General features: G+C 37.9%; 11 protein-coding genes and 2 long non-coding RNA genes across 18 annotated transcripts; 7 read left to right on the forward strand and 6 right to left on the reverse strand.

Annotated features, from left to right (window-relative positions):
• Nucleotides 1–448: 448 nt before the first annotated feature.
• LOC101737173 (attractin-like protein 1) lies at nucleotides 449–40,917 on the forward strand. The gene is made up of 25 exons (XM_012696251.4): nucleotides 449–778; nucleotides 3,353–3,565; nucleotides 4,997–5,163; nucleotides 8,216–8,296; nucleotides 8,793–9,048; nucleotides 10,394–10,537; nucleotides 10,792–10,937; nucleotides 11,711–11,829; nucleotides 12,529–12,678; nucleotides 13,705–13,813; nucleotides 14,499–14,610; nucleotides 14,916–15,023; nucleotides 15,626–15,773; nucleotides 16,671–16,740; nucleotides 17,457–17,569; nucleotides 18,734–18,859; nucleotides 21,742–21,827; nucleotides 22,356–22,476; nucleotides 23,301–23,521; nucleotides 24,829–24,992; nucleotides 26,242–26,391; nucleotides 27,180–27,405; nucleotides 28,629–28,839; nucleotides 29,561–29,666; nucleotides 30,225–40,917. The coding sequence occupies exons 1-25, from the start codon at nucleotides 546–548 to the stop codon at nucleotides 30,428–30,430; spliced, it is 3,786 nt and encodes a 1,261-aa protein (XP_012551705.1). The 5' UTR covers nucleotides 449–545; the 3' UTR covers nucleotides 30,431–40,917.
• A 1,376-nt stretch (nucleotides 40,918–42,293) lies between these two features.
• On the forward strand, nucleotides 42,294–54,231 carry LOC101737322 (uncharacterized). 2 transcript variants are annotated; one of them, XM_038020737.2, is made up of 13 exons: nucleotides 42,294–42,454; nucleotides 42,934–43,069; nucleotides 44,243–44,328; nucleotides 45,120–45,201; nucleotides 46,259–46,340; nucleotides 47,950–48,121; nucleotides 48,530–48,755; nucleotides 49,607–49,793; nucleotides 50,126–50,234; nucleotides 50,485–50,596; nucleotides 51,795–51,844; nucleotides 52,612–52,681; nucleotides 54,109–54,231. In XM_038020737.2, the coding sequence occupies exons 2-13, from the start codon at nucleotides 42,941–42,943 to the stop codon at nucleotides 54,193–54,195; spliced, it is 1,392 nt and encodes a 463-aa protein (XP_037876665.1). In that variant the 5' UTR covers nucleotides 42,294–42,454; nucleotides 42,934–42,940; the 3' UTR covers nucleotides 54,196–54,231. The 2 variants fall into 2 exon arrangements, with proteins under 2 accessions (XP_037876665.1, XP_062532282.1); XM_062676298.1 differs by having other exon boundaries at nucleotides 42,298–42,459.
• LOC134201479 (uncharacterized) lies at nucleotides 54,017–56,642 on the reverse strand. Its single transcript, XR_009976802.1, has 2 exons — nucleotides 55,346–56,642; nucleotides 54,017–54,848 (listed from the first exon to the last, which is right to left on the reverse strand). It is a non-coding gene; the product is annotated as an uncharacterized LOC134201479 (long non-coding RNA).
• A 5,099-nt stretch (nucleotides 56,643–61,741) lies between these two features.
• Nucleotides 61,742–71,181, reverse strand: LOC101739000 (spermatogenesis-defective protein 39 homolog). Its single transcript, XM_004932986.5, has 11 exons — nucleotides 70,918–71,181; nucleotides 70,072–70,219; nucleotides 69,231–69,421; nucleotides 68,492–68,628; nucleotides 68,128–68,155; nucleotides 66,661–66,811; nucleotides 65,727–65,863; nucleotides 64,495–64,584; nucleotides 63,825–63,980; nucleotides 62,639–62,764; nucleotides 61,742–62,127 (listed from the first exon to the last, which is right to left on the reverse strand). Exons 1-11 carry the CDS (start codon nucleotides 70,984–70,986, stop codon nucleotides 62,107–62,109), a joined length of 1,254 nt encoding a protein of 417 aa, XP_004933043.1. The 5' UTR covers nucleotides 70,987–71,181; the 3' UTR covers nucleotides 61,742–62,106.
• LOC134201474 (uncharacterized) lies at nucleotides 68,178–72,737 on the forward strand. Its single transcript, XR_009976797.1, has 3 exons — nucleotides 68,178–68,491; nucleotides 69,266–69,439; nucleotides 71,731–72,737. It is a non-coding gene; the product is annotated as an uncharacterized LOC134201474 (long non-coding RNA).
• Nucleotides 72,738–85,766: 13,029 nt separating this feature from the next.
• LOC101737464 (facilitated trehalose transporter Tret1) lies at nucleotides 85,767–96,121 on the reverse strand. 3 transcript variants are annotated; one of them, XM_038020623.2, is made up of 7 exons: nucleotides 95,834–96,121; nucleotides 95,058–95,210; nucleotides 90,203–90,401; nucleotides 89,284–89,474; nucleotides 87,969–88,354; nucleotides 86,949–87,060; nucleotides 85,767–86,422 (listed from the first exon to the last, which is right to left on the reverse strand). In XM_038020623.2, the coding sequence occupies exons 1-7, from the start codon at nucleotides 95,955–95,957 to the stop codon at nucleotides 86,154–86,156; spliced, it is 1,434 nt and encodes a 477-aa protein (XP_037876551.1). In that variant the 5' UTR covers nucleotides 95,958–96,121; the 3' UTR covers nucleotides 85,767–86,153. The 3 variants fall into 3 exon arrangements, with proteins under 3 accessions (XP_037876551.1, XP_037876552.1, XP_021208167.1); XM_038020624.2 differs by lacking the exons at nucleotides 95,058–95,210; nucleotides 95,834–96,121 and adding an exon at nucleotides 91,551–92,804; XM_021352492.3 differs by lacking the exons at nucleotides 95,058–95,210; nucleotides 95,834–96,121 and adding an exon at nucleotides 90,859–91,012.
• A 12,389-nt stretch (nucleotides 96,122–108,510) lies between these two features.
• On the forward strand, nucleotides 108,511–110,124 carry mRpS25 (mitochondrial ribosomal protein S25). The gene is given in 2 exon segments (NM_001046898.1): nucleotides 108,511–108,908; nucleotides 109,632–110,124. Coding segments are annotated over 2 exon segments (504 nt in total). The 5' UTR covers nucleotides 108,511–108,586; the 3' UTR covers nucleotides 109,814–110,124.
• A 382-nt stretch (nucleotides 110,125–110,506) lies between these two features.
• On the reverse strand, nucleotides 110,507–121,536 carry LOC101738188 (ornithine carbamoyltransferase). 3 transcript variants are annotated; one of them, XM_062676305.1, is made up of 8 exons: nucleotides 121,213–121,535; nucleotides 120,063–120,140; nucleotides 119,658–119,778; nucleotides 118,094–118,242; nucleotides 115,970–116,123; nucleotides 115,237–115,362; nucleotides 114,466–114,642; nucleotides 110,507–111,385 (listed from the first exon to the last, which is right to left on the reverse strand). In XM_062676305.1, exons 3-8 carry the CDS (start codon nucleotides 119,727–119,729, stop codon nucleotides 111,209–111,211), a joined length of 855 nt encoding a protein of 284 aa, XP_062532289.1. In that variant the 5' UTR covers nucleotides 119,730–119,778; nucleotides 120,063–120,140; nucleotides 121,213–121,535; the 3' UTR covers nucleotides 110,507–111,208. The 3 variants fall into 3 exon arrangements, with proteins under 3 accessions (XP_062532289.1, XP_021208168.1, XP_004933038.1); XM_021352493.3 differs by lacking the exon at nucleotides 120,063–120,140 and having other exon boundaries at nucleotides 121,220–121,536; XM_004932981.5 differs by lacking the exon at nucleotides 120,063–120,140 and having other exon boundaries at nucleotides 121,213–121,536.
• Nucleotides 121,537–127,446: 5,910 nt separating this feature from the next.
• On the forward strand, nucleotides 127,447–130,154 carry LOC134201503 (uncharacterized). Its single transcript, XM_062676376.1, has 2 exons — nucleotides 127,447–127,646; nucleotides 127,890–130,154. The coding sequence occupies exons 1-2, from the start codon at nucleotides 127,587–127,589 to the stop codon at nucleotides 130,035–130,037; spliced, it is 2,208 nt and encodes a 735-aa protein (XP_062532360.1). The 5' UTR covers nucleotides 127,447–127,586; the 3' UTR covers nucleotides 130,038–130,154.
• A 254-nt stretch (nucleotides 130,155–130,408) lies between these two features.
• Nucleotides 130,409–134,457, forward strand: LOC134201504 (uncharacterized). Its single transcript, XM_062676377.1, has 2 exons — nucleotides 130,409–131,122; nucleotides 134,246–134,457. The coding sequence occupies exons 1-2, from the start codon at nucleotides 130,660–130,662 to the stop codon at nucleotides 134,440–134,442; spliced, it is 660 nt and encodes a 219-aa protein (XP_062532361.1). The 5' UTR covers nucleotides 130,409–130,659; the 3' UTR covers nucleotides 134,443–134,457.
• Nucleotides 134,458–135,903: 1,446 nt separating this feature from the next.
• LOC101737607 (facilitated trehalose transporter Tret1) lies at nucleotides 135,904–171,064 on the reverse strand. Its single transcript, XM_062676248.1, has 6 exons — nucleotides 170,980–171,064; nucleotides 143,146–143,301; nucleotides 139,998–140,200; nucleotides 139,340–139,526; nucleotides 138,480–138,971; nucleotides 135,904–137,794 (listed from the first exon to the last, which is right to left on the reverse strand). The coding sequence occupies exons 1-6, from the start codon at nucleotides 171,062–171,064 to the stop codon at nucleotides 137,445–137,447; spliced, it is 1,473 nt and encodes a 490-aa protein (XP_062532232.1). The 3' UTR covers nucleotides 135,904–137,444.
• On the forward strand, nucleotides 163,570–232,108 carry TAR2 (tyramine receptor). Its single transcript, NM_001171178.1, is given in 5 exon segments — nucleotides 163,570–163,638; nucleotides 214,432–214,865; nucleotides 228,507–228,735; nucleotides 229,241–229,424; nucleotides 231,502–232,108. Coding segments are annotated over 4 exon segments (1,359 nt in total). The 5' UTR covers nucleotides 163,570–163,638; nucleotides 214,432–214,480; the 3' UTR covers nucleotides 232,063–232,108.
• On the reverse strand, nucleotides 188,292–188,819 carry LOC119630619 (uncharacterized). Its single transcript, XM_038020543.1, has one exon. It carries the CDS (start codon nucleotides 188,817–188,819, stop codon nucleotides 188,292–188,294), a length of 528 nt encoding a protein of 175 aa, XP_037876471.1.
• Nucleotides 232,109–288,358: the final 56,250 nt, after the last annotated feature.

Genomic DNA, 288,358 nt, shown 5'->3' on the forward strand with positions numbered 1-288,358 from the left:
GATGAACTCTGCTCCGATGGCGGGAGGTGCGATGATAAAAAGGAGATGAGGGGATCATCTGGAATAATTCTTCGGATAATTTTTAAAACTGATCACCTTTAATTCACAAACTTGTTGAGATCACCTTTAATTCACAAACTTGTTGAGATCACCTTTAATTCACAAACTTGTTGAGAACCGCAATAGTGTTTATATTCAATCTAAATTACACTGGTTATTCAATTAATTATAATTACATACATCTTGATCTGTTTTTAGGTTACATTAGGGTTTTTAGCTCGATTCATTTAGAACAGTCAAAGAAAAGATAATACTTAACGAATAACAAGGACAGAAAAATAATTATAAAATAATTGCAATTGAAGTATTTTTAAAATCCCATAAAGTCAGTTCTAGGTTCTACATTGGTTATTTTATTTCCTTTAACAGTCCGACATTTACCACGTATGACAACACCAAATCCAGTACCGTACGAAAGCGACGTTTAAGCCTTACGACGCTTTACGTCCGTGCTAACAAAACTCGTTGAAAATGCATACATCAAAATGGTAGAATCCCTACAAATGTTTTTATTTTTGTTCAAATCCAAGTACCGACGAAAATGTTCATGGTTCTCGCCTTTTCTTTGTTCCGTTTTGATAGTGTTATTGTTTTGTCATGGTGTTCTTTCGAAGTGTAGTGAACATAACTGTACGAACGGTGAGTGTAACAATGATACCTGTGTGTGTTTCGAGGGTTGGCAGGGCCCTGAGTGCCAGTTCTGCGGCGGGAAAGTCAAGTAAGTACCGTAAGCCAGATCAAATTGTCCTAAACTTATTCTATCATTGATAGTTCAGTGACCTCTTTCATACGCATTGTGAATGAAAATTGGCGAGAGAAAGCAATACAGAGGCTTATCCAATTAAACTGTTTGGCTTCTTCAATCCATGAAGGTCGCGACCGCATCTCCGGCTGATTAACACACAATCTCCCAGAAGTACAGTAATATCTCATTGAAATTCCAAGAAAGATTACAAGTATTATTTTAGTGTTTTTAAATATTTATTTACTGTTTCACATTTTCACTCTAAAACTGATAATTTGTTTAGATTATAACAATAACAATTTAGCTTTGTTCATTAATAAATAAAACAAAAAATTAACATGCATAACCACTGCACATTAGATTATTGTATCTCTTAAAGTAGACAGAAGCTAATGCTAGTACAATGATTATAACTGTTTTATTAACACACACACATAACAGGACACTAACAAATTTTAATTTAGTTTCTTGAATAAGGAATGCAGTTAAAATTAAAGCAATAATCATATTTTTAATGGACATTAAGATAATGGCTGCAGAAATATGACTAAAATAATAGAATAAGGCCAAATACATATTTTTAACAGAGACCGCTTAGAATCTTGTTATTTATATGAAGTTATGCGGTGCGGTAGGCAGCGGCTTGGCTCTGCCCCTGGCATTGCTGAAGTCCATGGGCGACGGTAACCACTCACCATCAGGTGGGCCGTATGCTCGTCTGCCTACAAGGGCAATAAAAAAAAAAAAAAAAAAAAAAAAAAAAGTTATGCTTAGTACCCTTTTAGTACTAGTTTCATGGAGTAAATATTTGTTTTCCACAATAGAAGACATAGCAGGATTGTAAACCCACAATTTTTAACTCGGTGAATCTTTATTGTTAATCAGAAGATACAAGTATGTGGCTCTGCTGTTCTTGATTTGTTATAACACAGTTCTTAAATAAAGTGGTTTATGTGATCATAGTTTTCTTACTTAGTGTATCTCACAGACACTGCCTCAATTAGAGACTATCCTGTTCTTGTGAAACTGAAAAGGCCACCAGTAATGCCTCAATCATAAAAAAGAAAAACTTGCTTATGCAATAACCAAGTGGTATTTAATAAGAAATACAACTTGATTTAAAATGTTAGTATTCATAAACAGGTAAATTTGATTTTGTTATAAATTACGTGTGTCAAATGATTTCAGTGGTTTTAAATTTAGAATATAGTAATGATTGTAATCTGTCCTATACCCAGGATTAAGCTCTGGATCGACATTTTTTCTACATAATTACAATGCTCATAAGAAAAGAAAATAACCAGAGGATAGATATATAAATTTACTAAATTATCTAGGCTATCATGATCCTAAACGGTTAGGTACCAAAGTTTACATTGTTACCATCAATTTAAAGAATACAGCATATATAACTACATTTTCATTGATACTTCGAATTTGATTTGCTGGGTGAATTCACCAGATCCTTATGACAATATACACCATCAATAAGTGCTACCCTACAAGGCAATTATGGCATAATTAAATGTTATATAATATGATAATTACCAGTAATACTGCCATGACCTTATTAAGTCCGTGAAATTGTAAATGACAGAAAATAACTGTTTATCTCACCACATGAATCACATAACCACAGTGATAATATTAATTAACATCACAATAACAAATGAGTTTGGGTTTTTTCAAAGCAAACAGATAATATCTATGTACTTTGAAAACTTTGAACCAAATAAACAGCATTGTAATTTTATGTTTATTAGAATATGAAATAATGTGTGTTATCATGATATTAGATCTTTAGTTTTATAAAAAGAAAGAAAAATGTGCTTGTCATTATTGCTAATCTGATTTCTGTATCTGAGTAGATTATGCTGCATTTAGAAAAAGTATCTTGAAGATCTGTTACAGTTCACATTTTTTATAACTTTCCAGTAGTAAGCTACGATTCCAAGCCAGCCAGTAATTTTATAAATAAAATTTTGCTTAGAAAAATTATACATAACTATAATTACAACTACATCTATGGCCTAATTTTCCCCTTACTAATAGTCTTTCATATGAATGAACACACATTTCATTCATCAAAGACTAGTATTTAAAATGTTGGTAATAATATAATTACAATAATAAAAAAAATATTAAACGATAATAGAAGTTTCAATTATGTCTACTGTGACTAGCAAAAACTGTAGAGAATTTTATACAGGTGGAACATTTAATGACCCAAATAAATATTTATTTTTCCGTTTAACAATCTAATGTGCATAAGCTGTATTGTATTTACAACCATCTATGATGCTGTGAATCTTGTGGCTTGCTATCCAATTATTGTTATTCAAATAGTTGTCAGTTCACACAATATTACTCCACTGTTTACTTTGAAATATGGGTGCCAAAATCCAAAAAAAAGACCCATCCATGTGTATAGCCCCTTAGGCTATCAGCGAATAACTACAGCATAGAAATGCCAAAAAAATGTGAATATTTAAAGATAAGTTCAACTCGAATTTGTATATTGAATACTTGTTTTGTTTTTGTTTTCAGTCTAACTACACCGACAGGGATAATTACCGATGGTCTTGGCAACTACAGTGTTAGCACGCAATGCACTTGGCTGCTGAGTCCGCCGCGGGTCGGGCCAACGCCTCCCCCCATCAGAATTAGACTGGAGAGTTTTGCAACAGAGTGTGGATGGGACCATTTGTATGTTTATGATGGAGACAGTGTTAGAGCTGAAAAATTGTTAGCTGTTTTCAGGTATTTTATGTGCTCTTACTAAACTAAATTTTTCTTTTCTACTAAACTAAATTTTTCTAAAAATCTTACTAAATTTTTATTAACTTGGTTTTTTACCAATCCGGTTTTGGAATGAGCTCCCCTCCACGGTGTTTCCCGAGCGTTATGACTTGTCCTTCTTCAAACGAGGCTTGTGGAGAGTACTCAACGGTATGCAGCAGTTAGCTCTGCCCCTGGCATTGCTGAAGTCCATGGGCGACGGTAACCACACACCATCAGGTGGGCCGTATGCTCGTCTGCCTACAAGGGCAATAAAAAAAAAAAAAATATGTCTCCTCATATAGATTTTCGTAATTGGTTTTGAACGACTTAATGACATAAAATTTTAACATAATTCTGTATTGGGTTTGTTTTTTTAATATAAATACATATTATGTTGTTTTGTCATGAAAAATAAAACCCTTTAAATTCAGATGATTGTATCTATTTCCCCAGAGACTACATATATTGAATTGTGATTGGTTTGAGTATTTAGGGCGACACACCTTAGCTTTGGCTCAAGCTATAAGGTGATGTTTTGTTTGCCGCGTATGTAACACATTTATTGACCTACTAAGCCGACTTTTGATTATGGGATATCACATTTTGAGCTACATATTACATCCCGCAATTTCTGTTCACACTGTAAGATGTAATTCAAAATACGTCATCAGTTGACTCGTCTGTCACCATTCAAACTGAGGACGAGGCTGGGGGAGGGGCGGTGTCCTGGCACATGAGGTAAAATATACTCCTTCAAAATATCGCTTATTTGGTCGAAAAAATATTTATAGTTTGGGATGTAATATATATTATAGCACAGTGTGAACGGTCTCTTACAAAATGTATGATGAGCGATAAAATATGATATCTCAACATGTCATTGTAATATATATTATACTAAAATAGTAATAAAATACTAAAAAATAGTGGTCCCCCGGTAGTCGAAATTCGACTGTAATTAATTGAAATTATAATTTTACACACTATTATGATTCGATTGTCAAATACTATTTATTATACCTACTACTTCTGTAATCATAGATTTCGCCAAGACTACACTTTAGACAAATATTAATAAAGACAAACAATACATATTTAATCTATTCTCAATTTGACCACAGACTATGCAGTATGCATGCGTGTGTGTGTCAAATACATGGTACTGGGTGTAATGTTTTTTTTTTTAATTTATTTAATGTATTTTTAAGCATAATTAAAAAAAAAACATTCTGCTCTCCTTCTCTGTATTCTCTATCAATGTGGGAAATCTCATACTCCTTCGTCCGCGTAATTTTCGTAAAAAGGGGTACAAAATTTTTGCTTCACGTATTAATCAGATTATATCCCATAGTCAAAAGCCGGCTTTATTCTCTATCACACATTTACTAAATATACAAATAATAATTTCAGCGGTGTTCTAGAGAAACAAGACTCGAGCTGGACCCGGCAAGTGGTGGCGCGCTCCGGTTTCGCCTTACTGCATTTCTTCTCGGACGACGCCTACGTAATGGAAGGTTTCAATGTTACGTACGCGGCGTATTCCTGCCCGTCAAATGATCACCTTACTAACTGCTCAAGTGAGTTTCACATAGTCAGATACTTATTAAACACGATGGAAATTTGGCTGTGCTGTCGGCCCTTTCTTTTCCTACCTATGCTGATAGCCTTGAGAGGCTATGTCAGCTTCGTCCTAACATGTAGGTGAGCTCACGGGACTCAACCCGGAGTGTTGCTAAGATTGGCCCTAGCAAAAGCAGTGCTTCGCAGAATCTACCACCGGATCTGAAATGCGACCCACTGAGAAGATCCGGCGAGAAACTCAGTGAGCTGTGTCTATGGGTTAATTCGCTCGTCGAGCCCTTCGTCGCCAGCGACGGTTTCGACGAGGACGGTGTCCGGTGCTTGTGGTACCTAAAAGCACCGTTAATGGATCGGGAGGATCCGTAATGACGTGTTTTGGACGACGTTGACAACATTGCGGCCCAAAATAGCTACACCGCATTCCTTTCCCAGGGGCCTTAAATGGCGACTAAAGGATTTGCAAGAGTATGGGTAGCATTGTCTGTGTTTAAATGAGGTTTCTGTTGAAATACTAAAAATTCTCTGCGACAAGTCTCTTTAGTGAGTGTACCCATAACGAAAGGACGGATTGGGTGCAGTCAAAACAAATTAAGGTTTAAATATCTGCGTTAAAACAATTCGTGTGGATTGTTTGTCGACGATGATCGAAATTTTAATATTATTTTATTGCTTTGGTTGGGCTTAAACAGTGACGACCCATCGGACGCTTGCTGGAACCTAGCCTTTTTTTTATTGCCCTTGTAGGCAGACGATCATACGGCCCACCTGATGGTGAGTGGTTACCGTCGCCCATGGACTTCAGCAATGCCAAGGGCAGAGCCAAGCCGCTGCCTACCGCTTAATACTCTCCACAAGCCTCGTTTGAAGAACGACATATCATAGCGCTCGGGAAACACCGTGGAGGGGAGCTCATTCCATAGCCGGATGGTACGTGGCAAAAAAGATCTCTGGAAACGCACTGTGGATGACCGCAGTGGCTCCAGGTAGTATGGATGAACTCAACTCCGGTGGCGGGCGGTGCGATAGTAAAAACGAGATGCCGGCAGACATCTTGAATACCACCATCCACCATGAGACCTGATATCAAAATTTTAAAATTATCCAAACTGCTGTCACCTTTTATCTCTGAAAACGTGTTTCAGGAATATCCAAATCCCGATATGCCCTATCACAACGTAACTGAACCTTCGTGGTAGTAAAGTCAAATAACTGAAATGTCCTCGTAAGATTAACGTGGTAGACAGCAGCTTGGCTGTGCCCCTGGCATTACTGTCGTCCATGAGTGACGGTAACCACTCACCATCAGGTGGGCCGTATGCTCGTCTGCCTGTAAGGGAAATAAAAAAAAAGATCCTCAAAATATGAGCTTTTACAAATTCCCGACTGATTTGCTAACATTTTTTACGTTAAAAACAAATTAAATTTGTTACTATTGAATTGTTTGAGATGATCCCTTCATCTCCTTTTTATCATCGCACATCCCGCCATCGGAGCAGAGTTCATCCATATTATCTGGAACCGCTGCGTTCATTGACAGTGCGTTTCCAGAGGTATTTTTTGCCACGTACCATCCAGCTATGGAATGAGAAACGGTGTTTCCCGAGCGCTATGACATGTCCTTCTTCAAAAGAGGTTCGTGGAGAGTATTAAGCGGTAGGTAACGACTTGGCTCTGCCCTTGGCATTGCTGAAGTCCATGGGCGACGGTAAGCACGCACCATGAGATGGGCTGTATGCTCGTCTGCGTCGGGAAATAAAAAAAATAAAAAAATATTATGCCTCTGTTTGTATCGTTTATGTTTATCTCAATTGAGCATTGGAGGAGCAGATAACATTTCTTTGAACAATTTTTCTCAAGTGGGCTTTAAGGTCGCTCGCCGTATGAATTTATTGGTATATTGTAAGCGAGCACCGGAACTTACGCGCTAAATACATGAATGAGGATCTTTGAGATTCTTTTCGTCTGTAAATAATGAAGTCTTGCATATAAATGAATCGATATGTTAACTCGTTTTCCTGCTTGGTTCAATCGCTCGAACTGCTATTGCAATATTAAAATGTATTCAGTGAAGGTTATTTAGTTATTTTTATTATTATTATTATTTCAAACAGTTTTCTTTATATTTAACCCTTTGCACTCGTGAGGTGAGTCTCGCTAACCACATGATTTAATTACAAACGACAAAAGAACGTTTTCCCCCCTACCTATTCGCTGGTAGCCTATAATAATTAAAAAAAATCTAATATTTAAAAAAAAAAAGTCATGCTCGCTGAGTTTCTTGCCAGTTCTTCTCACGACGGAGGTTAGTTTTTGTGAATTGGCGGTAGTTCTTTTTGACGTTCAACAAGTATGTACTTTCATTTATGTTTAATTTTTTTTTTTTTATTTGATTTGATAATAGGTTATTCCAACTACTCGCGGACGTGTAGGTGAGCTCACAGGCTCGACCTGAGAGAATTTTCTAATGCAAAGGGTTATACATGGGTTTGTTTTTTGTTAAGTATTTGAATGCCTCTTGAAGGTTGCATAATGTAAAACTATATCTTGCAGCTCAGAGAGGCTAAATTGCCGTCAAGGTCAAGGAAACAGGGGCTAAAGTCAGAAACTATCTGACTTTAGGTTGGAGTGTCTGAAAATGCCGGGTGCGATACATTACTTCAGCCGTGTCACGAAATATTTAAATATTTTTAAACGTTTTGTAGTAATGAAACTTTTAAGTCGTTGTGGCCTAAAGGATAATACGTCCAGTGCAACCATATATAGCGATGCACCGGTGTTCGAATCCAGCTGGCAAGTACCAATTTTTCCAATGAAATACGTATTATACTTTTAATAAAATGTTCACGTTTGACTTCTACGGTGAGGAATAACATCGTCTAATAAAAATCAAACCCGCCAAATTATATTTTGCGTAATTGTAGATGTCTATGGGCTCCGGTTACCATTTAACATCGTGAACTCGTCCATCCGCCTAAGCAAAAAAATTTAATAAATAAATAAAACTCTGAAATGAACTCTATTACATTTAAGAATGGTTCTTTTTTTCAGATCACGGTGAATGTGACGACGGAACTTGCAAATGTGAACCCTTCTGGACCGGAATCGCTTGTGATCAACCGCTGTGTCCTGGTCAGTTTTATTTTTTAGTGCAAGGCTTTACCTTGGGGAAGAGGTCGACTGAAGAAGACATGAATGGAATGTGTGAATGACGATATGAGAGAGAGAGGAGTGAGTGTTGAGATGACGGCTGATAGAAGAGAATGGAATAGAAAAATCCGCTGTGCCGGCCCCTAGTGGGATAATAAATTCACTGGGGGTACGACCTCTTGTGAGTCCGCGCGGGTAGGTACCACCACCCTGCTTATTTCTGCCGTGAAGTACATAGTAATGCGTTTCGGTTTGAAGAGTAGGGCAGCCGTTGTAACTATACTTGAGACTTTAGAGCTTTTATCTCAAGGTGGGTGGCGCATTTACGTTGTAGATGGCTATGGGCCCCAGTAACCACTTAACACCAGGTGGCTGTGAGCTCGTCTAAGTCCAAGTGAGTCTAAGCAATAAAAGATAAATAAAAAAATTGAGAATTTTAGAGTTTCTAGACTATTAATTGATGGAAGTTTCATTTCAGACGAATGCAATTCAGCACTGGGTTGGGGTAGATGCAAAGCGACCGGCTGCGAGTGCGCGCCGACCCGCGCCGGGGAGGACTGCGGGAGGGAGAGGGCAAGCGCGGGGTGGCGGTGGGCGTGGCGGGAGCGGGGGGAGGACGTCAACAGCGTGCACGCCCCGCCCCCCGCCTCCGCGGGACACGTGCTGCTCGCCTACGGAGAGGACCTGATACGAGTCGGCGGGGAGACATTCTCGCAAGTCGAATTCTTGTATAGGTAAGCCATGAATATCTATACATATACATAAAATTGGAGTGTCTGTTTGTAATATTGAAATAACCGTTTTCTACTACATGCATATGAATATATACCTACGGTACATACCTGCACCAAAATAACATTTTTTACGATTTTTGTCTGTCTGTCTGTCTGTTTGTTTGTTCCGGCTAATCTCTGGAACGGCTGGACCAATTTTACGGGACTTTCACTGACAGGTAGCTGATGATATAAGGAGTAACTTAGGCTACTTTTTTTAGACTAGCTTCGCCCCGCGGCGTCACTCGCGGTACGACAATAACCGCGGGTAACATCGCGAGACTCAGCTATTAATAATAAAATTTAATGTGTCCGAAGCGAGGCGAGAGCGGGCCACTAGTTTATCTATCTATCTATCTATATAGGTATAAATGAATTGCTATTCGTTAGTCTCGTTAAAGCTCGAGAACGGCTGGACCGATTTATCTAATTTCTGGCCGGATCTTATCAGTGGTTAGCAACGTCGTCAGGTTTGAGCCCCGTGAGCTCATCTTTGTTCGGTTACACTGGCATAATCTTTAAGGCTTATCAACTTAGGTAGGAAATAAAAAGATTTAACTAATTGAACTTTTGGTGTTGCAACATTATTAAAAACTAGCTGTACCCGTCCGCTTCGCTGGGCATTTAAAATTAACATAATATTTCTCACCCCGATCATTAACGCCCCCACAACTGGTGTAGGGAGTCGAACACTCATATAAATATTAGCCTATTCATTAAGTACATGTATTTTCTACACGGATACCAAGTTTCAAGTCAATCGGATGCACGGTTCAGTAGTTATAACGGAACATCCGTAAAAACCACTGAAGATTTATATATTAGTATAGACTATGGTTAAAATGTTACACTAATGTAGACGACGTTCGTTTTGTATTTAGGAAGTCATCGCGGCCTAAAGGATAAGACGTCCGGTGCATTCGTGTTGAGCGATGCAACGGCGTTCGAATCTCAAGCGGGTACCTATTTTCCTAATGAAATACGTATTCAACAAATGTTCACGATCGACTTCCACGGTGAAGGAATAACATAGTGTAATAAAAATCAAACCCGCAAAATTATAATTTGCGTAAATTACTGGTGGTGGTAGGACCTCTTGTGAGTCCGCTCGGGTAGGTACAACCGCCCTGCCTATTTCTGCCGTGAAGCAGTAATGCGTTCGAAGGGTGGGGCAGCTGTTGTTTACGTTGTAGATGTCTATGGGCTCCGGTAACCACTTAACACCAGGTGGGCTGTTAGCTCGTCCACCCATCTAAGCAATAAAAAAATATGCGCCATGACTAGGATTCGTTTGTTTTGTTTCAAGGTATAAAGTGTCGACCGGCGTGTGGCAGAGCGTCCCGACGCACGGGGACGCGCCCGCCGCCCGCTCCGCGCACTCCGCCGTGCTGTACGGGCACGAGCTCATCGTGTACGGGGGCGCCGTGGCCAGCGACGACCCGGAGCGGGGGTGAGCACACATCTACGTGCTAGTCGTACTTGTGGCTTCCTCGATCGGTTCAGTTGTTATACAATGACGGTTATTAAAGACAAAGAAAAGTATATATTGTCGTCTCTCTCTCGCGCAGCAGTTCGCGTCACAACAAATATCTCTAGATAAAAACACCTTCACCAAACACTTCAAACAGCTTTAGATATTACTTGTGAATAAAATATTTGGAGTAGTAATTTATAAATAAGTAATCATTCGATCGCCCCCTTTAGTGGGGGGTTGGCAGGATTGGAGGGGAGAGCTGGCCGGCTGAGCAACGAGGTGTGGCGCGCGCGGCTGGACACCGAGCCCGTGCGCTGGCACAACGCCACGCCCGCCGCCTGCTCGCCGCACAGGCACGCGCCGCTCGCGCACTGCGGTAACTCTCACTCGTACTGCTCTCTCTCACTGCGGCACGACGCAGCGTGACGCGGCGCCACGCCCGCCGCCTGCTCGCCGCACAGGCACGCGCCGCTCGCGCACTGCGGTAACTCTCACTCGTACTGCTCTCTCTCACTGCGGCACGACGCAGCGTGACGCGGCGCCACGCCCGCCGCCTGCTCGCCGCACAGGCACGCGCCGCTCGCGCACTGCGGTAACTCTCACTCGTACTGCTCTCTCTCACTGCGGCACGACGCAGCGTGACGCGGCGCCACGCCCGCCGCCTGCTCGCCGCACAGGCACGCGCCGCTCGCGCACTGCGGTAACTCTCACTCGTACTGCTCTCTCTCGCTGCGGCACGACGCAGCGTGACGCGGCGCCACGCCCGCCGCCTGCTCGCCGCACAGGCACGCGCCGCTCGCGCACTGCGGTAACTCTCACTCGTACTGCTCTCTCTCGCTGCGGCACGACGCAGCGTGACGCGGCGCCACGCCCGCCGCCTGCTCGCCGCACAGGCACGCGCCGCTCGCGCACTGCGGTAACTCTCACTCGTACTGCTCTCTCTCACTGCGGCACGACGCAGCGTGACGCGGCGCCACGCCCGCCGCCTGCTCGCCGCACAGGCACGCGCCGCTCGCGCACTGCGGTAACTCTCACTCGTACTGCTCTCTCTCACTGCGGCACGACGCAGCGTGACGCGGCGCCACGCCCGCCGCCTGGACATCTGAGAATGGCAGTGGCGCTCTACCTGATGTTTTATGTCATTTCCAGGAGGTCTCCACGTGTCCGGTCACACAGCGGTTCTGGTATACTTAGGAGCCACCAAAAAGCCCGTGATGCTCGTCTTCTTCGGGCATTCGGACATATACGGATATTTACATATCGTTCAGGTGATTATCATACTGGTATTGTTGAAAATATCATCGCGCGCACGATTACGCCGACAGCATCTTGTTTGCCCTCGATGTCGCTGGATTCGTGTTAAAATTGCTTATTGACGTCACCAATACTAGATCACCCCACCCTTCAGATCGGAATGCACGATAGCTTCGCGGCAGTATTAGTCATAAAAAATGATTCTTGTTCCCGTATTACGTAAGTTTTTTTTTATTGCGTGTATGGGTGGAGGAGCTCATAGACCACCTGATGTTATGCGGCTACCGGAGCCCATAGACATCTATAACGTAAATGCGCCACCCACCTTGAGATATAAGTTCTAAGGCCTCAGTATAGTTACAACGGCTGCCCCACCCTTCAAATCGAAACGCATTACTGCTTCACGGCAGAAATAGGCAGAATGGTGGTACTCCCAAGAGGTCCTACCACCAGTAAATGAAATGAAAATTATAATTTTGCGGGCTTGATTTTTATTACACGATGTTATTCCTTTACCGTGGAAGTCAATCGTGAACATATGTTAAGTACGTATTCCGTTAGAAAAATTGGTGCTTGCCTGCGGGATTCGAACACCGTTGCATCGCTAGTTACGAATGCACCGGACGTCTTATCCTATAGGCCACGAGGACTTCTAAGTATATTTGATCATCATTGAGACATGACTCTCTCAGCTCGCGTGTGCTTACCCCCAGGAGTACTACATAGAAGAGAACGTGTGGTCGGCGGCCCCCACGCAGGGCTGGCCGGCCCGCGCGGGGTTCGGTCACTCGGCCGCGTGGGACGCGCTCTCCAGGCGAGTCTACATACACGGCGGGCTCGTCTCGGAGTCGGAAGCTACTCAGGTTAACTAATTTTATGTTTGTAGAAACACATATGTAATGTTGCACTTTGGGAGGTGTTAAAGGAAAACGTCTTCTTGCGTGTATTCCATGTTTAATAATCATCTTAATCCTAGTTTACAATTATGAAGAAACCTATGTTTCTGGGTGGTCCGCCTTATTAGAGCGACATACGAGACTACACCTATTAATTATGTTACATTCTAAATGCTATGCTATGCTATGCTTTATATAATATATAAGTATACACACTTCACATACTAGTATACCTTAGTTCATAATAGGGTTGTCAATCTTTGAAATATTGATTATGTCATGTCAAATGGAGTATCTGTTAAGAAATTAATAAGTCAGACAGGCTTTTAATAATTCATTGAGTCCTTTATAAACCATAAAAGAAAAAACCGTTTAATATTGCTTTATTGAAAGCAAGATAGAGGTCGATTTTGTATAATATACCTGAGATATGTAACTATACCTGAGATCTTAGAACTTATATCTCGAGGTGGGTGGCGCATTTACGTTGTAGATGTCTATGGGCTCCAGTAACCACTTAACACCAGGTGGGCTGTGAGCTCGTCCATCCATCTAAGCAATAAAAAAAATAAAAAATAACGTCATTATTCACGGCCGTTATAAGAGCCTTTTTTAATTCTCATTCCCCTTCAATGTCTTTAAATGTTTATAATTATATTAAAAAATGAATTAAAATGTTCCACCGCATCTATGTGTTAATTGTCTATGCGCAATTTGTGAAAATTGAAGAACAGATATTATATTTATTACGAACTAAACGGAACTTTTAAAAAAGTAACAGAATGAATCGTGACTTGATGATATATTCTGAAATTTATTTAATCCAATCCAATCCAATTGCTGCAAATTTTTAAGAGTATAATTTTTTGTATTGACATTAAATTATTAAAAAATAAATTGTGTGTACCAACAAGTTGTCAAATAATGAGGTACGGCACCTCCATTATATTTCGTGACGTCATCTTACATCATTAGTGATGGTTATTGTTCTAGGCGCCGTCCGCAGCGTTATTTGAATACGATGTGGAGTCCAGGGTGTTCAAACCGCTGCCTTCCGCTCCCACACCTAGATATTTGCACTCGGCGGTTTTCGTATCACCAGGTATGTTCATTTCGCGTGAACCTTCGGGGGGGCTCGGCGGGGGGCTGGAGTGGGGGGTGGGGGACGCACGTGAGCCCGCTAGAAGAATCTGGCGGGAATGTGTGGAGACAAGTTGTGGGAATTGTTTTTGAAGTGAAACTTCTTTAGAATCGTTGTGATTTGAAACTCGATGAAACGAAAAAATAAGTCCATAGAGACACAAACACATAAATGTATAGGATTCAGTCGGCGAGAGAATGAGATAGAACACATGAGACGTTCTCAGTGTAGTGTTTTTTTTAATACAGCGCCATCTATGATATTTTTTAATACTTACGTATGTATGAAACCTCTTGTAGTGAATTTTAATTTAGGATTATACGTGAAGTTAAAGTATCAACTCACAGAGGGCGCTAGCTCATACTATAAAGCATGATTTACAATTATTTACCAATGACAATATTTTACATATACTTAGACATTTAGGATAATTGTATTTTAATTTTTGAAGGTTTCACTTCTACCACCTGTGAATTATACACATGTTTTCTTTTTGGTAATTATTATTTAGAATTTCTCTCAATTTAAAAACCGTATTCTTTATTTTATCCGGAACCACAGTTCGTGAGGGTAGTTGTAATTTTTCGATATTTGAGACAGCTTCAAACGAATAGACATTTCAGTTAATAGATGTTGTCATTTCCAGGCGTGATGTTGGTGTTCGGCGGTAACGCCCACAACGACAGTGCCGCGGCCGCCATCACCAACCCGACCGGCGCGCGCTGCTACTCGGCCGGCGCCCTGCTCTACGACGTCAGGTAGCGTGGCCACGGACGCATCGACACTCCTGCGTGACGTCATAAACCATAACTTCTTGACTAAACTTGGAATTGAAGTAAATGACAAATAATGCGCTGGTAACTTTCAAGGAACTGTCATGCTAGATGATGGTCTATAAAAACGTCCATAACACTCGCCATCCGAGGAGCTGTAAGTTTGCTTGCCTACAAAGCTCAAAAATATTTGTTAAAAATTATGTCATTATGTTTGTAGTATAATATATTCGACAGTGGAATGACTACATGTATTATGTTCTGTGTCGCATAACCGGTACCTTGTGCAGATGTTCCCGCTGGTGGGAGACGCGCAGCCCGGCGGGGGGCGCGCGGGCGGCGGGGGCGGCGTGCGCGCTGCCACAGCACTCGCGCCCGGCCGCGCTGCTGCACGGAGGGTCAGTACATACTCGAAGGGCTAATGCTTAATATTGTCGAACTGCGTAGTGTGGCGTGACGTGGCGTGGCGGGGCGTGACGTGACGTGACAAGAGATTGTCTTGGCAAATTGGTGTTTTTAATATTTTTATTTCTGCTAATGAGTATAAGACTCATTAATTCTATTTAAAGGAAAGCACTGACCGAAATTAGTTCAGGATTAATAATTATCTATACATATAAATAAAATTGGAGTGTCTGTTTGTAACATTGAAATAACCGCTTTTTACTACGTGCATGTGAATACTACGTGCACATATACGGTATATACACCTAAATATTTTTTATTTTATTTTTGTCTGTCTGTCTGTCTGTCTGTTTGTTCCGGCTAATCTCTGGAACGGCCTAACCGATTTTGTCGAGACTTTCACTGATAGATAGCTGATGATCTAAAGAGTAACTTAGGCTACTTTTTTTAGACTAGCTTTTCCCCGCAGTGTCACCTATGGTAAGAAAATAACCGCGGGTAACATCGCGGGACTCTGCTATTAATAATAAAATTTAATGCTTCCGTAGCGAAGCGAGGGCGGGTCGCTAGTAATTAATAATTTCCGATGCTACAGTTTCAACGGGCGCCTGCGCTCGGACGCGCTGGTGTACGAGGCGGGCGAGCGGTGCGCGGCGCATGCGCACGAGGACGCCTGCCTCAACAGCACGCGCCGCGCGGCCGTGGCGTGCGCGTGGCGGGAGGACCTGCAGCTGTGCGTGCAAGTACGTACTCTAGAGCCGAGCTTCTCTTTGCTTTAACTACCATACCAGCTCACGACGTCTGCCGGGTACGTGCGCGCTGTGAACGACCCAATTCCCCCAACCTTGAAGCGGAAACCCCGAATGGTTGCCTCGCCTAATCTGAAGTCGTCGTGGCCTAAAGGATAAGACGTCCGGTGCATTCGTATCCGTAGGTACTTAAGAAATCTTCACGATTGACTTCAGGGTGAAAGGAATACCTAACATCGTGTAATAAAAATCGAACCCGCAAAATTATAATTTGCGTAATTACTGATGGTAGGACCTCTTGTAAGTCCGCACGGGTAGGTACCACCATCCTACTTATTTCTGCCGTGTAGCAGTAATGCGTTTCGGTTTGAAGGGTGGGGCAGCCGTTGTAACTATATTGAGACCTTCGAACTCCATATCTCAAGGTGGGTTGGCAGCATATACATTGTGGATGTCTATCTCCACCAATCTAAGCAATATATTTGGTAGAGATGGTGGCTGACTGGGAAATGATGCGGCTGGAGTAGACTGCGCTTCTAAATGTATCTCTTCTATCTAGAAGATTGCACAAAGTGGGAATGAGTTGCTGGCTCCGGGCATTTCAATATTGTAATAATTGTTACGTTATAATAATACTCTTTGTAAAAATGAATATTTAAAAATAATGTAATATTTATAAAAATAATCTAATATTAGAAAAAAAAAAGATATGCCCCTTGAGTTTCTTGCCAATTCTTCTCAGGATGGAGGCTAGTTTTTGTGAATTGACGGTAGTTCTTTTTGACGTTCAACAAGCATGTACTTTCATTTATGTTGAATTTTTTTTTATTTTATTTCATTTGATTTGATCTGTTTTATCGCAGAAAATTTAGAAACTATATATTCTTCCAGCTAGAAGAGATAGGCTGGAAGGAGTCTTTCGACGATGCCGTGAGGGCCTGCGCCATCGAACCGACTTTTGGTAAGCTTGTATACTTTATTGTATCTTTATTTTGACGCCATTCTGTATTTCTATTGTCGACGCAAGACCGAGTGCCATCGTTTTCTTCTCTCTCTTTCTCCCTTTCCCCCCTCTTTAGCCTTCTCTCAGCGTACTAACATAAACTCATCCATTCATGTGTGACATTCCTATAGTCTTGAAAGGATTGTTGAAGTCCAAGGGTGATCATAAAAATTTTTTTTATTGCTTAGATGGGCAGACGAGCTCACAGCCCACCTGGTGTTAAGTGGTTACTGGAGCCCTTAGACATCTACAACGTAAATGCGCCACCCACCTTGAGATATAAGTTCTAGTCTCAAGTATAGTTACAATGGCTGCCCCGCCCTTCAAACCGTAACGCATTACTGCTTCACGGCAGAAATAGGCAGGGTGGTGGTACCTACCCGCGCGGACTCACGAGAGGTCCTACCAACAGTAATTACGCAAATTATAATTTACGGGTTTGATTTTTATTACACGATGTTATTTTTTCACCGTGGAAGACAATCGTTCGTCATTTGTTGAGTACGTATTTTATTAGAAAAATTGGTACCCGCCTGTGGGATTCGAACACCGGTGCATCGCTACACACGAATGCACCGGACGTCTTATCCTTTAGGCCACGACGACTTCAAACTAATAAGCTAGATAGATGATAGTGCCGGTAAATAAGTTGGTAGTGGTCGTGGTGTCGGCAGACGGCGCGCTGTGCGGGGCGGCGGCGGCGTGCGGCGCGTGCCTGGCGGCGGGCTGCCAGTGGTGCGGCGCCTGCCACGCGCACCGCACGTCCTGCAAGCGGTACCCGCACCAGGTCCGTGAGTACGCTAATAGCCCAAGGGCCCGCGACAGCCAGACCTTCGTTATTTTATAAAAGCTGAAAGTTTCTCTGTGTATGTGGTTGTGGTTACTCGGGCAGGTAACAGGCAGTAAAGGTGTATAAAATAGTACCTTAAATTCGTTAAAGTATAAAGTTAATTTTTTTTATTATTTACTCCAGAATATATTTAGAAATCAAGATATCCATTGCCGGATACTTTTTCCAGTTGCTACCCCCTGCCAGACACCCCTAAACTTTAATAAATTTTAATTATACTTTCGTTATACTATAAAAGCAAAATTGTATATATCGACGCTTGAAAGGCAAACGTGACTAAGCGACAATAACTGCTTTGTACATAAATGATAGGCAATCCTACAGCTACTAGCTAGATTATACTACAGCTAGATTCGTTAAAATAAATTTTGTTTTCAAGTACTTCAACTATAAATTAGTCTGCTGTAAAGTTCACGCATTGTCGCTTAGTCACGTTTGCCTTTCAAGCGTCGATATGTTACTTAGGGACTTATAAAAATACGTTACCCCAATAGCCGGACAGTTTTAATGGTTCTTACATCTTGCCAGACACATTGAGAGCCCGCTGTAGGTGCGAGCGCCAGGTAGCAACTGTTCAAGCGGGTGTGAGTGAGATAGAGTGCTTAGTCTATTGCGATATTTTACTGCACATCAGCTGTCATTTATAGGATTTATCCTGCGTTCTTCAGGAAAGGAACATTAAAACCATACAAAACATTTAAAAAAATATCCAGAGTACCAGGAAGCTTTCAAGAATTTCCGTAACAGCGAATCAATGGAAATTTTAGATCAACAACATAACCTCTATAATATAATTCAGAGATTTATATGCAATGCTTACAATGTCCGTAATGTAATTGATGTTGATGCTGCTCGACTTCAAATATTCATGCAACACCAAAATCTGACGCAACACAATGAGTTACTTGTCGGATTTTTTCATTGCGTCACGATTCCGATCTGATGGTAGATTCTGTGAAACACTACTATTGCTTAGAGCTATTATTAGCAAGCTCTCACAGGTCGAGTCCGTGAGGTTGCCTATCAGGCTGGTCAGACCAGAATAGCCTGGTCGAGGCTACTGGTAAGGAAAAAAAGTCATCAATAATCTTTTCGTTCCAGCTAGTACAGACCCTCGACCAGTGCACGTGGAGCGACGAGGCGGCGCGCGAGCAGTGCGGGCGCCACCACTCGTGCGCCGCCTGCCACGCGCACAAGCACCACAAGCCGCGCGCCGCCAAAACTAACGTTAGTTTATTTTTATTTTTATTGCTTAAATGGGTGGACGAGCTCACAGCCCACCTGGTGTTAAGTGGTTACTGGAGCCCATAGACATCTATCACGTAAATGCGCCACCCACCTTGAGATATAAGTTCTAAGGTCTCGAGTATAGTTACAACGGCTGCTCCATCCTTTAAACCGAAACGCATTATTGCTTCACAGCAGATAGGCAGGGTGGTAGTACCTACCCGCGCGGACTCACAAGAAGTCCTACCACCAGTATATAAGTGTATGTTGTGCAGTGTAAGTGCTCTAAGGAATTGCTCGAGATTATACCTTCATCTCGTTTTTACCATCGCACCGCCCGCCACCGGAGTAGAGTTCATCCATACTGCCTGGAGCCACTGCGGTCATCCACAGTGCGTTTCCAGAGGTCTTTTTTGCCACGTACCATCCGGCTATGGAATGAGCTCCTCTCCACGGTGTTTCCCGAGCGTTATTTATTTATTTATTTGGGAAACAAACAGTACAATACAAACATATAATATTTAAAAAAAATATAACTAAAACAATAACCAAATATGTTTCCACAATCAAAATCACATATAAGTAGAGAGTGAACAAGAAGAGAAATTTAGAATTTTAAATTACAAAAAACAAAAGCAACACAATACGCACATATTATTTTATACATCAACTATACTACTTATCGGGTTAAATCACCTTAAAAATGTTTTAAAATAGCTTTTCTATATGCTACAAGTGACAAGCAAAAGATGTCAGCATTAGAGAACTTAGAATCATATAACCTACAAGATCTACGGACAAAAGAGTTAGAAGCATATTTCGTTCGAGCCGTGGACATGTGGAAGGTCTGTTTAGAACGCGCGGAAATACATTTAAATGAAATTTTGGAAAGAAGATAGCTAAAATCAATCTCATTATTTATTATTTTATATAAAAACATTTGATCCCTCAGTAGCCTACGATCGACTAGAGTGACAAATTCTGTCGGTTCTGAAAAGTTAAAGCGACGACAAGGGTATAAAAGATGCTTAAAAAACTTTTTTGGACTCTTTCTAGTCGCTGAATATAAATATTATATTGGGTATTCCATCTGACTTAGCCATATTCCAATATAGACCGTACAAAACTGTTGTACAACAGAATCAAAGTAGATGGTCTTTTAAAGTCTTTACCAACTCTCAGTATGAAGCCTAACATTCGAAAAGCCTTATTTACTATTTCATTAACATGAACATCAAAAATCAGACTGGAATCCAAATAAATACCCAAATCACGAACAACTGTGGTGCGTACCAAAGTTTGATCATTAATAGAATAGTCATACAAGATATTCGATCTTCCACGTGAGAATGTTATAATAGTACACTTGTTAGTATTCACTGTGAGTAAGTTATTTTGACAGTAAACAAACAAGTTGTTCAAATCATCCTGTAATTCCAATCAGTCATTTAAGGACTTTATAACTTTATATACTTTTTTGTCCTCGGCGTACATAATGAATTTGGATTTCTTGAAAACATTTGAAACGTCATTGACATATATATTAAATAACATAGGATCGAGATGAGAGCCCTGAGGAACTCCCGAGGGAACAGGTGCAAATGAAGAACAAAAACCATTGAAAGTCACAGCCTGACTGCGATCTCTAACAAACGATCTCAAGCCATCGCAGCAAATCACCGTGGACCCCAAGTCCATGCAATTTCTCAATCAAAATGTCAAAATTTATTCGATCGAACGCTTTGGAATAATCCGTGTACACCACATCAACCTGATGACCATCCTCCATGGAGTTCAATACATAATCCAAAAACTCACATAGGTTTGTCTCAGTAGATCTATGGCTTATAAAACCGTGTTATTGCTCTATAATATGAGGCCTAATCAATGGAAATAAAAAATCATAAACTATACGTTCAAACATCTTAGGGATGGCACAAATTTTAGAAATTGGTCTGTAGTTAGCTATGTTATGTTTATCACCGCTCTTAAAGACTGGATGTAACGGAATATTTGGACATGATTTTGATCCCCTTCAAAACGTCGGATTAACTCGGAAATTTGGTATACTTATTAAGGACCGATGACATTTCAAAATTAAAAAAAATATGTTGAAAAACTTGAAATTCAATAAAAAAATGGAAAATATAGGAATAAAAAGGAAAAATGGATAATAATAGTTTAAAAAAACTAACAAAATACGCTTTTATAGAAAATCCAAATTAAACAATAGAAAATAAATTTTAATAAACTTGAATTAAAAATAGTGTAAGAAAACATGATTTTATTGTAAATAAAGAGTGTATTACGATTTATGTTAAAATTAAATGGGTGCGCAAATCTCTCGACTGACGTCAGGTGACACCTGCGCGTTCCGGAATTCCGATCACACCCGATGACACCCGAATGCGACCCGACAGCCAGTGTTGCTCGTTACAAATAATATTGTGAAGTTGTTCCATCACGCCCGAAACAAATTTAATGTGGTTTTGAAGCATTATGTTTTTTTTATTTATTGATAGTTGAGTGGACGAGCTCACAGCCCACCTGGTGTTAAGTGGTTACTGGAGCCCATAGCCATCTACAACGTAAATGCGCCACCCACCTTGAGATAAAAGCTCTAAAGTCTCAAGTATAGTTACAACGGCTGCCCCACCCTCCAAACCGAAACGCATTACTACTTCACGGCAGAAACAGGCGGGGTGGTGGTACCCACCCGCGCGGACTCACAAAACTCATGTTAAGTTGTATCTGGCAACATTAAACTGTATTTAACTGTGACGATATTTTCGGAATTATATTCGTCATACAATTTATAGATAAGATATTTGCTTTAAGTTACCTAATAAAAAAATGGTGTAATTGAATTTTGCATGTTTTAGGGTACAACGGAATTACCACAGCGCGCTTGCTATTGGGACTACGATGCCATAGAGTGCAAACCGGCCAATACATCCGAGGACTTGCGGTTAGTGTTGCCAATTGGCAATTCACAAATATGTGAAACTAAAATACGGAAAATAAATAGGATTTTATTTATTTATTTATTGCTCGGGTAATAAACCCTTCAAACCCGAACGCATTGCTGTTTCGCGGCTGAAATAAACGGAGTTGTGTTGGTACCTTCTCTTGCGGGCTCACATACGCCCGAACACCAGTAACTACGTAATTTTTTTGCGGGTTTGATTGTTATCATCATCGGCCCACTGCTGGACATAGACCTCTCCCAATCCATACCACTGAGCTCGGTGTTAGGCTTTCCACGTCTGACCGCCCAACGCTTGAAGGTTATCGCACCACCTTGTGGGTATCATTCGTAAACATTGATTGGTGTCTGCCTTCAGGATTTGGACACTGGTACGGTCGCTTCACCCCGACGACTTCAGACCATTGCTCATGAAAGCCTAACATTTTGTCTCAGTCAATTTTTTTTTTGTTCGATGAATAAATCAGTGGAGTTGCCATTAATAATGTGTTTTTTTTTGTTTTTTATTAGCGCTATAAGTTCTGCCGGCGGCGCTGCGTGTCGGGCGCCGTGCTCCACGCTGCAGAACTGCGCCAATTGCACCGCCGAGGAGTGCATATGGTGCGCCTCGGCTGCCAGATGCGTCGACAAGGTATAGCCCCCGGACCACACCCTGTACTGTGGACGCATTTAGTTAAATTCTTTCAGTGTTAGTTAGCCCGTTTATCGAAGAAGGCTAAGGTTTATTGAGGAAGGCTAAGACCAAGCTAAGACCAATACAAGCGGAGCACTAATAAAGAATGTTTCAAAATCGGTGTTATTTTTCCTTTTTGAGAGCTTCCGTTGCGTGCGCTGCAGAAACGGTTAAAGTTTCGTTAAAATAATGTATGACCGAATTGTTCCCCTTTAAAAGATCTTAAAAAAAATCCGCGACAGCATATGTATATATGTTAAGGTTAGCTCACTATAACGGTTTGATGCTAACCAAATTTGTTCTAAAATAAAGCAATATTTGTGAACTATTCCACGCGAACGAAGTCGCGAGCAAAAGCTACTATTATATATTTCCCAGATTTTTTATTATTTTTTATTGCATAGATGGGTGGACGAGCTCACAGCTCACCTAATTCTAAGAGCCCATAGACATCTACAACGTAAATGCCGTTACCCATCTTGAGATATGAGTTCTAAGGTCTCAGTACAACGGCTGTCGAACCCTTCAAACCGAAAACACATTACTGCTTCACGGCAGAAATAGGCAGGGTGGTAGTATCTACCCGCGCGGACCCTTAAGACGTTCTACCACCATTTGTTACCGCGCGGACTCTTAAGACCTCCTACGTACTTTAACATTTGTTAAATACGCATTTCATTAGAAAAATTGGTACCCGCGTGCGGGAGTCGAACACAGGTGCATCGCAACACATACATATTAGAAAACAAAAAACGTGTTAAACGTGTGCCGATACCGTGCAGAACGCGTACGGCGCGTCGTTCCCGCTGGGCGGGTGCCGCGCGTGGGCCACGAGCGGCGGCGTGTGCGCGGGCGCGGGCTGCGCGGCGCACGCGTCCTGCGCGGCGTGTCGCGGCGAGCCGGCGTGCGGCTGGTGCGACGACGGGCGCGGCGGCGGCCGCGGCGCCTGCGTGCCGGGGGGCGCCCGCGGCCCGCACGCGCCCGCGCTCTGCTCGCACCACAGGTACGCGCGCACCGACGCACACTATATTATATTAAATGCTTTAGATCAAGGATGATCAACACGCAGCCCGTCAAGCATTTCTAAAAATGAATTTATTTTATCGATTTTTTTTTGTTTTATATTTTTGAAGTGAAACTTCTTGAGAATAGTTGTGATTTTAAACTCGATAAAACGAAAAAATAAGTCCATAGAGACAAAAACACATAATGTATAGGATTCAGCCGGCGAGAGAATGAGATAGAACACATTAGACGTTGTCGATCTCCTCTGTGCGACTCTTCGTAGCATCCCCACTATCGTCTACTAAACATTGTCCATATGTATGCTGCTGTGTAGTGGGACAGTCTGTATATCTATATCTTATTTATAAGTTTCACTTCTACCGTGTGTGACTTACATACGCACACTTTTTTTTAGTCTAATATTTATTATAAATTTCGTAAATTATTAATAACGGTTAATATATTTATGTGCGGCCCGCCAAAAAAAATATTTAAATTTAAATTGGCCCATTAAATAAAAAGGTTGCTCACCCCTGCTGTAGATAGGTAGACATCGACATCTTATATTAATTCTATGAAATCAGAAAATAGTTATAAAATCAGCAACAAAATTTGCATGGATACCTTAAGGTCTTTGATTTCACGTACACTTGAATCTAATTTAATAAAAACAAACTAGATAACGTGACTCTAAACACTACGTGCAATTATTTATTTATACCTGAAATAAATACATATGTTTACTGCCTAAAGAGATATACTTAAAGCTATTAATTTTTAACACAATTGTTCATATTTGAAAATAGCAGAACGTCATCTAGTGAAATCATAATGAAAATGCACAAATGGCACTTTTGTAGTTTATTATTCGTATAAATTCACAATATGCTCAAGCAACATGTGGAATGTGGCTATATGTATATGCTACAGCTGTAGCCAGACTTCGTCACGTGGGCTGTGTTTTTTTAATATTTTTATTGCTTAGTTCGGCGGACGAGCTCACAGCCCACCTTGTGTTAAGTGGTTGTTACTATCTACGACGTAAATGCGCCACCCACCTTGAGATATAAGTTCTAAGATCTCAGTATAGTTACAACGGCTGCCCCACTCTTCAAACCGAAAGGCATTACTGCTTCACGGCAGAAATTAGCAGGGTGGTGGTACCTATCCGCGGGGACTCACAAGAGGTCCTACCACCAGTAATATTAATTGTCTAGTATTAATATCTAGTCTAGTACTAATGTCTAGTACTAATATTAATTATTTAAATGTGTAATGGTAATATAACTAGTTTCCGTTGCGCAGGTGGCACTTCACGAGCTGCCCGGCGTGCCAGTGCAACGGGCACGCGGTGTGCGACGCGCGCGCGCGCTGCGTGCAGCCGTGCGGCGGGCGCGCCGTGGGCCCGCACTGCGACGCGTGCGCGCCCGGACACTGGGGCAACCCGCTCAACGGGGGACTCTGCCAACGTGAGTAGCACACACACAATCTTTAGCAGTAGGCAGCGGCTTGGCCCTGCCTCTGGCATGCTGAAGTCCATGGGCGACGGTAACCACTCACCATCAGGTGGGCCGTATGCTCATCTGCCTACAAGGGCAATAAAAAATAAAAGTCTAAAATTCGATTGAAAATCAAAGGACACTCTATCTATCTTGTGGCTCCAAGAAACTCAGCTTTTTGTGTTTATATATTAAGTAACGATTTGTTGGAATACATCAATTTAAATTTACAAAGAGAAATATATAAAAAAATTACAATGTAAACATCTATGCATTGCTCATAAATATCGGGGCTTACGCAACATTTCGCCGCATTTATCTTTGTAATTAAAAGAGCGTTTTATTTGGTATTATTAGCATCAACAGTTCGATGTTTTTAACTTCAATTAAATTTACTCCATACAAATGGCCGAAGAAGTTTTTTTTACGTTTTTTTTTTACCTAAGTTTTAAACTCTAAATGGTTCTCCTGTAAAATTGCAAAAATGTCGCTTCACCCTTCGATATGTTGACACGAATCAGGGTTAAAAGCACATTTTATTTGGAACGAAGTTCCTTATGGGGCGATGCGGAGGGGTAACCTAACCGGGAAAAAACGTCCGTAACGTAAGATTTTTATTAGTAATGCACACATTGTACGACTTAACTTTGTAATAACGTACAAAAAATAAAATATTTCTATTATATATTTTTTATAAATCATTGTGAATAAAATACAGTTGATAACTTTGTAATTGTGTTTAGTGTAAAAGTGAAATAAACAAAAGGCAATAAAATAGTGAAGTATTAAACAAAGATGAGTTCATCAGACTGTTCCTATTCAATTAGTTTAGTTTAGTAGTTTATTTAAAAATTAAAAAACAGTTAAATTATTTTTTTATAAGAATGGGGGGGCTCCGCTTCCCCTATCCCTGCCAGGGCTTCGGCCCTGGACCCCGGCTGGCTGCTCCATGAACTTTCGGCCTGGTAGGAGAAAAAATAGTATGTGCACCGTGGGAAAAATGTAGGACATCTCATCCCGCGTGTTTGCCAATTTTACACGCGGGAGGAAATCTACTTTTCTCCCTTGGTGCACAATGTACTATTCTTTATACCAAGGAACTTCGCTCCTATCCGGTGTCCCACGACACCACACACTATTTTTTCTTTCTAACCAGCAGTAAGTTTTGTTTCCGATTCGGTCGACGGCGTCTCTAAACAGTGTTGATTTCCCGGTGCAGCGTGCGAGTGCAACGGGCAGGCGGCGGCGTGCGCGCCCGACAGCGGCCGCTGCTACTGCAGCACCAAGGGGCTGGCCGGCGACCGCTGCGACAAGTGCGACAACACCAACCACTACCACGCCGACCTCTACAACAAGGGCGCCTGCTACTGTGAGCCCCCCCCCCTCTTTATAGTTAATCCCCTTCTTCCTAGTACACTCTTTGAGTGGTTGTGGCCATGCATCAGTCGATTCTTGCGATACCAATGCTCTCGCGATGCGACCCCATGTGGCAGGATGTTTCACAAAGTGAGAGCAATCATTTATGTAGAATAAGGATCGCAGCGCATAAAATCAAACTTCCACTGTTCCAAAATCCCCATTCCCGATCCTGCGGACAGAATGGAAAGCAGTCGACGTCGCCCAAAACACGTCATCTCGGATCCTCCCGATCCACTAACGGTGCTTTTAGGTACCTCAAGCACCGGTCCATCGTTCTCGTCGAACCCGTCGCTTGCGACGAAGGGCTCGACGAGTAAATTAACTCTCAGACACAGCCCACTGAGTTTCTCGCCGGATCTTCTCAGTGGGTCGCGTTTCCGATCCGGTGGTAGATTTTGCGAAGCACGGCTCTTGCTAGGGTTCGTGTTAGCAACGTCACCAGGTTTGAGCCCCGTGAGCTCACCTACTAAAGTTAGGGTTACGCTGACATAGCCGCTAGGGCTATCAGCTTAGGTAGGAAAAAAAATATCCAAAATCTTCTATTATAATAATAATAATTAATAATTAACACTTTTATTACGTCTTGCTCATCATTCTCTTCTCTCTTTCTTCCCGTTTTCTCTCACTCACACCTTAACGTTTCATTCTTACCAATCTTACATTTATGTTGGAGTGGGTCACAGATTTTATCCGAATCAAATGATAATTGAACTAAAACGTGCGTTCACCTTGTTCCAGACGACCTCACCGTCGACTACCAGTTCACGTTCAACTTGTCGAAGAAGGAGGACCGGCACCTGTCCGCCATCAACTTCCGCAACGCGCCCGTGAAGCCGGACGTGGACGCGGACTTCAGCATCGCGTGCAGCGCCCACGCGCGCATGAACCTCACCGTGCGCAGCCGCCTCGACCCCGCCGAGAGGACGCTGTTCAGCGACGTCAACTGCACCAACTTCAAGTACAAGTTAGTCTGGACTCCTGCAACGTAGATGCCGCCACGCACCTTGAGATATGAGTTCTAAGGTCAAAACCGAAACGCATTACTGATTCGCGGCACGGGTTTCCTTTTTATGTTTATACAGACCTAGACGTGTAATAACAGTGGTTTATTAACTGTTTAGCGTTTGTTAAATTGCACCAATGTGGGAAAATGATACAAAGCTGCTGGACATGGCCTCTCGGGTTCTTCCTAAAAGTTCACTGAAAAAGTCTAAGTAAATAACCATCATTTTACTGAGACTTAATTTTATCCCATCTCATCTCGTTTCTTTTAATCTCGTCCCAATTGATAACGTCTTAAATTGATCAATTTAATCTCATTTTCCTTAATTTTTCATATCGTAGCAGAATGTAAGAAGAAAATCTAAAACTTGGCTTAAAGATATCGTTACCAAGCTATAAAATCTTATAAAAAAATACATCAGTGTTCTTCGACAAGATTTACAGTTTTTTTTTTTATTAATTCTGTACAGTAATCTGTCTGTCTTAAGACATTCAACCAGAGTTTTGAGAAAAACAATTTCTTACCCAGTGCATGCACAATGTCCATTGACATGTCCATATCAATTAATCTACAGTAGATCTAGTAGATCTTGAGTAGATAATTTAAATAAATAAATAAAAAGTAATATATCTAAATTACATTGCGCGCTACACACTCCATGTTTATGGACCATCTCCTTATTATAAACGAGACTTTTTGGCGGGGACGCGAGGAGTGAAGTTTTTTGATTTGTTTTATTTTGTCTATTTAGTGTTTCTTCAGGTTTAAATGTGTAATAACGGTGGTTTATTAACTGTTTAATATCTGTGAAAGTGCACAAATGTGGGAAAATGAAACAAAGCCGCTGGACGTAACTTCTCGGAATCCTCCAAAAAGGCCACTGAAAAAATCTCAGTAAACGACCACCATTTTACTGAGAATATTTCATCCCATATCGCCTCATCTCATTTAATTTCACTCCATATTATCATTTTTTCATAAAAATAAGAATATAAGTTAAAATAAGACATGACTTAAAGGTCTTAGTTACCAGGTCATCAAATGCCTTAAAACAAAAAAAAAATTATAAACTATTTTAATAATCAATATCACTTCGAGACAAGTCTCGTCTCGGTGTCTACAGTACAGTAGTCTACAGTAATAGAGTTGAATCTCCTGAAGTCGAAGTGTCGTTTCGTCGTCAGGTTCGCGAAGTCGGAGCACTCGTTCGGCATCGAGGACAACGTGACGCTGACCACGTTCTTCGTATACGTGTACGACTTCAGGCCGCCGCTCTGGATCCAGATCTCGTTCTCGCAGTACCCCAAGCTGAACCTCCAGCAGTTCTTCATCACGTTCTCCTCGTGCTTCCTGCTGCTGCTGCTCGTGGCCGCCGCGCTCTGGAAGATCAAGCAGGTACGTACTGGCACTTTTTTGAAGTTATACTTCTTTAGGCGCGTTATGAAAAATTGATGAGAGTGAAATATTTTTATTTTGAAATTGAGAGTTATTTTTAGAGGGCGGGTCGCTAGTCATTAATAAGACGACAGTTTGCAGCCGGTTTATTGTGCGGCGACTCGACACACACTGTCTAAGCTAAGCTTGGGGCTCAAACCGGAGTTTTGCTAACACGAACCCCAGCAAGAGCAGTGCTTCGCAGAATCTACCACCGGATCGGAAACGCGACCCACTGAGAAGATCCGGCGAGAAACTCAGTGGGCTGTAACTTGACCGATATGACATAGTCTAAGACTAGTTGTTCAAGCTTCGATTAACATCCTAATTTTCTTCTTTCTTCTTCATTTTCTTTAATAACGACCACGCAAACCTTACAAGACACGGCTGAATGCAATTGTATTGTGTGTGACGTCATCTGTGGCCAAATTTAAACAACTTACATCTCACCCTCATAGATTTAAAACTCTATAGTTAAAAAAAAGATTTTCCTTAAACGGATTCGCTCAACTGTGTCATTCAGTAAAGAGAATCGTTCAGTTTTGTATAATATAATAAGACTTTAAAATATTAATTTAAGAAGACATTAAGGGCTTTAAATATTCTTAGTACATTACAGAAAACCCAATTAAGTCTTCTATTGTTTATTAATTCTGGAGTATTTGATATCATCGATCCACAGAGGTACGACATGTACAGAAGGAGGCAGCGTTTGTTCGTCGAAATGGAACAGATGGCATCCCGTCCCTTCAGCCAAGTGTGCGTCGAACTGGAGAAGGGAGGAGGGGGTGAGTAGCAGCTGTCTATACTCTCATTTACACTTATTCATATAAGGAAGGGATTTTATAACCTGGTAACGAAAACTATAAACGTAATGAAAACTTTTTATGGTCAAATTTCTACAATTGAACGAACTCTAGTTTTTTTTTTATTGCTTAGATAGGTGGACGAGCTCACAGCCCACCTGGTGTAAAGGGGTCACTGGAGCCCATAGACATCTACAACGTAAATGCGCCACCCACCTTGAGGTATAAGTTCTAAGGTCTCAGTATAGTTACAACAGCTGCCCCACCCTTCAAATCGAAACGCATTACTGCTTCACGGCAGAAATAAGCAGGGCGGTGGTACCTACCCGCGCGGGCTCACAAGTTGTCCTACCACCAGTAATTACGCAAATTATAATTTCGCTGGTTTGTTTTTTATTACACGATGTTATACTTTCACCGTAGAAGTCAATCGTGAACATTTGTTGAGTACGTATTTCAATCAAACGTGGTCAAATTTCTAAAATTGAGCGAACTCTAGTATGTGTAATTAGTAAATAAATATTGTTACTACTGTGTTAGGTAGTGGAGTTCCTGCCCCAGTAGCGTTGGAGCCGTGTGCGGGCGGCAGGGCGGCGGTGCTGTCGCTGCTGGTGCGGCTGCCCACGGGCGGCACGGGGCGGGCGCCCCCGCTGGGCGGGCTGGCCGTGGCCTCTGCTCTGGTCACGCTGGGCCACCACCCCCCCGCCCACGCGCCGCACAACAACAAGCGCGCCCGTCCCCGCTGACGTCACAAGCGGGCGCGCTCCTGAACACGGGTACGTGATTCTCGCGTTGGCAGTTAAATAGGATACGTTTGCGTTGGAGTCGTTAAGCAAAAAGAAAAATGAATGGACTTGGTGCGTGTGATGTGATGGCGGACACGTGGCGGGCGATCAGCTTGTGCGCACCGAAACGTAATGTTGAAACGTTTTAGTTTTAATAAATTATTTTTTCTGTAGCCGCATTCGAACATGACAACATAGACACGTAGCAATAATTTTTTTTATATATATTAATTTTTTTTAAATTATCAATAACACAAACGTTCGGTACTTTTTTTTTTTAATATATTTTTAACGCAATGATATCCGTTGCAATAATGAATTAACCAGTTCAATTAGGTACGTGTCAATATATATTTATTTTATATTCGTTATTTGATTAGTTTAAATGAATTAAAAAATAACCCAACGTAATATTTAAGTATTAATATGTATGTGAAGAATATAATAATTGTAAATCGGAGTCGCTTTAAAGATTGTAAAATATTTATGTTTTTTTTTTTTGTTTAAGTTAATAATAATTAAGTCACTTCCATGTATAAAGTTGCCAAATGTAATTAAAATGAAATGACTTTGTAAGTGCACTTTTTGTAGTTTTAGCAGTTAAGTGCAACACTTTGATGGCCTGCGTGTTTTTGATAAAATAGCAGCTGGATTTTTTAATGTATACTTCGTCGAGGAAAAGTTTTATCGATCATGATTATGACAATAACTATGACAAGTTTTGTGTAGGTAGGGCGTCCAATCTATCCGCTGTGAGCAGCTCACGCGTTGGCTCACTTTGCTAATTGCTGAAGTCGATCTTCTAACATGGTTTGAGGAAGGGCATATAACGCTCAGGAAACACCATGGAGGGTAGTTCGTTTCGAAGGAAGGGTTTAAGTGATTTTTGTAAACGCACTCACTCATTGTAGGAAAATGTTGCCAATGGTACGATAGTAAAAAGTGAGTGACAAGATTCACCAAAACAATTCCATAGACCTCTTCCCAGACAGAACCACTTATTGTTTAATTTAGGTATGCTCTAAAAACATCTGGTGTATCAGTCTTCGTTTATTACAATATGAATGATTCAAAATGTTAAGTTATTTAAATTGTTATAACTATATATATCAAGAAATACGATGTTATTATGAACAGTATTGAAAATAAAAAAACGGTGCCCATACAACTTGGTGCACGTGAATGAAGTGAAACTTCTTTTTCGATGTGGTAGTATTGTGGTTTTCTTCATCTTTCATCCTTAAATCAGATTGCTCTTGTTATATGGAATGCTGTGTATAAGAGATGCAACATCTTCAACATTTATATTATATATTTTTTAAGTACTTCATTATAATATTGGACGCTACTCGTTGCCAACGCTCGCGCTGGTCTGTGACAGGTATACTACGCGCATGCGATCGAGTGCCACGCATTCACTCTCGCTCTGTCTCTTTCTATTCCCCTTCCCCAGGAGCGTTAAACGTTTAACGTAACCTGGTTAGAAGTCGCATTAGAAGTTTCACTTCAAAAAGACAGACACGATAGAAACAATGAGGCGTACTTTCTTGATCACACGATTGCAAGTTATTTGGAACGCGCAGTGTACAACGCGCTGCAAGATTTCACGGAGCTGTACTAGTTGGAAAATCTTATGAACGTACAATTAGCGCGATCTGTTATTAACGGGGTATTAACTAATGATACTATTTAATATGTGTATATACTTTGTGGACGTTAGCTTAATTAAACGCTATTTAAAATGAAAGATCGTTTGTTAAAAATATAACTAGTTTTATGCTTTTAAGTTCTACTAAGTATTCGATGAATGGATCCAGTGACGTCTAGTTTGTTTTTTTTATTGATTTAGATTCAAGTGTTCATAGGATTTTAAACTTTAAGGTAATCCATGTGCCCCTGTGTCAATCGCTAAATGAAAACTACCCACTAGTTACATTGCTGGCTCACTATATGAGAACTAATTAATACGAACAGTATTCGTGGCTAACTTAATGAATGAAAAATGCTTCCCGCTCCGGTGTAATCTGATTTTTTATTTAATTTTGGAAGCTCCTTGTCTGAGCTTCGTATTCTGCTTTCATTACGGGCGTGGGCTCATCGGTGCTCACGGTTGCTGAAATCGTAAACGAGAAATGACTAATGATATTTCACTGCCTCTTTTTGGACTTTTTTTTAGACTTTTGTTTATTATCTGAAGACAATATAGCAAGTTGTGATTTTATATAATTAAAAATAAAAATAAATAAAATGTTTACAATCTCGATTTTGTGTTACGAACATTTTTGTAAGTGAAATGAAATTATTTAGAATTTAATAGAATTTTAATTGTGTTTCCCTATGTTCTTCACATTCCCCATATATTATTTAGGCCATAATTTTTTACACGTTTTGTATAGATTAAAAAAATAAATTAATAATAATTTTATTTTGCATTTAGATGTTTTTTTTAATATTATTATTTTTAAATGAAATTCGATCATCATTTTATTGCTATTTGGCAGTATGTTTCTGAATCCATTTTATTAGTCAAATAAAAAAAAAAACACGTCTGAATCTTAAAATGTAGATTAAATGTATGAAATAGATTAGCTGTAGTGTTTTTTTTTTACTTATTTGCAATATATTTTTTGAAACATCACAATAACAATCGTTATAATATTGTTAGTTAGATTTTTATACCGAACTTTGAACCGTTTTATAAGAATGGAAGATGTGATTAATGTTTTAAGTGTGCTTAGTGCGAATTTTTTAACGTTTTCGATAGCGTAAAAGTTGTCTCTCTCGATAGCGTTTGCCTACGTTTGCCGCTAGGGGCGCTGTTCCAACTGCTTACAGATTTGAGTTAACTTTTACGCTATGGAGAACGTTAAAAAACTTGCATTAAGCACAGAGGTCACTGCTCGTTTTGGTCGTGCAAATGCTGCAAGATGAACCTAGATAAAGACTAGATCCTCCATGGATGGGAAACGATGCATCACATATTCTGTGAAAAATAACGCTCTAGCTAGACCCAGAACGGACATCTTGGGACACGGATATCCCCCAATTTTATAGCAAAATTACCACAACTACCCCAGAAACTACAAAATCTATATCTGTGATGGATCCACTGGCTCAAACGGTATGTGTTTATAGCCAAGTTCTAGGGCATATGTGGTTTTTAGAAAGCAATAATACGATTCAAGATACTAGATGTTGATTCAAAGATTTCCAAACATTTTCAATATTGAAACATAAACAAAACTGTATGTGAAACAATATCTTAAATGTTGTTTTATAATGTATTGTATTATGAACCATAAAAGAAAGTTTAGTCGAGTAAAACTATAGCACAAACTAAGTTACTCTGTAAAGAGAAACAACCACGGCTCTGAAACTGCGATGCTTTAAGACAAATATTTTTTGTATGGAAACTAGCGACATCTTGTAGCGGATGTCCCTAAACTTATATGTTAAATTTTATCAATTTTTGGTTTCTGAAAATTTACAAATGCCTTCAATGAAAATAAAATGTAGGATTGGTAATATGTTACTGCGATCTACAGGAGCAATGAGAAACTAATTGAAGCGAAGCCATCTAGTGGCCGACGCCGGTAAACATTTATGTTGAGTGCCTGAGTTGCTTATCTATAACTATTTTTTGTGTATTAGCTATGGAAATAAGATACAAATGTACCCTTATGTCACCTGTATGGCTTATTATAACCTCTTTTAAAATTTATGTCATAAATCATATAGGGGTTACATATTTATACTTTATTTTATATCATTTTAGCGAACACGCGTGTATTTAGTTTGTATCGCGCCTTCGTGAGATATACCTTACGACTGACTTGTATATTTTGTAAAAAAATAATAATAATAAATATAACATTATGTGCTTGTATAATTGATATTAATTATTAATAATGTTATGGATATGTAATCCTTTTGCTTGTTGGTTTTGTGTGTGTGGATAATGTTGAATTATGATTATTATTTTTTTAATTATTTTTATTGCAGGAGCCCATAGACGTCTATAACGTAAATTCCGCCATCCACCTTGAGATATGAGTTCTAAGGTCTCACTATACAACGGCTGCCCCATCCTTCAAACCGAAACGCATTACTGCTCCACGGCAGAATTAGGCAGGGCGGTGGTACCTACCCGTGCGGACTCACAAAAGGTCCTACCACCAGTAATTACGCAAATTATGATTTTGCGGGTTTGATTTCTACCACCAGTCTTCTCATTTTTTTTTTCTTCACCTTATCCCACTAGGTGGGGTCGGCACAGCTAATTTTTCTCTTCCATTCTCTTCTATCAGCCATCAGCTCAACAATCACTCCTCTCTCTCTCATATCATCATTCACTCTCGCCATCCTACCACTAGTAACTAATAAAAAATATATAATTATTGTAAAAGGTCAAAATATTACAATAATAATCTTATACCTTTAAATGAACTATTCTTGTATATTAATATATATAATCTGAATCTCGGAAACGGCTCCAACGATTTTCATAAAATTTAGTATACAAGGGATTTCGAAGGCGATAAATCGATCTAGCTACGATTTATTTTCAGAAAATGTTGTTTTATTCGTGTTTTCAATAATCAACTCTTCCCGACGTCTATTGGCGAATAATAATACTATTTTTCTTAATTGAGGGCAACTAACCGCTTTAAAGAAACAACAAGATGGCGTTATCAAAAAAAAAAAAAAAACGAGCAATGCTCGGTCATCATCTAGTAATTAATTATCAAAGACAAAAATTTTGTCAACCGTAGTAAGTTGTCATGTCAGGGAACAAGATTATTTAACAGAAACGCCTACGTATGTACCTAATATAATAGTTTTTCTATTTTTCATTCATAAATGTTTGCTACCTCAATAATACAAGGATGTCTTTATACTCAAGTACTGGCTTCAAAACATGTCAAGTTAAAAAAAAATGTTGTCAATTTCAAATCTAATCGATATCCTACAACTGTTTCGAGCTTTTTTTCAAACGTAGGTACATTCTGAATAGTTTACTTTTAATTTTACTGAAATAGGGTTTGCACATCAGTGAATTTTTTTTTTTTTTTTGGTATATGTTATATCGCATTACTACGGTTCTTAAATATTGTGAATGGACTCGTTATAAGGCCTCATTTAACCTCCTTTTGGCTTTACGGGTAGGTTTGTAATACCCTGTATAATTGTAAAAGGTCAAAATATTACTATCATAATGATAATAGTTGCGCACACAAAACCAACATGATCTGTGTTGTATTTGTAGTTTTTCGGTTTATGAAACTCCTCTTGCTCTTTGGAACTGATGATCGCGAATGGATCAGCCCTTATCCGATATGAGTAAGCTAATTTAGTGCTCTCTGTATTTGAAGTCGGTAAAATATAAAATATGATTGAACTCTTTAAAGTATTGCAGTGTATTGATAATACAATGGTTTCTATTTTAAGGCCTTTTCGTGATCAGCTAATATAGACTGATATCTCCGGTATCTTGATTTATCTACCAATAATATTTGTATCCTAATCTTAATAACCCTGGATACACTTTAAAAACTTCCCTGTCTGTAGTACATACGTTAAACATAATTCTATACTTTGATTAGCTTGGTATATGTTTGTTTGTATGTAACAAAAATTTTGAGTCTCATTTTCACAGACTTCAAGACATCCGATTAACTTGATAATTTGCCCACGCCTCAAGGACCGATGAAGATACAATAATTTTATAACTTCGCTCTTATATCATGACCAGTATCAACAGAATGTAAATTAAAATTAAACGAGCTGTTAATACGGTGTGCTATATAAGCGCGTTTTGTTAGTTTTTCTAATTCCGTATACTTTTTTTTTTGCAAAATCGATATACTAGAAATATCGATATGTCAACTGTCCCGCGTATCATGCTATGTTTGACGGACTATAATGGAATAAATTTAAATTTAAAATAGTGTAAAATATATTTTATTCTAAAAAAAGCGTGGGGTGCATGGTGTTATTAGTTATAAATATTTTTCTGACAGATATGTGTAGAAGAATTATTATTTCAATAATATCTTAAAAAGCACCCCACGCTTTTTTTTAAATAAAATATATTTTACACTATTTTCAATTTAAATTTATTAAAATTTATTTTCTATTTTTGTTGAATTTTATATAAAGCGTGTTTTTTAGTTTTTTTTAAACTATTATTTATTTTTCATTTTTTAGTTAAAAAGTAGTCGTAGTAGTAGTAGTTCTATAAAAGCATATTTTTAAAACTATTAAGTACTTTAACATCAATACCTGCCGTATCTATCGACTATAGATAAAAAATTATATAAATTGGCAAAAATCTTATTTTGCAAATTGAATAATGGAATAATCTTATCAAATTAGTGTATTGTCATCGGTCCTCGACAAATCTACAAAGTTTGAATGAAATCTGGCCGTTTAAAGTGGGTCAAAATCGCGTCTAAAAGAGTCAGTTACAAACATACATACAAGTGAAGCTAATATAAAGCGTGTAAAAATTTATTTTTTTCAAGGATAGAGATGTAAGGTAATTAAAACATGCACTCTTTTAATTCAATTCCAATGAGCCGCGTATTAAAACCAAGATGTGTATTTTAATAGGAGTATTTTGCGATTAATCGTAACTGCCATTTAGTGCTTTGTTTTTAATATTTAGTGTTTAATGTTTTGTAAAAGTGCAGCATCGGTAGTGTTCGGCTAGATATTTGTAGATGTTTTAAGTGATTTTTTTCATGTTTAGTAAGTTTTTTAAAGCGCTTTTAAATAAAATTTTTGAAAGCTTGTTTTTAGTGTTGCCAGTCTCGGCGTGCGACATAGTCCAAAAACATTAAGGTGATTCGTAATTAAAAAACGTTAACATCACAATACCGTCTTTGAATAAGTACCAATGTGGTTTCTAGTATTTTTTGTAAAGCTTTACAATTAATTAAAATATTACTAGTTTTTTTTTTATAATTTTAATGTAAAGACGATATTAATGTTACGTAAACAATTTATCTAAATCGTAACGTAATGATTTTCGAGTAATATGAAATGAAAAATAAAATTTGCGTGATCAGTAACACGATATGTATTCTGTTTGTTTTGCAAAAATTGTCCTTATTTCGTCACGTTAGTGTTTATTTTGCCTTGGCGTCTCGCTTCAAGTTATGACCGTAATATTTAGAACAAATGTTGTCTTAAAAATATTTGTCTGCATGTCTATAATAACGCTAATACGCCCGGTAGAAGTCCGGCCATTAAAAAAAAAACTTATGAAATTGTAAAAAGAATTTTAGGGAAATCGGTCCTCCCGTCTAAGAGTTTGGTGGAAAATTTAATATATCGCCACAGATGCAAGAAATAACATTGTAACTCAGTTTTATTTATTTATTGCATAGATGCGTGAACAAGCTAACAGCCGACTTGGTTTTACTGGAGTGTTTACTGGAGCCCATAGACATCTATAATGTAAATGCCGCCACCCACTGAGTTCTAAGGTCTCAGTATAGTTATAACGGCTGCCCCACCCATCAAATCGAAACGCATTACTGCTTCATGGCAGAAATAGGCAGGGCGGTGGTACCTTTACCCATGCGAACTCACACAAATTTTTAGTTAAATTATCAGCAATGTCATCCCTTGCATATGTCGATGTATTGACGCGGTTTAACCCGTGTTATATATTTAATTCAGTAAATAATAATGCAAGACGTAGTTTTTTTGCTGCGATAAAAAGTTGCCTATGTCTATATCTGGTCCATTGACCACCGATCCAATTTGTAGATCCATTGCTACGTAATATCACAAGCCAATAAACGCACTGTCTTATTTAGGAGTTGCTCTGCTGATGCTCTCGCGTATTAGCGCCGTGATACAAAGTATCTTGCGTGTTAATCCAGGCTATGAATTATAATTATACAAAATTTCATCGGAATAGGTTCTCATTTTTCCAGCGTGATTGACTTGCAAATAGTTATTTGTGCAACAAGAGAGGAAAGTTGTTTTTTTTGTTTCGAGTGTTGATTTTGGAGCGTAGCGAGTGAATCAATCATAGAATCCTGAGCGTAATGAGGGACTCAACAGCATGAGATGCAAAAAACTTTGCTCTCGAAGTAGCACACATAACTTTTCACCTCAGCAGTGAGAACACATTACTTAGGAGACATAGAAATGAACAGGAATAGATTGAAATAACTATTTAAAAAAAAAACGTAATTTCTTTATTAAAAATATCTTTAAATTTTAGGGCATTACGCGTTTCCGAACGTGTTTTCTTTGAGGTCGTATTCCAAAATCGAATTTCGAAGGGGTATATTTTTTTCACTCGCTTTTTTATATGCACGTGAAAGAGACAGAACACAGTTAAATTCGAATGTTTAAAAAAATGACTGAATGGCGCCAATTCGTGGCACTGAAGATTGAAAAATTAAAAAGCTACTTTGACCCACGCTCGAATCAAAATCGCGTTTTGTTCACTGTTGTCTCGCGGCAAAAGCGGCATGTTTGAGCTGCTGAGGTGAAAAATTGATTTATTTTACTTATATGCAAATTTTTTGAATTAATATTAAGCTTAGCGTCGATTACAACATGAAACGTTTTAAGCCATTGAACTTTATGCTTCTATAATGCCAAGTGCTTACTTTTTTTTCCTACCTAAGCTGATGGTCTTGAGAGACCATTTCAGCGTAGCCTTAACTAGTAGATGAGCTCACGGGGCTCAAACCTGATGTGTGTTTACTAATAAACTAAAAAAGGTGTCTACGCATATTGTATTAATGAATTTCAATATTTAGGTACATGCAAAAGTTGATGTAGGACGAATTGGCGGGAACACGAGGAGCGAAGTTACGTGAATTGTTTTATTTTGTTCATTTAGTGCTTCTACGGGTTTAAATATGTAATAACGGTGGTTTATTAATTGTTTAGCGTCTGTGAAAGCGCACTAATGTGGTATAATGAAATAAAGCCGCTAAACGCGATTCATCTGGTTCTTCCGAAAAGTCCACTGAAAAATTCTCAGTAAATAATCATTGGGACTGGGACTTTTTTTCGTTCCGTCTCATCTCGTTTCATTTAATCTCAAATTTGAGACCAGATTAGATTTAATCTCATTCTAATCTGGTCTCAAATTAATCAACTTCATTATATTATTTTCTTTTACAGCACAATATTCTTAGAATCTTAAACTTCTCGGCGAAGATGTTTAAAATCTTTAAAAAAAATACACATTGAAAAATGAAATAAAATACATGATTCTTTATAAAAACGCTTTAATAAAACAAAGATCTTAATGTCACGTGTCACTAAAATGATTGGTATTCACTTTTTAAATTTTTTTGTCCTCTTTTCTTAATTATTGTCTTTAATTTATCAGCAAATTTTTATATGTTAAAACGAAATTTACTCTATGAATTTTGTTGTTTTATTTTGAATCTACAATGAATTGAATTTTGAAACCATTGTACCGATTGCTATACATAAAATCGTAAATAAAAAATGTTTATATGTTTGTCTAGGCTGTGTTCCATCAATGGGTTTCAATTATAAAATATAAATTAATCTTTCTTTATACGTTTGTCCTTTATGCGGTCCTAATACCGGTCACTCACATGCGCACGAATACGCAAACCCGCAAGTGTGGAACGGCATTTGCAAATGATTATGCAAAGTTTTAGCTGCATTCGTGGTTTTCCAAGCTGTGTCGGTTTTTTAACAGACATCAAAGCGCGCGAACTGCGAACCTTCGCGTAGTCTCCCACACATTCGTTTGCCCAGTTGCGCCGACGATTGCTAAGGTAACGGACGTATCGCCATTTTCATAGTTCGTGACGTCTACTGTGTAGCGTATCTCCATCAAAAGAAATCCCATAAAAACAGCATGGCTGTTAATGATGTCTGGGAAAGAATTCAAAACTCTTTTTCTCTTCAATGTTCTATTGACGAATTAAAAAGGAGGAGACATTCGTAAACAAGTGTAGGAGGAAGCGCAAACGGGTTCGCAAATTGAGTATGCGAACCCATTGCACAGCCGCTAGGTTTGCGAATGAATGTTTGACGGCCCTTCAGTGCCCTCAGTGGCCGGCATAAGCCACTCATCCCATTGTGATGAAACTTAATACAGTTATTGTTGGCACTCTGAAGGTTTCTATCATAGTACCATCAACACGTTTGTAAGATAACAAATTGGTGCATTTCATACATCTACCGATAATCACTGGAGCGTACCCGGGCTTCACAACTAATATAATTAAAATATACAGTATTTTTTTGCTGACCGTATTTCATACACACAAAATGTATTGCATAGTTGTAAACGTGTGATCTTACACTACACGAAGAATAATTATATACTGTTGAACATATTTTATAGACGTAGTTATTAATTTTAAGCCGTTGTACATATAAAAGAAAACCGTAAATTATTGTATTTCATAATAAAAATATCGATCATTAAAGTTTTGTTTTATTACCTCTCGATAACAGAGCCATGTGGTCGGATACACATTGATTTGGAGTATTCAAATTGAGTACGGTCAATTGGGGTAACTTTGACAGTCCAATCGCAAAATACTTTTTTATTTTTTACGCGGGAAACATAGTTTTTTTATTGCTTAGATGGGTGGATGAGCTCACAGACCACCTAGTGTTAAGTGGTTACCGAAGCCCATAGACATATTAAACAACGTAAATGCGCCACCCACCTTGAGATATAAGTTCTAAGGTCTCAGTATAGTTACAGCATAACATAAATTTATATAATCCGTGTACACGATTCCATTTCTTTTATTTCAAGATTTTTTTCTAGATTAAGTAAAGCCACAGATAAATGCTAATCATTTATAAAACACAACATTATGACAGCAGATAAACGTTAGGAAAATAGAAAGATTTTTCTAATTAAATTTATGAATGTAATGGTGTATAGTAATTGTTTTTTTTTATGATTGAAGTATTACTGGTGACCCGGAGGCTTTTTCAGGACAGGTGGGCGAACACAGGTTTAGCCAGAAGGGGTGGGATTTTCTAACAGCTGCCCGAGCGCCTCCGAAGGAGACCTAACAACTCAAGAGCAACTGCTCGCGAATGAATCTATTACTGGATCGGAATCGCGACCCGCTGAGAAGATCCGGCGAGAAACTCAGCGAGCTGATGCATGGGTTAGGTTGTACGTCGACCTCTTTGTCGAGTTCGACGAGTACGGCTACCGGGGTCCCTAAGCCTGCTCCTAGTGTTAGAGCTGAAGTCATCATATAGTAATTGTACAATGATAGGTACCCCAACTGTTTTGGGTAGTTGGGTATCAGCTGGAGATACCCCTTTGCCGAAATGTACTGATACCTCAAGTGCCTACAGCCAAATTACTTTAAAAATCCAATCTAGTTTTTCCTATAGATACTAAATACATACAGATTATAAAAAAAATTGTGATTGGTTAAGTTAGTATATAAATGAAATTAAAAATACAAACAATGATACTGATTTTTTCGTATTTTTTACCGTTGATATCCTAATGAGTTATTCCAACTACTCCGGACCGGTTAGTCCTCGGGCTTAACCTGAGAGAATTGCTAACGCTAATCCTGTCATCAAGAGCAGTAGTTCACTAAATCTACCACCGAATCGGAATTACTTGATCCGTCTGAAATACAAGTCCATCTTGTATGTGTGTACAGGTAACACAATTAAAAGCTTAAAATAAAAACTTTTGTTAAATTATAGGGATTGATCTTTAGAACTCGCTGGCTCCCAAAATCAATTTTTGTTTATGTCGATCGCTGGGAAACCCTAGTGCATTGTCTATGCGCGTGACAGTCAGTTTGAATTATGTAATCAAAATCTAGTCATTTGTAATTGTCTATGTTTTTTTGCTGTTATTTATTTTATGAGAATGGTTTTATTTTCGATATATCAATTCAGTTTTTGATATTTTTACAGTGTACTGAATTAGTTAAATGTACACAAATACACATTTATTTCAGTTTAATACAGATGGTAAGGTCTAATATTGTACTCGTTGTATGTAGTAAATTATGTTAATAGCAAATGTCCTCAGGTTTGAGCCCCGTGAGCTCACCTACTAATTCGGCGAATCTCGAATAACCCCTCATGGTTACTAGAATAGGTAGAAAAAAAAGCAAATATTTTAAGTGCATTGTTATCAATTTAGGTATATTCGTTTATCTATACTGACCTTAGAACTCATATCTCAAGGTGGGTGGCGGCATTTACGTTGTAGATGTTTATGGGCTCCGGTAACCACTTAATATGAGGTGGGCTGTGAGCTGTCAACCCATTTATGCAACAAAAAAAAAAACCGCTGCCCCAACGCGGACATGTCTTTTAAATTCAAAGTCAAGTCAAAATTCAAAGTTCAACTGTATTGAAACTACGACCTTATGTCGCTGTATGGTGGTAGCGATTATGGCATTACGATTTGCGAAACCCGAATAGAATATTAATTATCTTTTCAGTCAGATAATGTTCATTTTCCTCGTGGTGATCGCGTCAGCGCTATGTCAATTATTCGATGACAGCCAGTATTGCGCTGTCAGATACAGAAGGCTGTGTCAAGGCAAAGGGCTTCATGTTGCCTGCCAGTTTCCAAACGTAAGAAGTATTTTATCTATACTAATAATAAAAAGAGGAAAGATTTGTTTGCTTGTATTGAGTATGCTCCGAAACTACTGAACCGATTTGAAAAATTCTTTCACTGTTTGGAAGTTACACTATTCCCGAGTGACATATGCTATTATAATCTTTTTTGTAAATTATTAGGGATCTTTACTAAAACTCCAATAATGTAACCCAAGGTGTAAAAAAATTACCTTAAACATTCTTTACATCGCGTGGCCTGCGAAAACTATTGATGATAGAATAAAATAATGTACCACGACTTTGTAGAACACATTATTAATAATAAAAAGTGTCGCGACAGCATATGTCTAGCTATACTAGTTATGCCGCAATAAGTGTTCTTTTATTTAAAAAAATAAAACAACGTCAAATATCGTTGAAATTTTTGTAAAGACCCGAGCGGAGCCGGATCGGGCCGCTAGTTTTATATAAATCAAAATTTCGTAGACGATTTAGAATCGTATTCTTCTAATACTTAAATTACAAAATGTAACTTAGATTATTGTCATGCCATGTTTAACTTATTATTTTATACTATAGCAACCTCTTCGGTTTTTATTTATTGCATAGTTGGTTGGACGAGACACAGACATCTACAACGTAAATACCGCCATCCACCTTGAGATATGAGTTCTAAGGTCTCTTAAAACTGAAACGCATTACTGCTTCACGGCACAAATAGGCAGGGTTGTGTTACCTGCCCGTGCGGACTCACAATAGGTCCTACCACCAGCTATTACGCAAATTATAATTTTGCGGGTTTGATTTTTATTAAACAACAATTTCCTTCACCGTGGAAGTCCATCGTGAACATTTAATTTTGTTAAGTACGTATTTCATTAGAAAAATTGGTACCCGCCTGCGGGATTCGAACACCGGTACATCGCTCAACACGAATGCACCGGACGTCTTATCATTTAGGCCACGACGACTTCAACGACGAGAGTAACTTAGACCGTACGACCGCCTTGGTAGGAAAATGATAATGCATCCTGACTACTGTAGGTACGTCCAAGTTAGTTTGTCTGTCGGCGTCAATATCTTCGTGAAATATTCGGAGTCTTAATCATGTCTCATTTTTATTTCGAAAACAGTAATTAATGACAAATTCAGATCAGGCTATGAATAAATTTAATCTTTGTCCAGGCTGGACCGGGTTCTTCTTGCGAAAACTACACCGCCATCGATTTCGGTAACAAATTACAGCACTACGTTACACATTTTATAAACAGGTGAGCCGAAATTCTAGGTATGTCGACGACAAAAGTTTGCAATCAGCAATCGCGCTCAGAGCATTGGACCATAATGTTAAAATAGAACTACAATAATAACATGAAATCGTCTTCATCATCCTCGGAACACATTACTGCTACCCGACAGACGGTAGTCTCTGCCGTCGCTGTCTCACCTGACGCCACCATTAGAAAAATTACATTGTTGAGGTGTTTACCAAACCCCAAAGTTTTTAAATTGGTAAGAAGTTTATTTTGCATTATTGGGAAAAAACTAGAGATGGGATTTTTAAGGTATTTGAGACTATAGATATCTGGGATACCAGTTTTTTTTTTAAATTGGTGTCTCTAGCCCAAAATAGATTGGGAATCTCTTCTCTAAAGGTGGCGTTTTCAAACAATAAATAATATAAGGATGATTTTATACAGCTAGTCGACTATACCGATCGCTTCATCTACTTTGTAAGTGGTGTCTGTATATAGCTAACATAAGGAATCGAATTGCAGGTCAGCGTGAGTTTTTTAACGTTCTCGACCGCGCAAAAGTTAACTCAAATTTGTATGCAGTTGGAACGGCGCCCCTAGCGGCAACCGTAGGCGAACGTTACTAATCCATACTAATTTGAGTTAACTTTTACGCTATCGAGATCGTTAAAAAACTCACACTAAGCATACATATATCTTTAAGTAAATCTTCTAAAGTTTCGAATCTACGAGAATACGACAGAAAAACTATATACAGAAAAAAAACATATCTGTTTCTTCAGATACATTGTTTATTGAATTTGCAGACGACGTCACCGTATTGCCTCTGGGGTCGAAAGAGTGCGCGGAGGTATCTTACTTCCGAAACCAGAACTCATGATGTTGGTGGTGGGTGAGTTTTGCTATAATCACAAACGAGTTGAACGTAATAACGTTATTAATAATTAAATTGTTATTACTTAATGACTAGCGGCCCGCTCCGGCTCCGCTCGGGTCTTTAACAAAAATTTCAACGATATTCGACGGTTTTATTTTTAAAAATAAAAGATCACTTATTGCGGCATAATCGGCATTTTTTCAAATCGATTCAGTAGTTTCGGAACCTATTCAATACAAACAAACAAACCAATCTTTCCTCTTTTTATAATATTAGTATAGATTAAATTATTATTAATGATAAAGTACCTAAGGCTTCATGCTATTTGCTACTAAGTGAATGCTTAATAATTCGAAACAGCACGCCTTCAGATCTGTATTCAGTGTCTCTGGTAATCGATTGACCTGAATGAATTAAATATTTAACCGAATATTTTGTATTATACGATCAATGATAGATTATAATCAACATGAGATATGACATCGTTTTCACAATTTGATTGTATAATTAACGTGCCACTCTTCAAATAAAGGATTGATTACTTTTTCCTCTACCTATTTGCTGGTAGCGTAAGGGGCTATTCTACGTCCGGACGGGTAGGTGAGCTCACGGGCTCAACCTGAGAGAATTTGCTAACACTAGCCCTAGCAAGAGCAGCGCTCCGCAGAATCTACCACCGGATCGGAATCGCGACCCACTGAGAAGACCCAGCGAGAAAGGCAGGCTGTGCCTTATATTATAGGGTTTTGCGTCATGTCTCGGCTTATATGCACGGTAATGGATGCTACTGACCAGTTCAAGCTCTCATAAAGGTTTTTTCCTTAGATGGTTAGACGAGCTCACAGCCCACCTGGTATTAAGTGGTTACTGGAGCCACAATAAATGCGCCACCCACCTTGAGAAATAAGTTCTAAGGTCTCAGTATAGTTACAACGGCTACCCCACCCTTCAAACCGAAACGCATTACTGCTTCACGGCAGAAATAGGCGGGGTGGTGGTACCAACCCGTGCGAACTCACAAGAGGTCCTACCACCAGCTTCATAGGTAATTATGATATTTTCACCCAGGAATGGGATCGCGAATTGGCATTTCTAGCACAGCGTCTGTCTGATCAGTGCCAGTTTGTACACGATGACTGCAGAGCTACTGGTAAGAGAACTAGTTTTATGTATTCTAAGCTATAGTCACTTTGATTTAATATGATTCTACTACGATTGTTATTGCTATAGATTTACGCTAAGTTAGGTTAACCTAAAAGTATTTTTTTTAAGTTATAAAATATTTTTGAATCAAGAATAGTAACTCAAACTCCGAAAAATAAATCAACAATAAGGACTCCGGTGATGAATTTACTACGATTTGTATTTTGAATAAAAGTTTATTTGTAAATTGAATAAAAGTATTATTTTAATATGGAATAAAATGCTTTTGAATCGAGAGCATCCCGAGAGCAATAATTTAGATCCTAATTGATGGATTTAATGATTCGCCGTTCTTTGCTTAAATGAATAATAAATAGGCATTCAAATTTGAATGTAAGATCATACAATCGTCATCTCTGCGTATTTATTTATTTGGACTATTAACAGTACATTATGTGGGATGGTATGGCGAATTTAGTGGATATTTAGTTTAACAAGAAAATCTTTTATTGAAGTGAAACTTCCTTATCGGCGTTGGAAAAAAATTTACCGTCACATTTTTCGGTTACGCGTCACTTTTTTCCGTTACGCGCCATCTGTTTTGTATTCATGTCTATGATAATAAAATCCTTTTGTTTAAACTTTATCTAATTTAACTTTTTTGTATTCATGTCTATGATAATAAAATCCTTTTGTTTAAACTTTATCTAATTTAACTTTATTTAACCAATTTCTAGAAAGTTGCATGTAGATCATTTTTCGAAAAATAAGGCCATAAACAAGTTTCACTTCTTACGTGTGTACACTAGTACACGCACACATTTTTTTTTTTTTTAAAAAAATACCATTCGTAACGTCGTTATGCCAATCATATATATGTCATTTATATTTTCTTCTTTTAAAATAAAACAAGTGTGCCAGTGTGAATTAACCAAAAATACCTACCGATATCCCACTTATATTTTCATCAATAATACAATTTACCGGCCATAGCGTAGCAATAATAGAATTTTAGGCTACCATAGATAGATAGTAAAATGCAATTTAGAGACATGCTTTACGCGCTACATACCTGTCAGTGATGTTTATTGACCTAATTACTCAACGAGCCCTCTGACGTTTGATCGAAGGGGTATAAATTCGAAAATGCTTGCTTCTGTTCGACTGGAAATATTTTCTATTTTAAAATAGATTGATTACAAAAGGAACACAATTTTAAAACGAGCTGCATAATGTTAAACTTTCGCTTTTTCGAATTTTCATTCTGAGCTATCAAAATTTCAACTCTCTAATTTCAAGTCTAACTAGCATTAGCTAGTCATCATGAAACATTGTTCACAATCCACTCGAACAGCTATATACCTACCAGTGAGCGAGTTAACGAGAACGCGGTGAAATATCAGTGTGCTTAGTGCGAGTATTCTCACGTTCTCGATAGCGTAAAAGTTAACCCGATTTTGTATGCAGTTGGAACAGCGCCCCTAACGGCAAAGGAAAGCAAACGATCCCATTCCATACAAATATGAGCTAACTTTTACGCTGTCGAGAACGTTAAAAAACTCGCACTAAGCACAGAGATGCCTCGAAGGTGATTTTATTACCTTGTGCTTGTCCAGTCCGTTACCCATACGCTGGACAGTCAGTGGGGGAGGTGCGTTGGCGTAAGTCCAGAGACACGGATGGGTTAATAGCGCAACGAGCAGTCAGACGGGTTTTAGAGGCGTGGTGGGGGGAAAAGAGGAGAGTGACTCCGAAACAGCTGACATCTCCATTTAGATTGGCGTCAAGGTAATTTCATTTAATTATTGGTATAAAATAGTTTATTTTAATTGAGAAACCTATTCAATATTATTAAATGGTTTATTTTAATTGAGAAACCTAATTAGCTTTATACGCAACAGGCAGCGACTTGGCTGTATACTTCGTAATGCCGATGCCTATACTATGAGCTATGGTGACCACCAACTGACAAGTTAGACCTATATTTCAATACAAGGCATTTCACAAACAGTTGTTTAATGCGCATTAACTCTATACTTAAAGGATCTTGACAAAATTTATTAAAACGTCAAAATTTGATGCCATTTTTAATTTTGAAGCAAAGGGTTTCGACCTTTCATAAATTTTTTTAAGGATTGAATTTAAAGGAAAATTCAGACGTTTGCTTTTACTGTAACAATCTCATAATTGGTGCAGAGGTGCTGTGTGGGGCCACTTCACCCAGCTAGCAGTGTGGACGCTGCGGGCGGTAGGATGTGGTGGGGTGCGCCATGGATCTTCCTACCCTCGTTTCCTGTTAGTCTGCGACTTCTCGCACACGAACATGTTGGGCCAGAGAACCCTCACGCCTGGGCCTTTAGCGCTCTGCCCCGGACATACTTCAAGAAAACCGCGGTCTGCTTATCCTTTGCTCTGTGGACCGGTTAGAACTGTCGCCATAGACTACCATATTCCTTATACAGAATGGTATCGAACATCGTTTAGTTGCAGATTGAACCTGACCGAAGGCTGAAAATGTTCTTAGACATCATTAATAAACATATCAGAAACATAAACATATAAAGCGCAATTAGATACGTTTTTAAACTATTATTCTAGATAGTTTAGTTAGTAAATAGGTATTCATAGTTGTAATTATACTTAAGTAAAATTCAATACAATAATCAGTTATCAAACATCCATCATTCTCCTACTATATATATAGGTACACAAGTATATAGTCAGCAATTTATCATCCCTGTTCTGTTGGGCGACGGTTATAGAGCGTTTAATTTGGCCCAAAACCCGATCCGCACTCCCGTACTCGCACCTCACGAGAACCTCACGGAACCTATCTTCAATTGATCCGTCAAAAAATTTTTAATCGATTTCTGTAATCTTCACAGTGACTGAAAGACTTTGAAAACGGTTTGTTCAGAGTTTGAACGCTTTTTGTCTGTTTAATTGTAAAGGCTAAAAGGCCTTGTAAATCCAATATAGAAGTGTTTAGAATTTCAAAACCGGCTCAACGTGATATCGCAAGAGGCTGAGTGAATGATGAAATTTTGGTTTTAGTAACTCATCTCATCTTAGGCCTTTCAGCCCAAGGTGGGCCTTAGCCTGGTCTAGTATGTTTCTCCAGACTGCTCTGTTCAGTTTCTCCTTCCAGTTCCTGATAACGTTGAGGCTTGCCATATATTAGTTGTCTTGGCATTCTGGTCTCCATTCGAACTACACGTCCTGTACATCGTAGGCGTCCAATTTTTAGTAACTAATTTCCAATAATAAAAATAGGTCCGTCGTTCTCCTGGTCCAGCAACGCATGTCGCATCCGAGGATTACGAAGCCGAATATGAAGGGCCAGATGAATCAGAACCAGACTTCCTCCCACCGAGCTTGTGGTCACGACATGATCGCGTGTACAACGAAAGGATACAACAGAATGATGTTAAGCACGAAAACGGCTTATCTAGACCTTCAAGTGAGGAACACCATGTTTTACTTTTGAAATTACGCTCTACTGGTTTCCTATTCATCCATTTGTAGCAGAAATAGGTAGGCGATAGGCTGGTTCTGTCTACAAGAGGCCTAATGACACATTCCACTATCAGTGTGCTTAGTGAGAGTTTTTTAACGTTTTCAATAGTTTGCCTACGTTTGCCGTTAGGGGCGCTGTTCCAACTACATATAAAATTGGGTTAACTTTTACGCTATCGAGTAGGTTAAAAAACTCGCAGTAAGCACACAGTTAATCTTTTATAGGTTTATTTATGTACGTAACTACTTTTGAATTCTTTTTTTTTTAAAACAAAGACGTACCGGCATCTACCATGAAGACGTTTGGTGAAAGCGATGAAAGTGACCATCGAATTATGGAAATCAAGAAATCAATGTACAAAAAACCAAATTCGTCAATTTTCAGGTATGTTTAAGAAGTGATTTCTTTATATTATTATATTTTTTTTAATTCGGCCAACAAGCATTTGTATTCAAACGTGTATACCTTGAATCGGATAGACCTATTTTAAAGTATATAGCCTGATTTCCAGCAATCTCTGACCACCAGGGACGTGCTAGTCCCATTTCCCGTAGGTATACTAAACTGTACTTCTATTTGCTCTGAAAGTTTGTAATGAAAAACTTATAAATGTCACCCCTAATATTTATCCCAGTGGTAACAATGAAAACGTGGAGATGCGAACGATCAGCGCGCGTGATCGATACAAAATATCTGCCGTACACAATCCTGCTTTGATTGACAATTACAGACCGACTGTCATTCGCGTGAGTTCTTTAATTATTTATTTTAAGTCTACTTCTTGACCGGTAGGTTAAAAAAAAGGGTAGGGGCATAAGAGCTGAGTATTGCATTTAGATAGGGATGTCAATCACATTGAAATGTTTAATGTGCTTTGGAATTGAAAAGAAATATACCTATTGGTTGACTGACGAGGCTCTTGAGACAGTTTTGACTGTACGACTCTCACACTAGCATTAAGCACGAAATTTAAGATCTTTGCAATTGAAACCCCTTCTTGCTTTGCTACAGAAATAAGTAACATCAGTATATCAGAAATATGAAGTAGAGAGTTAGTAATGAGATAGTTGTATTGGAAGTTCAGTAAGGGTTTTCCTCACCTGGAAACGCTATGGGAAAGAAGAAAAACGTCGTAGCCTAAAGGATGAGATACCCGTTCTACTTGTATCGAGAGATGCTACTAAATCTCCTTATCGCGGCTGCACTAAATACATACCCAACCCAGGCGACGGGGCAATGTAAAGCTACCGTCGCCCTAAGCATGTCTTATTGTATCCTCCCGATCAACTTTTAGTGCTTTTAGGCACTCAAAAAACTGGGTAGCGATCTCATCGAACTGGCCGAAAAGTTTATGCAATCTAGGCCATAAACATAACCCACTGAGTTTCTCGCCGGCTCTTCTCAGTGGGTTGCGGTTCTTTACATTCATTCTGATGAATAAGGTAGCAGACTAACATCAAGACCATTTGATCAGTGATAAAATATTTAAACCACCACTTTTGTATCAAAACTAGTAGACCCGGCAGACTTCGTAGTGCCTCAATCGATAAATAAAATACCTAAACTTTTGTATAAAATAAACTTAAAACAAACAAAAGGAATCTGTCAGACTGGGGACACATCAAAGGAAAAACAAAAATGTTATTTTTATTTAATTCCGAGCATTTTCATATTTATCTACCTATTAAAACTTCTCTGGACTTCCGCAAATAATTCAAGACCTAAATTAGCCAAATCGGTCCAGCCCCTCTCTAGTTTTAGCAAGACTAACGAACAGCAATTCATTTTTATATATATAGATAAATGATTACAAATCGGTTCTTTAAGGCATAGCACGAAATATAAAGATTAACTTGTTCTTCTATAGTAGCTGGGTGGGAGAAAAGAAAACGGCATTATGGATAGCCTAATTATTAACTAATGACACTGAATTCATTTAAACAGCATCCTTGTACGAAACACCATTGGAAGCAGACGAGAGATCGACCTAGGAGGTGAGCTTTCTATTTAATAATTATTGATTAATTCTGTCCATTATTCTCATTATGGCGATTGGATGCTGTAGATGCTTCAAGAGTCAATACTGCCACACATTTTAAGATTACTTGTAGTCTGTATTGTAAGAACGACCGTCGGAATGCAGTGGACTAACTTTTTTATGTTAGGAATAGTAGAAGAGTGTGGCATCTATACGTGAGTGCTCAGAATACTCTCTACCAGAAATAAGATGCTGAGATTATCAATGGTAATCATGGTGGTACAGCTTTACGGGGCGTAAGAAATAAATATTTGATATAAACGCCTATTGGGATACTGGCGTGATTTTATTTCCCTTTCAAGGCTGAATTCTAATGGCCCTTGTACATAGCTAGGCATCGCAACCCAACCCAGTACTGGGGTGGGTAATTGACTGCTACTGTGTTAAGTTAAAGAAGATATTTCTGGGGAAGCACATTATCTGCCTTGAGAAGGTGTAGAATATGTTTCTTAGGAATATAGTTCAGTTCTTGTGGAAATTAGTAGGCAGCGGTTTGGCTTTTTTTATTACCCTTGTAGGCAGACGAGCATACGGCCCATCTGATGGTAAGTGGTGACCATCGCCCATGGACAAGGCCACTACAAGAGTAAAAAAAATTGGGTATAAATTAATATATTTAATGTTAGGAGATTGTCACAGTTGACATATGGGGGTCACAGTGAGGGACGACCTTACGGTGCCAGCGCTCCCAATGCCTGGCTTCTTCTTACCCAATATTTGTAGGCCCGGTGCGAATGCTTTATTGAACTCTCAGTCAACGGTCGCGGCTCGTCACACACGGCTTTTGTCAGCGGTAAGTATTGTCATCGTTCTTACAGTAATGGTCATGTCATTACGGATCCTCTCGATCCATTAACGGTGCTTTTAGGTACCACAAGCAACGGTCACCGTCCTCGTCGAACCCGTTGCTTGCGATGAAGGGCTCGATGAGTGAATTAACCCACAGAGACAGCCCACTGAGTTTCTCGCCGGATCCTTCACAGTGGGCCGCGTTTCCGATCCGGTGGTAGATTCCGCGAAGCACTGCTCTTGCTAGGGCCAGTGTTAGCAACACACCCGGTTAGAGCCCCGTGAGCTCACCTACACGTCAAGGAGAAGCTGATATAGCCTCTCAAGGCTATCAGCATAGGTAGGAAAAAAAACAGATGCCGTTCGTTATCATTGGCGGGTAACAAATAAACATATTCTTTATTTCTAAAACAATAACGTTGTTATAACAAAACAAAGTTTGAACGGATCTTTGGATACTGTGGTTCTGTGTTAAGCTCTAGAGTTTCATAAATGATTCCCGTTAATCTAAAAGTCATAGTTTGAATCCGAAACTACTTAGAAATCCGTATGAAAAGCTTTTTCGTTCAAATTAGAACCGTGATGGTTCTGATATTATATAAAATTGTCTTTTATGTCACAATACCGTAGGCCGTCTTGTGAGTCCGCGTAGGTACGCCCTATTTTTGCCGTGAAGCAGTACCTAATGCGTTTCATTTTTATCTTCTCAGTGGGTCGCACTAGCACCACTCTTGCTAGGGCCAGTGTTGGCAACACCACCGGTTTGAGCCCCGAGAGCTCACCTACACGGTAGGGTAACGCTGATATAACCTATCAAGGCTATCAGTATAGGTAGAAAAAAAAGGAGTTTTAATGGCGGAGTAACCATTGTACTATAAAACTAAGATTTAGAACGCGTCTTTAGTTCTGTGTCGCCATTTTTATAACTGTAACGAGTTAACATCAGGTAGGTCGTGAGCTCATCCACCTAATTTAAGCAAAAAAGAAAACTTGTGTTCTTAACTTCTATGCTATGCTTCTTCTATGCTTCTTCTATGCTTCTTGTTCTTAACTTCTTACTGGTGGTAGGACCTCTTGTGAGTCCGCACGGGTAGGTACCACCACTCTGCCTATTTCTGCCGTGAAGCAGTAATGCGTTTCGGTTTGAAGGGTGGGGCAGCCGTTGTAACTATACTTGAGACCTTAGAACTTATATCTCAAGGTAGGTGGCGCTTTATATTGTAGATGTCTATGGGCTCCAGTAACCACTTAATACCAAGTAGGCTGTGAGCTCGTCCACCCAAGCAGTAAAAAAAAACATTGTCAAACTATTTAAACATGATTTTAAAAAAAGCGATGATAAACGTCATGCGTTTATTTGCCGAATTCGAGAAACTGTAACATAGACAGTGATTGGTATTAGTATGTACATTAAGACTTGTAATTTTGTAGGTTTCCTTAATGTTGGACAAGGATGGCGCAGATCAGCTGTTCAGGGATACGGGTTTTAGTGTTGCCTGGAAGAAAAATGAAGGATAATTTAGTAAAAATCAAGATTTTGTTGAAAGAAAAAAACGGGTTTTATTTAAAAGACATATTTGTTGTTACATTTACCTTACAGACTTCTTCAGTGGTGGAGGTTAATGTTAGTAATAGCGTTAGTCGTTCGTGCCCAAGAAAACTATAAAGTAGGTACTTCGTGAAGTCGGAGTTAAAATAAATAATATTTAAAAAAAACTAATAAAATACTCTTTTTTACAATAAAATCATTTTTTCTTACACTATTTTTAATTCAAATTTATTAAAATTTATTTTCTATTTTTTTGTTGGATTTTCTATAAAAGCGTATTTTGTTAGTTTTTTTTAAACTATTATTTAATTTTAATTTTTTTAGTTGAATTTCCATTTTTTTCAATATATTTTTTTAATATTGAATTGTCATCGGTCCTTAATAAGTATACCAAATTTCGAGTTAATCCGACGTTTTGAAGGGGGTCTAAATCATATTCAAAGATTCCGTTACATACTAACATACATGCGTCTGAAGCTAATAAAAGCGTATTAAAAACGTGACATTATATCGTAAAAGTTTTAGTGACGATCAAGTTTGATCGGATCTCTTATTGTTCTAGATAGATTCTGTATATTGTTTGAGTTTAAAATTACTGGTTTGAGTTTACAGCAGTCAAGTCCTGAAATATTTTGAAAGGATTTGTTGGTTATCTCATCAAACAAAATGTAGACGATTTTATTAAATACAAGCGGCCTGCTCCGGCTCCGCTCGGGTCTTTAACAAAAATTTCAACGTTATTTGACGTTGTTTTATTTTTTTAACACTTATTGCGGCATAACTTTAATAGTTAGATATATACTATAGTTAGATACTATCGACACATTTTGCAATTAATAATGTGTTCTACGAAGTTGTAGTACATTATTATATGTTACAGAATACAGAAAGAAACAGTGAAAGAATTATTCAAATCGGTTCAGTAGTATCGGAGCCTATTCAATTCAAACAAACAAACAAATCTTTCCTCTTTATAATAGTAGTATAGACTATCTACACGACCTACAGCATTTTTGCCGTAAATGCGACCCAGTGATTTGTTTTGTAATAGGAAGTATCTAATTAAGATCTTTTGAAACGCAAGATAATCTAATAAAAACATTATTTAAGATTACTAACGCGAATTGTGCGAAAAAGGCGGCGAGAAAGGACTTCATTAATATCCTTCCTATCTCTTTTCGGAAGTAAACTTATTAAAAGGGTCGGATATTGGATAATCCTCATTTTGATTGAGATTAAATTTCTTAAGTTTCTCTATTCTATTAATTTAATGACATATACTAAAATACCTAACCATTTAACTTTTTAAGGCAAGCCAACGACATCTACCTAATCGTCTTCTATTCACAACAAAAAGTAACTAATTTAATAATATATTATGTCTAATTTTTAATATGTCAACAATATTTCTTCTTTCAAATTTTCTAACCAAAATTTATCTGTCAAAACCAAAAAATTTATATCAAGATTGTTTTGAATATTTTTTCTCATAGGAACTTACACGTACAAATGTCGTAACAAAAATGTTAATAAAATAAATTTTTAGATGTTTAATTGACGAAAGAAAATAGCACGCACGTTGTTGGACATGCGAAAGAATGAAGAAGCAAATGGATTGATAGGTTAAGCACGCGTGTGAAGAAATGTGTTGCTGTCTCTGTAGTGACTTTTGTTGCCGGTGCATCAAGTGTATTTGTTGTATAACATTGTGCACGATGCTGTGTGAATTGTGTGGTTGCGTTGAACTGTGCGAGGATAATGAAGATAACTGAAGCTATCCTAACAACGAGTGTGAAACAAGATTACCTTTAAAACAATTAAACAAAACGAAAATTTACGTTTTTTTTTTCATTGCTTTGATGGGTGGACGAGCTCACAGCCCACCTGGTGTTAAGAGGTTACTGGAGCCCTTAGACGTCTATGACGTAAATGCGCCACCCACCTTGAAATATAAGTTCTAAGGTCTCAAGTATAGTTACAACGGCTGCCCCACCCTTCAAACTGAAACGCATAACTGAGTCACGGCAGAAATAGGCAGGGTGGTGGTGCCTACCTGTGCGGACTCACAAGAGGCCCTACCACCAGTATATACCAGTATTGCCGGTCTCGTCGAGTATCTCGGATCCTTCGGATCTACTAACGGTGCTTTTAGGTACCTCAAGCACCTGGCATCGTTCTCGTCGAACCCGTCGCTTGCGACGAAGGAATCGACGAGTAAATTAACCCACAGACACAGCCCACGGAGTTTCTCGTCGGATCTTCTAAGTGGGTCGCGTTTCCAATCCGGTGGTAGATTCTGCGAAGCACGGCTCTTGCTGGGGTTCGTGTTAGCAGCGTCGTCACGTTTGAGCCCCGTGAGCTCACCTACTAGTTAATTTTACGCTGAAATAGCCTCTCAAGGCTATCAGTTTAGGTAGGAAGAAAAAAAAAAAGTCAGTCAATCATTACTTTCCGGTTTATTTTTTCGCTCACCTATCGGCTAGCAGCCACGAGGGTATATTCTGGCTTCACCTCTTTTGATAGGCGATGTTCACAGGGCTCAGTCTGAGAGTTTCCTTAACATCTGCCTCAGTAAGAGTAGTGCTTCGCTGAATCAACCATCAGATCGCGACCTATTAAGAAGATCCGGCGAGAAACTGAGTGAGCTGGTTTCGTTCATATTGTAACTAACGCCTTTAACAAATCAGACAATCCCATAAATGAATCCGCTATCTTATCATTAAATTTTCTTATCTTCCTTTTATATACTCATAGAATGATAACTAATCTCATTTACTTCGAATTTTATGATATGTTATCATAAATTCACAGATGATTCCCTAGACGGGGCACTTTGACTATCCGGCTTTATCGTAAATCTATACTAATATTATAAAGAGGAAAGATTTGTTTGTTTGTTTGTATTGAATAGGCTCCGAAACTACTGAACCGATTTGAAAAATTATTTCACTGCTTGGAAGCTACACTATTCCCGAGTGACATAGGCTATAAATCTTTTTTGATACAAATTATGGATCCTTACTAAAACTCCAATAATGTAACCTAAGATGTAAAAAAATTACCTAAAATATTCTTTACATCGCGTGCCCTGCGAAAACTATTGATGATAGAATAAAATAATGCACTACGACTTGGGTAGAATACATTATTATTTACAAAGACTCACGACAGCATATGTCTAACTATTATAGTCATGCCGCAATAAGTGTTCTTTTATTTTTTTAAATAAAACAACGTCAAATATCGTTGAATTTTTTTGTTAAAGACCCGAGCGGAGCCGGAGCGGGCCGCTAGTGACTGATAAATTCATAGCTCACCTGGTGTTAAGGGTTAAGGTAACATTAAGTTGTATAATTAAAGTCTCTATCGTATTTTAATAAAGTGTATTTTTCCCTGCCGATTTGTTAAGGTCGAGCCGGTTTTATTTTAACTTTATTGTATAGGTAATACTACTTACAGGTGTCAAATGACCTCTACAGACTCATTGATCTATGACGAACGAAGCGTTTCGTATTTCCTTGGTCAAAACAGTCGAAGGTTTTACCTAGTTTGAGTGTTACGGCTGTATTAAGGAACAGTTAAAAAATATACACCAATATTAAAGATAGTGTTGGCGAAAATTAATTTTATAGTTTAGTCATATCAGAATAATTGTGCCGTGAAAACAATTGTGATACTTTCGTTCCGACGATACATTAAAAAACTTTCATACTACACACAGCAGTTAGTTGGACAGTTTTTGCACTCAACAATACGTGGATTGATAAGTTTTGATACTTGAAACTTTATTATTGTCAATATGTGTTGCTGTTGCACCTGCGATTGTGGATCGTGTGGAAAGATCCTTAGGTGTTTGTTCTGCGTTACCCTGTGCGTGTTTTTATTAAAAATGTGCGGGGTCGAAGTGGACGAGGGTTGCTGTTGCCAGGACGGAGATTAATCTAAAGATTTAATTTAATAATACGTGTTTAAGAAATCTAGAAGTTAGTAATAAAAGGATATAAGAAACGAATTGTTCTGTTTATCTTGTCTCGTGATTGTTTTCTTTACAGAAATGACAAAAATTATAAAAAAATATTTACAAAATTGAAGCAAGGTCAGAATAGATTCGTTATTTATCGGATCAGTCTTAATAAATACAAGTTTGATAGTGACATTCTTTTCTGTATGTACCAAAAATTACGTACGTACCTACTTTGTTTTTTTTTCTAAACTATCGCTTTGGGAATAAAGAATTTCGAGGATAACATAATTTTTAAAAGCTTTCAAATTTGCGACAACGGCTTATGCTCAATATTTAATGAATAACATTCAATTAAAAAAACAACCGTGGATACCTAAATCGCACTGTTTTCTGGCCCCAAACTAAGATTCCCTGTACAATTAGGTACTAAGGTATTGATATAGATAAGTACCTATATTATTTTTAAATATAAACATATGTATTATGTACACCCAAGTAGCAAGCAAGGAAGCAAGTAAGCAAACCTGTTCATTATACGATATACGGGTAATGCGGGAATCGAATTTAAGACCCACATATTATTATGTGAGGCTCGGCTATCAAGGGTGCTAAGTATTGGGCTAGCGGATTACTCTATATAATCTTTTTTTTATTGCCATTGTAGGCAGACGAGCATACGGCCCACCTGATGGTAGGTGGTCACCGTCGCTCATGGACGTCAGCAATGCCAGGGGCAGAGCCAAGCCGCTGCCTACCTAATCTAAACAAAACTGCTAACGTTTGCGCCTGCATATTATTTAAGTTTATTATATATTACTTAATTAAATGTAACACTAATTAGCTTCACACGATACAATTTCCGCGCATACGAACAATGAGTCATTGTGACGTCAATCTTGAATTATTTCCAGTTGGTAGTCATTCTATGAATCACACGAGAAACAAAATTGTTATTTAACGACACCTTTATAATTGAATATGCAATTTCGAAAAGGGCACATGTTGCATATTTTGTCAAATAGGTTTTTTAATATTGTACATGTAGTTTTGAGGCTTACCTACACCCATTTTATAATAATTCCGTATAGTATTATAAATAAGTAATTTTCAATTGTTAATTAACACTAAAATATATCTCAAAAGTTAATATTTTAAATATTACACTGCTTTAGAATATAATCAGTTTTTTTTTTCATTTCCTGAACATTTTACATTTTCAGAGATGTGCCCTTTTCGAAATTGCAAATACAATTATGAAATGGTTAGATGAGCTGCAATAGCACCATTAATGTTAAATAAGGTGTGTTTAGACACTGACATTAAAGTCTTATAGCTTATAAGCCGGTCGGTTACAATGTACACTGTGCGGTTACCCGCAATAGATTGAATCTTGCTTCGTTATGTTTTCATAATTATTATTATGAAAAAACCCTGAAGCCAATTTATGCTCATCGCAGTGAATTCGAGAGAGCAGTGGCAGCGTTTTGTGAAGCTTGCCACCGACACCTGAAATAATGAAAACCACGACCACTGTATCAAGAGCGACACTGACTATCCGATAAACATATCTCCATATTTTTTAGTTATTCGTTAAAAATATATTCCAAAATCCTTGTGCCCATCTCGTGTTTGCCAATCATGATGCACACCCAGTGTTTCTTTGTTCTATTTCTTTATAACGTGTGTAAACTTTAGTGTAGGTACATATATTTGCAACTTTTTCCAAGTACGCTGTTGAAATCGATCGACTTTACCACATATAGCAACGCTTAAAACTTACGCTCCGATTGCCAATGCGGCTGCTCGCCTCGCGCACAGTCGACTGCAAAGTCTTGCTTTGTGAAATCCAACGAGATTTGCTTAGCGGCAGATATGGGCAGGGTAGTGACACCTACCCGTGCGGGCTAACAGATCGCCCTACCACCAGTAATAACGCAAATTAGAATTTTTCGTTTTATTTTTATTACACGATATTCCTTTTTTGGAAGGTTTAATGGCAAAAGGAAGAGCGGGTGCAATTCAGTAGACCGACGGTCCGAAGGACGGAGAACTTGTATACGAGTATGTGCGAGGTTATCTTGAAAATGTCGTAAGCGAGATTCAGGCATCTGTCTAATATCTTTTTGTAATAGCCATCACAGAACACAAGATATTTGACAGATGCCTGAATCTCGCTTACGACATTTCCAAGTTAAGCTTGCATATATAAGCTCCGAACAACATACCCGATCCTGCCACTTCGATAAAGCGGCACGACACGAGAACCCTTTCATCGTGGCCGCCGGCAACTACATTCCCGATCCTGCGGAAAGAATGGAAAGCAGTCGACGTCGCCCTAAACACGTCATTTCGGATCCTCCCGATCCACTAACGGTGCTTTTAGGTACCTCAAGCACCGGTCACCGACGAAGGGCTCGTCGAGTAAATTAACCCACAGACACAGCCCACTGAGTTTCTCGCCGGATCTTCTCAGTGGGTCGCGTTTCCGATCCGGTGGTAATTCTGCGAAGCACGGCTCTTGCTAGGGTTCGTGTTAGCAACGTCGTTAGGTTTGAGACCCGCGAGCTCACCTACGGTTACGCTGAAATAGCCTCTCAAGGCTATCAGCTTAGGTAGGAAAAAAAACCCGATCCTGGGGACCGAATAGTGAACTGAATGGCCCTAAGCACATCATTATGGATCCTCCCGATCCTTTAACGGTGCTTTTGGCTTTTAGGTACCTTAAGCACCGGTCACCGTCTTCGCCGAACCCGTCGCTTGCGATTAAGGACTCGACGAGTAAATTAACCCATAGACACAGCTCTCTGGAGTTTATCGCCGGATCTTCGAGTTTCCGATCCGGTGGTAGATTCTGCGAAGCACTGCTCTTGCTAGTTACGTCTACCGAGTAATATCACCCGCTCGGTGGAAGATCTTCCCTCTGTCGTATATCTCTCCACATTTTGTGTTCAATGATGGCTACCCGCCAAACCCTCTTCTTGCAAGTCGTTCGTGAGCACATGTTAAAGATTTACTTCCTTAGAGAAATTGGTGGCTGTATTTTGGCAACGGGATTTGAACAACGTCAAACTCGCATCGCTCGATAAAGACTTAATGAAGTTTTACACTCAATATTATTTTTGAAGTGAAACTTCTTTAGAATCGTTGCGATTCCAAACTCGATGAAACGAAAAAATAAGTCCATAGAGACACAAACACATAAATGTATAGGATTCAGCCGGCGAGAGAATGAGATAGAACACATTAGTGTAGTGTTTTTTTAATACAGCGCCATCTATGACATTTTTTAATACTAACGTGTGTATGAAACCTCTTGTAGTGAATTTTAATTTCGGATTATACGTGAAGTTAAAATATCAATTCACAGAGGGCGCTACCTCATACTATAAAAGATGATTTACAATTATTTACTAATGACAAAATTTTACGTATACTTAGACATTTGGGATAATTGTATTTTAATTTTTGAAGGTTTCACTTCTACCACATGTGAATTGCACACATGTTTTATTTTAGAAATAGGTAAGTATTTTATTGCAAATAAAACGCTGTTCGTATCGTAAGCTTTATTTAAACGATTTTTTACTTTATTTCTTTGTGTTAAGTTCTAAAATGTATCGTTATTTACGGTTAGCGCGAGCTGGTCCTGTCTATTCCCTGTAGTCCTAAGGAAATCTAGTACTCCCTTATTTCTCTAACTGTTATTCAATGCGCATACATTTATTCTTTATATTAAAAGTGGTCGTGATCGTCATGTAGGGTTGGAAGGGGCAGACTTGATGCGTCTCACGATGTCGCGCCATCTCTCCCTGCTCGAGACCATTCTACTGCACTCATTTAGGGGACCTCCCACTGCAGTTTTAATTTTTAAAATCGATATAACATTAATATTGATTAAGAAAGGCGATGTTAGGTACTAATTTTTCCATTTGATTGACTGAAACAAAGAATTAAATATAAATTAATCATAATTAAAACAAATTATAATTTGCGTAATTACTAGTGGTAGGACCTCTTGTGAGTCCACACGCGTAGGTACCACCACCACCCTGCCTATTTCAGCCGTGAAGCAGTAATGCGTTTCGGTTTGAAGGGTGGGGTAGCCGTTGTAACTATACTGAGGCCTTATAACTTATATCTCAAGGTGGGTGGCGGCATTTACGCTATAAATGTCTATGGGCTCCAGTAACCACTGAACACCAGGTGGGCTGTGAGCTTGTTCATCCATCTAAGCAATAAAAAATAAATAAAAAGTCTACTAGGTATTCCGGCGTCTTAACAAGAAGATCAAAGAGGGAAATCAACATTATATAGTTCAGTGCGCCGCGTAGGGCACCGGTGACCTACACTGTAGTCGAAGGGTTAATGAGTTTTTTTTTTTTTCTTTCATTGGTTGACGAGTTCACAACCTAATTAATTTCAATTAATTAAATAAATTGGATGCTTACAGGATCCCTCAGCGTGTTCTCGGCGAGTATGTACTCCTCGCTCTGAGGGTTCAGCGTCATCTTGTAGTTGGTTAGGGCCAGTCGGTCCTTTTGTTTCGCGTAAGTCTGTATCACCACGCAGTGGACCTAGTTGTGGAAAAAAACACTGCTACCAAATACTTCTTTTGTTACATCTAACAAGCTTGCTATTAGTTAAAAGATTAAAGAAATAAAACACCCCCTATTTTTGGAAACACAATTTTTTTTTTTTTTTTGGGTGGACGAGCTCACAGTCACCTTGTGTTAAGTGGTTACTTGACATTTACGTTGTAGATGTCTATGGGCTCCAGCGACCGCTTAACACCAGACTGTGAGCTCGCCCACCCATCTAAGCAATAAAAAAAATCAATTTGAAAGATTCCCTTACGTAGGCAGATGCAAGTCAGATTAGGTAAAATCGCGTTAACACGTTGACTGCCGCGTAGGTCACCGGTGCCCTACGCGGCGCCCTGAAGTAACTACGTCGATTTCTCTTTGTTCTTCTTACTAAGGCGCCGGTATATCTAGTCGATTCTGGGAAAGACGAATCCGAAGATACTGACAATGAATCTATTTCTAAGAGACCTAAAATACTAAAAGGTTTATCAAACAAAAGAAGACAAAGTTAGGCAATCGAGGCGCTTAGTAACAGAAATCGACGTAGTTACTTCAGTGCGCCGCGTAGGGCACCGGTGACCATCACGTCGGTGAATCTATACTAATATTATAAAGAGGAAATATTTGTTTGTTTGTTTGTATTGAATAGGCTCCGAAACTACTGAACCCATTTGAAAAATTATTTCACTGTTTGAAAGCTACGCTATTCCCGAGTGACATAGGCTATAATATTTTTTAAAAAAAATTAGGGATCCTTACTAAAACTCCAATAATTTAACCCAAGGTGTAAAAAAAAAACTTAAAATATTCTTTACATCGCGTGCCCTGCCCAAACTATTGATGATAGAATAAAATAATGTACTACGACTTTGTAGATCACATTATTATTTACAAAAAGTGTCGCGACAGCACATGTCTAAATATTATAGTTATGCCGCAATAAGTGTTCTTTTATTTATAAAAATAAAGCTACGTCAAATGTCGTTGAAATTTTTGTTAGAGACCCGAGCGGAGCCGGAGCGGGCCGCTTGTGTGTTAATTATGTACTGACTTTGTAATTGAGCGCCAGAGCGAGTCGTTCGTCGGCGCTCGGCAGCTTGGCGAGGCAGGCGGCCATGAGCCGGGAGCTGGCCCCCAGCTCGCTGAGCCGCCTCAGCAGGCACTGCGCCGGCACGTGCGACGACACCGTGCTCCGCCCCAGCCAGTCCTGGAGACGCATGTCAGTTTAGATCAGTGGCGGGCAAACATTTTTAATGGCGGGCCACAAAGTTTAGGAAATTCTAGAGGAGGGCCAGAATTATAGACAAAAATGCATTTTGTATTAAAACTTTTTAATGGTCTCCCGAAGACCCCACTGAAGATCTAAAGTTTAGATCTTCAGTGGGGTTTTCGGTTACCGAAGATACTAGTGTGCTCAGTGCGAGTTTTTTAACGTTCTCGATAGCGTAAAAGTTAACTCAAATTTGTATGGAGTTGGAGCAGTTTGGCTACGTTTGCCACTAGGGGCGCTGTTCCAACTCCATACAATTTTAAGTTAACTTTTCGATCGCATAGAAGTTAACTGCAACTTGTATCGAGTTGGCTACGTTTGCCGCTAGGGGCGCTGTTCCAGGAAAGGTTAAATAAATGTCTACGGGCTCCGGTAACCACTTAACATCATGTGGGCCGTGAACTCGCCCATCCACCTAAGCAATAAAAAATATATATAAAACTAAACTCGCCTTTTTCGTGAACAGCGATTCGAGGATGTCCCACTTTCCGGATTTAGCATGAACGTTCAAAACGACCCAGTCGAACTGCAACGGACTTATCTGAAACAAAAAATGCACGTGTTCAAGTCTCATTGTGTGGTCAAAATTGATACCTACCCATGCGGTTCGAACACCGGTGTGGTCACGTCGATGACACGGCTAACCCACCTTGAGACATGAGGTCGAATTGTATATACCGGAGGTTTCACCTTCAAGAACGCCATCTATCGCCGAATAGCCAAAACGAACATCAACGGCTCTAGTAACATCTAGAACGCTAGAGAAGTGCAACGCCATCTATTGTCAGATAGCGGTAACACACATCGAAAATACTCGACTTGTGAGGAATGTTCTCGATAATCCTAGGGATGTCATATCGACTATAAGTATTTGTACTTCGGTGGATTTATTATTTACGCCGAACCCCAGCGCGTAACATAATTAAATATTGTATTAATTCTACTGAACACTGATTTACGAGGTTATTAGACAATATTTAATGTGACTATATTTCTCGCCAGGTTTTCTGCGACTAAGTTACTTAATGGCTCACTACAATGCAACTTTACTAAATGCATGATAAGCTAACTTCAGCCGGCACGCCTACAGAGTGCTTAGTGCGAGTTTTTTAACGTTCTCGATAGCGTAAAAGTTAACTCAAATTTGTATGGAAGAGCGAGGGACGTTTGCCGCTATACCGGGAATGCTACTGCCCGTTCTCTGGCGAGTTGCTCAGTCGCGGACAGACAGCTATGGGAAGAGCTATGGGGTGCTATGACTTTTTGGCGGGAACGCAAGGATTGAAGTTGTGTGATTTGTTTTATTTTATCTATTTAGTGTTTCTTCAGGTTTAAATTTGTAATAACGGTGGTTTATTAACTGTTTAGTGTCTGTGAAAGTGCACAAATGTGGGAAAATGAAACAAAGCCGCTGGACATAACTTCTCGGAATCCTCCAAAAAGTCCACTGAAAAAGTCTTAGTAAATGACCACAATTTTACTAAGATTATATTTCATCCCATATCATCTCATTTCATTTAATTTCATTACACTCCATATTATCATTTTTCATAGCAATAAGAATATAAATTAAAATAAGACATGACTTAAAGGTCTTAGTTACCAGGTCATAAAATACCCTAAAAAAAATGGGTTGCTATATCACCAGCACAGTTTCGAAAAGTTACGTGCGTGAGGCGGTACCTGCTGACGCTGGCCCAAGGTCAGCGGGGACATGGCGGCGCCGGCACCTTCGGTCCAGTGTCGCGAGCACGTGTACGCCAGACACTGTAACGCCGACCTGTTGCTCAACTCCGGCAGGTTCGCCAGTTTCTGCCATTCTGAATAAACGACATTCAAAATAATCGCGAAAATAGTTTTATTTAAAAAAGAGAATTGGCGGAGGAGTCGTCGTGGATCCTTTAGGGATAAGCACGTCCGGTGCATTCGTGTTGAGCGATGCACCGGCGTTCGAATCTCAGGCGAGTACCAATTTTTCTAATGAAATACGTACTCAACAAATGTTCACGATTGACTGCCACGGTAAAGGAATAACATCGTGTAATTAAAATCAAACCCGGAAAATTATAATTTGCGTAATTACTGGTGGTAGGACCTCTAGTGAGTCCGCGCGGGTAGGTACCACCACCACCCCGCCAATTCTGCCGTGAAGCAGTAATGCGTTTCGGTTTGAAGGGTGGGGCAGCCGTTCTAACTATACTGAGACCTTAGAACTTATATCTCAAGGTGGGTGGCGCATTTGCGTTGTAAATGTCTAGGGGCTCTCCAGTAACCACTTAACACCAGGTGGGCTATGAGCTCGTCCACCCATCTAAGTAATAAAAAAAAACTGACCTCACATCTCAAGCGTCATGAGGTTGTGAACTTAGCGTTTACCCTCTATTTCGTCACTTGTTATGATTAAAGAACTAGTCAAATTTTTAACACAATTTTTTTTTCTCTTTACCTGGTGCCGCTATCTAAAGCACAAAGGTACAATGGCGGACTTTATGGCTGAGGCATCCTCTACCAGTCAACCAAGAGTGGTGTAGAGAGTCCTGTGATAAGTGCATTTACCACCAGAAGTGCCATGAGCTTCTTCATCAATCTACGAAATAAAAAAAGATCTAATAATTACCGAGTAACTTAACGTAAGCATCAACCATTTTGGTTTGGTGCGCGTCCACGCCGGGCTGGTTGAAGTGGTTCGCCAGGATATTGGTCACCTTCCGCAGCAAGCCGTCCACGTTGTTGCCCTGCGTCTTAACGGCGTGCTGGAAGTGCGCCATCTATCGACGGATTTAAGAACCGATTACCCACAACAAGTTTGTTTTTGATAGAAATATTATGTATTCTATTCATTCCATTATAAGTATAAATTGGCTGTATAAGCTAAAAGGCATAAGCCTTACACAGTGTCAAGTTTATTGAGAATAGCTGTCACTGGCTGTCAAAACTATCTGTCACTTCCTTCGCCATGGTTTCGTGGCTCGTTGAGTGTGAATTTTCTAATCTTTAAATATTTTGATAATCTGAAGGAATTTAAAGCATTTTCGCATTGGTTTTTATAAATAAATTGTCGTTAAATATTATGGCGTGTTAGTTTGTTTTTAACGGTCTGCGTTCCCGAACTTACATTGCCAGCTCATAGGTACGCCATACCTATATTAACAGTTTTCACTCAGGATGGCTAATTTGTTCCACCAGCATAGTTTACTATCGCAATAAGCCCTTCATAATTCTTTATTTCATTGGGTGAAACCTATTAATAAGCTTTAGGAGTACTTTGCGTTTTGTTTTGCAACTTGTAAAATCACTGTCAGTAACAATGTCAATGATTTCATGCGCTTATTTCGTAACCACTATGCTTCGGTTCCTCTAAAAGCGGAAACAAGAAATACGATTATGAATGCTGATATCTATATCTTCTTTTTTGCAATCAATAAGAATGATTGACCACCTACCCAAGAGAGCACTGACCTACAAAGTGTATGACAGTGGCGTAGCGTGAGTGTCAGCCGCCCGGGGCAGAAGACAATTTTGCCGCCCTTTTATTTCAGTATTTCACTTTGATCATCAACCACTACACGTAAGTACTTATTTGCACAAAAATCACAGTTTTAAAGCGTAACATAAATTACGATACGTCAATGTGAAATGGACTGACAATCCATCAATAAAACTTTATTTGAATTGTCAAAGCATCACGTACTTCCTTACTATTATAAAATACGGGGAATCCCCGCGAGTCAGTATAGACGGTGTTGTCAGTTCAATTGGTCCAAATTTGTAGTTGCGATAAAAATATGAATTGGTTCAAATATAATTTTATTATTTATTGAGAAATTTTGCCGTTCCCTAAAAAGTGACCCCCCCCCCCGCCTCGCCCCCACCAAGCTACGCCACTGGTGTATGACAAAAGGAAGACAGGTCGTCCTAGAACAACTCGGCATCGCTCAGTAGAGCAGGAACTAGGCGTCTTGGGCATGACGTGGCAGGAGTTAGAACAGACTGCCCAAGACTGATGAAAGTGGAAGAATTTGATTCGAGCCCTACACCCCAGCAGAGGGTAATAGGAAAGAAGAATAAGAATGAAGACACTTACTGCCGCATCAGGACTCCTTCCAAGCATGCTGGAAAGACAGTAAGGCGATTATTATAATATACTAGCGATCCGCCCTCGCTTCGCTTCGGAAACATCAAATTTTATTATTGATAGTCTTAAAAAAGTAGCCTAAGTTACTTCTTATATCATCATAGAATCACCATAGAAATCAGATAGAAACTGTTGACATTACATCGTCTACCACTTTTATTGAGATGCGGCTTCAGGCCTATATTTCTACAGGAATACTTTCACTGTTCCTGTGCAATTAGAAGATTTCTTCATGCTGACTCCGATAACTCTGACTCAGACCCATCAGCATTGAGCTATCAGATATCACTCATTAAAATAAATCTAAACTTACGTAAGTAAATCAGTTAGTTCAGTGATTTTTCCTTCATTTTGTAGAAAGCTTATGTAATGGTTTAGTGCTATGAGCCTCGAAGATAATAATTCATATACTAATTTCTTGTTCAATGTTGCAATTAAAAAGAGCACCACCTGAAATGATTTACTTGAAACAATTATTGGTAAACGAAATGTTTTTTTTTTATTGCTTAGATGGGTGGATGAGCTCACAGCCCACCTGGTGTTAAGTGGTTGCTGGAGTCCATAAACATCTACGACGTAAATGCGCCACCCACCTTGAGATATAAGTTCTAAGATCTCAAGTATAGTTACAACGGCTGCCCGGCCCTTCAAACCGAAACGCATTACTGCTTCACGGCAGAAATAGGCAGGGTGGTGATACCTACCCTCGCGTACTCTCAAGAGGTCCTACCACCAGTAAATGAGATCTAATTCAGGTTTTTTTCTGTCTAATTTTAACAATATGTCCTTTGATAAAGTGAATGAAAGTCCTAATGAGACTAACAATGAAATGTTAATCTGCTGTGCTCACAATTGAAAGGCAAAACAATAGAAAAATTAATTACAATACATCAGCAGATTGAAGCATCAATCTCAAAGCAGGGCCACAATTCACACATTATAATATTAAAAAAATTAAGTAATTGTTTCTGTAATATATATTTTTACTTGTAATTTGGTAGAATTTTATTTATCCCGAAGCCGAGCACGTAACAATATGTATAAAAACGAACCGTTAGTATAGCATTCCCATCTCCTATTGCCACAGCTCCGTCTAACAGTTCAGTCTTGCTCTTCATTGTGCGGTGTACATGGAGAGCACATCGCCTACCGAGGACCAGCCTTTTCAATGTAACTGCCACGGTCTCTGGAGATTCTTGACTCTGTTCTTGGGCTGGATCTTTCCCTGATTGTGCTAAAAGAACTGAAATAGATTTATACGGTATGGTATTTAAATGAATTTGATACACCAAAATCCAATTTCTTTATCTTTTCTTGTATTAATTATATGGTAGGGAATTACACCTTTTGCAAATGTTGTACTAAACATAGTATAGTTGTTAGATAAATATAATTTTACCAATTTATTGGCATTAAAAGAGTACATAATACTCACATTCTGATGGTACACGGTGAGTAGAGCTTATACACAAATTAGAATTTAAATAACACTAGCCACCTTGAAATCAGTCTCAGTTGAGTCTTTAATGGTTCTCCATCGCAGAAGGCATGACTGTGTTGTATCAAAAAATAGGCAGGAAGGTGGTACCTACCGTATAATCTCACAATGTTCCCAATTGCCAGTAAAATGATGCAGATAAGTTCAAATGACATTTTGAGACATGCTAATACCTACAGATAGTTGATAGTATTTATATTTACATTGATGATTTCTAGAATTTTATCCACAATTCCTTTAGTTTTTCAATTATTTTTTATTAAATACTGTGGATGCCTGTAATTACTCTTTGTTGATATAAATGACTATGCTGTATGGCACTTCACATAGAAATAAACAAAGAAATTATTTAAATTTTCTATCGATGTTTATGTCAGCATCATTTAAATACTTACTCAAATCTAAAACTTTGGGTGTAACTAAACTCATTAATGGAATCTGAGCAACCTTCACCGTACTAATACTGCTCGAACTGAAAATGCTCTCTTCCTTCTGTCCGGGATATGTTTTCTGCCCAATAGCCAAGATCTCTTGCGGAGATAACTGTAGATTTACAATTTACATTACGGTACAGTAATTTCTAAATGTAGTAATGAGAGAATAGACAGAAAAAAACGAATCAAACGAAACAAGGTATTCTTATTGTTGAAGAGCTGACGTAACCTACTTGCGCAAAATGATACATACTGGCAGTTAATAAGTGTTTGATTTTAAATAATATATTCTATTGTATCAATTTTTAATATGAAGTAGTGTCTTATAAAAATATAATGGTTAAACGTAAATAAAACAATAATATTATCTTACATACCATTTTAATTAATATTACTTATCATAAAATATTTCTGTCATATTTAATTTTTAATACAAATGAGACTGAAACTAAGGATATATTTTTTTGCATTAATAAAATACTTGATGATGAATGGGTCGTATTAGCTAATGCTAGTTTAAGATTAATTAAATTTCAACTACTACATATATACCTAATTATATTTAAGTATCTTTGGATTCATTATTTAGTAAGTATACTATTTTATATAGTTAATTTTTTAGTACCTATACTCTTTATATTACAAATAGATGCTATTGAAACTATAATTACAATCACGTTTTAGTTATCATGTTTATAAAACATTATTTTGTAATGATTACTACCCTTATTTTGCTTCAGTTATATAAATTCCTATAAATCCTACAACTCCGTGCACAAAAGGTGAAAAAAAAAGAAATCGGATTACCACATCATCGTCAAAGCTGAATGCTTTCGCTTTAGTGTCACTCGTATTCCAATAATCGTCATCATCCATATTCAGTGATTATCTTTGATAGGTGATAGGTATCAGAATTCAGAAGTTTATTTACATAAATATGTTTACACAACACAATTAATTTTCAGTTTTCATTCATATTTCAAACTTTTTTATGGTATTCTATGACCTGGTAACTAAGCCTTTTAGGTCAAGTCACATTTCAAAGACAGCCTTTAAGTAAATGGGATGTCCGATTTGAATCGATTTCTTGAAATTCGATCTTTAATTTCTTAATCGATTTGTGTGTGGCGCACCAGTGTTGGCGGAATTGTATGTTAAGCGAATGCGAACCAATCTAGGTTGAATAAAAATTTAATGACTAGATAGTGAGTTTTTGTTTTAATAACAATCGCTATACTTTTTTTCCACTGCGTCCAGTTCTGATTTGTCTGTGTTTCTGTCTGTATTTCTCCATCCATCCATCTGTATTTCAAAAGAATACGCACAGCCGTGAATCGAAATTTATTTAAAATTTTGTCTTAATGAAGGCTATAGCTATTATTAGTGTCATTTCACCTAAGTAAACTTACGGTAGTCATTTTTAAAATTAAATAAAATCTAAAGATTATTTTTGTTCTATCTTGCTGAAGTAAGTAAGCAAAGTAAATTGTCCCTTCTTAATAAGGTGACACTTTACAAAACTGGCATAAGGCCCGTTATGACTAACGCGAGTGTGGTATTCCCTCACGCGGCCCGCACGCACGTAGACACCCTCCAATCCCTACAATTTCGCTTTTGCAGGTTAGCCGTTGGAACTCTGTGATTTGTGAGAAAGGTTGACCTACACGATGACCGGGGCCTCGAATCCATCCGGAAACACATGAAGTCAGCGTCGGAACGGTACTTCTACAAGGCTATGTGTCATGACAGCCGCCTTCTCGTTGCCGCCGCTGACTCCCCAAATCCTGATCACGCAGGAGCCAGCCGCCGTCAACGCCGACGTCGATCGATCCATCAGATCCAATAACCCTTGTACTGACGTCCGGTGCATTCGTGTTGAGCGATGCACCGATGTACGAATCCCAGGAGGGTACCAATTTTCATAATGAAATATGTACTCAATAAATTTTCACGATTGACTTCCACGGTGTAGGAATAATATCGTGTAATAAAAATCAAACCCGCAAAATTATAATTTGCGTAATTACTGGTGGTAGGACCTCTTGTGAGTCCACGCGGGTAGGTACCACCACCCTCCCTATTTCTGCCGTGAAGCAGTAATGCGTTTCGGTTTGATGGGAGGGGCAGTCGTTGTAACTATACTTGAGACCTTAGAACTGATATCTCAAGGTGGGTGGCGCATTTACGTCATAGATGTCCATGGGCTTCAGTAACCACTTAACATCAGGTGGTCTGTGAGCTCGTCCACCCATAAAGACTTAAGGACCCCGGTAACCGTACTCGTCGAAATCGGCAAAGAGTTCGACGTGCAACCTAACCCATGCATCAGTCCGCTGAGTTTCTCGTCGGATCTTCTCAGCGGGTCGCGATTCCGATCCGGTAGTAGATTCATTCGTGAAGCAGTTGCTCTCGAGTTGCTAGGTCTCATTTGGAGGCGCTCGGGCACCTGTTAGCAAATCCCACCCTCCTGGCTGAGCCTTTGCTCGCCCACCTGCCCTAGTGAAACTGGAAAGGCGTCTGGGTCACGAGTAATAATTTATTTAAAAAAAAAACCGGAGACAAATACTGTAATTTGTTTGTACGTGCTACGATTAAATTTGGAAATAAATAAATTAATCAAACGGGCATCCTACGTTTTTTTTTTTGTTGTTTCACTTTGTCAGGCAAAGGAAATACAGCCTATATATACATTTAGGTAAATCCTTTTTAAAATACGTATTTATAAAATTTTGGATTTTACAACAATCGATTATACACACTAACATTTTATTAGTGTATTTTTTACAAACCTCTTTTTAAATGACCGCACATAGAGGAAGACTGAAGCTAGAATAATCATTGGTAATTGATGCGACATAATGACATTTTCATTTAATCTCAAAACCAAAACAATCTTTACACTGGTTTACTATTTCATAAATTTATGTATTTTAAATCTACAATGACAGACTAAACGTAAATTTAACGGCAACCAGTCATCGCCGTTATGTCCATTCGCAGTAAATATTATAAACGACCAGAATGTCAAAATGCAATAAAGTGAAAAATCCCTGTAAGATTTGCTTGGGTCCGGTGTCTCAAAAAACTGGGCTACAATGCGAGGGTGCTTGTGACAGCTGGGTGCACTACGGTTGTCTACATTACACTCCGGGCAGAATAAATGACATCAGGAAAGGTATAATCAAAGTAACTTGCCCGTGTCCTGATTGTAAGTCAATCCAACCGAAAGAATATAGAACTGACGAAGCATTTAGTTGTGATAACAGCTATTGTCCTGCCAATCGACCGCCGAGGTGCGAAAACACGACATGCCCTACTAATTCTGATAAAGAGAAGGCTAGTAATAACTCAGCATCAAAGCCGTGTCCCTTGGGGAGGTGCGGCGCTGGTTGCAAGCAGCACAGCAGCCCCCAAGTACCTAGTGCGCCCACCCCGCAATATTCTCCGGCATGCGTGCAGCATGAGAGGAAGCCTCTACCCCCGCCTACGGGTCGCTGTGTGCCAGACTGTCCCTCAGACGCGTCCAATGATTCGTACATTCCCGGAGATTTGGCCGTGAACACCGGAAGAAACGATTCAGTTCAAGTGGTGGAAGACATGTGCAAGACTGTTGGACAATTGACCAATCAAATCAACGAGCTGATGTGCAAGATGAAGGAATTGGTCGGCGAAAAGGGGCCCAATCAAGATGGGTGCTATCCCTCGGGAAACCACAAGAGCTGCGACAAAAAAGGGCCGAAAGCCCAATGCCCTAAGCCCTGTTATTGCCCAGGAAACCCTGCTAAAAAGAAATAAACTGAAACAGGAAATAAAGTTGTACATGTTTTTGCTTCGTTATTGGTGAATTAAAAACGATCCTATCACGCGAACGGTATCATTATATCATGCCTGTTGATCAAAGTTCGCAGACACTGAGTTAATATTTGGCACGGGCGCACATGGTACGTAAGAGACTATGTTTCTCTATCTCTCTCTAAAAAGAACACTGAAAGAGTAAGAGAACATAAAATATATGTTACCGTTTGTACTAACCTCTGTTTTAACTGCAAAGGTGTTTCTAAGGGTTTCTAGGCGTTTCGGTTTGAAAGGCGAGGCAGCCATTGTTATAATAAAATGAGATTTGAAACGCATGTCCCAAGGTGGGTGGCGGCTTTTGCGTTGTTGATGTCTACGGGCACTGATAACCAAATAACAACAGATGGGACGTGGGCACATTCACCCGTCTAAAAATATATAAAAAATACACCACAAGGAATGAATGCTAGAAACTGTGAAATTAAATTTTATTTATAGAATTAAAATACTAAATGTTGATTAAATTGTTGTTTGCATAAATTTAATAGTCAATGATAATAAAACATATATTATATGCACATTATATTATGATATGCAGTTCACTGAATAAGTTACATCTGTTTGTTCTATTTACTTTTTTTTTATATTGTGTCTAGAAGTGTTTTTATAGTATTATTCTAAATGAGTAATTTCAGGTCTTTAGTGTAGATTTTTTTTCTTTTTTTTAGTATTATTAGATGGATGGACGAGCTCACAGCCCACCTGGTGTTAAGTGGTTACTGGAGCCCATAGAAATCTACAATGTAAACCACTACCCACCTTGAGGTATAAGTTCTAAGCTCTCAAGTATAGTTACAACGGCTGCCCCACCCTTCAAATCGAAACGCATTACTGCTTCACGGCAGAAATAGGCGGGGTGATAGTACCTACCCGCGCGGACCCACAAGAGGTTCTATAACCAGTAATGGATGGAGTAGATGGATTAATGAGCACATAGTCTAGTCGTAAACGTTTGTCAGAGTCCATAGACAATATAAAGTGATAACCGAAAATCTATTCTATCAGCCCACAGACGTCCACTGCCGGATATAGGCATTAGGCATACCCCAAGCCTGGCCACGACGATCGCTCCTACACTGAGAATCATCAGTTTTGCGTTCTTATATCGTTTATAGTTCTTATAATTGAACGCGTCTTCGTCTTACCTAAAGGCCCTTAGGAACTCACAATATACCCTAGATTCCGTCGCTGATGCGCGAGAACCGAGTTGGGTAAATCGGTCATTAAATTGTGGGTCTTTGAGTTCATTAGAGCGAATCGTCGTGTACACGGTGTAATAATACTTTAATATTGTACTTTTTAACCTAATTGTTGGTAGTCAAATGGGGCTATTTCAGCGGCGTTTCGCTGAATCTATCACTGGATCAAAATCGCGATCCACTGAGAAGATCTCATCAGAGAGAAGAACTCAGTGAGCTGTGTCTATGGTGTCTAACGGTGACTGGTGTGTGAATTTGTACGCAGTTGGAACAGCGCCCCTAGCGACAAACGTAGGCAAACACTCCAACTCCATACAACTTTGAGTTAACTTTTACGCTATCGAGAGCGTTTACGCTATCGAGAACGTTAAAAAACTCTAACTAAGCACAATATGGTGCTTGGAGTGTCTTAAAGCACCGAGAGTGGATCGAGAGGATCCGATAGGACATATTCTACAGTGGGTATTAATAAACCACATTATTTAATTGAAATTCAGTTTTTTTTTCCTACCTAAGCTAAGAGGCTATATCAGTGTCGCCTTAACTAGTAGGCTCAAACCTGATGACGTTGCTAACACGAACCCTGGCAAGAGCCGTGCTTCGCTAAAACTCAGTGGGCTGCGTCTGAGGGTTGATTTACTCGTCGAGCCCTTCGTCGCAAGCGACGGGTTCGACGAGAACAACGACCGGTGCTTGAGGTACCTAAAAGCACCGTTAGTGGATCGGGAGGATCCGAAATGACGTGTTTGGGGCGACTTCGACTGCTTTCCATTCTTTCCGCAGGATCGGGAATGTAGTTACCGGCGGCCACGATGAGAGGGTTCTCGTGTTGTGCCGCTTTATCGAAGTGGGAATTTCAGTTACACAGTATGTTAAAAGCGCTTTTTAATTATTTATTTGGTAGTGACAAAGTCATTTGTTTACCGACAAAAAGCTGTATTTCCCAATAGGAAAAATTCAAGACGACATTGTGTGTTTTAATACGATCACAGGTCAAACGCTGTCGATCATTAAACAAGCCTGTTTTTTTTTGCGTAATTTCGTCCGACGTGATTTTCGCCTAAAATAGAATACAATGCGCCATTACCTTGAAACATTTTTGAGTGACATGTAATAAAGCAGGCAATAGACGAAATAACATCGATGCTATAGTGAAAGTTGAGCCTTCGTGTGTTGTGTATACAAACGAGTATCTCGAATGACCCCTACTATAGTTTTAAAAACTTAGAATGAGTGATTATCGAGAATTTTTAGCGGGAACGCGAGCAGCGAGATTTTGTAAATTTGTTTTACTTTGCTATTTTATGTTTATGTTCAAAAGTGTAAAAACGGTATTAAATGGTTAATAATCATTTAATAAAAAAAAAGTCGCTGGACGTAGCATCTCCGGTTCTTCCAAATGCTACTGAAACTTCCACAATGTTACTGAAACTTTATTTCATTCCATCTCATCTCGTTTCATTTTGCAAATTAAGAAAATCTAATTAATCGATCAATAATATTAATCAACATAAATATTTCGAAATCATTATAACGAATTGACGATAAATCATCGCAAAAAAAACACTATGAATTCGTAACGCACACTTCAAAGTTTGCGTAAATAATTTTTAGAACAACATTAGTAGAGGTTATGCGAATATACCTTCTCACATAGTCGTATTCATTTTAGCGCCCGTGGCTGTTGTGTTAACAAAATAAAATAAAACTTATTTAGCATTAAATTAAGTTTTATTTATTAATAAAAATTGGTGATGTACAAACTGCGTTTCGGTCCTCTGTTGAGGCAATATTTTATAGTGATTACAGGTATGTACAATTTTTGGGAGTTTTTCGATTTTAATTCCAGGCAAAAAAGAGGATTTACCATTTTTAACTTTAAGATATTATATGCATAAGTTAGTTTATGGTAGTTTTAGTTGAAGAAAGTGCATTAAAATAGAACGACCTATTCTATTAAACTTTTACTTTTGAACCCTGACAAATTATTTTAAAGCAGTTAGCATTTATTTCGATGCAGTTACGATTGATTTTATGATTGTGGAGCTAAGGTGAGCTATCCGTGAGCTTTTATCACTGACAAAATTCAGGATATTTGATCGTAAAATTTTAACTAAGCATTTATTTTATCAATGTTTATTCGAAGGAATGCTTTAAGAAGTTTGGGAAGTGGAAGTCACGGACAATCTGATATTAAATGTCACGACACATGCCATCCACCTCGGATATAAGGTCGGAGTTTCAATTTTCTTGGAAACAGTTTTCCCACCTTTCAAACTAGAACGCATAATTGCTTGACTAACGAAATAGGAAGAACCGTGGTAGCTCTTCAAATATATTTTTATACCTTAGATGGTTGAACGAGATCACAGGCCACCTGGTGTTAAGTGGTTACTGGAGCCCAAAGATATCTACAACGTAAATACGCTACCCACCTTGAGATATACGCTCTAAGGTCTCAAGTATAGTTACAGCGGCTGCCCCACCCTTCAAACCGAAACGCATTACTGCTTCACGGCAGAAATAGGTAGGGCCGTGGTACCTACCTGCGCGGACTCACAAGAGGTCCTACCACCTAGGTAGGTAGTAGTAGTCAAATACGTAAACATACCAGACCTGAATAGACTCAGACACGAAATCAAATATCTCTCCAAAGATAATGAATGATTAGGACCGGTAATCGAAGTCGGTCCCCGTGGTGAGGTAGTGGGGTCCATAAGCCTCTAGATCAATGATTATATCGATTTATGAATAACACTTTATAGAATCGATAATATAATCGTTAATCTTCATTGCGGTCCCCTATCGTGGCTGATCTCCCTCCTAGCTTAGCCTATGCTCGCCTACCGGTCTTGGTGAAACTAGAAAGGCCTCTGAGCCGCCAGAAATCCCTCCCACCTAAAATCACTGAGATCTCAATGTAGTTGCATCTTTCAAATAATAATATAATAGTAATAACCGGGGACAAGTCACACAAGGTCATCTGACCCAGACCATGGGAACCAAATATCTGATTCTCTGTACTATGGGAACCAAATATTAATATACAATCTCATTTAAATATATTTTTATAAATAGCAATCACGTTGCCGCGGTTGCTGAGAGAATTTATATTAGTAACTGCTATTGTTATTATTCTGTTTCAAAATAATTATGCATAGTTGACGTAATAGTTTTTTTAGCATTAAAATTATATATGTTAAAAACGCTATAATAAAAATGTAAGCATAGTGTTTGTCGGTGCATCAGTCATGCGTTCCATTTTTATATAAATACAATATAATGGATACTTCGAACCTCATGTCTAAAGGTCGTGACAGGAATCGCGTCTTGATCTCAATAGCTGTCGGCAATTACTGATTGACTTAGACCTTAGAAATTCACAGGAAAAAACATTGGTATCATCATATTATTTACTCGACTCCACGGTATTTTTGTTCTGTATTTTCCTGCGTACTGTGTACATACATATATTCTAAGAAACGTCTTTGACTGTTTGATATGACTTTAAGTTATTTAAAAGTTATGGTTGCGTTTTATCGATTTTATCACCGACTTTATCTGTGTACATATGTCAATAGAATTTGTTGTCAATACTTGTTGTCATGTCCAATTATAGTCAATTTAAGTCAACTGAATGAAGCCACAATGAGTTAAACCAACGAGAATATTAACAGGATGTACATGATTTTGCCGCCAAATGACCGGCCCAAAATAAAGTGTTCTATTGTAGTTTGTATGTCAATTTGCGTAGATTGGGTCGCTTGTGCACTGTATCTAACGCATCGAGATTGCTTCGAGATTGTATTCCTGTTGCTTAAAATAATAATCATTGGAACAGTGTTGGTAAATTTGTTTATTTTTTGTTTTACGTGTTCACATTATATTGATTACCAGTGGATTAACCACATCACAAAATTCTTGGTTTAACACCAGCGTATTACGAACTGACAAGTTGGAATGACTAGATCCGTGCAACCCTTGACACCACAGCTCGCGATGCTCTACACTCGGCGGTAGATAGGAGCAAATGGCGTGGAATGATCCGGAACGGACTCTTGTTTAGAGGAGGTGGTCATGACCCTCAATATTGAGGAAACCGAATCGAGGTTGACAATTAAATAATATATCGACTATAAAAACCATATACTTAAATAGCAAACCAAATGTACAATTATTTTTCATCTTTTTTTTATCACGTTTTTTACGCTTGGCTTATTAGAGCGAAATCATAAAATTATTTTATTTTATAATATATTTATAAATTCGAAGTTATATTTTGTATTGTCATCGAATTGTTTGTAAATTTTCACGTTTTAATCAATCGTCTTAAAGTCGGTGAAAATGACGTTTAAAAATTCTGTTACATCCTTAAAATATAATAATAATTGTAGGTACATAATATTTACATATAATAATATGTACGTGTCAAGCTAATTGAAGCGTGTTCAAATTGGAACAGTCCAATCCGCTAGATTGTACTAGTTATGTATTATGAAAACTAGTTTGTTTGTTTGTATGTTAATAACCACATAAATTAAAAGACACAATTGTTATTGAAATAAATAAATCATGTTACGATGACCCACAAAGTCTTTGTTGAACTTGCCGGCAATATTTTCTTCCTAAGCGACATTGGGATCGCTGTGAGTATTAGCGAAAATATTTTTCAATGTTATTGTTTTTTTTCACTGGTGGTAGGACCTCTTGGGAGTACGCACGGGTAGGTACCACCACCCCGCCTATTTCCGCCGTGAAGCAGTAATGCGTTTCGGTTCGAAGGGTGGGGTAGCCGTTGTAACTATACTGAGATCTTAGAACTTATATCTCGAAGTGGGTGGCGCATTTATGTTGTAGATGTCTATGGGCTCCAGTAACCACTTAACACCAGGTGGGCTGTGAGCTCGTCCATCCATCTAAGCAATAAAAAAAAAATAGTATCAATTTGACGGTGGCCACGTGAATTGTGCCAAGAGGTCCCACTTCGATTCAAACTTGAAAGTCAACGTTATTGTGAAAGATATTTTTCGAAGTTATTTTTCCATAACCGAATGATACGAGACTAGTTAATTTCGAATATTTATCTATACTAGACTAATATTATAAAGCTGAAGAGTTTGTTTGTTTGAACGCGCTAATCTCAGGAAGTACTGGTCCGATTTGAAAAATTCTTTCATTGTTACATCGCCCATTTATTGAGGAAGGCTATAGGCTACATAACATCACGCTAAGACCAATACAAGTGGAGCACCAATAAAGAAATAGGGGTTTAAATAGCTCCTTAACATTCTATAATTCAAAAATATTTTCACCTTCTACGTAAATGAAGTGGGGGGGTAAAATTTTGCGTTATACCAAAGTAACTATTTCACGCGGACGGAGTCGCGGGCAAAAGCTAGAATAGAATAAAGCCTATTTCAGTGGGTTAGCTTAGCTTAAGTCGTTTCTATGTATTTTATCAAATTAATTTATCTTTAAAAGCTTAAACAACACGAGACAACATAATATTGAGTTATTTGTGCAGCTGCAGACAGCGTTGCAAACAAAATGATCTTTCCCAAATAGTAGGTGTGTACGCGTTAAATATATAATAATATGTGTGTTTTCTTAATGTCTTTATTAAGTGAGACATACTGTTAGAAAACTGACATCCACGGTTTTCGATACAAAGGTTAAATTAATGGATTTTTTAAAAATTGTGCCTCTTTTTTACATAATATTTATTATGTATCTTATATTTAGGTATATATATATTTTTTATTCCTTAGATGGGTGGACGAGCTCACAGACCACCTGGTGTTAAGTGGTTACTAGAGCCCATAGACATCTACAACGTAAATGCGCCACCCACCTTGAGATATAAGTTCTAAGGTCTCGAGTATAGTTACAACGGCTGCCCCACCCTTCAAACCGAAACGCAATACTGCTTCACGGCAGAAACAGGCAGGGCGGTGGTACAAACCCGCGTGGACTCACAAGACGTCCTACCGCCAGTAAAAAATATTTTACATAATATTAACATAATTTACAGCATTTAGCATTTCGAATAGTTTGCTGTTAATTAAAATGCTTTTCAGGATATTATCAAAATAACCCTTCTACTCATATCTATTCATAAAATATTTATAATTACTGATACCATGCACCCCATGCTTTTTTTACAATAAAATCATTTTTTTCTTACACTATTTTTAATTCAAATTTATTAAAATTTATTTTCTATTCTTTTAGTTGGATTTTCTATAAAAGCGTATTTTTGTAGTTTTTTTAAACTAATAATTATTTTTCAATTTTTTTTATTTTGAATTATCATCGGTCCATAATAAGTATACCAAATTTCGAGTTAATCCGACGTTTTGAAGAGGGTCAAAATCATGTTCAGAGATTCCGTTACACACTACATACGTCTTTTTTTTTCCCTACCTATGCTGATAGCCTTGAGAGGCTATTTCAGCTTCACCCTAACGTTAGTAGGTGAGCTCACGGGGCTCAACCGAGAGTTGCTAACACTGACCCTAGCAAGAGCAGTGCTTCGCAGAATCTATCACCGGATCGGAAACGCGACCCACTGAGAAGATCCGGCGAGAAACTCAGTGGGCTGTGTCTATGGGGTTAATTCGCTCGTCGAGCCCTTCGTCGAAAGCGACGGGTTCGACGAGGACGGTGACCGGACATACGTCTGAAGCTAATAAAAGCGTATTAAAAATACATATAATTATTACCTGTCTTGACAATTTGAGTATTGGTAACAATATACAAATCAAAAAATGGCTGAAATTATTTGTGGGTAATTTTTATTGGACGATAAATTATCATAGTTTAATTAAACACTAGTAGCACTTTCACAGTTGAACACCGTTAAATTTTGATTTATATTCTAAGTTATTGCGGCGATAATTTATCAGGACCTATCCAGTATTATCTTGTTTAACTACGTAATTTATTATTGCTTAGTTTTAAGTTTAGAGTCAACAAGTGTTGACTCTGTTTGTTTGTTTGTTTAGATTATAGTTCAAACTCTCGGAATCACTCAGAATTATCTTTCTCTTTGTTCTTTGGTATCGTGTTGTTTTGGTTCCTCCAGAATTTATCGAGGCAAATTGTTGTAGAAACTTTTGTGAAAGTATTCCAAGGAAATTTGCTGAATGCAGGTGTTATTACGGTCCAAGGTGATTCAATAAATTCCAGGGTTTCTGGTTCGAGGCTGGTCACAATTTAGTTTGATATTTTAATTTTGATATTACATAAACTTTCTATAGTTTGGCAGCTGCTCAAACATCTTAAATCGAACAAGTAATCTCACATTATTTGGTCCCTAAACTGAAGAACTGATCTGAGTTCGAGGCTGGTCACAATTTAGTTTGATATTTTAATTTTGATATTAAATAAACTTTCTATAGTTTGGCAGCTGCTCAAACATCTTAAATCGAACAAGTAATCTCACATTATTTGGTCCCTGAACTGAAGACTAAGATCATGGCTGGAATGAATTAGAAATTACTTTTTGATGGCACACTTCTCTAACACTAGGAGCAGACTTAGGGACCCCGGTAACCGTACTCGTTCGTACCGTACCGTAGATTCATTCGCAAAGCAGCTGCCCTTGAGTTGTTAGGTCTCCTTTGGAGGCGCTCCGGCAGCTGTTAGCAAGTCCCACCGCTCCTGGCTGATCCTCTGCCCGCCCACCGATCCTGGTAAAACTGGAGAGGGCACCAGGCCACCAGTAAGCCCTCATTCATAAAAAAGGAGTAAACTGCATAGGTAATAGACAGGGCGATTACTTGGCAGTAGAAATAGGAAAATTTGTGGATCACGTCAAGTACTGATGTAATAACTGATGTAATAATAAGTTTTTACTGGTGGTAGGATCTCTTGTGAGTCCGCGCGGGTAAGTTCCACCGCCCTGCCTATTTTTAATCGTGCCTAAGACTCGCGAAAAACAAAAAAAATGTCACGAAGGCATTTAATGTGACAGGTATATTGTCTTTTAGGGTCGATTCGACCAAACAAGAGTAAATCTTATTCTTAGAATAACTCGTCAGTTAATCGAGAGTAAATCAATTTTACGTTTTACCAACTACAATTCTAAGAATAGTGGGCCTATTCGGGAATTGTTACTATACCGCCGTTTCGCACGGAATAACGGAGCTATTCCTAGAATAAAGTAATGGCGTCTGTCAGTCCAACATCTGATTTCTGTCATTTCATAAATATTTATTCTGTTTTAATTTCAAGTCAACGCAATGCACTAAATGATTATTAATAGTCTGAATGCAACGTTTAAACGAAAAAAGATAAAACCACACGACAAAACTTGACAATTCCCTCAAACAAACAAGAAATAAAAATAATACGTTTGACAGCTGGATATCTTACACAACAGCTACTTTTTCACACTAAAATACGGCAAAATCGAGTTGACGATTTGTATGCTCTTACACTATGCCGTTGAACAACAACATTTATTTGCCGGATTTTATTTTTGTTCACCATTCACTCTGCTATTCGCGTATTGTTATTCCTAGCGCAAGTATACGTGGAAAAACGACTATGAATTTACTCGAGATTAAAATCATGGAATAGGTTATTCCTCGTATAGTTACTCGAGTTTAAATTTAAGTTTGGTCGAATCCGCCCTTAAAAAATTTTTTTACATACAGTTACGGATTTGCGATTAAAATTTAAATATACCTCAGCCTGTGACGGCACTAGTCCTAATGCTAACTTCGTAAAAGTAAATGATTCATTTTTAATTAAATTCCGATATTTTATCAAAACATACGACAAACATTCTTAGCAACGTTATTGCTAAATAGCGATTCGAATATAGCCGTTATTATATCCAAAAAAGGGATCTAAGAGATTCCGCAGACATTTGCCTAAAGAAAAAAACATGTGCCTAAAACAGATAACAAATAATAAAAACTGTGTTACATCGTTTTACAAACATAGATTAACACATTCGCGTGAGCAACCTCATTTCTGAATATTGCTATTGTGGCGCATCTTTTTCCCATACAAAGTTTAGCAACATCTAATAACATCTCGCCGTAATACGTACATCCTATGATGATTTTTTTTAGGGAACGCGGCGGTGTAGGCTATGAAAATTGAATGTGTTGCGGCGCTAAGTAGATGCGCCATAGGAATATGTTCATAAAATAGATGTCTAAAGACGTTCCGACAAAATAAATATGATAATCTGGAGGCCGTCATCTGACGTTGCTCCATTTCATAATTTTAAAAACACGATGTTGTAAGACGTTGCTCACGCGAACGTGGTGAATCATGGCCGAGGACACAGGCGTACCCACTACTGTATTGTTGACTAGATAATCCAACCTTTAGGAAATGTATTATTCACTTTGAAGAATCCTCCCTTTTAAAGTTTTTTTTTTATGTCTTAGATATGTGGACGAGCTCACAGCCCACCTGGTGCTAAGTGGTTACTGGAACCCACAGACATCTTCAACGTAAATGCGCCACCCAACTTGAGATATAAATTCTAAGGTCTCAGTATAGTTACAACGGCTGCCCCACCCTTCAAACCGAAACGCATTACTGCTTCACGGCAGAAATAGGCAGGGTGGTGGTACCTACCCGTGCGGACTCACAAGAGCCTATCACCAGCAGGTTCCAATGTTACTGAAAATACTTAAAAACCTGGAACTATGTGGATGTGTTTTTGCATAATACTTAAAATATCGGACGTCACGGATATGCTAAACCGACGAATTTTAAATGAGATCAATGGATTTAAAAAACACCTAAATTTTAGCGTCAGCTTACAAACCTTCAACTATGATGTTCAGTTTGCTGCAAAATAACATTTCAGCTTCAAAAGTCCTTGCCCAGTCACACCTTCCCTGAACTTATCATGCCGCTATAGGCCGTGTTTGGGGCAAAAGCAATAGGTGATTTTTTGGGTCGGAACTGAACTTCCTACGAGGTCTTGGCTCCTGGAGAGCGCGCGGGATATGTGGGACTGGACAGTCCGCAGATGTTAGAGCGGACTGCGGGCCTCAGGAAAGGAATTTAGGGCCTTACCCAACTTATTACGACGTTCAAACCAATTTTTTCTCCTACCTACGCCGAAAGTTCGGTTTTCCTCCTGCTGTACAGGGAAGAAAGTCTAACTTTTCCTTCCTGGGTACTGACAAGTGTGCATGCGCATTAGTGTCTACGTCTGCTCTCACGCACCTAAAATTCTCCGCCATTGTTGTGCTCGGGTAATTTGAAATATTGTGTTTAGTGTACCTAAAAGTGAAATAAACAAAAGGCAATAAAATTTAATAGTGAAGTATTAAGCAAAGATGAGTTCGTCAAGCAGTTCTTATTCAATTAGTACTAAATTTATTTAAAAATTAAAAAAAAGTTAAACGGTTTTTTTTTACGAGCAACCTCCGCCAGGGCTTCGCCCCTGAACCCCGGCTCGATACTCCACGGGTGCTAAGTTTTTTATAATGTCGAACTTTCGGCCTGGTAGGAGAAAAAATAGTATGTACTATTCCCATCAACAAATTTTGATACGGTAGGTAGTAAATATTTCGTTTGTATGAATCCTCTTGTGAGATTGTTACGAGCGATAAGAAAAAGTATAGATATTTTTATACGACTTTAATATAATATAAAAAAAAATCATAATTTACTTACTGTAGATACGGATACTAAATACATAATCGACACTATAAGTGTCATCGATTATAACTAGCTAAGCTAGGATCTGAATTACTCGTATTGAACCATGAAGTTAAATCAGAAGTTTTGAATTTTGGAACAAGCATCAAATTCTCTTTGTATACACACTCGCTAGTTCATAAATGAGTTTGACGATGACAAAGTACATTTAAATTTGCACCAAAACAGATCGTGCATAAAATTGTGAGCCCGTACAAAAAATACAGAAATTACTTAATTTATTTCTAAAGGCAAAGCAATAAAAAAATAAAAAATAATTAAAGGTTGGCTATTGCCAGTCACGACTCAGAATTATTTTGCTAGCATAGCGTTAATGTCAGATAAGCTTTTTCCTTTGGTCTCCGGCACGACATAGATGGTGAAGATGACGCCAACCAAGTCAAAGACAGCGAACATCCAGAAAGCGTAATGGATGCCGACGTTTACTGCTAGGTAAGAATAAATGCTGGTGGTTATCAGACCGGAGCCATTGGCGACTGTCAAACCTAGAGAGGTGCCTAGCCCACGCATTTTCGGACTAAACATTTCCCCTGCTAGAGCGTGTGGTATTATTGTCAGACCTGAAACCAGAAATATTTATTTGGTAAAGTAAAATCAAAGTCGTTTATAAAGGATCACATGAGTACGGTCACAGTCGACTGAGTGGTTTAGACAGAGCATCAAAATTTGTGCCATCCAACCATTTAACATTGACATAAGCAAACCAATAAAGTTCCAAGTATTAGAAGTCAGCAACAAAAGGGTACTTCGCGACACAGTACAGTGTTATGGCTGTCACTTATTACACCCCTGACCTAGGTCACACAGTACGGTCAAAATTCTAGACACGTGAATGAAGCTGATGAGGCCTCTACAATGCCATACACAATTGATCCATAACAGAAAACAAACTATAGCGAAGAAAATCCGTAGAAGAGTGGACAGCTCACAGTCTACCCAAGTCTCAATTGTATCGTATTTGCATTGCTCCTTCGTCGTGGAAATAATTAGTGTAGTAAATGAGGACAGTTTCGCGAAAAATACATATTTAAATATTTTTTTCTTTACAATTTCAAATTTATGATTCAAAATTTAGTAAATTCTTACCAACGCTGTACGTAAACAGAGCTGCAACTAAAGCAGTAAGCGGTAACCAGCCCAGGGATCCAACAGACTCCGGAAACATTTGTCGAAAATAAAAATAAGTTCCTAAAGCAGTCTGAAAAAAAATTAAGCGAGGTGTTAAGAAATTCCCAGAAACATTTAGATACCTTAAAGAAACAGAATATTTATTATTTGAACAGGAAATTATTTAAGATCTCCGAAACGAATTATATGTTTGTGATGATAAGTCTTCACGAATAACCTTGTGAATGATTTTTGACAAATAATTGTCCGCTATCGATATTGCGCAATATTGAGCATCAAATAAACTTCTGAGGCTCAATCAGAACACGGAATACTAAGTTCATTTTAGTTATAAAGTATAAGCTAATCGGAATCAAGTTCGACTTGTACTCTAGTTAGATCCGTACCCGATGGTTAGCTTACTAGTCGACGGAATTGTTTGAGAACAACCATCTCGTAGACGCGTGAACCAACCAACGGCCCACCTGATGCTTAATAATTAACGGAGTATATAGATATCATAATATAAAACAGACCGAATATTAGCGTCTACCTGTGTAGGTTCAAAAGAGGTCCTACCACTAGTAATTACGCAAATTATGATTTTTGCGGGTTTGACTTATAATATCGTAAAAGTCTTCATGGGCATTTGTCAAGTAAGTATTTCAATACAAATTTTCTTGGGGCGTATTGGGAGGCCACAAGGGCAGGTACCACCATCTACCTATTTCTGCCATGAAGCAGCAATGCGTTTTGGTCTGCACGGTGGGAGGAGGCGTTGTACTATAACTGAGACAAAACTTTTGCCTCAAGGTGGGTAGAAGTATTTACGTTGTTGATGTCCATGGGCACCGGTAACCTCTTAACAACGGCAGATGGGCCGCTAGCTCACCAACCCATATAAGCAATTTAAAATGAGCACACATGAATGTACTTAGTCAATTGTCACCCGATTAATATTGATACATGACAAAAATTGGATTTCCTAATAATTCTTACCATTGCCAGACAGCACCCTCCTGCTGAAAACAACAAAAGCACCTTCCTTCCATACCTATCCACGACAAATGGCGAGATTAAGCTTCCCGTCAGATTAGTAACGCCAACTATCATGGTCGCAACTGCCGGTTCAACTGATGAGCCGGCTAATTTGAAAATTGCTGTTGCATTTAATATAACAGCTATAACACCGCTTGCTTGTTCGATTATATATAATGGAATAATAATCAGGAGTGCTCTTCTGTTACTCCTCTGAAACAGTTCAAGCCATTTCCTTTTTCCTTGTGCGTTCTCTTTTGCATTTTGAAGCATAATTTTCAGTTCGTAATTTACATCTTTGCTGCGACCAAAGTAATTTAGAGCCTTTTTGGCTGATTCTTCGTCGCCTGGAAATTGAATGTAATTATTAATTAAAATTACAGCTATCACGCTATTTGCTTGTTCAACTATTTATTATTGAACGATAATTGGAAACGCTTTTCTGTTAGTCTTCTCAAATAATAAAAAGTTTTTTTTTATTTTTATTGCTTAGATGGTTGGACGAGCTCACAGCCCACCTGGAGTAAAGTGGTTACTGGAGCCCATAGACATCTACAACGTAAATGCGCCACCCATCTTGAGATATAAGTTCTAAGATCTCAGTATAGTTACAACGACTGCCCTACCCTTCAAACCGAAACGCATTACTGCTTCACGGCGGAAATAGGCAGGGCGGTGGTACCTACCCGCGCGGACACACAAGAGGTCCTACCACCAGTAAAGCTATTTCAGTTTATTTCTCGGTTGTGGTTTAAGATTATGAAGCATAAAGTTAAGTTTCTTATCGATTATTAATACGCTTTTATTAGCTTCAGACGTATGTATGTTAGTATGTAACGGAATCTTTGAACATGATTTTGATCCCATTCAAAACGTCGGATTAACTGGAAATTTGGTATACTTATTAAGGACCGATGACAATTCAATACTATAAAAAATTTTTAAAATTGAAATTCAAATTAAAAATGAAAAATAAATAATAGTTTAAAAAAACTAAAGTTTAAAAGTCTAAAAAAGTGTGGGGTTCATGGTATCAGTAGCTATAAATATTTTACGAACAGATATGAGTAGAAGGGTTATTTTGATAATACCCTGAAAAGCACCCCACGCTTTTATTACAACAAAATCATTTCTTCTTATACTATTTTTAATTCAAATTTATTAAAATTTATTTTCTATTTTTTAGTTAGATTTTCTGTAAAAGCGTATTTTTTTTGTTTTTTTAAACTATTATTTATTCTTTTATGAAGGTATGTTAAAATAAAAACATACCTACCCTTAATAACAAAATACACTGGAGATTCGTTCAAGAAGAAGCTGAGCGCAATGAATATTATTATTAAAATTATAGGCACGAATCCAAACTGGAGGTAGGAGAGGTACGGACCCAAACAGAAGCCGATCAAACAACCTGTGCATTGGAAAATGCTCAATGACGTCATAATAATTCCTCTAATATTTGGCGATCTAAAATAACAAGCGTATAGTTATATAGTTGAATAAAAAGAAAACTTAGAAGACAAAAAGACCAGTGTTGCCCATAAGAGTCATTGATCTCTGCCAAATGAAGAAAATAAATTAACTGCAGTGTATTTACACACATGCACAAACACACACGTATATACAAATATATAAATATATAGGCGCTACTAAATATAATAAACATTTACATTAAATATGAGTTTGGTTTTAAGAAATCATTTATGTATGTATTTCAACACAGTATTAATAAGTATATCTATGTGATAATCGACTTTTATTAGATACAGCTTACCGAAGTACTAATTACTACCTGCCAATCTATAAAGCATTTGTCATCAGCTGAACACCAGAAATCTTCAAGAGTTGATTCAACTCTTGCCGAGTTATTCAAATTTCGATTATATTCAAATCGTAACCAAAAATGTTCGATTTTTTTTATTGCTTAGATGGGTGGACGAGCTCACAGCCCACCTGGTATTCAGTGGTTACTGGAGCCCATAGACATCTACAACGTAAATGCGCCACCCACCTTGAGATAAGTTCTAAGGTCTCAGTATAGTTACAACGGCTGCACCACCCTTCAAACCGAAACGCATTACTGCTTCACGGCAGAAATAGGCAGGGTGGTGGTACCTACCCGTGCGGATTCACAAGAGGTCCTACCACCAGTGATTTGTAATTTTATAGTATACAAAAACAGTGAAAGAACTTACGTAATCTCTCCGACATATATATAAATGAGTATTTGTATGAAGCCCAAACTGAAGCCGACGAGGAGACGTCCAGCAATTATCATACTCGTGGACACCGCCAAAGTTAATATTAAATACGAAAAACAATAAATAAACCCGCCAAGTATAAAACAATATTTACGACCAATATGATTTGATAAGTAACTGGAAACGTATGCACCTGGAAAATGACATTAAGCTTTGATTAATAGTGTTACGCCGGTAAAAGTAACGCCATCTCTCGCCGAATAGTCAAACGAATGTCGAAGGATCTAGTAGGATCTAGAACGCTCGAGAAGTATAACGCCATCTATTGTCAGATAGCGCAAACACAATACTCGACTTGTGTGGAATATTCTCGATAATTCTAGCGATGTGATATCGGCTATAAAAGCGTTGCACAGATGGCACGCAGTCACTCAGTAATCGGAACTACTCGAAGCGAAACAGCGAACGGATCACCTGAAGCGAAGCGGAAGAAGCGAATTTTAAAGTGTTTTAAAAGTTTAAAGAAGAGTTTTAAAGTGTTTTTTTGAGTGTTTTAAGTGTTCTATGTGTTGAATACAGTGTTAAGTTGTAATACGGTAGAATTATAAGTATTTATCCCGAACCCCAGTGCGTAACAATGGTTTACTTACACACACTTTTACTAATTTAGTTTGTACGCATATTTCTTGGTATGCAACGCGATCTATAAACGTCGTTTTCACCGACTCCAATACGTTCGTTTTATTTGAAAATTTTCACACGCATCGAGTACCGATGACAAAACAATAACTTTATAACTTTGTTCTAATATAATGACCAGTACACACGAGACAAAAAAATTTGAAATTAGTTATTACTTCGGTTTGCTAATTATGCGTGTTTTTTTTTGTTACTTTTAAAAATAATACAACAATATTACACAATTACAACAAATTTGAATATTCTGTTACGATGGTCAATAAAAAAATGTTAAACGTGATTAATATAAAAACGTAATAGTAGGTCTATTTCTGTCTGTGTCTCACGCAAAACGGAAAAAAATAAAGACAGTGGTTGGTACCTCCTCGTGAGGATTCACAAATGAACTCATAAGTTTTTGACTCGGAATAATCTTAGAGTCTTAGATATTTCTCAAACGAACCAAGCATGATTTCTGTACAAAAATATCTATTATTATCAAAACCCTAACTTTACTATTAAAAAAAATATAAACGATATAACCTAGACAGAAATCACTTTAATTATAACCAACAATGTAAATTAACTAAGGTTAACAAAATGCAACTAAATCTTGACAACAACTAAACTTTGACAATAATAACTTTGAATAATAAAATACAACGATTGTGCAACGATGTGAACGTCCGTCCGTCCCGACTGTCGCAAGCAAAAGAGAGCGATGCCTTGCGCCAACGCGCCTCGAGCCCAAACGCGCCCCTCCAACAACATCTCGCCACGCGCCCTCCCGACATCACACCATCCTTGACGTCACTTAGGCCACGCCTCCAATGTCATCATCATCTTCTAACACGGCCTCTCCTGACGGCGGAGCGTCCTCGCCCGCATTAATAGGTCCGTCTAGAGGTACTATGTCGTCATGGTGGTGTGATGAACCGGCGACAATACCTTCCTCAGAGCTATTCTCATCACCTATAAAATAGATTGTTTGCATTAAAAATGACACACAGAAATGCAATATTATGTTGCTGACCGTTGGGAAGTTGTTGTTCAGTGACAATTTCCGTAGCATGTCTTCACAAATTCTTCCAGTGGCAGAGCCCTCAGGTTGCCCGAGACAGTGACCGCAGTATATCTCAAAATAAGTTAATGTCTTATTGTATACAGTGGCAGAGCCCTCAGGTTGCCCGAGACAGTGACCGCAGTATATCTCATAATAAGCTAATGTATACAGTGGCAGAGCCCTCAGGTTGCCCGAGACAGTGACCGCAGTATATCTCATAATAAGCTAATGTATACAGTGGCAGAGCCCTCAGGTTGCCCGAGACAGTGACCGCAGTATATCTCATAATAAGCTAATGTATACAGTGGCAGAGCCCTCAGGTTGCCCGAGACAGTGACCGCAGTATATCTCATAATAAGCTAATGTATATCTCAGCAGAAGCATATCTCTTCCAGCTACGTCAGAGCTTGCATCAACAAGGTCACCCTCTGTAACGTAACAAAAAAAAATTACACCCAGACCTGAATGCTCTAAAACTTTCTAAAATTTAGAATCCCTACTACAGACGCAAGCGTGCACTCTTACATCTGCAGCGAGGACGAGCCAAAGATAAACATTTGAAGTGAGAAGAATAGATATCGCACAACTGTCCCAAACTGCGCAATTTGAGACACCTGCACAATTCCTTTACTGAGTTAGCCCGTACAGGAAACGTCTAAAACAGTAGCGCGCTGTTGTCTGCAATATTCACCGATACAGATACTGAACATTACCGACACAACACAGCTAAACAGTAGGGACGCAAAATCCGGCCGAATCCGCATCTACCATACTGCTCAAAAAAAATAAACGGGAAGTAAAGCACCGTCGTGCCCACCTCGACCTTCACATATTAATTTCGAAGAAAAGGCTGCATTTCACCGGGGTCCACTCGTAAGGATGATGTGGAAGCAGGGCAGCCGTCCCAGCTCCAGTCTGCTCCCACGATGCGAGGCTGCACCACGTGTGGCGGGCGTCCCGCTCGACCGTCCTGATAGATAATCCGTTGGGTAGTCCGCAGCAGCAGGCCGCAGACTAAGCGACATCACCCTCTGCGTCACTGCCAGTCGTACAGCACCGTGCAGTCGGCGGCATGCGAGCAACACGTGCAGTATGCACGTCAGAAGTAGGTGAGCGCGCGCATGCAGCGGCACGCGAGCAACACGTGCAGTATGCACGTCTGAAGCAGGCGAGCGCGCGCAGGTAGCGGCACGCGAGCAGTGCGCGCAGTATGCGCGCCAGAAGTAGATGAGCGCGCGCAGCCAGCGGCACGCGAGCAGTGTGCGCAGCCAGCGGCAAGCGAGCAGTGCGTGCAGCCAGCGGCACGCGAGCAGTGCGCGCAGCCAGCGGCACGCGAGCAGTGCGCGCAGCCAGCGGCACGCGAGCAGTTATGCGCGCCAGAAGTAGATGAGCGCGCGCAGCCAGCGGCACGCGAACAGTGTGCGCAGCCAGCGGCACGCGAGCAGTGCACGCGGCCAGCGGTACGCGCAGTATGCACGTCTGAAGCAGGTGAGCGCGCGCAGGTAGCGGCACGCGAGCAGTATGCACGTCTGAAGCAGGTGAGCGCGCGCAGGTAGCGGCACGCGAGCAGTGCGCGCAGTATGCACGTCTGAAGCAGGTGAGCGCGCGCAGGTAGCGGCACCGTGCAGTCGGTGGCACGCGAGCATCTCATGCAGTATGCACGCCAGAAGTAGATGAACGCGCGCAGGCAGCGGCACGCGAGCAACACGTGCAGTCTGCACGGCTCTGCGCTCTCCTGCTGGAGCACGGCGCCGACTCGCTACTGACCTCACACGTCGGCGACAACGCCCTGCGTCTGTGAACAAATCAGACAGAAGGCGCCTCTATTGTCAAAGTTTAGATAGCACCTGCAATGCTCCAATAATCCTGTTCGTCACGCCGTCCATCTGCTGACCAGCACTGCTACACACACCCGCCGATTTGCTCGACGCTGTTCCAGGGTACTCAGATGCACATGCGTCACCGCCTTCGACGGAAACCGTTGCTGCTGGAGGCAAAAATAAGTGCGCGTGGCGTTCGGTACAAGAGTGCGACAGCGTATTGCGATCAGACGGTACTGGTAAAGTGGTCATTAATCTCACGATCTCACGAGTATAATTATGTTCCAAACAACGGTTTCACGGAACTATGCCAGGAGACATCCTGCGGCGTAGGTGTCTTGCTCTTCCTACACACAGCACGATCGCGACGATAATAATTGCAACAAACTCCTAAATCAAGAATTCGAGCGGTCATGACAGCGTCGATGAGATTGATCACGCTTGCATTTTCTAGATCGACGTCCCGTCATATTTCAAAAGCACGTGGTTTTATTATTTTTACCTCTACCTGTACTTGACTTTGACATTTCGACTTTGTTTTAGAACAATGTTTCAGAATAGCACAGTAGGCTTAAGGATACACACAAAGATATGAAAACTTTATGCGTATCCCACTTCTGATATTATCAAAACCCTAACTTTACTATTAAAAAAAAATATAAACGATATAACCTAGACAGAAATCACTTTAATTATAACCAACAATGTAAATTAACTAAGGTTAACAAAATGCAACTAAATCTTGACAACAACTAAACTTTGACAATAATAACTTTGAATAATAAAATACAACGATTGTGCAACGATGTGAACGTCCGTCCGTCCCGACTGTCGCAAGCAAAAGAGAGCGATGCCTTGCGCCAACGCGCCTCGAGCCCAAACGCGCCCCTCCAACAACATCTCGCCACGCGCCCTCCCGACATCACACCATCCTTGACGTCACTTAGGCCACGCCTCCAATGTCATCATCATCTTCTAACACTATCAATATGTAATTGCTGTTTTTTTTTTATTGCCCTTGTTTGCAGATGAGCATACGGCCCACCTGATGGCGAGTGGTTACCGTCGCCCATGGACTTCAGCAATGACAGGGGCAGAGCCAAGCCGCTGCCCACCGTAAAAGGTTGATACGTTATTACGGTGTCTCTGGTATTTGATGCTCTTCGCAAATTACAATAAAACATTCACGTTACTCAGCAAATTTTCTACTTGGACCTTATGTCTTGAAGTTAATGACGGAATTCACATTGTGTCTGGCTACAATGGTACAATTAATAATAATACCCACCAACAATACCAATGAACATGATATTTGTGATCAAGACTACTTCAGTCTCAGTGGCAACACGAGAGAGCGGTGTCGTCTTGGCGTCGATGAGCTTCAGAACCATGGAAGCAGACCATGAAACGCTAAAGCCGTTCACCATTTGAATTATGTTTACTGGAAAAACATAGAAATTTGTAGCTTTTAATTGTAAGCCCTACAAGATCTACATCGTAAATGTCACCACCGAACTTGGGACATGGATTGTATTTTTTTATTATTTTTTTATTGCTTAGATGGGTGGACTAGCTCACAGCCCACCTGGTGTAAAGTGGTTACTGGAGCCCATGGATATCTACAACGTAAATGCACCACCCACCTTGAGATATAAGTTCTAAAGATCTCAGTATAGTTACAACGGCTGCCCCGCCCTTCAAACCGAAACGCATTACTGCTTCACTGCAGAAATAGGCAGGGTGGTAGTATCAACCAATGCGGACTCATAAGACGTCCTACCATCGCTAATAACACAAATAATAATTTTGCGGGTTTGATTTTTATTACAAATCCTTCACCAGTGAAATTTAAGAGTGAATTCGAATTACATTTCCCACTGAGTTTCTCGCCGGATCTTCTCAGTGGGTCGCTTTTTCGATTCGGTAGTAGATTCTGCGAAGCACTGCTCTTGCTAGGGCTAGTGTTAGCCTCGCCCCCAGGTTTGAGCCCCGAGAGCTCACCTACTCGTTAGGTTACGCTGGCATAGTCTCTCAAGGCTTAGGAAGAAAAATTAAAGTACTTACGTATTGCAGCGCTCATATATTGCTTCCAAACACAATTTAGCGTTTGGACCGTCATAATCAACACTTGAATTCTCACCGCTGAAATACAATGTCTTAAAATTCGTTTCAAAGTACGTTTTAGCATAGCGCACTTCTAAACGTTTTGTTTCAGTCGCAGAATTCACCGAGAATCCGTATCAAGATTGTAATTATCTTACTCAATTAGGTTTCGGATATGTGTTTAATTTAAGTAATTTTGTCTTTGGGTATATGCAAATAGTCAATTGAATTGAACTAATTTTAAGAGCCGCAAAATGGTTAATGGTTCACTTGCGGACTAAATAATAATAATAATAATAAAGCACCAAGGTCATGCACAACAGTGGGGTGTGCAGTCTCAGGGAATATTTCCTATCGAGGGCTGACAGTGTGATGCACAGAGAGGTCATGGAATGCGACAAAGGACTGACCCCGCTAGCCCTGGCCAGAGACGGGTGGCAATCACCGGCGGTACTCAGTACCTCTGACCGTGAGGCCATACGGAAAGGGAAAGAGCTGCACGGACGCTTCTTTCAGGCACTGCATGAGCCCCACGTGGACAAAGAAGCCTCCGTGCACTGGCTGCGATTCGGTGACCTCTTTGGGGAAGCCGAGGGTTTTGTCTGTGCAATACAGGATCAGGTTATCAGGACGAACAACTATAGGAAGCACATTCTGAGGGATGGGACAGCTGACATCTGTCGATTATGCCGCCGACCGGGTGAATCCCTCAGACATGTCACCTCTGGTTGTTCTATGCTTGCTAACACTGAGTACTTGCACAGACATAACCAAGCAGCCAGAATCCTCCACCAAGAGCTCGCCCTTAAGTATGGCCTCATCGAACAGAGGCTACCGTATTATAAGTACCAGCCGGACGCTGTACTCGAAAACGACCGTGCCAAGCTCTACTGGGACCGGCCCATCATTACGGACAGGACTATTCTTGCGAATAAGCCTGATATCGTGCTGATGGACCAGACGGAGTCTCGGGTATTTCTGGTGGATATCACCATTCCCTACAACGAGAACCTCGTGCGGGCCGAGGCAGATAAAAAGACCAAATATTTGGACCTGGCGCACGAGGTGACCGACATGTGGAGGGTGGTATCTACAGAAATAATCCCGGTAGTTGTGTCGGTGAATGGTTTGGTCCCTAAAAGCCTCTCAAAACATCTCGAGAGGCTTGGTCTCAACAAAAAGTCGGTGGTGGCCCAAATGCAAAAAGCAGTCTTGCTCGACAATGCCCGTATAGTTCGCCGGTTTCTCTCCCAATAGTCCCTAACGCTCCGGCCGATTGTTGCCCACCTCGCCGGAGTGTGTCCTGCCGTCTTCCCAGGCGTGGCAGTGTTTAATACACATAATAATAATAATGGTTGGTTCGAAGTAAGTATCAGTTGAATGGAATATTTGAAATGTATTCAACTGATAATTACTTTTAATAAACGTATCTTTTTTATTTGATTGGTTTTGTTAATTTTAATTATGTTTCAATGATACTATGTACACATATGGACTTGTTGTCTGAAACAAAATAAATCATTCATTCATTCATTATCAGTGGCAATCTGTAAAATTTCAAAAGTAAAGAATTAAAATGTACCTTGTTTGTTGCTATAGCCATTCTAAGGAAAAACACCTGTTTTCGAACAAAATACTGATAGCTGAGAATAAACTTAGATGTCACAAAGAAATTGATTAAACATATTAATAGCTTAATTATGAGCGTCGACGAGGTTAGTTAATATAAATAGTGGATAGGTAAATTACTGGTTTTACTTGTGGTAAGATGTCTTGTGAACGCGAATGGTAGATACCACCGCCCTGCCTATTTGTGCCGTGAAGCAGTAATGCGTTTTGATTTGAAGGGTGGGGCAGCCGTTGTGCTGTAAGAACTGAGACTTAGAACTTATTCTGCGCCATTTTGAGAAGGCGGCACGACATGAGAACCCTCTCATCGTAGCCGCTGGAAACTACATACCCGACCCAGTAGACCGAATGGTAAACCGTCGACGTCGCCCAAAGCATGTCATTACGGATCCTCCTGATCCATTAACGGTGCTTTTAGGCACCACAAGCACCGGTCACCGTCCTCGTCGAACCCGTCGCTTGCGACGAAGGGCTCGACGAGCGAACTAACCCATAGACACAGACCACTGAGTTTCTCGCCGGATCTTCTCATTGGGTCGCGTTTCCGATCCGGTGGTAGATTCTGCGAAGCACTGCTCTTGCTAGGGTCAGTGTTAGCAACTCTCCGGTTGAGCCCCGTGAGCTCACCTACAAACGTTAGGGTGAAGCTGAAATAGCCTCTCAAGGCTATAAGCACAGGTAGGAAAAAAAAAAACTCGTGACTCAAGGTGGGTTGCGGCGATAACTTAGTAATGAAAAATAGTGCTGCATTTTTTAAATTATCTTTAAATTTCATTTAGTATTAGTTGAAAGTTTACTTGGAGTTTTGGCTTCCAAATAAATTCTATTCTATTTGAAGTTCGAATTCGAAAATTGAATTTAGCTGAAGTTTTTTTTTTTATTGCCCTTGTAGGCAGACGATCATACGGCCCACCTGATGGTGAGTGGTTACCGTCGTCCATGGACTTCAGTAATGCCAGGGGCAGAGCCAAGCCGCTGCCTACTGTAAAAGTCGAACGACGGATCTCCAAAACACAAATTATCTTGATTATGGCCGTACAAAAATACAAATCTAATCATTTAATCCTTTTTCTAACAAAGTTATCATCTAAGAACGCTCGCCTCAAGGCTTTGTGAATAGTTCTCATGATCTGTAAATATTATCTGTAGTTGAATTGAATCTTTTTAGTTATTAAGGTAATTGAACATGTTATCAGATCAGAAGTAAGGGCAGAGCTGCAGCAGGGATTGGCTTGTTTCAAACACGTAGGTACAGAATGCATGCAGAGAATATACTTGAACTAGTCTTCAATCTTGTACTGGTGGTAGGACCTCTTGTGAGTCCGCACCGGTAGGTACCACCGCCTCGCCTATTTCTGCCGTGAAGCAGTAATGCGTTTCGGTTTGAAGGGCGGGGCAGCCGTTGTAACTATACTGAGACCTTAGAACATATATCTCAAGGTGGGTGGCGGCATTTACGTTGTAGATGTCTATGGGCTCTGGTAACCACTTAACACCAGGTGGGCTGTGAGCTCGTCCACCCATCAAAACAATAAAAAAAAAACTACATTATTCTTCACTTGCGATTCACCCACCTTTTTAATCCTATGATCGTTGGAAGCGTAAGCTCAGTAGGTTGATTCACCCACGTTTTTCTAACGAACGAAAGTGTTATTCGATTAAATATAGTGTCCTATGGACAATTTGTGAAAATTTAACTATACCCATAGATTAATTGGCAACATTAACAAAGACCAAAGAAAGATAAAAGGAGAAAGTGTTTCATTTAGCGTTAGGTTCCATGTGACCATGTGACCATTCTGCAATCTTTAAGTAATTTAACCAGAAAAATATACTTATTTAGAAAAATAGACACAAATCGGTGCAGAAGGATTATTTCAAAAAATATATCCTGATGCGATTTTGACGTCGAGAAATACATTCCTAACATTTCATTTTACGCTATTAAATTTTGAATTTAATAACGATTTTTGTAATCAACAGTACATACTGTATCTGTGAACCGCAGAAACTTTTGCAGTAGTTTGATTGGCAATCAGAGTTCCACAATGCCACGTGTTTTGGATCTTACGTGTCCTTATTCTGGTTCAAATTCAAAGTGTGCAATAGTATAAAATTTGGCACCTGGCTTCAGAATTTAAATGGACGCATAGAGGAATCACTCGATATAGTATCCCGAGTTTATCGCTCAATTAATTACCAAGAATTAAAACGTAAAACGCAAGACCTTACGAATATTGATAAAGATAATAATATGTTTATACCGTCTTTCACATCTCGGACCGATTATTTATGTTATTTGACTAATAGACTGAAGATGCCATGCTTCACACGGGTTTTATTTATTTATTGCTCAGGTGGGTGAACGAGCTCACAGCCCACCTGGTGTTAAAGGGTTACTGGAGCCCATAGACATCCACGACGTAAATGCGTCACCCATCTTGACATATAAGTTCTATGGTCTCAAGTATAGTTACAACGGCTGACCCAACCTTCTAACCGAAACGCATTACTGCTTCATGGCAGAAATAGGCGGAGTGGTGGTACCTATACGCGCGGACTCACAAAAGGTGCTACCACCAGTAAATAAATGGTTACGTAAATTAAGAAATACAACGTGTAGATTAGTTTGAATCATGTTGTCAAACTCAATTGCATTAGAATAACTTCTTGTTCCACTCAAATGTGATCTACATAACTTGGTTGAAACAGGCGTAACTAAATTACCAACCCAGGAATCTAAGATATTAGGTTCAATATGCTAGGTGAGGTTATTACTTAATAAATGACATATGTTTACTTAGATAAGATTAGGAAGGATTACCTAGGGATGGTATCACTCTGTAAACGACACGAGGAGGTGAATCTCTACATTCTAGTCTTATGATTAAATCACTAAATAAGCTATTGTCATATGAATGATTTTTCAATGCTATCACTAACGAAAGCCTTAAAATTTCCGTTGTATTTTATATTAAACAGAATACCCTTCCAGAATCATGAATAAATACGTAGTACATTCAATTTCACACGTCAACGATCAGTCTAGATTATTCGCTGTGAGCAGTAAACTAGATTATAAACTTAAGTTCACCGACACGACAAAGGTAAATCTAGCTTTGTTAATAGCTAAAAATTCTTGAGATCAAACTGACGTCAACTCAATACATCATCTATCTAAGCGTTTGAGGGAGTGCATATAGAGTCCCTTCTTTATTTCGCCGTAAAGTCGTGTTTTAGGTAATTAACACCACAGTCAAAACAGTATAAATTTTATTGTTGTAGCGGCATAAACAATTCTAAGTAATTATAATAAATTAGTTATTATACACATTATAAATTATTTTTTACGTTTTAAATATTTGGCGGTAAAAAGGTCCCGTGTCACAGACTATATTCTTTTTCCCACATCTCGTGCGTTCCGGCTTACGCATCATAAAAATGTGCGTTCATAAACGCCACACGTTGTTTGATTTTTATAGTTTATTCTAGTGATTTTCATATTTTAAATTTACAACATCCGACTTTTGAATACTTTAAAATTTGCCTGATTATATTCGTGTTCGTATATAGGTTGGTCCGTGATGTTGAATGTTTGTTTTGTTTGCTATCAATACTATAGATAAAAACATCATACCTAAAAATACCTACCGTCACCTAAAAAATAATATAGTTAATAATCAGCAAGACAGCTAGCTATCTTAACTTCTCCTTGCACGTCAATCATAAAAATACGAAAATTGTTGTTTTTGATAATTCTTCTCAATCGTGTCACTCTTGACAAAGAGGTCGTGATTGTCATGTCGTGTTGGAGGGAGCAGACTTGATGCATCTCACTATGTCCCACCAGGGAGAGATTCCTGCTCGAGGCCATTCTTCTCCTCGCGTCGTTTTCCTCATTACTGAGGGTCGGAGTTCCCCGCTGCATCAGTTTCTCCCGTACGATTTCCCTCCATCTGCTGCGATCCTTACCTTCATAAAGGGCATTGTGGAAGTTGATGTACAGAGAAGATCGTATTTGGTCCGAACATCTTTTTTTTAATTTTTTTATTGCTTAGATGGATGGACGAGCTCACAGCCCTGGTGTTTTAATATGGTCGGTTCACCGCATTGGTGACCTCCCGCGCGGTCTTGTACCATCAACCCTTTCCTGTAAAACGAGACGTTCCATGGACAGTTCATCTCATCGCGAAACGTGTCCGAAGAAATCCACCATTCGAGACTGTACAGTGGCAAATAGACGCTGCTTGATGCAAAGTTACCGGTGGTAGGACCTCTTGTGAGTCCGCACGGGCAGGTGCCACCACCCTGCCTATTTCTGCCGTGAAGCAGTAATGCGTTTCAGTTTGAAGGGTGGGGCAGCCGTTGTAACTATACTGAGACCCTGGAACTTATATCTAAGGTAGGTGGTAATAAGGTGGGTGACGCATTTACGATGTAGATGTCTAAGCTCCAGTAACCACTTAACATCAGGTGGACTCTGAGCTCGTCCACCCATCTAAGAAAAAAAAAAAGCACTCCGTTCGGATTCAGAACTCGAGCAGAGTACAGGTTCCCGTGACAACACTACAATCAGACTCGCAGTGCCACTCCGAAGATGCCCGATCAGCCGTTTATCGAGGCGTTATCTTTTAGGCCACGACGACTTCAACGACAAAATGTATAAAATCGTGTAAAAATTAATTTTAGCGTGTTTATTGCCGATGCGTTCTTATGTTATTCATTTATTGATTGTGATAAAGGTTGTTACATCTGTTGTTGGCATTCAAGGGAAGCTTTTGTTGCAGTACAACAAATATACGACAGAGTGAGTGCTTTTCAATATCGATATTTATCACACAGCTAGTACCTATTAGTCACAGCGAAGTGTGACCAGATTTTCTCGAATAAAAAACAAATTTTACATAACTAAAGCTTTATTATTCTTTTTCTGTATTGAGTCAATCATTTGACACATGAGGTCTCTTAGTTGAACTGATAATTGTCCGACAGTTTTACACATTTCCTCTAAAGCATCGAAGAGTTGACAGTTGTTTGAAGGGATATTCGAATCAGATACTGACTTCACGGCATTTGGTTTCTGATCTGAAAGAAAAGAAAAAAAACAGTTTAATTGGTGGTCGAGATTGTCAGCAGATTTCTTTGCCTGTTTGTATCATTGGGTTTTGCTATTTAATTATTTACATAGCGTGTAAGTGGATCAAAACGAATATATAATAGTTTAAAAAAACAAAAAAAATACGCTTTTATAGAAAATCCAACTAAAAATTAGACAATAAATTTTAATAAATTTGAATTAAAAATAGTGTACGAAAAAATGATTTATTGTAAAAAAGCGTCCGCTTACACGCTATGTAAATAATTAGCTTAGTTGGATTTTTTATAAAAGCGTATTTTGTTAGTTTTTTTAAACTATTATATATAATATTTTTAATTTTTTAGTTGAATTTCAATTCTTTCAATATCTTTTTAAATATTGAATTGTCATCGGTCCTTAATAAGTATGCCAAATTTCGAGTTAACCCGACGTTTTGAAGGGGGTCAAAATCTTGTTCAAAGATTCCGTTACATATTAACATACATAGGTCTGAAGCTAATAAAAGCGTATTAAAAAGGAATCTATTTGAATATTTTAAATTTTACAGTTAAATAATGGTTAGAATAAATTACATACATACAATAGAATAAATACGTTACATTGCACATCGCGACATTGCACTGTAAGAATATACAGCAATAGGTAAATATTTAAATAAAATAAAAATAAATATTACAATGTCATCCTCCTCCTTGCGTACTCTCTTCACTGCTGAGGATCGTGACAATCATTTTGAACAGGATTTTATTTTTTGTAATGTATTTTCAGCGTTTCCTTTCCTTGGCCGCGTGAAAGGATTCGTGGAATGGGGTTTTTAGTGTGGTGCGAATTTAATCGAACCACCTTATCAGGCTGCGCCCGCGTCGTCACTTTCCCTCGAGTTTTTCTGTCACGAATAGTCTCTCTAAACTATCAGGTGTTTTCCGAGCAATACGACCTAACTACTTGAGTGCGCGGCGAAGGCAGAGTGTGGACAGTCTTGTCTTGATCTTCAGTTGTTCTAAGATAGACACATTGGTTCTCTTCGCTGTCCTAGGTCTCCTCCAGCACTTCAGTTCAAAAGCAACCATGCATTTGCGATCAACTGCTTTAAGGGCCAGGCCTCCGCTCCGTACAGGAAAATGGAAAATACCAGAGTAAACACCAGTTTTATCTTCGTTTTCTGGCTAGTGTTACGGTCTTCCCAGATTTTACGGAGCTATGCCATGGCTCCCGTTGCCATTCCGATACGCCATCGTATTTCAGGTTCGCTGGATCCGGTATTGTTAATGTTGGAGCTTAGGTAAGTAAAGTGGTCAACAAGCTCAAGCTTCAGTGCTCATATCCGATCCTACGGACCGAATGGTAAACAGTCGACGTCGCCCTAAGCACGTCATTACGGATCCTCCCAATCCATTAACGGTGCTTTTAGGTACCTCAAGCAGCGGTCACCGTCCTCGTCAAACCCGTCGCTCGCGACGATGGACTCGGCGAGTAAATTAACCCATAGACACAGCCCGCTGAGTCTCGCCGGATCTTCTCAGTGGGTCGCGTTTCCGATCCGGTGGTAGATTCTACGAAGCACTGCTCTTGCTAGGGTTAGTGTTAGCAACATCTCCGGTTTGAGCCCCGAGAGCTCACCTACACGCTAGGGCAACGCTGATATAGTCTCATAAGGCTATTAGCATAGGTAGGAAAAAAAAGGTTTAGTACACACCTATAGGTACAATATCATAGAATTAATTTAAACCTATTATTATATAATTTTTTTTTTAAAGTACTGTTGGCTAAAGTATGAACCGATGGATATTGCGATACTATTTAAACGATACACTACTCTACAAAACATTGTGGTTATTCATGTATGGACCAATGTACTCTGATTTAAATCCGGTACGCCAAAAAAAAATTTAACTCTACTAAAGAGTCCGTAGCACATCCGTTATACATAGGCTGTATGTACAATATTCCATTAGACAAGAAGTTCTCAACTATCAATGTGTTGCGAGGCTTATAAATACGATATTTTTAACTAAGTTGACAGAGGAATTTGGATCTCCAAGGTACATCAACAACAAATCTCTAGTCTATATGCATAGGCCTAATCTTCAGTATCTTAATTTAATCCACACCATGGGTCATAACAACCTATCTTACAGGTTGAAAACAAAACATCCCAAAAAACCTTTTTTTCTCTTCTAAGCAATTCACTGAAGCCATAGAACAAAATTGTACAAGTATTAAAAAAATGAAATGATGAATATATAAAATTACGAATACACTTTACTGTACTTACTTGGCTCGTGTGATAAACAAGAACAGGATCTAGACATTTGTGCCGAAAACGACGGCAGTGAGCCCGATGATGAAGAAGGAATGGGAGACAGCTCCTGACAAACGATCCTACTTTTAGTTTTGGCCTCATTCTGTTGGACTTTTGCATTTGATCCCCTGGTCACACATTGATTGTCTGGCCCACAGCTATGCTTCACGGAAGGATTCTTGAAAGACGGCGGTGGACATTTCGGCTCATTCTGAGTCTGTTTTGGACTCACACAAGGTGGATTTGGGCCGCACGGTATGTTATGGAGTGATTCTGCAGATTCGGAAGAGCAACATGGTGACTGTGGAACTGGCACCGGAGGTATTGGCCTTTGTTTCTTTGTTGAACGATCAACAGAGCCCTTAGAATGCTTTTCTGAACTTTTTTTCGTTTTGCATTGAGCTTTTTCTTTGGCTTTCGGCTCGACCGAAGCACAATCGGGACATGGACAGATAATTTTTATTAAGCCAGCTTTGATATCCTGAATTTTTCCAGGAGTGTATTTCAGGCAGGCGTAATGAGCCCATCTTTTGCAAACACCTTGGCACTGCAGGCCATTTTTATTGCAAACTGTCTGCATGCAAATCTTGCAAGGATTTTTGACTTTACTATTACATGTTCTGTTCATTTTATTTTCATTTCAAACATTAAATTTACTTTCGTTTGGTTGGCATTTTGTAAATTATGTACATAAAAATTTAGACATGTTTAATTCTGAGAATTTTCATCAAAAGTCATTTTCAGATAAGTCAAAGACTAAATTAAAATTTAGGTCTATAATTTATGCTTTTGTATGACATTCTTCTGAAGAATCGGTTTCAAATATCTAATATATAAAATTCTCGTGTCACGGTGTGCGTGATTGAACTCCTCCGAAACGGCTCAACCAATTTTCGTGAATCTTAGCGTGCATATCGGCCAGGATAGAGAATCGGACAACATCTATTTTTCATCCCCCTAAATGTTAAGGGTCCATCCCTAAATTTTATTTTTCATTTTTTAAATATAATTTTTTGTTTTTATTTTTTTATGATACAGCATACAAAAATACACACAACCCTAAATTTTCACTCCTCTACGATCAACCCTTATCTTTTATTTGTTAATTAAAAACTTTATTTTTTTTTGCATGAGTTTTGTTTTTATTTGGTCATGATTTAGAATAAAAAATTTCATATTACTCTGAATTTTTCACCCTTCTACGATCAACCCCTATTTTTTATTTGTTAATCATAAACTTTATTTTTTTTGGCAAGATTATCATTTTTGTTTTTATTTTGTCATGAATTTAAATAAAAAATCTGATGTTACTCTCAAATTTTCATCCCTCTATGATCAACCCCTATTTTTTATTTGTTAATTATAAACTTTGTCATTATAAATTTTGTCATATTCATTGTTTAAAATAAGATGAACGCATTTATCAATATCTATCTTAATAAATTAGTTTTTGTGTGAAACTACCCATTTCGACTAAGACTATTAAACATTCTCCAACATAAATGTTTGCTCTCACTCTGCGAAACATCGTGCCACATGGCGTCGCATCGCGAGAGCATCGGTATCGCAGGATCCGACTGATGCATGACCACGACCACTCTGTCAAGAGTGTACGAATAGGAAGGAAGACTAATAAAACAATTAACATTACTTCTTTACCAACGATCCCGTAAAATTAACGGCAGTTTGGTGTTTAATATCTGATAAGAAGAAATAAGAATTTATCATACTACAATTATAATATTTGATTGCCATCTTGCAACCTTATTGCGGCAGATCCGCATAGTATATCCGCATAGTATAGATTATAAAAAGTAAAAATCGAGATGGAAAAATAGGGGTTGATCGTATAAAAGTGAAAATTGAGAGTAATATGATTTTTTTTTATTTTAAGTCATGACAAAATAAAAAAAAATCTTGCCAAAAAAATGGAACCATATTTCAAAGTGTATATGGCTTAAAAACTTCTACAAGTTTGAACCTTACGGCGAACATACCTAACTAATTTTCAATATTGCAAAACCAATACATAAATCTTTGTGAAATATAAGTGATTTAAGCTTTCAATTACGTAGCCTCGACCTCGAAGATACAGATTATTTTTGATTGTCACCCTCCAAAAAGGGCTTACATAATAAAGGTGATATCAGGGACAGTCTATTTGGGAGAGAAAAAAGTATTCAGTGTGCGCACTCAATTCATAGTACCAGTATTATTACCTTTATTTTCTGGTGGTATTGATTGGTGCTAGGGTACTCATGTCTCAAGGTGGGCAGCGGCATATACTTTTTTTTATGTTGCTCGTCCACAATCAAAGTAATAAATACACAAATTTGAAGTCGTCGTGACGTAAGAGATAAGACGTCCGGTGCATTCGTGTTGAGCGATGCACCTGTGTTCGAATCCCAGGCGGGTACCAATTTTTCTAATGAATTACGTACTCAACAAATTATGTTCACGATTGACTTCCACGGTGAAGGAATAACATCGTGTAATAAAAGTGAAACCCGCAAAATTATAATTTGCGTAATTACTGGTGGTAGGACCTCTTGTGAGTCCGCACGGGTAGATACCACCGCCCTGCCTATTTCTGCCGTGAAGCAGTAATGCGTTTCGGTTTGAAGGGTAGGGCAGCCGTTGTAACTATACTGAGATCTTAGAACTTATATCTCAAGGTCGGTGGCGCATTTACGTTGTAAATGTCCATGGGCTCCAGTAACTACTTAACACCAGGTGGGCTGTGAGTTCGTCCAACCATCTAAGCAATAAAAAGTTCTCATATTTTGATGTAGGGCCAGTCTTATTATTTTTACTATGGTATATAAACATTTTATAGGGCTGGCAGAACGTTTGTCCGTTATTTTCAAATAATCTTTATTCTGAAACTGTTTTTAAATGAACACTTTTTTCCTCCAATCGATTATTCTAAATTCTAATAGAACACTACCTACAGTTTTAGGCTTTTTAATAAACCTCATATATAAGGCACCCAACAAACGTAAAACGCAAACACAAACGCAAACAAAGCAAACAAAAAAACATGAATTGTTCGTCACCCGAAATACCCGAATACTTATTTCTGTTTCAGTAATCAGTAAATTTGCTGTAGAAGATAGGTTGTATGGGTTATGTTCTTTTTGTTTTTCTACTTTGACGAATGAAGCAAAAATATTTATTGTAAAATTTTAGGGACTTTTTGGCGGGAACGCAAGGAGCGAAGTTGTGTGAATTGTTTTATTTTTTCTATTTAGTGTCTCTTCAGGATTAACTGTGTAATAACAGTGGTTTATTGTTTATTATCAGTGAAAGTGCAACAATGTGGGAAAATTAAACAAAGCCGCTGGACGTAGCTTCTCGGGATCCTCTAAAAAGTCCACTGAAAAAGTCTCAGTAAATAACCACCATTTTACTGAGATTATAATTCATCCCATATTATCTCATCTCATTTAATTTCATGCCAAATAGTTAAGTCTCAAATTAATTAACTGCATTTTATTTCGCTCTTTCATTTTTTATCAAAATGAATATAAAATATTAAGCTGTATGGTATAATACTTTTGCCTTTCCAGTTAGAAAAAAAGGACTACTACTGTCAAATTTTAAGGTTATATTCGTAGGTAACCTCTTCCAGTTTGTGAAACCAAAATAACTTTTGTTTTACCCGTTATTTAAATAAACATTCAAAATGCCGTTCATGAAAGGAAGAGCGCCTATAAGACGCACATTGAACTACTTAAATGCCGGGAAGCTAGTCCTGAAAGACAAAATTAAGGTGTTTTCAGTAGCCTACAACATAACAGGCCAAAATAATGTAGGAACAAAAGAGTTCTGCTTTTGGTATCTACCGCAAATACAATACAAAAATCCAGACGTACAAATAGTAACTTTAAAAAATTTAACGCCTTCCCCTTTCATAAAATGCTATCTTGACGATGGAAGAAAAATTTTAATTGACGTAGACAATAAATCGAAAGAAGATATCTTAGAACATTTACTACATACTGTAGGTGAGTGAAAACTAAAGATAATATAAACAAAAAAACGTATATTATTTGCCTGATTCTTGATATCTTTTAATCGCACTTGAAGAACACAACCATGTCTCATCAGATGTGAAGGGGTCCCTCAATCACATAAAGATCATGAATTCTACCAGAAACAATGTGATATATGAGATTTAAGTCACAATTGTATCATACTAAAGCTGTTACTTCTTCAAAGTCAAAATGCAATACAGGATTCTGCAAAAACAGACAGCCACTATGGAAAATGATATTAAGCTTTGATTAATAGTTTATTTACACACTTTTATTAATTTTTTTATTGCTTAGATGGGTGGACGAGCTCATAGCCCACCTGGTGTTAAGTGGTTACTGGAGCCCATAGACATCTACGATGTAAATGCGCTACCCACCTTGAGATATAAGTTCAAAGGTCTCAAGTATAGTTACAGCGGCTGCCCCACCCTTCAAACCGAAACCCATTACTGCTTCACGGCAGAAATAGGTAGGGTGGTGGTACCTATCCACGCGGACTCACAAGAGGTCCTACCCGGTATAATATCAAATTCTTCAATATACGAGCATCCAACATGTATTTTACAAGTAAATTCACTATCATAGGCTCTGGCTAAATAACAGTTGATATATCAATGTCTTTTGTTCATTTCCATGCTTTTAACATTAACTGTGAATAATTTTATTATTTTAAAAAAATAAATTTATTTTCAGGGAAATCAAAAGAAACATTAGATTTGGAATTGTTAAAGGCTGAGAAAAAGGATAACCCTGCAAATTTTGGTGTTGGATGTGATAGATCGTGCATGTGTGAAGTTTTCGGGCAGGTGCCCTGCTCTGGTGTTGTGCCATTACCGAAATTCATGAGAGGAAAATATAAGAATCAAACTGATTAAATAAAATTAATTGGCCATTCAATAACATGTCTGTGTGATTTGTTTTCTAGTTATGCAGATCGTAGGAAAGTAGTTGTAGTTGTCCATGGTCAGCCTGTCATCAATTGATTGCAAGCATAGGGTCTACGTGCTTCTAGTCTCTATGACGTGTATGATAACACACTCATGACACATGATAATTCACTGTTGTATATTAAGAGGAACTTGAAATTGTTTCTCTGGATTTACACACAGATGAGTGTACCACAAAATAAAACTGTTGGTTAAATATTCTTCTTTTTTTTAAATAAAACAAAGATATAATGTATTATAGAGTGTTCAGAACATGCATCAATGATTGTGATAAGTTTAGTAGTTTATAGTTAAGATATTTGTTAATTATTTTTGGGATTTAGATTGGTGCCTAGTCTATCACTTGGTCTATAATAAATTTCGCAATTGAAATTCCTTTTCTAATGTCTCAATGCAAATTGATAATGAAACAGTGGAAGTCTTGCAGGTGGTAATACTCAAGTTATTCTAATTTACACAGTCTGTGTGTAATTAATTGTTAAGATATGTTAATGTATAAGTGGTAAATCAATATTAACGAATAAAACATTTAAAATAATGGAGTGTAAGCATTGCCAATGTGAATACATGCAAAATGAAGAAAGGATTTAAATAAACTTCGTAACTGTTGAATTAAACAAATTATAATCGTTTTCATTTAAGGTTTTATTATTTTTACGTAACAAATTCAGACATTTCACGAATACAGAAATACCGAAGACATGTCACATGTTAATGTGTCGTGACGGATTACTTCAGGTAACTTCTTTTAATATTTATCTTCATATATATAATTCTACTACGATTTTACGGCACGGTATGGACATGTGATGCGTAGAGAGAAGATGCATGTGACTTGGAGATGTATGGAAATGGTAGTGCAAGGTAGAGGGGGAAGAAGTCGACCTAAGAAAACATGGATGGAGTGTGTGAATGACGATATGAGAGAGAGAGGAGTGAGTGTTGAGATGATTGCTGATAGAAGAGAATGGAAGAGAAAAATTAGCTGTGCCGACCCCACCTAGTAGGATAAGGTGGAGAAAAAGAAGAGAGATGTATAATTCTACTGTACGTGTGTATGTCACTGAACTCCTAAACGGCTGGACCGATTTGAATGGATTTTTTGAATGCATTTAACTAGCGCCTTGAATGGTTTAGATTCACAAATTAGTCCGGCAGGTGGCGCTGCAGTCGGTATCTAGGTTATTTATGTATACTGCAACTAAACGGCTGGATCGACTTGAATGAATTTTTGTGTATGCATTAACAGGACAAAGTCTGTCGGGTCCGCTAGTCTAGTATAAAATTTGTAGACTATCCATTGCTGTAAATAATCGGTAACTCTTAAAATTTGTAGCCTTTTACTGCATTAGCCATTAATGCGGCCGCAATGTAATGCATGTTCTCAATCGCGTTGAAAGTTCTAGAATTTAAATGACAGAATAGCTTGTCGTCGACCTCCTCGCCACGAGGACACGTGTGGAAGAACAACCAGCTACAGCACGTATTTCTTTGTATATCCTGAAAAAAAAACGAAAATAATAATGATAATAATCAATGTAACAGAAAAATGATATTCGCCCGTGATCATAAAAACTTAAGTATTCGAAACGTCAGAAGTAATATTATGTATTATGATGAAAAATACCTATTTAATTCACGATGAATTTGGTTTTAAGAAAGCTTAACAGCCTGGCCACGGGACATTCGCCGATGCGAATATTCGCGCGGTGCGAACGGCGAAGCGTCTAGCGACTAAAACAAGCGCATAGAAATGTACCTAACAAGCCACGCGCACCGGCGACCGGCGAAGCGACCGGCGAAATGTACCGAGCGAATCGCGCGATGCGGCGGGCGAGCAAAACAAATGCATGAATACGGACGGCGCGAGCCACGGAGTCGAGCGGTAGTCGCGGCGAATAGTGCAGTGATTAAATGAGTTTAGTTGTTTTCGCCGCGAAAAATTAACGCCGAAATTTTTATATTTTTTATTTATTTTTTATTTTATATTTTTAAAGTCGTCGTGGCCTAACGGACGTCCGGTGCAATCGTGTTGAGCGATGCACCGGTGTTCGAATATCAGGCGGGTACCAATTTTTGTAATGAAATACGTACTCAACAACACTCAACGTTCACGATTGATTTCCACGGTGAAGGAATAACATCGTGTGATAAAAATGAAATCTTCAAAATAATAATTTGCGTAATTACTGGTGGTAGGACCTCTTGTGAGTCTACACGGGTGGGTACTACCACCCTGCCTATTTCTGCCGTGAAGTAGTAATGCGTTTCGGTTTGAAGGGTGAGGCAGCCATTATAACTATACTTGAGACCTTAGAACTTATATCTCAAGGTGGGTGGCGCATTTACGTTGTGGATGTCTATGGGCTCCAGTAACCACTTAACACAAGGTGGGCTGTGAGCTCGTCCACCCATCTAAGCAATAAAAAAATAAAATAGCTGAAATACTAGCTAGACCAGCTATTTGGAAGTCTAGCCACCCAAAGTATTTCTCGTACTTCTTGTGGAATTCTCCATCTATAGGTATACTCCGATTCTTATTCAAATCATGTACTTCACAATCTTTTCCAAATAATAGGTCCTGAACCAAAAAACTATTAATTTGTAAGCAATATCGAGATAATTTCGATATAGACATTTCGCTGTCGGACTTCCTTACTAGTCGCGGCGGCGAACGTGAGTACCCGTGGCCTGCAAACGGTGCTGCGCGAATGGTCGCCTCGCCCACCGCTTCGCTGTTCGCACCGCCGATCCCCGTGGCCAGGCCGTAAGTGTCGGATTGATCGAAAGGGTTGCTATCGGCCAATTGTTTTCAGAGCTTCTTTGCAACTATTGAGCACGATTTCAGTGAAAAGATTTTAAAAGCACCGTCACGAACCATTAGTGTATGTCCAGATACTAAATTAAATTTAATTCCAATTAAAAACATCGAACTGTTGATGTTAATAAAACCCTCTAATTACATAGATAAATGTCGCGTATTAAGGGAAATGTCGCTTAAGCCAAATATCCTTTCACCCCTCGATATTAATATCACCCCTATTTTAACACTAGTTTCACCTAAAACCTTAAGATTCAAATTTACGATTTTCGATTGCTAAAACAGTTCTGAGAGGTTGGAGGTGTGAGCGCAGAACAATGGGTTCGGTGTGCTCCTTTGTTTGTTATTGTCCTTGGGCATCGTGAACCACGAGGTAGGTCGTAAGATTATGAACACCATCGTCAGACATCATAGGGCCGAATAGGGTGATCGAGCTTAGCAAACGAAAACGAATGACAGTTCTTAGGACGGAGGCACCGCTCTTCGAGAAGGCTGGTTGATAAGTGTGATGGCGTCTACGCACAGAACACTATTATTTATTTCTAGCGAAGCGTCTACGCGCCTCCATCGGCTAGGTTCGGTCGTAGCACGAAGTTAACCGAGTTCCGACGATACCGCAATAGGCATGATGACTAATTTTCAATATCTATTCTATGATATTCAGAAGTATCTATAAAAATATATCATATTTCTGTAGAAAATACAGGTTTCATGCAATAAAATGAAATTTAAATTTAAAGTTTTTATTTCGCGCTAAAACGCTGTTCAGTGTCATGGCGTCGATCCTTACGTCACGGATTAGTAAACTTCAGTACGTTTTTTTTTTTTTTTTTTTTATGATTGAAAGTTTACTGCTGGCCCGAAGGCCTTTCCAGTTTCACCAGGACAGGTGGGCGAGCAAAGGCTCAGCCAAGAGGGGTGGGATTTGCTAACAACTGCCCGAGCGCCTCCGAAGGAGACCTAATAACTCAAGAGCAATTGTTTCGCGAATGAATCTACTACCGGATCGGAATCGCGACCCGCTGAGAAGATCCGGCGAGAAACTCAGCGGGCTGATGCATGGGTTAGGTTGCACGTCGAGTTCGACGAGTACGGTTACCGGGGTCCCTAAGCCTGCCCCTAGTATTAGAGCTGAAGGTATCTAATGCAAAGGTTATTGGATCTGATGGATCCGTAAGGACGTGTCTAGGGCGTCGACGGTGACTGGCTCCTGCATGATCAGGATTCGGGGAGTAGTCAGCGGCGGCAACGATAAGGCGATTATCATGACGCATAGCCTACTTCAGTACGTCAATAGTAAACAGATGCTTGATGAACTTCAGTACGTCAATAGTAAACATTAGATGATTGATGAACTACGATTATAAAATGTATTTTAGCGACAGGTAAAGCGAAAACAATAGTTTTTCTGTTAACATTGCAGTGATCGCGCGTAAGCTCAAACGAAACAAGATGACGTTTATTAAGGTGTGACGTAATTCACTCTGATTGGTGTTTAAGCTATCATGGCTGATTGTTGTATTTTGTAGATTTATTTTAACAAATAAATCATCAATCTCGTCATTAATATGAAAATAAATACATTTTTCAAAATCCTTGAATCCTGTTTCATTAGATCAATTTAATATTTTGGCGATACTTGACTACTGTCATCATGCCTTCTCTCGGGAATCGTGCTGCGTTTCGTTTAGCTACCAAACTAATAACCGTCATAAAATATACATGCGACGGAATAAAAAATACTACAAGATAAACTCACTTCAATCGAAAATTTAAATAGTTCAATTTTATCCCTATGCTTTGTGGTTGGACCAGCGATGACGACGCACGTATTTTTCAAAACATCGTTTTTATCGCTGCACTGCTTTACTTCCGTTGCCGACTGTGCTGTCAACTCTTCGCTGCTTTTGTAAAGGAGCGGGCTCACTGGACATTTCTGCACAAATAAATTAAATGTATATATTAATTATACCGAAGTAGACGTCTATTTCAATCGTGTCATTGTCAATCTTTATTGATGATCTTAAACTCATCAGTGGAAAGGCACCTTATTATAAGACGATAAATTGACTTGATAAACGATTATCCGTACCTACATCATTTGCTTTTGATCAAACTTTGACACAAGCAATCTTACTGGTGGTAGGACCTCTTGTGAGTCCGCGCGGGTAGGTACCACCACCCGGCCTATTTCTACCGTGAAGCAGTAATGCGTTTCGGTTTGAAGGGTGGGATAGCCGTTGTGAGACCTTAGAACTTATATCTCAAGGTGGGTGGCGCATTTACGTTGAAGATGTCTATGGGCTCCAGTAACCACAACACCAGGTGGGCTGTGAGCTCGTCCACATATCTAAGCAATAAAAAAAAAAAAAAAAAAACAAGCAATTAGGACTGTTAATAAAAGCGTAGGTTAGTTACATATAGATATGTATTAGGATTCAATATATAGTTCGTATTTGACAGTGTTAACAGTATTCAAAAGAGACGCTACTATTTTTTACCAAATATTTTAATCATAAATTGTGTTCACCTCACAGCAACATTTAAACTTGAAGTTTGCTCCCAACATTGGACAGAGTAGTAAGTAGGAGTTGAGTATGGGATGGGGTGGTCCCATATATGACACGTTGACGCATCTCATACTGCCAAATTCTTCCTATAATGTAACAAATTATGTAAATTTTCTCGTTTTCTGTTTTTTTTTTTATTTATTGCCTTTGTAGGCAGACGAGCATACGGCCCACCTGATGGTGAGTGGTTACCGTCGCCCATGGACTTCAGCAATGCCAAGGGCAGAATGTTTATTGAATGAACGAAATTTAATGTCAAACAATGTCGAGTTTTTGTCTACATTAATTTTAACTTAATTATCCCTCACTCACGTGTATATTATATTATTTTCGAACTTACGTACGAATATTTAGTTTGGTATAAAATATTGAAACAAATACAAAATGGCGGTGGGCCATTGAATGTGCTCCGCGCTTGAAAAAATATATTTGAATGTTTTTGTTGTATTTGTCTTTGTTCAAAACATAATAAATATATGCGATCGATATTACTTATTATTATATTACTTATTTGGTCACAACACTACAACTATAAAATTGGAACTGTCATCGAGAAAATAAAGAAATGGATATAGTATACCTAGGTAATGTTACATTGTAATATTCTACGCTTTTCGCAAGCTACATGAAATTTTAAATCAATGTTTTGCGAAGTTTTTAATGTTTATTCACAGAAAAAATGTCATAGCTAACAATTATAGCCATAATAGTGGCCAAAGATTGTATGCTTGCGTGGGTCCTTGATCTCATGCAGATGACAGGAACTAGGGATTTCTCAGCGAACCTCTGAACGCACATGTGTGTAGTGGTGGACACGAAAATTACATCGGACATGAACGAGAATATGCTGAAATGTTCAAGATTATTTATTTTTAAACAACTAAACTTTTTGAAGTACGCGATATTATGAGCTTTTTCAACGTGATGGGAAAATCATTCACTAATTCGATACGACACTATCATGTCCCCCTTTAGCTGTAGGATGAGTGTGAATATACATCACAACTGTAATGAAGTGGATATTAAATATGTACATAAATGCTATATTTTCTATGTAAACTATACGTTCATTGCGAAACCTATGCGCTCTGTTATTTAAAAGTCATAATATGTTCTATCACTGATTTTTACAGAACGTCACGCAGGTATGCAACGGAAGAAGACATCAAACTACTATTGAAATTAAGTACTTGTCAAATGTCAGTAGTAGTAGTTGTTGTATTTTTCCAACTGGAAAGGCAAATGTATCATACCATACGGCCTAATATTTTATATTTTTTTTGTGAAAAATGTTAATAGGAATTGAAATGAAATGAAAAGAATTTGGAACATTAATCAAATAGCTTGAAATTAAATTAGTCAATTCAATTGGCAAAATATTAGTCATTTACAATTTAGAAATCTAAACATAATGTGACTATCAACACTGAGGTTTGAGATTGACATTCGACAGACTTTTGGCGGGAACATATCTTCCTTTTTCCCTTACTCTAATGCCCGTATCTTTAGACGTTTCGTAAAATAGTCCTCCACTCTTAACTCATCCGATGATGCTCAAGAATTCCCTCCAAACTTACTCGAGTTTGGTATTTTTAGTCGACCATTACAATATTCCTCAACTGTCCTCGAGTGAGGTAATAATGATGAAAATTTGATCAAGCTAGCATCAAACCCATAGACTTCTGTAGTCTATGGTCATTGTTTAATGTCAAAGTCAAGCTGCCGCTGTCTGTTTGCAACTAGATGAACTTGTTTGATGTATTAGTTGCTGAGTTATTCGTAAATATGTGTGCGTGTGGTAAATCTGAAAGTGTATTATTTATTTTCTAACCTATTATTATTTTAGATTTCGGATCCGGCTTTGTATTTTTATTCGCCGCTTTTGTGTGATTTTGGTTGCATCGTGTTGTTGAAGTGCTTTTCCACAACCACCAGTTTATTATTATATAAATAAAACTTATAATCGCATTGACTTTATTTATCAGGTAGTAAGCAAAATATGACTCTTATGTAGGTAAATAAAATAAACTTCGTTTCAAATGTCTAACCTCGAACTATTTACTTTATTAATAAATATTATCAAAATTAAATTATCAAAATATGCGGGAATCATGCACACACATGCCATTGCACAACAATATCATATATTTCCATTTGCGGTCCACATACTATTTGGATATTGATAGAAAACCAGCCTTGAGGAACGTTCAAGGTACGTCGCGACGTACCTTGACTTGACAGTTCGCTTACTTCACTCCAGTTAGGAAAATTTTCCAAGGACGTTTGAGTGGAGTTTATTTTTACGACTAAGCATACCAAAACGCGCGTTGGAGGTTGAGTCGAGTCGAGTTAAGCTCGTGTGAACGACTAAAGATACGGGTGTCAGTCTCGGAAATCTAAAGTTTTATATTTGTATAAATATAAGCAAGACTTATAAATTAGTTCGCCAAAAAAGTTTCACTTCTGACATGTGTACTTTGTACGCACGCACTTTTTTTTTTAAATCTGGTTAAATATATAATAAATTAAAAGCCCTGCTACAATGACTCAGGCATACGAAAACGGCCTCGTGAACTTTCCATTCCGTTTCTTCGTCAGTGTATGCCCTCTTCATACTGAACTGTAGTATCTTTTTTCAGCCTACATTCGAGTCGAATAATTCTCGGTTTTGGCAAAAGCTCTTGCTAATTTATGCTCTTAACTACAGCCAATGAATACGTCATATTACTTGACCACAGACACGCGAAGTTTGGGTCGGTTTTAAAATTATTTAATATATTATGGTAGTTTTAACTTCAAATTGTCTGCACTTCATACCTGCCATTATAGTCATGATCCCAAACTACTCGATCCGTAATATTGACGTCAAAAGCTCCGAGTAGTGTAGCAGCTTTTGATACGGCCATATTTAAGATTGGCTCGTTCACCTCTTGCAAAATCATCACTTTTGTATTTTTCAAGACATCCTGATTTTTTAATGAAACACAAAATTGTTAAATTTCCTTTCGATTATTTCTAAATAATTTGGACAGTGACATCTTGCCAACGAAAAATGTACAGTACCCGACAATAAATATTGCATATCGGTCTTTGGAAAGTGAGTCGGCTAATTTCGGCTTCGGTGTTATGCACTACCTATCAGTGTGCTTAGTTCGAGTTTTCAAATTTGTATGGAGTTGGAACAGCGCTTCTAGGGTTTCAAGAAGTTAAAGAAAACTCTCACTAAGCATAATGTCGTTTGTTGGACGTTCTTCTAGTGCAATCGGACTGTTATTGTTTTGTGCGACAGAGATAGCGCTCTGCGGAGCCGAAATTAGCCGACAATTTTTTTTTTTTTTTAATTGCTTAGACGAGTGGACGAGCTATAGCCCACATGGTGTTAAGTGGTTACTGAAGCCCATAGACATCTACAACGGCTGCCCCACCCTTCAAACCGAAACGCATTACTGCTTCACGGCAGAAGTAGGTAGGGTGGTGGTACTTACCCGTGCGGACTCACAAGAGGTCTTACCACTAGTAATTACGCAAATTATAGTTTTGCGGGATTATTACACGATGTTATTCCTTCACCGTGGAAGTCAATCGTGAACAGTTGTCAAGTACGTATTTCATTAGAAAAATTGGTACCCGTCTGCGGGATTCGAACACCAGTGCATCGTTAGATACGAATGCACCGGACGTCTTGTTCGTTAAGCCATGACGACTTCAACTATCTCTTTCCAAAGACCGATGTGCAATATTTACTGTCGGGTACTGTACATTTTTTGTTGGCAAGACGCCACTGTCCAAATTATTTAGAAATATTTTCCAAAGGTACCTATCCAATGAGCAATATTTATAGTCAGATACTTCTATATTTATTTCTTCAACTAGCGGCCCGCCCCGGCTAGGTTACATTATAGGAGTTTCAGTAAGGATCCCTAATTTTTTTGAAAATATAATAAATATAGCCTATGTCACCCGGGGATAGCATAGCTTTCCAACAGTGAAAGAATTTTTCAAATCTGTTCAGTAGTTTCAGAGCCTATTCAAAACAAACAAACAAATCTTTCCCCTTTACAATATAAGTATAAGTATATATTATATATTGAAAATAACACTTCCGGCATATTTACAATGATGTCTCGGCAATTATGAAGAGATCGCTGCTGACCAGTGCAGATTCATGAAACATAAAAAGTGGTAGGTATGTTATGAATTTTGGGAACAAATTCGTTCATTAACATCTGCGCAAAATATCGCATCAAAATTTTTAAACGTACAAATATCAAAACTGTTCGATTACAGAGGAGGGATTATTCAATATTTGGGTTTCAATGCAGTTTTAATAGAAAGACGGAAGCCTTAATTATAATAAACAGCCAATAAGATATATATTTACAATTCTTTTCTGATGTGTGTTCCGATATTTACATTTTAAATTAATGGCGCTAGTAATAACATCGAGGACCATTTCAGCAGTCCACTGTTTGAAACATATTAGGTGTTGAGGTTTCGGACATCTAGGAAAATAAGGAAAATAAGTAAAATTAGCGTAGTCTGCAGGCGGTAAAGTATATCTATGATGACTAGATTACATCATTCAATTAAATGAAAATGATTTATTTCAGAAACGAGTTTCTAAAGAATCATTGAAAGATAATGCAAATTACCATTTAAATATCAATATTTCTAAATAAATAATAAGTATATAGTAATACTGGATACTATATATACTAGGTATCCGGCTAAGACTATGGATAATGTATCAGGTCAAGATCTTACAAAAAAAAGCCACTTAAGCTACCTTTTTTTTTATTGCTTAGATGGGTGGACGTCCACACAGCCCACCTGGTGTTAAGTGGTTACTGGAGTCCATAGACATCTACAACGTAAATGCGCCACCCACCTTGAGATATCAGTTCTAAGGTCTCAAGTATAGTTACAACGGCTGCCTCGCCCTTCAAGCCGAAACGCATTACTGCTTCACGGCAGAAATAGGCAGGGTGGTGGTACCGTCCCGTGCGGAGTCTCAAGAGGTCCTACCACCTTGAGCTCATAGTTATTTCTATTCTGATTTCCAATCTTTAAGTACACAGCAGAGTTCAGATAAGTAGACCTATGTAAATCAAGTTAAATACTACTTATCGTAATATCAATGTTTTCATAGGGTATTGGCAAATAAACATTAAATTCATTTAAGCCAATATGAGAATAAAATATTATTGAGTATCGTGAAACTGAATGGAGTATTGGATGGAGTATTTGCCTTTTACCTCACCATCTAATGGTACTTGAGCACTGGGATATTTTAAAACCTTCAGTCCTATTTAGAGCAAGTCTTCGAAGGTAGATATTGCCGACGTTTAGACTAAATCAAACCTCAAATTTCTTGGCACTGTCGTTTCCTTTGAAAGCGTTTGAGGCAAAAACTTGCAGTGTCGTTTTTTTTACTTTTTTTTATTTTTTTATTGCTTAGATGGATGGACGAGCTCACAGCCCACCTGGTGTTAAGTGGTTACTGGAGCCCATAGACATCTAGAACGTAAATGCGCCACCCACCTTGAGATATAAGTTCTAAGGTCTCAAATATAGTTACAACGGCTGCCCCACCCTTCAAACCGAAACGCATTACTGCTTCACGGCAGAAATAGGCAGGGCGGTGGTACCTACCCGTGCGGACTCACAAGAGGTCCTACCACCAGTAATTACGCAAATTATAATTTTGCGGGTTTGATTTTTATTGCACGATGTTATTCCTTCACCGTGGAGGTCAATCGTGAACATTTGTTGAGTACGTATTTCATTAGAAAAATTGGTACCCGCCAGCGAGATTCGAACACCGGTGCATCACTCGATACGAATGCACCGGATGTCTTATCCTTTAGGCCACGACGACTTCAACTTCACGACGACAGGATTCTAGATCAGTATTTAATAGACGAAATCAAACTTACGGCTTACAGCATTGTTGAAGTCTAAATTGTTGAACCATGGGTAAAGTTTTATTGAAACACTCAAATAATTTCATTTTCTTTATGGTACGTATTTACAGAAAATTTGTCTTTTAAATGACGTCCAATCCAAAATTGTATTTAGGTTAGTTTTCGTTAGTTAGTTAAATGATCCCTTTCATGTCCCTTTCATTGTCGCTTCTGTCATTACTTTCCGAAAAAGTATAGTTTTATTCTCATCTCTTTATAACTAAGATCTTTTATCTGAATAAACTTTTTCCTTTCTATGTTTAGGTTCCCCCCATAATAATGTAAAAAAGATTGAAGTATTTGGAGACCTATAAAACTTGGTATCATTTTACTTAAATATTTTTTTAATACGTCATAAAACGGAAATTATTTTTATTTATGGAAAATTATTTTAAATTATAACAAAAGATCAAAATATCATAAAAATACTTTCGTTCTGCTGAGAAGTAAATATTTTCGAATCAAAATAATTAGTTTTAGGTAATAAGTTTAACTTTCCAATTTTGCAACACCCACATCAATATACATCGAATATACCTACACGATTTGCAACACCCACATCAATATACATCGAATATACCTACACGATGGATTTAAAATTTGGTCACGTTGCCTCAATCGTGCTTGCAAGGTTTTGGTTGCTAATTAGTCCGAAGTTGGGAGGTCGAATGGCGCCGAACTCCAAAGAGAATTGGAAGGTGAAAATGAATTAAAATGTCCTAAATCATTCAAAAGTCGTTACACTTATTTTGATATAAGTTTCATTACAGTTTTTTATGTTGCTTAAATGAGTGGACGGGATCATGCCCCACCTGGTGTTGGGTAGTTAGTAGTTAGTAATAGAGTAGTAGAACATTTAAAATGCGGCCACCTGCTTGACTGAAGTAAATTTTTTTTCTTTGTTCTTTTTTTTCCTTCCTGCCATCCTTCCTTACTAACCGGGAAAAAACGTCCGTAACGTAAGATTTTTATTAGTAATGGACACAGTGTACGACTTGAACTTTGTAATAACGTAGAAAAAATAACATATATTTTTTATATTTTTATCAATAAAAAAATCATAATAAAAAATGTATATACCCGAATAATTATTTTCTTTATGCCTCGAATAGAACTTAAAATTCATATTTTTATAATAAGGAACTTCGTTCCTATCCGGTGTCCCACGACACCACACATTTTTTAGATGGGTGGACGAGCTGACAGCCCACCTGGTGTTCTACAACGTAAATGCGCCACCCATCTCGAGATATAAGTTCTAAGGTCTCAAGTATAGTTACAGCGGCTGCCCTACCCTTCATCAAACCGAAACGCATTACTGCTTTACGGCAGAAATAGACACGGTGGTGGTACTCACAAGAGGTCCTACCACCAGTAATTACGCAAATTATAATTTTGCGGGTTTGATTTTTATTACAAGACTAGCTGACCCGGCAGACTTCGTAGTGTCTCAATCGATAAATAAAAGACTTAAGCTTTTCTATACAATCAACTTAAAACAAACAATACGAATCCCGGTCCGACGGGGGACACATCAAAGGAAAAACAAAATTGTTATTTTTATTTAATTCCGAGCAATTTCATATTTATCTACCTTTTAAACCTTCTCTGGACTTCCACAAACAATTCAAGACCAAAATTTGCCAAATCGGTCCAGCCGTTCTCGAGTTTTAGCAAGACTAACGAACAGCAATTAATTTTTATATAGGTATATATAGGTACATATAGATGTTATTCCTTCAGCGTGGAAGTCAATCGTAATCATTTGTACAAATTTAATTTGAGCATCTTAATAGTAAGTACATCTGTCCCACCCTACAAACTGAACGGTCGTGGTACCTATTCGTGTGGGCTCACAAAACCTCGTACCAGCATTGCTATAACAAGTTGTATTTAAATGCGAGTATGTTTATCATAATTAAGTACCTACCTATGAGAATACACGTTGCGATGATAAGCTCAATAATACACGTTGTAAAGCCAATAAATACTTAATACTTTTTACTGGTGGTAGGACCTCTTGTGAGTCCGCGCGAGTAGGTACCACCACTCCGCCTATTTCTGCCGTGAAGCAGTAATGCGTTTCGGCTTGAAGGGTGGGGTAACCGTTGTAACTATACTTGAGACCTTAGAACTTATATCTCAAGGTGGGTTGCGCATTTACGTCGTAGATGTCTGTGGGCTCCAGTAAGCATTTAACACCAGGTGGGCTGTGAGCTCGTCCACCCGTCTAAGCAATAAAAATAATAATAATACATTAGACCACCAAAATGATACTAAGGGTTGGGTTTACGACGAGGTGTCACCATTGTGGACACGACCTGGACACGGCGGAGCATACGCTCGCTGTCTGCCCCGCTTGGGAGGTGCAGCGCCGTGTCTTGCTCGCAAAGATAGGACCTGACTTGTCGCTGCCTGGCGTCGTGGCGTCGATGCTTGGCGGCGATGAGTCATGGAAGGCTATGCTCGACTTCTGCGAGTGCACCATCTCGCAGAAGGAGGCGGCGGGGCGAGTGAGGCAAAGCTCTCCTCACTACGCAGAAACCCGCCGCCGCCGAGCAGGGGGTCGGGACCGCGGTCGTATCCGTGACCTGGCCCCCTAAGAGCTAGGGGTCCCACCCGTTTTGTGCGGGGAGAGACCCAGACGTGGGGTGGCGAGCTTTGCACGCTCACCCGCAGTAGAAGCCGGGTGATGGTAGACCGCGTTCCCCCGACCGTTCTGGGGGAAGGTGTAACGCGGCGCCATCAAGGCGGGCTCTCGGCCCGCTGAACGAGGGAGCCGGTGGTCGTGTCGCTGGCGGCCGCCGGTCCGGCGTGCGTGGGACGGTGGGATGGATGTAATGTGCTCTGCGTCAACCCTGTCCCGCCGTTTCAATAGCCACGACTGGGCTCCGGCCCGGTCCGAGGTAGGGCGCCGGTTGTGAGCGGCAGGAGTTTTTAGTGAGGTTCAACTCCCACATACCCCACCTGCCGCGCGGGTGGGGATCCGGCGATTTTCTCCTGTGGAAAAAAAAAAAGGCTTGGGTTTGGAGGCCCGATACAGACATGGAATTGCTTGTTGATTTTTTTTTTTTTAGAAATCGTAGTTTCATTATGCAATCAATCTTAAATTCAGATTTTATTTGTAATCGAGAAATGAAAAGCACAAATAAACAATTGCACAACTCTGATCGGAATAAACCGCGAAACCTGAAACCCAATCAAAACTTTTCAATTTTTCAATCGAACAATACTGTTTCGGGGATTCGTTGACCCAATAACAAATCTGAGCCGACTTAAACCGGATAAAATATACTAAATAAACCGGATCTGGGTGATCGATCGAGTTCTCATATTGAAATGAAGAGCATTTTCATTTTGGGAGACGAGATTTAGATTTGTTTTTCGTGATAGTTAACATATTTTTATTAAGCAGATTTTTAACATCGTGTAATAAAAATCAAACCAACCAAATGATAATTTGCGTAATTACTGGTGGCAGGACCTCTTGTGAGTCCGCACGGGTAGGTACCACCACCCTGCCTGTATCTACCGTGAAGCAGTAATGCGTTTCGGTTTGAAGGGTGGGGCAGCCGTTGTAACTATACTGAGATCTTAGAACTTATATCTCAAGGTGGGTGGCGCATTTACGTTGTAGATGTCCATGGGCTCCAGTAACTATTTAACACCAGGTGGGCTGTAGACTCCACCCATCTAACAATAAAAAAAGCAGGTTTTTTCGCCACAAAAAAGGTCAATGTACAAACCCTTATTATTCAAACTTTATGCACCATAGAGTTAGCATGTTACAGAGATAGATGTATTTCAGATTTGAGGAATTTATGGCTGAAATTCGACATAGTGTATCTGACGTAACGATAGCGTGTAGTGTGAGACACGGATGAGTATTATTACTATTCAGTCTGGCTCTACTGCCAATCAGTTATACGTCAGGTATGAAGGGTAATACGGTAATTAATGTAAAATTAAATTTCCATACTCATGTACCAAAGTATTAATAGCACTCAGGTTATCTTATAGGATATAATTATGAAAATACAGTAATTCGAATGAAACGTAACATTTTCATTTTTTCTACTAAAACTCTAATAATGTATTATTGGAGTTTTAGTAAGGATCCCTAATTAAAAAAAAAAAAGATTATAGCCTATGTCACCCGGGAATAGTGTAGCTTCCAAACAGTGAAAGAATTTTTCAAATCCGTTCAGTAGTTTCGGAGCCTATTCAATACAAACAAACAAATCCTTCCTTTTTATAATATTACTAGCGACCGCCCTCGCTTCGCTTCGGAAACATTAAAACACACATGAAACAAAAAAAATAAAAAAAATAAAAAAAAGTAGCCTATGTTCATCAGGGACAATGTCGGCTTCTAATGGAAAAATAATTTTTCAAATCGGTCCAGTAGTTTCGGAGCCTATTCGAAACAAACAAACAAACAAATCTTTCCTCTTTATAATATTAGTATAGATAGTATATTATAGTATAGACAAAGTGACTCGTGAACTTGTATTGAACCTTTTTTTCTACTACATGATGGAATTGAACGTACAATTAGAGATCATTGACGATACTGTACAAATCGCTCTGGTTCCAAACAAAGTTTTAACTGTTCACGAACACGAAGTGCCCAGCTGTTTTCGTCCATCAACATCACTTAAGTTGTTATCATCTCTTTTTGATGATGCACCGAAATTGGGTCACGAAGATTGTCGACTTTCGAGTTTGGAGGATCGACCTTATTTATGGTCTTTCAAAATTCATTTGTATGTCCCTTGTAAGTTTATTTGTCTTCTGTTTTTCGTCTGTTCACATTTCACGACCTTATTCTCAGTTCATATTATCGTCATGATATTCGTCTTATCGTTGCCGCCGCTGACTACTCCCCGAACCCTGATCACGCAGGAGTCAGTCACCATCGTCTCCCTAGACACGTCCTTATAGATCCATCAGATCCAATAACCTTTGCATTAGACGCCTTCAGTTCTAACACTAGGAGCAGGCTTAGGGACCTCGGTAACCGTACTCGTCGAACTCGACAAAGAGTTCGCCGTGCAACCTAACCCATGAATCAGCTCGCTGAGTTTCTGGCCGGATCTTCTCAGCGGGTCGCGATTCCGATCCGGTAGTAGATTCATTCGCGAAGCAGTTGCTCATGAGTTGTTAAGTCTCCTTCGGATGCGCTGAATAATATGATTCAATATTATCTCTTCTGTTATAAATGCATCCTTGAATGCTAAACATGCTAAGGACAGGCTTCGACCGGGTTAATGGAATGTTGTATTTTTTGCATTATATTTATCAAAAATCTCTAAGAACATTCGTAATCCACACAGAGATCATCATCATTTATATGAAGAGCATTATGAGATCACAATGAGATACGTGTTCAACGCATGTTCATGAATGACTTCCACGATCAAGAAATATTATCCTGTAATAAAAATCAAAAATATAATTGGCATAATTACTGGTGGCAGGGGCATCTCGTGAGCCTGCAGAGGTAGGTACCACCACCCTGCCTACTTCTGCCGTGAAGCAGTAATGCATGTAGCTGTTGTACTGAAACTTAGTTTTCAAGGTGGAGAACGGTAATCACGTTGCTGATGTCTATGGGCTCCATTAATCAGTTAACAAATCGGCCGTGACGTCGTTCAACAGTCAAAACAAAAAAAATCAGAGCATTCACACTTTTTGCAATTTCACCTATATTCTAGTAACTTATCCATACTTTTGGTACTGTGATTAGCAGTGTATAATTACCGTCTTCTTCCCGATGTCTTTAGCTCGCTTCACAAGTTAACTATTCACGGTTTCTGTCGCAATACATTTGTGAGTTACAACCTGAAGGGGACGACACATGTAATACTATTGCGACGTCTACAAGGTGTTCGCCTCCCAAAGTGGGTGGCAGTAATTAAATCTGTGGTCATAGATCAGACAATGATAAGTACATTTTTGCTCAATACGACTTATTAATATAGGCATAATCGCAAAAAAATGCTCTTTCATTTGGTCATATTAGGATAACTACATGCAAAATATTACTGTTGTATTGAATATTAATCAGATTATGATAATTTTTATATTTCAACTTTTGTTTTAGTCATATTGCGTTAAGTGATTTTATTTGGATCTGACCGAAAGGACAACGCGTTTTTTAATGATCAGAATATGACAAAAGCACACTTATCAACTTATGATCAAAAATTACTCGGTTAGAGGGAAACATGTCATAACGTGTCGTGTCATTATGGTTTCGCGTACCGCACATTTCGTAGTTTATTGTTAGTTTTCGTTATTTCGCCGGTAAAGGAACATTAATATAGGTTATAATTACTGTTTAAATGATGAGTGCTCGCTGTAAGAAGTTGTTGGAGTTAGCTATGAGGCAAAAAGATTCAGAGGTATGTTTATCATTATTTTTATTGTTATTTTATTCAAAGCGCGTCAAAGTGTTTATTGCGAGAGTAAGTAGGCGTTTTAGTGAGCAATATTGTAATAATTGATAAAATTTGACTGCTTGTGCCTAGTATATTTTATATTAAACGAACTCTGAACAAAACATAATGACCGTTAATTTAAGTAGGTAATCGTTCAAAAGATAAAATACTGGCATCTAGGCCTAACGTTGTTTTTATTCATTTTAGGATTTAACTGTGAAACAACGTATGAGAGAACGTACTCCATTAGCTCAGAAGGATATCTTGCGATCCCTGCCCGGCCCGTCAGGTACTCTGGTAGCTCAGCAAGATATCTTGCAATCTTTGCCCGGCCCGTCAGGTAATCGAGCTTATAGTTCTGATCGTACTTCTCTCGGCGAAGATTATAGTTCTGATGACGATGCGCAGGATTGTAATTGGTTCCCTGCTGGTACACATGATGAACACGTGTCATCATCGTTATCTAGCAAGACATCTACCCCTAGAAGTATTGGAAGCCTTACTGTCCCAGCTGTCCCAGCGTTGGTTTCTCAAACACAGGATGATGTGAGAAAAAAAAGGAAGCGTGGTGTCGGTATGATGCAAAGAAAACTCCGTAAAGAAAGAACAGAAAAAATTAAAAGAGGGGAAGAATACATAAATCAAGCTGGGAAAAAAATATTGGGTAAATCTGTAGGTGAACTAAAAGAATGCAGATTAAAATGTAAAACTAAATTTACAAATGCACAATTACAAAGAGTTTTTGCGGATTATCGCGCCATGGAAACTAGGGATATGCAACGTTTACATTTAAGTAATCATATACTATTAACACCGCCAATTAGAGTTAAACAGGTTGAAAACAAAAAGAAAAGAGAAGTATCTGTAGAGTACTTTATTGAAAATGAAGGTAATTTAGTAAAAGTTTGTCAAAACTGTTTTCTTAACGTGTATGGTGAGAATCGTGGTTTTGTGAACGGCATAATTGACAAGAAGAAAAAGTCAGCTACAGGTATCATTGGACGGGATGAAAGAGGCAGACATGAGCCAAAAATTAAACATTCAAGTGAAGCAATTGATTATGTGCGTAATCATATTTCTAATTTCCCTGCATACGAAAGCCACTATTCAAGACGACACACTACGAAAAAATACCTGGAGACTGGCTTGAATTTACAAAAAATGTATAACTTATACCTAGACCAACATACCATGGACAACATAACTACAAAAATAGTTAGCATTTCTACATATAGTAATATTTTTAAGACATTCAATTTAAAATTTAAAAAGCCACATAACGATACTTGTCATACTTGTGATACATTTGTAGCAAAAATAAAAATTACTATAGATGACACCGAGAAAACGAGACTACATGACGAACATGTCTCTCATCAGGATAAAGCGAATTTCCATTACGAATGTAAATCATTCGATAAACAACGCGCCAAGGCATCTGGGAATACTATCGTTGTCGCTGTGTGTGATTTACAGCAGTGTCTCGCTACACCATACTTAAATACTAGTGTAGCATTTTACAAAAGGAAGCTATGGACTTTTAATTTCACAGTCAGAAATTGTAACACTGGGAAAACTACTTGCTTCATGTGGCATGAAGCTATCGCGCAACGTGGTGCTGACGAAATAGCATCTTGCTTAAAAATGTTCATAATGAGTTTACCCGAAGAAACAGAGCACGTTATTATTTATTCAGATACATGTCCCGGACAGACCCGCAACAACACATTACCTGTTGTATATAACTACATACTTACGCAGAAAGTTGGTTTGAAGACTATAGATCATAAATTTCTAGTTCCTGGTCATACACATTTAGAGTGTGATGCTGACCATGCCTCAATTGAGCGTGCCAAGAAGAAATATAATGGAAGAATTTCAATTCCAAATGACTGGTACATGCTTGTGAGAATGGTCAGCAGTAAGTTCACTGTGATAGAATTGTCACAAGACGACATTTTTGCATTTTCGAGCATTCTAAAGCAGTCGCTTATAAAGAAGACCAAAGATCAAAATAACGCTCCTTTTCTGTGGCGTAATATATTTTGGATACGTGTCGAGAAAGAACATCCTTGTTTCTTTTCTTTTAAGTATTCACTGAGAGTGGAAGACGAGTTTAAAATATGTGACATGAAGAGGAAAGCTAGAGCCAGTCGAAGCAATCAACCAATAATGGATGTTCGTAAGGCATACAATCAGCCATTATTAATAAGTAAAGAAAAACATAAGGATATTTTATCTTTATTACAGTACATTGATCCAGTGTACCATGATTTCTATAACAATGTAATAAAGTCTGACAACGACGTAGTAGACACATCACATATAAGTGATTATAATTCCGATTCTGAATAGAAATTATTCTATTATTAAGTCTATTATCTTATTTTTTTAATGCTGCTTCGAGCGCAATGTTATATGCCAAATATTCTGCATTGGCATTTTAAATCTAAATAAAGTATTTTTCTCATATTTGTCTTTCATTTAAGATCATAACACGATAACTACCTACTTCTTTTGATCAGAATGTGACAAGTGCAACCATTCTTTAAAAAAAAAAACAATACGTGAATACTACGCATTCCACAAAGAATTTTACGTATTTTTACAAATTAGTAACACATTTCCTTAGTTTTAAAAACTTTTTTTTTTCATATATCGAGTGTCTCATATTTTAATAGTGCCTTCAAGATTTCTTAAAAATTTAATTGCTTGTCCTGTGTAACGGACGTGACGTCAGCTGTCATGCCCTGCCGCCAGCCAAGCCGCCAAGCCATATTAACACGCCCCCTTCCGCCACAGCCACCGCCACCGCCGCCAGCCAAAGCCAACGAAGGGGGGATAGTGTTAATAAAACAAGCCGTGCCAGCCATTTCTACCTGCTTTTCTGCATTCTCGCACAAATAAAAGAACTTGTCGTTACGCTGCTGGTTTTTATTGTCACATCATTTGCAACAATCAGAAGTGGCATAAAGAAATGAAACAACGTCATATACACGCTCAGATCTCTCGGTCTTCTGACAAGTTTGAAGAAGATGAAGCTCCTATTCCACTGGCGAGGAAAGTGTTGAAAAATTGCTTCAGAAGGAGGTCCACAAGGCGATACTTGAGCTACAAGGTGAAGAACCTGGAACAATCAAATCAAAGGGACTACGACGTCGGACCAAGAGCGCCTGCCGCCCTGTCCTTCCATCATTCTGGCTCACGTGGAGAGAAACTAGAAGAGCAGCAACGTGGTTACTCCACTGCGGCACTACGAGCTTCACGGAGCTTCACGAGATTCACGGCTACGAGCTTCCTTCTCCCTGCCTGCGACGCTGCTGCGCGGCGAAGACAGCTACATCAAAGTCATCAACATGGGCTCGGAGACCATCATGTGGCCGCCGGGCGAGGTCCTGCCGAGGGCCAACAGCTGCGAGAAGCCACAGCCCAACAGCCAGGTGTGTTGCATTTCTACTTGCCCTAGCCATGCCATTGCAAATATTTCGAGATTTGAGGGTAGAAATAAAAAAAAAAATTAAAAGGAGCCATTAAATAATAAGGGTCATTCAGATTAAAAACATACAGAATAAGCATTGCTTTGCTACGAATACACATGATTTAGGTATTGCCAATTTAGTTCAAATGCAAATTAAGCTTACTAGTGATCAGCCCGTGTATCGCCACCCTTAAAAACTTTCTCATAATGAACAAACGATAATTAAATCTAAAGCTAATCAACTTTTAGATGCCGGTAATATAAAAGAATCTGAATCTAGTTACGCTTTACCAGTGATCCTTGTTAAGAAAAATAACGGCGACAGTAGGCCATGCGTTGATTATCGTGCGTTAAACGCTATCGCGGTAAAATATAAGCATCGCCTATCAAACAGTACTTCACGAGTTTAGATTTTGTACAGGGCTACCATCAATTAAGCATTGTGCCAGACGCATAAAACTGCTTTCATTACACCGCAAAGTCATTATTACGAGTACACTAGAATTCCTTTTGTTTTAGCAAATGCGTCATGCAGTTAAATGCGTTTAATAAATAAAATAATTGAGTCTGTGGGTAGAAAAGAAATGGGTAAAAATAATGAAAGTAATGTAGGTCAAATCGAGATACTAGCAATTTTAAACGATTTACCTCTACCCTCAGTTGATAAAAAATCAGGTTCAATAATTATTGAGAAAGTACTTGGGAAATTTTATGGTGGAGACTTAAAATTAAATATGAGTAAATGCTCATTCTTGGAGAAACAAGTCACTTATTTAGGTCATGAAATATCTTCAGACGGTATACAGCCGGGTGCAACAAAAATTGACGGCCGTTTCGCTGTTTCCTGTGCCAAATAATGCTCATAGTGTGCGACAGTTTATTGGTTATGTGTTACTTTAGAAAGTTTATTCCCAGTTTTGCCGTGATTGCGCGTCCATTAGCAGAGTTAAGAAAAAAAAAATATAAATCATAGGTGTGGGGCCGTGAACATAACGCGAATTTCGAACAACTGAAAAACAGTTTATGTTCCAAACCTATGCTAGCTCTGTATAATCCTATGCTTCTTACAGAAATACAAACCGATGCGTGTAGCTTAGGAATTTCTGGTATATTATTACAAAAACAAACTGACAACTCACTGCGGCCTGATATTTTAGCCGGGTTACTAGGAAGGAAGAGTGTGTATCATAGTTAAGAGCTCATAACCTGGCGGTCGTTCAATCGCTTCGTAGGTTCAGTATTTATGAAGTAGGTAAACATGATATAGTAGAAACTGATTGTACTGTGGTTTGTGCTACGCTTACCAAACGCGACATTATACCACGCATTGCGCGATGGTGAGTTTTGAAAGAAGATTAACATTTGTAGACGCGCTTAATAGGCATCCTGTTGACATGATGAACGTGAATCGTCTTAGTTACTCATTGATTCTGTACTGTGCAATGTCAGGACGAAAAGCTTGGTTCGATTATAAAGCAATCTATACTAACATTATAAAGCTGAAGAGTTTGTTTGTTTGAACGCGCTAATCTTAAGAACTGCTGGTCCGATTTGAAAAATTCTTGCATTGTTAAATAACCCATTTATTGAGAAAGGTAGGCTATATAACGCTAAGACCGCTAAGACCATCACTGTGTCACGCCAAGACCAATACAAGGGAAGTACCAGTAAAGAATGTTTCAAAATCGGGTTATTTTCCCTTGAGAGCTTCCGGTGCGTGCGCTGCAGAAAGATCTAAAAAAAATATGTCCGCGATAGCATATGTCTATATGTTAAGGTTGGCTCACTATAACGTTTTTTTTATGTTAACCAAATTTGTTCTAAAATAAAGCATTTTTTGTGAACTACATTCCACGCGGACGAAGTCGCGCTGATGTTAAAGATAATTATGAACTAGTTCGAAAAACTTAACGGAAACAGACTCGCAGTCCCTTCGGCTAAATGGGAAATTGTACAAATGCACTATGACGACATTTGTCACGTGGATCTAAATCATCGTTTAGCTTTGATTAAAAGCCAATATTGTTTTTTTTTAAAATGACATGCTTTATTAGGAAATACGTGGCAGCATATCTTTATTGTATACATGACAAGGATAGCTATGTTAAAAAAAAGAAGACTGTCTATATCCGATCTCTAAACCATCTGGTACTATGCGCATGGTACAAATAGATAACATGATGCCCTTCTGTAGGACATCTAAAGGGCACCAACCAGTACATGATCGTAATGAAGATGCGTTGTCTAAATTTGTGATAGCTGAACTAACGCGTACTGTAAATTCAATCGGGACCATTCGTGCATTGAAAAATATATTAATAGGGTTTGTCCAGATACCCGAATCACGTGGTGACAGACTGTGGGAAAGCTTTTACGAGTAGGTACTTTAAAAAAATATATCGGAAGATAAACAGTTTAGGCATACGTTAAACGGTATTGCTTGTCCGCGCGCTAATTGGCCAGGTTGATTATGTGTTGCGGGCAACTGATCCTAGTGAAGCTTCAAATAATTTAGTGAACTCCGTCATTTGAGGCACAAACAACACAATTGAAAGTAGCAGCGGCTACAAGCCTTGTGATTTAATCTTTGCGCGCTCTGGTAGGTCAATATGTGATGTTTCGATTCCTGGTCGCGAACCAGAAACTGTTGACGCTCAGCGTAAGATAGCTACAACTAGGATAAAATAAGCGAGAACAATAATGACGCACAACGTTAATATAAAAAAATGCTCATGTTTATAAAAAAAGGGATTTTGTATCGTAGAGACAGGCTCCAACTGGTTAGTAGCGCCGCTAAGATTAATACCAAATTAGACGATTTGTACTCAGGTCCGTATGTAGCAACTAAAGTAGTAGGTAACAATCGGTATCGAATTAGAAGTATATCTAAAAGGTTTATGAAGTTGTAAAAACTTCACTGGCCTGGTATCAACAGATTCATTAAGGCCCTATAAAAGTATAGCCCATGTGTCCGTTAGCGCTAGTAGTTCCGATGAGCAGCTCGAAACTGAAGACCTTACCTTATTGATTTATTTGAGAACTAAATGTCTTTGTGTGTTCCCCATTGCGGGAGCAATTGTTGCAGGATGGCCGAATGTAACGGACGTGACGTCAGCTGTCATGCCCTGCCGCCAGCCAAGCCGCCAAGCCATATTAACACGCCCCCTTCCGCCACAGCCACCGCCACCGCCGCCAGCCAAAGCCAACGAAGGGGGGATAGTGTTAATAAAACAAGCCGTGCCAGCCATTTCTACCTGCTTTTCTGCATTCTCGCACAAATAAAAGAACTTGTCGTTACGCTGCTGGTTTTTATTGTCACATCATTTGCAACACCTGTAAAGTAATGAAATTGTATTTATCATATTCTGACCTATGGCCACAGAAATTATGATATCTGAGATGTACAAGGTGAGACAATAGAATTTTATGTACTCCGGTTTACCTTCTTGTCTCGTTACACACGATATTTTTGACATCCAAAACACAAATGCATCTAAAACACTTCGCCAATCGAGTTTGGATCGTAAAAAGTTTGCAGTGATTTTGTTGCTAAAACCATTAATATTAATCACATAGCGTTAATCATTTTATTTTATAAATCTTTGTTTTTTTTTTTGTAAATTCTTCTTTTTCTTCATCTTTCCACTTTCCGCTAGGTGGGGTCGTAACAGCTAATTTTTCTCCTCCTTTCTCTTCTATCAGCCGTCAGCTCAACCCTCACTCCTCTCTCTCTCATATCGTCTTTCACACACTCCATCCATGTCTTCTTCGGTCGATCTCTTCCCCCTCTACCTCGCACTACCATTTCCATACAGTATCTCCTAGTCCCAAGCATTATTGTTATGAAATGATTGTTAACCGTAGGATTTTTCAGCTTCGTTAGAACTGGTCGGCAATTATGGACTGAATCAGGTGTAGTGGAGTTGCTAACAACTACCTGTGATTATCTAAAAGGGTCCTCTTTTTTTTTCTCCACTTGAGAAAATCGCCAGATCCCCATCGTATGTGGGAGTTGAACCTCCTTCCGCTCACAGCCAGTGCTCTACCCCGGCCCGGGTGGGAACCCAGTCGGAGCTATTCAGACGGCGAGACAGGGTTTACGCAAAGCATATTACATCCATCTCGCCGTCCCCTAGACGCCGGACCGGCGGCCACCATTACCACGACCGCCGGTTCCCTCGGTCGACGGGCCAAGAGCCCGCATTGATGGAGCCGCGCTACACCTTCGCCCTACCATCGACAGGTTTCGTATTACGATCTAAAATGGTCCTACAGCTATTTAGAGATTGCATCTACTTTTTGTCGATCGCTAATGAGGTGGACTAACAAAATCAAAACTACAGTGGACAGTCCTCTAAATCAGGACAGCAGGATGATTCAGAGTAGAGAAAGATAGGCGGGACATCATAAAACGAGTCAAGTCTGCCCCCTCCAATATCATATAACGATCACGAGGACTCAAGATTGAAAAGATTGAAAAGAATCTCATTTTTGTACCTTTAAGTGTATACGAGTATAAAGAAAACCTTTTAAGTATTAAGTAAACATTTTAAGTATATAAATAAATATATAAATAAAATATTTTAAGTATTATCATTAATCAATCGATTTTAATCGATTATAAGCACATAAAATGACATCAACGACATACCCATTGGACTTTTTTGGTATTTTTATTTAAATACAACAAAAATAAAAATATAAAAAATAATGTGTACTCGTAAAAAAAAGATTAAGAATTATTTATTTATTTATTTATTTATTTATTTATTTAAGGATTACCGACAGGGTTTACAGTAAGACATAAAATAACATTGACATGTATAGAGCAATTGATAACTGCAACTCTAATTATAGGCAATCACAGCATGCATTACATTAATATATTAATAGAGATTTAACAATACTATTAATAATAATAAAAAATTAAAAACAAAAGAAAGACAACAAGGGCAGTAATACCCGAGTACTCAGACCAAGACTGAGGCTGAGGTTCAACAACAACTTTTTATAATTTTGTTCTTAAATATTGGAAGGGAATCGCCAAATATGTCAAGGTTTTCAACTTTTCTAACTAGATTATTATAAAGGTTAGTTAGACGAGGAGTAGGTGAGTGCTTAAATCAATAATCGTTTTTTTTTTTAATAATCGATATATCGATTTAATGTAATTATTTTTCGTTATACTGACAACACTGAATTTAATCTGACTGACTGACACACTGAAGTAGGAAACTTATCTATAGACTGACACCACAGATTACTAAATAAATAACTGACACTTCGCTTGCTGCTTGTGCTTACGTTCAAAATGGATGTGTTTTGATTTTTCTTCTATTTATTTTACTGGCTTTGTTTTATGGATTTTATCCTTCCTTGAATGACGACTTTGGATCAGGAGTTAAGGATCACAGCTACATTCGATTATGGATACCGATTAATAACGTTTCATACTACGACCGAAAAACATTGTGTGAATTGTGATTTTAACCTGACCGAGATTCAAAACCATGTATATGCCCTCCTGACTCCTGTGCTAGTTTTTGATGATTTACGAATTGTGTAGGATGATGAAAAAAATATAGATATTTAAAGAAACATGTGTATGTTTTTTTTTATTTCTAATAACTACAATTGGATAAAAATACATTAAGAACATCTCTCTTATCATAATTAATAAATTAAACATTAAGAAAAGAAAAATTCTTGAATTATCCGACACTTATTTATATTATAAAAAAAATAACCTCAAAACTGCCTACTCTCCATAGCATGTGGGCCCAAGATGGACATCTAATATTATTATAAAAATGGACTGTATTAAATTCTTAAATGTATTGGATATCTAAAAAATATATTGAAATTGATGACACTTCTATAAAAATAAAATGAAATTAAAAAATAGTTTATTTTTGAATACCAAAAAAGTCCAATGGGTATGTCTTTGATGTTATTTTAATGATAATACTTAAATGTTTTATTTATATATTTTATTTATATACTTAAAATGTTTACTTAATACTTAAAAGGTTTTGATGCTGGCAATATTTTTCCCGCAAAAATCAAAAACCTTGTTTTTTCAGTAGAATAATTTTTTTTAAACTTACTCAACTTACTTATTGTAAACTGTAGTGGCGCTCATTTGGAAGAAAGTAAATGCATATTTATTTATGCCAAAATTAATGCACTAAGTATTTTTTCTCTAATCTATTGTCCACTTTGGGCCTGAAATGGGAATTCTCCTTTACACATTCATCAAAACTTAAAAGACATTATTGAGTCTTTTAAAAGTGCGTCTTTAGTTTTGTATTTTTCAAGCTAAAAGTTCGTTGATACTCTCTGTTATCTCTTTGATTTTCTTCGTTTATCGACTTCAGTATACTTTGGATTTCCGCAAAAGATTTTCCTTTCGTTTCCGGTATGAAGATTACAACAAATAAACCCGCTACAATTGTATTAATGGCTAGCGACCAATACGAATAAACGGGACCAATCAGTTTTACGAAGGTCGCGAAATATTTCGTTAGCAGGAACGCAGTTAAAGAAGCCACGGAGAACGATATAGTGACACCAGACGCTCTTGCTGGGCCCTCGAAAAGTTCAGACACGATGGTTAGAAAAATGGAGCCGGGTCCTGCAAATTAGAAGTTGATTTAAAAACGAAATCATAAACAGTATGTTATAACACAGTGAATCGCACTACCATCCGAAGTGATGACCACGACCACTCTGCCAAGAGTGCATACGACTGAGAAGAATATTATATATAAACACATCGATTTAAATTTTATGGCATTGAAGCTCTTCATCAGAAAAGTAACCCTCTTATCTTGGTCGCCAATAATGAATAACCAACTCAGATGACGAGGCAACGGATAGCCGCCTCGCCCTAAGCATATCTTAGCGATCCCGGATCGGTTCTCGATGCTCTGATGAAACACTGCTCTTGTTAGGGCTATTCTCTCAAGTTAAGCCCGTGAGCTCGACTACCAGCCCGACAGTAGCTGAAGTCCCTTAGGCTACCAGCGATTAGGTAGGCAGGGAACGCAAAAAACTTAAGTAGAAAACTAAGCCAAGGGAACGGAAGACTTTGGATCACTAAGCGATCTTATGGTTCGCTTAGTGATATTTTGTTATTTACACTAATAGCCTACTAGTGAACTCCTATTACCACAAAAAAGCCTAAACATAAAGCGTGGGTACCATAATCCCTTATTTACTTATTTTTATCAGATAAAATATTTTATTTTGAGTGAAAACTACGATAATTCAATTAAAAACCCACCAAATAAAAAAGAAAAAACGAACAACACACATACCTGTACTGTAGCTAAATAAAACGGCCACAAGCGAAAACAACGGTAAGTAATTTATCCAGCCTTCCGTAGAGTATCCAAGCTCTTTCAGTTTGAAAAATGGTCCTAGTCCTGTAAAACCAGCAGCCGTTCCCGCCAAGGTAACAACTAATAAAGGTTTGCGGTCAACTTTGTCCGTCACAAGCGCAGCCAAGATACCAGCTACAAACTGGATAACACCAACAATCACAGAAGCTAATTCCGATTTGATATTTGTGTGCGTGATCTCCAAGATTGACTGCAAATAATTTATGACGATTGATTGGCCAATCAAGTTCACGAGCACGGCAAAGAGAACGGCTAGCGTCAAGGATCTAGAAAACATTTTGTTTTTGAATATTTCCAAACAATTCACTTTTGAATTAAGCGCAAGATTATACTGCTCTATTTCTTCTGTCGCTTCGTATTCAGATCTATGGAAGTAAATTAGTACTTTCTTCGATTCTTCTATGCGACCTGAAATTAAATTTATAAGTTTAATGCATTACTGCTTCACGGCAGAAATAGGCAGGGTGGTGGTACCTACCAGTGCGGACTCACAAGAGGTACCACCAGTAATTACGCAAATTAAAATTTTTGCGGGTTTGATTTTTATTAAACGGTGTTATTCTTTTACCGTGGAAGTCAATCGTGAATATTTGTCAAGTACATATTTCATCAGAAAAATTGGTACCCGCCTGCAGGATTCGAGCACCGTTGCATCGCTAGATACGAATGCACCGGACGTCTTATCCTTTAGGCCACGAAGACTTCACCTAAATTACCTAAATATAATTAAGAACTGTTGTAACTTAATACTGAAGAAAAAATGGAAGTCTACAAACCTTTTGAGAACAAATAGTACGGACTCTCAGGTAGGAATAATATCGGTACAGTACACAATGCCACCGTACACGTAATTGCGATGTTCAAATGAAAGTAATTGAGGTAAGGTCCAAAACAGAACATCATTAATGTACCGAGTGATATATTGATATTTATGAACGATAATAAAGAGCCTCGAATTTCTTTCTGAAAAAAAAAAAAAAATTATTATATGGTGGTAAAGTGTATTGTGACAGACTCACGGATGTTCAGGATAATTCAGAGCTTCCAATTTCTGGCAAGAAATAAACGCGCCATTTTTAAAGGCCAGGATAGTAAGTAGGGTAGTAGTTATAGGCAGCCCGTAGGCAGCGGCTTGGCTCTGCCCCTGGCACTGCTGAAGTCCATGGGCGATGGTAACCACTCTCCACCAGGTGGGCCGTATTCTTGTCTGCCTACAAGGGCAACAAAAATAAAAATTAATCACTGTCAACTAAAGCTCCGATAGACGCCTCATTGAATCCGATCATACTAAGCTTATGTTCTCATGTTCATATTTAAGTAAACTTCTGAATAATATAACAATCGTTTTCTCTGCCGATCTTTTAGTACTAGTTGGTAAAAAAATACATTGGCAACATGTTTACACTGTATTGCTATTTAAGCTAGGTAACATACACTAGATATTTCTGCAGAGTAGGCAACCGAAGCGCAAATTAGCATGCCACTTAGTGTACCGCTGAAAGCTCTTTCCACCACCAACATCCAAGCTTTCGTTGCAAACGTTAACATGAATTTAACGGTCATCGTCAAACACATGCCAAAAACGATACAGGTTTTCCTACCGAAATAGTCCATTACGATTCCCCATGGATAGTTTGCTGTAACAAATTAGCAGTGTTATTAAATTTAAAAAAGATAAGTTGGTTTTTGAAGCACGCGATCTAAAAGGCTCTAAGCCTAAGTGTGTCGATATCCTAAATGTGGCTAGAGGTAGACGAGAACGTGGCCAAGCATTTACTAACAGAGGGGTAAGTACACGCCACTAGCAATTGCTCGGGCCAAATCAAGTAAGTTCAGAGGTTGAATTTTATTCTGGCTTCTGTATTTTTTAGGAAACAAGTCTATTAATAGACCAAAGAAGCTAGTGCGCGTGCAACTTGATGCACGTGAAAGAAGTGAAACTTCTATTGCGGTATGTATCTATTATTGCAGTAGTCTTCATTTTTCATCCTTAAACCAAATTTCTCTTGTAATAGGAAATGCTGTGTATAAGAGAAACGACATAGGTCGCTTTGTTATTTCCCTGTCTCCATGGTCGAGTGACATTGACTATTTTCTCACTGTATCTTTTCCTGAATTGTCTTGAATTCCTGAATCTTTTCTCTCTAGCCGTAACGAATCTGTCGCGAGTTAAATTTTACTCTCAACGCGTGTAAAGAAGTTTCACTTCAAAAAATAGAAATAAGATTGCAAAGTGAAGCTTCGGAACAATTTTGTTAGACCTTGCACCTAGATACATCACTAATCTTTTTGCCGCGAAGAAACAACCATATCACAATACGATTGAAAATGAACTAAAATAACTTATATGTTAGAGCGACCATTCATCCAAAGCGCTTTTGTTATATAATTAAGATATATTTTTGCGTAGATCTATGTGTTTTCAGATTCTAACCAGTTTTGAATGAACTTTACTCCACGGTGCTTACTAAGCGTCATGAAATATCTACACACGTCGTTACGAATCCTCCCGACAGTAGATTCTGCGAAGCACTGCTCTTGGGCTAGTATTAGCAAATTCTCTCAGGTTGAGCTCGTGACCTCACCTACCCGTCCGGCCGTAGTTGGAATAGCACCCTAAGCTACTAGCGAATAGGTAAGGAAAAAAACTAATCGCCTGTTAATAGTGTTAATCCTCTGTCTAAGTAACAAAACTAATCGCCTGTTTATTCCTCTGTCTAAGTAATAAAACTAATCGCCTGTTTATTCCTCTGCCTAAGTAACAAAACTAATCGCCTGTTTATTCCTCTGTCTAAGTAACAAAACTAATCGCCTGTTTATTCCTCTGTCTAAGTAACAACACTAATCGCCTGTTTATTCCTCTGCCTAAGTAACAAAACTAATCGCCTGTTTATTCCTCTGTCTAAGTAATAAAACTAATCGCCTGTTTATTCCTCTGCCTAAGTAACAAAACTAATCGCCTGTTTATTCCTCTGTCTAAGTAACAAAACTAATCGCCTGTTTATTCCTCTGTCTAAGTAACAACACTAATCGCCTGTTTATTCCTCTGCCTAAGTAACAAAACTAATCGCCTGTTTATTCCTCTGTATTAGTATCTCTCTGTATAAGCATCCTCTGTATAATCTACTATCTGTATAAGTATTTTAAGTATTACTCTGTATAAGTATTACTTAGACTGAGGAATAAACAGGCGATTAGTTTTTTTGTGTGTTAAAAATAGGTAAGCTAATTAAAGCGTTTTTAACTTTCCTTGCTGCAATCAACGAAATCAACTAAACATTTGACGACCTCATGAAGCCGTGTCACGTTTCACATTGGTCACGTTTTTGTTATTACATGTGCTATACATTAAATATTTTACTATACCGTTGCTAGCTGAACTGAATCTCGTTTCATTATACCATTACATGATCTAAATAAAAATAAGCAAAGACAAATATCAGTTAAGCATTTTTATTTTTACTGGTGGTAGGAACTCTTGTGAGTCCGCGCGGGTAGGTACCACCACCCTGCATATTTCTGCCGTGAAGCAGAAGTGCGTTTCGGTTTGAAGGGTAGGGCAGCCGTCGTAGCTATACTTGAGACCTTCGAACTTGTATCTATATCTTTGTATATTTTTATTTTCTATATATTGTATCTTCGAACTATCTCAAGGTGGGTGGCGCATTTACTTGTAGATGTCTATGGGCTCCAGTAACCACTTAAGACCAGGTGGGCTGTGAGCTCGTTCACCCATCTAAGCAATAAAAAAAATTAAAATTTCACTTCAAACACAAAAGTATTTTCAATATAATGGTTTTGTCGGGGGTCACCAGTATAGTCTCTGTATCGGGCATGGATTAATAAGACACGTTTTCAGTTAAGTGACTAAAGTATAATATTCGGATTACAACGTAACGTGCTATCGACAGCCCGACAATCCCGAGACTGTCTTTTACATACCCGATCCTATGGATCGAATGGTAAACAGTCGACGTCGCCCTAAACACGTTATTACGGATCCTCCCGATCCATTAACGGTACTTTTAGGTACCTCAAGCACAGGTTACCGTCCTCGCCGAATCCGTCGCTTGCGACGAAGGGATCGAGGAGTAAATTAAACCCGAGTGAATTAACAACACACTGAGTTTCTCGTCGGATCTTCTCAGTGGGTCGCGTTTCCGATCCGGTGGTAGATTCTGCGAAGCACTACTCTTTCTTCTAGGGCCAGCTTTAGCAACACTTCCGGCTTGGCCTCCCTGAGCTCACCTACACGTCAAGACAAAGCTGAAATAGCCTCTCAAGGCTATCAGCAAAGGTAGGAAATAAAGAGAATCATCTCTCGAGTGCAAAGGGTTAAACGATTTTGTCATTTTAGGATTTTGTCATTTTAGGATTTTGTCATTTTAGGAGGAGAATAGTCTCCTATTACGCTATGAATATATTATAGAAAAAAAAGTTTATTAAAAGTTTCTCCAGTGTTTGTCAAACTATTTCTGTTTTGTTTTGTAGTCATCATCGAGCCGCCATGATTTTTTTTACACCACAGATTATGATTGAATTTCGCCTGTCTAAAGATATTAGGTACATACGTAGTACTCACTTAAAAATGCAACCAGATACGATGTAGACACTAACCACGATGCTTCAACTTCTGATATTCTTGGTGACAAGATGTCTTCGTTTTCATCCATTAATTTCACTAAAACTGGTGAAATCCACCCCAGCCCGATTCCGGCGCATGCTGTACTTAACGTAACTGAAAAAAATAAATATAATTGCTAATGCTGCTGTCTGGTGTAGTGGTAAGTGACATGGTCACCACACAAGGGGGTCGCGGGTTCGAATCCCGCCAAGGGAAGATATTTGTATGAGAAAATTAAATATAAATGTCTTTCCAGGGTTATGGGTGTATCTTAAATATAGGTATATGTATGTGTATAATAAAAATATTATATTTATTTCCGTTATCTGGTACTTGTAACACAAGTTCTTTACGAACTTAGCACGGGACTAGTTAACGTGGCGTGATTGTTAGTAAATAAAAAAAAAAAAAAATCAAAATGCATTTTTTATTAAAATGTAAACAATTTTATGGGCACTGTATATACCCGTTGCATGAGGTTATGGCATGATAGACGGAAGCACAAATAACATTCGAATTCATATGTTTATAGGTTTGCTTCTGGTCGCCCGGTAGTCGAAATATTTTTTTTATTGCCCTTGTAGGCAGACGAGCATACGGCCCACCTGATGGTAAGTGGTTACCGTCGCCCATGGACTTCAGCAATGCCAGGGGCAGAGCTAAGCCGCTGTTTACCGTTTAGTACTCTCCACAAGCCTTGTTTGAAGAAGGATATATGTCATAGCGCTCGGGAGACGCCGTGGAGGGGAGCTCATTCCAAAGCCGGATGGTACGTGGCAAAAAAGATCTCTGGAAGCGCATTGTGGATAAACGCAGTGGCTTCAGGTAGTATGGATGAACTCTGCTCCGGTGGCGGGCGGTGGGATGGTAAAAACGAGATGACGGTATCACCTCGACTTTTTTTTTTTTTTTTTCCTACCTAATCTGATAGCCTTAGGGACTATTTCAGCGTAACCCTAACGTTTGTAGGTGAGCTCACGGGGCTCAAACCTGATGACGTTGCTAACACGAACCCTAGCAAGAGCCGTGCTTCGCAGAATCTACCACCGGATCGGAAACGCGACCCACTGAGAAGATCCGGCGAGAAACTCAGTGGGCTGTGTCTGAGAGTTAATTTACTCGTCGAGCCCTTCGTAGCAAGCGACGGGTTCGACGAGAACGGTGACCGGTGCTTGAAGTACCTGAAAGCACCGTTAGTGGATCGGGAGGATCCGAGATGACGTGTTTTGGGCGACGTCGACTGCTTTCCATTCTATCTCGAACAATTCCTTAGAGCACTCCCTAGGTATGTACTAGTGGTCGCCCGGTAGTCAACATTTTACTACAATTAATTTAAATTATAAGCTTGAACATTAATAAGGGTCTATTGTTAAAGACTATCATGGATCTCTATATTAACAAATTTCGCCAAGGCTACACTATAGATCAATACTATTGAAGAAGACAAACAATATTAATATATTCTCAATTTGACCACAGGCTTAATCACAAACAAAAGAGTATATACGCGTGGGCGTGTCAAATACACGGTAGTGTGTGTGTAAGGTTTTTTTTATTGGTTTAAGAAAGTATTTTTATGCATAATTTAAAAAACAGTATTAGCATTCTGCACTCCTTCTGTATAAACTATAATTGTGGGAAATTTCATACTCCTCCGTCCGCGCAATTTTCGTAAAAAGGGGTACCTACAAAGTTGTTTTTGCTTCACATAATATTAATTTAAGTATAGATTATAGTTTCCGCAGAGGACCGGGTAAAAGGGATAGATATATGTATTCGTATAATTTGGCTATTTTGGTGTTCGAACCAAGAAGATATAATGTGTTTTTTTCGAATTAAACTAATGCCTAAACCATTTTGACATAATATGACTGTCGCGTTGAACAAAAAACACCATGCGATAAAAATAAGCCATGCAGAAATTGTAAATATTGGCGGCGTATTGTATGTATGTTTGGGGGTTGATGCTTCCCGCTTCCGTAGGTTTAACCCGCGATTCCCTACAAGTAACCCCTGGGTGGTGCTAAACGGGAGCCGAAAACACAATCGGTGGTAGGACCTAGTCCGACTGGCTGGCGACCACCCTCCAACTAGAGTCTGCCGCCAAATAGCCTAGCTGTGTTCCGGCATGTGGGTTGGAGAGCCAGTTCTATTCCTTTCCTTTCTTCCTCCTTGTTGGGGGTGAATCTTGGTGATACTTGGAACATGCAGAGCAAACGTGCGCGCAAGTCCGCGGGGCGTGGGTTGCTGACGGGGGTATAGGGAGACCCAGTGAAACGGTGCCTGCCGCCGCCCGCCGGTCAGTAGGGGACCTGAACCTGGGTGTCACAACTAAACTCCGCCCCAAGAAGCTGTCCCGCCAACCGGTGTAAAATCCTGTCATGCGGTCGTCGTGCCGGAGTCGGAGACCGGAGTGGATCCCGGCGATCGTATGCAGGGTGGACTGGGGGCCCTTCCATACCCTGCGTCAGCTTCTCGCGCACCCCCGGATCGAGTGTTCATTGTGCCCTGCGCTTTATTCAGGTATTGCCTTGATCTCACCTCTAGCATCCTACCTCTCCAAATCCTTACTCTCCAACTAAAATTATCTATCATGAAAGTCGACAAAAGAAAAAGAGTTTTTTCGGCGGATCCCCATTCCACGTTTAATGTGGATTTCAGCAATGTCAGGGGCCTACACAGTAACCTTGACGCCGTACATCACCACCTTGAGACGGCGCAGCCTGCCCTCTTTTTCCTGACTGAGACGCAGATATCTGCCCCGGATGATACGTCGTACCTCGGATACCCCGGCTACGCATTGGAGCACACCTTCCTGCGTAAAGCCGGGGTGTGCGTGTTTATCCGGGAAGATGTCTGCTGTCGTCGGCTTCGGGGCCTCGAGCAACGGGACCTGTCCCTCTTGTGGCTACGCGTGGACTATGGGGGCTGTACCCGAGTCTACGCTTGCCTGTACAGGTCTCACAGCAGTGATGCGGGGTCAGCTCTGTTTGAGCATGTACAAGAGGGGACTGACCGCGTGCTTGAGCAGTACCCATCTGCGGAGGTGGTGGTCCTTGGTGACTTTAACGCTCATCACCAGGAGTGGTTGGGGTCCAGAACCACTGACCTCCCGGGTCGGGCTGCCTACGATTTCGCCTTGTCCTACGGCCTCTCTCAACTGGTGACACAGCCCACCCGTGTCCCAGACATTGAGGGGCACGAGCCTTCTTTGTTGGACCTTCTGCTGACCACTCACCCAGCTGGATACAGTGTGGTGGTCGACGCTCCACTCGGATCGTCTGATCACTGCCTTATCCGTGCTGCCATACCACTCTCTCGTCCTAGTCGTCGAACGACGACCGGGTTTCGAAGAGTTTGGCGGTACAGGTCAGCAGACTGGGATGGAATGCGTGAATTTTACGCATCCTACCCATGGGGGCGGCTCTGCTTTTCCTCCGATGATCCTGACGTCTGTGCGGACCGACTTAAAGACGTGGTGCTTCAGGGAATTGAATTATTCATTCCTTCTTCTGAGGTGCCCGTTGGGGGTCGCAGCAAACCCTGGTATAATAAAGCCAGTAGGGATGCTGCACGCCTCAAGCGGTCTGCATACGTGGCATTTAATGTTGCTAGGAGATGCCGGGATCCTGATATCTCGGAGAAAAGGCGTAAATTTAACGCCGCCTCTAGGTCCTATAAGAAGGCTATTGCCAAGGCGAAGTCGGAGCACGTTGCCAGAATTGGCGAGCGACTGAATAGCTATCCCTCTGGGAGCCGTGCTTTCTGGTCGCTGGCTAAGGCTGCAGAAGGTAACTTCTGCAGGTCTAGCCTTCCACCACTGCGTAAGTCCAATGACAGTCTGGCTCATAGTGCGAAGGAGAAGGCTGACCTTCTGGTCAAGCTCTTTGCCTCATACTCGACTTTGGATGACGGAGGAGCCACGCCGCCCAACATCTCCCGGTGTGACAGCTCCATGCCTGAGATTCGCATCACACAGCGTGCGGTCAGACAGGAGCTTCGGTTTCTTGATGTCCATAAGTCGAGTGGGCCAGATTGCATCCCCGCAGTGGTTCTAAAAACATGCGCCCCTGAGTTGACACCCGCGCTAACGCGTCTATATCGCCTCTCGTACAATACCAACAGGGTTCCGTCTTCATGGAAGACTGCTCATGTCCACCCTATCCCCAAAAAGGGTGACCGGTCGGACCCCTCGAATTACAGACCTATCGCGATAACTTCCTTGCTTTCCAAGGTGATGGAGCGAATCATAAACATCCAACTTCTTAAGTATCTTGAGGATCGCCAGCTGATCAGTGACCGGCAGTACGGTTTCCGTCATGGTCGCTCAGCTGGCGATCTTCTTGTATACCTCACACATAAATGGGCTGAAGCCTTGGAAAGCAAGGGCGAGGCTCTCGCTGTGAGCCTTGATATCGCGAAGGCCTTCGACAGGGTCTGGCATAGGGCACTTCTATCGAAGCTTCCAGCATACGGGATCCCTGAGGGACTCTGCAAGTGGATCGCTAGCTTTTTGGATGGACGGAGCATCACAGTTGTCGTCGACGGCTGCTGCTCCGATACCATGACCATCAACGCTGGTGTTCCACAAGGTTCGGTGCTCTCCCCCACGCTTTTCATACTGCATATCAATGACATGCTGTCTATTGATGGCATGCATTGCTATGCGGATGATAGCACGGGGGATGCGCGATATATCGGCCATCAGAGTCTCTCTCGAAGCGTTGTACACGAGAGGCGATTAAAACTTGTGTCTGAAGTGGAGAACTCTCTGGGGCGGGTCTCCAAGTGGGGTGAACTGAATTCAGTTCAGTTTAACCCATTGAAGACACAGGTTTGCGCGTTCACTGCGAAGAAGGACCCTTTTGTCATGGCGCCGGAATTCCAAGGAGTATCCCTGCAGCTTTCCGCGAGTATCGGGATTCTGGGGGTCGATATTTCGAGCGATGTCCAGTTTCGGAGTCATTTGGAAGGTAAAGCCAAATTGGCCTCTAAAATGTTGGGAGTTCTCAACAGAGCGAAGCGGTATTTCACGCCTGGACAGAGACTTGCGCTTTATAAGGCGCAGGTCCGACCTCGCGTGGAGTACTGCTCTCACCTCTGGGCCGGGGCTCCCAAATACCAGCTACTTCCATTTGACTCCATACAGAAACGGGCTGTTCGGATGGTCGATAGTCCTGCTCTCGCGGATCGCTTGGAACCTTTGGGTCTACGGAGGGACTTCGGTTCTCTCTGTGTTTTATACCGCATGGTCCATGGGGAATGCTCTGAGGAATTATTCGAGATGATTCCCTCATCTCCTTTTTATCATCGCACCTCCCGCCATCGGAGCAGAGTTCATCCATATTATCTGGAACCGCTGCGTTCATCGACAGTGCGTTTCCAAAGATCTTTTTTGCCACGTACCATCCGGCTTTGGAATGAACTCCCCTCCACGGTGTTTTCCGAGCGCTATGACATGTCCTTCTTCAAACGAGGCTTGCGGAGAGTACTTTATGGTAGGCAGCGGCTTAGCTCTGCCCCTGGCATTGCTGACGTCCATGAGCGACGGTGACCACTTACCATCAGGTGGGCCGTATGCTCGTCTGCCTACAAAGGCAATAAAAAAAAAAAAAAAAAAAAAAAAAAAAAAAAATGCCCGCAATGATATATCTCGTGAAACAGCTCTGAGTTCTAATCTAAATGGTGAGATAGCCTAAAAGCAGTTTGAAGGGGTGTAGACACTCATACAATTTAATTATCTTATTAATCTTCGTGTAACTGGTATGCGCTGATGATTTTTTTTTATTGCTTAGATGGGTGGACGAGCTGACAGCCCACTTGGTGTTAAGTGGTGACTGGAGAGACATCTACAACGTAAATGTTCCACCCACCTTGAGACATAAGTTTTAAGGTCTCAGTAAGTATAGTTACAACGGCTGCCCCACCCTTCAAACCAAAACGCATTACTACTTCACGGCAGAAATGGGCAGGGTGGCACCTACCCGTGCGGACTCACAAGAGGTGAGTATTTACGCAAATTATAATTTTGCGGGTTTGATTTTTATTACACGATGTTATTCCTTCACCGTGGAAGTCAATCGTGAACATTTCTTAAGCATTTCTCATTGGAAAAATTGGTACCCGCCTGCGGGATTCGAACACCGGTGCATCGCTAGATACGAATGCACCGGACGCCTTATCCTTTAGGCCACGACGACTTTGTGTTAATGATTAAGCCACAGACTCGCACCAGCATAAGCGGTATGTTTTTCTCGCAATTTACTCCTATAATGACAGCTGTTATAGTATATAAGAAATCCAATTAAACCTCAATCGCGCTAACGACATTTACAAGATGTGCTTACAAATGTACAAATTCAGTCAGTTTATCGTATAAAAACACCCGCTCGGTGGAGGGTATCTCTTGTCCCCCAAACTGGTAACCCAATCCTACACGACCCCCATTGCTATTCGAATCGTTATCCTCATTCGTCATACTGTATTACAAAATACATACTAAAGTAACTCTAATTTTGCTGTAGAAAAGTAGTTTTTTATTGCGAAATCTATTTATATATATAAAAATGAATTGCTGTTCGTTAGTCTCGCTAAAACTCGAGAACGGCTGAACCGATTTGGCTAATTTTGGTCTTGAATTATTTGTGGAAGTCCAGAGAAGGTTTAAAAGGTAGATAAATATGAAAATGCTCGGAAATAAATAAAAATAACAATGTTGTTTTTCCTATGATGTGTCCCCCGTCGGACGGATTCCTTTTGTTTGTTTTAAGTTTATTTTATACAAAAGTTTAGGTCTTTTATTTATCGATTGAGGCACTACTAAGTCTGCCGGGTTAGCTAGTTATTTATAAATATTATTTTAAGGGCTAGTTGGTGTAAAAATTAAGATGAAGTCAGCGAGGGTAAAATACCATAATAAATTATATCAACTCATTTTTTAAACCATATTTATTATTTTGCACTTAAATACTACTTCTTACTCCGACGTATCCTTTATATGTATTTATTTATATACAAAATTCCGTAGTTGTCCCGCTTGGACACGAAAAAAAAAATGATCACGTTAGTCATACATAATATGTCATACCCAAAAAACCCTCGCGCCTGTATTTACGGTTGGCTTCAAAACCGCGTTAATACCATAAGTCCGTCAGCTTGTCTTCCCATTTCACGCAAAAAGAACACCCTGTATAATGGAATGAGTTGGATGCTGACATAATGTGTATACTTTGATAATAAAAAAAAAACACACTGCATAAGAATGTGTTTACTATTGTCTTAATGTATGTTTTTTCTAAAAACAATACAACAGTATTTGATTTATATTATTTATTTAATAGCATGTTTGTTCACGTTTTTTTCTGTGGACATGCTGCCTTTTATCGTTACTTTAGTTGTTTGAATTTATTGCAGGCGGTTAACAACAAAAATTATTGCTTTGATCGAAATAAGGCAACAACAAATACATAAGAGGAGATTTATGTGATACATAATAATATTATTATATCTATATATTAATACATGAAGCAAACACTTTGTATCCCTTTTTACGAAAATTGCGCGGACGGAGGAGTATGAAATTTTCCACACTTATAGAGAATATAGAGAAGAAGTGCACAATGCTAATATTTTTTTAAAATAATGCATAAAAGATACATTAAATCAATAAACAAAACATTACACCCACTACATACCATGTATTTGACGCACACACGCATGCATACTGTTTATTTTCAAACTTATGTTCTTGACGTCTGTTGTCAAATTGAGAATAGATTAAATATTGTTTGTCTTTGTTAATATTTATATAGTGCAGTCTTGGCGAAATTTGTGATTATAGAAGTATAAAACACAATCATAATAGTGTACAAACTTACAATTCCAATTAATTATAGTCGAATTTCGACTACTGCAGGACCTCTAGTTTAATTAATTTGATCATTATTTCGGAATCTTTAGGATTTTTCAGATTGCTCGTATGAGTTTTGCGATAGGTTGTTTCGCTTCGCATTTAGTTCATGACATTGACGGAGACCGTAAAGGTCATTGAACCTTGACTTTACTGCTTCCAACGGCAAACAATTAAAACTTTGGTTGACGTTCAGATGTAATTTTTATTTATTGCTTTGTTTTTAATGTGAATTTTAATTCTACTCGTACTATTGGAATGATTGTATATAACAATTTATAAAATAATAATATTATAATAGTTATAAAAAATACGTAAATATGTTATGTAAATAACTGGGAACAAAGCGCGCATGATCATCCGGCACGGCAAATTATTATTCCCGCGCTATGGGTACCAGAAACTGACATACATACTTGTATACATTTAAATATATACACATGTAGATAATAAAAAGCTAGTTAAAGGGCTAACAAACGTGTTCATCACATGATTGTTTGAAATACGGGAATCGAACCCTCGGTGCAAAGTTATAAGCGCTAAATACTGCAATACCAAGTCAGTCAAATCCTAATTACCTGTATTATAATATTATTGCATTGATTGCTTCAAGGGAAGAGATCTCTTGAAACTGGAAGACTGGTGATACGGATCGGGCCATGCTACTCATTCATACATGTACACAAAAGAAGTTTTTTTTTTGTTGCCCTTGTAGGCATACGGCCCACCTGATGGTGAGTGGTTACCGTCGCCCATGGACTTCAGCAATGCCAGGGGCAGAGCCAAGCCGCTGTCTATCGCTAAAAGTAGTGTATTTATGAGCTATGCACGGTTGCTATACCTTCCTCGTAGAAGTCTTTAGCGAGATATTTTACTACGTCTTCTTCTTCTTTTTCTCCACCTTATCCCACTAGGTGGGCCACAGCTAATTTTTCTCTTCCATTCTCTTCTACCAGCCGTCGTCTCAACACTCACTCCTCTCACTCTCATATCGTCAATCACACACTCCATCCATGTCTTCTTCGGTCGACCTCTTCCCCCACTACCTTGCACTACCATTTCCATACATCTCCTAGTCACATGCATCTTCTCTCTACGCGTCACATGTCCATACAACGCTAACCGTCAGCTTTTTAATTTTTTGTCTTTAATTTGATATTTTACAACGTAATTACCTCAAAAGTTCTATAGACGCCTATAGAATAGACGGCCGTCTGGTGTAGTGGTAAGTGACATGGTCACTACATAAGGGGGTCGCGGGTTCGAATCCCGCCAAGGGAAGATATTTGTATGATAAATATAAATATATCTTCCAGGGTTATGGATGTATATTAAAATATATGTATGTGTATAATAAAAATCTTACATTTATTTCCGTTATCTGGTACCTGTAACACAAGTTCTTTAAGAACTTAGCACGGGACCAGTTAAGGTGGCGTGATTGTTAGTAAATATTTATTTAATATTTTACTCAGGACAGCCTATTTTGCTCAGGACGCCTATTTTACTCAGGACAAACTGTTATCAAACTGTTATCCTATGACTATAAGAATATTTAATAAGATACCAAACAGCATAAGAGATCTTCCACTAACTCAATTTAAAAGAAAATTATATTTATGGCTAATAGATAAGGCTTATTATAGTGTGCAAGAATTTTTAAATAATAAGTGTTGTACATAATAAAATATTAGAATAAGAAGTGATAGAATGAAAAAATTGATAGATTTAGTAAAATTTGTGTTAGAATTAATATAAAAATAAGTTAAATTTTCGCATGCCTAAACAGACGAAATATATGAAACTAGGTCCTATATCCACAATATCTTGTAAACTATATTTCTGGCGAAAAAAGATTTTCTTCTTCTTCTTCTTCTTCTTGACAGGACAGTTTCGGACAGCGAATTCTAAGCGAAATACAAAGGATTTTCTTACCTGTCAAAACTGCAGCGTATTGTCGTATTAGAAACTTGTGTTTCTCGAACATTCCGAAATATATCAGTTTTATACTTGAGTATTATAAATTGTTTTCTGTATGTACATCGCTTCGAAGACGAGCACTGCGGAGCGATAGAAAGCAAAAACTGAATTATCATCGACTGTTGAGTGTTATTACACATCATATTATGCGGAGTGTGTTACAAACACTGCTTGTTGTGTATCTAACTAAATAATTAATAGTTTAAAAAAACTTACAAAATTCGCTTTTACAGATAATCCAACTAAAAAATCGAAAATAAATTTTAATAAATTTGAATTAAAAATAGTGTAAGAAAAAATGATTTTATTGTAAAAAAAAAAGTGGGGTGCTTTTCAGGATATTATCAAGATAACCCTTCTACTCATATCTGTTCGTAAAATATTTATAACCACTGGTATCATGCACCCCACGCCTTTTCAATTTGTTCCATTTTTTTTTTTTCATTATTTTTTTAATATTGCATTTTCATCGGTCCTTAACAAGTACACCGAATTTCGAGTTAATCCGACGTTTTGAAGGGGGTCAAAATCGTGTTCAAAGATTCCGTTACATACTAACATACATACGTCTGAAGCTAATAACAGCGTATTAAAAATATATATTGTAAAATATTGTCTGTGTTTGTATACCTTCAAAGATCGACAGTAGACACTAGCTTATTAACTAGCAACTCTAGTGACGGATCTTTAACGTACGATAAATTAATTATTTTGAGCATCATGACAATAACGACTAAGCGAGCTAGGAAACTTACGACTCCGAAGTCGTCGTGGCCTAAAGGATAAGACGTCCGGTGCATTCGTGTTGAGCGATGCACCGGTGTTCGAATCCCGCAGGCGGGTACCAATTTTTCTAATGAAATACGTACTCGACAAATGTTCACGATTGACTTTCACGGTGAAGGAATAACATCGTGTAAAAAAATCAAACCCACAAAATTGTAATTTGCGTAATTACCTACTGGTGGTAGGACCACTTGTGAGTCCGCGCGGGTAGGTACCACCACCCTGCCTATTTCTGCCGGGAAGCAGTAATGCGTTTCGGTTTAAAGGGTGGGGCAGTCGTTGTAACTATACTAGAGACCCTACAATGTATATCTCAAGGTGGGTAGCACATTTACGTTGTAGATGTCTATGGGCTCCAGTAACCACTTAACACCAGGTCCACCCACCTAAGTAATAAAAAAAACACGATTACATTCTTGTCAATAATATACAATTGTAACAATGTAACAATAACAATTGTAACAATGACACAATAATATGTGCCAAATATTTTATGTCAAGTTCGGATTGTAATCGAATAAGGTTAAAAGAATTACATCTCTAATTTACTAAAAAGGCAATCCGTGACTATGTTAACGAATACTCGGATACTACTTCCAAACATGCGATCTCTAATACATTAATAGTGCAAAACTGTTAGCTTGAATTCAATATTGGTTAGATAATTATCATTAGGTTTGTTTTCTAGGTGAAAATTGATGCGTAAAAGTTAACAACGGACCGCAGTGGTTTAAGCCATAGTGCCGTGTGGAAGTTTTATCGTTATTCGATTTTCAGTGTGGGAGCGTAACTATTGTATCGATATAATCAGCAATGTTAGAGGTTTTTATTAGTAAATTATCTCGAGTTATGAGTACTCGTAAATGTAGTTATACGAAACCATTGAAATAAAATAAAAATAAAAATATTCAAATTCGACATAGGAAATATTTTTGGTTAATTTTTTTTTAATAAATTTTTGTCTATATCTATATCTATACTAATATTATAAAGAGGAAAGATTTGATTGTTTGTTTGTATTGAATAGGCTCCGAAGCTACTGAATCGATTTGAAAAATTCTTTCACTGTTTGGAAGCTACGCTATCCCCGAATGACATAGGCTATAAATCTTTTAATGGAATTTTTGGAAAAAAATTAGGGATCCTTACTAAAACTCCAATAATGTAACCCAAGGTGTAAAAAAAATTAATTTAAATTATAAGTTTGAACATTATTATAGTTCTATTGTCAAAGATTTATACTTCTCTATTCACAGATTTCGCCAAGACTACACTATAGACAAAGAATATTAAAGACAAACAATATTAATCTATTCTCAATTTGACCACACACTTTAAATAATAACAAAAGTTTGACAATAAACCGAGTTTACATCATGTTTACATGTACCTGTATATGCGTGTGTGTGTTAAATATATCGTAGTGTGTAATGTTTTCTTTATTAATTTAATGTGTTTTTTATTATATTTAAAAAAAAAATAACATTCAACACTCCTCCTCTATATTCTTTATAAGTGTGGGAAATTTCATACTTCTCCGTCCGCGCAATTTTCGTAAGAAGAGTTACAAAGTTTTTGCTTCACATATTAATATATAAATGAAAGTCAAGTAGATTTGACATTTCTAGTAGGCACTGCAACTTTGGTCAACATATTGAAGAGACCAATCAATGTGACCATTATACAGATATGACTAGGGAATTCGATCTAGAACCTGCGAAGCATGAACTTGGACCGGTTAATGAATCAATCAATCTTGTTGATGGAACAGTCGCCACTGTTTCACCGTAGCAGGTAACACAAGCCGCAATCGATAATACATCTAAAGCAATTCATTTCGGTAGCCAAACAAGACAAGTCTACATTCGAAGATTCATGTACACGTTACAACTAAATTGGTCTATTGATTTGCAACATAAAATCATTTATATTTGTGTAGATAGGACACACAGATAGCATTCATTCTTGAAAGTCATTACACAGATGTTATTTTGACCTATGAATTCGGCTTCAATTTGGAATACATTCTAAATCGGTTGGAATTTTTTTCAATGTCCTGGGTCTCTGTGTTACGATCAGCCCTAACTGTCATATAGATTTAGTGAGTTTCTTTTATCCTATAACTCAACAAAGATACTGCTTCACGCTATAAGTAAAGTAATTTGTTTCGTTACCATCTTTACTAATATATAAATCTACAGGGGTATTTACGGATGTTCCGTTATAACTACTGAACCATGCATCCGATTGACTTGAAGCTTGGCATCCATGTAGAATATAGATGCACTTAATGGATAGGCTAATATTTATATAACGGTTAGACTCCCTACACCAGTTGCGGGGGCGTTAATGATGAGAATCTCTGTTGGGGTAAGAAATAATAATGTTAATTTTAAATGGCCAGCGAAGCGGACGGGTACAGCTTGTATACACATAATAATATAATCAAAAACTCGCCAGACAGAATCTTTTTTGTTGTGGGAACTTCGCGGAACTTAATTAACTTAACTACTGAAACTGTAAGGCAGAGTCGAACGCAAAGCGAAAAGAGACATGTAAACTGGACTATCCAGATTTTGCCACCAAACTCTACGAAAATGTAGGTTGGCGTGATTAACACACTTTAGGGTCCCTCCTGGCTGAGCCTTTGCTCGCCCACCTGTCCTGGTGAAACTGGAAAGGCCTTCGGGCCACGAGCTATCTTTCAATCATAAAAAAACAAAAAAAAAATAAAAAAAATTCCTTAGGTTATATGTTGCGAGGTGAGATCTAAGAGGACATCGCTCCGTTTTTCATCTAAATAAAAAGCTTGTACTATCAGTACTGATATCGCGTTCATATTAATTTAGGTATTTAGTACATTTGAACTCACGGTTCGCACCTATTTAGCATTGGCACTGTCTGTGACTAATTTTATTACTATTATACCTAGTCCCGCCATAAGTTCTGTTACAAATGAAAATGCATAATTTGTTTTTAAATGAAGTAATGTAATATTATTAAAATTTATATCTACATAATATGTAAAATGGCGCAAAATCGAAAGAAGTTTTTAAAATAATAAACGTGTCCCAAATTCAAGATAATTATAAAGTTGAAAAATGAAAAGTTTTTATGTAACAATATTTATGGCCAGACTAGTTTTAAAAAAAGCTTACTGTCAATTGAATTATATAATTTAATATATTTATAGCACACTGCAGTTATTTTTTGTAACTTCGAATTAAATTGCCGTGTTCAAAGCCCTTTAGACAATTTAATAAATATAAAGTTTAATCTGACTTCGATACTTTAGTTCACACGTGCCTCACTAAGCTGGCGCCATATTGCAGAGGTGGCTAACCGCTGTTAATGGCTTTAATTATTCGATACGGTCCTAATATATACAAATTATACATTTATTCTGTTAGTTTATCAGTTCTTATAATGTCGGTGTATTTTATCGTTATTGATTTGTATTGATTCCTTTTAGTAGGAAATTAGCTTACGATATCGCCCAGCAGAACTAGGCCAGACTTTAAGTTCAAGCTATGTCACTGTATTTTGAAGTCATCGTGGCCTAAAGGATAAGACGTCCGGTGCATTCGTATCGAGCAATGCACCGGTGTTCGAATCCCGCAGGCGGGTACCAATTTTTCTAATGAAATACGTACTCAACAAATGTTCACGATTGACTTCCACGGTGAAGGAATAACATCGTGCAATATAAATCAAATCCGCAAAATTATAATTTGCGTAATTACTGGTGGTAGGACCTCTTGTGAGTCCGCACGGGTAGGTACCACCGCCCCGACTATTTCTGCCGTGAAGCAGTAATGCGTTTCGGTTTGAAGGGTGGGGCAGCCGTTGTGACTATACTGAGACCTTAGAACTATATCTCAAGGTGTGTGGCGCATTTACGTTGTAGATGTCTATGGGATCCAGTAACCACTTAACACCAGGTGGGGTGTGAGGTCGTCCACACATCTAAGCAAAAAAATAAAATAAAAAAACTTCACGGCATGCTTTATCATCAGCAATTCAAGGCAAAGTTTTTGGAGTGAAAACTACGAAAATCTCTTATAGGGAATTCGCCATAGCTCGTGGATTGATTATTCAAATATTGTTATTAGGAGTTTGTACATTTGCAAAGTCATCTTGTAAAGGTCGTTAGCGCGGTTAAGGCTTAGTTCGAATATTATCTATATTCAAATATTCTATGATAGCTTCCGGTACAAAGTTTTTGGTCAGTTGCTTTTTTTACTATAATCATTTTATCAATCTCTTAGATGACTTAGAAAGTATAGCTCCCTCGAAATCTAGCTTTCACTGAAACAATGCCATTTCATTTTTGTTACAGAAGCCACTGTGGGTAATGAGTGATGGGTTCGAAGTGGATATTCTCGAGGAGGTACCAAATTTTGTGTAAACAATGAAAGAATCGAATCGTATAGTGAAAATGAAACCTTCAAGTTTTATCGATTTCCGTATTGACCGATAATGTTCTGATTCCGCATTTTGTCAAGTTTTTTACTTTTTTAAACTTTGTCTTTGATTTTTTTTCGTTTTTTTTTTATTCAATTCAAATGAAAGTACATACTTGTTGAATGTCAAAAAGAACTATCATCTACCATCACCATTCTTGTGGTGTTGACTATTATTGTGATAAAAGTACAAATAAACTTTATAAATATTTTGAGAACTATCGTTGAGTTCTAACACCCTGCGAACTAAAACTACAGCCTAATTTGAACTCTTATCTCTAGGTACTTAAACGCGACGTTCGTGTTTGATGTTTATGCGCTCCGGTAACCACTTAGCATTGGGTGGGTTGTAACAACGCGTCTAAATGTCAGGTGACGGAAACCACGTTGCGACAAGGACTTTTGATTCTGTCCCTGGTAATCTTGATTATCGACGGTGAACCCTCACAATTAACTGGCTCGTACGCTTGCCTGTCTTTAAAAGCAATAATACTACTCTCTCCTGCTGGGGACTCTGAGTTTTTCTGCTCATCTAGAAGAACGAAATCAATTAAAAGAAAATTAAATCCCAATCAATCCTTTACGGGATCGCTTCGCGTCCGAATTCGTCGGACAGATAGTATTAAAAGGTGATGCAAAACATTCTAACCACGTCTATTCATAATTCACGGAGACGGGCGCTAGATGCTGGCCCACTTGGGAAATCATGCCTTTTCTTTTATTATTTTAATAGTGAGACGAAAAACTAGAGGTGATCTAAAACGCGCACATTAAGTAATATTTCACTTGTCAAAATCTAATGTGTGTGTGTGTAAAATTGAGTAAATTGTTTTGCATGCATGAAATAGCATACCACATACCAACTATATCTACTAATGGTTTACACACGTACAACTTTTGTTCTGTGTTATTGTGCTTGTGCTTCAGCTATATTTTATTTTATTTTACAGTACGATATTTTAAACGGAATATAAACTATATATACATATGTGCTAATTATATTTTTACTTAAAAAATCCTATTAATCATTTATGTTATAATCTTCAAAATGTCAATTTTTATTGTATGCTACGAAAATTACACAAGATTAGACTCCTCGCAGATCCGCCTAACGTGGAATCAAACTTTGAATTTGACTTTATCGAGACTTCCCTATTTTTAATGTGGCTTTCTTCGCTTCGTTATTGGCACGCTAATTTCCTGGTTTCTCCTTAACCTCACGCTTAATCACACGGTTTTTTTCATTTAATAAACACTAGATGATGACCGAGCCTTGCTCGTTTTTTTTTTTGATAACGCCATCTTGTTGTTTCTTTAAAGCGGTTCTTTAAAGCGGCCCTCAATTAAGAAAAATTGTATTATTATTCGCCAATAGATGTCGGGAATTGATTATCGATAAAGTTGATTATTGAAAACACGAATAAAACAACATTTTCTGAAAATAAATCGTAGCTGGATCGATTTATCGCCCCCGAAATCCCCTGTATACTAAATTTTATGAAAATCGTTGGAGCCGTTTCCGAGATTCAGACTATATATATATTAATATACAATAATTGCTCGTTTAGAGGTATAAGATATTTAATACTGCTTCGTAGGAGGAACAAAACACTGGCTCCTATTAGAACAGATACAGACGCAAAAGCTTTACTAGAATGAAGTGCTCTTGTTCCGTGTAATACGACCGAAAATCTTGGGAGGCAATAACGTACACTGCAAGTTTATTTAAAGATGCAGTTGAACAGTAAAGACAGTTTCATGACCTGTGCAAGTGTAGTGTTCGCTAACGCATCCCGCACCAACTCGAAACCCCTTGAAGCTATTCAATCCCGTTTTTGCAGGATAGCCGTTGGAGCACCATGGTTCCTAAGGAACGTGGATCTCCATGATGACCTGGAGCTTGACTCAGTCAGTAAGTATCTACAGTCGGCATCGTTGCGCCACTTTGAAAAGGCGGTACGACATGAAAACCTTCTTGTCGTGGTCGCTGGTAATTATATACCCAATCCTGTAGACCGAATGGTAAACAGTCGACGTCGCCCAAAACACGTAATTATGGATCCTCCCGATCCATTAACGGTGCTTTTAGGTACCTCAAGCACCGGTCACTGTCCTCGCCGAACCCGTCGTTTGCGACGAAGGGCTCGACGAGCGAATTAATCCATAGACACAGCCCACTGAGTTTCTCGGCGGATCTTCTCAGTGGGTCGCTTTTCCAATCCGGTGGTAGATTCCGTGAAGCACTGCTCTTGCAAGGGCCAGTGTTAGCAACACTCCCGGTTTGAACCCTGTGAGCTCACCTACAGGTCAAGGAGAAGTTGATATAGCCTCTCAATGCTATCAGCATAGGTAGGGAAAAAAGTCAGTCGTTTAGTAACCTGGTTCTGGGGAAGTCGGGTTCAGTCCCCGCCACCGTAACGTTTAACATTAACATTTAGAATTTTTTTTTTTTGTTTTTTTTTTATTGCCCTTGTAGGCAGACGAGCATACGGCCCACCTGATGGTGAGTGGTTACCGTCGCCCATGGACTTCAGCAATGCCAGGGGCAGAGCCAAGCCGCTGCCTACAATTATAAGAATAGCATGTATCTAACATATAACAATAAAGTTTATAGCATAGAACATTTCTACGTGAATGTGTGTATTAAAGTGAGTTAATAAAATCCAGACTTACCATTAATAAACAACTACTGAACACTCGCTCTGTGCTCGCACAGCTCTTTTGAAACCATTTAAAATAACAGAAGAACGAGACAAATTCTAATTACATTCAAAACAAAGCAGACCCCGAAACACAGAATATTTCACTTGATATTAATTATACAAAAACGATAAATTACATGGTAATTAGACTGAAATATTACAGTCTAGTAGCAGAAGCGAATTTATTACGGGCAATAGTGTAGCGTGTTCAGTTTAAAAGCATTTGTAAGAAGAATATTATTTAGCAGTTGCTCTGTGAGATATTTGTCGAAATATCATTTGAAGACTCATTAATCAAGGTTTTGTATTTTATTATTTTAAGTTTTTTTTTTATTGCTTAGATGGGTGGACGAGCTCACAGCCCACCTGGTTTTAAGTGGTTACTGGAGCCCATAGACATCTACAACGTAAAGGCTCCATCAACCTTGAATTAATATAAGTTCTATGCTCTATGCTATAAGTTATGGTTACAACGGCTGCCCCACCCTTCAAACCGAAACGCATTACTGCTTTACGGCAGAAATAGGCAGAGTGGTGGTACCCACCCGCGCGGACTCACAAGCGGTCCTACCACCAGTAATTACGCAAATTATAATTTTGCAGGTTTCATTTTTATCACACGATGTTATTCCTTCACCGTGGAAGTCAGTCGAGAACATTTGTTTCGCCCATGGACTTCAGCAATGCCAGGGGCAGAGCCAAGCCGCTGCCTACAATTATAAGAATAGCATGTAACATATAACAATAAAGTTTATAGCATAGAACATTTCTACGTGAATGTGTGTATTAAAGTGAGTTAATAAAATCCAGACTTACCATTAATAAACAACTACTGAACACTCGCTCTGTGCTCGCACAGCTCTTTTGAAACCATTTAAAATAACAGAAGAACGAGACAAATTCTAATTACATTCAAAACAAAGCAGACCCCGAAACACAGAATATTTCACTTGATATTAATTATACAAAAACGATAAATTACATGGTAATTAGACTGAAATATTACAGTCTAGTAGCAGAAGCGAATTTATTACGGGCAATAGTGTAGCGTGTTCAGTTTAAAAGCATTTGTAAGAAGAATATTATTTAGCAGTTGCTCTGTGAGATATTTGTCGAAATATCATTTGAAGACTCATTAATCAAGGTTTTGTATTTTATTATTTTAAGTTTTTTTTTTATTGCTTAGATGGGTGGACGAGCTCACAGCCCACCTGGTTTTAAGTGGTTACTGGAGCCCATAGACATCTACAACGTAAAGGCTCCATCAACCTTGAATTAATATAAGTTCTATGCTCTATGCTATAAGTTATGGTTACAACGGCTGCCCCACCCTTCAAACCGAAACGCATTACTGCTTTACGGCAGAAATAGGCAGAGTGGTGGTACCCACCCGCGCGGACTCACAAGCGGTCCTACCACCAGTAATTACGCAAATTATAATTTTGCAGGTTTCATTTTTATCACACGATGTTATTCCTTCACCGTGGAAGTCAGTCGAGAACATTTGTTGAGTACGTATTAATAGACCAGCAAGCTCATATCTTAGTTCGAGAACAATAATGTCCCATGGGATTGAATTTCTTTGTTTGTTTAATATTATGTGTTTCATTAGACAAAGGATTGCCTGCGAGATTTTAACACCGGCATCGTCTCATCGCTCCATTTTAACCCATAGACACAGCCCACTGAGTTTCTCGCCGGATCTTCTCAGTGGGTCGCGTTTCCGATCTACATTCTGCGAAGCATTACTATTTCTAGGGCCAGTATTAGCAACACTCCGGTTTGAGCCCCGTGAGCTCACCTACATGTTAGAGCGAAGCTGAAGTTACCTCTCAAGGCTATTAGCATAGGTCCCTACCTAGAAAAAAAAAACGCTCCATACGACCACAGTGGGCTTATCTTATCCTTTACGCCACGACGACTTCAAAATGGAAAACTTATATAATCTCTCTGTCACCTTTTAAAAAACAATATGTGTAGCCATTTTATAACGCAATTTTCTGATGCGGGAGTTGCATCCATATACTTACAAATTCTTCCAAAATAAAAGGCTGGTAATTTCTAAGGAGCGCTTCAAAAAACAAAATTAAATGCTACGTGAAAATTTAATAACAAACGACTAAGAACAACTTTTTCTATTAACATCTTTTTTGCGACTGCAAAGTTTGCAGTTATTTAGAAATCCGTCTTAAAATAATAACTGAATCTACAAACTCTATTAAAATTTATAGTCAACTAGAAATCTATTTACAATGCGCGCAAAACGTGTAGTATCATTAAATGAAAACAAAAAAGAAAGATGTACTTTAAAAAAAATTTAAATCCACAAAAAGATTGAAATGAGCTTTCCGAAGTTTCACCCCAACCCTTAACTCAGTACGGTTTCGACGGCGTTACGGGGTGGATGTCACGCAACCCTGAATAATAAATATATCGTAACTATACGAAAATATAATTTTATGTGATAGATATAGAATATTTTATATTTTATATTTAGTGAAGTATTTTTTTTAATTTAACTATTTAAGGTTGATTTAAATAAGTGATAGTAACCGTTATGTGCATAGTGTTCTTGTTTATAAACAGGTTTCTAGTGAAAATGTGAATCGAGGTAAGTTTTATTTAAACTGTTGATTAAGAAAAATCTGAAAAGCTGAATACGAAACCTCTTCTTTTCTTTAAAACAATGAAACACCTTGTTATTTTTTAAGTTTACTACTTTTTATGTTCTCGATTATAAATAATTTATTAAAACTTAAATTTTAGTAAATTTTCTGATTCCAATTAATTATAATTTACGAAAAAGATTTTGTCTTCAAGAAAAAGTCACCAATTACAAGTTTGTGAGAATAATACCATAATAATATGTGATCATATATTAATTCCTCTAATCGAGCTCTAGGCTCGGTTTACTGAGCTCCCGCCCCGGGACTCTCAGGGAAAGGGTGGCTCAGTTTCCCCTCCTACGAAGACCGTATCCCCCAAGGCTTTCGTGATGATGGTGACCGTGTGTATGGCAGCTTGTTTCTGCATGATGTGTGGGTTGATGTTTGCATCTAATTTATCTATGTATTTCTGTAGGCTTTTGGCTGATATCTGATCATATATTATTATACTACTACATATTATTATTATTATGCAATACTCCAAGTTTTTACTTAGAGCTTTAATAGATAATTCCTATCGGATCCTCCCGATTCACTCTCGGTGCTTTTAGGTACCCCAAGCACCAGTCACCGATCTTATCAAAATCGTCGAAAGACAGTTCGACACGTAATCTAGCATATAGTTTCTCGCCGGATTTTCTCAGCAGGTCACGATTCCGATTCGGTATTAGATCTAACGAAGCACTGCTCTTTCTAGGGCTAGTGTTAGAAATTCCTCCCAGATTGAGCCGTTGTGTTTACCTAACCGCGCGCGTATTTAGCTCCTTACGCTACCAACGATTAGGCAAGGATGAATAGATAGACTCGGTGGTAGTGTTTAGTTTGTTCATGGCTCGGTAACCACTTAACACTAGGTGGGCTGTAAGCTCGTCAACGAATTTTTTATTTATTGCTTATATAACAATGCAAATATCACCATCCAAACTAAGCCGATTTAGCGGTAGGCAGCGGCTTGGCTCTGTCCCTGGCATTGCTGATGTCCATGAGTGACGGTAACCACTTATCATCAGGTGGGCCGTATGCTCATCTGCCAGCTCGCGCCATAACAAACAGCCCATTAGTTCTGAGGCAACAGTTTTTACACACAATCTACATAGGCTCTACGGTACATCTAAGGCATTAAAAAAGAATATTCAGTACTCTTAATAGTTCAGATAATTCTCGCTAGGATATGTTGAATTGGTCATTCGCGATAATCAACATATTATTATAAATGCCATTGGTATCTACATATATTGTTTTGGAAAATTTTCAACTTAACCTCAGTCAGCCTTAGTCGAAATTTTTTTTGCTGAATCTCTGAAAAACCATTAATGTAGACTTTTGTTGATGTATTGAAAAAGTTACAAAATTGTCGGATCTGGCACAGTTCTTCGTCTAAATAAAAGTGAACGTGTGATGGGGGATTTAAAACAGCTTTCTTGTAATTTTCTTTTTAGGTATACGATTTTTCGATGTACCTACATAAGTAAGAATAAGTATTTCGTACGATTACATTGTTATATTTTTTATAAATCGATCAAACTGTAAGATTGAATTTTTACATAATTCAAAATATGTATTTATAATTGAAATTTCGAATACTTAAAAGTTTTAAGATTACAAAGAATAGATGGAGATATTATATAGTACTTTTATATTTAACCATTGGCATGGCGAGTCAAAACGAACATGTCTTCATACGTATTACCATTTTGTTTGAATTTATTTATGTTTCTATAATTACTATTATTATGTTTGTATTGTGCATAACGGATATGCGTTAATGTGCATAGGTTATTCTTTCAATTGAGATTGCCTATGTGTCATATCTTACGGACTTTGAGTAAAAACTCCAGATCGATGTAATAATAAGACTGGTGGTATTACCTCTTTTAGGTACTCGTGGTAGGACCTCTTGTGAGTCCGCACGGGTAGGGTACCACCACCCTGCCTATTTCTGCCGTGAAGCAGTAATGCGTTTCGGTTTGAAGGGCGGGGCAGCCGTTGTAACTATACTGAGACCTTAGAACTCATATCTCATAGTGGGTGGCGCATTTACGTTGTAGATTTCTATGGGCTCCAGTAACCATTTAACACCAGGTGGGCTGCGAGCTCGTCCACCCATCTAAGCAATAAAAAAAAAGCATAGTCGGATTGTACTATAGAAACTTACTCAATAAAGTTACAAAGTTTTTAATCTTCAACTAATTGAAGTAACTTAACTTCGTAGTACGATTAGACTTAGAAAGTCAATCTAATAAGGATATATAACTTAACTCAGTTCTCCGTAAGATAAACGATCATAGATCTGATTTTAATTTTTGATTTTAGCTTCGAATTATTCTGCACTCGCCCGCTTCGTTGGGCATTTAAAATTAACATTATTATTTATTGTCATTATTATTAGGTAGTCCAACACTCATATAAATATTAACCTATACATTAAGTACATGTATTTTCTACACGGACACCAAGTTTCAAGTCAATCAATTCAAGGTTCAGTAGTTATGACGGAACATCCGTAAAAACCATTAGATTTATATATTAGTATAGAAGTATAGATTAAAGAAGTTTTATGATACTAACCGCTTTATTATTGATTAAGACACTAAAAAACTCAAGTTTTTCTTAATACCCAATAAAATGTATTTTGAAAGGTCAAACTAATTATTATTTTTTATAAATTTTCTAATAGATTTATTTATGTTTGTCTTATAATTTATACGTATCCGGTTCGCCAGCTCTCTAAAGTCGGCTGGAAGAAACATTACATGAATCTATATAGGTATATTAATACGTGAAGCAAAAACTTAGTATCCCTTTTTACGAAAATTGCGCGGACGGAGGAGTATGAAATTTTCCACACTTATAGAGAATATAGAGAAGAAGTGCACAATGCTAATATTTTTTTTAAATAATGCATAAAAGATACATTAAATCAATAAAGAAAACATTACACACACTACATACCATGTATTTGACGCACACACGCATGCATACTATTTATTGTCAAACTTTTGTTCTTGACGTCTGTTGTCAAATTGAGATTAAATATTGTTTGTCTTTGTTAATATTTTTTATAGTGTAGTCTTGGCGAAATTTGTGATTATAGAAGTATAAAATATAATCATAATAGTGTACAAACTTACAATGCCAATTAGTTATAGTCGAATTTCGACTACTGCGAGACCTCTAGTACAATTTAAAGTGTCATCTACTTTGAAACATGAGTTCTATGTCTCAGTTTTTACAGTACAACGGCTGCCATGATTTTTATGCACTATGTTATTCCTTCATCGTAGACCTCATATGTGAACATTTGTTGAGTACATATTTAATTAGAAAAATTGGCACTTGCCCAAGAGATTCGAACACCGACAAAATCACATCTCAGGATACGAATCCACCATGCGTCTTATTCATTAGGCCGCGACGACTTTTTTTGTATTCCATACCGACTCTCCTATCTTTTTTTATTGCTTAGATCGCTGGACTAGCTCACAGCCCACCTGGTGTTAAGTGGTTACTGTAGCCCATAGACATCTACAATGTAGACGCGCCACCCAGCTTGAGATACAAGTTCTAAAGTCTCAGTATAGTTACAACGGCTGCCTCACCCTTCAAACCAGAGGAAATAACTCTATCGCAGTCGCGCGAGCTACCATAAATATTTTAACGGTTCTCTATAATTAAAATTATGATTATTATCATCATCATCGTCTTTATAGGCAGAGGAGCTTAATGTCTCCCTATAGTAAGTAAGCACTGTCACTCATGGACTTCAGCAATGCCGGGGTTAAGATAATCCTACTGTCATTATGACACAAGTGAGGTTGGACCATTAAGGTAGTTTTAATTTTTAAGCAAATAATTTCCAAAATCTCAGTCTCATTTATTGTAAGACCATGGTTATAATAATAATAATAATAATAAATTTGCTTCCAAAAAACCAGACTTAATGAGTTTACTAAAAATAACCGACAGTTTTAGTAAAGCCATTGGGATGGAATTTGGTGTTGATAAATGTGCGTTCATAGATGTACAGAGAGGTAAAGTTGTAAGCTCAGATTGCTTACTACTTAACCATAGTGTGGTCCTCAAGTCTCTTTGTGAATCGGAAACTTACAAGTACCTTGGTATGTTTGAAGTGCTGAATATTGTTGACGCAGATATGAAACAATCGTCTAGAGATCGGTTTTTTGGTCGTCTTATAAAGGTCTTAAAAAGCCATTTATCAGGCGGAAACAAAATCCGAGCGTTTAATGGTTGGGTCATGCCTATGTTAACATATTCCTTTGGCATACTAAGGTGGACGCAATCAGAGCTGGACGTACTGGACAGAAAAGTCAGGCGATTGTTAACGGCATACAGAATGCATCATCCACGTTCGTCTGTAATGAGGTTGTATATTCCTCGGAAATGTGGGGGTCGTGGTATTTTGAATGCCAAGGATCTACATAACCGAGAGATATACAACCTTAGGGAATATTTCCTTAAGATGAACGTGAATAGGTATCGGGATGTCGTTGCAGTCGATAAGGGGCTAACTCCGCTATCCTTAGCTAACGGGAATTGGAAGAGGCTGAAGGTAGAGAGTATTTCAGATCGCATAACCGTATGGAGGAGCAAGGAGTTACACGGTAGGTTCTACCGGGCTCTCACAGGGCCCGATGTAGACCAATTAGCTTCCGTGGCCTGGTTACGATTCAGTAACCTCTTTGGGGAAACTGAAGGTTTTATCTTTGCAATTATGGACGAAGTTATCATGACGAACAACTACCGGAAATATATACTAAAGGATGGGACGGTCGACATTTGTCGGGCATGCCACCGTCCGGGAGAGTCTATTAGACATATTGTTTCTGGCTGTTCTCGGTTTGCTAACGGCGAGTACTTGCATAGACATAACCAAGTGGCTAGGATTATCCATCAACAACTTGCTCTGAAATATGGTTTTCTTGATTCTGCTGTACCTTATTACCAATACCAACCTCAACCAGTTCTTAATAATGGTCATGTTACGCTCTACTGGGACCGATCTATTATCACGGATAGGTATATTGTTGCCAATAAACCTGATATTGTGATAATAGATCGATCTGCGCGTCGAGCAATGTTGGTTGATGTCACCATTCCTCATGACGAGAACCTCGTGAAGGCAGAAAAGGACAAATTAATAAAATATTTAGACCTGGCCCACGAGACTACCGCCATGTGGCATGTTGATTCAACCATCATTGTTCCAATAGTTGTATCGGTACACGGCTTGATAGCGAAAAGTTTCGATCAACATCTTAAGAAACTTTCGTTATCCAGCTGGGTTAAGGGCCTAATACAGAAAGCAGCTATCCTTGATACTGCACGTATTGTGAGGAGGTTTCTCACTCTGGAGTCCTAACCACTGGTGGCTTGTGTCGTAGACACCGCCATCAGCGGCAATCTATTTTTATATAGTGTTTTTTAAAAATTGTATTTTTAATATCTTTTTTAAAAAATATTATGTAATTAATAAGATTTTAAATAAATATAAATAAATAATAATAATAATAAAGCCCTTTAATTCCGAACTACAACCATAAAATTTATAATTTTTTTTTTATTTTTTTTCATTTTTTTTCTTATAATATATCTCGCAGTTCGGCGTGCCTCGTGGCATAGGCCTCCTCCAGCTCTCTCCATTGGGCTCGGTCCTCTGCAACTCTGGTCCAGTATGGTCAAGATCATGGTTACACACTACTTAATCAGCAATAGCTATAGAACCGGTAATGGTATAAGCTCATAAAGCGTTTATAGCCTTCCGACTTATTGTCCATTACCTATTTTAGTGGTCGATGGGTAATTAATTCACCTCAATGTTCGCCCGTCATGAGATCACTGATATATGCCGCGGAGATACATCTTTGGTATTTCCTTGTTTCGTTTCTTGTGTTGTACTAAATTCGGGATTAATTTAGAAACGTTTTTAATCGTATTTATAAGTTACTAGCTGTACCCGTCCGCTTCGCTGGGCATTTAAAATTAACATTATTATTTGTCACCACCGCAAACATTCTCATCATTAAAGCCCCAGCAACTAGTGTAGGGGGTCCAACACTCATATAAATATTAGCCTATCCATTAAGTACATACATGTATTTTCTACATAGATATCAAGTTTCAAGTCAATCGGATGCATGGTTCAGTAGTTATAACGGAACATCCGTAAAAACCACTGTAGATTTATATATTAGTATAGATACAGATGAAAAAATGAAAAGCGTTCTGTTTGCTCGTAAATTTCTTTAAATTATAATATGAAAATGTTTAATCAGATTCTCGATTATCATTAAAGCCTATGATGATACTGTTACGTCGGTAAGAGTAACGCCATCTATCCCCGAATAGCCGAAACGAATATCAAAGGATCTAGTAACGTCTAGAACGCTCCAGAAGTACGACGCCATCTATTGTCAGACAGCGAAAACACACACACATCGAAAATACTCGGCTTGTGAGGAATGTTCTCGACGATTCTAGGGATGTCGTATCGACTATAAAAGCGTTGCAGAGATGGCACACAGTCAATTAGTAATCGGAACTACTCGAAACGAAACAGAGAACGGATCACCTGAAGTGAAGCGGAAGAAGCAAATTGATAATTTTAAAGTGTTCTGTGTGTGTTCTAAGGGATAAATGCAGTTTTAAGTTGTCCTTTGGTGGAACATTTATTTATCCCGAGCCCCAGCGCGTAACAATATCATGGTAAAAAGATAATTACAGTGTAAATTATGAAGAAATATGATCTAAGTAATATAATGTTTTAAAAATGGTCTCTATGTTTGTATTTATTTTAAAAAAACGTTGCACTAAAGACGTACTCTATTCTACTCTGTTTCGAGCATAACGGCTAAGCTAATGATGGTATTTATGTTCATAATATTATGAGCAGTAAGTGCTTGACAATAGCTATGGAATATGCGATCTAATTTTTTTAGTGGTATGGCGAATTGCCTTATTTCTACCGCGACGCAGTAACGTGCTCTGGTACGAATGATGAGAAGTTGGAAAAAACGATTGAGACTTCAGTCTTTAGTCTTAAAATGGGCAGTTCGTTGTGATGTCTATGGACTTCTGCAGCTGCTGAGCGTCGTGTTGTACGCTTGACTACACATCCATAAATATATAAATTGCAGTAATGAAGGAAAACATCGGCTATAGTTATACTACGAGTATTACTTATTACTTAAAGACAGAGACCGAATAGACGCCTTTGAAATGTGGAGTTGGAGAAAAATGCTATAGATTCCATGGACCACCTTTCGCACCAACGTGTCTTTCCTGAGAGAGCTTCATATCAAAACTAGACTTTCCACTATATGCCTCCGTAGGGTGTTGGAATTCTTCGGACATATTGCTCGGAAAGAGGGTCACGATCTAGAACAGCTGAGGATGACAGAAAACGTGATGGTGACAGGAACAGGTGGATGGCAAACGTCCCAGAGGACGCAGTCCCACGAGATGGTCGGACTAAATACGATCTTCTCTAAACATCAACTTCCACAATGCCCTTCATGAAGCTAAGGATCGCAGCAGATGGAGGGAAATCGTACGGGAGAAACTGATGCAGTCACGACCGTAACAGTAATGAGGAAAACGACGCGAGGAGGATTACTAAAAGCTCGCATTGCTCGTTCTTACGTCGAAATTGTTTTTTGCTTCCAACAATCTGTCATTGCCATTTTGAACAGAAAATATTTTTATTATCGCAACGCTTAAACGTTATTCTATTCAGAAGATGAATTCGGGGTGTTTTCTTAAATTTATCAAAGCTTTATCGTATTTTTTTATTGTTTCGATTGGTGGACGAGCTAACGGCCCACCTGGTGTTAAATAGTTACCGGAACCCATAGATATCTACAACGTAAATGCGCCATCCATCTTGAGATATAAGTTCTAAGGTCTCAAGTATAGTTACAACGGCTACCCCACCCTTCAAACCGAATCGCATTACTGCTTCACGGCAGAAATAGGCAGGGTGGTGGTACCTACCCGTGCGGACTCACAAGAGGTCCTACCACCAGTAAAATTCGTCGGCATTTGAATATTTTGCTAACTACCGTAAATTTTTACTATAATAATATTACTAGACTTTAAAACTTCGTTTCACATAGAACAAAGTATCTGGAGCTCTGGCAATTTGCTTGTCTTAAGTTTTCATCTTCACGATAAGATACGGATATTATAGTGCTTAAGGAATTTGCCCCCTAAGTCATCACCAGTAGCTTAGACCGTCTTAAAAACGTAACATCTGCGGCAAGGAGGCCATTATACCTTCTTTTGATTCTCGACGCTCGCAACGACCGGACGTCTTGGGGAATCTCCTTCGGTTGTCTTAAAAGACACATGAGCGGTTTTGATATCACTAAGTGCGCAATTTTTATTTTGATTATACACTTGTGGTTACATGAATATGTGTTAAAAGTGTAATTTCCATTGTTTGTGGCTGTATTAAACGGATTTCTTGTTATGTACTCTTTTTTAATGGATTCCACTTCACTTCTGAACCTAAAAATAGTTTATAACATAGTATAGATACAACATGATATTTTTTCTTAGACTTTGGCGAATCGGAGACATTTATTTTTGAATACAACGCTTCGATTACTTTATAAGCACACAGCCGGAGCTCATAATCACTTGAATACCGCTATAAGCCTAGATATAGGGAATATGCATTTAGCATGTGTTTGTGAATGACGTCTAATAAAAAGAAACCCTTATTCATTTCTAAATATGAGCAAAATTGCCATGAGCCTGTTCACTAATTTATGAAAGAGTGGGAATAAAGCTTGGAACCTTGAAACTAGAATTGAAAGGTTCCAATTGTGTTGTACAATAGCTATCCAAGCTCTGAAATCAAAGCGTATGTTTGCTAACTGCAAAAACACTCCGAATGGTGCTACTATTTTGGAACGATCGTTACTAACTCGCTTTGTCCCTGGATAAGGTCATGTTGGCACAGACTATGGTCTTTGGGCTCCGTTGACCGCCTAACATTAATCAGGTCAAGGCCTCATTTACTCAACTAGGACATAAATAATGTATCCAAAATATGGCCATCCGTCATTACATTCCCGAAAGCCGTTTTTCAAATGATTGTTTTTTTTCAGTCAGCCAACCATCTGTCAGTGCCGTTTCAACAGGAAATATTCTGGTAACATCAGGATTTATTCCGTTCCAGAGATAACAATGATTTATGAACTAGTTGGTTACGTTCGTCTATTATTCTTAACCGTGTTTTTACTTTCGTGAAAAAACTGTTGAATTTTTTTTTCCAAGCTTTTTATTTTAAATAAATGTATGTTTGGTAAAAAAACCTTTTTTTTTTTGTTGCATTAAGTAACTAATTAACAGTGACAGAATTGCTAATCTCTTTGAGTTAGGTATTGTCCCGGAAAAATAAGCAGAGAGACCAACAGACAAAAAGGCATGATTTTAATTTAACTTCCTGCTTATATCTTAGGCATAGTTACAGCATTCACGTGATAATGACAATAGGCCTCTGCAACAACTTGATACCAAATGGGCCGTTACCTCCCCCATCTATATATTATATATGCACCCAATGTTCTTGATCTGTGCAGTAATACAATATTTTAACTAAGACTTTAGCTCCTTCGCTTAATAGACTTTCCTTTATTATAGACAGACGTGCATGCATAACGTAAAGCACTGTAATTAGGTCCATAAAGTCTGATGATGAAGAACATAGAAAAATAAATCTAGGATATAAAAGGATAAGAAGATTTTAGGAGTCCAAATTAGTGAATTTTCCTCCAATATCCAGAGGACTCAGTATCAGCCCTGCAATAATTTTACAAATTGCTTTCCCTCGACGCAATATGTTCTTGGGGATGATTTATGGTTATAATGTTAGACTATGTAGGCGGAAGTTCGTATTAAGGACTTTTGTTCAAGGATTTGTCAAATTTAGCAATTGAAGGGGTAAAGTGGCTTTGTTGAACTTTGGTCACAAATATTTGAGGATATTTATCAAGTTTATTTTGATTTCTACATGTTGTATAAACAAGGTTTGTTAAAATTAAATTAAATCCCAGAAAACTAAGCCGACTAAAGGAAGGGGAAGGTACGCCCAAAAATGCGTGCTCTCTCGATATTGTGGTCATCTGTCCCCGGGGTACTGTTCTAGATTGCTGTAGTCGAGTTTATAGACACACGGACACAAGGCACAAGTTTAATAAGCAAAGTTCTTGCGAAAACAGTATTTTTGAATTATATTGATTTTTTTCCCTAACACTATACATAGATTTCAGTTAGGTTTTTTTTTTTTTTTTGCCTACCTCTGCTGATAGCCTTGAGAGGCTATTTCAGCTTCGCCCTAACGTTTGTAGGTGAGCTCGCGGGGCTCAAACCGGAGAGTTGCTAACACTGACCCTAGTAAGAGCAGTGCTTCGCAGAATCTACCACCGGATCGGAAACGCGATCCACTGAGAAGATTCGGCGAGAAACTTAGTGGGCTGGTAGGTTGATACGATATCATCATTGCATCGCCCGCCAATGGACTAGAATACGTCCATACTACCTAGAACCACTGCGTTTATTGACACTAAGTTTGTGGGGATCTTTTTTGCCACTTACCATCCGGCTTTGTAACGAGCTAGCCATCTTTGGTGTTTTTCGAGCACCATGACATGCCCTTCGTCAAACGAAGCTTGCGTAGAGTACACAGCGATGGGTAGCGACTTGGCTATGCCCCCGGCATGCAAGCCAAAATAATTAATTACTGTTTGTTTAGTTGAATTGAAAGATCTAATGAATTTCAAATTTAATTTAGTTGCAACTTTATACAGTTATTGTTGGCACTTCGGGGAAACCTTGTTCTATGAAATGTATCAGTTTCATACTAATAGTATTCCCATTTAAGGAATTCCCAGGTAATTTCCATTAAAATTAATTGAAATCGTGGACAAGTTCGAAAAGCACGTTATTGTATTGTTATCTACTTTTTTTTAATTTTTTTTTATTGCCTTTGTAGGCAGACGAGCATACGGCCCACCTGGTGGTAAGTGGTCACCGTCGCTCATGGACGTCAGCAATGCCAGGGGCAGAGCCAAGCCGCTGCCTACGAAATTTCTACGCTGCGAATAAGAAAATGTGTTAATAAAATAAATGTAGATATGTATAATAATTCCTTTGATATTGTGAGGATGGGTGCGAAATATTACCGTAACAAAATTCCGAAATTTCACACGGAAGTGAGATTTTATGGGGGCTCTTCATGAGGCCTCTGCTCTTATCAAGAAGGCAGCCCTGATTGTATTAGAGCAAGCAAGCGAAAATTGGAATTAGGAATACGGAAAAAGTGAGAAAAATGCCGCCATGGGCTTACACATAAATTCTATTTGACGTCGAAATAATTTCAATACATTATAAATGGAAAGTATTGAAGTAATTCTGATGATGAGGGTCAAATAATAAACATTATTTTGAAAATGCGATTCTACAATTATGTATGTACCTAATGTTTATAAATTTTATATAATATACGATATATAATAATATACTATTATATCGCTGCCAGTGTGGCAACATTGTCGACCGCTTTGGTTACCACGGGTTCTCATGCGCGAAAAACGCTGGCAGAATATCCCACCACACTACCATAAATGACATCATCCGTCGGGCCCTTGTCAGCGCCGGCGTGCCAGCCATTCTGGAACCGAATGATTTGGTACGAGGCGATGGTAAGAGACCAGACGGTATGTCGATTATTTCATGGAAGACGGGTCGGTCGCTCGTTTGGGATGCGACTTGTGTAGATACCATGGCACCGACACATCTTCCTGCGACTAATTCTAACGCTGGCAGCGCTGCTTCAACGGCTGAAGGTCTCAAACGGCGGAAATATGAAAATCTTTCTAAAGATTTCATTTTTGTTCCATTTGGGGTAGAAACTTTGGGCCCCTGGGGTCCATCTGCTAAAAGCTTTTTTAAGGACCTTAAAAAAACTATTTGAGGCCTCGGGAGACCAGAAGGCCAGTACGTATTTTGCACAAAGAATTAGCATTGCTATCCAGCGTGGAAATGCTGCCAGCCTTCTGGGAACGCTGCCAACTGGCGGTGAGCTAACACAGATTTTCTATTTATAAGTAGTTTCTAACTTAGTTTTTAAAATAAATAATATTAGATAGAATAGATATTAAAAATCTATATTATTAATATAAAATTACACAGGTTTAAGAATAAATATAATATATATAATAATAATAAAACAAATATATATTAAATAATAACATTTAGTTAATTAAATGTATAGGTTAATATAAATGTATCATTGACTTTATATATGTGATATGAACGTACATACGTAATTTTAGATTTTTGTTGAAGGAATTATTTACGCCGATCTGTAAATAACTAATCAAAAACAGGGTTGGAGGACTAGTTTGAAATAAGTTGAATCTACGAATGCTATAGACAAGTATACACTGATGACGTCGAAGTAGAAAGATTAGTATAAGTCTGGGGTCACATAAATGTATTTTATTTTATTAGATGGATGAACGAACAAGATACACATATTAGTATTCAGTGACTATCGGTATACTAATGCTAGTACTGATGACGTGGTAGTAGTACGAGTAGTAGTAGAGCTACCGGAGTGAAATGTATTTTATGTAGGTTCACTAGAGATGGACTAAAGAACAGCCGTTATGCGATTATACTTGTAACTATACTTGAGAACTTAGAACTTATATCTCAAGATGGGTGGCGCATTTACGTCGTAGATGACTATGGGCTCCAGTAATCACTTAACAGCAGGTGGGCTGTGAGCTCGTCCATCCACCTAACCAATAAAAAAAAATTATAGGAGCTAATCAAAACGCAATGTAAATGCCGACAGCCGCCTCAAAACACTAAGTTGAGGGTAGTTTTAACTGAATAACGGCTATCCCTTCCTTAAAACCGGAACGAATAACTGCTTCGCGGCAAGAATGGGCAGGGTGGTGGCACCGACTCTTACTCTTTGATTAACTAAGTAGAACAAAAAAAACTGTGCTTAAATATCAGAATCAAATAGATTTCCGTCGTCAGGTCAATCTTGAGGTCAATGGCACTGCAGAACACTTTTTTTTTATGAATACTATATCTCTGTTGTCTAGCTGAGAAGTCACACCCATAGACACGGCCCACTGAGTTTCTCGCCAGATCTTCTCAGTGGGTCGCGTTTCCGTCCGGTGGTGAATTCTGCGAAACACTGCTCTTGATAGGGCCAGTGGTAGGAACACTTCGGGTTTGAGTCCCGAGAGCTCACCTACACGCTAGGGTAAAGCTGAAATAACCTCTTAAGGCTATCGTATAGGTAGGAAAAAAAAAGAGACATAACAGCAAAAACAACAACAGCGCCTAATCTATAATAATATATAAATCTACAGTGGTTTTTACGGATGTTCCGTTATAACTACTGAACCGTGCATCCGATTGACTTGAAACTTGGTATCCATGTAGAAAATACATGTACTTAATGGATAGGCTAATATTTATACGAGTGTTGGACTCCCTAATAATAATGACAATAAATAATAATGTTAATATTAAATGCCCAGCGAAGCGGGCGAATACGGCTATTATTATATAATACTCAAAAGAATATCTACCACAATTTAGAGATTAACGAAAACAACATGCCGTGTCTTAATCTGCCAGTGTTCATAACGTTGGCTGGGGAATAATTTTCCTAACAGCCACGTCAGCTTAATTAAGAAAGCTGATACTTCGTTCGTGGCTTAAGTTTTTTTTTTAATCTTTCACATTGTTTCTTTCCATGCTATGCATGAAAGCTTGAATAATTAGATTAATTAAGAAGTTATTGTTTGGTTGTAATATGCAGACGAGCTTACTGACCTTAAATGGTTTTTACCGGTCATGGCTTTCATTGTATGCGTCATACTATCATACTGACCATTCCTAGAGTGAATCAGCTATGCTTTCCGAGTGGAGGGGTGAGTTGTCATATAATACAACTACTTGTGCCCAAGTGTTCGCCCGTAACAAATTTAATACCATAAGACGATTCGGAAAACTATGTAAGATTATTTTAGGTAAAAACACACATACATTATCTTTTATATATTTATAGACTTAATATCGATTCGAGCAAAGGTTAAAAAAAAAAATTGCACCCACCAGCGCCATCTACCGGCTAAAGTAGCTATGTCCCTCAAAGTGGTCATGTTTCCCTTTATATGTTGTAACATTTCATATTAATCCAGCTAACGGTAAACACATACATTATCTTTTTTAAATACTCTCGTATGTGTATATATAGACTAAGATTTCGACCTGATATCCAAAGGTCGGTGGTGGTGTTCCCGATGTGATTTCTATGTGCGATGTGAGCAATATACACAAAAAAATCGGTTATCTGTAAAGTCGGTTTACCGACGATAGTTAAACGTGACAACGTCATAAGAAAATACTGATGGAATGGTTTCATTTTTCAAAAGAAAATTTTAATTTTATTTGTTTGATATATATTTTGTATGGATATAGAGAAGGAGGTAAATGGAAATCACTATTGCATTGATCAAGTTACATTTATTTGTACGCATAAATACAATTACGTCAATTTTTTTTTACTATGTACATAGTTTTTTTTGTATAGCAGCTGTCCACGCGGATGCATCGCGCACTCAAGTAAGAGAGAGACAGATGTCGAACGCTGCCGAACGCGGAGGCCGATTGTGCCTCTTTGTCGCTCGTTGCGCGCTCTCGCCTTCAAGCCTTAAATGGAACGCCTGAGAGCGAGGTAACGCCGCATGAGTCATGTTTTTTCGTGCGTGCAGCCGGCCCCATCGAATTATAAGACGTTGTCACGTCAAAAATAAAATAAAAAAACACGTATTGAATACATTTTCATCATGCTATTCATAAAAATACTGATGAATCAAGTGACCTCAAGAAAAAACAACTCTCTATCCAAGCTTTTAATCTTAATTAATTACAAAAAAATTACACTATTCAATTAAGTTACAAAATGTTTTTTTTTTTGTATAAAAAGTCCCTTCAACTTTCATTAAGTTTGACTTTTACTTAATTCGCAGTCTCGTTTCTGATCAGAGGACTCAGTTAAGAAATCAGTTGTTCAGAAAGAAATAGCAATTTGTAATAGAGAACATAGTACTTAGAGATGGGAATTTCAAAATGGCCGATTTTTCACAACGGTCAAACTGTATTGTGAATCGATTGTAATTTATATTATATTCGTTTGAAAGCGGCTTGAACAAAACGTTCTGATTTTGATCCAACTAAAAGAGACTAATTTCTTCTACCTGAGTATGCTAAAACATATTCTAAGTTTGACTTTGAAGAAATAACTTATCTATTTTTTTATTGAGAATCCTATGGTTTTTTATTGAGAGCCCTATTGCATAGTTTCGTAACAAGATAAGCACGTCTACATACGCATAGTATTTTCTTCAGTTTTCGTTACTCGTAGAGATTATCCAAACTACTTTTAAGATTTAATTTCGCGTTTTATACTCTCATTATAAAATTTCCGTAAAATATGTTTTGATTATACATATATGTATAAACACGCTAAAATAATTCGCACTTCTAAAAATATTTTTGTATAACATGCCCTAAAAACGGTACTGTCAAAAACTACGTTGCTTTGAATGAAAAATAACTTCACAACTGTAATTATCCACTCAAGACAGAGAGCTATTTCCATTAGGCTATTAGTCAGGATAATTTATGGATATTTCCAGATATAAATTTGGAACAAGTAATCCAGTTCAGTCCATTGTACAGTTTTTCTACAGCTTTTTAATAGGGCTGTGAGAGCAAAACAAATTCGTTTCGTATATTTTTTAAAATTTTCACAATTATTACAGACTAGCTGACCCGGCAGACTTCGTAGTGCCTCAATCGATATATAAAAGACCTAAACTTTTGTATAAAATAAACTTAAAACAAACAAAAGGAATCCATCCGACGGGATACACATCAAAGGAAAAACAAAATTGTTATTTTTATTTAATTCAGAGCATTTTCATATTTATCTACCTTTTAAACCTTCTCTGGACTTCCACAAATAATTCAACACCAAAATTAGCCAAATCGGTCCAGCCATTCTCGAGTTTTAGGGAGACTAACGAACAGCAATTCATTTTTATATATATAGATGTCCCAACTTCAAAATATTTCTACAGGTTAACTATTAGATGCACAACCATTAATTAAGCACGTGTGGACGATAGATAAGTTAAAAAATAATAAGTCTCACGAATGAGCAAAACCCCATCAGAGACCCATAGAGTGTATCTATACTAATATTATAAAGAGGAAAGATTTGTTTGTTTGTATGTATTGAATAGGCTCCGAGACTACTGAACCGATTAGAAAAATTATTTCACTGTTTGGAAGCTACACTATTCCCGAGTGGCATAGGCTATCTATAATATTTTTTGAAAAAAATTAGGGATCCTTACTAAAACTCCAATAATATAACCCAAGGTGTAAAAAAATTACCTTAAATATTCTTTAAGTCGCGTGTCCTGCGAAAACTACTGATGACAGAATAAAATAATGTACTACGACTTTGTAGAACACATTATTATTTACAAAAAGTGTCGCTATTTTGAACAATGAAACAACGTAAAATATCGTTGAAATTTTTGTTAAGCGGAGCCGGAGCGGGCGCTAGTTAGGTAATATTTCGAGTAGAAGCGACCAGATTCATATCCTTATTTACTTACTAGCTCATAACCGGACAGACTATTTACAATACCAAATAATTAATAATCTGTCCGTCTGTAGAAATGTCAAGTAGCTTCAGTAGCTCATATTGTCATGGTTCGAATTCTATGGCTGAATTCTTTTGGTTTATGTAGCCCACACGGGTAGGTATCAATACTCCGACTATTTTTGTCGCGAAGCAACAAGGCGTTTCGGCTTGAAAGGACAACCTATACTATAGAGACTAAGACTTGGAACTGGTCTCAAAGTAGGTAACTCTATTTACGTTGCTAATGTCTATGAGCTCCATTAAGCATACTAGGCGGATCATGATCTCGTTCAGCCATTTAAGCAATAAACAATGTGTAACACTTGTTTATAAAATCGAGAAAGGAGTTGCCTTGCGGTCCCCGTACGGTTCACACGTATCGGTCGACGCGGCGCGGTTAACGAGTAATTACGAATATAATATCACTACCGAGTGTTCTGTTTTAACACCGTTTGTCAAGTTAGGGGTACTCCTGGCAACGGGAGCCCCTTCTGACACTATGGATAAACCTACCCCCACCGTAAGTTATGCCAATGTCACATCTAAAACCAGCTACCCGAAGAAAGATCAAGCTATTATTATAAACTCAATCGACGGAATCATGATTCGAGACTACTTGTTAGCCCTTTCCGCAGTGACCAAATCAACGTCAATCCGCTTCATTTCTCGCATTTCCAACTCGAGAATCTGCGTGTACTTGGACTCAAAACAAACAGCTGACGAATTGGTTGACGTCATTAAAAACGTTAAAGTGAAAGACCAGGTATTGGAGATTCGGCCGCTGATAACAAGAAACAAACGTATCGTTTTATCCAACGTTTGCCCCATAATTCCGCACGATATCTTAGAAGAAAAATTTAATGAAATGGGTATTAAAGTATTGTCTCCCATAACATTCATGAAAGTGGGCATCCCGGACCCTGGTTTTTCACACATTATGAGCTTTAGGAGACAAGTATACGTTTCCCCTGAGGATGAAAAAAGATTACCAGAATCGATGCAAATTAACTATGATGAAACCAATTATTGGATTTATATTACAAACGAAACAATGAAATGCTTTGTATGTAATGGAATGGGACACTTGGCAAAATACTGTCCGCAAAGCAGTCAACAGGTTCTTGGTACCAAAGGCCCTAACAACCTCACGCAAGAAAAATCAACTACTTCCAATGACACTACAGTCGAAACCAACAACCTACCGTCACAGTCTCTCAATTCTACAATTAATCTTGAATCTGAAATAAACCAAATCTACCCCCCTACCGAAATTTCCAAACCGCAAGTACCAACAAACTTACTACCACACAATAAATTTGACATATACAAAGGTGTTAAGCGGATTCATCCATCTACCTCTTCAGAACCATCACAACCGGAAATAAATCAAGCTGAACCTACTTTAGATGACAGTAATATTATAGTCAGTGATTACACGGATGAAACCGACAGTAATTGGTCTCTGGACGAAGAACTAAAGAAGACCCCTAAGTCACTCAAGAAGAAGAAGAAAACTCTCGATGACAGAACTGAAGAACAAGTTTGGAAGGATATTAAAACAGAGTTGGATCAGTCAGAAATACAACCTCACTTTCCACTCACCTTAGACCAGTTTATTAGTTTTCTAGATAATTCCCCTAGCAAACAAAATCTTCAAGAACTTATCAAATATACGGATGATATCCCGGATCTAATTGATATGTGCACATTTCTCCGCACTAAAATGAATTTAAATAGGAACCTCAAAAATAGATGTACAAGATTAGTTAAGAAACTAGAACTTATCAAACTGTTAGAAACCAGTAACAAGCCATAGTCTCTTTTATTACAATTTTCTTAAAAATAAGGTAAGTGATTTAGTTATTTGACATAATGAAAATTTTACAGTGGAATGTTAACGGTTTTCATAGACGATTAGAGAATATACAACGTATATTAAATGATATTGACCCTCTTTGTATTTGTATCCAAGAAACTAATTTAAAAAATAACTACTGTGCTAAGTTGAAGAATTATATTCATTTTTTCAAAAATCGATCAAATAGCAGTATAGCTAGTGGTGGAGTAGCTACTTATGTAAAATCACACACACTGCCCAAAGAGGTCGATATTATCAGCCCACTAGAAGTGATAGCAATAAGAATAGAATATCCTTTGGCTATTACAATATGTAACATCTATTTGCCCAATAGCTGCCCCTTAAGTGAAAATGACCTGAATAATCTAAAAAATCAGCTTCCAACACCTTTTGTATTATTGGGTGACTTTAATAGCCACCATTTTTATTGGGGTTCAGATCACTGTGATCTGAGGGGTAAAATTATATCTGGCTGGTTAGATGTAGACGAAAATATGATTCTCCTTAATACTAATCAGCCCACACACTTTAATAATAGCAATGGTCACACCAGCAGTATCGATTTAGCCTTTGCTTCACGAAGTATATCAACTTACTTTGACTGGTATGCATTAGACGATCTATACGACAGTGATCACTACCCTATTATAATTACATTAAAGATAGATTTAAGCCCCGCTAACGAAAACGCCCCGCAACACTTCAAATATCAGATGGCAGACTGGCCTAACTTTCGTTCTGATATAGAAATTAAAATTAACCAACTAAGTAAAGTTACACCCGAATCTTTGACCAGAATTAATGACTTAGTTGATGAATTTAATCAAATACTTCTCGGTTCAGCGGAAAAACATATACCTAAAACAACAGGGAAAATTAAAAAGAAACAAGTGCCATGGTGGAACGACGAGTGTGATAAATCACTTAAAGAATCTAAAAGAGCATATAGACTTTATAAAAAAGAAAAAAGAAAAGCCGAATATTACCAAAAAAGTCCAAATCGTTTGGACGATCTCCAAAATCTTCAAGATTCACTTAAGATAGATTACAAAAGAAAAAGAGCCAAGAGATTCAATGCTAGAAGAATATTTAAAGAAAGCAGAAAGAAAAGTTGGGAAAGTTTTATCACTTCCATTAATAGTTACACTCCGCCAGGGATTGTATGGCAAAAAATAAACGCTATTAATGGACAAAAAAGCAAAAAACAAACAATAGTCTTAAAAAACAATGATAGACAGTTAAGTGGTGATCCAAAAAATAACTCGGAATTATTAGCGTCTGCTTTTGCTGCAAACTCTAGCTCTAATAATTACAGCCAAGAATTTCTATCTTTTAAAAACCAAATAGAAGAGAATAATAATGTATTCGATTTTTTGGATAATAGTAACTCTATCAATCAAAATATTACAATTCATGAACTGTATTTCTATTTACACCAATTAAAACACTCTAGCCCTGGACCAGACAACATATCTAACACCTTAATCAAAAACCTTCCACTCGTGGCTCTAGAACGACTCCTTGACATTTACAACTTCATTTGGCTCAATCAAGTCTTTCCTGATAAGTGGCGAGAAGCCATTGTTATACCGATTCCGAAACCGGGGAAATTACCAACCTTAACTTCCAGTTACAGACCTATATCGCTCACTTGCAATTTGTGTAAATTACTCGAAAAAATCGTAAGTAATAGATTGAGATGGTATTTAGAACAGAATCAACTAATATCAGCAGTTCAATTTGGTTTTAGACAATATAAGTCAACATTAGATCATCTTGCGTATTTGGAAAACGAAATATTAACATCCTTTGCAATTAAAAATAAGGTTGTGGCGGTTTCCCTGGATTTGGAAAAGGCTTATGAAATGGTGTGGAAACACAAAGTCTTGTTACTCCTGGAACAGATGAGTATTAAAGGTAACACCCTAGCCTTCGTTAGAAATTTTTTGGAAAACAGGAGGATTAGGGTTAAGGTAGATGGCATCGTTTCAGATCCTATCAATACCGAGAACGGTCTACCGCAGGGATCTGTGGTGAGCGTAATACTTTTTTTTGTTTCAATTAATAGCGTAACAGAGGTTATAGAAAGACCAGTGAAGGGATGTTTATTTGCGGATGACTTAACCCTTGTATGCAGTGGGAACAGCATTAAACCAACGCAAACACTATTGCAAAATACTTTAGATAAACTAAGTGAATGGTGTCGACATACTGGATTTAAATTTTCAGATACGAAAACTGAGTTTATCGTTTTAGCAAAAAGGAAAAAGAAAGAAACAGTAAGCTTAACAATTAATAATAAACAAATTAAAGAGGTCCGTCATCTAAAAATATTAGGTTTAATCTTTGATCAAAAACTGAACTGGGTCGACCACATAAAAAAAACTAAAATCAGATTGTTATAATAGACTCAACGTCATCAAAATTCTATCAGGAAGTAGTTGGGGCTCAGATAGCACATGCATTAAGAATACATACAAAGCATTGATAAGACAAAAAATTGACTATGGCTCTATTATTTATGACTCTGCATCTTCCAATATTTTAAAAATCCTAGAAAGTATACACAACACTAGTTTAAGATTAAGTCTAGGAGCCTTCAGAACAAGCCCAATAAATAGCATTCTAGTTGAAGCAGAGGAAATGCCACTAGCTTTTAGGAGAAAAGAGTTATGCCTGTCATATGCTACTAACCATATAACAAACAACAAAGACTCATTTATACTAAAGGACCCTGTACCATCGGATATAGAATTTAGGTTACAACCAACCCTTTCATCTCCTTTGAGGTTAAGAATTAAAAAATACCTCGCAGAAATAAATTTAGATTTTCCCCCAGTATTTCCACGTAAACACCACTACTATCCTCCGTGGCACCAATCAAATTTCACAATAAATATGGAAATAGCTCAAAATAATCCCCGAGACACCACATCAGATTATATCTACAAAGATCTTTTCTACGAAATTAAAAATAATCACTTAGACTTCAAGATGTACTACACGGACGGCTCAGTCTGTGAAGGTAGATCTGGTTGCGCTATTGTATCTGAAAATTATAGTTGCAAGAATAGACTCCAAGACTATACCTCTATATTGACATGCGAAGCAGTTGCTATACTAGAATGCTTAAACATTATTAAGACAAACACAAATCACAAAAAATATATAGTTTTCACTGATTCAATGTCTACCCTCATGGCCCTTTCAAATAATCACAACAAAAACCCCCTTATTATTCTGATCAAGGAAATTCTAACCGGGCTTATAGATAACAATTATTTAATAAAGCTAATCTGGATTCCTAGTCACCAAGGCATATCTGGAAATGAAAGAGCTGACACAGAAGCTAAGAGAGCCACAAAGTTAGCCCAATGTAATTACCTTACTTCTAATACAGGATCTTAAAAAACATATTAAATGGAAGATTAAAACACTCTGGAATAGCTATTGGGTAAAAGATAATAAAAGTGCTTTATATGATATAAGAAAATCCGTTTTTGAAAAAAGGAATTTTCAGATTAATAATAGAAAAGATCAAGTAGTTTTAAATAGATTAAGAATAGGTCACTATAACATTACTCACATCCATCTTATTACAAAAGAAGAAATAAAGAAATGTAGTCGATGTGATAGCAATATATCTATTAAGCATTTACTAACTGAGTGCCCAATGTTTAATGCAGAAAGACATACTTCTGCCTTGCCTATGTGTTTGTTTGACTGTTTAAATAATAATGTAAAATGTACTTTAAAATTCCTGAAAATTATAGATTACCATAGATTAATTTAACTATAAGCTTATAGTGGTCGTTAATGACCATTGCTGTTAAAAAGCGACCTTAAATAAATAAATAAAAAAAAATAAAAAAATCGAGAAAATCTTCCTGTCATTAAACTGGTGGTAGGACCTCTTGTGAGTCCGCACGGGTAGGTACCACCGCCCTGCCTATTTCTGCCGTGAAGCAGTAATGCGTTTCGGTTTGAAGGGTGGGGCAGCCGTTGTAATTATACTGAGATCTTAGAACCTATATCTCAAGGTAGGTGGCGCATTTACGTTGTAGATGTCTATGGGCTCCAATAACCACTTAACACCAGGTGGGCTGTGAGCTCGTCCACACATCTAAGCAGTAAAAAAAAACGATAACTCAGGTTCGAAAAATTAAATAATTAATTTAGCTGTAAAGGGTTTTTAACTCTGTAAGCCTATTCTAGTCAGTACTACCGTCCAACCCATAGCTACCGTTACGCATTAATGCAATCTGACTTACCCATAAGCCCCGGTATCCATTTAATATAATATAGATCAGTAATAAACCCATTTAATCCAATAAAAAAAAGACGTAAGATTCTCCGTCTTATAGCCGCAACCTTGTACAGAATGAAATTATTTAGTAAAGTTCTAGGTTCCGAATGAAACAGAAAAGTCAGATAAAAGAAGATTTATCTAATCTTGTCTGTTTTTTCTTTATTACAGAACTAGCGGCACGCTCCGGCTCCGCTCGGGTCTTTAACAAAAATTTCAACGATATTTGACGTTGTTTCATTTTTATAAATAAAGGAACACTTATTGCGGCACAACTATAGTAGTTAGACATATGTAGTCGCGACACTTTTTGTAAATAATAATGTGTTCTACAAAGTCGTAGTACATTATTTTATTCTATCATCAACAGTTTTCGCAGCGCACGCGATGTAAAGAACATTTTACGTAATTTTTTTACACCTTGGGTTACATTATTGATGTTTTAGTAAGGATCCCTAATTTTTTTCAAAAAAGATGTCACTTTGTCACTTGGAAACAGTGTAGCTTCCAAAAAGTGAAAGAATTTTTCAAATCGGTTCAGTAGTTTCGGAGCCTATTCAATACAAACAAACAAATAAATCTTTCCTCTTTTTAATATTAGTATATATACTTAGACAGTAGTAGACAATTCTTGTTAACGATGACAAAAATACTTGATTTTTATTCATTCGGTAAGTTATGACGAATTTAAGGCTTCAAATTTTTTTGTCGCGAAAACTTAAAAAACTACTAGTGTTATAAGTTAATTTTCATTGGCCTCTAGTTTCTTCCTATTTATCGCGGCACAGCCCTTACTTTGGCCTTTAAAGGCATCCTGGATCAGTGATTTTTAATTTTAAGTAAACATTTGTGAAATTATGATCTTGAAACTTACTTGAGTTAAATAAATATTGGTTAAAATAAAATAATAGTGTATATGAGTATAATTGTAAATAGACATGCTTTAACAAAAACCGGCTTCAAATAGAAAAAAAAAGATATTCCAATACAAATTAATATAATTAATATGTACACTAAAAACAATAATCATCGAAATCGGTAGGCGTGATATTGAGATATTGAATTATTCATCTATTTGTCGCGCACGTACTTAATGAAAATTTAAGACTTATATGGTTTTCTCATGGATACTATTATCAGAACTGGACTAAATTGAAATGGGACCACACAGGAAGTGTCAACCTTCTAATAAAAAAGAATCATCAAAATCGATTCACCCAATCAAAAGTTATGAGGTAACAAACATAAAAAAACATACAGTCGAATTGAGAACCTCCTCTTTTTTTGAAGTCGCTTAAAAAGCAGTTTTACAATCCTCCTCCTTGCGTCGTATTCCTCATTGCTGAGGGTCGTGTCCACCCTTTTTTAACACCTTCGCACGCACGATCTTTCTCCATCCATTCTTGTTTCTGGCGGTGTGGAGGGCGTTGTGAAACGTGGAATCAAGAGCGGTGCGGATCTGGTCGAACCAACGTATTGGGCTGCGCCCTCGAGGTCTTTTCCCATCTACCTTACCAGTCACGATGAGCCTCTCGAGATTTCTACCATCCTTCCGTGCAATGTGACCAAAGTATTCAAGGACTCTGCGAAGACACTCGGATGACAGCCGCGAGGAGATTTTGAGTTCTTGCAAGATTGATACGTTGGTCCAAAATGTTGTCTACGGAATACGCAGCATCTTTCTCCAACACCACATCTCAAAGGCGTCAATGCGTCTGCGGTCTGCAGATTTCAGTGACCAGGTCTCAGCGCCATACGAAAAAATCGAGAAGACTAGAGTCCGTACTAGTTTGGTTTTGGTCTTTACGGATATGCTGCGATCTCTCCAGATTTTTCCGAGCTGAGTCATGGCACTCTTAGTCATACCAATTCTCCGGCGCACTTCCTTCTCACACGAACCATTGTTACTGATGTTGGAACCGAGGTAGTTAAAATTGTCCACTATTTCTAGGTCTAATGCGCTAGTGGGTTCCAATTTTCCAGACCTATCCACCACCATGACTTTGGTTTTGGACTTGTTTATGGAAAGTCCCATCTTCTTGCTTATCCGCTCCATTCTGTCTAGAAGCGCAACCATTTCCGACTCATTCGCTGCAAGAAGAGTAGTGTCATCGGCGTATCGCATGTTGGTGATTTTCACATCACCAACTGTAATGCCACCCTCCCAATTCTCGCAGGTCCGTCTCATTATGTGCTCCCCATAGGCGTTGAAAATAATGGGCGATAAAAAAAAACCTTGGCGTACTCCTTCGTGAAATTTAAAAGGTTTCGAGGTTGTTCCATCGACTCTTACGACTGCCTGACTTGAGCCATACAAGTTGCGAAGTAAGGCGATGAGATGATTTGGTAACCCAAGTCCTTGTAAAACCTTCCATAAACAACTCCAGTTAATTGAAATTATAAGTTTTAAGATTATTATGGTTCTATTGTCAAAGATTAAGTTGTTAAGACACTATACACAAATAATTATAAAGACAAACAGTATTAATACTGATTTATTCTCAATTTGGCCACAGTACTTAAACAATAAACAAAAGAGTATAATAATATATTCGTGTGTGTCAAAGACATGGTAGTGGGTGTAATGTTTTTTTATTATTGATTTAATGTATAATATTTTTATGCATAATTGTATAAAAATATTACCATTGTGCACTCCTTCTCTATATTCTCTATAACTGTAGGAAATTTCATACTCCTCCGTCCGCGCAATTTTTGTAAAAAGGTCTACAAAATTTTTGCTTCACGTATTGATTTAAATACATCACAGTTTCATCAAAACTTTCATTGTTTTTGTACAATTCAGAATAAATGGAACTCTGAATATCAATAGTTAGGTTTTAGTTCGAGGATACGAATTTGAAAAGCAAGCAAGTCAAAGTTAGAACTGCGTTTTATACATACAAAAATAAAACAAATAAGGCAAATATTTGCATCCTATCTAATTTTCACTGGCAACATATTATAGTGATGATACTATTGTAATTTTTAAAAGAATAACATTACTTTTTTCCTATACGAAATAAAGAATTGAGAGTGAATAGTTCAATTTTGTTAAACCTTTGTTTTTCAAACGTATAAAATACCATTAAGACGTCACGTATTGTCTTCGAATGAAGTTTTCGATATAACGCAGGACGAAACAAACCAAAAAATTAATTAAAAAAAAAAAGCAGTTTTCTGTAAAGTCGGTTTACTGACGATAGTTGAACGTGACAACGTCATAAGAAAATACTGACTGATGGAATGGTTTCATTTTTCAATTATCGCAATTATTGTTGCTATAAACTATTGACACCACATTCACTTTTCACTGAACTTCATACTTGACGAAAACATGTAAATGTATTATTGTATAGCAGCTGTTCATGCGGATGCATCGCTCACTCAAGTAGGAGAGAGACAGATGTCGAACGCTGCCGAACGCGGAGGCCGATTGTGCATCTTTGTCGCTCGTTGCGCGCTCTCGCTTGCACTTCAAGCCTTAAATGGAACGCCTCAGAGCGAGGTAACGCCGCATGAATCATGTTTTATCGTGCGTGCAGCCGGCTCCATAAAATTATAAGACGTTATCACGTCAAAAATGCGAAATTAAACCGTAGCAGTAATTTTAATTCTACTCCAACATCAGTTTGAAGTAAATCTTATGTTTGGATGTCATTAAAAGGAATCTCTTGAAAGAAAAATGAAGTAGGTTCGTACCGTTTCGGACCTCTCTCATTAATACTGCGAAGGACCTTTCGATATTTATTGAAAGCTCGTTGAAACCTTCAAAAGGTCTACCCACGCAGTCTGACTTTAAATGTAAAACTGTCTCATGTTCTCACAGGAAACGCACGCCAGTCTCAAAACGAACAATGATCACGGGAGCGAAATAATCGGAAGGGATTAGTAAAAAGTTTAGTGAAAAAGGGATTACTGTATTTACGCTTTGAAGGACTTTGAAATTGTACGTAGAAAGTATTCCATTGTGTTTTCGTGCGCCCACCGAAGGAGTCTAATGGATGAAGCGTATTAAAGAAACGTATGAAGAGGCGTAATAAGAGCCTTTAATATCACATAAGATTTTGTCTTTACGTGACAGAAGATTCATCAAATGATAATAAAAAACCTTAAAAAAGAAACGAGCCCGCAAAATTTAATAAGTTTACGTAATTACTGGTTTTGGGACTTTTTTTTTTTATTGCCCATGTATGCAGACGAGCATACGGCCCACCTGATGGTGAGTGGTTACCGTCGCCCATGGACTTCAGCAATGCCAGGGGCAGAGCCAAGCCGCTGCCTACCGCTTAATACTCTCCACAAGCCTCGTTTGAAGAAGGACATGTCATAGCGCTCGGGAAACACCGTGGAGGGGATCTCATTCCATAGCCGGATGGTACGTGGCAAAAAAGATCTCTGGAAACGCACTGTGGATGACCGCAGTGGCTCCAGGTAGTATGGATGAACTCTACTCCGGTGGCGGGCGGTGCGATGGTAAAAACGAGATGCCGGTATCATCTCGAACAATTCCTCAGAGCACTGCTATGAGCTACTTTGGTATGTAAAACCATTCTACCTATTTATGCTCCGAATAGTCAACCGTTCAAGTTTGATGAATATGTGGCGGGTAGCCATCATACAACGCAAGATATCTGACAGATGCCTGAATCTCGCTTACGACATTTTCAAGATAAGCTCGCATTTATACAAGTTCCATACATCAACATTCGGACCGTCGGTCTACCGAGTAAATATGGAAGATCGGTGGAACATCTTCCCTGTGTCGTTAAACTTCTCAAAAATAAATGATAGTAAATACCAAATCACGCACGGTCATCCGGATCGAAATTAGAATTCCCCTGCGTTATAAGTACCACCTGCGATATAGACATGTACAAATAATGAACACCCAGACATGTTCATCACAAGAATGTTTGCCCGAAGTGAGAAAAGAACCCACGACCCTCACCGCAACAGTCAGGAGCGCTTACTACTACACCATCGAGTAGGTCCGTGAATGTATTTTTTTTAATGCTTATATCTGTGGACGAGCTCGCAGCCTACCTGGAGTTAACTGGTTACTGGAGCCCATAATCATCTACAACGTAAATGCGCCACTCGCCTTGAGATATAAGTTCTAAGGTCTCAGTATAGTTACAACGGCTGCCCCACCATTACGCATTTCTGCTTCACGGCAGAAATAGGCAGGGTGGTGGTACCTACCGGTGCGGACTCACAAGAGGTCTTAAGATCAGTAAAAAATTGGGCAGCCATTATAAACATTCAATTATGATTTCGACTTCATGTTTTAAGCTCAATAGAGGTATTATCTTGAAATCTGGCTTACGTTATACCCCTTTTACAAATAATTTATTTATGAACCTTATGTTTGAATTTCCGTGTTTATGAGCTGATATCTAAGTCGGTGTGTAGCCGAAATTAGTTACGATCAATCACGCTCAAGCCTTTTGAAGAAGTGGACAGGTCACATCTGCCGCTAACGGATGGGATCGTAATATAAACAAGAGGATCCTATCCAGAAACCGGATAAAGGAAATTGTTAAATGTTCTTTCTTTGATAGCCATTAAAAATGTGAGGACTGAAATCGAACGCACACAGATTTACACATATTGATTCGTTGATGGTTAATTTAATTTGACTAGTGGTCCCGCAGTAGTCGAAATTCGACTATAATTAATCGAAATTATAAGTTTCAACATTATTACGGTTCTATTGTTACAGATTTCGCCAAGACTGCACTATAGACAAATACTCGTAATATTAAAGATTGAGTATGACTTCACCGCAAATGAAGTTGCGATCAGCAGCGTTTCGAAAATATGAGCTACAATTTAAAAAAATCTAAATTTAATTATTTGGGTCTTACAATACGACCCGAATTCTATTTTAAGACACAGCAAATATAACTCGATTTTCATGAATAAAACCCATTCAAAAAATACGAATCAAATTTGATGTTCGATTGAAATGACGTTCGAATAAGCAAGGCTGATATACACTGATATTTATAACTCGCTGATTCAATAACAAAAATAAAGTAGTGGCTCTTTTAGAAGGAATACGAAAGATTAAATTATTCGTGAGAAACACGCACGTACATAATTTCTTACGTGACTTGAAACTAGTATATGTTTTGATGTTTTTTGAAAAACGAGAAAATACTAGAATATAGCATAGCGGGTTCAACGCTCTACTGAATTTGAGTAAATATTATTGGTTTTATCGTCTTGTTTTAGTTCCGTACCCAAATGATCAAAAGATCCTTGGACATTACGCTGGTCTGTCGATGTGCCATGTTTGTGCTCAGTGAGGAAGACCTGCACTAGTTTATCATGTTATATTCTAGTTTGACTCTCATAATTGGAAAAGAGCAGTACCTTAATTTCATAGTATTTTTTGTCAATGATAAACTTTCATTCCGAAACTATGGTAAATGCGGGACTATTGAAAAGTATCAATAAAAGCCTGTTCATTTTGTAGTTAATACCCAAAGTGTCTTTGCAATCTATATACCGGACCTTTTGGATCCCCAATAGGAAGACAAATAATAGCTTCTTTTTTTCCTACCTAACTGAGAGCCTTGAGAGGCTATTTCAGCGTAACTGAACGTTAGGCGTCACCTACTAGTTAACTGAGTGCTAACTAGTAGGTGAGCTCACGGGGCTCAAACCGGACGACGTTGTTAACACGAACCCTAGCAAGAGCCGTGCTTCGCAGAATCTACCACCGGATCGGAAACGCGACCCACTGAGAAAATCTGGCGAGAAACTCAGTGGGCTGTGTCTGAGGGTTAATTTACTCGTCGAGCCCTTCGTCGCAAGCGACGGGTTCGACTAGAATGATGTCTGGTGCTTGAGGTAACTAAAAGCACCGTTAGTGGATCGAGAGGATCCGAAATGACGTATTTGGGACGACGTCGACTGCTTTCCATTCTGTCCGCAGGATCGAGAATGTAATAATAGTGCTGGTCATCCGTAGCGCGATAAATAATCAGATTCGTAAAATATTACTTTACAATACATTACGTCCCTGCGTTGCACGTAATGCAACACAAATATCAAGAAGCCATTACGCCTGCCATACACTGGTGACCCACAAAACTGAACTCATTTAAACTGTGAGTATTTGTGGAGTTGAGTAAATAAATAGCATTGCCTCTCCTAGCTTAGCCCGTGTTCGCCCACCTGTCCTGGTGAAACTGAAAAAGCCTCCGGATCAATATTATCCTTCCTTCCTAAAAAAAAAAGAATAGCATTTAAGTTATTCTTGTAGTTTATTTCTGTTTTGGGGACGGCCCCTTTATAGTTCATATGTGAGAATTGCAAGTATTTTAAGTTATTGTTGAGCAATTCTATGACTATTTATATTGTAGGCCAATCGTACGAATGGGGTTGTTGCAAAATTTTTAGCACAGTTGCAAAGAAGTATTTGAATCTAAGACATGTTTCTTATTTTACGAAATCGATAATATGAAAACCAGAAGTACCCCTAGCAGTGCTGTAGTTCATGAGCGTCGCTGCCTACTCTAATTTCTCTCACTCTCATCTACAGGCGAGCCATGTAAATGTCTGTTATTAATGGCAAAAAAAAACTGCAGAATACTCTTAAACAGACCTCTAAAATAATCTAGAAGTTTTCTATCTGTTTTAGTTCACCTAAATCAAAGTTTTTCTTTGATGAAATGCCTATTTTATTTATTAGCAGCTTACAGTGTTTTAGGATATTATTGCAGTCCGTGGATGGAAATTAGGGATTTACATTTCCTTAGAAACAGAAAAACAATAAAAACCTCGAATTCTCAGATGTGGATTAAATTCTGAACCGTTTGACTAGAGTTGACATGATACTCAAAATTTGATAAATTTGAAATTAACCTGAAAATTATCAATATCCCTTGACTATCCAAATTGCGCAGTATTAAAAAAAAGCCAAGCATTACGAAGCTATTTCGAATATTACTCTAATCCAATATGGATAGTTAAGTTTAACTGTTACCAAAAAACCTCACTTATCAGGTACTCCATTTCGACAACTTTTGCCCCAAAAGATTCGCAACGATAATAAGGCTGAAGGTGAGGATGATAATAAGGTTGAAGCTATCAAAAAAGGTCAGAAACTAAGAATGATAAATGGTATCCTTGTTCCCTTTATTTAGTTATTAGAAGTAAACAAACATGTGTGGCTGAAATAGATTCACAATATTAGGATCTCAGTTCAAAAGAGCGACAAATCAACTGAAAATATTAAGCAATTAAAATTCTCATAGTAAGTAAATTCCCTATTAATTAGGTGTAATAAGTGTTCTACCGAGACACTATAGATTAAGAAGGTATTTCCATAAGCCGCACCTTGGAACTTATCCAGACAGTAAAATATGCGGAGGAGGAAGAAAACCTCATATAGATTTTAGGTTATAGATAGAAATTTTAACAATGAATTTATAAATTTATAATACTTACATAAGATTTACATAAAAAAAGGGATACCATTACAAAAGCAAATAGAAAGTCATCTCATACGGTAGGTTGTTAAATATTGAACAATTTATTGAGTTTATATTAAGGTAGGGTCCCAATATGACTTGAGTTGATTTTTTTTATTTTTGAGATATTCTTAATGTAATTTTTTTTAATTTCAGAAATACTAAAAAATTATAATCGACAAAAGCTCCCAATTAGCATTCTGACCCTACGTCACGAGGGTAGGGACTTATTGAATTCCCAAGGGCCCTTAAGCCTTGCCCGGTAAGTTTGTGATTCTCGAATATATGAAACGATATATCTAGCTTTACTTGGCATTTACACATAGATTAGTAAGACAAATAGACGCGAAGCCACTCTTAATAAGGTGCAGTTCCAAAGTTTGCGTTTGCGGTGCTTGTCCATTTATACTAAGCTAGCGACCCACCCTCGTTTCGCTTGGGGGGCTATAATTCAGTATTGATTTTATTGTATTTTCTTTTATATATTTTCATAAACGACTACTGGTGGTAGGACCTCATGTGAGTCCACACGGGTAGGTACCACCATCCTGCCTATTTCTGCCGTGAAGCAGTAATGCGTTTCGGTTTGAAGGGCGGGGCAGCCGTTGTAACTATACTGAGATCTTAGAACCTATATCTCAAGGTGGATGGCGCATTAACGTTGTGGATGTCTATGGGCTCCAGTAACCACTTAATACCAGGTGGGCTGTGAGCTCGTCCACCCATCTAAGCAATAAATAAAAAAAAGGACTAGCTGTGACCGTCCGCTTCGCTGGGCATTTAAAAATTAACATTATTATTTCTCACCCCCACAAAGATTCTCATCATTAACGCCCCCGCAACTGGTGTAGGGAGTCCAACACTCATATAAATATTAGCCTATCCATTAAGTACATGTATTTTCTACATGGATACCAAGTTTCAAGTCAGTCGGATCCATGGTTCAGTAGTTATAACGGAACATCCGTAAAACCACTGTAGATTTATATATTAGTATAGATATTCAGTTTTTTTACTTCCTATTTTATGATATTTGCACATTATTTGCAGCACGCATTCTGTCAATGTCATGTCAAATGCTATAAGGTTACATTAGAAAATCATTAGAAAATTTAATATAGTGGTTAAGTTTTCTTAAATTTTCTAATTTTCCGCAATTTTCTTAAATTTTTTTCATAAGACAATAATAAATACAACAAAAAAAGAATTATCCAATTTGTTGCCGGCGTTCTAAAGCTATGTGCGTACATATATTACTTACATAGATTATTTCCAGCGGTTTGGCTGTGCTCCTGGCATTGTTAAAGTCCATGGGCGACGGTAACCACTCACTGGGCCGTATGCTCGTCTGCCTACAAAGGCAATAAAAATAAACCGCAGATTCATTTTTATGTGGATATAAAAATTTGCACAGTTAGATGATTTTTATTCACACACACGGTCAACAAAAATGGCTAAACTAATGGATTTAGAAATATTTAAAACACAGCTTGTAACTTAGATAAGGGGATAGGATGCTTTTTATCTTGATAAGCGACACGACCCGGACAACGGCGGGTACATTTCTTATAATAAATTCTATATTTGTGTTTTTATTGGTTCGCGTTTTAGCAAATTTTCTACAGATCGCCTGGTAAATTATGGATCAGGGAGTGCTTGCTGCAACTCTTTATCCCAGGAAAGCACAATGTGTTTCTTTATTATTGTTTCTATTTCAAATTCAAATTCAAATTCAAAATCATTTATTTCAACTTAGATGTCAGCATAACACAATTGTTGAATGACAAAATATAAATAAAAATGTTAACTCTACCACCGGTTCCAAAACGAGCCACAGTTCTGAGAAGAACCGGCGAAACAAACTTTTTTTTTTGTTTTTTCTCTAATATTTTATTTCATTTTTTTTTTATACGAGAATAAAAGATGTGAGCAATTTGTCGCGTCAACTCATTTGTTTTTAATTACTTCAACTATTATTATTAGGTTTGTAAACATATTATTCTTATCATACTATATTTATTGAAATCTTATGTATTAGTTATACAATATTTTATTTTTATAATTAATAGGTTTATAACTTTTACGATAGTTATAGTAATGAAATTTTAACAGGGCCTATTTATATTTCCGTTATTTACAAAAAGTCATCTTAAAACACTTTTAATAAGTGGTTAGTTCACGTAGCCTGTTACTTGAGACACTATTTCAACTATCAAATTTAAATTTCTCAGCTGTTTGATAATTCAAGCACTTTCTCGCCCCTAAGATAAATACTATTCGAATATTGGAAACTCTGATTTCGTAGTTTGAAGTTTCTGAATAAATCCTTACTGTCCCGCTGTTTATTTGATACCGATTTATCAACGGTTCGCAGTGAATCTTTTCGTTCACCATTGAAATTGTCTTCGAATAATGTGATTAGAAAATGTTTTGTAACCTAATAATGAGTAACTATATGAACGTTAGCTATTTTGAAGGTTTTTTTTTATTGCCCTTGTAAGGCAGACGAGCGTACGGCCCACCTGATGGTGAGTGGTTACCGTCGCCCATGGACTTAAGCAATGCCAGGGGCAGAGCCAAGCCGCTGCCTACCGCTTAATAGTCTCCACAAGCCTCGTTTGAAGAAGGACATGTCATAGCGCTCGGGAAACACCGTGGAGAGGAGCTCATTCCATAGCCGGATGGTACGTGGCAAAAAAGATCTCTGGAAACGCACTGTGGATGACCGCAGTGGCTCTAGGTAGTATGGATGAACTCTACTCCGGTGGCGGTTGGTGCGATGGTAAAAACGAGATGCCGGTATCATCTCAAACAATTCCTCACAGCACTCCCCATGAAACATACGGTACAAAATACAGAGGGAACCGAAGTCCCTCCGCAGACCCAGAGGTTCCAAACGATCCGTGCTGCTTGTTTAAATAAAGAAATCGTTGGGTCACAAAATAGATCACAAAATAATCCAGATTAATTAAACTATGTTCTTAAGGTGTTTGAGAGGTATCCCAATCTCGTACAAGTTGACATCCGGAGTATTTTCGGTATAGTGTCGAGACAATCTAACTCTTGAAACTTTCTAGTCTCAAACTTGAAATTTCCCACGTATCGCCAAGTAGACATGTATAGTAATTCTCAACTTCTCTCAAATTCATTAACTTCTACAAAACGAAATCAGTGAAGGTTGTCGTTAAAAAAAGTTTTATCATCAAATATTTGTATTTACATATATTTTATGACCCACGGACGCATATTACGGGCAATAGATTAAAAGTTCTAGAAGTACCATCTTGTACAACGTATATAAGCCTTAAGCAATTTTATGTCTGGGCCTTGAGCTTTCGTTGAAGTTAAAAGAGATTTGGGCTAGCTATTAATTTGAAAGGAAAATTTGGGGTTGAATGCTTTTCGGCCTTTGCTTGTAGAATGACAAATAATCAACAAAACTTGATCTGAGCATTTAAGGCTAACAACATACAAACGTCATGTTCTGTCCATTCTTAAATGCAATTTGGATACACCATGAATAACAGAAAAGATGTGCCAATTTATCCAATTATGGATAAACTCTAAATAGTGTATAGAAATATGGTCAACAAAATTAATGAGAGCACAAAGCGTGTAGGACATCCTTGGATTTGTCTTAAGAATGATTTATATAGAGGTGCCTAAATGAGTATTATTTTCATTAATCATAAGTTGGGGCGTATGTCCCTTCTAACACCTGAAATACAGGAGAGAATTACCGCAGTAATAGTGAAATTGCGTTTTGTTCTTATCGACTTGATGCTTCTAGATGCGTAGTGGATTTCAGAATGGGAATTCTTGAGAATTCAATCAGGGAGTTATCAAGAAAATTCTACAATTTTCTTAACACTAAAAGCCAAAACAGTGGGTCAATGATTTTATGTCATTGTACAAACATTACGACCTGCAAAAGTAGCCATTTAAATAGAATGATCGGGCATTATGAATCGCCTCCGAAATAAATTACCACAAATGAAATTCAATTCGACAATGGACCGATTCACAGAATTTCGATAGCAAGAAAACGTATTATATTTTAACGGGCCCTAAAAGGGTTTTCACTTATAAAACAAACGAAGGGTGGTGACAGAACGACCTTTCGATCCGCAAGTCACCGCCTAATTTTTTGTACGCCCAACAAAAAGGGTTGAAGTGAATTGTGTCCTATCCCATTTTACTGTCGAACAGGGCCGTAAAGGGCTCAGCTATTTTATTGACCGTTTATATGGGTACCATTGCCCATGGAAATAAACGTGCCCTGAATGTTTTAAGTCTCTAGAGGATATATAAAGTTGAAACCGTATATCAATATTAAATACGCAACCCGTATCAAAGTATTATAATAAATAGATAATACAAACATAATACATATAGGCAAGTTACCAAAGCCAATAGAAATAAGTGAAAACTACTTATTTTGAGGTATGAAGTCCAATAGAAACGGTTTCTCAATTACTTTAAGGATATCAATTTAACATATCGTGGCTCTCTTCATTATTTTATTTTTTTACTTCTGTAAAATCGCATGAAACTAGAATTCACTTAATTAGAAATGATCTATCATGACTAGATAGATAGTTTTTTTTAAAGAATGGTTTAAGTAAAAAGTGAGTCTTTAAGAATACAGTGATGAGAAATCCATTTTAAACTTCTATGGATCTCTAAAATCCAATGCTGACCCAGTTGTCGGCTGATGTAAGAGCTTTGAATCTCAGCTACTCTATTTAAAATGGATTAAAATTATCTTCGTTTTCATACAAGACTGCAATGCTAGAATAGCATTTAAATGATACGGAAATGTATTCCATTTGTACTGAAAATGTGGAATTATCGCAGATTTCACGACATGCTAATTAATAATTTTGTTTATATGGGTACTAATGGATACTAATTTAACCAAAACCATTATAAAACTAGGAATTACTGACAAGATTCTACATGTGAATCACCTAAATCGGGATTTTGTGATATTAAGCATTGGAAGTCTCTGCATTAATACGAGAACCTGTGATTGTATATGTCTTCAGAAATGCTGAAGTGAACAGCTCATTCTTTCTTATTTTACTTGATCTAATAGATGATGAATCGAAGGCAGCAAATTCTATAGAAAAAATATGTGTTCATACCACTACTAGAAAGAAATTATATTTTCCGATCACGTTTTTTTACCAGGACTTTAAAACGTGGGCAATAGTAAATGGGAGATACATTTTCAGCAAGCCAGATAGGAAAGAGCTAAGTGATTGAGTCGAGTACTCGTAGCAATTTTTTGTAAAAGCAAAACCATTGGGTTAGCCACGATTTCTTGGCATTTTTTTTTATTGCTAGGTAGATGGACGAGCTCACAGCCCACCTGGTGTTAAATGGCAACCGGAGCCCATAGGCATCTGCAACGTAGATACGCCACCCACCTTGAGATATAAGTTCTAAGGTCTCAGTATAGTTACAACGGCTGCCCCACTCTTGAAACTTCAAACAAGCGGGGTGGTGGTACCTACCCGCGCGGACTCACAACACGTCCTACTACCAGTAAGAACTATACTAAACTAAATACTATTTACTATACTAAACAGTTAATTTTAATTAAAATTTAATTAAAATGGCCAGAAAATCAAACTAAAACGAAAAGCCTGAATCTGATTAAATGTACCAACTAAAAGTTTATTAAATATACATGTGGTTTTTCATTACTGAAGTTAAAGAGGGCCTTTTATTTCACTGACTACGACCGCGTCTGAATATGCTATTTTTTCCCGATCTAAGCCCCGAGGCGAGGATCTCATTTCTTGTTTTAAAAGTCGCAACGATTTATCGTTGGGCGAATCGGTTTTTATTAATATCTCCGAAACCGAAAAGCATTTTACTGCGACCGAATTGAGTTACATTTCTTTTTCGGTAATAGTGATTTAGCCAATACCTTTCATTTGACTTAGTACAGGACGGTACACAACGTACTTAGGACACAACGGAATCATTTCCCACCTTTTGTGCGGGAATTGGAAACGAACCTCTTGAGTCCGCACGGGTAGGTACCACCACCCCGCCTATTTCTGCCGTGAAGCAGTAATGCGTTTCGGTTTGAAGCGTGGGGCAGCCGTTGTAACTATACTGAGACTTTAGAACTTATATCTCAAGGTGGATGTATATGGACTCCAGTAACCACTTAACACCAGGTGGGCTGTGAGCTCGTCCAGCAATCAAATCAATAATGAAAGTATCAGCGAAGGACATTGTGACGTTAGTGAAGAGTACTGTGACGTTTTTTTTTGCTTGTATGATATAGTTTTTTTTTTTCGGCAAGCATGTTTATCCTTCATTGTAGAAATCGTTCTGATAACAGTCTCGTGCCTGGTGGTAGGGTGTCTTATGGGACTTTTGAAGTTGTCGTGGCCTAACGGATAAGACTCCGGTGCATTCGTGTTGAGCGATGCACCGGTGTTCGAATCTCAAGCGGGTACCAATTTTTCTAATGAAATACGTACTTAACAAATGCTCACGATTGATTTCCACGGTGAAGGAATAACATCGTGTAATAAAAATGAAACCCGCAAAATTATAATTTGCGTAATTACTAGTGGTAGGACCTCTTGTGAGACCGCGCGGGTGGGTACCACCACCCTGCCTATTTCTGCCGTGAAGCAGTAATGCGTTTTGGTTTGAAGGGTGGGGCAGCCGTTGTAACTATACTTGAGACCTTAGAACATAAATCTCAAGGTGTCAAGGTGGGTGGCGCATTTACGTTGTGGAAGTCTATGGGCTCCAGTAACCACTTAACACCAGGTGGGCTGTGAGCTCGTCCACCCATCTAAGCAATAAAAAAAAAAACGTACAATCAACCTGCCTATTTCTGCCGTGAAGCAGTAATGCGCTAGCTTTGAAGGGCGGGGCAGCCGTTGTACTGTTAAAGCTCTTCCGCCCGTCTGAGCAAAAAAAGACTTATCTAAAAACAGGTCCGTCTTCAGCATATTAAGTTACTAATAATAATAAATAGTTTAAAAAAACAAAAAAAAAACGCTTTTATAGAAAATCCAACTAAAAAATAAAAAATAAATTTGAATTAAAAATAGTGTAAGAAAACATTATTTTATTGTATAAAAAAACGTGGGGTGCTTTTCAGGATATTATCAAAATAACCCATCTACTCATAGGTATCTGTTCATAAAATATTTATAGCTACTGATACCATGCACCCCACGCTTTTTTTTACAATAAAATCATTTTTTCTTACACTATTTTTAATCCACATTTATTAAAATTTATTTTCTATTTTATAGTTGGATTTTCTATAAAGGCGTATTTTGTTAGTTTTTTTAAACTATTATTTATTTTTCATGTTTTAGTTGAATTTAAATTTTCTTCAATATACTTTTTTTTTTTTTTTTAATATTGAATTGTCTTCGGTCCTTAATAATTATACCAAATTTCGAGTTAATCCGACGTTTTAAAGGGGGTGAAAATCATGTTTAAACGTTCCGTTACAAACACACATACGTCTGAAGCTAATAAAAGCGTATTAAAAAGTAAAAGTTTTTGATGTTTGAAAACGGATTTAAAATCCGAATCTAAAACATAATAGCTTTGTGACGTAAATAGAAAGGACGGTGCTACCTATAGTATCCCCGTGGATACAGCGCGCACTGGGCTTTATAGAATCCTTTGTTTTCTGACAGCGATGAAGGCGTGAAGTCTGACAATTCAATAATACTTTGAAAAATTCGTTTGGCTGAACATTCGTTTTTACGTTGCGAGTTAAAATATTTAGAACTAGCGACCCGCTCCGGCTCCGCTCGGGTCTTTAACAAAAATTTCAACTATATTTGACGTTTTTTTATTTTTTTAAATAAAAGCATACTTATTGCGGCATAACTATAATAGTTAGGCATGTGCTGTCGCGACACTTTTTGTAAATAATAATGTGTTCTACAAAGTCGTAGTACATTATTTTATTCTATCATCAATAGTTTTCGTAGGGCACGCGATGTAAAGAATATTTTAAGTAATTTTTTTACACCTTGGGTTACATTATTAGAGTTTTAGTAAGGATTCCTAATTTTTTCAAAAAAGATTATAGCCTATGTCACTCGGTAATAGTATAGCTTCCAAACAGTTCAATACAAACAAACAAACAAATCTTTCCTCTTCATAATATTGGTATAAGTAGATTAGCGGCCCGTTGGAAAATTCTGATTTTATTTTGTGTTAAATAACTGGAGCGCGTCTAATTGTAATTGGGTCTGTTCGAATAAGGGATACGCATTCATTAATTTTTCTTATTTATTATTGATGAGCACTGTTTTATGAAATAACTTTTGTAGTTTTTTTTCTCAACATTTGAATTTCTCAAATTCACTATCGCCCTTGAAATAAAAAACCACGATTATATGCGGCATTAGTTCTTAAAAAATTCGTAGTTTTTGCAATTTTTTCAAATAGGAATTCCAAATAGAAAAAAAACAATGAACATCTTAATGAGTTCGTTTGATCCCCTCACCTCCTTTTTATCATCGCACCTCCCGTCATCGGAGCAGAGTTCATCCATATTATCTGGAACCGCTGCGTTCATCGACAGTGCGTTTCCAGAGGTATTTTTTGCCACGTACCATCCGGCTTTGGAATGAACTCCCCTCCACGGTGATTTCCGAGCGCTATGACATGTCCTTCTTCAAACGAGGCTTGCGGAGAGTACTTAATAGTAGGCAGTGGCTTGGTTCTGCCCCTGGCATTGCTGACGTCCATGAGCAACGGTGACCACTTACCATTAGGTGGGCCTTATGCTCGTCTGCCTACATCATCATCATTCATTATCCTGCCCTTCTCCCAGTCACCTGGGGTCGGGCAACATGTTCTTTCATTCCATACTCTTCTATCATATACCGCGAGCGAAGAGATCGCTCACTCCCCTCTTACCCATATCGTCTTTCACACAATCCATCCATTTCTTCTTAGGTCTACCTCTTCCTCTGTATCCTTCCACATTCATAGTTAACACTCTCTTACCAACCTCATTTTCATTTCGTCTCATCACATGTCCATACCATCCCAAACGCGCACTCCTCAGCTTCTCTGTCACAAGTGCCACTTTCAGACTTCCTCTAACATATTCATTCCGTATTCTATCCATTCTCGTTACTCCACACATCCATCGCAACATTCGCATCTCTGCTGCATGCAATCGCCTTTTATCCGCCACTTTTGTTGTCCAACAAGCTGATCCATACAAGACGGCAGGCCTTATTAAGGTCTTATATATCTTCCCTTTTAGGGGAAGAGGACAAACTTCCCTTTCTGCCTACAAAGGTAATAAAAAAGCGGAACAGTGAAATAAAAAAGTGGAACGGAAAAAAATGTTTCCAATAAAAAGATGAATGCACGCATCGAAATATTTTACACAGCTTCGGACGCAGCAAACGAATAAAGCTTGAACACCCAAAAAAAGCTTCAATGAACACAAATATCACGTGTACAATATATTGAAAATATTTCTTTGAAATTCGTTAAAGCTAATAAAATGACGCATTTTATATTTTATTATTTACGAACCATTGAAGCGCGAAATTAATGCTTCCAAACATCGCCCTCGTTGCCACCTGGTGTTGGTTTGATTCTTCGATAGGATTTGCCTTATCGCTCACTGCGCAAGAAATTATGTATGGGCACGTGAAGATGAAGATAAGTTCATGTTCAGCTAAGCCGAGTCGCAAATCAAAGGATTAAGACTCTAAATTAGAGGTATAATAAAGACGATTTTTCCAAATTAATAATATTAAATTGTAAATGATTCTAATGAATTGAATAGACCAGCTGAGGTGCAAATGGTGTCCTGGAAAATGTCGTATATTTTTGGAACGAAGTTCCTTATGGGACGATGCGGAGGGGGGTACCCTAACCAGGAAAAAACATCCGTAACGTAAGATTTTTATTATTTATGTATAGTCTTAGTATGATGGCTATACAGTGTCTAATGTATAGTCTACGTGATGACGGTTATTATTATTATTCATATAAATAGCTGTTTCTTGGTACATTATTATTAAATATTTTTTATAAAAAATAAAGTTGATAACTTTGTAAAATAGTTTCTTTTTTTTATCAATAAAAAAATCATAATAAAAAATGTATACCCGAATAATTATTTTCTTTATACCTCGAATAGAAGTTAATTAATTAATAATTTTATAATAAGGAACTTCGTTCCTATCTGGTGTCCCCCGACACCACACATCTTTTTTACAAGATTCTCGCTTGACTATTACAAACAAAGAAAGAGAAAGAAGAAGGATCGACACATTAGAAATGTAGTGTTGGAGAAGGATGCTCCGTATATCTTGGACTGAGCATCGCACCAACGCCTCGATCCTAAATGAACTAAAATCTCTCAAAGGTCGTCAAGAGTGCAATCCAGGATTCTTCGATATTTTGGACACGTATCGCGACGGCCAGCAGAGTCTATCGAGAAACTTCTTGTTCAAGGTAGGGTCAATGGTAAGAGATCTCGTGAACGAATCCCCATGCGTTGGACTGATCAGGTGAAAGATCTTACTGAAACCTCACTTAACGAGTGCGTGCGCCAAGCCTCAGAAAAACTATGGAAAACCTTCGCAAGCTATGAAAAACATCTGCTTTAATAAACAAGAATTCCACATGACCACGACTGCACTGCCAAGAGTAACCGACTATGATGAAGACAAATATATTAAGATTAATAATAGCTTAATCGGCGGTGGGGCACCGTTACGATGGACCGACTCAATAAAGGCAGCTCTAAATGGTCCCGTCAACGAGTGCACAAGAAGAGCCGCGAGATGCGAGAAGTGGTGACGTCTTGTGAAGCGCACCACCACCCGAAATGATGACCACGACCACTCTGCTTAGAATGCAAACGACTAAGAAGTAAGAAGAAGAATAGCTCAATCGATCCTCAAGCTATGCGATTAACAACGAACAGCGTTTCATTTTTATTTATATGATATGTTCTTAGAAGAGAGAAGAGAGAAGAAGAATGAGAAACTGAGAAGTGCGCGTTTGGGATAGTATGGACATGTGATGAGAAGAAATTAAAATGAGGTTGGTAAGAGAATGTTAACTATAAATGTGGAAGGATATAGAAGAAGAGATAAACCTAAGAATAAATGGATGGATTGCGTGAAAGACGAAATGGGTAAGAGGGGAGTGAGCGAAGAAATGATATATGATAGAAGAGTATGGAAGGAGAAAACATGTTGGGCCGACCCCAGGTGACTGGGAGAAGGGCAGGATAATGATGTTCTTAGCTATTACCCACGGCCTCACTCGTGTGGTCACAAAATAGTGACAGCGTAGTTTTCCGCTTGAAAGAGGCGATTTTTCGGAGCAAAAGATAGCTATGTTGACTTAATACTACAATAAGCTTAAAAAAATTATGTCAATATGTCCCTTTATTTCTACGTGAAAAATCGACAATTAAACACACTTTCATATTTAAAATACTAAAAAGTGTGGATATATGCGGTCATTTTAACCAAAAAGTTCTCTAATTGTAGTAATTTATCTAAAACTTACATTAAATAAGGAAAAAAGTCGCTTAAAAAAGCGATAATATTTGAATATAAATCCTAAGCGACTTTCGCAAAAAAACGCAAACTCGAAATCCTACCTTCGAAAACAGTCGGGAAATTATATTTTACGTACACGTTAATTCTGCTGTTTTTCAATTCAACGCCATCACCAATGCGTTGAATACAGAACGTCGGTGAAATACAATAATATTCAAAAACAAAATTTCCAACATCAAACGTTTGAGTATCAATATATTTTCGGAAATAATTCTCTTCGAATTTCTACTTTAATGATCCCGGACCTGAAGTCCTCGATTTACTGACTACAATATGGACTTCAAAAGAAAAACAACAGCATTTTTAACGGTCAAGGGTATCGTCAGACGCGGCTTTAGTCGATGGAGATTAGCGACAGCTTTGATCGCACCTCAAAAGCTCTTAAGACCTGTTTAAAAATGAGAGATGATCCACGGTCTTTTAATAAATTTCCTCCTTAATACAGTTTTTGTCACGTTTTTTTTTGTTATATATCCATGTTGGTCGTGTGGCATTAATGTAAATCTGTATAGTTAAAGTTGTTAGGTATTTTTGAAGAAATTGTATACGTAGTTCTTAAATTGTTGTATTTAATATTATTCAAGTTTATATGGCTAATAATGCTTTTTTATTTACCGATAAAAATCCGTAAAAGTTCAGAAATTCGAGAAAATGAAACAAAACCGCTGCACGCGGGTTCTTTCTATCTTCGGGCTCTATGAAAAATTTTTATTGACGAAATTTCATTTTATCTCATCACGTTTCATTTCGTTTTATTTAAGTTTTATTTTATTTCATCTCACTCCATTTCTCATGTAACACCAAGTATGAAATATTTGGCTAGAACAATATCCAAGTCATGAAACAATAAAAACAAATTTGAGTACCAAATTTCTACTGGCTTTATAATTTTTTTTTTGTTCTCTATTTAATATTTCATACTAGTAGTTGTTACACGTAATGTATTTTACCGCAACACAATAAAAAAGCGTGACGTACGGGGTCAAAAGTCATGTGCCCTACACGAGAATAACCATTATCCCTTCATATTTCAAGTAACGCGTGCCCATTTGCAAATGAGTTTGTAAGACGCAAGAAAATTTTGTCCAATAATATTCCATGCTTATGCTTTACTTATGTACTAGACGCTGCAATATATCTGAATGTTGAATTCCAAGGTCTGTCATCTTTATTAAATGAATTCGAGAGAGGTTTAGAAACTAAGCAACAGGGAGCTAGCTATTAGTTTAATGCTATATTTTGGAGATTTTCATTAGACTTCAGAAAATTTAAAACAAAGTTGAAAATATAGTGAAGTGAGTTACATAAATTGTGATGAATCCGTCAAAATATTAAAATATATTGGTGACAAAGAAATAGTAAATGTTTACAACGTACCTGTTTTGTTGTATGAACAATGTAGTTCCAAAAGGAAAATAGATTACAAGAACGTTTCACTCGATTCATTTCGCATAGTACAGACTAAGTGGGTTTCATGTGAATGCTTGAATCGGCTTTAGTGCGGCGCTTTATTAGTAGTAATTCAGTTTATAGGCTGGATAACCAGGCCCATTTTAAAAGGTTGTGAGAGATACACGGAAAACATGCACTTTATTGAAAAAGCGTTGCTATTATTTAAATATACTTACTTTCCATCGTTTAATTCACCGAGTGGTAGGAGCTTTTTATTTTTGAATTTGATGCAACCGTCGTTCCCATCGTTAACCACAAGACCTTTTTACTGCTATAGGCTAAAACCCCACGGATCGGTACTACCCGCCTATTCATAAGTCGTATGCGTATTGATTTGAATGGTGGAAGTCATTACTTAAGAGAATCGAACCATAATTCTCAAGGTTAATCCCTGAATTCACGTCGCTGTATCCAACCCCTTGATACGTAGATTATGAGCTTATTTGATGCTGAGCATTAATAAATTATCGCAGATACATTGAACTACTACCACGTGGTGAAAGCTATTAATGGATGCGTAGACGACTCATGATATATTGTAAAACATGGAAACCATGAACAATACATACCTACTGCTTAAACCAGGGGTCTATTTTGAAACAGCCAAAGGCTGAATTTAGTTAAAAAAATATATGTTGCTTAAAATATTTTAAAAGCATATTTGCTACATGATGCTCTTTTGTATTATAGCCACAAAGATACACACATTCTAATCTGAATTGCCAGCCTTCTCTAAATTAACTTTCTTTCGGTTAACTCAACAAAATTAGGTATAAACTTTAATGAATTTTAAGAAGCGTTTTACGAGGTGTTTCTTTAAATTAAACAAGACGTCTGGCAAGGTTATTATTCTTAGACAAACTGAGTCTCGTAAATGGTAAGATCGTTACTGTGTTCTTAGAAAATAATATCAAAATTGGACATCTGATTTCGTATTTCTATTCAATGAACAATACGATTAAAGATAACGAGCATTTTGAAGAAAGAACTTCATTCAGCTTATTAAGAGCTGAGACATAATGTTTCGAATTAATGGCATTGAACCTACATGCAATGTTTTTTTCCAACAACGCTATTTTTGGGTGGAATTTATATAAGGGTTGTGAATTCTATGTTTGATAGGTATAATAGTATATTCTGAGTCTACATTTTTAAAAATAAAACACATAATTTCTTTAGTAATTGGGAGAGCTAGTAATCAGACATTTAGCTAATTCAAAACTGTCAACTAAGGTAAAAAAATAAATAAATGATATCAGTAGTATTTACATACATATAACATATCGTACATTCCACTCAGACTTTGCTCAACTTAAAGCTCAGATTAAGCTTGGATACTCGAACAAGCGAGGCAACTTTTACTTATCGTTAAATAAGGCTTAACCTGCACAAAGCTCAAATTCAATAGTTTTAGTTAGCTAACACATACTACTTACCCTCATTAAAAGTAATACTGAACCACATCTAGAGGGTTAATAGAGTTAATAAACAAGAGTGGAAATGAAACAGGGCAATTTATGAAAGGGAATCAGAATTATAACGTCTTAATAGGTGTTCTTAGTTGCCTACGGTATGCACATTTCAATGCTAAGGAAAACCGTATGTACTAATCTGTATGGTAAAAAAAGGAACCTGTTTAGCGTTCATTATCATTTTCATTGCAGCTGGTAACAAAATTGTCTCAAGTTTATTCGGTTGGTAGTTTGTCTTTTATGAACATAATGTTTTTTTTTTATGCTTAGAGGCGTGGACGAGCTCACAGCCCACCTGATGTTAAGTGGTTACTGGAGCCCATGGACATCTACAACGTAAATGCGCCACCCACCTTGAGATATAAGTTCGAAGATCTCAGTATAGTTACAACGGCTGCCCCACCCTTCAAACCGAAAAGCATTACTGCTTCACGGCAGAAATAGGCAGGGCGGTGGTACCTACCCGCACGGACTCACAAGAGGTCCTACACCAGTAAAAAATGTACCACTGATATATTTGCCTCCGTTTTCTAAACGTGCATTATTTAGATGACATTCTGTTGGTATATTGAGAACAAATTCTAATTCAGTATTTTCGTTAATTCTAAGATTCCATTTTTGGTAACTTTGTGATACCTAGAATATTAAGAATATAGATATTGCAGAAAATACCTCAAAAGTCAATACGCGCATTTATCCCCCATAGAAAGTCTAAACTTCAAACGTTTACACAAACACGATCTAAATGTACATTTATATAGGCATGATGGCTTGATATTAGCACTGAATATTATTAGTAACTTGCTTTTTATTAATACACTTTTAATAACTTCAGACGTATGTATGTTTGTAATGGAATCTTTGAACATGATTTTGACCCCCTTTAAAACGTTGGATTAACTCGAAATTTGATATGCTTATTAAGGACCGATGACAATTCAGGATTAAAAAAATTAAAAAAAAAAAAAAATATTCAACTCAAAAATTAAAAATAAAGAATACTTTATAAAATAGCAAATGACGCTTTATTGATAATCCAACTAAAAAATATAAAACATTTTTTTAAAGTTTAAAGTTTTAGAAGATATTTGAAGATTTAGAAGTGGGGTACTTTTCAGGATATTATCAAAATAACCCTTCTACTCATATCTGTTCATAAAATATTTATTACTTCTCATACCATGCACCCACCGCTTTTTTTACAATAAAATCATTTTTTCTTACACTATTTTTAATTGAAATTTATTAAAATTTATTTTCCAATTTTTAGTTGGATTTTCAATAAAAGCGTCATTTGTTAGTTTTTTTAAACTATTATTCATTCGACAAAAAGATCACCAAACTCTACGCCATACGAAACAACTCTTCTTCAACCAGTTAGTGGAATATCGTGAAAATTATCGACCACTACTTGCAAAGAGGTAAAATTCAAAACTATTTTTTTTTGCTACTATAGAAATGAGAACGAGTTCAAAGCCTACCTGATTTTGTAGCGGGCTTTTCATCGCAACGCTAAGCTAACACTGTAGTTTTCTTGAATTTAAAAGAAAGCACGCTCCAGAAATTTTATGATCCATTTCTTATGTTTCACTATCTAACTGTAGCGCAGTAGCTGTGTACATATTATTCTGAACTAGCACAGGAATAAAGTTTTAGAAAAGGCATAAAATATAATCAAATAATAACAGTGTACTGATAGTGGAGATCGTGAGGCTTCTTTATAAAATCCAGGATTCACAGTACCGCTAATCAAAAATAATAATTAACTAATTTATCAATTTTGTGAAATTGTATTAATTTATGATGACTAAGGCAACTGTGCAGTGTAAGATAGTGATTGTTGGAATTCATATTATGGTAAATATTGTAATGTTGACAATTGTTATTTTTATATTGTTGGTTATTAATATGTGTAATTTTCAGATGCCCGATGAAGGTCTAATAAAAGACCGAAACGTTGCAAAAATAATAATGTAATTTGTTATTATGATCCTATTTTGTCCACATTCCTGAGATACAAAATATTTTATTAATAATTATGGACGATAATATTAATAATATTAAAACCTAGTATCACCGGTTACGTATTCAACGTGTAACTGGTACAGACGGTGACCGACCTTCCCAATGTTGATTTGAGAACAGCTCAACGCAGTGTCGGCAGATCGAAGGGTACACGCAGCTAATTACGTAACTTGACAGTCACGTTTATCACAACGCAGTTGCTGAAAAAGACAAATTGGACACGAATCAGTAATTTGTGCAAAAGCTCATTTTATCATAATGAAGTCAGAAATCTTTAGAGATACGTTCATCGAATCGTCTAGAGCAGTGATTCTCAACCTTTTATTTGTTGCGGCACATATATAACGATTTTAAAATTTGGCGACACACATTAAACGATTTTAAAATTTGGCGGCACACAAAGAAAAAGATTTAAACTATTTACTTTCTAAAACATTGCATAAAACGTTTATAAAAACCATTAAATATACGAAATAAACTAATATATGCTTTAATAATATTTAAACGTTTAAAAAGGGATTACTTACAAGCTAATAATAAAAAAAAATGATTTGATATAATTTCATAATATTAACATCATTATATATTGGAAAAATTTGGCGGCACACTTTTGAAATTTCGCGGCACACAAAAGTGCCGCGGAACAGTGGTTGAGAATCACTGGTCTAGAGACACGTGACAATCAAAAAAATAAAAAGACGTGTGGCACTCGGAGACTGCCGCGGTAAAGCTATTGCATAGCATTTTTTATCAACTTATGCAATTATAAATCGACAATAATTATTTAATATTAAAACAACAATAACATAAGATCCGGCGAGAAACTCAGTGGGCTAACTTTCAATGAATCTGCTACATTGTGAGTATTCCATTTTGACCGCGCACTCACTAGAGGGCGCTACATGGGATAGAGACACGCCTTTGGATGCTAGTTCTAACTCTCATTCGCCCAGAATCAACTATTTAGCTAGTTTATTTTTAATGCCACTCCAATCACTGAATGAGTAGTAGGAGTAGTAATAAAATTCTTCGACTAAGCGATAGAAAAAGGCACGCCCAACGCATTGTAATTAGATATAATTTTCTATTTTACAATTCCGTTTGTCGCCGATAGATGGCGCTTGAGGCAAAAGCTGAATCGCGCTATCGTTGTGTTACCCACGAAATTATATCACATATTTTGATAGTACTTAAATCGGTGTTTAGTCTTCTTACTTTAAACACAACACAAGCGCAAAGTTTGAATGTGTTGAACGCGAAATATATAGTAGGCGTAGTGAGGGATGGAAGGTTTTTTCGTTACGGAATTTCATGATTCCGCTCTCAAGCCGCGCTCAAGGCACGCGATAAAATCTATGCAATAGCTTAAAAAAAATAAGACAAAAATGTTTTTTAAAATCACATTCGCTGCCGACCTAAAAACCGACGAAGCTGGAAAAAGCCGTGTACTGAAAATTATTAGAGCATTTTCCTTTAAGCTTTTCAGTATTAAAACGTAGATTTATAAAAGGAAAGATAGTCGGGTGTACATTTTTGTTTCTTTGAAGCTTCCGTTCATATCGACTCTTTCACATCGAAATTTATTTAAGGACTGCTATATTTTTCTCATACAATAATAATTTGTCCAATGCGAAATGTTAATAGTATGTATATGTATTACTAGTGGTAGAACGGTGGTAGGTAGACTAATATTACTGGTGGTATGACCCGCACAGTACTCCCACTCTACCTGGTTTTGCCGTGAAGCAGTAATGCGTTTCAGTTTGAAGGGTGAAGCAACCATCACTACATAGTATAAAACAAAGTCGCTTTCTCTGTCCCTATGTATCTTTAAAACTACGCAACGGATTTTGATGCGGTTTTTTTTAATAGATAGAGTGATTGAAGAGGAACGTTTATATGTATAATAACATCCATTAAGTAGTGGAGAAACCAATAATAAATTAGTTTCTGAAGCGAAGCGAGGGCGGGTCGCTAGTTGTAATATAAAAGTAAGACTTAGTAGTCATGTCATCTCAAAGTGGGTGGTGGCTTAACAATGTGGATATCTATGGGATCCAGTAACCTTTAACCCCGGGTAGGCCGAGAGTTCGTCGACCCATCTTAGCATTAAAAATAAACGTATTGTTGGCTCTTACTGGTCTTAGATCAAAACTTTGATCTAGAACATAACAGTCGTTTCATATATAAAAGATTCTTTGACCCCATAGATTAGGGTAGGTGGTGTTTGTGACGTCATCAGAGCACCAAGTAACAACTAAAAACCAAGTGACCTGTAAGTCACCCCAAGCCAACTGTAATTCTCATCCATGCATATACATACATATATTTTTTTGGTGCTTAGATGGGTGGACGGGCTCACAGACCACCTTGTTTGAAGTGGTTACTGGAGCCCATAGACATCTACAACGTAAATAGGCCACCCACCTTGAGATATAAGTTCTAAGGTCTCAAGTATAGTTACAACACTTACAACGGCTGCCTCACTCTTCAAACCGAAACGCATTACTGCTTTACGGCAAAAATAGGCGGGGTGGTGGTACCTACCCGGGCAGACTCACAAGTGGTCCTACCACCATTAAAAATAACATAATTAAATTAGTAATTTTTAGATGTATACGTATCAAAATGTTGAAATTTTATATACAACACATAATATATACACATAATTGAATATCAACCGTAATATTTTAAAAGACAGGTGATAAAACGCCATTACATTACGTATAACGCATTATTTTTCTTTGTTACAGAAAATGCGAATAAAATCCCCATCTCGGCCAAATCCTCCGAAGCAGTCACATGAAATCACCATCCGAAGACATTCCAGAATGGAACGAAACGAAAGAGACAGAATCAGATATCATCATAGATTTAGAAAAAGACAAAAACACAACTTCCTACGCTATAGCTAAAGCAACTGAAGCTGTCTTTAATAATAATAGCTGCAAGGAAAACTCAACCTTATGTTTCGAAGATAAATACGATAGTCTAGAGATCAGTGTCGTGATTGTGTTGTTTTTGTTGATCGTGGTGACTGTCATTGGGAATACTTTGATAATATCCGCAGTTGTGACGACGAAAAGGCTGCGTACGGTGACCAATTGCTTTGTGACGAGTCTTGCTGTAGCGGATCTTCTGGTCGGCATATTTGTGATGCCCCCAGCTATAGCTGTCCACATCAACGGTAAGATATTTTATAGAAAAACTAGCTGACCCGGCAGACTTTGTAGTGCCTCAATCGATAAATAAAAATCCTGAGCTTTTGTATAAAATAAACTTAAAACAAACAAAAGGAATCCGCCCAACGGGGGACACATCAAAGGAAAAACAAAATTGTTTGTTTTTATATTTAATTCCGAGCATTTTCATATTTATCTACCTTTCAAACCTTCTCTGGACTTCCACAAACAATTCAAGACGAAAATTAGTCAAATCGGTCCTGCCGTTCTCGAGTTTTAGCGAGACTAACGAACAGCAATTCATTTTTATATATAGGATATAGATAAATAGATTATAACGTGCATAATCATTGGTGTTAGGACGCCTTGTAGGTACCATTACTCTGCCTATTTCTGCCACGAAGTACTAAAGCATTCTACTTTAAGGCATATCTATTGTACTATACCATTGTGACTTACGTCCTTATGTAACAAGATGGTAGCAACAGTGTCTTGTTATGTTTATAGGCTCTTAAAACTTTAAAAACTTAGCACCAAATGAGCTGTGAGCTACCCGTCTGTCTATCCAATAAAGACGTGCCGCCAAACAGTCATACGTAATGAAGCGATTTGGAATCTGAATCTAATTAGTTTTTGAATTTGTAGATTTTTCCCAGTTGTGTTTCATCTCGTTTTTGCGAAGGTTAATGCAATCAGTTAGACAGAGATGCAGTGAATATCAAGCAGTTAGACAGTTTCGTTGGTTATGGATTTGGATGTAAGGGTTTTGAAATATCTTACATTTATATATACATTAGCTGTGAGTTGAAATGAATTGAATATTTTTTTCTGTGTTGGGAATCTCGCTTAGGTAATTTAATTAAAATGCTAGTTTCATAATTTTCCGATCTAATCAGATGCTGTTATTACAAAAATTACTAATTACTGAAACTTCGCTTAACTCTCCTAATTTGGGAGTAGACCTTTCGAGTACCTAATATGGGCAATATACCTTTTGTATTGCAGCAGGATTGATCCGTGGATGGGCATAAAATTTTAATTGCTCCTAAAAGTTTCTTTAGTCCAAAAGACCCGGAAAAGCTCTACGTTTAGAAACGGACTCGGTAGCAGTCGACAAAATTAGGTCGTGATAAACTATCGTGATAAACTTTGCTATATGCCATAATTGGCTATTATTTAATGTATATGACGGCGCCAGGGATGGCTGAGCGACATTTCCGTCATCATTCGTTTGGGTAGAACTCAGTTTATTGCAATAAAAGTCGATAAAACCTCTTAAATAATAATTATTGAAACTCTCAACAAATAATTAGCACAATGACAGGGTAAACCGACAATTTCGTTTCAACTGACCGACTGACTGACTGACTGTCTGAGACCGACTGACGGACTGACTACCTGATACTGACTGACTGCCTGAGACTGACTGCCTGAGAGTGGCTGATAGGCTGACTGCCTGAGACTGACTGACAGACTGAAACGACTGTTCACGTACCGCCATTTTATACTCTGACGTTACAGCGTCTACCCTACATTTTTGTGATATTTATCAAAACAACATTTTATCATTTAAAAATAATAATGAAAACAATGTCTTGATATTACTAAAGTCGTTATTCACGACATACATTATTGATCGTAGCCTTTTTATCTCGATTATAAAAGTAACTGGAAAATCCACTGCCTTGGTTGCAATTATACCAATATGGCCGTGGCTATAGCTATAGAATACCGCTAAGCCCTGTGCATTGATTTGATTGAGCGATGATTGTGTGATGACGTTGGATCGTTGTTAAAATGCCAATTTCGTCATATGATCATAATGTATCATAGTATAAGTCTGGACTGGCAGCTAATTCTGTGGTTCGAAGTAAAACAGCATCAAAACTTTTTCAATTGTATCTTTTAAATACAGGCTTACTGATTTAACTGTCCATCTCGGACTAATGTTTCACCTAAATGGATCAAGAACTGAGTTTTGTTTCTCTAAATCTGTGAAGCTCTTTATCGAAACTTGATACTTTATTTCAATTGTTTTTATTTAATTGAAGTAATTTTACAAAGAGATACAACTTCTTTGACGATAATGTTATCCTATTCTTCCATTTAGTGCAATAAAATAGAGTCGAAATATCGACACGTTGTTACTGTAAATATAAAATGAAAAAATAATCGTAAAGTAGCTAGCACCTACGCATTGGTTTAGTTCTTGCTCATACCGCTTCATAATTTGACGGGGATTTCGCATTTCCGAGGAGTAAAATACATTTTATCTTTTGCGTAAATCGTTCCTGTAAATATGTATATTTATGAGTGAGAACAAATATCAAGGCTCACTGACATAACTCGTTACGTAGCTTTGGCTCCGTGTAGGTCAACAATGCCTTTGTTTTAATGGAGACATTCCTTGGATAATCCGATTCGTATATATTTTGTTACCATCACCTCGTTGATCTAAAATAAAATAAATGCTTACGAACTCTTCATAGCTTAAAGAAAAACTAGATAATTACCGAACTGTGCTCTGAATTTTTTTTTTTTTATAAATTGTTTTTTTTTTTAGAAATTACATTTAAATACGAATTACATATTGATAAAATCACGAAATATGAATAATATTTTTCGGTCTTACCGACAGCATAATAAAAATATATGAACTGGTTATTTAAAGAAAAATTATCGATAAAGTTGATTATTGAAAACACGAATAAAATAACATTTCTGAAAACAAATCGTAGCTAGATCGATTTATCGCCCCCGAAATCCCCTGTTTACAAAATTTTATGAAAATCGTTGGAGCCGTTTTCTAGATTCAGATTATATATATTATTTATATACAAAAATTGTTCGTTTAAAGATATAAGATATGTCCGGTTCAAATCTCGCTGACAGTCACGAATTTAATGAGAAATCATTAACTCTGATGCGTATGTACGCATGTATCTGCGTATGTATGTACTACCTACATAACTACTATCATAGTTCTACAGCGGAGCGAGTTCTGGTTTAGCAGATGAAACAGCTGTTCCATAATATAATGAAAACATTGACCTCATGTCTAAGGGCGGGTAGTGGCATTTCCGTTCTGATGTGGTTCAGTTTCGGCTTATCGGCTATTCGGCTATCACTTAACACACGATTTGCTGTGAAGTATTTTTACATAATAATTTCCATAATAATTAATAATAAATTGTTTTTATTTGTTTTTTTAATACGCTTTTATTAGCTTCAGACGTATGTATGTTTGTAACGGAATCTTTGAACATGATTTTGACACCCTTCAAAACGTCGGATTAACTTGAAATTTGGTATACTTATTAAGGAGCGACGAACATTCAATATTTAAAAAAAAACTGAAAAAATTCAAATTCAACCAAAAAAATGAATAATAAATAATAGTTTAAAAAACAAAAAAAAATACACTTTTATAGAAAATGTAACTAAAAAATAAAATTTAATAAATTTGAATTAAAAAAAATAGTGTAAGAAAAAATGATTTTATTGTAAAAAAAGCGTGGAGTGCCTGGTATCAGCAGTTATAAATATTTTATGAACAGATATGAGTAGAAGGGCTATTTTGATAATATCCTGAAAAGCACCCCACGCTTTTTTTTACAATAAAACCATTTTTTCTTACACTATCTTTAATTCTTATTAAAATGTATTTTGTATTTTTTAGTTGGATTTTCAAAAGAGATAAGGGTTCGAGAACATCGTAATCTCCTTTAGCAAGTTTGTACAGGACCAATAGATCGAGTGTACGTATCCACTCCGAAAGACAGCTCATATGAAAATACTTCAACTTTCAACCGGATATCTCTGAATAGTTCTAGAAACAATCCTGAAGAAACCTAAGTGCCATAGGAAACGCTACAGAAGAAAGTTAAAAGTTAAGGTTTTTTTTTTATTGTTTAGATGGGTGGATGAGCTCACAGCCCACCTGGTATTAAGTGATTATTGGAGCTCATAGACCTCTACAACGTAAATGCGCCACCTACCTTGAGACTTAAGTTCTAAGGTCTCAGGTATAGTTACAACGGCTGCCCCACCCTTCAAACCGAAACGCATTACTGCTTCACGGCAGAAATAAGCAGGGTGGTGGTGGTACCTACCCGCGCGGACTTTCAAGAGGTCCTACCACCAGTAAAAATTAGATTTTGTAACATCTATGTTGTAACGGCAGATACAGACAGATAGGCAAGAATGCGCTCTGTTACCAGTAACGTAGAGTACCCATTGACGTAGCAAAGTACCACGTATATTGATCTGAATAAAGTTCACGAACCGTACGCATCGTAAACAAGCCATTCATATAGATCACTAGCCGAGATAAGTTCATTCAGTAAGCTTTAACTTCTAAAAGGGGTATTCACCCGTTTCGACTCAAATATCGGCTCAGTTCATAAACAATTTGCTTAATAACTCATGAAATATGATCAGGCCTTTATACATTGACGCCATTATACTCTCTTGAATCAGAAAAGATGAATTGATAATAAAATTTAATTTATGCAATCTTATTCTTACCGAAAATGCAGATGGAAATTTTTAACTGATAAACTATTTTTGGCATTTTGCATCTTAATGGCAGTTAATAAATTTAAATGGCAATAAACTTTGGATTTTTTTGAAAGGTCATAAGTTATCATCCCATAATAATAAATTGAAAATTTTCAACAATCTCTCGCAATTTTATACCAAAATAGAACTAGCTCAATTACCCTAACACTGGGGTTTCTTCTCTTTATTAAAATAAAATGGATTCGATAATAGATAATTTTACAATATTAAGTATGGCGGAGGAGTAACGTCCGTAATGTTTTTTAAAAAGTGTGACGTCAGCAACGCCTTAAAGAGTGATACGACATACGAAAGGTAAATAGTAAATTGCGGTAGGCAGCGGCTTGGCTCTGCCCCTGGCATTGCTGAAGTCCATGGGCGACGGTAACCACTCACCATCAGGTGGGCCGTATGCTCGTCTGCCTACAAGGGCAATAAAAAAAATTTGTCATATTTGCGCCGACAAGTATTATTTCAATAGCTAGATAAGTTCAAACAGATGTGTGAAAAGCACTTAATTCAATTTAAATTGAAAATATTACTTCCACATAATTATTCCGATTTAATATTGGAGCCCCGCTTAGATTTGAATTTTAATACTTTTATAAATCACAAATATCTATTTGTGTTTAAAAGTTTAAGAACAGGAATAAGTCATTTCGCTGCAAAACAATTAATCACAATTTTAGATACAGCTGTGCTTAGCATTTGTTACTTAGCATAATTTGTTATGAATTTTTTAAATTTTCTTTTAAAAATAAAGATGAATAAAAACAACAAGAAGTAGACTATCTATTTTTTAATCAAAAATAAATGAAAGCATGTCAGCAGATTGCTTAAACATGGAGATATTCACGCTGGTATATTGGCTCCGGTAGCAATTCAACCCAGTTAGACAATCCGTCTGCAAACAATCCAAAATTCACAGTCACCCTATTGTGGTATTTTTTCCTTCGCATCCTACGAAAGGCGTGAGTGTTCTTGAAATATGAAGCACCTCTTAATATATCACTGTAACTAGAGCGGATAGATACTTTACGACAATATTTATTTCAAATCGAATATATTTCCCGTTCGATCTAAAATAGGTGGATGTAATTTATCTGATTTCTCAGGTACTGAAAATAGTATACTTTTATTAACGTTTTTAGATATTTTTTATAAGTCTTGCCAAAAAACGGGGATAATTTCACTTTGTAAAACAATTTTGTATGAACCAACAAAAACTATTTACTAAGGGTCTTGTTGCGAAGACCGCATATAAATTATATCTAAAGTGACGTGTGAAAAAGATGGGTACTGTTACACCTCTGCGACTCACAAAACGTTTGTAATCTCTCGGCCTATGTAGGGATTACGGCAGTATATGCTCGTCTGCCTCCAAGGGCAATAAAAAAAAAAAAGTATCTACCTTTGGTATTAAATGTTTCATATCAAGTACTCTCCAATCTTGCTTGGAATAATTTCGTCACTTATAGTTTCTGAACCACTGCATTCATCCACAGTACGATTTGGAGACTTAGATGGAAAAGTACGTGAAGTTGCAACTCTGAGTATAAATGATAAGTAAGTATAGATGGTATAGGATGAACAGATGATAAGGAAATGATAATAGAAGCTCACTGCGTTCATCCACAGAGATTTTTCGCAACGCGCCATTCGGCTAGGAAATGGATTCGCCTCCGTGGTTTTTGTGGAAAACTATGACATCTTGTTCGAAGCGACTCGGTTATGATGTCCCATTCCTGATGTCCATGAACATCAATTACCACTCACCGTATCTTGTGGTGGTGGCGATCTTTAATCGTAATTTTTTGTTGTTTGACAGCTTTACCACAAAGTAGATTATCAGATTTTACATTTTAAAATACAATACAATTTTGACAGAGTTTAAAATCAAGTTTTTAAATATTTAATTCAGTACCTTGTATTTGGTGTATGAAAACAACTCTGTATTAAGAACTACTTTGGATAAAGTTAAGGCTATCAATAAACTTGCATTCGCATAAACGAGTGTTACTGTGTTACTTATAATATTTGCTATGTGTTTGTGCTATAATTCTCATGTTGTAGTTGTTATTTTTAGTTATGTGTTATTTGTTCTACACACACTTAACACTTTTTATTATTATTCTCATTATCCTCTCGCAGGTCTGCTGGAAGAGATTTCTCAAAGAAATAAGCAGTGCCTTTGTACATAATTTTCCTATTACTCTGTACTGTGTCTTGTTTTCTGTGTGTACATAAATAAATAAATAAATAAAAAATAAAAAAAACTTGTCAATGAACACTAGTAGAGATTAGAATAAGTGGCCTTATCTCTCACAGTCATTTTCCCCAGGAAACCTTGTACAGTACAAAGCAGTGTAGTTATCCTAGCCTAACCATTACAGAATACCAGTAAAGCCATTTATTTTACTGGTATTCGTAATGTCAGCCGGCAAGGGTGGTAGCGTCCTGCCTATTTCATTACGGCAGAAATAGGCAGGACGCTACCACCCTTGCAGCAGCAGTCACGCGTTTCGGTTTTATAGATGGAGATTATCACGTTATATCTAAGCTTTAGTAATCACTTAACACCATATGAGCCTCGAACACGTTCATCCAGTCACAGAAAAAACACAATCAAACAAGGTATTTTGGTTTAGTTTGTAAACATTATCTTTCTATAAGTAAAATAAAATATAAACAAATATATGATGGATAGGCTGGTTTCATGGTGTTTTTAAAATGATGACGTGAGCGTTGCTGACGCTATTCTCTTCAACATTATCCAATGAAGGCAATTCTTCCATAGTAACAGTAATTAAGTCTCACTTTTCCAATGAATTCCATTTATTAAATTCCCAGTATACAAAGATAACAACAGAGAGCTCCGCTCCATTCGGCTGCTCGAGTCTAAATGTTTTGTGCAACTCTTATTTATAGTAGAAAATGGGGGTATCTTAGTAATGAATTCTCTTGAATACTGTCTTAAGCAGCTGTTTATATGTGTGACATCAAGGAAACAGTTAACTTTAACTATTTTTAGTTAATTAACTAAATAGTAACATAAAAGAGAAATGTTAAACTAAACCAACGAAGCGATTGTTTACTGGTGGTATGACCTCTTGAGAGTCTGCGCGGATAGGTACCACCACCCTGCCTATTTCTGTCGTGAAGCAGTAATGCGTTTCGGTTTGAAGGGTGGGGCAGCCGTTGTAACTATACTGAGACCTTAGAACTTATATCTCAAGGTGGGTGACGCATTTACCTTGTAGATATCTATGGGCTCCAGTAACCACTTAACACCAGGTAGGCTGTGAGGTCGTCCACTCATATATGCAATAAAAAAAAAAACATAGATCCAAAAATTAATTAGACGGAAAATAGTGGTACGTACCGACGCACAGATAAACACGTACATAAGGAGCCAATTAAGTAATTAACTATAGACTAAATCTCAATGTAGAGTAATTATTATCGAGAACTTGGACAAACCGATAGTGATAAATTATTGTTTACGTAGGCGGAGTCACTGTATAAGACTAGTTAGATAACCCAGTTCCCATATATCAAAGCACTTAGGAGCCGCCCACGGGCCTCCTCTGAGGCCTAAAATAACCTCTTTATTAATTGTAACACGCGTTCTAGATATTTCGTGGAAGGAAGGCAACAATAGTGCCGATAATTTGCTATTTACCTACTTCTATTTAGGTTACTGCACTAGGACCTATGTGATTAAATATGCTTTTACTAGTTCTTGAACTACAAAGTCCTGATCTTGGAAGAAATATGTGCAATTCTGAAGTCTTTTGCAGTCTAAAAGAAAAAAGGTGCACTCCTATCTACAGTTACGATTACCACTTGGGCTCAAAACGCAAATGGGCACCAATTTTTCAAGGGAAGCACGTACCTAGCAAGTGTTCATGAGCATTCTGTAATAATAGTAAGCAAACTTTTAGATAGGGTAGCGTTATTATTGCTGATAAAGCACAATGTGAGCCCAGACGGGTGCGTTCCACCATTCCACCCGATTCTGTCGTGAACTATTCCCGTGTGAAGAAACAAAAATGTAATATGAACACTAAAAACACACACTTAAGTATCAAATCAAAATAACATTTTTATTCCTGTCGTAACTAGTTACGATCTTAGAGCGAAATTTAAAATTATTTATTGTCCTGCCGTCGGTCCTTGATCCGTATACAAAAGTTCATAGTTAGTCGGACGTCTACAGTTGACGTTAAAAATGTTCGTTACATACAAACATACATACAGCTGATAAAAAGTGTGTTAAAAATTGTATTTACAAATCAAATCAAATCAAAATCAAAATATTCAACATAAATGAAAGTACATACTTGTTGAACGTCAAAAAAAACTAGTAACCTGCATGATTTAATACACTGCTTATACCTTGTTTGTTTGTCATGATTGTTTATTGTTTATCGTGATTACACCGTACGCCTTAACCTTCAGAGAATGACGCTAACAGCTTATGATACAATAGCCACAATTCACTTAATCAGGACCCCATTCTGAAATTCCAGTGTGCAAACAAAAATTTCGGTCATTCTAAAACGTTCAAAAGAATAATACTACGGTGTAATATAACGTAATAAATATGAAATATGAAAGTGACATGAATAGATTTTCAAAGTAAATTCGCAAGGTGAAAAAGAAACGCCCTATAATTTGAGTCTTTTCAGCGGAGCCCATCAATCATTTATTTAAAAAGGTCCGTCTCGTTCCGCGACTACATTACGAAATTCAATGAGAGATTCGCTTTAGAGGAAAACATGGGAATATCGTATAGATTATGTCATTTAATATATTTTTTTTGTTCAGTAGAACAGATGTTTGGTTCTAGGTTTAATAACAATTCGTTTTGGATAAAAACGCGGAATTGCTGTTTATATACGACACTAGCCGTAAAATTAACATTATTATTACTGTCATTATTATTAGGGAGTCCAACATTCATATAAATATTATCCTATGCATTAAGCACATGTACCACTTCGATAAAGCGGCACGACACGAGAACCCTCTCATCGTGGCCGCCGGTAACTACATTCCCGATCCTGCGGACAGAATGGAAAGCAGTCGACGTCGCCCAAAACACGTCATCTCGGATCCTCCCGATCCACTAACGGTCCTTCTAGGTACTTCAAGCACCGGTCGCCGTTCTCGTCGAACCCGTCGCTTGCGACGAAGGGCTCGACGAGTAAATTAACTCTCAGACACAGCCCACTGAGTTTCTCGCCGGATCTTCTCAGTGGGTCGCGTTTCCGATCCGGTGGTAGATTCTGCGAAGCACGGCTCTTGCTAGGGTTCGTGTTAGCAACGTCACCAGGTTTGAGCCCCGTGAGCTCACCTACTAAAGTTAGGGTTACGTTGACATAGCCCCTAGGGCTATCAGCTTAGGTAGGAAAAAAAAAAAAAAGTACATGTATTTTCTACATGGATACCAAGTTTCAAGTCAATCGGATGCACGGTTCAGTAGTTATAACGGAACATCCGTAAAAACCACTGTAGACTTATATATTAGTATAGATACCATAATCTTTCTCTGTATTTTACTGGTGGTGAGCCAGCACGGGTATGTACCACCCACCACTCTGCCAATTTCGCCGTGAAGTAGTGCAGCGTGGGTGGCGCATTTACGTTGATAATGTTTGCAGGCTCTGGCAACCACTGAACATCAAGTGGGGCGTAAACATGTTCATCTATGTAAGCAAAAGTAATAACACAATCGCATGTCATAGTTGATAGTACGCCTTATTTTTAAATAGGCCTAAGAAATAAAAACGCCTCTATGAATGGCGACTGTGTTCTGTTTTTTTTTACTCAATTGCTACTGAGTGGAATACAAGTATTGTTCAGTGTTTAAAAAATTAGCGAATCTATATATTAATACGTGAAACAAAAACTTTGTATCCCTTTTTACGAAAATTGCGCGAACGGAGGAGTATGAAATTTCCCACACTTTTATAAAACATAGAGAAGGAGTGCACAATGCTAATAATTTTTTTAAATAATGCCTAAAAAATATATGAAGCCAATAAAGAAAACATTACACACACTAACATGTATTTGACACACACACACGCATATATACTATATATTTAGTTTATTGTTAGTCTGTGGTCAAGTTGAGCATAGATTATTATTGATTTCTTTAATATTATTTGTCTATAGTGTATCTAGCCTTAGCGAAATCTGTGATTATAGAAGTAAAGTCTTTGACAATAGAACCATAATAATGTTAAACTTATAATTTAAATTAATAATAGTCGAATTTCGACTACCGGGTGACCACTACTTAACTTAAATTGATGATTGCATCAGCATATTCTCTTCGGAAATTCTAGGCGAAAATATTCAAAAAAAATTTTAATCTTAATTTTACTGGACTTCAGATCTTTTCACTTTCTGTAACTTATTTTTTTATATTCCTAAGACGCGTACACGAGCTTTCGATTCATCTATATATTAATACGTGAAGCAAAAACTGTGTATCCCTTTTTACGAAAATTGCGCGAACGGAGGAGTATAAAATTTCCCACACTTTTATAAAACATAGAGAAGGAGTGCACAATGCTAATATATATTTTTAAATAATGCATAAAAAATACATTAAATCAATAAAGAAAACATTACACACACTACATACCATGTATTTGACGCACACTCGCATGCATACTATTTATTGTCAAACTTTTGTTCTTGACGTCTGTTGTCAAATTAAGAATAAATTAAATATTGTTTGTCTTTGTAGTCTTGGCGAAATTTGTGATTATAGAAGTATAAAATACAATCATAATAGTGTACAAACTTAACATTCCAATTAATTATAGTCGAATTTCGACTACTGCGGGACCTCTAGTCTGTATAAAGCGGTCAATTGAGCCCATATAAATGGCAAGATAATTATCACCATCGACCTCGAACGTGAGGTCGAGCCTATATTATTATGTTGGATAACAGCTACCCCACCACCATTCATAGCGCAGCGCACGAATACTTTAAGCTTGAAGTGTTTTAAATCCAATCGAGTAGCTAGGATCTTTTAGCCTCGAACTATTTTATTTGCCTAATAGTTATGTGACTACTGAAACTGTGGATGTCAGCCCTTAATCGAGAAACATTGTGAAAGTCTCAATTAAATTGTATAAAGCCTAACAAACCCTTGTAACGCGTAATGGTAATAAGCAGGATAGTTGATGATGATACAAATTATCAATACTCTCCAGTAATTAAGCTTGATCAATATTGTTCCTTATCAATTATTTAATTACAAAAGACAATTTACTTGTAGTAGGCAATCTTCTAAGCCCGCACGAATAGCTACCACCACCCTTACTATTTCAGCCGTGATTTGCGTTCCGATTTGAAAGGTGGGACATCCGTTGTACTGTAAGACCTGAGGCTCAGAATTCTGGTAACTACTTCACACCAGGTGGCCATCCAACCATCAAGGCAATAAAAAACAATAAAGAAATATATATTTATAATTTTGACCTTATGTTTCAAATATGGTCTTTATGTGGTCTCCGAGTAGGATTCAATTTCAGGTGAACGGATAGCGCGTCCGCTCTATATTAAAAAAGAGCATTGCACAGAGATATTAAAATATAATTAGTAAACAACACGCTGTATAAGAACTCGTTAATTACATTACGCAGAGATCGTAATTAGAACATTGTATAATTAGGCTTAGTAATTAAGTGGTTCCAAGCTACTAAAATCGTCTGGAGTGTGGTAATTTACTTAATCATTTGTATATAGTAAATACAATAGTAAAACCCACATGTGATTAAACAAATAATGTTATAAAAAAAGAGGCTACTGAAAAAAAGAAATAAAATATATAACGGCCGTCTGGTGTAGTGGTAAGTGACATAGTCACTACACAAGGGGGTCGCGGGTTCGAATCCCGCCAAGGGAAGATATTTGTATGATAAATATAGAAATGTCTTTTCCAGGGTTACGGATGTTTATTAAATATATGTATGTGTATAATAAAAATCTTACATTTATTTCCGTTATCTGGTGTCTGTAATACAAGTTCTTTACGAACTTAGTACGGGACCAGTTAATGTGGCGTGATTGTTAGTAAATATTTATATTTATTTATTTATTTATAAACCAAAAACTTCAATAATTGTATACTGTCTGTCTTTTTGTTATTCGCGCAAATCTCTGGATTTACTAATCCAGTTGATTTTCAAATAATCATTTGCTGATATTAGGATCATTACTGATAAGCATGAGCTTTCCCGGTTTATTTATTTATTTATGTTTTCATTTATAGAGGAATAAACGAGCTCATAATTTACCTGGTGCTATTGAAGTTTTTCCTAAAGTCCAAAGATATGAATGCCGCTACTGGCCTTATCACAGTAGGTCGAAATTTCAATGGTAAACCAAATAACTTGTGCTGTTGTTTCGTTCTAAATATATTATTTTAACAGACGTACCCAAGTCTACAAATGCTTCAACATTCCCCTTTCTTCTAGTAAAAAAATACCCTTGTTGAAATCCAGAGTAAATTGAGCTTGGAGAGTTATTCTTAATTTCCTCGGTAAGAGCATGTTGCAATGCATTTGCACATTACAAGCCCAAACACATCAAATGTATAGTTACTTTATGAGAAACAGATTCCCTGAGTATAGTATAACAGTTAAAGGAAAGCACAACTAATACGCGGTTAGGATTAGGCAAAATATAGGCAACTACCGATAGTGCCTCTAAACAGGTATTTTTAATTCATCTGCAGTATTCGTCTGGTATTTGAGTCTAGCAAAAATATTATAAATGTTACCTTCCTTCATCCATTATCCCAGTAAGTTATTACAATAGGATTCCAAAATTGATTTTAATTAAACGGCCTCATCACTGACCCTCTGTCTAATGTCAATCATCCATGATTGAGAATAGCTGGCCGTAGCCAAATCAAGCTAAATCTTAATTAGGGTAGATAAAATAAATATCGCCATTACGATTACGAGCCTTTATTATCTGGACAAGTGCTGAATGAACTTATTGCAAATATTCTACATAATGGCTTCGCAATAATGATTATCATTATTCGTCAACAGGTGAATGGGAGCTTGGTTGGATCCTCTGCGACATCTGGATAAGCTTGGACATCTTACTCTGCACAGCGTCCATCCTCTCGCTCTGCGCAATCAGCGTGGACCGCTATTTAGCTGTGACCAGGCCTTTGACATACTCCAGGCGGAGACGCTCCAAGAAATTGGCCTTGACAATGATATTCTTTGTTTGGATAGCCGCTGGAGCTATTACGTGTCCACCGATGTTTGGATGGTAAGATACTGCAGACACTAGAACAACTGTCTCCCGCGCCTTATACGTTGTGAATAAATCGGTAATACAGGACACACACATTTCCATTGTAAATTTTGCTCTCTGTACGCAACCTAAGTTCACGAACGACATCCATAGAACAACACTGAATCTAATGGGTTTCAGTGATGAACCAATAACCCAATACCTGTAAAAGCTGAAAAGCGAAAAGAAGATATACTACAGTACTCCAAATACCAGATTGGTCATTTTACCATCAAATTACCAATTATCGGATATCTATTCACAGGCTATTTAAATCTTCACTATGCTTCATTATTTCAGCGACATTCTGAATACTCTAGTGCGCGTAAACTCATCTCTCTTGGGACCCTAATATCTTCATTAAAGCGTCTGTCTACTGAGGTCAAGAGACATTAAATTTGAATGTCACTGTGCACTTTGAGGCGCTAAATTAATAGCTGACATAAAAGCTACATTAATTTTTCTTCTGTAATTCCCATAGGTATGAACCAGATCATAACCAAGGCGGAGTCTGTAGATACAATCAAAACCCTGGCTATGTTGTGTTCTCGGCTATGGGGTCGTTCTTCCTGCCCATGGCCGTGATGGTCTATGTCTACGCGAGGATCTCCTGCGTGGTCGCAAGAAGACATCACCAGCTGGCCAGCAGTACAAAGTGCAGTAAGGTAAATGTAATAACGCTTTAGAATTATTTTAATGGGAAAATCAAACCCGCAAAATTATAATTTGCGTAATTACTGGTGGTAGGACCTCTTGTGAGTCCGGACGGGCAGGTACCACCACTCCGCCAATTTCTGCCGTGAAGCAGTAATGCGTTTCGGTTTTAAGGGTCGGGCAGCCGTTGTAACTATACTGAGACCTTAGAACTTATATCACAAGGTGGGTGGCGCATTTCCGTTGTAGATGTCTATTGGCTCCAGTAACCACTTAACACCAGGTGAGCTGTGAGTTCGTCCACCCTTGTAAGCAATAAAAAAAAGGACGTTTCTTAAGATCCACATTCACAAAGATAATGAGAAAATCAGATTGGACATTCGCGTTAAGTGTCATTAATATTTCGCAAATTCACCTATTAAAGCTTAACAAATTGACGATCACTAAAATTTAGTATCGATAAAACGAGGCACCAGATTGTTACGAGATTGGAGAAGACAATTCCATTTTCATTGTCACTTAACAAGGAAAATTTTCGAGACAAACGAGAGATCTCAGTTAAACTTAAAGACCTGTGTTCTACACAAAAGAGTTTTACCGAAGCTACATCCTTTGTTCCGAATTCCGCGAGACACTGAGTGCACATTGAGAGTTCTTTGAATTATACACAATATAGGTATAGTCTCTTTTAAGACAATATTTTGCATACTTTATCGTGATTTCAACCGTTACTTATTTCGAATTTAAAAAAAAGATTACAGGGCTCTGGATTGTAATCTATGTATTAATACGTGAAGCAAAAACTTTGTATCCCTTTTTACGAAAATTGCGCGGACGGTGGAGTTTGAAATTTTCCACACTTATAGAGAATATAGAAAAGAAGTGCACAATGCTAATATTGTTTTTTAAATAATGCATAAAAGATACATTAAATCAATAAAGAAAACATTACACACACTACATACCATGTATTTGACGCACACACGCATGCATACTATTTATTGTCAAACTTTTGTTCTTAACGTCTGTTGTCAAATTGAGAATAGATTAAATATTGTTTGTCTTTTTTAATATTTTTTATAGTGTGGTCTTTGCGAAATTTGTGATTATAAAAGTATAAAATACAATCATAATATACAAACTTACAATCCCAACTAATTATAGTCGAATTTCGACTACTGCGGAACCTCTAGTGTTGTCAGATATGCAAGCGATTACCTTTAACACCCACGAAAACAATTTACAAAAATATTCATTGGGGTTCCAGAAGCGAAATGCGTTTTTTTTCTATTACAATTTTACAATTACGAAAGCTATTTATCGTATTTAGACAAAGACTTTGATTTACTGGCAAAGACGTTAAGAAACTTAGGTGACAGAGAGCACTCATCTCTCCCTCCGCACAAACACGGACTAACTATCTGAACGAGAACAGAGGTTCGGAGGTCGATTCTTGAACGACAAGGGTTTTAGCAGGCTGAACTCTCGACATGCCCAGCTTATCAACCCCAACACGCGGCCGACGCTCTGAATATTTCCTATTGAACCAAAAAAAAAAGATCTATGCCGCCGCTATATGGCTTATTTATATAATTTTTTTTATTGCCCTTGTAGGCAGACGAGCATACGGCCCACCTGACGGTGAGTGGTTACCATCGCCCATGGACTTCAGCAATGCGAGGGGCAGAGCCAAGCTGCTGCCTACCCCTTAATACTCTCCACAAGCCTCGTTTGAAAAAGGACATGTCATAGCGCTCGGGAAACACCGTGGAGGGGGGAGCTCATTCCATAGCCGGATGGTACGTGGCAAAAAAGACCTCTGGAAACGCACTGTGGATGACCGCAGTGGCTCCAGGTAGTATGGATGAACTCTACTCCGGTGGCGGGCGGTGCAATGGTAAAAACGAGATGACGGTATCATCTCGAACAATTCCTCAGAGCACTTCCTACTATTTCAAAATAATCATGTCTTCGGGAAGATCAATGTAATTGAGATTTTTATATAATAACAACCCAACAGCTAACTATATCGTCTGCCCATAAAACTTTCAATACTTGAAAAACGAATCACAATTGTTTTTGTTGCAGAAGGACAAGCTATCGTGCATCCGAACCGAATCCGATTCCGGATCAGACAAACTCTCGTTAAGGCAGAGCGCTTCGAAGCAGACGTCCAAGAACTCCAATCCACAAAGCGAGACTTCGCTAGGCGACCACAAGTGTTGCTGCTTCAAAGAAAAGAAGGCACACCACAAATACAGGAGCAAGGAGAAAGAGTCGAAATTCTACAACGAAGTTACATTCAAAGCGAACTATAAATACAAAAACACAACCCGACGCTCGCATTCTGTAAGGGAACACGAAAATAATCGTGTGTCGTCGCTGCGGCGGGAAACTAAAACCGCCCAAACCTTGAGCCTTGTGGTGGGCGGTTTCGTGGCCTGTTGGCTTCCTTTCTTCCTCTATTACTTGCTAACACCGTTTATACCGTCGAATTACGTTAATCCTGTCCTAATGTACATACTCACTTGGCTAGGGTGGTTTAACTCGGCCATAAATCCATTTATATACGCTTTTTATTCGCCGGATTTCAGACTAGCGTTCTGGAGGCTGACCATCAGAAAATGTATGAGGAACAAACGAAAATGAGACGGTTTCTAGTTTACTTTTAATAAAACAAAGAGTGATTTTACGGAAAAGGTAAAATTTCTGAACTTTGAAACTGTATTTTTAATTAGCTACGTATTCTCCGATGATATTTTCGAAAATCAAGATATAAATACGAACTAGGTCACAACCAAAAACAGGCCTAAAAGTTAAGGTAAGGTGAAGTAGACAGACTAGTGTGCTCTTAACCATCATAACCAGTCTTCAGTATACCCTGGACCATAGGACTTGTAACTGCACCGATAAATCGAGAATTCATAATAAGTATTAAAAAAAATTGGTAGGATCCTGTAAAATATAGTTTATAAGAAATTAATAGAATTAAATTCACCTTTGGGAAAATATCAAAAGTCCACTTTCCACACGTGATTTACGCGAAAAACTTTTTAATACTGCAATATCCAACTAACATAACAAATTTCAATAGAAACAAATCGATATAAGAATGCATTTCCCATTATTATTTTTTCATAAGTCAGCAAATGTCAGATCCATACAGTAACAATTGAGGAAAAACGGAAAAGAAATTATATATGTGTGAATAAAGATAATCAATATTCTTCTACTAAAGTCATTCTAAAATCGTATAGAAATAAATAAATAAAACATATCAAATCCATTCATACGAACATATTATGTATTTTTAAATACTCTGTGGATCCGATATGTTGATTTAATTGTCTATATCTTATGGTAAAATCAAAAGCAAAGATGAATTTAGTATTTGTTAAAAAAAAGTCCCTGTTACTAATTCGATGCTGTTTTTACAAAAAAAAAGAAACATTTCGCTATTACGTTATAAGCCGCTTAAATTAAAAATTAAACAACCATATTGCTCCAATTGGTCTATTCCTGACATAAAACTTAGAATGTATTATTACGCAGGCCAAAAACATTATAACATAAATAGAAGAGATGTTGCATGAAGAGAGATAAACTGAGAAGTCTCATTTTATCTCTCTTCTCATACGAAGGCAATAAAAAAAAAATAAAAAAAAAATTATATGCGGACTGATTATAGGCAATATAGAGCAATAAAAAACTCACACTCTTGACTGTGTTAATCATCTTACAGAAAGGGCGCTTTCATTCGTCGCTGGTTGAGATAAAAATTCACGTATATACAGTGCAACCTTAATATAAAACGAACCTCAATATAAAGACGTCCTCGATTTAAGAAATTCTTCGCTATCCCCTTGAATTATCCTTAAGAGTCAACGTAAAATATACATTTACTTTGCGAAGATTTCTTGCGAACAACCTCTTTATAACGAATTATCTATTATCAAAAAAGTGTAAATACCTCTAATTAACGAATTTTGTAAACCCAAATCCTTTATACAACGTTCCCACCAAATATGACCCTTAATACCATAGTATGTGATTCAGTCTCGACAGCTTTGGGAAAAATGTTACCTACCTAATTGTTTTTAAATAAAAAATACATACAGTAATTTGATAAAGATGTGTTATCATTTATTAGTAGAAGTTGTACGCTATAACAAAATGAGTAAGTAATGTTGAGGTGAATAAAACATATTTTTTTTTACCTCATTATAGCAAATGGTAGTCCCACCTAACCTTAATATAATAAACCTCAGCTTACTGAATTGCTTGATATACCGAATATTTACTTTTTCCCTTTCGATTTGTTATATTGAGGTTGAGCTGTAGGCATTTATGAAAAAAATTGTCTTTTAGAAGAAGGTGAAGCAATTTACAAATACGTATGGGGTGTATACGGATGTGCTTAAGTAATGTGTTTTCTTAAAGCAAGCCACTAAATAGGATTATAATAAGGGAAAAAAACATCTGTGAACATAATATAGTTACAGTTAAGAAGTTGACAAAGATTCTTAAGTAGAAGATTCTGAATTTCAGCTGTGTTCTAACTACATACTTTAAAATAAATATTTAACGAAAGTAAAACTAATTATTAAATGAATAATAGAAATTCGTATATATTTTAGATATTGAGACTTCGGATAAAACAAAAGATAAAACTGTTGTATTATTCATTAGTCGGAGAAGAAGTTTATTGGTTTTTAATTATTGATCATTACGCGCGTACTTTCATTGGGGCCTCTCAGGATATTCTAAGAAGTTTTTCTTGAAAAGAAGTTGCTCTTTCCGTCTTGTTATTCGTTAATAAATAAATAATTAATTTGGTTCGCACTAAAGCTGCTGCTAAAGTTAGTATTAACTAGAACTACTTTTACGGTTCAATCTCGTATTATTATTGTCATCATAATATTATTTTTAACGTTTGGAATTCTTTTTATTTATTATTTTATTGCGTAGTTGGGTGCACGAGATCTAAGCCCACCTGGTGTTAAGTGGTTACTGGAGCCCATAAACATAGAGTTCTAAGGTCTCAGTTTAGTTACAACGGCTGCCCCGCCCCTCAAATCGAAACGCATTACTGCTTCACGGCAGAAATAGGCAGGGCGGTCGTACCTACCCGTGCGGACGCATAAGAGGTCTTACCACCAGTAATTACGCAAATCATAATTTTGCGGGTTTGTTTTTTATTACATGACGTTATTCCTTCTCCGTGAAAGTTAATCATGAACATTTGTTAAGTACGTATATTTCATTAGAAAAATTGTTACCCGCCTTTGGGATTCGAACACCAGCGCATCGCTAGATACGAATGCAACTGGTGTCTTATCCTTTAGGCCACGACGACTTCAAAAAATTCAAATGTTTTACATTTTTCGTGATTGCAGACGATTAAGATGTTTTTTATTCATCTTAATTTTAATTTTGTGTTCATTAAACCGTAAAAGTAATTTTAAATGTGTGTCTGCAACTCGGGAAAATGCTTAAAGTGGTGGAGGTGGATTTAAAGGGCGGGATATTCGTTATTTTAAGGCCGAAATCAAATTCACGCTGCGAGATGCTGACGGCAATGGTCAAACAAACCGAATGCCATCAGTATTATTTGACATTGCCAGTTCTGCTACAACTTTTTCATAACAAGTTCATAACATACTTGTTTTTGGTGGTAGGACCTCTTGTGAGTCCGCGCGGGTAGGTACCACCGCTTTCCTGTTTCTGCCGTGAAGCAGTAACGCGTTTCGGTTTGAAGGGTGGGGCGGCCGCTGTAACTATACTGAGATCTTAGAACTTATATCTCAAGGTGGGTGGCGCATTTACCTTGTAGATGTCCATGGGCTCCAGTAACCACCAGGTAGGCTGTGAGCTCGGCCACCCATGTAAGCAATTAAAAAAAAAACATGCTAAGCAGTGATTATAAAAGAAATTTTACCATCTATCCGGCTATTTTATGCTTGATCATTTAGTCTGTGTTGTGAGATTTTGTGTCAATATGCTGTAATAATCTAACAATTTGTTGTAATAAACGTGCAAATATTTGAAAACTTTACACAATTATTTAAAACCAGCCCGATTTGTTGATCCATAGCTACCAAGCTCCACAGGATCACCCACTAGGGCAATCTGAAGATCTCCTGAACATTTCGTCGCAATTGGTCAGGTCATTTCGCAATCTACAGGACAATCTAAAGGACGAAAACAGATAGATACATAAATAGACTTTTTTATGTTTCGATTATGAAAAAATCTCAAAGATGAAACATTAAAGCGCTTATCTAGAATTTCAAAACAACGAACCCTTAATTATATTCATTAGGCCACTAAAATGATTTAAGAGCATTTAATGTTTTTTCGAGGACTTAACTGATCGAGATCTGAGTTGTGATTGAAAACACTTTTATGGCTTTAACCTCGTGTTATTTGTTTTTCGTTAAATTTCGGACTTTCGGAAAAAAATACGTATTTAATACTTTGATATTGAAATATAGCGCCAACAAACGTCGAAACAAAAGCACAAAAACAATCTTTATTGTTTTCAATACGGTTCAAATTCGCTTGAGTTGTTTCTGGTAGTGTATCACTAATATATTAACAGTATTGTTTATCTATTCCTGCCGGACACTTCGACTTTTGTCTCAAATCGGGTAGCAGTGTTCAGATTAGTAGTATCCACAAAATGTATTTTAAATAATTTAAATTTTATGATACCACATCTTATTGTTCGTAGTAATTATATTTCGTCAAAATACGAGTGTCATACACTTGAAATCAAAATAGAAATGTAGGTTTTCTCACATTGATTTGACACGAACAAATTATTCTAGATTTACTAGCAAAAAATTTTTTATTATTTTTTTACTACGAAGGCATACGGTCTAGCCGAGCAGTTGAGGCCAAACCGCTGCCTAAAATTGAAGACTTGAAAAAACCATTTTTAAAGAACGACATGTCATAGCGCTTTGGAACACAGAATGTGTATAAGGAAGTTACTGACGTCATTCCGGAATCTTAATTTACATGCACAAAGCTATATCTCGGAGCACTGTGGAAATATATTACTCAGCTCGATCTGCTTCCCGCGCAACTATGAAATCTGACACAAATATTTCGCGAGCAATATCCAAAAACGGAAGCCTTTAATTACGTTGCTTTATACAACAAACAGCAAAAGGGAAATTTAACAAAGTAAATCACTGTAATTACTCACTTTGATGACGTTATTTGTTTGACTGAATCCCCTTACAATTTCCGTGGGACGAGTGAAAAATAAATTGTTTCTGTGATTACTATTGGTAGGCAGCGGCTTGGCTTTGCCCCTGGCATTGCTGACGTTCATGAGCGACAGTGACCACTTAACATCAGGTGGGCCGTATGCTCGTCTGCCTACAACGGCAATAAAAAAAAAAAAAAAAACTATGCTTCAAAAAATCTTATTAGGCTAGTGAGTGTTCTAATTTATTGCTCGAAAAACTAAGACTGTTTCCGGCAGACGTCAAGCTTGGTACCTATCTGGGTTTAAGTGGCTAAGGGCATCCAAACATACGATAAAACGAACTCCCGTCCTCTTTGCACATGACTAAGTCCCATTATTATACCTCTTCTTCCAAGCGGAAAACAAAAGTGGTTCACAATAAAACGAATAGGGTGGTGCTAGCCACCGGTATAAAATATTACTAGTAAAATTAGGTAGTAATTAGGGGCGAATCTGGTAACGAGAAGTAATTAAGGGTAATAACATACTTCTACTACGGAAGCAATAATGAAATGTTAAGAAACGACTCCCTTGACCTTGAAAATTTAATAATGTACTTATAGAGAGATAGAAAAATGTTCAGTGTATATTCACTTCCAAGGTTTAATGTTGTCAATAAATTAAAAATCTAAATCTTTCTTTTTCTTTCTTACCTTAACAAGCATGTGAATAATGATAGCATACTTTATCTTGTGTGATTCTGTGAATCTGGATTCAAAGATGTCAGTGATTAGGTTGTATTTTGACTGGATTGGGTGAGCACTAGTCATTAAAACAATACCATACGAAGTTTCTTGTACATGGAATATAAAAATAAGCTAAATGAAGCCTAATGTTATAACAGATTTATATTCGCTTATAACTATGAAAGAATAACATTGTCTCGTGAAAAGGAAGCCACAAATTTGTTATATAGCAATATTACTGGTGGATTAATATTATAAGTGGTGTTTTGTTAGTCCACAGGGGAATTACTGCCGCGGAGGTAGCACATTTGCCGCTTTGCTGGGGCATGGCTGGGGCAGGTACTTTACATACATTTGGTAGGGTCTAGCCACTCAAAGTAAACTTGGATATGACCTCTGCTCATTTCAACTAGAAACAATTGCCGACAGATATTTCGGCGACTCACGAGAATATAAAAGTTGTAAATATTGTAATAATATTATATTAGCTTAAAGCTCAGTACGTGGTGTTAATTAGTCAGTTAACGATAAATATTGATTATTAATAACTCAGTTCGAAAGATAAGTCGCTAAAAATGCAGCTTAATTAACGATACTTTCCATAAGTAAAGAAATATGGGTTTGGGCATTCTTATCGATGAACAATTCGGATTCCGTACAAATCACTCATGCGTTCAACAGGTGCACCGCCTCACGGAGCACATTCTTGTGGGGCTTAATCGACCAAAACCGTTATACACGGGAGCTCTCTTCTTCGACGTCGCAAAAGCGTTCGACAAAGTCTGGCACAATGGTTTGATTTTCAAACTATTCAACATGGGCGTGCCGGATAGTCTCGTGCTCATCATACGGGACTTCTTGTCGAACCGCTCTTTTCGATATCGAGTCGAGGGAACCCGCTCCTCCCCACGACCTCTCACAGCTGGAGTCCCGCAAGGCTCTGTCCTCTCACCCCTCCTATTTAGCTTATTCGTCAACGATATTCCCCGGTCGCCGCCGACCCATTTAGCTTTATTCGCCGACGACACGACTGTTTACTATTCTAGTAGAAATAAGTCCCTAATCGCGAAGAAGCTTCAGAGCGCAGCCCTAGCCCTAGGACAGTGGTTCCGAAAATGGCGCATAGACATCAACCCAGCGAAAAGTACTGCGGTGCTATTTCAGAGGGGAAGCTCCACACGGATTTCCTCCCGGATTAGGAGGAGGAATCTCACACCCCCGATTACTCTCTTTAGACAACCCATACCCTGGGCCAGGAAGGTCAAGTACCTGGGCGTTACCCTGGATGCATCGATGACATTCCGCCCGCATATAAAATCAGTCCGTGACCGTGCCGCGTTTATTCTCGGTAGACTCTACCCCATGATCTGTAAGCGGAGTAAAATGTCCCTTCGGAACAAGGTGACACTTTACAAAACTTGCATAAGGCCCGTCATGACTTACGCGAGTGTGGTGTTCGCTCACGCGGCCCGCACACACATAGACACCCTCCAATCCCTACAATCCCGCTTTTGCAGGTTAGCTGTAGGGGCTCCGTGGTTCGTGAGGAACGTTGACCTACACGACGACCTGGGCCTCGAATCAATTCGGAAATACATGAAGTCAGCGTCGGAACGATACTTCGATAAGGCTATGCGTCATGATAATCGCCTTATCGTTGCCGCCGCTGACTACTCCCCGAATCCTGATCATGCAGGAGCCAGTCACCGTCGACGCCCTAGACACGTCCTTACGGATCCATCAGATCCAATAACCTTTGCATTAGATGCCTTCAGCTCTAATACTAGGGGCAGGCTTAGGGACCCCGGTAACCGTACTCGTCGAACTCGACAAAGAGGTCGACGTGCAACCTAACCTATGCATCAGCCCGCTGAGTTTCTCGCCGGATCTTCTCAGCGGGTCGCGATTCCGATCCGGTAGTAGATTCATTCGCGAAACAATTGCTCTTGAGTTGTTAGGTCTCCTTCGGAGGCGCTCGGGCAGTTGTTAGCAAATCCCACCCCTCTTGGCTGAGCCTTTGCTCGCCCACCTGTCCTGGTGAAACTGGAAAGGCCTTCGGGCCACCAGTAAACTTTCAATCATAAAAAAAAAAAAAAAAAAAAAAAAAAAAAAATATGGGTTTCACACAGTAAGCTCATTGGAAATGAGAAGTTAATTTAAGAAAAGGTAAAAAAGAGAAGAATGTCTTAAGAAAATATACTTTTTTGACATACTACGTCAACCTTTCAAAACAAACTTTCAATATATTAATTTGATAATTAAAAAAAAAACAAGATTAAACCCACCATTAAACTTTTATCATCATCATTATCCTGCCCTTCTCCCAGTCACCTGGGATCGGCGCAACATGTTTGCTCCTTCCATACTCTTCTATCATATACCATTTCTTCGCTCACTCCCCTCCTACCCATATCGTCTTTCACACAATCCATCCATTTCTTTCTTCCTAAACTTTTATCATATTAGTTATTTATTATTAATAAATTTTAATTGTGAATTATTGGAACTGAGTTATCTACTGATACAAATGTAATTTCCCATTACCCTATATGATAAGTACGTATAAACATAAATTGTAAAAATCTAGTCATTTTATTTACTTAAAAACTAAATAGCGATTAAGTATCGAATATCTTTTACGAATGAACAGTATTGTTATATGTAATTTGATTAATATTAGCTATAAAATTAATTATAATAATATTAACTAATTATTAAATGTATACGTGAATGTGTGGTCGTTTAGGACTACAGAACTTGTGATATGGAAAATAATAAATATTTTCCGAGAGTTTCGCGTTGTTTTATTGAAAAGGCGAATAATATATAACGCATTTTGAAGCCGTCACGACTTAACAGGTAAGACGCCCGCTTGTATGGAAGAGCTAATTTATCTAAGTAAACAGTGTGGCGGGTAGCTATCATACAACGCAAGATATTTGACAGATGCCTGAATCTCGCTTACGACATTTTCAAGATAAGCTTGCATATATACAAGTTCCGAACAACAACATTCGGACCGTCGGTCTACCGAGCAGATATCACCCGCTCGGTGGAAGATCTTCCTTTCGTCGTTAAGCCTCCCAAACTGGTGACCCCGACGTAATGTGAACACGCAACCTCCCAAAAACAGTATGTGCCGTTCACGAATGACTTCCATGATGAAAGAATAACATCATGCATAATAACAGTAGCATTACAGTCATATTACACATATATTACACAATTGAATACATTATTTCAATTTGTTTCTCCCACTATTTATACTACACAATTAAAAACCTGTATTAAAAACAGTTTGCAAATTAATTAAAATACATAAATAGCTCGATGTAAGGGTACACCTTTTAACGACAATAGGTTTATTTAAATAAGTTCACTGGTGGTAGGATCTCTTGTGAGTCCGCAAGGTATGTACCAACACCCTGCCTATTTCAGTCGTGAAGCAGTAATGCGTTTCGGTTTGAAGGATGGGGCAGCTGTTGTAACTATACTGAGGCCTCACATCTCAAGATGGGTAGCGACATTTACGTTGTAGATGTCTATGGGCTCCAGTACTTAACACCAGGTGGGCTGTGAGCTCGTCCACACATCTAAGCAATACAAAAAAAGTCAAGATAAAAATATCGCTCCGGTGCGGCTTAATAAAAAGTCACCTCGAGTTGCTGGTACCGGTATGACGATGCCTTATGAACAAGATATTCTGTCGTATTCTTTATTTTACAAACAATTTTCCATTAAATATTGATTTTGTGGTTCATAAGCGCAATTATTTTAAGCGAGACTTAAGAAGAGTCCTCAGTAGACACTTAAATAGTACTTCTATCTGAATGTATAGTACTTCTATCACAGTATGAATGCCACCACCCACCTTGGGGCATGAGGTCTAAGTCTTATTTGTCTAGCACAACTAATAAACACAAGTAAATATGCCCAACCCCCAATGAAGGGATATTCTATCCCCCAACTCTACCCATGAAGGGTAGAATCTTGCGATCACTAGAGTTTTTGATATTATTCGAATTTTATTAGAGTGCGAGATGAATTGAAATTAAGTGCAATTAAAACTTCATCTATCGACCCAACGAAAGAACATCCTAGTTTTTTTAAACAACTTTTTAAAACCGTAGCGCGTCCTAATCCAATTTCTCATTTTATATCCATAATTTATATAATTTCAAACCCATTATAAATCACGACACGGCATTGCTTCATCGGATATTTTTTTTCGTTGTATTTCATTCGTTCACGAATGATTGATGCTTCCCAGAAATCCTGGTATGATAATTTCATAAATCGCGATGACGTAAATCAATGCTGACACGGACGGAATAGATGTTTCAGTCTATTTTCTTTTTTTTTTACGTAAAAGTACATAAATATATAAATATGAGTGATTATAACCTTGAAATTAATCATTGTATCTGCTGTTCACCGAATTAAAAATTAGAACCACATAACAGCTAGTTATTAATGCAAATGACCAAGGAAATCAAAGTCGAAACTATTATTGGATTTTTATAAGTATTGCATATCATCTTGCTTGGTTCTATCGCAAATGAGTCAGGTTTTAAAGCTATGACCGCTGTTACCGCTGTAACACAATTTGTCGGACCTGGCTTTGTGGCTCTTGAGCTATTCTGGCCATATAAAGGAATAATAAATAAACAATATCAATGTAATAACCATACTATGAAGTATCATATTTATTCGAACAACGTCAAAATTAGACACACATCAATTTTAATCCAAGTGAATTGAATTCTTTCAAATTCTATATAATTATTTTTGAACATAATTTGGGATACTGATGATTCCACAAAATCCTTATGATAAATTACCCCTACTAGATTGTCAATAAAAGGCAAAGAAAAGGTTTTCTTACGGTTATTTCATAGCACAAGCGCTTTAACATGCTATAAAAGAAGGATTTTATCAGTATTTGCGAATGAAATTATTTTTTGCAGAGTGGATTCTGAAGAATTACCAAAAAAACATCTGACGGTAATATTATACCTTAAAATCACGCAATAGAAACAAGACTGATTCATTCAAGGACACAAATCGGAAAAGATAACTATCATAAAATGACAATCTAAACTGAACTATGCCAGAGCTAGAGTTTCAAAGTGATCAATAATCTAACAACAATTAGAAATAAAAACTATCCAGGAAAAACTATCGCTAGTGCATGTCATCGAGTTTCAGTGACAGCACCCAAAACTTAGAGAGGAAGAGGTTATATAGATTTTAGATAGTTAAATAATAGGATTTATCAAACATAAATACTGGAAAAAGTTTGAACCCATCGTAGGACCATCATCCGTTGAAAACCATTATCTTTTGTCAACCTCACTCTTTCTCGAGACATCTATTATGTGTCACAAACTGGGCTAAATAAATGATCCAATCTTTAGGTACTGTGCGAAATAAGGCCCTTTATAGATTATTTGCCAATAGTGATACTCAATATAGATGCTAGTCATTTGGGACAGTCACAGTATATTAACTTGGATTGCCTGGCCGATTTCTTAGTGCAGGGTTGGTTGGACCTCTAATTGCTTAGTTAAAATTGAATTATTTTATTAGAACTACACACCATAGCTTTCAATCACTGGCGTGTGTATCGATGTAGGCATAAACTATATTTAGACTATACTTAAGACATAAACTATACTTCGATCTTGTTGAATATAATACTAATACTATCGGCGAACACATCTCGTTCCAACAGGAAACTAAGGTTAGTGATAAGTGTGAACTAACTAATTATTGGTACCAAAAAAGCTGTTCATAAATTCTGGCCTCTCACTTTTTTTTTAAAACTCACACATACACATATATCTTAATTTTTTTTACATCAAGTTCAGTATTGTGTGTGCGAAAGTGTAAAGTGGAAAATATGGTTGTATTTTTCATATGTTCGGCTTCGGATTTCAAGTCTAATAGTAAATTTAAAAATAGATAAAGATTTTTGAAACTGTGAGTTAATATTAAGGTGTCCATCGCAAAAAAGAAAAGAGATAGGGATCTGAACGAAAATAATAGAAAACAATCTGTAATAGTCTGAAAATAGTCTGTGTTTCGTAAAAGCAAATTTCATGCCTCTCTAAAGCCTTTCATTGTATCTTATACTACTAGTTTTAGTTGCAATCTATATTTTTAAATAATACTAGCTGACCCGGCAGACTTCGTAGTGCCTCAATCGATAAATAAAAGGCACATCAAGGGGACACATGAAAGAAAAAACAAAATTGTTTGTTTTTATATAATTCCAAGCTTTTTTATATTTTTTCACATTTTAAACCTTCCCTGGACTTCCACAAATAATTCAAGACCAGAATTAGCCAAATCGGTCCAGCCATTCTCGAGATTTAGCGAGACTAACGAACAGCGATTCATTTTTATATATAGAGATTGTAACTCTGCTTATACAATAAGAGCTAGTGGATTAGTCTTTACTCTAATCAGTTATCATTCTAATGAATCAGACACCTCAACGTGTTTTACGTTTCACAAAAATACCCAAAGAACCTTCAATTGAAACAGCTTTATAACAATTCCAACCCTGTCCAGAACTATTTATTGTAAGCTTGACAAGAAAATCCCTATTGTGTTGAAAGATAAAAACCATTCGCAAAAAAACATTATTTAAGAAATGAATGTTAGGATCAACGATTATCTCAATGCTTTTTTGTTATGACAGGCTTTTTATATGGACGCCCTCAGAATATTTGTCTGCTGGATTCTTTTACTGAATTCTGTAAGTCTGATATAATGGTTGTTTTCAATTATGTTATTTATTCTGCCCCGAAAATTACCAATGGCGCTTATTTTAAACGGCTACTGAAGCCAATAAGCAACAAAACTTGGATGTTGTGACAGTTTTATGTGGTTGTCTATGCGCACAAAAACTACCAAAAAAAAGAAATTGGTCAACGAGCACTACTGCAACCGCACCGACACTTCTCTCGCAGCAACCTTACGCACAACACCTGTGTACCTGTATATTGTCACGGCCGTTATTTCAAATATAATTTGGAAGGAAAAATAAAATATTCATTTCATCTGTACACCACTGCTTGCCTCCTCTTCCTTGCCAACAGTGGTCAATCTTAAGATTTGATATCCGGAATGCGTGAGAGTATTTTAGTAGAATCATAAATAATATTAGCACATAATAGTTTGGAACCATCAATAAATTTTAATTGGTGACTTCATAGTAAAAGTGTTGTTTCTCTTGAATCTTTAAAAAAAAAGCATCATATGCCATTTGCTATTGTATAGGGCGATCGCCTTATAGCGAACAATGTAAACAATCGTCTTGTCGACGGCGTCAAAGGCCCCTAATAGCCGATATTTATCTGTAAAAGACACTGCTACGAGTCCCTCCAATATACCTAACCTTTAGATTTTATGTTAAAGCATGTAGCGATTTTGTTGTTTCATTAATATTGATTGTGATTATGTTGGTGAAGTTGACGTGAGTTGAATATTCTCTACTTCTCTGGATAGTTTTACAATGAAATCACGAGTGTGTTCAATGAATTTTTCCCTCATCATTTTTACGCACATCGATGATAAATGAGCCTAGATATGACCATTTTACCATTGGAATGTTAATTAAGATAAGGATTTCAAAAACATAACAAAACTGGTAATCCTTCTCAGCAAACCAAAACCTGTGATTGGCCAAAACAATTAACCCAAAATTGTTAGCCGTTTAAGAATTGTACCCACTGCCCTGCAAAAGCTATCTCGTCCCTTTTGGTGACTGACATTAGAGACAAAAAGGGCCCAACTGTCGAAGTCAGGCAAATTTCTTCCACATAACGGATAAGCCTACTTATGTACCCGATTATCCTCAGGATCAAGCACTGAATTCTGCTAAGAAAAAAGTGTAACCGTGGATTTATGAAAAGGGTTAAGGTATTAAGATTGAAACTGGAGTCGAGTTGTAGAGTGTTCTGATAGATTACGACAACTTTTATTTTACTCTTCATATTTTTATAATAGATTTCCATAAGTTTCGTAAAAAAATCACATTTAAAAATACCTTTGTGTTTTATTATTAATTATAATGGATGGTTTCGTTTCACTCTTCTTCTTCTAGACCTTAAGTAGCACTAATTCTTATACCCCCAGGTCAGTTCCAGTTTTATGATTACAGTACCTTGCAAATGACGATGGAAACGATAGGCCTAAGATCGGACAATAGAAAAGTAAATAGTGGTAGGACTTAGTTAAATAAGAGTGAAAATTGAGGACAGACGCATAATAGGTAAGTAATATGTAAAGATGACAAGCAGAGTCATATCGTCAGAGTAACAAATGCAAGTTATCATTTTTTGCCTTTCCGTTTTGTATCTTATCAGCGTTGATGGGCAAATGAAACCAGACACCACTGAGGGTATTTGCGATTACTGAAGCTCGAACCCGTAACGTGAATACCATTTTTGACTTTGATCTTGACCTTCCGGAAGGTTGGAGTCAAATGCGATCACATAAAATAAATCTCTTTGCCGATATCAGGGTTATCCAGCACCCACTTTTTATTGGTAATAGGGCCTTAAAGTTGTGACAGGAGGATGCGTTCCGGCCTAAAGGGTGTGACAGTCATTCATATTGAGCCAATTGTGACTTAGGTCTCATGTTTGTAACTATTATTGAAGTGATATTTACAACGTATCTTAGTGTCGATTTACCCATGTTTTGAAATTGTGATCATCTTGTTAACACAACTACAATAAAAACAGTGATGCCTATGGACTCCTGTAACCACTTAGTGCTAGATGAAACGTGAGCTCATTCGCCCGTCTAAAGAATAAACCAAAAATATTTCAAAGGTTACGGGGTAGGTGCCGGATGATCTTTCATCTCTCCGTGGATTAGCAGTGGCAGATCCTTGTGGAAATGAGTTCCCTATATAAACCGCCAAGGGTGATTTCAAAAAAAAATCCAACCACGTCCTACCACCAATACTTTCACTATCTCCAAAATACAGAACCATAACTCAAGTTTGATAATGGTTGATATTTGAAATTGTATTTGGTATTGTAGTTTCCATCAAACTCATCTAACAAAGCTATCCAGTAGTTTTGTGGCGTCAATTCAACAAAGTACACGAAATCGACGACTCGATCCTGTTTACCATATTAAAAACTTGCAGATCACTTTCTCGCACAATACAAAACTAGTTGGAACGGAGCCAGCGTTCGCTTCCGTGCCTTCATTGTGTGGATATTGACAGAAGGGTATTTATTAATTCAATAGTCAACTCCGATAATGCAGATACAAGAACCAAATGTGGGAAACGAACGCTTATGAGGATTACAAAATTTGTGTTTGCCCTAACAATTTCTTTGAGAGAGAGAAAGAGAGAGAGAGTATTCTTTATTCTACACCAAAAAAAACAAATAAACAGTGCGATACATTAAACACAAAAAAGTACAATTGGCGGTCTTATCGCTAAGAACGATCTCATCCAGAGAACCATCAGGTGGACAAGAATCATTTGGAAACGAACTACGCGCGGTGTTCCAATCCAGTGAAATACATAAGCATATATGTACACATACATATACATATACATACATACATATATCCGTAAATATACATACAATTAATACACAATGTATTATAATATAAAAATACTTATAATTTTTTTTTTTTAAATATTTATTTTGCCATGGATTATTGGCTAAAATCAAATTTGAAACATTAGGAATACGAGTAAATAAAAAACCTGCCAACACCAAGTGATTCTAGTCTCATTTGGCCATTTTCAGCAAAGAAAAATATTTGGTTTTGAGTTTATCTAAATTATACCTTCTTTGATTTTAGGTACTCTTTCCTTGATTTTAGGTACTAAGATTAAAATGACCAAGCGCTGAATATTAGGGCACCAACAAGTACCCACAACTTCTCTTAAGTATTATAAGTGGCGTTTTCATGAGAAACGTTCATAAATTACCGACTAATTCTCTTCAAATACGCACTGCGTTCCACGCCATTAGACTGGTAAAAGACTTCTTAACTTTTTTCTTCCTTTTACACAAACTTAGAAATTCCTCAATGAGTTCTCCTCGCAAGGATGTGGCTATGTTCCAAGCGGGAAAAATCTCCAGCTCCTTATTAATAAATTTTCATGAAATGTAACAAAAGCTTGGCTTTTTGCTTACACGGTTGAATTAGACCAAGGCCACTTGGCGTTAAGTAGCCACTAGAGCCTATGGAGGTCATCAACGTAAATATGCCCTCACTCATCATGAAACATGAGCTTTAAATCTGAATTATATAGTTTAACAGCTGTACCACCCTTCAAACCGGAAAGCATTACTGCCTTCTCAACAGAAATATAATGCCCTACCACCAGCAATTACGCAAATCAGACTTTAATTTCTTTATCGTGGAAGTCGTTCCTGTGAGCATGTCAAAAAACAATATTTATTGTCATAAATATATAAAATTAATTTGAAATATTTCACAGTACGATCTGGATAATATTGTTCTTAAGTTTCCAAATTTATTATGTTTGTTTTTTTTTTTTTTTATTGCCCCTGTAGGCAGACGAGCATACGGCCCACCTGATGGTGAGTGGTTACCGTCGCCCATGGACTTCGGCAATGCCAGGGGCAGAGCCGCTGCCTACCGCTTAATACTCTCCACAAGCCTCTTTTGAAGAAGGACATGTCATAGCGCTCGGGATACACCGTGGAGGGGATCTCATTCCATAGCCGGAATTTAGTTTTAGTAGCACCTTATTAGTTAAAAGAAAGTACTAGTGCTTCGATTTATAATTGTAATTGAAACAGCTACTACAGACGCTTGCGAGACGCCTCTTCCTATAGGTGAAGAATGGAACGTAAAAAAACTTTGTAAAAAACATAAAACTTTCTCACAATAACGAGTAATGGTCCGTGAAAAGCGAAAAACGTCTAACATTCTCAGTGTGATTGCTACAAAAAAAACCAAAAAGATTTAGAGGCGGTTCGGACTGGAGAGATGTCTGGTTATTTAAGAGAAAGCTAAAGTTTGCATAGACAATACAGCATGCATAGTATAAAAGTCAAGCAATTATAGTAAATCGTCAATAAGAGGAATCGTGATACCATTTATTCTAAAACAAAATGTATTTGATGCGTTTTCTGAATGAGTTTCACTACCAATAGTTCGACATGTCATTATTAATACATATGTACATACGAGGTAGGTAGTAACGGTAGGCAGCGGCTAGGCTATGCCTCTGGGATTGTTGAAGTTCATGGGCAACGATGACCACTCATCATCAGGTGAGCCGTATAAGGGCGATAAAAAAATTAACTAAATCTTTGTTTCAAAGAATAATTATGTAGTTTATTACAAGAAATAAAACTTTCGATATTATATTTTATTTGATTTAGGGACTTTCCTCCTTAATGTTGGTTAATAGATTTACTTAGGGGTCTATGTAAACAGAGCATTCTCATTTTTCGCTTTGTCCTCGATATAAAGAGAAACCAGATGAGATAAAAATATTATGAATTGGTGTACTGTGAGCCCGTTCAACTATGAATGGAATGAAAAGATTATGAAAAGGCCAAACATCCACAACACAAAGACAAAATTGTCGAGGTAGATTAGGCAACGTCTTGGTAATAGTATGTTCCAGAACTTCCTTCGACTGCAAAAAGCGTTATTCATATCAACGACAACCACGGATACAGCATCTTGGAGGCCAGTTTATGCGCGCGAGCCAACCCTAACTTCAGTCTTCTTTAGGGATGGCAGTACTTAGATTGATCATTTAACGTTTTAAATTTTAAGTTAAAATCTCTAATGAACTGGTATAATTAAAACTATTCGTTAGATATTAATTATGTGTTTTTTTCGTTATTGTGGCTATCCTACCCAATATTACAATATCCAACACAATATATATATATATTTTTATTGCTTGGATGAATGGACGAGCTCACAGCCCACCTGGTTACTGGAGCCCATAGACATCTACAACGTAAATGCGCTACCCATCTTGAGATATAAGTTCTAAGGTCTCAAGTATAGTTACAACGGCTGCCCCATCCTTCAAACCGAAACGCATTACTGCGTCACGGAACAAATAGGCAGGCTGGTGGTACCTACCTGCGCGGACTCACAAAACTTGACAAATCTGATCTGATCTGAATCTCCCTTACGACATTTTCAAGATACGCTTGCATGTATGCGTATAAATAAAAGTTCCGGACAACATTTGGACCGTCGGTCTACCGAGCTATTACACCCGCTCGGTGGAAGATCTTCCCTTCGACGTTATACATAAAATTGATAAGTAGTTAGTACAATATTCAAATGTCAATGTATTAGACCTTAGTCGTGCATGCTTACGAAAATTTTTACTGTAAAGTATTCAAAACGGCGGTAATAAAATAATAACAATAAAAATTTCGAGATTAAACCGTAAAAGTGGCTTTAATAATATTATCGATGTTTTAGTCCGGCCTTTCGCAAAGTGGGCGATAACGCCCCCTTGTAGTCCCCACTTTAGGTCTAAAGGAGGGCGGTAAGAGACACAGAAAAAAAGGGGGCGTTGTGTAGAGGCTTAGGAGGTAATTCGTGATTTCAACAAGGAGGACTCTTACACCAACTGAACTCGCTCGCTGAGGTGAAAAAATGGAGGCGCTAATAAATAATTTATCCTCAAAGTGGGCAGTAGACAAAGTTTGGGAACCCCAGATTTAGTCGTTACGATCTATCCTCGTGAGATCAAATCAAGGGCCGAACATACGATAATCACTAACCTCACTAACGAACATCAAAAACCGAAGTGCGAAAAGGACCACAGAGACAGATTACATCAAATTGTCAGCTGATTAATAGGGGACCACATTAAATGATCAAACCGATAATGTTTCACTCGAGTAGACTCAAACCTCGGTCCGGTCAATCCAATTATCGTTCTGAATTCGCTTTGGCAATTAGAAAATTAGCTGCGAGGGCCTACGACACCCGGTCTTGTTGGCCTGAACAAAGTTCTTGTTTACGTCCGTACGTATTTCGAAGTTTCTATATCGAGTTTCAGAAGGGAATTAATTCGAAACGTTCTTTTGGCCACAACCTATTGCTTGTTATGTTGTTTAATTAAGTTCTTCCTGTAATTAGTTCCGTTGCTGTTAAATTTGAAATCAATGTATGAATGACAAAAAATGATTTGTTCTTACATAGATACCTTAAATTATTTAAGTGCCATATCTATACTAATATATAAATCTATAGTGGTTTTTACGGATGTTCCGTTATAACTACTGAACCATGCATCTGACTGACTTGAAACTTGGTATCTATGTAGAAAATACATGTACCTAATGGATAGGATAAATATTTATATGAGTGTTGGACTCCCTAATAATAATGACAATAACTAATAATGTTAATTTCAAATGCCCAGCGAAGCGGGTGAGTACGGCTAGTATTTTATATTATTGTAGTCTAAATTTCATGTGGGCTTTAGCGTTGCCAACGTATGTAATACGCATTAATAAGCCCGAATGAAATAAATAATCATATTTACACATGGAACCTTAACGTTGTGGGCACTACAGAAATGTGGGATGAATACAAAACTAGGGCCATAAGGAAAAAGCTCCACCGATGCTTTTAAGCTTTCATGACCGTATGTTGTGGCACAGCAGTCTGGCATTTATATTGACATAAAGGGTGATTCCAAGCGTGCTAAATGGGCGAAATAATTTTTATAACAAGGCATATCCGTCATATCTTTCTCCGGATCCTAGTCCATAGTGAACTTCATAACAAGGACGTTCCTAAAGCAAAAAAGACTTGTACATAAGTAAGTAAGTTGTAAGTTTTAGTTTTAGTCATTAGCAATTTATTGAATTTCAATAATTAGAGTTTGCTTATTTAATAATGTTGCTAATTATTAGTCAAATAGGATGGCACAAAGCTAAGCGAAGTAGCCCTCTCAGTTTCTCGCCATATCTTCCCGGTGGGTCGCACTTCCGATCCGGTGGTAGATTCTGCGAAGCACAGCTCTTACTAGGATCAGTCTTAGCAACACCTCCGGGTTGAGCCCTGAGAGCTCACTTACATGCTAGGGCAACGCTGAAATAGCCTCTCAAGGCTATCAGCACAGGTAGGAAAAACAATAATAATAAGTCAAGTAAACCACAAAATACCATGTAGTCTTTTCATGCAGCACATGTGGGTCTTATGTCAATGACTTAGTATAGACAACGGTCCTAACTTACATAATGGTGTCTATGGGTTTATTATTTTTCGTAATCCACAAAATTCTGACAATAGAAATTGTATTGAACATCCAACACTTCTATTTTTGATTGATTTGAAACAGAATTGAAACAAAGGACAGGATATAAGGCAGAGAATCCTGGCCGAAATCGTCTTATCTGTCACGCTTAGATTACCCATCAAAGTGGGGACATCTTTACAAATTGAACTACGTAAGTTCGATAGGTGAAAAGGTTAAGTATTTGACGCTGCCCGATCTCGGCAGGCGTGTAACTAAGATGGAGTTTCTAACCCAGTAAAAATTGTTTTCAGTAGTTCAAGATAAACTTACAGTTGGCTATATTTACTGGTGGTAGGACCACTTGTGAGTCCGCACGGGTAGGTACCACCGCCCCGCCTATTTCTGCCGTGAAGCAGTAATGCGTTTCGGTTTGAAGGGTGGGGCAGCCGTTGTAACTATAATTGAGACCTTAGAACTTATATCTCAAGGTGGGTGGCGCATTTACGTTGTAGATGTCTATGGGCTCCAGTAACCACTTAACACCAGGTGGGCTGTGAGCTCGTCCACTCATCTAAGCAATAAAAAAAAAAAATATTTAATATTATTAATGCTTGTTATTAATACTGATATTATATTTTTTATCTAACTATTATTTATTCTGACCGACTCAGTGGTGTAGTGGATGAGCTCCTGACTGTTGAGCCAAGAGTGGTGAGTTAGATTCCCACATTGGGCAAACATTTCAGCGATGAAGAGGCTTGTTTTCTTTTTACCTATATATATTTAAACGTATATCAGCATTTATGTCAGTCTTTGGTATCCAAAACACAGAGAATCCTAATTTGGGGCCGGTGACCGTGCGTGATTTATTCTTAGTTGTTTATATTTTATTTGCAGTTATTTATTCTTGTTTTTAATAATAATAATGCATTAGGATGCTACTTGTGGTATGGTCTAAGTATTTTATACTTGCGCACAGGGCTTAATACTACTGTCCTGACCTTTCTTCTTCGCGAATCAAAAAGGCGTTCCTATCTGGAATGGGACGTTGTGATTGGATAATAATGTAAATTTGATTAATGTTTAGGTTTTTTTTTTCGTACCTCTCTAGCAATCAACAAAGCTAGAGATTCTTATTTACATATTTTGTTTTAATTTTAGTTTATACTCCTGCCCATAAGGAGCTTAAAACCCAAGTAACGCATTCATTGCGAGCCTCTTTATCATACCTGTTCTCAACGTTTATGTTTTAGAATGTATTGTTATCGGTTTGGCCCATTTGAACTACTCAATTTTTTTTATTCTATGGCTCACCTTTTCGATGTAAGCTACCTACATGAAAAAAAGCGAATGTTGACCCTTTGCTGCGCTAAGTTTGTAAACAGACTGAATAAAACCGACGTTGTCATAAAAAGCAGCCCCATTTTATGATATCACTATGTGTACTATTGTTAGATGGGAGCATTGTAGTGGAACAAGATACCTACGCAGGTCCAAGAGTAGAACGATCACACCGTTATCATTATCATCGCAATATACTGAAAGTAAAAGTAGCTGAACTAACTGGGAATCGAACGCTCGGTTCGTGGTAAGGGCCACTAGCCACTAGACCAATGTGAAAATGAAAATCACTAAAGCACTCATAAGTACTAAATCCAGAACTATTTTTGTAATCCCGTCGTTTTTTAGTTTGTTATACTTAGACTCTTAAAAAGACATAGAAATGAAGTATTGAAGTTTAATAGGAATATATAGAAAGCGTTTAGCGGACTTAGTCGAAATTGATAGTAATTTCAGTTTATAAGCACTTTGAGTTTAAATAACAGAAATGGAGCGAATTTTTTCAAGCAGATTAGCAAAACAAAACAAGACCTAAAAAATCAAGAAACTATTGTAGTTATATCTAAATTTCATAGACAAAATTCTATATTTCAAGTGAATGTAACTTTGAAATTCTAAAGACATAATTAACATTTCTTGTACCAATTTATTAATTTACAATATTCACTTTAAATTACTTTAAGTCTCATTTAAAAATAATATTAGATCTGAAGTCGTCGTGGCCTAATGGATAAACTGTCCAATACATTCATATCAAGCAATGCAACGGTGTTCGAATCTGCGGGTAGACAGATACTAATTTTTATAATACAATACGTACATAACAAACGTTTATGATTGACTTCCACGGTGAAGAAATAACATCGTGTACTAAAAATCAAACCTGCAAAATTAGAATTTGCGTAATTACTGGTGGTAGGACGTACGTCTTGTGAGTCCGCGCGGGTAGGTACCACCATCCCGCCTCTTTCTGCCGTGAAGCAGTAATGCGTTTCGGTTTGAAGAGTGGGGCAGCCGTTGTAACTATACTTGAGACTTTAGAACTTATATCTCAAGGTAGGTGGTGCATTTACGTCTTAGATGTCTGTGACCTCCGGTAACCACTTAACACCAGGCTAGCTGTGAGCTCATCCACCTATTTAAGCAATAATTTTTTGAAGTCGTCGTGGCCTAAAGGATAAGACTTCCGGTGCAATTGTATGTAGCGATGCACCGGTGTTCGAATCCCGCAGGCGGGTACCTATTTTACTAATGAAATACGTGCTCAACAAATGTTCACGATTGACTTCTATGGTGAAGAAATAACATCGTGTACTAAAAATCAAACCTGCCACCTTAGAATTTGCGTAATTACTGGTGGTAGTACGTACGTCTTGTGATTTCGCACGGGTAGACACCACCTCCCCGCCTATTTCTGCTGTGAAGCAGTAATGCGTTTCGGTTTGAAGAGTGGGGTAGCCGTTGTAACTATACTGAGACCTTAGAACTTATATCTCAAGGTGGTTGGCGCATTTACATTGTAAATGTCTATGGGCTCCAGTAACCACTTAACACCAGGTGGGCTGTGAGCTCGTCCATCCATCTAAGCAATAAAAAAAAAGCAAAGTTTGCGTCCATGTCACAGAGAATGATGTTCCGGATCCTCTAATCTAGTCTAATTTTCGTATCTTGGATTTTTTTCGAAGGAGCTTTGCAGATTATATTTACTTGTCACCTCACCCGTAATCTTCACAGACATGGCTCACATGACAAATGAGATGTCTGTTATATTCCTCGCTACATTTTTGCACTCGCAAAGGCACAAGTTTTTCTTCTCTGAAGAATATACAGATTGCAACATAAACCAAATTCATTGAGGATACCCTGTGCCTTCCTATGCTTATCATTCAAAAACGTATATTGAGACCACGTAACCATTACTGGCGGTAGGACCTCTTGTGAGTCCGCACTGGTAGACACCATCTCCCCGCCTATTTCTGCTGTGAAGCAGTAATGCGTTTCGGTTTGAAGGGTGGGGCAGCCGTTGTAACTATACTAGAACTTATATCTCAAGGTGGTTGGCGCATTTACATTGTAGATGTCTATGGGCTCCAGTAACCACTTAACATCAGGTGAGCTGTGAGCTCGTCTACCAGACTAAGCAATAAAAAAAAGGAAAATATAGTAAAGTAAAGAAGACGGAAAGTAGACCGCGTGTTTCAAACCGGCATGGCCCCTAAGCACTTCACGTAAATCTAAACTGAAAGCAATCTTCATAAAGATGCCGTCTCTTATTTTGATAAGTCGCTTCACAAACGAGAAAATGCAAAACGTTCGACCGTGATATTGAAGGCAATTGTCAAATAAAGAACCCAAAATGAACTCATAAAAAAATCGCTCAAGCTGCATCCATATCACCGATTAATTTCAGCATAAAATAACTAGCTTGCAAGATAATTAAATCTTATACCTTTAAACGAGCAATTCTTGTATATTAATATATATGTATATAATCTGAATCTCGGAAACGGCTCCAACGGTTTTCATAAAATTTAGTATACTATACAGGGGATTTCGGGGGCGATAAATCGATCTAGCTACGATTTATTTTCAGAAAATGTTGTTTTATTCGCGTTTTCAATAATCAATTCTTCCCGACATCTATTTGCGAATAATAATACTATTTTTCTTAATTGAGGGCAACTAACCGCTTTAAAGACACAACAAGATGGCGTTATCAAAAAAAAAAAAACATCTAGTTTTCCTATTAAGTACCCTATTTTTGCTTGTCTTCCGGTAGTCTCAAAGGGCTACTCTAGCTTCACTTTGATTGTTACACACACCGATGTAATGACTGTATGAGGTCAAAACCGCCATAGCGTTAAGTGTTTACAAGGATCTAAAAACATACAATGTGAACGCAGTCACCCACTTTGAGATAATTTGTATATCGGGTATCTATCAATTCTAACCGAAATATACTACCAATTTGCGACAGAAATAGGCAGAGGCACTTACCTATACGTGCCTACAATGCCACTAATATTTTTTTTATAGCTTAGATGGTTGGACGAGCTCACAGCCCACCTGGCGTTAAGTGGTTACTGGAGCCCATAGACATCTACAACGTAAATGTGCCACCCATATAGTTACAATAGTTACAACGGCTGCCCCGCCCTTCAAACCGAAACGCATTACTGCTTCACGGCAGAAATAGGCAGGGGGCGGTGGTACCTACCCGCGCGGACTCACAAGAGGTCCTACCACCAGTAAATGTGAACGTAAGCTATGAAAAATTCCAAAGCCCCACAAAAATCGTATGCCCTTGGCATTGCCAAATAATATGAATTATGACAACCCTAAGGTCGTTGGTCTGTCTCTGTTGGCAATAATACAAATCTCAAAATTATTTAAGTTTAAACAAACGGAAAATTAAATTCAAATCCATTTAAATTCACATCACTTTGATTCAATTTGAAAATTAAAACTTTATCACAAGCAAACTTGAAGAAAATTCAATCTTTGTTTTCGTCACATAAATAAGTTTAGGTGATAATATATTTATAAAGAACAAATTAGTCTTCAATAAGTAATAATTCAGAATATAATCTAAAAGTAATCCTTAAGATTAGGTGCATTCGGAAATTATGTTTTTTTATATATATATACCGCGGTACTTTTTTCGGACCTAAGGCTGAACCTTCACTGGATATGTGGTACTTGGTTCCCGAAGATTTTAAAGGCCCACTTATTTAACGACTCCCCTGTAATCTTGCCCGACGCCCGATCCTTGCCCGAGACAGATGCCGACGGATTCCGTATGTACAAAATTCCAAAATACCCTCCGAAAATCCGAAATTCCGGAAAACCCTGGTGGATCAAAACCAATATGTGGGGTCGAAACGCAATACACCGTCAACGGATCGCACTTTCGCCTCCTTCTGTAGATCTGCTCCCATGCAACGTGCTAAAGCGATGGTAGTCCGTCGCGTGACCTCTCCCTCTCAAGTCACCCCGATATCTTCATCATGAGGGAGGACTTCTCCCATTTTGGCCAGAGCCGGCCGAGAGCACTTCTCCGGCCCCCGACTTAGAGGCGAGAGATCTGGCAAAAAACTCTCTAAAATATTTATTTGCTTCAATCTTTCGCGACTATCATTACACACACAGAGTTATTTAACGGGTTATTTTCAAACTAAATGAGTTCCAATATTTCGGTCCTGTTACAAGCGCCGTCAGCACGGGTAAACCCAAGACTGCGTCAACAGCTGACGGATCTACCTAATTTCTTGTCCATTTTCAGTGCTATCATTATATTATCGGGACGAGTCATTGAGTTGCAATTATAGCTGAAATCACGAAGTTTGGTTTAGCGTCAAAATATCGGGAAATCATGAAATGAGAAACTCGTGGTAAGATAAATAGTGTGTGTAGGTAATATGCAAAATATGCTGCGTTAGACCTTACGCTTTTCCTTGCGTTACGAGATTACGTACCTACCTCCTTATTTGGGAAAATAATACGTACAAACATCCGCCGTGCTATTCTGGATTAACCGTTCATATGTAAGCACGTAAGTCACCCTCATCAGCCTCTGAATAAGACGAGTGACATGTCAAATTCAGAGCTCAACGAGTTTGTTTAGTATAAGTGCACGCCTATTGTGTGTGTCTGTATTTTTATATTATATAGCGCCCCGTTCTCGCTTCGCTTCGGAAACATTAAATTTTATTATTGATAACTGAGTACCGGGATGTAACCTGCGGTTATTGTCGTACCCCGGGTAACGCCGCGAGGCGAAGCTAGTCTAAAAAAAGTAGCCTAAGCTACTCTTTATACCATCAGCTACCTATCAGGGAAAATCCCGTTAAAATCGGTCCAACCGTTCCAGAGATTAGCCGGAACAAACAGACAGACAGATAGACAGTCAGACAGACAGACAAAAATTGTAAAAAATGTTATTTTGGTGTATGTGCCGTATATATATTCATATGCATATAGTAAAAAGCGGTTATTTCAATATTACAAACAGACACTCCAATTTTATATTATGTCTAGATATTTTTCAACGCAACAATAAATTTAGCAATATAAATATCTTTCTAAATAAAGAACCAAACCAATTTATTGTGAAGATCGATCTGGTATAAATAACGAAACACCGAAAATAGTATCAAAATAAGATTTCTTTGTAAGCAGAGTGATAAAATAGTCGTATTATTCAGAAAACTAAACGATATGATGTAGACGTATTTATATTCTGATTGAGTAAAAGCTGCGGGGTTTCATTTCTACATTTGATATTATATCGTTGTATCATTATAATTTGTCTGTATACCTATACATATAAATAAAATTGGAGTGTCTGTTTGTAATATTGAAATAACCGCTTTTTACTACATGCATATGAATATATATACGGTACATATACCGAAATATTTTTTTTTACAATATTTGTCTGTCTCTCTATCTGTCTGTCTGTTTGTTCCGGCTTATCTCTGGAACGGCTGGACCGATTTTAACGGGATTTTCATTGATGGTATAAAGAGTAGCTTAGGCTACTTTTTTTAGACTAGCTTCGCCTCGCGTCGTCACCCGGGGTACGACAATAACCGCGGGTTACATCCCAGTACTCAGTTCACTTCACTCAATCACAAAGTATATGAAACTCTAAACATTTTTATCATCTCATCATCATCTTAGGCCTTACAGCCCAGGGTGGACCTTAGCCTGGTCCAGTATTTCTCTCCAGACTGTTCTGTTCAGGGCTTTCTCCTTCCAGTTCCTGACACCGCTAACTTTGAGGTCCTGCTCTGCACCATTTAACCTTCGGACATAAACATTTTCATGCAGATTAACAAATCGGGTTACAAACCAGATACACTTTGCTGAAGCGTGCCGTGGTGATCAATTTGGGTTGCAAACCCGATTCTAAATAAAACAGTCAATGTCTCGATTGCCTTTTATGATTTTAACCTTTAAAGCGTCTGTCTTAAAATACTCTGATTCGGATATGATAGATATACCAAAACAGTCTAAAGAAGTGGATCAACATGGAGAGGTTCCCTACGTTTCGTAAGTCTATATACAGCAAAACAAAAGTTTAAAATAGACTAGCTGTACCCGCCCGCTTCGCTGGGTATTTAAAATTAACATTATTACATATTAAGCGATAAGTATTATATTATCATTAGCGCCCCCACAATGATTCTCATCATTATCGTCCCCCGCAACTGGTGTAGGGAGTCCAACACTCATATAAATATTAGCCTATCCATTAAGTACATGTATTTTCTACATGGATACCAAGTTTCAAGTCAATCGGATGCATGGTTCAGTAGTTATAACGGAACATCCGTAAAAACCACTGTAGATTTATATATTAGTATAGATAAGATACAGTACGATATATGGAAGTGTCAATAAACACAACGAGCAGACGTCAAAAGATGATTTCAGTAAAACGAAATGGCATAACTAGATTGTCAAGATAAGGAAGATCATGTTAAAGTCGAACCGTCCAAACTAAGTTACTTAGTTTTGGGTTCGTAATAAACACAATAACGCTCAAGATACATACAATATTGTATTTCAGCTCTATACAGGGTGTCCCAGAAAGAATGGATAATCCTGAAACACCTCATAGTAGAGCTATTGGGGACACGAAATAAAAAAAAAATCTCAGGTAGTACCCAAATTACGTATTTTTAAAAAAGTTGATATTTTCTATACTGCTGTGCGTTTCTGGAATATACAACAGATACAAATAAATGAAATCCATAGGCTTTTTGGTGTTATAATATTCTATATGGACTATACTAAGGAATATGCGGAAAATCGTATGAGTGGCTAGTGTAGCTTTTAAAAAAAGTTAATCTGAACTTAAATTTTAAACATGAAACTTGGTATTTTTTCTTTATTTTCTATATTATATTATCCCCAATAGCTCTACTGTGTAGTGTTTCAGGATTATCCGTTCTTTCCGAGACACCCTGTATAATACGATACCCATAAACTATAACTGTTCTGAAAACAGATATTATATCGGCAACCTACTAAGTACAAATATAATATTCAGAGTTCACTATCTAGTTAAACGTTAAATTGTTTCGTTACATTTTTATTGCCCTTGCAGGCAGACGACCATACGGCCCACCTGATGGTAAATGGTTACCGTCGCCCATGGACATCAGCAATCCCAGCGGTTGAGACAAGCCACTGCCTACCAAATGACTTCGAACAGCTAAACATCTTGCTAGACAACTGATCTTAAGTGGGTAGAGTTCCACATTATAATATTACGTTGATATAATACTGCTCGGCTGTGAAATATCAAAACCCAGTATCTGCATAAAACTAAATTTTACAGGAGAGCCAAAAAACAATTTCATATCTTTGACAGCGTGCCGTTTCAATAATATTAGTCGTACCTTCTTGAGAGTGATTGCAAAATTTGAGGTACATAACAGGATTTATAAAAAAGTAGATTTCATGCGTCTATCACAAAAGATGTACGTAGAGGAGCAGTTACTAATAAAAATATTGTTTTCTTAGATCAAACTTTTTGAGTGTGACAATTTCAAAACCTAGTAAGATCACTTGCTTTGTTTTCATCTAGTTCTAAAATATAATGAGTGGGGATAAACGCAAATTAATAGACTTAGTAAGATCACTTGCTTTGTTTTCATTTAGGTCTGAATTTACTGAGTAGGAACTAAATGCAATTTTATAAACATAGTAAGAAAAAACAGAATAAAACAACATAAATATGGGCAGAAATAAGCAGTTTTAATGAAAAAGAAAAAAAACACATAATCGGAAACCAAACACTATTTGTTCACAGTAAAATCTCAAAAAATAATCACTCAAAATATTTGAAAACAGTCAAATAAAAATAAATTATTCGGTTATTAATAATTGTCCACTAGAAACTAAATTAACTGAATTATTATTAATCGGTACACTTTGCCAAAACTTCTTCTCCAAAACTTCTTTAAGCTAAATAAAGTTGTTACTATGCCTTCCTTTTTACTTTCGTTAATGCCTCTTGAAATATTTTTTAAGGTTGGCATGATCAAGGGATTGTGTTTTTTAATAAGAAAATCCAACTCGGAATACGGAGATTCAAAATCATTCCTATAAAACATATTACGGCACCCATTTACCAATATTACTTCAACCAAAGAACTAAGCAAAAAATTATTAATGGGAACAAGGTCATCATTGCGTCGCGGTATGAGTTTCTTTTTTACCCACTCATACGATTTTTGGGATTCGATAACTTCAATATGCGATATGCAACCCAAAATTACATTCTTATAGTCTTCAAAATCGTACACAGCATCTTTTGTTTTTAATCTGCCTCTCCATATTGCCATGAACTCCATCAGCTGACATACGTGTGTGATCTTTAGTTAGGTAGGTATTACAAAATCAAACTTTTTAAATTGAAAAACCCAGAGATTATTATAGTAACAAGTGATGTAAAGAGGATCCGATTTTTATTTTGAGCTGTGCAATTATCACACCACAATATCAAATGATTAAAATCTCTTTCTTTTTCGATCATTGCTGCAATTGCATTAACAATGTCATGAACATCTCGTCCAGAATAGGCTTCATGCCATAGAATACAAATTTACAAAATTATTAACATTAGTTTTCTTTCTGATTGGTGCAAATGTTAAGTTGAAAGTTATCATTCTACTCAAGAAAAACGATTCTTTGATTTTAGGCATGTCGGGTAACAACATAACTTTTTGTAAATCCATCGAATAGTATCTCACAGAGGAAGTATTTTCTAGGGAGGCATCTTCTTGATACTTTTTTATTGCTTTACTTGCTTTAGCTTTGTGATCCTCGTATACAGTTTTAACATCCTCTGGAATATTTGCACCTTCATTTACTTTATGTGTCGTAGTAGGTTGCAATTTTGGAAAACAAAAAACCTTGACAATAATAAAACACACTGAAGCGTACTTACATTTCACCATGTTGTTCTTTTAAAGCATTCAAGATCAATTTCGACCTATAAAACTGATTTTTACTCATTTTATAGACAAAAACACGAACGACGTGCAACGATTTTCTCACTTACTAAAGTTTCGCGGGAGTTTTGACGTTTATTTCAACCATTTCATTGACTTAGTATCTGCATGAACCATTTTAAATCCAAGTAACTACAAGCACTTACTAGGTTTTTAAAATGGTTGATGTTATATACTATGTTCTAATCTTGTAATTTTTGCATTTTGAAAACCTTTACTGTAGATACTAGGTTTCCGACTTTGTGTAACTTCGTTTTTTACAAATTTTTGGGGGTTTTTGCTATCCTAATATGTGGAGAATGGTCTACAAGGTCGAAAAATGCAAAAACACACTTTTTTTTAAATTTGTCAGATACTAGGTTTTGAAATTGGACAGCCGTGCTGTTCTATAAATGCTTTGTTGTAAATGTTTTTTTTATTTAGTACTAGCTGACCGTAGTGCCTTAATCGATAAATAAAAGACCTAAACTTTTGTATAAAATAAACTCAAAACAAACAAAAGGAATCCGTCCGAGGGGGGACACATCAAAGGAAAAATAAAATTGCTATATTTATTTAATTACGGGCATTTTCATATTTATCTACCTTTTAAACCTTCTCTGGACTTCATCAAATAATTCAAAACCAAAATTAGCCAAATCGGTCCAGCCGTTCTCGAGTTTTAGCGAGACTAACGAACAGCAATTCATTTTTATATAATAATATATAGATATAGATTATTTAGTTTGGTATTTAAGCTTTTTAGGTAGGTCCAAAAAGTGGTTTTTAGGTAGGTGACATACAGTTAAGTAGATTGCCTACCAATGAAAGCTTTCCGCAAAAGTCGTTTGGAGAAAGACATATCATACCGCTCAAGAAACATCGTGGTGGGAAGCACACTCCAAAGTCGGATGGTACGAAGCAAAAAATATTTCTGGAAACATGGACTGTGGATGAGCCCAGCGGTTCTTAGTAGTATAGATAAACTCAATTCTAGTGTTTGGCGGTGCGATGTTAAAAAGAGAATGTTGGGAACATCTCAAGCAATTCCTCAGAGCACTTCCCATAGAACACACAGTAAAGAAAGCAAAGTGTGAACAGATGCGTCTTCCCCCCACTGCAACTATAACTGATAAGCTAACTGCAACATACCTGCTGTATCTTTATCTTTTCCAGAATGTCTGTTAATTAAACGGTTGTTTGGAAGAAATCGCTTTGAGCGATAAGACCGCCTTTTTTTTTATTGCATCGATGGGTGGACGATCTCACAGCCTACCTGGTGTTAAGTGGTTACTGGAGCCCATAGACATCTACAATGTAAATGCGCCACCCACCTTGAGATATAAGTTCTAAGGTCTCAGTATACAACGGCTACCCCACCCTTCAAACCGAAACGCATTGCTGCTTCACGGCAGAAATAGGCAAGGTGGTGGTACCTACCCGTGCGGACTCACAAGAGGTCCTACCACCAGTGAACCAGTCCTACCACCAGTTTTCTAAATTTAATTGTGTTTTGGTGTGCAATAAAGTATGTTCGCGTCATGATAATCGCCTTATCGTTGCCGCCGCTGACTACTCCCCGAATCCTGATCACGCAGGAGCCAGTCACCGTCGACGCCCTAGACACGTCCTTACGGATCCATCAGATCCTTGGGTAGCTTTGAGGTTTTTTTTTTGTTCCAACCTAAGCTGGTAGCCTTGAGGCTATTCCAGTGTAAGCTTAACTAGTAGGTGAGCTCACGGGGCTCAAACCTGACGACGTTGCTAACACGAACCCTAGCAAGAGCCGTGCTTCGCAGAATCTACCACCGGATCGGAAACGCGACCCACTGAGAAGATCCGGCGAGAAAGTCAGTGGGCTGTGTCTGAGGGTTAATTTACTCGTCGAGCCCTTCGTCGCAAGCGACGGGTTCGACGAGAACGGTGACCGGTGCTTGAGGTACCTAAAAGCACCGTTAGTGGATCGGGAGGATGACTCTTCCTCCCTCTCTCTCACCCCCCCCCCCCTCCCCCTCTCTCTCTTTCTTTCTCTCCCTCTCTTTCTCTCTCCCTAATGAACGCCACGGAAAACAGCGTTTATTTCGTCGCTGGACTCACCCCTTAAGTCTGTAATTTTATTCTAAAATGGCGCGCACGTGAGCAGATTTGTGGTTTAAATGAAACGATCGTAAAGTTGTGCCGCGTACAGAAACGCATGTTTTTTTTGTTATAATATAATTTAAGCACGTGTTGGTTCGTGAATTGCATTTTTGTACGACCTTAGGTTTCATGCACAATGAGTGAATTTCACATTTGTATTTTGAAACCTTGCGTTTAGAATGGTGGCATTAATATCATTAAATCATCATTAAGGTAGACAGCGGCTTGGTTCTGCCCCTGGCATTGCTGAAGTCCATGGGCGACGGTAACCACTCACCATCAGGTGGGCCATATGCGCGTTTGCCTACAAGGGCAATAAAAAAAAATTCAAATTAATTTTTAGTATGACTTTAATCCGAGTTTAATAACTTTAATATCAGAGATCAGAGATGTGTTTTATTTGAGTGAGTTCCTTATATTCTGTTTTAATTTAAAATGCCGGAGGCCGTAGTGGGGCTAGGTTTTTAGGGCCACGCTTTTTTTTACAATAAAATCATTTTTTCTTACACTATTTTTAATTCAAATTTATCAAAATTTCTTTTCTATTTTCTAGTTTGGATTTTCTATAAAAGCAATTTTTTTTTGGTTTTTTAAACTATTATTTATTTTATCAGGATATTTATTATGATAATAAAATTTCATTTTGCTTACTTTAAGTGATCTCTATTATTTTTAACTTTCAGAACTAATTATTTAATGAAATAAGCGTAACATTATGAAAAAGTATTGAAAAAATAGGTTAAGAATGCATTTAAATTTATAATTAACGCACACTGTTTTTTGAGCAGAAAAAAATATAACAAAATTTAATGTACAAAATACTGCAAAAAAAAAAAAACAAGAAATTAATTAATTAAATAGTAAAATTATAACTAGAAATTATCTTTAACAAAACACTGAGTAAACTTTAAAGTCACCAACTAAGTAAGAGCCATATAAATTAATTTGCTATGTTATTAAACAAACAAACTAGAGGTATAAATAAAGTTAGATTAAGTGAAAACGTAATCCAAATATCTAGCGCAGTGCAAACAAGTTGAATTATTGTATTTAACGATATAAATGTATTTTTATCTAAACTAGAGGTCCCGCAGTAGTCGAAATTCGACTATAATTAATTGGAATTGTAAGTTTGTACACTATTATGATTGTATTTTATACTTCTATAATCACAAATTTCGCCACTATAAAAAATATTAATAAAGACAAACAATATTTAATCTATTCTCAATTTGACAACAGACGCCAAGAACAAAAGTTTGACAATAAATAGTATGCATGCGTATGTGCGTCAAATACATGGTATGTAGTGTGTGTAATGTTTTCTTTATTGATTTAATGTATCTTTTATGCATTATTTAAAAAAAATATCAGCATTGTGCACTTCTTCTCTATATTCTCTACAAGTGTGCAAAATTTCATACTCCTCCGTCCGCGCAATTTTCGTAAAAAGGGATACAAAGTTTTTGCTTCACGTATTAATATATAGATATTAATATGTATGTATTAATACGTATTAATATATAGATATTAATATGTGAAGGAAAAGCTTAGTATCCCTTTTTACGAAAATGGCGCAGACGGAGGAATATGTATAGAGAATATAGAGAAGGATTATGCCTAAAAATACAATAAATCAATAACCATGTATTTGACGCACATACGCATGCATACTATTTATTTGTTGTCAAACTTTTGGTCTTGACGTCTGTTGTCAAATTGAGAATAGATTAAATATTGTTTGTCTTTATTAGTATTTTTCTATAGTGTAGTCTTGGCGAAATTTGTGATTATAGAAGTATGATAGTCTTTGAAAATAGAATCATAGTAGTGTACAAACTTACAATTTCAATTAATTATAGTCGAATTTCGACTACTGCGGGACCACTAGTTTTTGTAAAATCGTAACTTTTTATACTGCCCAATGCAAACACAGCCTTGCAAAGTGCTTCTCCGTTTTTTTAATTTACCCGGAGCAATTCCGGTTGTCTCGAATTTATACCCATTTATAGTGAGTTACGATTATTGCCATCATTCTTGTATTTATTGTTCTATTTTACTTTTTCGGATTATATTTGCGTTTTCCGACGTTTTAATGGCGTTATCTTACAAGCGGAAGATTGAACTTTATTGCCGTAGCGACAAAACGTAAATTGGATTTGAATTTAAGTGCTCAGAATGTGTTAACTGCTGTATTCACGTGGGCAGCTGCGGTCTCGATTTTAAATGAGTTTTGCAACCACCAGCCCGGACTTACAGTTGAGAACCGCGTATGAAATTAGATGAAGTAGCTTTCTACAGTGGCTCTCAACCCTTTTAATTTACGAAATAATAAATCTTTACACATTCTCTACACGCTTAGATACTTACGTGCAAAGTTTTTGTTTGTTGAATTGAAAGTAAATCTAGTTACTGCATCAAATCATATTACCTAGTCAGGTCATAAATTCTGTCACATGTTTAATGTAAAATAATTGAAACAAGTTTATTCATTATGTAACTATTCATATACCAAAATGAACTTAACAAAACATAGATTCTTATGACACTAAAGTTTATTCAAAATGACCTCCGTGATTTTGAATACAGGCCTTCAATCTGCGCGGCCAGTCGTCTATCGCAGCACGAACGAGGTCCATGTCAATATCGGCGGCTGCCTTAATCAAGGATGTCTTGAGTGACTCCAAATTGGGATGAGGCTTTGAGCACGCCTTTTCTTCCAAGTGTTGCCATATCTTGTAATCTAACGGATTCAAATCTGGACTGGAGGAGGGCCAGTCTTCGTGCCGGATGAAGTCGATTTCACGCGCCGCCAGCCAGTCTTGTGTGCTCTTCGCTCTATGAGCTGGCGCCGAATCTTGTTGGAATACCCAGTGCCTGTTATTGAACATGGTATGAGAAACAGGTTCCACAAGGTTCGTCAGGACTGTATTTTGATACACAACTGCATTCGTTTTTACACCTTTCTCACAAAAATGTACCTCTGTTAAACCCCAATAAGAAACTCCCAACCATACCATGAGCGAGGATGGAAAATGACCTCGTTGCACACGCGGAATACGGTTGCTCGCTTCTTCACTACTGTGTGCGTACACCTTATCATTTTGTTTTTTGTAGCTCTCTTCTACGGTAAAAATTTTTTCATCCGAAAAAAGAATTTCCCGATATATTTTTCCCGCGTACCGCTTCAACAAAGCGCGTCATCTCTTCAGTCTCAGGTCCATTAGACGAGCATTCAAACGATGTCCTGTTTTTCTTCGATATGCCCGAAGCCCTAAGTCTTCATTTAACACCCTTTTCACCGTGGTTCTGCTTAACCCCATCTGAAGGGCCAACAGTTTCTGCTTACGTTTGGGATTTCTTTGAATTCGCGCCTTCACAGCTTTTATCACTGCTGGAGTCCTAACAGACCGAGGGCGACCACTTCTTGACCTGTCATCTACACTTCATTGTATCGTTTGATGGTACGATAAACGAATCTTTTGGTTATATTCAAATTTTTGAGTATGTTAAAAATTTGATTGGCGCGTAACCGCAACGATGCAACGCAATAATTGCAACACGGTCTTCTTTAAGCGTCAACTCCATATTTAAAAATGAGTAAAATTCTAAAAGTATACATTTTTATTTTCGAAACAATTCGAAATTCGAATTCAATAAACTTTTTTGTGGCCAGCATTCTAAAAGAAAAGTTTTTACTGTGTGACAATACTTATGACCTGAATAGGTATATATCTATAATCTATTAAACATAGTTGTATAGCCGACATTTAGTGAACTGTTGCATATTTACCCCATAGATTCTAGAGATTCGTTTTACCCGGTGTTACACAACCTACCTGGTGTTAAGTGGTTAAGTGGTTACAGGAGACCATAGACATTTAGGACGTAAATGCCGCCATCCACCTTGAGATATGAGTTCTAAGGTCTCAGTTTAGTTACAACGGCTGCCTCAGCCTTCTAAACAAAACGCATTACTACTTCACGGCAGAAATAGGCAGGGTGGTGGTAACTACCCGTGCGGACTCGCAAAAGGTCCTACCATCATTACACATAATAAAATCGTATTTGTAAATCTCCTGACACCCTGATCAGGGATTTGCGACCGACACACTATGTCGCATCACGCCGGTTGAGAGCCGCTGGCTTAGTAAATAAATATTACGCATTCAACGGTCTTAAGTTATGATTATTTCGCTGTGTTATTTAAGCATTTCTGCAGCGTTCATAAAATTAAAAAAGTTTGTTATTGAAATAGGCAAGGAGCTTTTGCATCTTCGTATAGCGTAAAGCACGACCTCAAAGTTATCGGTGTCAAGAACTGGAAGGAGAAATCCCTGAGCAGAGCAGGCTAAGGCCCACCCTGGGCTGTAAGGTCTAAGATGATGATGATTTTGCATCTTCGTGACTAACCAATGGTGTTTCCTGAGCACTATGACATGTCCCTTTTTAAAAGAGGCTTGTGGAGAGTATTACGCAGTAGGCAGCGGCTTGGCTTTGTTTTTTTTCTTTTTTTTTTATTGCCCTTGTAGGCAGACGAGCATACGGCCCACCTGATGGTGAGTGGTTACCGTCGCCCATGGACTTCAGCAATGCCAGGGACAGAGCCAAGCCGCTGCCTACCGCTTAATACTCTCCACAAGCCTCGTTTGAAGAAGGACATGTCATAGCGCTCGGGAAACACTGTGGAGGGGAGCTCATTCCATAGCCGGATGGTACGTGGCAAAAAAGATCTCTGGAAACGCTCTGTGGATGACCGCAGTGGCTCCAGGTAGTATGGATGAACTCTACTCCGGTGGCGGGCGGCGCGATGGTAAAAACGAGATGCCGGTATCATCTCGAACAATTCTCTGCCCCTAGCATTGCTGAAGTCCATGGGCGACGGTAACCACTCACCATCAGGTGGGCGGTATGCTCGTCTGCCTACAAGGGCAATAAAAAAAAAGTCAATACAGAAAGTGCAGTTTCAGCATTAGAAGAATCGCTAAGAAAAACAATTCTTTCCAAGTATACGTCACTAGAATTTACAATAAAACATTAAATTCTTACGTATTATTGTAGTAACTCGCCGTTAAAAATTCTGTTCGATGACCCACTTGCGATGTACTTTGGACGGCTATAAGTATTTCAAACAAGGTCCATGGACATGGCAACTATTTATCTATGACTGACAGCAAGTGAGTAGTTTCAACAAATATTAGTGTGTCATTGAATATTTACTGACAGTCCCTACGAAAAACAACGGCTATCGCTTTAAAAAAACATTGATTAATAATAGTATTGATTCCTTTTTTTGTATCTACTTTTTTATTTTTTTATGAGGGTGGACGAGCTCATAGCCCATCTCGTGTGAAGTGGTTACTAGACCCATAGGCATCTACAACGTAAATGCGCCACCCACCTTGAGATTTAAGTTCTAAGAGCTTAGTATAGTTACAACGGCTGCCCCACCCCTCAAACCGAAACGCATTACTGCTTCACGGCAGAAATAAGCAGGGCGGTGGTACCTACCCGCGCGGACTCACAAGTGGTCCTACCACCAGTTTACTTGTCTTTGCTACTTGCCTTTTTCCTGTGAGAAATGTCACTGAAAATATTATACAATATACTAAGCCCAGTCAGATTATGCTATTAGTACCTACCGCTGTTATGTACAAAAAAGCAGCGATTTTTCAAAGAAACTATTCGACATGGTACCTTAAACATATAGAGAGACATTGAGTTTTATTGAAATTTTAATAAAAATATATTAGTACTGAAGTGTTTGGAATTCGAACAATTTGAAATATAAAACATATCAAGTAATACGATTTATAAATTAAAAATATATTCGACGTATTGGCGAACCACACCGTTTTCAATTTTGAAAATCCCAAGATTGTTGAGTTTATTGAAAACAGTTTTATTTTTTATTTTTATAAAATGATAATCCCGATATTCTAAACACGAAAATAAAAAGAATCGAAAGATTTACAAAATTTACGGGAAGGCAATGTTCGATCTATTTCTGCCTATGCAATCAGAAGGTCACGTGTTCAGATCACGTCGTAGTCACAACTGTGAGGTAGTGGACCCAAATAATGCGAGTCAACATTATTAATGATGTTTATTTATGAAATCGACAAGCATTCGCGGTGCCGGTCTCATACAGACTGCCGTTATATTCCCTAACCTTTTTTTCGACGGTAGAAATAGGCAGGGTGGTGGTACCTACCCGTGCGGGCTCACAAGACGCCCTACGATCGGTAGTTTGCTAAAATAAGCAAACTTATACTCATAGTGGGGATAATTAAAATCCGCCTCGTTTTTGGCACGACACAGTCATGCATTCCAGTTTCTAGTTTAGGAAAACCTTTTATTACTATTATATTAACATTTATTATTATATTATTATTATTAAAGTATATCCTCAAACCTTAAGTCTCAAGCTATGATACATTAGCGCGCATCCTAAGCACGCCTTGAAGAGAATTTAGTAAAACTAGTGGTCCCGCAGTAGTCGAAATTCGACTATAATTAATTGAAATTACAAATTTCAACATTATTATGGTCCTATTGTTACAGAGTTCGCCAAGACTACACTATAGACAAATACTCGTAATATTAAAGTTAAACAATACTAACCTATTCTCAATTTGACTACAGACTTTAAGCAATAACAAACAGTTTGACAATAAACAAAGTGTATATGTGTGTGTGTCAAATAAATGGTAGTGTGTGTAATGTTTTGTTTATTGATTTAATGTGTCTTTTATGCATTATTTAAAAAAATATAAGCATTATGCACTTCTTCTCTATATTCTCTATAAGTGTGGAAAATTTCCTACTCCTCCATCCGCGCAATTTTCGTAAAAACGGATACAAAGTTTTTGCTTCACGTATTAATATATAGATAGTTCGAGAAAACGTGAAGCACGCAAAATCGATTTTATAAATCGCGATCACCCTATTAATCACGATCGAGTTGTCCATTATTCATGCGGTAAGCGATTGAATGCGGGGCGGAGACATCAAACGGTGTCTCTGAACCTTATCGACGACGATGTATCGGTTGTGACGAACTCAAAATGATGGGTACTGTATCATTTAGCGTTTCAAAATAAGAATGTTTTTTTTTTTTGTTTTAATGAGTTTTTTACAACGTATTTTACGTATAACGTAAATGCGCCACCCACCTTCTAAGGTCTCAAGTATAGTTACAACGGCTGCTATACCCTTCTAATCGAAACGGATCACTGCTTCACGGCGGAAATAGGCAGGAAGGTGGTACCTACCCGCACGGACTCACGAGAAGTCCTACCACTAGTAATTACGCAAATTATAATTTTGCGGCTTTGATTTTTATTACATGATGTTATTCTTTCACCGTGGAAGTCAATCGTGAACATATGTTGATTACTGGTGGTAGGACCTCTTGTGAGTCCGCACGGGTAGGTACCACCACCCTGCCTATTTCTGCCGTGAAGCAGTAATGCGTTTCGGTTTGAAGGGCGGGGCAGCCGTTGTAACTATAATTGAGACCTTAGAACTTATATCTCAAGATGGGTGGCGCATTTACGTTGTAGATGTCTATGGGCTCCAGTAACCACTTAACACCAGGTGGGCTGTGAGCTCATCCACTCATCTAAGCAATAAAAAATAAAAATAAAACGTATTTCATTAGAAAAATTGGCACTCGCCTGAGATTCGAACACCGGTGCATCGCTTCAACACGAATGCACCGGACGTCTTATCCTTTAGGCCGCGACGACTTTAAATCGTCAGCGAACTCACGGCTCGTCTAGTGTTAAGTGAAAGCCGCGAATAATTCATGCGTTCCGTTTTGAAGGATGATGTAGCCGTTATAGAATGCCATTGAGACTGTGCTCTCGTGCTACAGTTGAGTAAGCACTCAAGTTGTCAAGTTGTTATGTCTATGGGCTCCATGAGCCCTTATCAGCATGAACACCCAGAGTTCATTCACCCGTGTAAAAACGAATCAAGTTCTCTGCTATTTAAACATAGGCTTCTTCTTCTTCTTAGTCGAATACTTCATTGCTGAAGGTCGTGTCCCTGAAAACCCTTTTTTTTTATTGCTTAGATGGATGGGCGAGCTCACAGCCCACCTGGTGTTAAGTGGTTACTGGAGCCCATAGACATCTACAACGTAAATGCGCCACCCACCTTGAGATATAAGTTCTAAGGTCTCAGTATAGTTACAACGGCTACCCCACCCTTCGAACCGAAACGCATTACTGCTTCACGGCGGAAATAGGCGGGGTGGTGGTACCTACCCGTGCGGACTCCCAAGAGGTCCTACCACCAGTGATTACGCAAATTATAATTTTGCGGGTTTGGAGCCCTTCGTGACTCTTTGTATCATCAGCTTCCATTTGCTTCGGTTTTCGGCTTCTCTCAGGGCGTTCGCAACAGAGAGTCCAGTGAGCGTAGTTATCTGATCCGACCAACGGTTTGGTGGCCGGCCGGCAAGTCTTTTCCCTTCTACCTTGCCCACCACAATCAATCTATCAAGGTTGTCTGGTGGCCGCCGAGCAATGTGACCAAAATAACTAAGAACCTTCTGGTAGCAAACCGTCGATAATACTATGTACATATCTATCAAACAGAGCTGTGCAAACTGTTAAAGTTTTTATTTCTCAAACTTTTCTTATCCCCAACAGTTAATGCCCGGTTGGAAGACCTCTTAATGGGCGCTTGCAAAGTTTCAAATTACTCGGAACGTAACCAACTGCATTTTATTTTAGAAAACAAGGCAAAAGGATTCGGTTTAAAAAAAAAAAAAAAAAGCTCCATAGATATTTCACAAGCTTCATTAAGTTTTATCTCTGGGAAATAAGGGAAACGTTTTTGACTTTTTCATAGCGGGAAAATGAACGGACGTTCAGTAGAGGTCATTTGACGGACAGGAATCTGTCAGAAACTTGGCGTTACGTTAATGAGAATTTTTTAAAGCGGTCTTTTTTGCCTATACACGTGGACAAAGACGTGTTCAGTGCAAATAAACATTCGTTGGGTGGAAGCCCTTCTCATTGCTATAGGAAACTTTTCCAACAGTCTATATAACGCCACGTGACAATCAAAAAGTGTTGCGACATATTATTATGCTGTCGCAACCCTTTTTGTAAATAAATATTTTAGGTAACTTTTTTACACCTTGGGTTACATTATTGGACTTTTAGTAAGAATCCCTAATTTTTTTTCAAAAAAGATTATAGCCTGTGTCACTCGAGAATAGTGTAACTTCCAAACAGTGAAAGAATTTTTCAAATCGGTTCAGTAGTTTCGGAGCCTTTTCAATAAATACAAACAAACAAACAAAACTTTCCTCTTATAGATAGTATAGATTAAACTATATATTTATTAACAACTATCGATTTATATCAATGAAATCTATTCGTTTATTTTTAAAGAGCTATCTGGCTAAGTTTTAATGAGTAAACTAGACTGTAAATTGATAGTGCAGCGATGGGAACATCCTCAACTTTATTGCTTAATTGATCTAAAATAGGTTTTAATTCATTCGATTCTAACTGGTTTCCAATTTAATTAGTTTTCACAGTTCAAAATATTCTCATTCAGTATTAAATTAATTATTTATTCAGTTCGCTATTGTTTTTTAAATCAAACATTTTTTTACAGCTCCGTTGCATTTCTGTTCTTCCTAACGACGTTCATCCCGGGCGAGGTCAGGTTTAATTTGTTTTTCTGCTTTCTATCTTTGATTTCCTCTCACTAAACTCAATCTAAAAACTAGGCAGTGATACATCCTCAACTTTATTGCTTAATTTATTTAAAATAGATTTTAATTATTTCGATTCTAACTTGTTTCCAATTTAATTAGTTTTCACAGTTCAAAATGTTCTCATTCAGAATTAAATTCATTATTTATTCAGTTCGCGATTGTTTTTTAAATCAAACATTTTATTACAGCTCCGTTACATTTCTGTTCTTCCTAACGACGTTCATCCCGGGCGAGGTCAGGTTTAATTTGTTTTTCTGCATTCTATCTTCGATTTTCCTTAACTAAATTCAATCTAAAAACTAGGCAGTGGTACCACTGGTGGTAGAACCTCTTGTGAGTCCGCGCGGGTAGGTACCACCGCCCTGCCTATTTCTGCCTTGAAGCAGTAATGCATTTCGGTTTGAAGGCTAGGGCAGCCGTTATAACTATACTGAGATCTTAGAATTTATATCTCAAGGTGGGTGGCGCATTTACGTTGTAAATGTCCATGGGCTCCAGTAACCACTTAACACCAGGTGGGCTGTGGGCTCGTCCACCCATCTAAGCAATAAAAAAAAATAAAAAAAATAGACGACCAAACTTTGATTTAGTCATATCGAAATTTTCCGAGCTATTTATTCCCGCTCATTTCATATTTTATATGCGAATTCCATCATGAAACTTATAATTCAAATTACTCGACGAACGAGCGACAGTGAAAGTTAAATTTTAACAATTTAACCCCGACTCGGAGTTCGCTCTCAAACAGGAACTTACTTAAATCGGGTTCGTATCAGACTCTTCACAACGGCACGACTAAAATTTATCGGACGCATTCATTTCAAAACCTATATATCGAAATCGTTAAGGACTGCGTACTTAAACCGATATTTTTTTCTGCCTATGCTGATAGCCTTGAGAGGCTATTTCAGCTTCGCCCTAACGTGTGTAGGTGAGCTCACGGGGCTCAAACCGGAGTGTTGCTAACACTTACCTAGCAAGAGCAGTGCTTCGCAGAATCTACCACCAGATCGGAAACGCGATCCACGGAGAAGATCCGGCGAGAAACTCAGTGGGCTGTGTCTACGGGTTAATTCGCTCGTCGAGCCCTTCGTCGCAAACGATGGGTTCGACGAGGACGATGACCGGTGCTTGTGGTGCCTAAAAGCACTGTTAATAGATCGGGAGGATCCGTAATGACGTGGTTTGGGCTACGTCGACTGTTTACCATTCGGTCTACAGGATCGGGTATGTAGCTTCCAGCGGCCACGACAAGAGGGCTCTCATGTCGTGCCGCCATAATATAGCTTAAAAACTATAGAGACGCGCTTCACTGGGCAAACTTAAATTTACTTAAATGATTGAATGATTTTCTTCTGGTAGCCTCGGTAAAGATAACAGTGCAAATAAAACTATTTTATTGACAACGGTCCTTCATAAGTGTCGCTATTTTCATTCAATAGAAGTCTTGAAATTGATGATAATTGCTTTAGAAGGTTTCTTTGCCAAAATAGACCCAGATCAAGTTAATAAAAGCATATTAAAATGGGAGTTTTTTTCCGTGGGACCCACAGAAAGTATTTTTATTGCTTAGTTGGGTGGACGAGCTCACAGCCCACCTGGTGTTAAGTGGTTACTGGAGCCCATACACATCTACAACGTAAATGCGCCACCCACCTTGAGATATAAGTTCTAAGGGTCGCAGTATAGTTACAACGGCTGCCCCACCCTTCAAACCGAAACGCATTACTGCTTCACGGCAGAAATAGGCAGGGCGGTGGTACCTACCCGCGCGGACTCACAAGAGGTCCTACCACCAATAAAAGGATAGGAGGTGGTGGCTTTGCCGGGTGACCGAAGGGGTTCAGTGTGCTTAGTGCGAGATTTTTATCTTTCTCGATATCGTAAAAGTTAAATCAAATTTGTATGGAGTTGAAAAGTTTACTCACGTTTGCCGCTAGGGGCGCTGTTCCAACTCCGTAAAAATTTCTTTTACGCTATCGATAACGTTAACAAACTCGCATTAAGCACACAGCACACAAGTATTAGTATTAGTGACTTATCTCATAACATTTACAATATAGTTAATTGTCTTACCGAGCAAGTGATACAAATTAATGTTTTTTTTTACATAATAATATAGTCATAGTATTAACAATTTTGTCCAGGTGTCCCTTCGCTGTCACTTAGGTCAATTAACACACACGCCTAACATATAATTTTCACAATGAAATAGTAAATTTGGATAATTATTATAAATACAGCACATATAATTTAATCACAGACAATTGCGGTAGAGCATTTTCCCAGAATGACGAGACACCTAATAAGGTAATAATAATATTAAGGTTGTTATAACGAAGAATCAGTTTACTCCGCTGACTCTGTAGTCGTCGTGGCCTAACGGATAAGACGTCCGGTGGATTCGTGTTGAAGCAATGCACCGGTGTTCGAATCCCACAGGCGGGTACCAATTTTTCTAATGAAATACGTACTCAACAAATGTTCACGATTGACTTCTACGGTGGAGGAATAACATCGTGTAATAAAAATGAAACCCGCAAAATTATAATTTGCGTAATTACTGGTGGTAGGACCTCTTGTGAGTCCGCGCGGGTGGATACCACCACCCTGCCTATTTCTGCCGTGAAGCAGTAATGCGTTTCGGTTTGAAGGGTGGGGCAGCCGTTGTAACTATACTTGAGGCCTTAGAACTTGTATCTCAAGGTGGGTAGCGCATTTACGTTGTGGATGTCTATGGGCTCCAGTAACCACTTAACACCAGGTGGGCTGTGAGCTCGTCCACCCATCTAAGCAATAAAAAAAAAAACACAAAGATTGTGCGCTAGAAAATCTATTCGAGATGTTTTTTAAAGGCGATAGCGATGCCTATTTCTGTCGTGAAATGCCTATTTCTGTCGTGAATCAGTAATGCGTTTCGGTTGGAAGAGTGGGCAGGGGCAGCCGTTATAACTATACTGAGACCTTAGAACTTATATCTCAAGGCGGGTGGCGCATTTACGTCGTAGATCTCTATGGGTTCCAGTAAGCACTTAAAACTGTGTGCTCGTCCAACCACATAAGAAATAAAAAAAAACATGAAATATCGGATAACAGATTATATTTTACGTGCGATGTGAATCTTCCTTATACGGTTTGCCGGTGCGGTGCACTGATATTAGTTACAGGCATTGCTTATATTAGTTTTGCTCGGGACAAGTCCGACAATATTAACTTGATACTTTAGTCTATACTTAATATTATAAAGAGGAAAGATTTGTTTGTTTGTTTGTTTCGAATAGGCTCCGAAACTACTGGACCGATTTGAAAAATTCTTTTTCCATTAGAAGCCGACATTGTCCCTGATGAACATAGGCTCCTTTTTTTAATTTTTTTTAAATTTTTTTTTTTGGTTTCATGTGTGTTTTAATGTTTCCAAAGCGAAGCGAGGGCGGGTCGCTAGTATTATTATAAACCTAATCTTTAACGTCTGAAGTTAGAGCAATAATATTTTATCACTGCTACACTGAATGCAAACTAAGATTCAGCAATCTACTAAAATGGAAGATTTTGAGAAATTTACATATGACATGGATAAAGGGTGAAAATTTGATGTGGTAACCTGTATAATGTAAAGTACAATTTGAAGCCACCTAGAAGTTTCTTCAAGCGTTGTTTGTTTTAGACAATGAAAACGCGCGCTCTACATCGAAAAATGGCTTCTTTTTCTTTGAATATTACTTTGCTTATCCAGTTTTAGCTACGGTCGTTTAATTTTAAGTTTGTAATTTTTATAATATTTATTTTATTTATCAATGTTTAAGGAATTGCACGAGATGACGTCAAAATCCGAAACGACTAATTTCTATTTTTTAGTTGGATTTTCTATAAAAGCGTATTTTGTTAGTTTTTTTTAAACTATGATTTTTTTTATTGCCATGAAATGCAGATGAGCATACGGCACACCTGGTCGTGAGTGGTTACCGTCGCTCATGGAGGTCAGCAATGCCAGGAGCAGAGCCATACCGCTGCCTACCGTTTAATACTCTCCACAAGCCTCGTTTGAAGAAGGACACGGCATAGCGCTCGGGAAACACCGTGGAGGGGAGGAGCTCATTCCAAAGCCGGATGGTACATGTCAAAAAAGGCCTCTGGAAACGCACCGCGAACGGAATGGCTCCAGGTAGTATGGATGAACTCTACTCCGGTGGCGGGCGGTGCGATGGTAAAACGGTAGTCTTAGCAAGTTTACCTAAGTCGAGCCCCGTGAGTTCACCTACCAGTCTGTGAGTAATTGAAATCGTCCCTAGAGCTATCAAAGAATTGGTAACGAAAAAAAAAGCGTATTTATTGTCATTTTTAATTTTTTTTATTTAATATATTTTGTACACACATCTGTTAGAAGAAACACGACAATAAGGATACAGAGTACAAGGGCACTACTTATTTCATGTTGAAATCATGTCATTATTTAATTTCCCACGCTTCGAGCTCTTTATAGTTGTCAACATGCTCTGCACAGTGGTGCATTAGACCTTCTTTTTTTTTAACGCTGGGGAATCCATTTACGGATACCCGGCCGAGGGGGATAAGAGACCGGGCTATGTCGGACTCCGGCGCCTCCAGCGAAGAACAGGGAGAAGAAGAAGACAGGGGTCCTCCTCTTCTTCCAATACCTGCCGGAAGACTACGCCTTGAGAAAGGCCCGCGAGTCACTGCACGACGTTAGCCACGCAATAGCTACCCCGCTAAACCGACTACCGACTAAACCCCATCGAGCCACACCACTCCGACTCCACGAAACCCACGGTACCGCACAGTGCGTATACCTAAGAAATCTGAAGAAAACATAATATTAATTCCGCGCATGGTGCGCGAGGCATCGAAATAAACAAAACATCCTAACTTTAATAGAGAAGACGGTTGGCGCTTATCCAACACCTGAGACGCTCTTATGAAAGCCCAAGTTAAACATACTGCCAGACCTCAAGAAACTGTTGGTTCGTTCTCGTGAAGTTTAAAGTCTAAAAATATTTTTATAGTCTAAATTATCTATCTATATATTATGTAAAAATGAATTGCCGTTCGTTAGTCAAGTCCAGAGAAGGTTTAAAATGTAGATAAATATGAAAATGCTCGGAATTAAATAAAAATAACAACAAATCCTTTTGTTTGTTTTAGTTTATTTTATACAAAATCTTACGTCTTTTATTTATCGATTGAGGCACTACGAAGTCTGCCGGGTCAGCTAGTTATATATAAAAATGAATTGCTGTTCGTTAGTCTCGCTAAAACTCGAGAACGGCTGAACCGATTTGGCTAATTTTGGTCTTGAATTATTTGTGGAAGTCCAGAGAAGGTTAAAAAGGTAAGATAAACATGAAAATGCTCGGAATTAAATATGTTACAATATACAATATTCAAATGTCAATGAATAACAGCATTTTAATCCGTGACAGCGAAAAACATAAAAGTATTCGAAACGTTGGAAACAATACGCGATTTTAAACCGTAAAAATAGTTATAATTAAGTTGTAATTTACTTAAAAATCAATTATGAAATATTAGGTTATAATTTAGGTATATTGAAAATATATTTTTAATTAATCGACACCTTATAACAGTCGAAGAACAGTATCGCCACATAAACTGGTGACTTGTAGTAGGACCTCTTGTGACTCCGCACGGGTAGGTACCACTAGCCCGACTATTTCTGCCGTGAAGCAGTAATGCGTTTCGGTTTGAAGGGTGGGGCAGCCGTTGTAACTATACTTGAGACCTTAGAACTTATATCTCATGGTGGGTGGTGCATTTACGTCGTAGATGTCTATGGGCTCCAGTAACCGTTCCACACTAGGTGGGCTGTGAGCTCGTCCTCCCATCTAAGCAATAAAAAATAAATAAATAAAAATTAACTATATAATCAATTTCAGCTTCGACCACGACAAATAGAAACTTGGGCGATAGACACGTCGATTGGTGGCCGGCTCGCATAGAGGCATCATATAAGAAGAAATCCGAATACAAGCAGTCACGCAAACCCTCTACGCGTGTAACTAATACAATATAGAGCATCTCTTGTGACTTTGATATGAAACAGGTCACGTTTTTGTTACACATGTACATGACAGATGTACTAGAACCCTGGTGAAAAGGCAAACCTGTTTGGAAGCCAGCTCACAGATATTGGCCAGTTTATCTAATAACATCCGATGGCTCTTCCAATAACTATGTAAGATATCGACGTATGTGTAGGTCACGTTTTTATTTATACATATACCTAGTCTTGCCATAAATACTAAGACAAAGGAAAAAAAATTCTATTGCAAATAACATTTATTACTTTTACAGTGTGTTATTTTAATACATAAATATAAAACAATTTAAAGTATAAAAAGCTTATTCGAAGTGGTCTCCATTTGCTGCAATACAGTCCTTTAAACGTTGAGGCCAGTTATCAATAGAAGAAAGCACTCTTTCCATGGGAAAATTTTTACTGCCAATCGTACGGATTGTTTTAGGGACTCCAAATTATCATGGCGTTTAGAGCAAGCCGTACTCTCTAAAACTGACCATAAATCATAATCCAGCGGATTAAGATCGGGACTAGACGACGGCCAGTCTTCAGCTCTGATGAAGTCCGAAACGTTCGTTTCCAATCAAGACTGCGTAGACCGAGCTTTATGACCTGACGCCGAGTCTTGCTGGAAGGACCATTCTTGATTATTGAACATGGTGTTGTTAAGGGGCTTCACTACCTTCTCAAGAATGGTATCTTGATAGACTTGTGCCGATGTTTTGATACCTTTTTCACAAAAGTATGGCTCAGTCACTCCTTCATAGCTAATACCCCACCAAACCATCACTGAAGTCGGATATTGCCCACGTTGCACTCTGTCGACTAATCGGGAAGCTTCCTTAGAGCTTAGAGCATAAATACGGTCATTTTGTTTGTTAAAATATTGCTCAATTGTAAAAATTTTCTCATCCGTAAACAAAAAATTTCTATGACCTCCCTTTGCATACCGCTTCAGTAGTTGTTTCGATTTTACCACCCTATTCTCTTTTAAATTATCAGTTAAGAAATGACCAGTACGTCTCTTATAGGCTGCAAGTCCTAAGTCATCTTTTAAAATACGCGACATGGTTCTAGGTGCTATCTTCATCTCCCGCGATAAAATCTTTTGCTTTCGGACAGGATTTTTCGAATTCTTTCCCTTACTGCTTTGACCACCTTTTTCGTACGAACACTTCGTGGACGGCCAGGTCTTTTTCTGTCACACACAGAGGAGGTCTCATTGCACCTATTAATAGCCCGGTACACAAACATTTTACTAATACCAAGCGTATGGAGAGTTTTAAAAATTGCATTTAGCTCCATACCTAGTTTGTGTAATGCAATTACAGCGATTCGGTTCTCTTTATCACCCCACTCCATTTTAATATCGCAAAATATTGTACAATGTATTGGCGCCAAAATGAGAAAACTCACTGAGCAATCATATAAAAATGACAGATTCCAAATTCAAATGTAATATTTTGTTTATTTTTAATTGTAACAGTATTTATGGCCAGACTAAGTATAGGGTGTAATGGGGCTTCCATTAATTACGTGAGGCATTTTTGAAAATTTTTCGACCCCCTCCCTCCTGAGTGAGATTTCGTAAGATTTTCCTCAACTCCCTCCGTCCTCCCCTAATCTCATGCGAGATTCTTCAAAATTGATGCTTGGGCTGTAAACGTGTTGGATAATTAAGATAATAAAAAAAACACAACTTATTTTATCAAATCAAATTAAATAAAATCAAACTTTGTTAGCTAAAACACTGTTTACAAAGTTGTTGATATTTGATAGTTATTTTATAGAACAGCGTGTTTTTACCAGGTCGGCGTGCAAATATTATTCAAAATTATTTACATTAAATGCGCAGTCAGTAAATATATTAATTAATAAAAATATCAAACAACAAATAAATTAATTGAATAAGAACTCGTTATTTCAGTGATAAAACGAAAACAAAGAACAGAAAGAAGCAAATTTAAAATTAACATAATGATTTATCATTTAAAAAATCGTTAATTTTATAATAACATCTTAAGGTTAATAATTTTTTCAAATTCTTTTTAAATAAAAATAATTTGTATCTTTTCATTCTATTACTTTTATTTAAGAAAAAGCTTTTGGGAATTTGGGCAATTTGGGAATATAACCGTAATTTAAAATCACAATCATAAATGCGACGATGCTGCGACGTTCATCGAGTCGCACATATCGATACAGCTGGTCGATAGCGTTTAAGCAATCGAACGCTACTTGTGCTGCTCTACGTGGTTCGGACGAATACAACTAACATCCACTTCGACAAAGCGGCACGACACGAAAACCCTCTCATCGTGGCCGCCGGTAACTACATCCTTCATCCTGCGGACAGAATGGAAAGCAGTCGACGTTGCCTTAAACACGTCATTTCGGAGCATCCCGATCCACTAACGGTGCTTTTAGGTACCTCAAGCACCGGTCATCCATGTCGTCGAACCCGTCGCTTGCGACGAAGGGCTCGGCGAGAAAATTTACCCTTACACACAGCCCACTGAGTATCTCGCCGGATCTTCTCAGTGGGTCGCGTATCCGATCCGGTGATAGATTCTGCAAAGCACGACTCTTGCTAGGGTTCGTATTAGGAACGTCATCAGGCTTAAGTCCCGTGAGCTCACCTACTAGTTAAGGTTACGCTGATATAGCCTCTCAGGGCTCTCAGTTTAGGCAGGAAAAAAAAAGTTGGTAGCTTAAGGGGCTATTTCAAATACGCGCGGACGGCTAGGTGAGCTCACGGGCTCAACCCGAGAGAATTGCTAACAGTAGCCCAAGCTAGAGCAGTGCTTCGCTAAATCTACCACCGGATCAGAATCGCGACCCACTTAGAAGATCCGGCGAGAAACTCAGTGGGTTTGTTATTTATTATATAGTATAGTATAGTATATTATAGTATGGTATAGTATAGTATAGTATAGTATAGTATAGTATAGTATAGTATAGTATAGTATAGTATAGTATAGTATAGTATAGTATAGTATAGTATAGTATAGTATAGTATAGTATAGTATAGTATAGTATAGTATAGTATAGTATAGTATAGTATAGTATAGTATAGTATAGTATAGTATAGTATAGTATAGTATAGTATAGTATAGTATAGTATAGTATAGTATAGTATAGTATAGTATAGTATAGTATAGTATAGTATAGTATAGTATAGTATAGTATAGTATAGTATAGTATAGTATAGTATAGTATAGTATAGTATAGTATAGTATAGTATAGTATAGTATAGTATAGTATAGTATAGTATAGTATAGTATAGTATAGTATAGTATAGTATAGTATAGTATAGTATAGTATAGTATAGTATAGTATAGTATAGTATAGTATAGTATAGTATAGTATAGTATAGTATAGTATAGTATAGTATAGTATAGTATAGTATAGTATAGTATAGTATAGTATAGTATAGTATAGTATAGTATAGTATAGTATAGTATAGTATAGTATAGTATAGTATAGTATAGTATAGTATAGTATAGTATAGTATAGTATAGTATAGTATAGTATAGTATAGTATAGTATAGTATAGTATAGTATAGTATAGTATAGTATAGTATAGTATTTACACTTCATGGCGATAGGAATATTTTATTGTTGTTGTAAAAATAACGGTCTTATGATGAGTTGAATTTCAAAAAGACCATGATAACTTGTGTAAATTTATTGACATGACATACATTTTAATAGACTTACTACACAGAATTAAAAAACCACATACAAAGCACTTTATGTATTCAATTTTAATAATCGTTTTGCCGAATTACATTAGAAGCAGTAAAGTCTTTCATCGAATCAATAATTTAAACTTCAAAATAACAAGTCCAATCCTGTTCCAGGACTCGAACAAATGCTTTTGAGTTATCGGCCCATCAACCACGCAATATCACGGGCCTGAAGCTTTTTATAACAAATGCTACTAGTAAAAGCACTTTTCTTTGTTACTGTACCTTAAGACACTATTATTCCTAGATCTTATCCTTCCTATATTAATAACGAGCCTGGGATGCCATTCTGTGCTTTAGGCTTTGGGAATAAAGGCTACGGACATTATTTGTGGTGGTTTTGACAGTCGGTGTCAGTATAAGGCGCTGTCCCACTATCTACAATTTTATTCGTAGCTACTTAATAAAAAACATACCGTACGCTGTAATGCTGTTAATAGATTTTTAGTTCTGCTGTCCCAAGATTGGTGACGGATTTTAGGGGTTACCCGTAACTCGAAAGCCCGTAGACGTCGCTACGAGATTGTCTCCACTCAGCTTCAGACATGACGTCCAAGTCGTATTGTATTATAAGTCGAAATAAAATCTCCTACGAAATTTCCATACCAAGGAGACATGCGATATACGTAGGGCTTACCTGACAAAGCGATGGTCACCGTAGATGAAAGACGGTGGTTTAAGAGCCCCAATAAACGTGTCCTCAGCAATCTTTATCCAGGAGAGGTTCCTACCTTTCCTTTTTTCGAAGGGAGGAAGGAGGATCTACCGCGATCAATGCTACAACCAGACGCACGGTCACCTCAAGGACGCCGCATACTTTAAAGCGAAATTTTCATAGCTGGTCCGCTGCTATCTGTCATCGCTTCAGTTTGGTTATCATTCAGCTGAAACTGTGACTATACCTTAATTGACCTTATTGATGAGGCGAGCTCTAACGTAACAAAAACTTCCAAATAATTCTCGTATAAATTTCTTGTTCAAAGAGAAAACGTTTATTCGGTGAAGAATATAAATGAAATTTTCAGTGAGCGATGACTTGCCGATCGTAATAAATACGTTCCTTCATAGATGTGTACGTTTTTGAGGCGACAATGATACAACAGCTGTTTGTATCCCGAATCTATACTAATATATAAATCTACAGTGGTTTTTATGGATGTTCCGTTATAACTACTGAACCATGCATCCGATTGACTTGAAACTTGGTATCCATGTAGAAAATACACGTACTTAATGGATAGGCTCATAATATTTATATGAGTGTTGGACTCCCTACACCAGTTGCGGGGGTCTTAATGATGAGAATCTTTGTGGGGGTGAGAAATAATAATGTTAATTTTAAATGCCCAGCGAAGCGAACGAGTACAGCTAGTCATCTATGTATCTAGTGAAGTGTAATGGATGTGTTTAGTTAAATTGAATTCGCGTGCAGACGTCCCAAAGAAATGGTCACTGTCGCTCGACCTGCTAATGCTCTGACGTAAAGTCGAAGCTTTTACTGTATTGTGTATTTAACAGCTAGCAAACAATAGTACATTGTGCACCAAGGGAGAAAAGTTGGACATTTCCTCCGGCATGTAAAATGCCCCCCCCCCCTCGTACTCATAAAAAAAACAATTTAACTGTTTTTTAATTTTTAAACAAACTACTACTAATTGAATAAGAACTGTCTGATGAACTCATCTTTGTTTAATACTTCACTATTAAATTTTATTGCCTTTTGTTTATTTCACTTTTACACTAAACACAGTATTGCAAATTACCCGAGCACAACAATGGCGGAAAATTTTAGGTGCGTGAGAGCAGACGTAGACACTAACGCGCATGCGCACTTGTCAGTACCGAGGGAGGAAAAGTTACACTTTCTTCCCTGTACAGCGGGAGGAAAAGTTACACTTACTTCCCTGTATAGCGGGAGGAAAACCGAACTTTCGGCGTAGGTAGGAGAAAAAAAATATGAACACGGAATCGGTTATTATTATGTTTTTCATGGTAATTTCAGTGCGACAATTCAATTTTTTTGGCTTAAAGTGAAACTTCAAGAAATTCGGCAGCTAGACAAGTTTTTCTTTTCTCAGATGGGTGGATGAGCTCACAGCCCACCTGGTGTTAAGTGGTTACTGGAGCCCATAGACATCTACAACATAAATGCGCCACCCACCTTGAGATATAAGTTCTAAGGTCTCAGTGTTATTACAACGGCTGCCCCACCCTTCAAACCGAAACGCATTACTGCTTCACGGCAGAAATAGGCAGTTTAGTGACTTATAAAATTATTTATCTTATTAATAATCCAAACGCTTTCATAATTGGCGTAATGCTCACGGGCCGGACGGATGTATTTGTTCATGACATGTAAACTCATTTGTGAACTCATAACTCATGTTTGCATTCAAGACGGAACGATGTTTCGGAGCACAGGGCCGTATTGAAATTGTTTTAGGGGGCAAAGAGAGAGCAGTATTTAATGAGCTCGAAACAGACAAATAAACGATAGCAGCTTAGTGCGTGCCTGCAAAATTTTCATATTAAATTAACAGATATAATTTTTATCTAATTTTTTTATTGCTTAGATGGGTGGACGAGTTCACAGCCCACTTGGTGTTAAGTGGTTACTGGAGCTCATAGATATCTACAACGTAAATGCGCCAACCACCTTGAGATATAAGTTCCAAGGCCTCAGTATAGTTATAACGGCGACCCCACCCTTCAAATCGAAATGCATTCCTGCTAGTTACATTGCTTTTGTCCATGGGCGACAGTATCCTCTCCGGATGGAACACATGTTTGCCTGCTACGAAAGCATTATAGAAATAAAATAATTCCAACGGGAACTTCTTATTTTGTCTAAATTCGGCCCTGCGCCATTTGAACTTCATTTTCGACTGTGAAAACTTGAAGGATTTATTATCACACAGCTTCAATTTATTTGTGTTATTGGAATATAACGGCACCGAACCTGGCCTCATTGTTAAAATACGCGAGAAATATTCATAAATTTAACGGAACTATTTGTCAGATTGAAGTCAAGCTATTTTCCTTTAAATTCTACCTGGATAATAAACAATGCTACTTTTATTTCTATATTTATATATGATACATTAGTAAATAATGTACTTCGGTTTTTTTTCTTTTTTTTTTTTACCACAATAGAAAATCGCCGGATCCCCACCCGCACGGCAGGTGGGGTATGTGGGAGTCGAACCTCACTAAAAACTCCTGCCGCTCACAGCCGGCGCCCTACCCCGGACCGGGCGGAAACCCAGTCGGATCTATTGAGACGGCGGGACAGGGTTTACGCAGAGCACATTACATCCATCCCGCCGTTCCCCAGACGCCGGACCGGCGGCCGCCAGCAACATGACCGCCAGTTCTCTCGGTCGACGGGCCAAGAGCCCGATTGATAGTGCCGCGCTACACCTTCCCCCGAAGCGGTCGGGGGAACGCGACCTACCACGCCGCCCCACGCCTAAGTTCCTCCCCGCACAAAGCGGGTGGAGCCCGAAGCTCTTAGGGGGTTACGGGCGGGACCCCGGTCCCGACCCCCTGCTCGGCGGCGGCGGGTTTCTTGCATAGTGAGGAGAGCTAACAAGTTTTCACCAATGACTTCCACGGCGAAGGAAAAACGGGAAAAATGGGCTTTATCAGAATGCTTAAGGTCATCCAAAGAGGTTACCAACAAAACCATGGTAACTGACATCTGTCGTTGAAGTGGCAGTGGGCATAGCATATTGGCCCACTGAGTGTCTAGCCGGATCTTCTCAGTGGGTCGCGTTTCCGATCCGGTGGTAGATTCTGCGAAGCACTGCTCTTGCTAGGGTCAGTGTTAGCATCACTTCAGTTTGAGCCCCGTGAGATCACCTATTAGTTAAGGTTACGCTGAAATAGCCTCTCAAGGCTATCAGCTTAGGAAGGAAAAAAAATGGCATATTGCTCATATACCAAATTATGCCGCTAGCGCCGTAAAGTTCTCGAGTGGCGAACGCGTACCGGGAGACTTGGGCGTGGACCTTCCACAAGGTGGACCGATGATCTATTGAAGTCCGCGAGGATCCGCTGGATGCAAACAAGGCAGGACTGGTCGATGAAGCGAAGCTTGGGGAGGGCTACATCCAACAGTGGACGCATATGAGCTGAAAGATAGAAGAAGATAGATTGTATGACAAGCGTATATTCTCAGGTGCAAAACTCGATAACTCACAAACATACGACCGGTAAGGATGGATCACGAATAGTTTTAATAACCACAAGAGATTTACATAATCAAAGGCTTAGGTTAAAGGATCTCAACAGAACATTGCTTACGGTGAGGCTTCCCTCTGGCGGGTGTGTCTGACAACATTAGGAGTAGAGACAAGCTTGGTTGCTGCGATTACAAATTAAGATACTCTTACTCGATCATATTAAGTGCCATTTGTACATAAGTTTGAAAACTGTCACATAGCGCTTCGACTAACATAAACCTAATTACAAAGTAAGTGACCCCATGACAAATGGCGCAATTTGAGAATAATATAGTATTGTGTAAACAAAAGGTGTTTTCGGCAAAAACATTTCACTCCCCTATAATTTATTTATAAAAATTGTGAAAACTCTTTACTGGTGGTAGGTCCTCTTGTGAGTTCGCGCGGATAGATACCACCACCCTCCCTATTTCTGCCGTGAAGCAGTAATGCGTTTCGGTTCGAAGAGTGGGGCTGCCGTTGTAACTATACTTGAGAC

Source organism: Bombyx mori, chromosome 26 (genome assembly GCF_030269925.1).
Source record: "Bombyx mori chromosome 26, ASM3026992v2".
Classification (NCBI taxonomy): Eukaryota; Metazoa; Arthropoda; class Insecta; order Lepidoptera; family Bombycidae; genus Bombyx; species Bombyx mori.

Bases quoted from the DNA above. Each gene is read 5' to 3' on its own strand.
- LOC119630619 (XM_038020543.1), bottom strand. From the start codon at position 188,819: ATGAGACGGACCTGCGAGAATTGGGAGGGTGGCATTACAGTTGGTGAT.
- LOC101737607 (XM_062676248.1), bottom strand. From the start codon at position 171,064: ATGTCCGAAGAATTCCAACACCCTACGGAGGCATATAGTGGAAAGTCT. The intron at 140,201-143,145 runs GTGAGTACTACG...AATTTGTTACAG, and splicing joins GTATCTGGTTGCATTTTTAA to CAAACTATCCATGGGGAATC. The intron at 139,527-139,997 runs GTATGTTACCTA...TTTTTTTTTCAG, and splicing joins ACTCTGCAGAAATATCTAGT to AAAGAAATTCGAGGCTCTTT.
- LOC101738188 (XM_004932981.5), bottom strand. From the start codon at position 121,286: ATGAAATTATTTGAGTGTTTCAATAAAACTTTACCCATGGTTCAACAA. The intron at 119,779-121,212 runs GTAAGTTTGATT...TTATTTTCCTAG, and splicing joins CTTCAACAATGCTGTAAGCC to ATGTCCGAAACCTCAACACC. The intron at 115,363-115,969 runs GTTAGCTATGAC...GTTACATTATAG, and splicing joins CCACTATTATGGCTATAATT to GAAGAATTTGGCAGTATGAG.
- LOC134201503 (XM_062676376.1), top strand. From the start codon at position 127,587: ATGATGAGTGCTCGCTGTAAGAAGTTGTTGGAGTTAGCTATGAGGCAA. The intron at 127,647-127,889 runs GTATGTTTATCA...TATTCATTTTAG, and splicing joins TGAGGCAAAAAGATTCAGAG to GATTTAACTGTGAAACAACG.
- LOC101739000 (XM_004932986.5), bottom strand. From the start codon at position 70,986: ATGGATGATGACGATTATTGGAATACGAGTGACACTAAAGCGAAAGCA. The intron at 70,220-70,917 runs GTAATCCGATTT...GTAAATCTACAG, and splicing joins TCAGCTTTGACGATGATGTG to TTATCTCCGCAAGAGATCTT. The intron at 68,629-69,230 runs GTTCGTTTTTAT...AAATCATTTCAG, and splicing joins ATGGGAATGCTATACTAACG to GTGGTGCTCTTTTTAATTGC.
- LOC101737173 (XM_012696251.4), top strand. From the start codon at position 546: ATGGTAGAATCCCTACAAATGTTTTTATTTTTGTTCAAATCCAAGTAC. The intron at 15,774-16,670 runs GTACGTACTCTA...ATATTCTTCCAG, and splicing joins ACCTGCAGCTGTGCGTGCAA to CTAGAAGAGATAGGCTGGAA. The intron at 21,828-22,355 runs GTTAGTGTTGCC...GTTTTTTATTAG, and splicing joins AATACATCCGAGGACTTGCG to CGCTATAAGTTCTGCCGGCG.
- LOC134201504 (XM_062676377.1), top strand. From the start codon at position 130,660: ATGAAACAACGTCATATACACGCTCAGATCTCTCGGTCTTCTGACAAG. The intron at 131,123-134,245 runs GTGTGTTGCATT...CAATTGTTGCAG, and splicing joins AGCCACAGCCCAACAGCCAG to GATGGCCGAATGTAACGGAC.
- LOC101737322 (XM_062676298.1), top strand. From the start codon at position 42,320: ATGTTTTTTTGCTGTTATTTATTTTATGAGAATGGTTTTATTTTCGAT. The intron at 49,794-50,125 runs GTGAGGAACACC...TTTAAAACAAAG, and splicing joins CGGCTTATCTAGACCTTCAA to ACGTACCGGCATCTACCATG. The intron at 50,235-50,484 runs GTATGTTTAAGA...TATTTATCCCAG, and splicing joins CCAAATTCGTCAATTTTCAG to TGGTAACAATGAAAACGTGG.
- LOC101737464 (XM_038020623.2), bottom strand. From the start codon at position 95,957: ATGCTAAAACGTACTTTGAAACGAATTTTAAGACATTGTATTTCAGCG. The intron at 95,211-95,833 runs GTAAGTACTTTA...ATGTTTTTCCAG, and splicing joins ATATATGAGCGCTGCAATAC to TAAACATAATTCAAATGGTG. The intron at 87,061-87,968 runs GTAAGAATTATT...ATTTTTTTTCAG, and splicing joins GAGGGTGCTGTCTGGCAATG to ACTGCTTTAGGAACTTATTT.